Consider the following 288,358-nt stretch of genomic DNA (forward strand, 5'->3'; position numbering starts at 1 on the left):
CATGGACCACAATGCTTTGGGGCAACACGCTGATAGGACAAGCAGTGTGCGACCAATTGGACTTTCTTTTATATTCAAGCTCCCTTGAGCTGGTGGGGCTGACGAGCCCAGGCTACGCACCTGCGTGCCACAAGTGGTACCGGACCTGAGGATATTTTTTGGCAGCCTGCGCAGCACTCCTACATTTATGCCTATTCCTTGCTGTTGAGAGGTAACAACCTCGAAACACGTGTCCAGGGATGGCCAATGCGACAGTGATTTTTTGCTCAAGACCCTGGCAGAGGAGCACCCGCTGATGCTTACTTCATGGACCACAATGCTTTGGGGCAACAAGCTGATAGGACAAGCAGTGTGCGACCAATTGGACTTTCTTTTATATTCAAGCTCCCTTGAGCTGGTGGGGCTGACGAGCCCGGGTTACGCACCTGCGTGCCACGAGTGGTACCGGACCTGAGGATATTTTTTGGCAGCCTACGCAGCACCCCTACATTTATGCCTATCCCCTGCTGACGAGAGGTAACAACCTCGAAACACGTGTCCAGGGATGGCCAACGCGACAGTGATTTTTTGCTCAAGACCCTGGCAGAGGCGCACCTGCTGATGCTTACTTCTTGGACCACAATGCTTTGGGGCAACACGCTGATAGGACAAGCAGTGTGCGAAAAATTGAACTTTCTTTTATATTCAAGCTCCCTTGAGCTGGTGGGGCTGATGAGCCTGGGTTACGCACCTGCGTGCCACGAGTAGTACCGGACCTGAGGATATTTTTTGGCAGCCTATGCAGCACCCCTACATTTATGCCTATTCCCTGCTGATGAGAGGTAACAACGTCGAAACACGTGTCCAGGGATGGCCAACGCGACAGTGATTTTTTGCTCAAGACCCTGGCAGAGGCGCAACGCTGATGCTTACTTTATGGACCACAATGCTTTCGGGCAACACGCTGATAGGACAAGCAGTGTGCGACCAATTGGACTTTCTTTTATATTCAAGCTCCCTTGAGCTGGTGGGGCTGACGAGCCCGGGTTACGCACCTGCGTGCCACGAGTGGTACCGGACCTGAGGATATTTTTTGGCAAGCTACCCAGCACCCCTACATTTATGCCTATTCCCTGCTGACGAGAGGTAACAACCTCGAAACACGTGTCCAGGGATGGCCAACGCGACAGTGATTTTTTGCTCAAGACCCTGGCAGTGGCACAGCCGCTGGTGCTTACTTCATGGACCACAATGCTTTGGGGCAACACGCTGATAGGACAAGCAGTGTGGGACCAATTGGACTTTCTTTTATATTCAAGCTCCCTTGAGCTGGTGGGGCTGACGAGCCCGGGTTACGCACTTGCGTGCCACGAGTGGTACCGAACCTGAGGATATTTTTTGGCAGCCTACGCAGCACCCCTACATTTATGCCTATTCCCTGCTGACGAGAGGTAAAAACCTCGAAACACGTGTCCAGGGATGGCCAACGCGACAGTGATTTTTTGCTCAAGACCCTGGCAGAGGCGCACCTGCTGATGCTTACTTCATGGACCACAATGCTTTGGGGCAACACGCTGATAGGACAAGCAGTGTGCGAAAAATTGGACTTTCTTTTATATTCAAGCTCCCTTGAGCTGGTGGGGCTGATGAGCCCGGGTTACGCACCTGCGTGCTACGAGTGGTACCGGACCTGAGGATATTTTTTGGCAGCCTACGCAGCACCCCTACATTTATGCCTATTCCCTCCTGACAAGAGGTAACAACGTCGAAACACGTTTCCAGGGATGGCCAACGCGACAGTGATTTTTTTCTCAAGACCCTGGCAGAGGCGCACCCGCTGATGCTTACTTCATGGACCACAATGCTTTGGGGCAACACGCTGATAGGACAAGCAGTGTGCGACCAATTGGACTTTCTTTTATATTCAAGCTCCCTTGAGCTGGTGGGGCTGACGAGCCCGGGTTACGCACCTGCGTGCCACGAGTGGTACCGGACCTGAGGATATTTTTTGGCAGCCTACGCAGCACCCCTACATTTATGCCTATTCCCTGCTGACGAGAGGTAACAACCTCGAAACACGTGTCCAGGTATGGCCAACGCGACAGTGATTTTTTGCTCAAGACCCTGGCAGAGGCGCACCCGCTGATGCTTACTTCACGGACCACAATGCTTTGGGGCAACACGCTGATAGGACAAGCAGTGTGCGACCAATTGGACTTTCTTTTATATTCAAGCTCCCTTGAGCTGGTGGGGCTGACGAGCCCGGGTTACGCACCTGCGTGCCACGAGTGGTACCGGACCTGAGGATATTTTTTGGCAGCCTACGCAGCACCCCTACATTTATGCCTATTCCCTGCTGACGAGAGGTAACAACCTTGAAACACGTGTCCAGGTATGGCCAACGCGACAGTGATTTTTTGCTCAAGACCCTGGCAGAGGCGCACCCGCTGATGCTTACTTCATGGACCGCAATGCTTTGGGGCAACACGCTGATAGGACAAGCAGTGTGCGACCAATTGGACTTTCTTTTATATTCAAGCTCCCTTGAGCTGGTGGGGCTGACGAGCCCGGGTTACGCACCTGCGTGCCACGAGTGGTACCGGACCTGAGGATATTTTTTGGCAGCCTATGCAGCACCCCTACATTTATGCCTATTCCCTGCTGACGAGAGGTAACAACCTCGAAACACGTGTCCAGGGACGGCCAACGCGACAGTGAATTTTTTGCTCAAGACCCTAGCAGAGGCGCACCCGATGATGCTTACTTCATGGACCACAATGCTTTGGGGCAACACGCTGATAGGACAAGCAGTGTGCCACCAATTGGACTTTCTTTTATATTCAAGCTCCCTTGAGCTGGTAGGGCTGACGAACCCGGGTTACGCACCTGCGTGCCACAAGTGGTACCGGACCTGAGGATATTTTTTGGCAGCCTACGCAGCACCCTTACATTCATGCCTATTCCCTGCTGATGAGAGGTAACAACCTCAAAACACGTGTCCAGGGATGGCCAACGCGACAGTGATTTTTTGCTCAAGACCCTGGCAGAGGCGCACCCGCTGATGCTTACTTCATGGACCACAATGCTTTGGGGCAACACGCTGATAGGACAAGCAGGGTGCGACCAATTGGACTTTCTTTTATATTCAAGCTCCCTTGAGCTGGTGGGGCTGACGAGCCCGGGTTACGCACCTGTGTGCCACGAGTGGTACCGGACCTGAGGATATTTTTGGCAGCCTACGCAGCACCCCTACATTTATGCCTATTCCCTGCTGACGAGAGGTAACAACCTCGAAACACGTGTTCAGGGATGGCCAACGCGACAGTGATTTTTTGCTCAAGACCCTGGCAGAGGCGCACCCGCTGATGCCTACTTCATGGACCACAATGCTTTGGGGCAACACGCTGATAGGACAAGCAGTGTGCGACCAATTGGACTTTCTTTTATATTCAAGCTCCCTTGAGCTGGTGGGGCTGACAAGCCCGGGTTACGCACCTGCGTGCCACGAATGGTACTGGACGTGAGGATATTTTTTGCCAGCCTACGCAGCACCCTTACATTTATACCTATTCCCTGCTGACTAGAGGTAACAACCTCGAAACACGTGTCCAGGGATGGCCAACGCGACAGTGATTTTTTGCTCAAGACCCTGGCAGTGGCGCACCCGCTGGTGCTTACTTCATGGACCACAATGCTTTGGGGCAACACGCTGATAGGACAAGCAGTGTGCGACCAATTGGACTTTCTTTTATATTCAAGCTCCCTCGAGCTGGTGGGGCTGACGAGCCCGGGCTTCGCACCTGCGTGCCACAAGTGGTACCGGACCTGAGGATATTTTTTGACAGCCTACGCAGCACTCCTACATTTATGCCTATTCCTTGCTGTTGAGAGGTAACAACCTCAAAACACGTGTCCAGGGATGGCCAATGCGACAGTGATTTTTTGCTCAAGACCCTGGCAGAGGAGCACCCGCTGATGCTTACTTCATGGACCACAATGCTTTGGGGCAACAAGCTGATAGGACAAGCAGTGTGCGACCAATTGGACTTTCTTTTATATTCAAGCTCCCTTGAGCTGGTGGGGCTGACGAGCCCGGGTTACGCACCTGCGTGCCACGAGTGGTACCGGACCTGAGGATATTTTTTGGCAGCCTACGCAGCCCCCCTACATTTATGCCTATTCCCTGCTGACGAGAGGTAACAACCTCGAAACACGTGTCCAGGGATGGCCAACGCGACAGTGATTTTTTGCTCAAGACCCTGGCAGAGGCGCACCTGCTGATGCTTACTTCTTGGACCACAATGCTTTGGGGCAACACGCTGATAGGACAAGCAGTGTGCGAAAAATTGCACTTTCTTTTATATTCAAGCTCCCTTGAGCTGGTGGGGCTGATGAGCCTGGGTTACGCACCTGCGTGCCACGAGTAGTACCGGACCTGAGGATATTTTTTGGCAGCCTATGCAGCACCCCTACATTTATGCCTATTCCCTGCTGATGAGAGGTAACAACGTCGAAACACGTGTCCAGGGATGGCCAACGCGACAGTGATTTTTTGCTCAAGACCCTGGCAGAGGCGCAACGCTGATGCTTACTTCATGGACCACAATGCTTTCGGGCAACACGCTGATAGGACAAGCAGTGTGCGACCAATTGGACTTTCTTTTATATTCAAGCTCCCTTGAGCTGGTGGGGCTGACGAGCCCGGGTTACGCACCTGCTTGCCACGAGTGGTACCGGACCTGAGGATATTTTTTTGGCAAGCTACCCAGCACCCCTACATTTATGCCTATTCCCTGCTGACGAGAGGTAACAACCTTGAAACACGTGTCCAGGGATGGCCAACGCGACAGTGATTTTTTGCTCAAGACCCTGGCAGTAGCACCCGCTGGTGCTTACTTCATGGACCACAATGCTTTGGGGCAACACGCTGATAGGACAAGCAGTGTGCGACCAATTGGACTTTCTTTTATATTCAAGCTCCCTTGAGCTGGTGGGGCTGACGAGCCCGGGTTACGCACCTGCGTGCCACGAGTGGTACCGGACCTGAGGATATTTTTTGGCAGCCTACGCAGCACCCCTACATTTATGCCTATTCCCTGCTGACGAGAGGTAACAACCTCGAAACACGTGTCCAGGGATGGCCAACGCGACAGTGATGTTTTGCTCAAGACCCTGGCAGAGGCGCACCTGCTGATGCTTACTTCTTGGACCACAATGCTTTGGGGCAACACGCTGATAGGACAAGCAGTGTGCGAAAAATTGCACTTTCTTTTATATTCAAGCTCCCTTGAGCTGGTGGGGCTGATGAGCCTGGGTTACGCACCTGCGTGCCACGAGTGGTACCGGACCTGAGGATATTTTTTGGCAGCCTACGCAGCACCCCTACATTTATGCCTATTCCCTGCTGATGAGAGGTAACAACGTCGAAACACGTGTCCAGGGATGGCCAACGCGACAGTGATTTTTTGCTCAAGACCCTGGCAGAGGCGCAACGCTAATGCTTATTTCATGGACCACAATGCTTTCGGGCAACACGCTGATAGGACAAGCAGTGTGCGACCAATTGGACTTTCTTTTATATTCAAGCTCCCTTGAGCTGGTGGGGCTGACGAGCCCGGGTTACGCACCTGCGTGCCACGAGTGGTAACGGACCTGAGGATATTTTTTGGCAGCCTACGCAGCACCCCTACATTTATGCCTATTCCCTGCTGACGAGAGGTAACAACCTCGAAACACGTGTCCAGGGATGGCCAACGCGACAGTGATTTTTTGCTCAAGACCCTGGCAGAGGCGCACCTGCTGATGCTTACTTCTTGGACCACAATGCTTTGGGGCAACACGCTGATAGGACAAGCAGTGTTTTCGAAAAATTGCACTTTCTTTTATATTCAAGCTCCCTTGAGCTGGTGGGGCTGATGAGCCTGGGTTACGCACCTGCGTGCCACGAGTAGTACCGGACCTGAGGATATTTTTTGGCAGCCTATGCAGCACCCCTACATTTATGCCTATTCCCTGCTGATGAGAGGTAACAACGTCGAAACACGTGTCCAAGGATGGCCAACGCGACAGTGATTTTTTCCTCAAGACCCTGGCAGAGGCGCAACGCTGATGCTTACTTCATGGACCACAATGCTTTCGGGCAACACGCTGATAGGACAAGCAGTGTGCGACCAATTGGACTTTCTTTTATATTCAAGCTCCCTTGAGCTGGTGGGGCTGACGAGCCCGGGTTACGCACCTGCGTGCCACGAGTGGTACCGGACCTGAGGATATTTTTTGGCAAGCTACCCAGCACCCCTACATTTATGCCTATTCCCTGCTGACGAGAGGTAACAACCTCGAAACACGTGTCCAGGGATGGCCAACGCGACAGTGATTTTTTGCTCAAGACCCTGGCAGTGGCACACCCGCTGGTGCTTACTTCATGGACCACAATGCTTTGGGGCAACACGCTGATAGGACAAGCAGTGTGCGACCAATTGGACTTTCTTTTATATTCAAGCTCCCTTGAGCTGGTGGGGCTGACGAGCCCGGGCTACGCACCTGCGTGCCACGAGTGGTACCGGACCTGAGGATATTTTTTGGCAGCCTACGCAGCACTCCTACATTTATGCCTATTCCTTGCTGTTGAGAGGTAACAACCTCGAAACACGTGTCCAGGGATGGCCAACGCGACAGTGATTTTTTGCTCAAGACCCTGGCAGAGGAGCACCCGCTGATGCTTACTTCATGGACCACAATGCTTTGGGGCAACAAGCTGATAGGACAAGCAGTGTGCGACCAATTGGACTTTCTTTTATATTCAAGCTCCCTTGAGCTGGTGGGGCTGACGAGCCCGGGTTACGCACCTGCGTGCCACGAGTGGTACCGGACCTGAGGATATTTTTTGGCAGCCTACGCAGCACCCCTACATTTATGCCTATTCCCTGCTGACGAGAGGTAACAACCTCGAAACACGTGTCCAGGGATGGCCAACGCGACAGTGATTTTTTGCTCAAGACCCTGGCAGAGGCGCACCTGCTGATGCTTACTTCTTGGACCACAATGCTTTGGGGCAACACGCTGATAGGACAAGCAGTGTGCGAAAAATTGCACTTTCTTTTATATTCAAGCTCCCTTGAGCTGGTGGGGCTGATGAGCCTGGGTTACGCACCTGCGTGCCACGAGTGGTACCGGACCTGAGGATATTTTTTGGCAGCCTACGCAGCACCCCTACATTTATGCCTATTCCCTGCTGATGAGAGGTAACAACGTCGAAACACGTGTCCAGGGATGGCCAACGTGACAGTGATTTTTTGCTCAAGACCCTGGCAGAGGCGCAACGCTAATGCTTATTTCATGGACCACAATGCTTTCGGGCAACACGCTGATAGGACAAGCAGTGTGCGACCAATTGGACTTTCTTTTATATTCAAGCTTCCTTGAGCTGGTGGGGCTGACGAGCCCGGGTTACGCACCTGCGTGCCACGAGTGGTACCGGACCTGAGGATATTTTTTGGCAGCCTACGCAGCACCCCTACATTTATGCCTATTCCCTGCTGACGAGAGGTAACAACCTCGAAACACGTGTCCAGGGATGGCCAACGCGACAGTGATGTTTTGCTCAAGACCCTGGCAGAGGCGCACCTGCTGATGCTTACTTCTTGGACCACAATGCTTTGGGGCAACACGCTGATAGGACAAGCAGTGTGCGAAAAATTGCACTTTCTTTTATATTCAAGCTCCCTTGAGCTGGTGGGGCTGATGAGCCTGGGTTACGCACCTGCGTGCCACGAGTGGTACCGGACCTGAGGATATTTTTTGGCAGCCTACGCAGCACCCCTACATTTATGCCTATTCCCTGCTGATGAGAGGTAACAACGTCGAAACACGTGTCCAGGGATGGCCAACGCGACAGTGATTTTTTGCTCAAGACCCTGGCAGAGGCGCAACGCTAATGCTTATTTCATGGACCACAATGCTTTCGGGCAACACGCTGATAGGACAAGCAGTGTGCGACCAATTGGACTTTCTTTTATATTCAAGCTCCCTTGAGCTGGTGGGGCTGACGAGCCCGGGTTACGCACCTGCGTGCCACGAGTGGTAACGGACCTGAGGATATTTTTTGGCAGCCTACGCAGCACCCCTACATTTATGCCTATTCCCTGCTGACGAGAGGTAACAACCTCGAAACACGTGTCCAGGGATGGCCAACGCGACAGTGATTTTTTGCTCAAGACCCTGGCAGAGGCGCACCTGCTGATGCTTACTTCTTGGACCACAATGCTTTGGGGCAACACGCTGATAGGACAAGCAGTGTTTTCGAAAAATTGCACTTTCTTTTATATTCAAGCTCCCTTGAGCTGGTGGGGCTGATGAGCCTGGGTTACGCACCTGCGTGCCACGAGTAGTACCGGACCTGAGGATATTTTTTGGCAGCCTATGCAGCACCCCTACATTTATGCCTATTCCCTGCTGATGAGAGGTAACAACGTCGAAACACGTGTCCAAGGATGGCCAACGCGACAGTGATTTTTTCCTCAAGACCCTGGCAGAGGCGCAACGCTGATGCTTACTTCATGGACCACAATGCTTTCGGGCAACACGCTGATAGGACAAGCAGTGTGCGACCAATTGGACTTTCTTTTATATTCAAGCTCCCTTGAGCTGGTGGGGCTGACGAGCCCGGGTTACGCACCTGCGTGCCACGAGTGGTACCGGACCTGAGGATATTTTTTGGCAAGCTACCCAGCACCCCTACATTTATGCCTATTCCCTGCTGACGAGAGGTAACAACCTCGAAACACGTGTCCAGGGATGGCCAACGCGACAGTGATTTTTTGCTCAAGACCCTGGCAGTGGCACACCCGCTGGTGCTTACTTCATGGACCACAATGCTTTGGGGCAACACGCTGATAGGACAAGCAGTGTGCCACCAATTGGACTTTCTTTTATATTCAAGCTCCCTTGAGCTGGTGGGGCTGACGAGCCCGGGTTACGCACCTGCGTGCCACAAGTGGTACCAGACCTGAGGATATTTTTTGGCAGCCTACGCAGCACCCCTACATTTATGCCTATTCCCTGCTGACGAGAGGTAACAACCTCGAAACACGTGTCCAGGGATGGCCAACGCGACAGTGAGTTTTTTGCTCAAGACCCTGGCAGAGGCGCACCCGCTGATGCCTACTTCATGGACCACAATGCTTTGGGGCAACACGCTGATAGGACAAGCAGTGTGCGACCAATTGGACTTTCTTTTATATTCAAGCTCCCTTGAGCTGGTGGGGCTGACGAGCCCGGGTTACGCACCTGCGTGCCACGAGTGGTACCGGACCTGAGGATATTTTTTGGCAGCCTACGCAGCACCCCTACATTTATGCCTATTCCCTGCTGACGAGAGGTAACAACCTCGAAACACGTGTCCAGGGATGGCCAACGCGACAGTGATGTTTTGCTCAAGACCCTGGCAGAGGCGCACCTGCTGATGCTTACTTCTTGGACCACAATGCTTTGGGGCAACACGCTGATAGGACAAGCAGTGTGCGAAAAATTGCACTTTCTTTTATATTCAAGCTCCCTTGAGCTGGTGGGGCTGACGAGCCCGGGTTACGCACCTGCGTGCCACAAGTGGTACCAGACCTGAGGATATTTTTTGGCAGCCTACGCAGCACCCCTACATTTATGCCTATTCCCTGCTGACGAGAGGTAACAACCTCGAAACACGTGTCCAGGGATGGCCAACGCGACAGTGAGTTTTTTGCTCAAGACCCTGGCAGAGGCGCACCCGCTGATGCCTACTTCATGGACCACAATGCTTTGGGGCAACACGCTGATAGGACAAGCAGTGTGCCACCAATTGGACTTTCTTTTATATTCAAGCTCCCTTGAGCTGGTGGGGCTGACGAGCCCGGGTTACGCACCTGCGTGCCACGAGTGGTACCGGACCTGAGGATATTTTTTGGCAGCCTACGCAGCACCCCTACATTTATGCCTATTCCCTGCTGACGAGAGGTAACAACCTCGAAACACGTGTCCAGGTTTGGCCAACGCGACAGTGATGTTTTGCTCAAGACCCTGGCAGAGGCGCACCTGCTGATGCTTACTTCTTGGACCACAATGCTTTGGGGCAACACGCTGATAGGACAAGCAGTGTGCGAAAAATTGCACTTTCTTTTATATTCAAGCTCCCTTGAGCTGGTGGGGCTGATGAGCCTGGGTTACGCACCTGCGTGCCACGAGTGGTACCGGACCTGAGGATATTTTTTGGCAGCCTACGCAGCACCCCTACATTTATGCCTATTCCCTGCTGACGAGAGGTAACAACGTCGAAACACGTGTCCAGGGATGGCCAACGCGACAGTGATTTTTTGCTCAAGACCCTGGCAGAGGCGCAACGCTAATGCTTATTTCATGGACCACAATGCTTTCGGGCAACACGCTGATAGGACAAGCAGTGTGCGACCAATTGGACTTTCTTTTATATTCAAGCTCCCTTGAGCTGGTGGGGCTGACGAGCCCGGGTTACGCACCTGCGTGCCACGAGTGGTACCGGACCTGAGGATATTTTTTGGCAGCCTACGCAGCACCCCTACATTTATGCCTATTCCCTGCTGACGAGAGGTAACAACCTCGAAACACGTGTCCAGGGATGGCCAACGCGACAGTGATTTTTTGCTCAAGACCCTGGCAGAGGCGCACCTGCTGATGCTTACTTCTTGGACCACAATGCTTTGGGGCAACACGCTGATAGGACAAGCAGTGTGCGAAAAATTGCACTTTCTTTTATATTCAAGCTCCCTTGAGCTGGTGGGGCTGATGAGCCTGGGTTACGCACCTGCGTGCCACGAGTAGTACCGGACCTGAGGATATTTTTTGGCAGCCTATGCAGCACCCCTACATTTATGCCTATTCCCTGCTGATGAGAGGTAACAACGTCGAAACACGTGTCCAGGGATGGCCAATGCGACAGTGATTTTTTGCTCAAGACCCTGGCAGAGGCGCAACGCTGATGCTTACTTCATGGACCACAATGCTTTCGGGCAACACGCTGATAGGACAAGCAGTGTGCGACCAATTGGACTTTCTTTTATATTCAAGCTCCCTTGAGCTGGTGGGGCTGACGAGCCCGGGTTACGCACCTGCGTGCCACGAGTGGTACCGGACCTGAGGATATTTTTTGGCAAGCTACCCAGCACCCCTACATTTATGCCTATTCCCTGCTGACGAGAGGTAACAACCTCGAAACACGTGTCCAGGGATGGCCAACGCGACAGTGATTTTTTGCTCAAGACCCTGGCAGTGGCACACCCGCTGGTGCTTACTTCATGGACCACAATGCTTTGGGGCAACACGCTGATAGGACAAGCAGTGTGCGACCAATTGGACTTTCTTTTATATTCAAGCTCCCTTAAGCTGGTGGGGCTGACGAGCCCAGGCTACACACCTGCGTGCCACGAGTGGTACCGGACCTGAGGATATTTTTTGGCAGCCTACGCAGCACTCCTACATTTATGCCTATTCCTTGCTGTTGAGAGGTAACAACCTCGAAACACGTGTCCAGGGATGGCCAACGCGACAGTGATTTTTTGCTCAAGACCCTGGCAGAGGAGCACCCGCTGACGCTTACTTCATGGACCACAATGCTTTGGGGCAACAAGCTGATAGGACAAGCAGTGTGCGACCAATTGGACTTTCTTTTATATTCAAGCTCCCTTGAGCTGGTGGGGCTGACGAGCCCGGGTTACGCACCTGCGTGCCACGAGTGGTACCGGACCTGAGGATATTTTTTGGCAGCCTACGCAGCACCCCTACATTTATGCCTATTCCCTGCTGACGAGAGGTAACAACCTCGAAACACGTGTGCAGGGATGGCCAACGCGACAGTGATTTTTTGCTCAAGACCCTGGCAGAGGCGCACCTGCTGATTCTTACTTCTTGGACCACAATGCTTTGGGGCAACACGCTGATAGGACAAGCAGTGTGCGAAAAATTGCACTTTCTTTTATATTCAAGCTCCCTTGAGCTGGTGGGGCTGATGAGCCTGGGTTACGCACCTGCGTGCCACGAGTGGTACCGGACCTGAGGATATTTTTTGGCAGCCTACGCAGCACCCTACATTTATGCCTATTCCCTGCTGATGAGAGGTAACAACGTCGAAACACGTGTCCAGGGATGGCCAACGTGACAGTGATTTTTCGCTCAAGACCCTGGCAGAGGCGCAACGCTAATGCTTATTTCATGGACCACAACGCTTTCGGGCAACACGCTGATAGGACAAGCAGTGTGCGACCAATTGGACTTTCTTTTATATTCAAGCTCCCTTGAGCTGGTGGGGCTGACGAGCCCGGGTTACGCACCTGCGTGCCACGAGTGGTACCGGACGTGAGGATATTTTTTGGCAAGCTACCCAGCACCCCTACATTTATGCCTATTCCCTGCTGACGAGAGGTAACAACCTCGAAACACGTGTCCAGGGATGGCCAACGCGACAGTAATTTTTTGCTCAAGACCCTGGCAGAGGCGCACCCGTTGATGCTTACTTCATGGACCACAATTCTTTAGGGCAACACGCTGATAGGACAAGCAGTGTGCGACCAATTGGACTTTCTTTTATATTCAAGCTTCCTTGAGCTGGTGGGGCTGACAAGCCCGGGTTACGCACCTGCGTGCCACGAGTGGTACCGGACCTGAGGATATTTTTTGGCAGCCTACGTAGCACCCCTACATTTATGTCTATTACCTCCTGACAAGAGGTAACAACCTCGAAACACGTGTCCAGGGATGGCCAATGCGACAGTGATTTTTTGCTCAAGAGCCTGGCAGAGGCGCACCCGCTGATGCTTACTTCATGGACCACAATGCTTTGGGGCAACACTCTGATAGGACAAGCAGGGTGCGACCAATTGGACTTTCTTTTATTTTCAAGCTCCCTTGAGCTGGTGGGGCTGACGAGCCCGGCTTACGCACCTGCATGCCACGAGTGGTACCGGACCTGAGGATATTTTTTGGCAGCCTACGCAGCACGACTACATTTATGCCTATTCCCTGCTGACGAGAGGTAACAACCTCGAAACACGTGTCCAGGGATGGCCAACGCGACAGTGATTTTTTGCTCAAGACCCTGGCAGAGGCGCACCCGATGATGCTTACTTCATGGACCGCAATGCTTTGGGGCAACACGCTGATAGGACAAGCAGTGTGCGACCAATTGGACTTTCTTTTATATTCAAGCTCCTTTGAGCTGGTGGGGCTGACGAGCCCGGGTTATGCACCTGCGTGCCACGAGTGGTACCGGACCTGAGGATGTTTTTTGGCAGCCTACGCAGCACCCCTACATTTATGCCTATTCCCTGCTGACGAGAGGTAACAACCTCGAAACACGTGTCCAGGGATGGCCGTGACAGTGATTTTTTGCTCAAGACCCTGGCAGAGGCGCACCCGCTGATGCTTACTTCATGGACCACAATTCTTTGGGGCATCACGCTGATAGGACAAGCAGTGTGCAACCAATTGGACTTTCTTTTATATTCAAGCTCCCTTGAGCTGGTGGGGCTGACGAGCCCGGGTTACGCACCTGCGTGCCACGAGTGGTACCGGACCTGAGGATATTTTTTGGCAGCCTATGCAGCACCCCTACATTTATGCCTATTCCCTGCTGACGAGAGGTAACAACCTCGAAACACGTGTCCAGGGATGGCCAACGCGACAGTGAGTTTTTTGCTCAAGACCCTAGCAGAGGCGCACCCGCTGATGCTTACTTCATGGACCACAATGCTTTGGGGCAACACGCTGATAGGACAAGCAGTGTGCCACCAATTGGACTTTCTTTTATATTCAAGCTCCCTTGAGCTGGTGGGGCTGACGAGCCCGGGTTACGCACCTGCGTGCCACAAGTGGTACCAGACCTGAGGATATTTTTTGGCAGCCTACGCAGCACCCCTACATTTATGCCTATTCCCTGCTGACGAGAGGTAACAACCTCGAAACACGTGTCCAGGGATGGCCAACGCGACAGTGAGTTTTTTGCTCAAGACCCTGGCAGAGGCGCACCCGCTGATGCCTACTTCATGGACCACAATGCTTTGGGGCAACACGCTGATAGGACAAGCAGTGTGCCACCAATTGGACTTTCTTTTATATTCAAGCTCCCTTGAGCTGGTGGGGCTGACGAGCCCGGGTTACGCACCTGCGTGCCACGAATGGTACCGGACGTGAGGATATTTTTTGCCAGCCTACGCAGCACCCTTACATTTATACCTATTCCCTGCTGACGAGAGGTAACAACCTCGAAACACGTGTCCAGGGATGGCCAACGCAACAGTGATTTTTTGCTCAAGACCCTGGCAGAGGCGCACCCGCTGATGCTTACTTTATGGACCACAATGCTTTGGGGCAACACGCTGATAGGACAAGCAGTGTGGGACCAATTGGACTTTCTTTTATATTCAAGCTCCCTTGAGCTGGTGGGGCTGACGAGCCCGGGTTACGCTCCTGCGTGCCACGAGTGGTACCGGACCTGAGGATATTTTTTGGCAGCCTACGCAGCACCCCTACATTTATGCCTATTCCCTGCTGACGAGAGGTAACAACCTCGAAACACGTGTCCAGGGATGGCCAACGCGACAGTGATTTTTTGCTCAAGACCCTAGCAGAGACGCACGCGCTGATGCTTACTTCATGGACCACAATGCTTTGGGGCAACACACTGATAGGACAAGCAGTGTGCGATTACAGCGATAGGGACTACACACTGATACTGCCTCTGTAAGTTGTTTTTTGTGGTAGGTGTTGCAAGGGGGGTTGGAAGTTAGGGGAGTTAAAAGCGGAAACTGGATAATACTGGTAACCGACCACCCGGGTTGGGTGAGCACTGTGACATCTTTAAAATATGTACGACCTGACACGCCGCCCGACCCCCGGGTTGTGGGCTGAATGGCTGTGTACGATATTTCTGTCTACTGTAGGCTTGATGGTGTCGTAGGTGTATTGGTTGACCTGTTTTGAAGTCTTGTCTCTAATTCCGCAATAAAAATCTGTTTAAAAAAAAAAAAAAAAATAGGACAAGCAGTGTGCGACCAATTGGACTTTCTTTTATATTCAAGCTCCCTTGAGATGGTGAGGCTGACGAGCCCGGGTTACGCACCTGCGTGCCACGAGTGGTACCGGACCTGAGGATATTTTTTGGCAGCCTACGCAGCACCCCTACATTTATGCCTATTCCCTGCTGACGAGAGGTAACAACCTCGAAACACGTGTCCAGGGATGGCCAACGCGACAGTGATTTTTTGCTCAAGACCCTGGCAGAGGCGCACCCGATGATGCTTACTTCATGGACCGCAATGCTTTGGGGAAACACGCTGATAGGACAAGCAGTGTGCGACCAATTGGACTTTCTTTTATATTCAAGCTCCTTTGAGTTGGTGGGGCTGACGAGCCCGGGTTACGCACCTGCGTGCCACGAGTGGTACCGGACCTGAGGATGTTTTTTGGCAGCCTACGCAGCACCCCTACATTTATGCCTATTCCCTGCTGACGAGAGGTAACAACCTCGAAACACGTGTCCAGGGATGGCCAACGCGACAGTGATTTTTTGCTCAAGACCCTGGCAGAGGCGCACCCGCTGATGCTTACTTCATGGACCACAATTCTTTGGGGCAACACGCTGATAGGACAAGCAGTGAGCGACCAATTGGACTTTCTTTTATATTCAAGCTCCCTTGAGCTGGTGGGGCTGACGAGCCCGGGTTACGCACCTGCGTGCCACGAGTGGTACCGGACCTGAGGATATTTTTTGGCAGCCTACGCAGCACCCCTACATTTATGCCTATTCCCTGCTGACGAGAGGTAACAACCTCGAAACACGTGTCCAGGGATGGCCAACGCGACAGTGATTTTTTGCTCAGGACCCTGGCAGAGGCGCACCCGCTGATGCTTACTTCATGGACCACAATGCTTTGGGGCAACACGCTGATAGGACAAGCAGTGTGCGACCAATTGGACTTTCTTTTATATTCAAGCTCCCTTGAGCTGGTGGGGCTGACGAGCCCGGGTTACGCACCTGCGTGCCACGAGTGGTACCGGACCTGAGGATATTTTTTGGCAGCCTACGCAGCACCCCTACATTTATGCCTATTCCTGGCTGACGAGAGGTAACAACCTCGAAACACGTGTCCAGGGATGGCCAACGCGACAGTGAGTTTTTTGCTCAAGACCCTGGCAGAGGCGCACCCGCTGATGCTTACTTCATGGACCACAATGCTTTGGGGCAACACGCTGATAGGACAAGCAGTGTGCGACCAATTGGACTTTCTTTTATATTCAAGCTCCCTTGAGCTGGTGGGGCTGACGAGCCCGGGTTACGCACCTGCGTGCCACGAGTGGTACCGGACCTGAGGATATTTTTTGGCAGCCTACGCAGCACCCCTACATTTATGCCTATTCCCTGCTGACGAGAGGTAACAACCTCAAAACACGTGTCATGGGATGGCCAACGCGACAGTGATTTTTTGCTCAAGACCCTGGCAGAGGCGCACCCGCTGATGCTTACTTCATGGACCACAATGCTTTGGGGCAACACGCTGATAGGACAAGCAGTGTGCGACCAATTGGACTTTCTTTTATATTCAAGCTCCCTTGAGCTGGTGGGGCTGACGAGCCCGGGTTACGCACCTGCGTGCCACGAATGGTACTGGACGTGAGGATATTTTTTGCCAGCCTACGCAGCACCCTTACATTTATACCTATTCCCTGCTGACTGGAGGTAACAACCTCGAAACACGTGTCCAGGGATGGCCAACGCGACAGTGATTTTTTGCTCAAGACCCTGGCAGTGGCGCACCCGCTGGTGCTTACTTCATGGACCACAATGCTTTGGGGCAACACGCTGATAGGACAAGCAGTGTGCGACCAATTGGACATTCTTTTATATTCAAGCTCCCTTGAGCTGGTGGGGCTGACGAGCCCGGGATACGCACCTGCGTGCCACAAGTGGTACCGGACCTGAGGATATTTTTGGGCAGCCTACGCAGCACTCCTACATTTATGCCTATTCCTTGCTGTTGAGAGGTAACAACCTCGAAACACGTGTCCAGGGATGGCCAATGCGACAGTGATTTTTTGCTCAAGACCCTGGCAGAGGAGCACCCGCTGATGCTTACTTCATGGACCACAATGCTTTGGGGCAACAAGCTGATAGGACAAGCAGTGTGCGACCAATTGGACTTTCTTTTATATTCAAGCTCCCTTGAGCTGGTGGGGCTGACGAGCCCGGGTTACGCACCTGCGTGCCACGAGTGGTACCGGACCTGAGGATATTTTTTGGCAGCCTACGCAGCACCCCTACATTTATGCCTATTCCCTGCTGACGAGAGGTAACAACCTCGAAACACGTGTCCAGGGATGGCCAATGCGACAGTGATTTTTTGCTCAAGACCCTGGCAGAGGCGCACCTGCTGATACTTACTTCTTGGACCACAATGCTTTGGGGCAACACGCTGATAGGACAAGCAGTGTGCGAAAAATTGCACTTTCTTTTATATTTAAGCTCCCTTGAGCTGGTGGGGCTCATGAGCCTGGGTTACGCACCTGCGTGCCACGAGTAGTACCGGACCTGAGGATATTTTTTGGCAGCCTACGCAGCACCCCTACATTTATGCCTATTCCCTGCTGATGAGAGGTAACAACGTCGAAACACGTGTCCAGGGATGGCCAACGCGACAGTGATTTTTTGCTCAAGACCCTGGCAGAGGCACAACGCTGATGCTTACTTCATGGACCACAATGCTTTCGGGCAACACGCTGATAGGACAAGCAGTGTGCGACCAATTAGACTTTCTTTTATATTCAAGCTCCCTTGAGCTGGTGGGGCTGACGAGCCCGGGTTACGCACCTGCGTGCCACGAGTGGTACCGGACCTGAGGATATTTTTTGGCAAGCTACCCAGCACCCCTACATTTATGCCTATTCCCTGCTGACGAGAGGGAACAACCTCGAAACACGTGTCCAGGGATGGCCAACGCAACAGTGATTTTTTGCTCAAGACCCTGGCAGTGGCACACCCGCTGGTGCTTACTTCATGGACCACAATGCTTTGGGGCAACACGCTGATAGGACAAGCAGTGTGCGACCAATTGGACTTTCTTTTATATTCAAGCTCCCTTGAGCTGGTGGGGCTGACGAGCCCGGGCTACGCACCTGCGTGCCACGAGTGGTTTGGACCTGAGGATATTTTTTGGCAGCCTACGCAGCACTCCTACATTTATGCCTATTCCTTGCTGTTGAGAGGTAACAACCTCGAAACACGTGTCCAGGGATGGCCAACGCGACAGTGATTTTTTGCTCAAGACCCTGGCAGAGGAGCACCCGCTGATGCTTACTTCTTGGACCACAATGCTTTGGGGCAACACGCTGATAGGACAAGCAGTGTGCGAAAAATTGCACTTTCTTTTATATTCAAGCTCCCTTGAGCTGGTGGGGCTGATGAGCCTGGGTTACGCACCTGCGTGCCACGAGTGGTACCGGACCTGAGGATATTTTTTGGCAAGCTACCCAGCACCCCTACATTTATGCCTATTCCCTGCTGACGAGAGGTAACAACCTCGAAACACGTGTCCAGGGATGGCCAACGCGACAGTGATTTTTTGCTCAAGACCTTGGCAGAGGCGCACCCGCTGATGCTTACTTCATGGACCACAATTCTTTAGGGCAACACGCTGATAGGACAAGCAGTGTGCGACCAATTGGACTTTCTTTTATATTCAAGCTCCCTTGAGCTGGTGGGGCTGACGAGCCCGGGTTACGCACCTGCGTGCCACGAGTGGTACCGGACCTGAGGATATTTTTTGGCAGCCTACGCAGCACCCCTACATTTATGCCTATTCCCTGCTGACGAGAGGTAACAACCTCGAAACACGTGTCCAGGGATGGCCAACGCGACAGTGATTTTTTGCTCAAGACCCTGGCAGAGGTGTACCCGCTGATGCTTACTTCATGGACCACAATGCTTTGGGGCAACACGCTGATAGGACAAGCAGTGTGCGACCAATTGGACTTTCTTTTATATTCAAGCTCCCTTGAGCTGGTGGGGCTGACGAGCCCGGGTTACGCACCTGCGTGCCACGAGTGGTTCCGGACCTGAGGATATTTTTTGGCAGCCTACGTAGCACCCCTACATTTATGCCTATTCCCTCCTGATGAGAGGTAACAACCTCGAAACACGTGTCCAGGGATGGCCAACGCGACAGTGATTTTTTGCTCAAGACCCTGGCAGAGGCGCACCCGCTGATGCTTACTTCATGGACCACAATGCTTTGGGGCAACACGCTGATAGGACAAGCAGTGTGCGACCAATTGGACTTTCTTTTATATTCAAGCTCCCTTGAGCTGGTGGGGCTGACGAGCCCGGGTTACGCACCTGCGTGCCACGAGTGGTACCGGACCTGAGGATATTTTTTGGCAGCCTACGTAGCACCCCTACATTTATGCCTATTCCCTCCTGACAAGAGGTAACAACCTCGAAACACGTGTCCAGGGATGGCCAATGCGACAGTGATTTTTTGCTCAAGAGCCTGGCAGAGGCGCACCCGCTGATGCTTACTTCATGGACCACAATGCTTTGGGGCAACACTCTGATAGGACAAGCAGGGTGCGACCAATTGGACTTTCTTTTATTTTCAAGCTCCCTTGAGCTGGTGGGGCTGACGAGCCCGGCTTACGCACCTGCGTGCCACGAGTGGTACCGGACCTGAGGATATTTTTTGTGGCAGCCTACGCAGCACCCCTACATTTATGCCTATTCCCTGCTGACGAGAGGTAACAACCTCAAAACACGTGTCCAGGGATGGCCAACGCGACAGTGATTTTTTGCTCAAGACCCTGGCAGAGGCTCACCCGCTGATGCTTACTTCATGGACCACAATGCTTTGGGGCAACACGCTGATAGGACAAGCAGTGTGCGACCAATTGGACTTTCTTTTATATTCAAGCTCCCTTGAGCTGGTGGGGCTGACGAGCCCGGGTTACGCGACTGCGTGCCACAAGTGGTACCGGACCTGAGGATATTTTTTGGCAGCCTACGCAGCACCCCTACATTTATGCCTATTCCCTGCTGACGAGAGGTAACAACCTCAAAACACGTGTCCAGGGATGGCCAACGCAACAGTGATTTTTTGCTCAAGACCCTGGCAGAGGCGCACCCGCTGATGCTTACTTCATGGACCACAATGCTTTGGGGCAACACGCTGATAGCACAAGCAGTGTGCGACCAATTGGACTTTCTTTCATATTCAAGCTCCCTTGAGCTGGTGGGGCTGACGAGCCCTGGTTACGCACCTGCGTGCCACGAGTGGTACCGGACCTGAGGATATTTTTTGGCAGCCTTCGCAGCACCCCTATATTTATGCCTATTCCCTGCTGACGAGAGGTAACAACCTCGAAACACGTGTCCAGGGATGGCCAACGTGACAGTGATTTTTTGCTCAAGACCCTGGCCGAAGGGCACCCGCTGATGCTTACTTCATGGACCACAATGCTTTGGGGCAACACGCTGATAGGACAAGCAGTGTGCGACCAATTGGACTTTCTTTTATATTCAAGCTCCCTTGAGCTGGTGGGGCTGATGAGCCCAGGTTACGCACCTGCGTGCCACAAGTGGTACTGGACCTGAGGATATTTTTTGGCAGCCTACGCAGCACCCCTACATTTATGCCTATTCCCTGCTGACGAGAGGTAACAACCTCGAAACACGTGTCCAGGGATGGCCAACGCGACAGTGATTTTTTGCTCAAGACCCTGGCAGAGGCACACCCGCTGATGCTTACTTCATGGATCACAATGCTTTGGGGCAACACGCTGATAGGACAAGCAGTGTGCGACCAATTGGACCAACTTTATGATGATGATGCAGACGATCAGGAAATAGAACTGAGTATTAAATTTCATCTGATGATTCTCCTTAATAAGCATGAGCAAGCTATCTTTCCCTATATTACCTTACAAGGGCAAACTTAAACTAAGAATCATTTCGTAAGGGGTACATCAGAAAGTTGTTTGCTGTCTGAGTCTTCAGTAGTAGGCACTCCAACAATGGGTCAAGTAGCAGAAAGCCATACAAACAGAAGCATAGGTTTGCTCTAGGTGAAAAATCTAAGATGACTCTCTTTGCCTCACTTGGTTCAGCTTAAAATATCAACTGCAGTCAGAGTAAACAATCCCAAATGATATTTGCCGGTGAATTTCCATAGTCTGGCACAACTGGATACTTTCACCACATTTCCCACATCGCTACGTTGCAACTTCGCTCATCCTTGGTTATCCCTCTCATCTCCCATGAGAGCTTGCCTCCTTGCTCATTACCAAGCTTCTCGTTGCCAACGTCAACTTCTCATACCTTGCTATCTAAAGAAAACAAAACCTTCCTATACCAATGAGGCTTTTTCTCTCCATACCTGCAATGAAAACAAAATACAAGTACAAACATTCTACATTGAAGTTTAAACACAAATTACATAACACACTCTAAACCTGACCATGGACCGAACAGTTTCTCGAGGCCCATTCTAGTCAATTTAGCACTGCACAGGGTTACAAAATATGTGCACATTTCTTTACACCAAAAAAATGCAGCTCCTTAATACATGTATAAATTGTAAAGAATTACAAAGATGTCATTATAAATGCACATGCATAAAATAAATTCTTGTTACACGTATGAATGTCTAAACATTAGTTTACACACATTCAAATTGAATAACCTCACAATGCGTCACGTTTATGTTAACATAACCTATCACATTAATGTGTGGCACATAACCTTTATTAATCACGTTCTTTTCATGAGAATCTCATGTGGAATACTTTAAATATGCAATACTCCACTCCCTTTTGTAACGTTAATTACACAGAATATATGCGAGTGCTGACTACACACGAATATGATGCACTCCTACGATATCTCAGAGGGGATCAAGATTACACTTTTCCACCACCCTTCCAAGCTAGAATACAATTCTAGAAATGCTGAGAAATCTATAAACTCATTCACAATCAGAATTGACCCCACTTAGTGGATCTAATCACAATGTCTGGAGGCTTGAGAGGGTGAAGAAATGAGAAATGCTGCTTCTGGACGACCATGGAAGACCGGTCATTGCTCAAAAGCAACACTTCTTAGGATCAGCCACTTTCACATGGAACTCCCTTCCTGCTGCTTTAAGAAAACTAACTGCACTCATCAACTTCAGGAAAATCTACCGTAAAGCCCAACTATTCAGACAATTTCTAAACATGCCTTTTAGTTCCTCAGCCTGAGTTTAAGGCTCTCTGGTATGTGATTCCTTCTGCTTACTCACTGTCCTGTCTTACACCATGTTGATGTATGCCAGTTCTCTACTGAAACGATTCAGCTGAAACAGCTGGAGGGGATCAATAATAAACCCTATTTTTAAGGGAGGAGACCAAACAAACCTATCAAACTACAGATTAATAGCTCTTATTGACTCGGAAGCGAAATATTATGCATCATTAATATTGGAAGATCTAATAGAGTGGTCTAATTCCAAGAACTTGATCCCACCTCAACAAACCGGAGTTCGGAATGGGTATGGTATGCTAACTAACATGACAACACTAGCATCAATTGCAGAAAAGAGCGAACGACAAAAGAAGAAACTGCAACTCTGCTTTATAGCTCTGAAAGCAGCTGTTGACCGGGTTGATCGTCCACTTCTATGTATTAAATTAAGACAGTGGGATATTCAAGAAACAATGTTAAGAGCAATTAAATCACTATACACAGAAACATGGATTCAGATTAAGGTAGAGGATGGGACCAAAATATCAAGGAAAATACCTACAGCAAGGGGTCTTAAGCAAGGGTGTGTGTTAGCACCACACCTGTTCAACCTCTTTACGGCAGATTTATCCACCCACCTGGAGCAAGTCAATTCGCATGCTCCAAGGTTAGGTTCATTAACGATATCCCATCTATTATATGCTGATGACATTGTGCTGCTGAGTCATACAGAGATTGGACTTCAAAGACTGATAAAAGAAACTGCTGCATATACAAAACTCAATAAATTGGAAATTAACATCACCAAGACAAAAAACATGCTTATTGGGAATAACCTCCATGCCGCACTAAAGATCAGGCTGGATAATTAATTTTGATGAAAATGTTAACTTCCGTGCACACCAACAGTATATGATTAGGAAAAATAATGCTCTAATACATTCATTCAGTTTACTTGCTAAAAAACTAGATGGCCCCTCTTATCAGCCATTGCCCTCTGTAATCAAAGCTAAACTTCTTCCATCTCTTACTTACCCAAGTACGGTGATGCATGGAAAGGAATCCAAAATGTTGGATAGATTACAAGTCAAAACATACAGTCGGGTCTTTTTGCCCTGTAATGCCTCTCCTGCTCAAATTCGTTTGGAATTAGGATTGATAAACATAGCAAGAATATATCACTTCATCAATTCCATGGATAAATTAAGAAATAATCTGTCTAGCCCTCTAATCAGTGCTTTATGGGAATTGGTGAATAATGATGTGAATTCAAGTTACAACAAATTCTTGTCATCATCTTTACAACTAACTAATGCGGGTTACTTAAGGGACTTGAATTTATCGCATACTACTTTCTGCCAAGCCATGAACAAAACTGCAAAAACACATTCGCTATTTGAGGACAAAGGCATATTTTCGCAGCGATCCCATGCCTGGATGACAATTCATACCTACATCACATTGCAACCGGCAACTTATCTGTACCAAACATATCCAGTGTACTTTAAGAAAAAACTATTGGTCATACGCTTAGGTGAACTGCTGTCTCTGTCAGACAAACCAGCATGGCAAAATAAATGCCCAAAAACATGCAGATGATGTGATGCTCCAAATGAGGATTTTGTGCATTTGGTCACCATATGTCTCAAACTGAATAATGTACGCGATACACTTTTGAAACACCTATTTAATGGGAGAGGGATACGTATGTGAAGAACAGCCATCATGAGAAGTCTGGCCCCTACAGATCCTCAGCTAATAATCAAACTTCTGAAATGTTTACAACTTCACGATAAAGCAGTCAAGCAGAATTGTAAGCTGCATACTATAGCAGGAGGAATTTGCCTCGTAGAATGAGTACATTACATTTATATGCCATTAAAACAGTAGTAAGATGTTGACATTTAGAGTTGTGAAATTTTATATTGAGGTATACGTCACTTTATAGCAACGGTGAAGAGTATCCACATTAATGACTGAATTAATTTTACAATGATAACGTTTTTAATGAGACAAAAAGAGTTTCCATAATTGTAGCAATATTATTTCATGTTTCTAATATAAGTGATTATTTTAAAAAGGATTGCTTTTATATGTACATTGTGATGGTTTTTATTAACTAATAACAATAAACTCTTATTTACATTTACAGAAACGATTCAATGCAAAAGCACCCTAACACCTTTTATGGCACTGCATAAAAGGTTCAACTATAAATATGATAGTGCTATCCCTAATTTGTTGCAGGAACAAAACGTTCCTTCATATGACTCATCTTCAAGAAGTATCCACCTAATGTTTTGTCAGTCTCTCTTCTGCACAGTTTAGTTTTCTAGTGTATGCAGTGAGGTTGGTCTGACAAATATTTGTCAATCTCATCTCCTGCATTGGTTATTTCCATAAATTGTAGCTTTTCAGTGGTCCCTATAGAAGAACAGCATCCTTGATAGACTCTTTCCACTAAACACAATTGGCGTCCCAGACCCTGCTGAACTTCTCATTATTGGACAGAGCATATGCATTTTAAATGTTAAAAAAGAAGTTTCTTATATTTTTATTAAATGATTATTATCGTATAATGACATTACATACAAGAAAAATATTTTGATTCCTCAAAATAATTACTGTATTTATTAGCAAAGTGAATCATCAAAGTTGTAAAAGGGGAAGAGTGAGAGCAAAGTCTTGATTTTAACCATTGTAGCTATGGACATCGCAGTTTACGGCAAAATCGTCTTTTTTCACAGTGACGTATTTGCAGAGCCTCGGATCAAATATTGTTATGCAAAGCTGCTCATCAAACGACGAGGGCATTCCAAACCTGAAATGGAAAATAAAAAAATACCTTACTATACAGAAATGTCAGCAATACTGATAAATTATTGACTTCTATATCTCAAGTCTTTAAGGGGCATATTTTGGCGAATTTTGGCGTTTGCGAATCGCAAACGGCGTTTTGATATGTAGGTGCATATTAGCAAAATAAGGAATCGCAAAAATTGCGATTCCTTATTTTGCTCAAGCATTTAAGGAATCGCAATTTTGCCATTCCTTAAATGCTATGTAGGAGTCAATTAAAAAATGTGATTCAGGCTTAAGGAATCGCAAAATACCACCTACTCCAAGTAGATGGTATTTTGCGATTTCCTTTAAAAATGCAATTTTTTTTTTATTCAAAGTGTCATATGGCGCACAGACATGCCCTTAGGGCATGTCTGTGCGCCACGTGTACTTACAGGCACATTCCAGGGGTGCAACAGGTGTCCTTTGGATTGAGATTCCCAAATTGCGATTTTCTCATAGAAAATCGAAATTTGAGAATGTATCCCCCTTCATTCCTATGGGTCTCTTGGCCCATAGGAATGAATGGGACACTCATTCCTATATTGCGATTCGCAATTTGCTAATCGCAATTAAGGAATATTAGGTAATCGCAAAAAAATTGCAAATTAATACTTCATTCCATTTTGCGACTCTCAAATAGCGATTCCTTAAAAATCGCTATTTCAGAATCGCAAAATGGAGATTACCTACATATGCCCCTAAATCTCGATCACTGTAACTGAGATATACCAAGAAGTGGTAAAACGGGAAGGCCAACAATGGGGGATTCACTAACACGGCTGTCCAATGAAGCAAAACAGAAGTAAACATTTCATGTAAAGGTGATGGTTTGCCACACACTGTTATTAGGCAAATTTTCTTTTTGCAAGACTGCTCAATATTGTAATGTTAATTTCCTGTTGTTTCACTCGTGTAACAGAGGAGAAAAATACTGACCCAGTTGTGATTTTCTACTGGTTTTAATATCAGCGTAAACATAAGGTGTTTTAGTGTCTTATTACTGCTTATTTAAGACCAGTATTTAAAGACTACTGAAAATTGATGAATACTCGTGCTTATCTGAATTCTGAACACGTCTTATTTCTGTAAACTTCATTTAGTAGGAAAAATGTGTTACATTTAAACCTTTAATGGGAAATAGGAACATTAGTTGTATATAATGAATTTTAAAGAAGAACTTAATTAATAGGAGTTGTCAAGACATTTTATTTATTAAACACATCTTAAATAATGCAACATTTATACATACATAGAGGTGCTTCAAGATAACGGTTTTCACTTATTGGTCTGCTAAATTGTCATTCACCTTTTGTTTTTCCTCACCACACTATAGAGCAGGCATCCTCAACTAGTAGCTAGTGAGCTACTGCTAGCTCTCCAGCTACTTATAAGTAGCTCTCCTACTAGAATTAGCTGAATTAATATATATGCATCACAAAATTGAAAAGTGTGTATTCGGGATGAAATTGTGTGTATTTTCATATTTGGAGAAAAATTGTTGGATTTCTCAAATATATTTAATAAGCTGATATTTAAGTGATAAATCACAAGGCATTAGGGAGACTTATTACTAATGTTAAAACCTTGATGCCAGGGAATCGCGGCTATGGCTGTCATGTATTACCCATGTAGATTCAGTCTAGGAATTTTTTTAAGAATAAAATGTTTCTATTAGTCATTGAAAACCATAAACATTATGAATAAAAATACAATTAACTACAAAATAAAATTGCAAAAAAAAGGGTAGAATGGAGAGTATTAAAAGCAATCAGCAACCAGGCACCTCAAAATCAACATCTAAAAAAAAACAGGGCGTCATTATTATATGGTCAGGGTGACTACTGTTTAAAAAATTACAGGGTATATTCCTCCTTCAGACCAACGGTCATTGACACCAAGATACCATGGCACGCACAAGGAGCCACCATGTTTAGATTCATGTGAAATTTTATATGTACCTAAATTTAAGGCATCTAAAAAATATTGATTTCATATTACACTTGTGTGCGAAATAGCATGAAATATCAGATCATAATAACATCAGGACTCAGCATGCCAGGAAAGGGAAACCAATGAGCCCAGATTCTCTCTAGCAGACCGCCATACCGATACAATGGTGTAGGGTTAACAGCCATGAGCTGCGTGCAAAATTACACAGAAAGTGCTATAGTGCTGGAATTCGAACTTAGGGGGATCGGATCACCTAGCAGCCAACCATAAAAGTACAGTTAATCAGTAGTGCTTAGGATAGACGTCTGGCCTTGCGGGATAGGGAGTCGATGGGCACAGGTTCCCCATAGCAGCCCACCATAATATGGGTGGAATCTACGGACTCTTGATGAACCTCTCTTGGTTAATAGCCTTGGCCCCAGCTGATCTTGGGAATTTTCCTTAACGAGAGTCTTGAAAGAGTCCAAAACATGCACCATACGGATGTTGAGCCTTGTGTTCATTGGGTCCATTTACTCAATTGCTGTTGACCTACATGTCCTGATCCCTAATGCATTCAATTCGTTCTTCGACAGCTCTCCATTGGTCCCCTGGTGCTGGGCAAGTACAAAGGACGTGCAGCAGCATTTCATCTGTCTAGTGACACAAGCAACATTTCAGGTCACCCCTCTGACATTCTTCCTGCCATTTTGGTATACAGTCCAAAGTCGGGATTTCATCAAGCCTCAGCGGCAGTAGTTTCTGCTTGATCCTCAGGGAGTAAGTAGACTACATTAGGGGGAACTTCTTTCGGTCGTCATATGATTTCAATACCAGCCACCCTTGTGAATGTTTGGCCACTTCCCCTTTATCTTCCAGCCAGCATTGCAGCTTAATGGATTTGTTTACTGCCCCTTTGAATGCTTGGGTGGATATGGCTAAGCTCCATAGTCCACTGAGGCCAAAGTTTTCTATACTCGTTCGAGATATGTTTTATATTCATCCTTTCCTCTTTGATGTTGATTTCAGACCAAATTAGGCTAGCCAATGAACATTTGGCAACTGATCTTTGTGGTGTAGCGGTCTAGTGTACCGCACACGTCGCACCATGACATCATCGGACATCCGGCGGCGGCCATGATCTCCATTTGGGCCGCGGACTCCATATAGTTAGGAGCGCAATTTTTGCGCTCCCGGGAGAGATTAAATAAATAATAAAGAAGTGACTAATAACCTTCAACAGTGTCACTGGTAGTTTGTGCAGGCCAGAGTGGGGTAATAACCAATTTTACAATGGCGAGGAGGCAGTGACGGTGCCGGCCGACTCAGGGAGGCGCCCAGAACCCACAACAGGGCAGGGACAGCAGCGTGCCCAGCCCCCACTCGCCTGCACGTGCCAGAAGCGGACCCCGTCCACACACTAGGGTACCGGAAGCATGGCAGAGACACCACGACCACGCAGCCAGACCACATAGCCACGCCACCAAAGCAAAGGCGTCCACTGGGGCCACCACGAACGTCGCAGCATGAAGCCGCCAGACGACGCCGCGCAGCCTGCAGCGCAAGTGGATCGGCGAGGGAGCACAACAAGTAGGCCTCCGGTAAGCTGGCGCACAGGGGCGACAACCCAGAGGGGATGGAAAGTAGCCCCCAGAAGGACAGCATGACAGCTGAGCACAAACACCTCGGCACAGGCCCCCAGGGTGGCGCAGAAGACCCAGAGCCACGAGCCAACGAGATCAGGAACATGTGTGCGCAGACATTTTCATTGACGAAACCTGTGCCCTTCCTGCCCAAGGTTGGGGAACCAGAGATGCCCTGGGAGGACTGGAAACCATACTTCCTCAACGACTTTTCGGTGTTAGAAGAGGAAGGTGGAGAAGAGTTCACCAGCGCATGATGCAAGAAAATACTACTACATAACCTGGGCCCAGCAGGTTAACCTCAATACCTCCACCTAGTGAAAAAGGAAAGACCAGCTGCAGACACTGACGTGTTTCAGCATGCATTAGAGGATCTAGATGCGCACCACCGTCCTGTTGTATGCACAGCCATAGACCAATACAATTTCTTCCAAAGAAAACAGGCAAAAGGAGAAACAGTGGACGAATACGTGGCAGCGCTACAAAAATTATCCGTCACATGTAAGTTTGGCGCCCTACATGAGGAATTAATAAGAGACCAGATAATTATGCACACGATCAACACGTCCGTACAGGAGGAAGACCTTCAGAAGCGAAGTCAAGTACATAGCGTCAGACTCACGCAAAGAGAATGAAGAGGAGGAGACCGAGGAGGATGATGAAATCCTGATGGTGGGAGAGCAAGTTCTGGGATTGGGGTGCGCCACAGATAAGAAGCCCAAGTGTGAAATGACGATAGGAGACATACCAATCACCATGGTGGCCGACTCTGGATCACCATACACGATCATTCAGAGAAGTGTGTGGGAGAGGGAGTTCGCACCCAAGACCAACCAGCACCTTCTACCGTCGGACATCCACCCGGTGATGTTCACGGGCGAACCTATCCCAATGGTGGGATACTGCCAGATGCCATTCGAATTTAAAGGTAGAACAACAGGAGGAAAACTATACGTGGCAGAGAAGGGGCCGTCCGTGTTGGGCTGGAGAGACCAAGGAGCCCTCGGAATAAAGCTAAACCCAGGAGGACGCACACAAGTCCTCATGACAACAGACGCACTTGATAGAGGGGCGCAAAGATGGCGAGAAGAATATCCAGCCATGTTCCAAGAAACCATAGGGTGTATGGCGAAATTCACGCACAAAATATGCTTGAAGGAAGGGGCTCAACCCTCATGCCACAGGGTACGCAACATTCCGGTCAGATGCAGAGCTGCAGTACAGGAGGAACTATAGAGGTTGGAAGAGAACGGGGTAATAGAAGCAATCGACAGCGCTGAGTGGTTGGCGCCATTGGTGGTTGCCCAAAAGCCTAACGGAAAGTTGAGATTGTGCGTGGATCTCCACGAGCTGAACAAGAACATTGTCGTGGACAAGTTCCCACTCCCCAAAATAAATGAAATGCTGGCGAAGACTAGGGGTGTGCGATGGTTTACCACAATTGACTTGACATTAGCGTACCATCAGGTAGCGTTACACAAATCCTGCAACCATCTCACAGCGTTCATTACCCCATTCGGCTGTTATAAATTCTTGAGGATGCCGTTTGGGTTGGCCTCGGCAGCCGCCGTATTCCAATAGTTGATGTATCGACTGTTTCATAAAATGGAAGGCATCCAGTTTTTTCAAGATGACATATTTGTGATGGGGACAACAAGAGAAGATCACGACAGAAAAGTGAGGACAGTACTAACTACACTGATGCAGAATGGGTGAATTCAGTCACATACTTGGGGCACGAAATCAGCAAGTGAAGGATCGAACCGAAGGCCTCGAACGTGACAGCAATCAGGGACTCTCCCACCCTAGGAAACAAAGAAGACATCCGAACCTTCCTGGGGATGGCAGAGTTCTATAGTAAGTTTGTTCCCCACTTTGCCTGAAAAACGCACTTTATGCGACAACTATTGAGGGACAAATCAACGTTCAAGTGGACTGAAACAGAACAGAAGGAGTTTGAAGAAATGAAACGGAACATCTGTGAAGCCGTCCCCATACAAGGGTTTGACCAAGACACCTTGACCATATTGACCACAGACGCCAGCGACCGTGGATTGGGCGCAGTGCTGACGCAACGCACAGACGAAGGAGGAAGTGCCACGATAAGCTTTGCATCCAGGGCCGTGGCCCCGAACGAGCAAAAGTTCAGCGTCGTAGAAAAAGAAATGCTGGCGGCGGTATGGGCAATGGAGAGGTTTCGGCAGTTTCTGTGGGGCGGGAAGTTTTTACTACGCACTGACCACAAACCCTTGATGAAAGTGCTCACGTCGAGCGGACACGACCACGCGACACCCAGGATAGCGAAAATGACGTTGAGGCTACTAGACTATGTGTACGAGGTCGAGTACATACCATACCACAAAAACAAGGTAGCAGACTTCTTAAGCAGAGCGGCGTCCAAAGAGAGAGCCGAAGACCAGACCAGCAGCGAATGGGAAGACTACGCCATAGCAACCACAGGGGACCCTGAAAGAGCCATAAGTGCCCAGGAATGGGAAGCGGAGTATGCCAAAGATACTACACTCAACGCCGTGAAGTCATACGTGACCACATGGTGGCCGGACAAGAGGCTGCAGGACAATGGTGTAAAACAATATTGGGAAATCTGAGAGGAGCTCTCCATTGGTGACAATCCATGTTTCCTGCTGCGGGGGCCAAAGTAGTCCCCCCACAGTCCTTGACGAATCAACTCCTAGCTATAGGGCACGAAGGACATCTTGGCATCGTCAAGACCAAATGGAGAATGAAAGAAGACTACTGGTGGCCAGGGATGGACCTACAAATTGAGAAATATGTCCGTGCATGCCGACAAGACCCAAAGGATGCTACGTCCACCCCTCAGGAAGTACAACTGCCTAGAAAACCTGTGGGAAGAAATATCCATTGACATTCTGGGGCCAATTCTGGATGGACAAGGCATGCCGAAATACCTCACCGTACTCATAGATAGGTACTCGAAGTGGCCAGAAGGGGACATCAAAGAGAACACAGAAACAGAAACCATACTGGCGTTTCTTACTGATACCTTAATAAGGGAGGGTATACCCAAGGGAATACTAAGTGACAATGGGCCGCAGTTCGTCTCAGCCAAATGGGATGCGTATATGGAGAGGAACGGCATAGCCGTGAGGCGCACACCGATATACCACCCCACGGGAAATTGCCTCGTGGAACGATTTAATAGAGTGATCATGGGGTCGGTCCAGGCAGCCATCAGCCAGGGCAAAGACTGGGAATAGGAAATAAAAAGGCTGATGTGGGCCTACAGCATAACGCCTACGGCCACAGGGTACAGCCCGTTCAGGATACTGAGAGGAAGTGAACCGTTCACCAAGGACAACGTTGCATGGAAAGACCTTACAGTTCAGAGCCACTGGTCACCTGCCATAGTCCGGAAGAATTTGGAGAAGGCACAGTCGGTGTACGCTGAACATTTCGACAAGATGCACAGCACCAAGGAAACCACGTTGGAGAGAGGAGAGTGGGTGAGAGTAAGGAACCCCATAGTGAAGAAGAATGGCAACAGCAAATTTACCCCACCATTGCAAGTCATGGAACCGTACTCAAGATCAGCACTCCTCAGCGACGGCAAAGTATGGTCTCAAGACCGGATGGCGAAGTGCAACCGCGTGGAGAATTGGAACAACGTAAGAGAGACGAAGTTGGACACACCGAGGAAGGAGGAGCACCCTGGGAGCAACAGGGAAGGAGAAGGCGCCGCGAAACACAGAACTGTGAACTCACACAACAGTTTTCCATCAGAGGAACCCACGGTATACAGACACGTAGAGGCAGGAAGATCCACCTCCCCAGAAGGTTTGAAGCGTAAGACATGACCTGCAAGTAAGAGTGTTCAATATCGTTGTTATTGTTAAAGGGGGGAGATGTGGTGTAGTGGTCTAGTGTACCGCACACGTCGCACCATGACGTCATCGGATATCCGGCAGCGGCCATGATCTCCATTGGCGCCGCGGACTCCGTATAGTTAGGAGTGCGATTCCGGTGCTCCCGGGACAGATTAAATAAATAATAAAGAAGTGACTAATAACCTTCACCAGTGTCACTGGTAGTTTGTGCAGGCCAGAGTGGGGTAATAACCAACTTTACAATCTTAGCAAGAGACTGTTTTGTCAATGAGATCTCCAGCCTTACTTGGGATGGTGATGGCAACCGTGTATGATGTACTGACGTGATATTGTGGGTAAGCTTGCATGGAGTGCCTACTTATGTAATCTTTTCTGACATGATCACTATTACCACACTAAAAATATCAGTAGTTTGGTATGATTTTCATTGAATATGAGCAGCTCTTGTTACAGAAAAGGTTGGAGACACCTGGTATAGAGCATGGGAAAGTAGTTCAGCCCACTTCCGGTTACTACCAGGCCTTTCACGCACAAATGTCTATCAGCAAGCACCCATAAAAACTGGGGTTTGCTTTACGTTAACTTACTTTCTGTCTCAGCAACTCAACTGCATGGTCTGTGGAGAAATACTAGAGGGTGCATTTCTCATATTTGAAGTGCTAGGGTATATTGTGGTGTTTGCAGTGAATTCATCTTTTAATTTAAACAATATTTTAAAAAACAAATGCCATTCGTTTACTATATTAGCCTTGCATCAATCCTTTTTTTTTAAATATAACTGTGTTTTACGCATACTATGTTTGTATACTTGCTTTCCAAAATGTGCACTGTAGTTTCTCATATCTTCTATACCTCTCGATTCATTAAAGCTTGATCATTCTATTGAAGTCAAGTTGTGGAACGCATATCTGAGCACTTCACGCTTTTCTCCTCTTTTGCTTTCCAAGGTCCTACATGTATGGCCATGAATGTCAATTCACCCAAATGCTAGACGTAGCGAAGTGACATCAAACACCCTTTGACCACCCCTCACAATGACATCACAGGAAGTGATGTCATATGACCGTTGACCATGATGACACTAAAGGTGTTTTAAAAATATGCAATAAGTGTAAGATTAATGGAATAGCAAGAAAGTTAACAGCATAGATAAAATCTAGTTTAGTTACTGACCATATATTAACGAGGGTGCTTGTATGATATGTTTTGGTGCACCCACTGCCTTGGGGCTGCTAGTGTATCTTTTAACACACAGGGTAAATAGAGATGATAACATACGTGTGTATGTAAATCCTGAATATAGCTGTAGCATATTTACAAAAAACATAGATTGTCAAAGCACCGACAACAATTGTTTATAAAAACAAAAGGCCTCTACTTTACTAGCTACATAAATGGTACTTATGCTATTGACCTCACTAAGTCAGACTCAGGTGTGCAAATAACTAACAGTGTAGTCCAAAATCTTTCGTACATAAAATAACACTGTGTTTAGATCTCCATGTTATGTGGAACTGCAGCACCTTGCCGCCTAAGAGTGTTGAACTGCTAGGGATTTTATTCAGGCACCAGAAAGCAGAACAACCTTCTCTTTCTGAATAATTTTCTTTTTTTTGCTTTACAGTAAGTTACTATGTAAAGAACTCTGCTACATAGCCCTGACTAGACAGTACATTTTAGTGAGTGCTATTTCTTTGAATCATATTTCAAAACTCTCATCTCCTGCTAATAGGGCTGCAATCTGGCAGAATTTTGTACCAGCATGACCAGTATTTTCTAGTCCCAGAGGGTTCAAGAATAAGGAAAATCACCCTAAGCTGGTATTTTTTCCCTTATCAGCGCATACTTAAAACTGTAAATATATAGAAGAAAACATTTTACAATGACCTACAGATTAACCTTTATGATCATTGACTGATAATTAAAGTAAGCAAACACCGCAAGGCCATGTTAAAAATGAAAACAGTTCTAGTATAATATCTGGGCCTTTATTGTTTCTTAAAACATAAACATTTGGCTGGTATTTTCCTCTACGAAAGGTTGCAATCCTACCTCCTAGACTAAACCTTAAATGCTTTTGTAACTTGGAATCACTTCATTACACTATGCACCTTATTCCTGATCCACAACTCATGCTATTCCATCACTGACACAAGACAGAGCTGTCTGGGTTTACTTCAATCCTAACACATTGCATTTCCTCCTGTTATGGAACTGAGGCCCACACATAGCTCTTCTCTTGTACTTCCGCATCACTGCATTCAAATGCATTAGTCACCCATTTAGAGCGCCCTCGGATCACCCATGATGCCCGCTTAGCGAGCAACTGCATACCCATTGAGCTTACTGGCAATGAGTGCGCTTTGCTGCTTGAGAGCCTGCTAGAATCTCAAAAATACACAACTATGACCTCTCTCATTGTTCAGTTCAGTAAATCTTTATTCGATGATTAAAAAAACATCATAAAAGTATATATACAATTTAAAAAGCAATTAAATAACATATCTGAACTCCATCCAATTTCATCGATCAAGAATTAAAAGGTTTAAAAAATATTTGTGATAGGACAATTAATTAACCCTGTCCTCTTGTGTTTCTTAACCTCACAGAGACCCTGATAAAATTCATAATACAGTATAAAGTGCGCGTGTCATTTGCTCTTTGTAAAAAGTGCAAAGCAGCCTTGGCATGGCGAAATCTTGCCTGTTTTAGAATATCCACCAAGACTTTACGTCTAGGCATCTTATAAAAGGGAGATAAAAGTACAAAATGAAGGGTGTCCTGCGGAGACCGATTGTCACAGCCACAGGCACCCTTCTGCTCAATTGTTGAAGTAAAACCTGGTGTATCAGCCAGTATATTAGGTAATAAATTAAGCCTAAAACGAGACATTAAAAACCTATCCTGAGAGTTATCCATCAAATATAAGTTTGGTTCCATACCCTCGCTATTCTTAATCAGACAATAGGCACTTACAGAATGTTTTAACATTTCCACTCTTGCTCTATTTGTGGCAAACCGTACAAGCAACGTCTTTTTTAATCTGTAATTTGTCAAGATTTGATAATGTACTTGGGTCGCTAAAAAGATCCTTTCGATCTAGATCCTCTGAAGTGGTCTGGATGTATTTTAGCCATGGGATCTGTAGACCTTTGTCCCTCTGTAGACAATCTCTCATAATTTGTCTGCTACGGTCCGCCTCAGGATTTGCCTACATTTTTAATCATGCCATAATGGGTCTAAGCTTAACCTGATCCTCAATAAAAGGTCTGCCTAGCTCTCTGTGCGCAATTACTGCTGGGGTGCTCTGAGGGATTTTTAAGATCCTTCCCAGGTATTTATCTTCCTCCAGCTGCAATTGCTTCACATTCACGAAGCCCCACACTTCTGATCCATACATGGCTTTCGTGCTGCTTATAGAGCCATATAGGTTCATAACCTGTTCCGGGGACCAACGACCCAGCCTTCGGGCAAAGTTTGTTATGGTGCCATTTGAGGATATCAGTTTTGTGCACCGCTCTTCTACTAGAGATTAGAATTTTAGTGCCCCATCAAACAGCAACCCGAGGTAAGAGAAAGACTGCACCTTCTCTATAGTATGAGTCCCTATTTTATATGCAAACTTCCTGCAGGATTTCGTGCCCACCAACATCACAAAGGACTTGCTTAAGTTCATCGATAGATCTAAGGTGTCCATAAAATTAACAAATCCATCAATTAAACATTGCAAGCCCCTCGGTGTACGGGCAAACAGGACCGCGTCATCCGCGTACAATAGCACCGGTATATGGCGCGTTCCTGCTTTTGGACAATCTGTATTCAAGGCAATCAGGGTTCTCTCCAAGTTGTTAATATAAAGAGAGAAAAGAAAAGGGGCAAGAATATAACCTTGTCTCACTCCACTAGTACATGGAAAGGGTTCTGTTCCCCCCCCCCCATGTTATAGCGGACTTTGGCAGTGGTGTCCCAGTGTAGTTCTCTAAGGAAATCAATCAGACCTGGATCAATTCCCATTTGCTCATCACGACCCATAGCTTATTCCTATTCACATGATCAAACGCAGCTGCTAGGTCGATAAACCCCAAGTAGATAGCTCCGTTGGTGGCTTTAGTGTATTTTGCCACCAACAAATAGAGGTTAAGACATTGATCACTAGTGAACCTGCCAGATCTAAAACCATACTGGGTGTCAGAAATGGTATGATGCTCTTCCGTCCAATCCATGAGCCATTTCAAAATTACCCGGCACAGGATTTTGTCTGAAACATCGATTAGTGATATTGGCCTATAGCATTGGGGATTGTCCATGTTGCCTTTCTTAAAAATGGGGACAATTATTGCGGTAGTCCAAGAGCGGGGCAATTCGGACTTAATAGCCGCATTTAACACCCTCGTGAGGATGGGAGCCCATAGATCTACATTGCTCAGATACAGGTCAGGTGGTGTACCATCAGGGCCTGGAGCTTTGTTACGAGTAAGGCCTTGAATCCCCTTAGTTATTTCTTCTGTCAGTTTCCTGATTGTGGTTATATAGTCCCTCGAAATGTGTCACCCACTGTTCGGGTAAGATGTTTGTCCCAATACCAGGGGTGCTATTGTCCTGAAAACATGGCCTATTGATTATCCTCCAAAACTCTGTTGAGTCCCCTCTTTTCCCCGCCTCCCTTAGGTCGGCCCACACTTCCACTTGAAGGGAAACCTTTCTTTGCTTCAGGACGCTTTTATATATTTGTCTACAATGGGCCACTTTCAACTTGTCCCTCGGGTTGGCTTTCAGGCTAAGCTTTAGGTCTCTCAAAGCTCGTGAGCAATTATTATCAAACCATCTTGGGTGTGTGGTATTTCTACTAGGGCATTTTACCTTCAGTAGACTCTCTATCAGGCTAGTTACTGACCCGAACGCCATGACCAGGGAATACCCATCTATCGCTAGGTCTAAGCATTCATCAATCAGTTCCTTCCCTTTAGCCATTAGAGATTTGTAAAATGCCTCCCCGTCAATTTTCGACCACCTGAGCCATCTTGCCTGTTCAATTGCCCTAATCTTGGTGTCTGGCTGTCAGCACTTCTTAAAAGTCCTTGACATGTAAGTTCTAGAACTAAAGGATTGTGGTCACTGAATATACTCCAATCAATCCTTGCTGAGCTAATCCAGTTTTTTTAAAGTCTGAACACTAGAATGTAATGATTTATGTTGCCACTATTTAATATGTACTCCACTAAACTGGTATCCCTGAAGTATACAATTATACAATTGCCCGCTATGTCCTTGCTTCTGCTACCTAGCCAGTTCACCCTTCTCACGTGCAGGATTTCCCCATTCTTGTTGTCGGGTAGTGGCCTATTCTGTTTTAACAAAAATATAATCTTATTTTTTAATTCAGTGTGTGTCACTTTCTGTTATGGTTTCCATACTGGAATCCCCACAAGTACAACTACATATGGGCATGCTTCAGGGGGTAAATGTATGGTTGTCACAGGACTACTGATTCCTCCATTTCTCTCCCGACTTATGTGATATGTCTCCGCTGGTTTAGGGGTCGGGAGCTTTCCATTTTGCCGTTGTAATATTGGCTGACTCCGCTCCCGATCTTGTGCCCAAGATTCCTACTCCTACTATATTATTGTCAGCACCCGCTTGAGATGAGGCATTTAAGGGAGTTGGTGCCTGTATATCAGTCTGTTGCCGTCTGCTGGCACTGTTGGTTTGTGGGGGGGCTGAGGGTCTGAGCCAATATCCACTGTGGCAGTGATGCCTAATGCTCTTGTATTCGGCATGATGCCCTGTGTCCTCCCCTGCTTATTTAGTTTGTTTATTATTTTATCTAACCTGCTAACTAGTGGTTTAATCTGGCTAGCAATAAGCAGTTCTAGATGGTTTTGTAAGCTTGTGATTACATGAGCTACCCAGCTCGGCGGATCTGGCGCCTGTGATGCTTGTACTTCGATGACCTCATCCTCTGTACTTCTAGATTGGGGGGTAATAGGGCGTAATTTTGTTTTCTTCTGGGCACAACTTTGTGGCAAAAGCTCTTTTTTTCCTGCTGGTAGGGGCTTTATTATTAGATAATGGTACTGCCTTTTCTGGAGCGACAGCCAACTGTGCACATGGGATATCATGAACAGGTGACTCCGAGATGACAAATGGGGAACCAACCCTTGTCTCGTAATGGTTTTCCTGCGGGGGTGTGGATAGATCAGTTGTTGGCGTTAAGGATAGGCGTCTCTCCGCTCGCTCTATTTCGCTAGATACTACCCCAATAACTTTCCTCAGCATGAGGTCAATCGCAGTGGGCTGTACGTTTGGTGGAAGCGATAGATTGGGCTCTAGAACATTTACCCGGGGTGTGAGGGGGATGGGAGGTTTGGCCTTTGTTGAGCGAGTTTTTACTTTACTGGCCATCCTATAGATCAGCGTTACCCAAACTGTGGTCCGCGGACCCCCAGGGGTCCGTGAGACATTCCCAGGGGGTCCGCAGGACTCAGGTGCCTGCCATCATAGTGAAAATCTAAACACTCATGCTGGGAATGTTGGCACTGGGGAGGGAGGGCTCTTCTCTGCTGCATGTGATTGTTTTACAAATGTACCTATGCATTTACAGTAACAGCGTGCGTATGCTTTAAAAACATCTTTCCTTTTTATGTCAGCCTCATGTAACATAGTTGCTTAGATCAGCTGGCACTTACCACACAGTGCTGTCGAGAGGCGACATTACCTGTTACATAAAGCCCCTCGATAATCCTTCATCCGTTCAGAAACAAAGTGACGAGCTGGGTCTTCGAATTTCTGACCTCCGGATTGCCTGGGATGCATTAGTCTGCAAGCCATCAGACCTGGGTAAGTCGACTAACCATCTTTAAACAGATACAAAATGGCAGGGAACCATTTAAAAAAGATTGCGGCGCCTGCTCTCTGATTTTGCACTAGTGAAATAGCACATACATCACCTCCAAGACGCTAACATTTGGGCCAGAACCTTCTGAAACATTGCTAGACAGCTAGAGTGACAGGAAAAAGTTAACTTTCCACGATGCTAGAGTTTTATAACACCACAAAAATCCGAGTCACTACTAGGCCTGCTAATATCTAGAGTGGATGTCATTTGGAAATTGCATCGTTTGGCACAACGCAATAATAAATAACACGGAATGCTGCGTGAGTCTGAGGCCTGTAATTATGCGCTGTGCATAACGATCCCAGTATTAAACTCCGCGATGGCACCCAAGTGCCCCACCATAGTAATGCATGCCAGGGGGTTCTGGAAAGGGGCGGGGCAAAGGCATTAGGAGGGGCACTGCAAAGGCAAACAATTCCAGTGGCAATGCACAGGAAGTAAATCACTCCCACGACGGATATATTGCATCGTGAAGCAGAAAAAAAACAGCTTCTGCATTTCACCATGTCCCTAGGAACAAACTAAACAGCGCCCATGGGCCCCCAGGATCATACCAACATTGGCCGTCCAGTCAAACCGGTGTGATCACAAGACTATATTCTGATCTCGTGCCACAGTCCTGAAGTCAGCTGCAGAACTCCCGGGTTCCAGGATAATCGTCCACAGTGTGCTGCTACATACAATGGATCCGAATCCGATGGGAGACTCCTGATTTTCGAAGCCATAAATGGCTTTCTTTTGACTGTCTCCCTCCTGAAATTGCCTCTGCTTGAATAGAAGTCAACAGGGTGATACACTCTCCTGATTATTTCTGTGAAATCTTCAATTTTGTTCTTCGGAATTTTTGGGAATGTATGCTTCTAGTCTAAATCTATCCTGTTTGGCAGCATATATACATTTACACATTACCAATAAAAAGGCAGAGAAAGCCCTTCTTGTGAATTGTTCAGATCTCACACCGGGTACGTTTAGTGAGTGAATTGAAATACATATTTGGTGCGCATTAGCAGCATATGTCGAAAGACCATCTTTAAAAATTAAATGTTATTCCTGCGGATCCCAGTGAAAGGTTTTGCAGAGATTTACAAATGCCAACCTCATGCGAGGAAGCTCTGCCTCTTCCCTCATGTATGTCATGTTTGAGAAGCACTGACAAAGCAAACAGCAGTTAGGATTGTGGACACCACAAGCTCCCCAAACACTCCTTTCATCCCCACACAGAACAGATAATAAATCACATTGATTTAGGCCCAGATCTCTTTCCTGGGGTGAATGTATGACATTGTTCTGCATTCTGTCCATCAATTGTTGTTTTTGCATTTGTCACGCCGAGTGGGCTGGGTATGCTCAGACGTGAGTCCCATGCTCTCCACACCACTGGAGTCAAGCTATCCAGGCTGATGAAGGCTGATAGCCAGAAACCGGTCCTTGGATGTTTGATTCCGGTCCAGGAAAGACATGGCTTGGCAGTTCGGGCTGGACTGTTCCCATGAGGCACAGGGTCAAGGCTGATTTGCATATGGCCATGTCTGACTGGGGGGGGGGTGTGGAGTGCAAAAAAACGATGGATTTAGGCCCAGATCTCTGTACTGGGGTGAATGTATGACATTGTTCTGCATTCTGTCCATCAATTGTTCGTTTTAGATAAAAAAATCACAGGCAGCAGCAGAGCAAGCTTCCTCTGCGCGCGCACAAATGCAGTGCAAGCTTCCGTCAACAGAAGTGAATTAGTTGAAAGGTACATGTGTATAGGTTACCATTACCTGGCAGGCAGGTAAAAATAGATGCAGCCAGGATCAGCAGTAGGATGTTCGTGTTGCTGTCTGATTGCTCACTTTCCACAAGATCTTGGGTGAATTACGTGTGCTGTCAAGCTTTCATATTCAGACATATCAAGCTCTTATTCTGTGTAGCCTTTGCAGTTTGTTGTTGACAAGGGACAGGGGCAGTGGGCATCCTAACAGGAGAGGGTCATGTCAGGTGCCATGCGAGGCCTCTCTGAAATATGCCTTAACTGCACTGCTCACCCCTTGGTGGTAAAATGTTGTTCTGTCTGTGATTAAAGATTATGTCTAACAGGGGTTTATGGTAATTGGCATAGCATTGTTCCATGAGCTCGATGAAACAATATGCCTCCTGTGCCGATACCTTCTTGCCATCTCTTGCACTTCCATGATGAACTCCTAATATAGACCTTGAATTTGCTCTGTACACTGGACTCATCGCTTTTGTGCACTACCTTGTTAGAATTTTCACAATATCCGTTGCTCCTTGGGGCAAGTCTTTATTATAAAATGCTTCATAATTGTATAATATTTTAGACCTTCTTAAACTGTGAATAGGTAAACATGATAATAATTCACAATCATTCAACCTGTTTCTGTAAGGAAGGGTCACCACTCCAGGGCTATGGAATGAGAATGTAGAGGTGCTGCTATGGTTGAGAGCAGGAGCCTTGTACCACTAAATAATTCACTGCTGTATGCATACATGTCCATGTCAATAGACCCAATACAGGCTGTCTCCCTCCTGAAATTGCCTCTGCTTCAAAAGACGTTTTTAAAAATAAATGTACATTATGCAAATTGCTTGGGGGTCCCCGGCTTCCAGAAGTGATTCAGTGGGGGTCCTCAGGAGTCAAAAGTTTGGGAACCACTGCTATAGATGATTAGTTAGATAACCCAGGGCAATCTCAATTACCCCAGTTAAACACACCCAGGTCAAGCCAATGTCCCCAACCTCTTGAACATAGACCACAAAAACACAATCCCCCCTCCAGCCCTCACAGTTAGTTTACGATTGGAGACCCAGTGTCCCAGTCCAAAGTTCCTTTAGCACCTGTTTCTCTTACTTTATGAATTGTCTCCTCGGCAAGGTATGGCCGTTTTCAGTCCCACAAGGAGCCAAGGGGGGTGGCCCAGCCCAGCCTCGTTTGGCCTCGGACGGCCTGCGACGATCCCGCCCTTGTCCCAGGCTTAGCCCGGCGACGCGGGGGCTCTGGTCGGCTTATAGCGCCTCCGGGCGCGGGATGATTGCTGGCGGCTTCCTGCCGCGAAGGATCTCATAGGTGTAGTCTCCCCCCTCTATGCGGCCGCGCTAGCGTGGAAAGAAACTGCGGCGGCGGGAGGGAGAACTACACGGGGCCAGGAGCTGTGGGAGCAGGCGGGAGGGCAGCACAGCGTCAAACGTTCACCCCCAGGTCAGCAGAGCTACCCTCTCTCGTTGATTCACATTACAAATTCGATCGAACTCTGTCTATAGTAACTTAGTTAAGGTGCCACATGGCCTGGGCTTCCATTAAGCCAGGCCGGGCCTCTCTCTCCATTGCACCACGTGGTAGGTCAGTGCATGGTGGGTGATAATCCAGCAGTGCCCTCACCTTTAGTGTATTCGTTAAGGCTTCACAATCTATGTGGACCATTTTTCTGCTTTGCAAAAAAATGCTCATCACAATCTATGGCGCCAAAAAGCTTTGTTCTATTTCTGGTTATTCGAGCAGCAAAGAGATGTAAACATTGTTTTCACTATTATAAAGATAGTGGATTTAGGTTAAGGGATCTGATCCCGTAAACCGTATTATCAAATTGTTCAAATTGCGTGATCCTGAGCATTTTCACACAGGTCTCCTTAATGTTTTTTTCACTCAAACGAGTGAGGCCCTAGAAATGGGCCTGCCTTCTGCATTACAAATAACACTAAAAAGTCATTCGTGTTGGTACTAACAAATATAAAATGCTAGAAAATAGTAACAAAATTGGAGCAGAGATTGAAAAATAGGATGAGAAAAATAAGAGTGTGCTGTTCAGGCAGATCAGTAGGTTAACGAGAGTTGTTGCATGAATATATGTGCTAACTGCCAGGGAAAGACTCGAATCTCATCACTGCTGCTAATTCAATCTTACATTTTTCCGTGCAGAGTGACATGAGTATGTTATACTTTGGCTAATAATTAAATACCTGTTGTATGTGGCTATATAGATTTTAAAGTTCAAGAATTGAATTGGAACAGCACTATTTGCACATACCATTGTGTAAAAAAGTGGTTTTGTGTCTAAAGTCATGGTTATGAACCTATACGACTATGGCATGCTGATTGTAACTCACTTAACATGGGGCAGTTCCATGGTTGTTATTGCTTGCCGGTAACCAGTGCTTTAAATGGAACAAAATAAGTGCAGGTACTCAACAATTTGAGATGTTAACTAGGGGGCGGGGCTTGTGGGGGGTTAGGGGTGGGGCTTGGGGGGGGGGTTTGGGTCAGTGTTAGGGGGCGGGGCTATTGGCAGTCCTAGGGGTGCTACAAGCGCACCCTTCCACCTCCGCTTCAAGTGCAGAGTGTGGTAATGAGGGCTTATCGGGCTTGCAACTATATATCTGCCTTGCTGGACACTGCAGCGAAAACATACACTTATGCAAGAACATGCACAGTGCCATAACATAATATAACATAACATAGAAACACTCGTGCACGCAGACAGACAGGAGGTTCGGTACATGTTATAGAAACGCTTACATTCGCTGCTGCACACATTACTAAACCTTGATTCCCACGTGCTGTGCTACAAGCATCACTATCACCACTTTTCTCCTCACTCTGGATTCAAACAAATGCTGCCCTACTCTGATATGCCAGCAGAAAGACTTCTCTTAGATTTCCTGAGAGTCACAAGATATGCCTGTTAACAGGCCCTGTTCTCACACCTACAGTGCTATGGACTACACAGAGCCTGAGTGCAGTCCTGCCAAGTGTTACGCATTATGCGTTAGCCTAACCCATTTCAAGCAAGTCCCCCCATTGCTGCATTAAAAATAATTATTACGCATATTGCGCCTCTTGTACTTAGATGTAAGGCTGGAGGACTGCAGTATTATAATTAGCACTCTGAGCAAAGCCACTGTTCATGCCAGTCCGCACTGCTGGCAGGTGGGGGCTGGCTCAGCTGTAGAGATACATTCACCCTCAGCATTTTGGATCAGGTGCGCACGTCAGGAGAGTGGATGCAATGATTTGACCAATGGCTGCACAGCCGAGACATGGCACTCAAAGGCTGGCTGGGTTGGCGCCAGTTATGTGCAGTTTGGTAGCAGCAGGTAAATCCTGCCGCTGTAGTGCTTGCACCGTTTGTGTTGTGTGCTGTGGTGTTGGTAAAATATATAACTTCCTTGATCAGCCCCCTGTGCGATTTAGCATACATGCCAACATTTCAGGAGAGCAAATAGGGAAATTAAAAAAAAAAATCGGGAGAATGGGGTTTTGGAAGTGGCTGCTGTAGGATCGGACATTTGAAACTCAAATGCACGTTTTTTTTCTTACCTTTTAGAAGCACGGAGCATAATGGCAGGCAGAGAGGCGTAGGGGGCGGAGCCGGAGCCGGGCGGTCGTGATCCGTCTTGGCTCCCGGCTCCAGCGCTGCTCGGGAGCTTGGTTTGGCGGTTCCCCAGTGGCCTGGGGGCTGTTTTCGGCACGCCTCGGAAGTGGAAGGTGCAGGGCACCTGCGGGGCTGCTCCGATCGCCCCTGGTGCCGCTGAAGCAGCTGGATCTGCGAGGAGACGCGAGGAGAGGACGGCCGCGGGCAAAATGGCGGCCGGAGCCCTGATGAGAGCGCCGATGACTTCAACCCTCAGTGGGAGGTACGCTTGACGGGCGAAATTTGAGGGACGCAGGGGCTGCCTCTAGTTGAGGATAGTCTCGGGGGGCCTCTGTAGCGGCAAGTCACCGGGGGCGACCCCCGTCACAATCTGCCTGCCTGACCTTAAAATGGCGGCCGGGTGTGACATGCAAATATCGGTCGGCGCCTCTACTTGACCATCTGGCCCCAGCGCTTACTGCCTCTCCCATAGGCGACCCCGCAAGCTCTCTCTGTGTCTCATACCTGAGGGGTGAGCCCTCCTCAAGGATCCTTGGCGGTGACCCTCGCCTGCATCTACCTCTGCATCTACGATCTACCGGACATTTGCAGTGCCTTATTGTGTGGTGCCCACCCGACGACAACAACCCGGGAGGTAGGGTCGCTGGCTGCTCGCTGATTCCTAGCGGAGCCTCCCGCTAACGTATCGCACCAACAGCGTCAACATGGCCTGCACCACCTGGCGCAAGCTCACACCCACCGAGCTGGCTGACCGCAAGCTCTCCAAGATGGCGACGCGACTGCGGCTGGCCTCCAGCTTCATCTTCCACCTGGACTCCCACCTTCTCTCCTGGACTTCTTGTTCTGTCCTGGCCGACACCTTCCTGCTGTTTTCGGACAGTTTTTTCTGGACTCTAGCCCTCCTTCCATTCCGTCGCCCTTTAACCCCTTATCCCCGTGGATGATCCTCAAATGTTTTCTCCCTTTTCTGCTTTCCCTTCTCTCCTTACCCTTGCATCCCTCCCACCCTCCCTTTGTGCTGTGACTGCATCCACACTTTTGGAACTCTGCTCTGTGATTTATTGAAATAACTCTAATCACTGGTAAATGCAGTAGACTCTTAGAGTATATCCATTCATTTCCCCTCCCTATGTATACAGGGATAACTCCAATCACTAGTATATGCAGTAGACCTTTGTACTCTCTACCATTCCTATGTGACTCTTAGAGTATATCCAGTCATATCCCCCCCTATGTATATAGAGATAACTCTAATGACTAAGTCCGCTGTGCTTTCTACCATTCCTATGTGACTCTTAGAGTATATCCATGTGTATCCCCTCCCTAAGTAGATAGTGATTTCACTAGTATATGCCTAGAGTTTATCGATTTGTATCTCCTCCTTGTGTGACTTTATCTCTTGTACATTTGCAATTTTTTCTGTTTGTACCTTTTTATAACGCATGTAATCCTAAGTCTTTCTATAACGCATGTTATCCTCAATCCGTATGTTTTCAACTGGTTCTTATGTAAGCCAACAATTTGCAAATTCTTTTTGTACTGTCAGTCCTTATGTTTGAAACTGGGTCCTATGTAAAGCGCTCTGACACCTTCGGGTAAAGTTCGCGCTATATAAAATCGCATAAATAAATAAATAAATAAAAAAGAGGGTGATGCAAGTGTAGGGCACTGGCCTGGCAGGTTGTTGGCAGTGCATGCACCCCCACCCCACTGTGGCAGCCCGGGCTGAAACAGCAACCCCTCCCACCCCCTAGTACTTCGCAGGTCTTTAAAAGACGATTCCCTTGTTAATGACGCTTGGTTGGTTTTTCACACCTTCGAGAGCCCCTCATCGCCACTCTTTGCTGGAAGAATGAGCACTTTACACAATACCAAGCCCTGTCAGCTGAAACCCCCGAGGAATCGGGCTTTTGCTTGTAGGAATCGGGAGGCGGGAGACTAGCCTTCAAATCAGTAGTCTCACGCCTGAATCGGGAGGGTTGGCATGTATGGATTTAGTGCCTGCAACTATACCTCTTGAGAATGCAGGCAGCGCAAATTCGACCTTACCGGACCCTACAGTGATGATTGCACATGCTCTCTGATTTAAAGTAGGGTCAACGTATTTTCCTCCTTTGAAACACTTACTTTTTAAATCAGAATTTCCTGCTAGCCCTGCCTCCAAGAGTTCATTGCTGCCCCTGTTTCTAATTAGATAATTACAGGAGGAGGTCGGTGTTCGGCCTGTCACCTCCTGACCTCAACACTTCCTGCCTTTTTAGCCCCTGTCGTGGGGGATCCCTGAAGTTTGTGTCCCACACAGCGTGAGTCTGAGAGCAGGTGCTGCGTGTCTTTAAAAGGCGCAACAAGCAGGGCTTTCGAGACAATGGTGCCACTTAGCAGAAAATCTCACGTTCATCACTACCTGAATTGGACACTGCCTCAGGCATCAGAGTGTGAGTCTGGCCCCTTCCAAAGTACTTCCAACTCTGAATGCCTACGGGCCGGCCGCGGCTCTATTAGCACATTGAAAGGGGAGAGATTAGCACTCGATTAGAGTGCTTCAGGAAAACGGACCCACTCCTTGTCAGCTGCATTGCTCTTCTTTTTTGTAAATGTCAATATCAATGAGCTTGGCTTAAAGTCCATGAGTACCGGTACTCTCTTTGGATAAAGAGAAGTTCCGGTACTCAAGCTCCGAAAATTTAGAGGTAAAGCACACAAGATGATGGACGGAATGTTGCACATTGGCAAAACATTCACCCCCAGTCACAGATCTGGGTTTAATCCATCGTTAATTTGCTCACCACGCCACCCCAGTTCAGACATGGCCATATGCAAACCAGTCTTGACCCTGTGCCTCATGGGAACAGTCCAGCCCGAACTGCCAAGCCATGTCTTCCCTGGACTGGAATCAAGCATCCTAGGAGCGAGCTACATTTCGTATCCCTATAGACTTCTATTGGTTTAGACAAGTGCTGTAGTGTGCCACTACCATATTTTGACTGTGCCATGTTTTAGCACTCATATCTCATCTAATTGTTGTTCCAAAATGTATCTAGGGATACGAGATGTGGCTAGATGCAGGGTGTGAGAGACCCGCTGGGACTACACTTGTATGAGAACACCAAACAGTTTGTATCTGTTTTTTAGATTCATGTAACGACTGAAGGACTGAATCGGAAAGGAGGACTCACATGGGGAGCCCGTTTTCATTATTTCATGTACCTCTAAGCTGGTAGGCGACACGGTGGCTTATTGAGGATAAATATGTCCATGATAACACGTATGGAATAGAGAGAGTTGATAGAGAGTGAGTGACTAGCAATATGCTTAACAGTGTGTCTATCTCTATTTTTATATCTGTTGACAGTTTTTTAGAATGATGTGTCCAACCTAGGTGCTGTGGCGAAAATTCTGGCTCTGAAGAATCTGCCCCAAAAAACGAAAGGCAGTGAAACATGTTGGCATTTAGTAATGGTATGCATAAATAGCATCCTACCTGGCTTTTACTCTTGATTTGGTTCACTTGGTAAAGAATAAAGTTGTTGGGAGTTTGAGTGAATCTTGTCAATTTTTAATCGCTTTTTACCACAACGTGGAGTGTGATTTGTTGTCACTTCACTGTATGCACTTCTATACACTTTTATTTTATTTTTGGACACTTTTTCTTTGGGCAAAATGATCGCCAATGATGAGAAAAATGGGCTTATCTGGTAAGTACCTGCCAGTTACCCTGTTGGTGGTGCGCCCGTGAGGGGTCATTTTGCCTTTTCACATTTTTTTCACAACATCCGTGTGTATGGGACTGCAAGAAAGAGGATTCTGATGAGCATATGCTGTGTGAGTCCCGTGTTTCTTTAAAACTGTCAACAAAGTTAAAAAGGGTTTTTATGTAATATAAATAAAATTTGTCACAAACTTATGTCGAGTGAGGGTTATGTAGAAGACTACAAATCTCCACGTAGACTACAAATTAAAAGATAATAGAAGATAGTTCTGTAGTCTGAGGAGCCTGGTCATTGTTGTTTGATGATTTTTGAGTGGAGGGCGACCAGAGCTCCTTTTTCCCTCTATGCTCCTTTTTGAATGCATCCCGTTTCCTCACTCCCAATGAGGAGAAATTATTAGTTATTGAAAAAGAGATGTTGGCCACTGTCCAGGCCATGGAAAAGTTCAGACAGTGCCTGTGGGGGGTCAATATTCACCCTCAGAACAGATCATAAACTCTTAGTTGAAGTCCTCACCGCCAGTGGCCACGTTAACCCCCTGTATTGCAAAGATGACTCTTAGATTATTAGACTATGTCTACAAAGTTGAGTATCTGCCTGATAATAAGAATAAAGTTGCAGATTATTTAAGTCACTCTCCCTTGCCTGTAGTTGAGTATCTACACAATGAATAGGATGATTACAGCATTGCATTCACTGAAGAGAAAGAGGATGTAATCAGCGCACAAGAATGGAAGTCAGCCTATGATAAGGACCATGCCCTTTTGCAATTGAAACATTTTGTAATGCAGGGATGGCCAGAGAAACGAGAGTTACCAAGTGAACATTGGAAATGTTGGGAACTCAGAGACGAATTGTCTATCAGCGATGACACCAGGTTCATCCTCAAAGAAGATAAAGTAATTCCTCCTGAAAGCATTAGGAGCCGCATCCTCAACATAATGCACAAGGGACAATTGGGTATTGTAAAATCCAAAAGGAGAGTGAAATCATCTTACTGGTGGCCTGGCATTGTCAACGATATCGAAAAACGTGAGATCGTGCATGTATTGCGCCAGTGCTGACAAGTTAAGACCTCCCTTAGGGGAGTACAAGCGGCCGGACAACCCATAGGATGAAATCTTAGTTGACATCCTAGGTCCTATTTTAGATTCATGGGGTGAACCTAAATACATCCTAGTCTTAATTGACAAATACTCTAAATAGCCTGAGTTAGAAATATGGGTAAAAGCTGACTTGCCCTCTGTCATATCCTTTTTAACCAACATCTTTTTGAGGGAGGGTATCCCTAGAACTATAATTTGTGACAGTGGTCCACTATTTATCTCTGACAAATGGACAGCCTTCCTTAACAGGAATGGGATCAAAGCTAGACATACCCCAATTTACCACCCTGCTGGTAACGGTTCAGAAGAACGTTTCAATCGAGTCATTATGGGCTCAGTCCAAGCTGCCATAAATGCAGGAAGTAATTGGGAGATCGTAGTTACCAAACCTGTTTGGGCTTATAGTATAACCCCCACAGTCACAGGGTACAGTCCTTTCAAGATTTTGCGGGGCAGAGAGCCCTTCACCAGGGACACCACGGTATGGATGGATCTCAAACTCCAAAGCAGATGGTCACCTTCAGTGGTAAAAAGCAATCTCACGTAAGCTCAGAAGATCTATAAGGAGTATCACAACAAAAAGCATGGAGTGAAGGACACCACGTTGGCCGTGGGCATTTGGGTCAAGGTAAAACTAGGCATGTTGTTCTAGTGGAGAAGTGTGGCTCACTGGTTAGAGGAGGCAGACCTGGAAGCAGAAGTCAGCCCGGGACCAGGGTTCAATTCCTGGCTTGGCGGGGTCTTGAGTCCTAAAATCTCCATGGACTCGACAATTCTCGCTCCGGTGCCTACTCGATTCACGGGTTCACACTCTGCGACTCTGGGCAATAGCTTGCTTAATCTCCACAACGGCCCCTCGTGGCGGGATGCCTGGCTTTCACCTTGCGGATACCCTGCCGGGGTTATCTCACAGGGGAATACCAGGACGGGTTCCCTAAGCAAGCGCTTAGAAACCGCTTGGTGATTTGCGCTATATAAATTCCTGTACATTTACATTTACATAGAAAGCTAACAGCAAGTTCAGTGACCCACTCCAAATCAAAGAGCTTTATTTCCGGTCCGCTTTGTTAAGTGACAACAAAATTTGGTCTTTAGTAAGAATGGCCAAATGCAACAAAGTCCTGTGGTGGAAATCTGACAACAACTTTACAGAAATTAATGATGGTTGCTAATGGTCTGAAGTTGAAGCCCATGGCGGTGCCGCAAAAACCAATATTGAACAGGAAATGGGTTCGGAGCAAGGTGTTACCGTCCAGAGTCAACCTAATGACTTATGTGAGCCAAGTGTCGTAATTACACACAGAGTGGAGCCACTGCTCTGGATGAGGAGGGACACAATTCCCCAGTCACTCAAATGTCAACCCGTGCAGGCAGACCTGTTGTTTTACCCCAAAAATACGACAAGTTTGTTACGTAACCGTCTTGAATTATCCTATTTGCACTTTACCGTTCACAACTGTTCAAGCATGGCATTGTTATTTATTTATTTATCTAGATATGTATTCAGGCACTATATATTGACTTAAGCATCGCTGGTGCCGTACACACATATTTATGCAAAGTACATATTGCTCTCAACGTAACTCATATTGTTCCTTCCAATATTGTAAGACGTGTGGTGTCATCTAGCTCTGCTTAGAAGGTTACCCGCCGACACCAGTGATGTCACCTATGGAATGTTGAGGGGGAATTAGATTGTGGGTAAAGAGTGTTTGGCATTTGGCAGCTACTGCGGTTGGCCGCACTTGTGTCAGGAGCCTGCCTTTCTGAGATCCAGAAGGAGGGGCTGCTTGGAGACTATACAAGCTAAACAGAGTTCTGACAACCCTCTTTTCTCTCTACTAACAATGCTCCTTGGCCCTCTGAGGCTTGGGGTCACAAGGAAAGTGCCGGGGGCAGCAAGCGGCCTAAATGACATCCATGGGCAATCCTCTGATATAATACTTATGCCATACCTTTGAGATTGTAAGGCAAGCATAATTTCTTTTTCAGACAATGCCTCCATGAAGTAAGATTTTTAAGCGGCATTTAGGTCCTTTCCCTCTTCTTTCCCTCTCCCTTGTCTTTTCTGGCTGCATGGAATGGTGGATAATTGCGGCTGATACGTCTGGTATATGGATGCCTCGCTGCTGGAGCGGTTTGGCCGTGTGAGCTGGAGAAGCACTTTGGCTTTTCAGAACTTCAGCAGTAGTCTACAGCGGGAGGGAGGTCACTTAGCGGGAGAAGACACCAGAGAGCGGCAAGCCTATGTGTGTGAACTGTTAGTAGCAGAAGACTGTGTTCTCTGAGTCAGAGGAAGCATGATGAGCATGTACCATCTAGTGGCAAATGTTGCCTATAATGTTTCCTTTAACTCAGCGCACCGACTTATTCGAGCAAAGAGCAATGGTTGTGTTTGGCTGTACACTTGGTGTTGCAGTATGTCGTGTCTGCGATTCACAAGAAGGGGGCCTAAAAGAGAGGCTAAGTGAAGAAGGGGCTACGGAACCAAGTTTGTAGAAACAACATATTGATTCTTCGTAACTTCCCCAACAGCGGAGAACGTCCTGCAAGGCAGGCAAGCAGCTTCCAACTGACTAGAGCAACTGTGGAATTTAATGTTTCTAGAATATGAGCAACAGTGCCCAAGTATAACAGTGAACCAGCAGATTGGCATCAAACAATAACACTGGAATTTCAGACAATAAAACATGCAAAGGAATAAAACAGGTACTAGGAAAAAGGAACAAAGTAAAAACGGTAAACACTACACTACTTCTGAGGTGCTGTTCCGGAAAGAGCTGAAAACTTTTTTGTTTCCTAAGTCCTAATCTCCCGGAGCATGGCTTGAGAGGCCTCTCCTAGCTGCTGTTCAGTCCTTGATAGCGCGGGGACACACCGGCAGGTGTAACCAGGCGCTTTAAAAATTCAGAATTATTATTATTACACATCTCCTTCCTTAATAATAAACCAATTAAATAAGTGACTTAATTTAAAACAAAATCATTGAACTTTCTTGGAGTCACAATATCTCTTTTGGGATGATATACCCCCATCCTTTCAGATACAGATACTTTTATACTTTACTGCGTTCATTTACATCCAATTCCTGTTGAGTTATATCCCCTTGACTCAGTTTGCTTTCAACATTTTTTATATAAATACCTTAATATGCTGGATTAGATTCATTATCAAAGGAAGAATTGACTGTGGATTCTACCAATTTCAAAGCTAGTCACCCGCTTCCAGATCCCTGCATTCAAAAACCCGATTTCTCAGCCGGCTGCAGCTGGGACTGGTCTAGTGAGAGTCATAGTATTTACTGCAAGTAACCGGCTCCTGCAGGCCAGTGCACAACATTTTAGTCATAGACTCTCTGCCTGCACTTTCTCCGTGCTCCTCACAGGTAAGGGATAAAAACATGTATCTGTGTTTCGGATATCTGATCCTGCAGCCGCACAATAAGTTCCATACATGAAAGTAGACCAGATTTAAGCCTCAATAGAAGTTGATGGGAGAATAACAATCTCCTGATTATTTTACTAAAATCTCCCACTTTCCTCTACTAAAATGTTGACATGTATGCACTGTCCATAACTGCCTCCAATTTGGCTGAACTTTTGTCATTCAAGCTTTTACCATTTGTCAAACATTCATCAACTTTAGCTAATCTGGTTAAGCGCCACCAGGAATTAATATTGAGTTTGGTAGAGTATTTCCCCAACCTGACTATATTAAAAACTCTGGAAAATTTGGGCTCACTAACACAAAAAAGTAATTTGATTTTGACACAATCCCCAACTAGTAACTTAGAGTGATTTTGTAATCCTTACCACAATTTGTTTTCAGGGATACATTGGCCTTGGATTTAATATACATGTCCCTGATGTCAATATTGGGTAACTCTTGCCTCATCCATGAAGGATTGAGAGAAGTGCGGGGAACTCTCCCGTTCAACAAAGCAAATGGAGAGAATCCAGAAGTGGAACTGGGAAAGGAGTGATAAGCCCAAATCTTTTCTCCAAATCATTTTTTGACCTCAACTTTGCTGGCCAATGCTGCATTTACACCCTCTGCTACAACTCTGTTGAACCGCTCAACAAGACCATTAATGTTTGGGGAATATACTGCAGTTTTTCTGTAGAAAATACCTTTTTCTTTGAAAACGTTTTGTAAAGTGAGTGAAGTAAACTGTTTACTATTATCTGTGACATAAGTAGCTTCTTTATAAAAACATTTATCAAGGAATAAAATTACAGTCTCAGTGGTAGGTAGGGAAATCATTTGATTTCTACCCATTTACAAAAGTAATCAATGTGGACTAAGGCATAAATCGTACCTTTAGAGATAGGACCCAAAATATCCAAAGTCAATTTGGCCTAAGGCCACTTGGGAAATTCTGTTTAGACAACTTCAGCTTTCTTGGTGACTGATGACTTATTACAGAATTAGAACAAATAGAACATTTCTTTATGTAGGTCAAAATTTGGAAGTCCACATAATAGCTACCTGCTGGGTCTTTCTTGTTTAGAGTTTACCCGAAAAGTGGCAATCCAATAATCGCGTGGCGAACTGAGTTAGGTGGAACAAAACACTCCTCTTTCATTAGCAGATCATCCAAAATAACAATGGAATCTCTAACCTTTCAAAATACCTATATATCAGGAGAGAGAAATTTCTTACGCAGCCACCCATTTTTGGTCAAATCAACAACTTTTTAAAAAAAAAATCTGCATCATCCTTGAGACTTTCAGTCCAACTTTCCTTAGAGAACAATTTCTCACACAATATCAAAACATCATCAATAGATGTAGCCACACATTCTTCAATGAACTCTGTCTTGTTTTTCATGTTTCATGTTTTTATTAGTGTGGATGGTATAGAAGAGATTGAATGTGGATGTGAGAGATAGAATGAGTATGCCATAAAGTGTTAGGGGTTTAGTCAAGAAAATTGTACTTTGTGAGTAAGAATGGTCACGATATTTGCATTTGTACAGATGGCACAACATCTATGTCAAAACAAGGAAAAATGGAAAAATAGTATTGATATTATATATGGTTTTAAATGCTTTTTGGACACCAATAATAAAATAATTTAAAAGAAAGCAATAAAAATGTTTTGATAAAGCAATATTGTGTATGTCTCAGAAAATATATTAGTAACCCAGAGGAGCAGTTTTAACCCTAAAGAGCAAAGAAATAGAGGTCAAGAGGGAGGTTTTTGATATTGTGTTTTTTGTCCCCCTTTTCTCCCAGATCGTGTATGTAATATTTAGAGTATGTTCCCTTTTGTAGGAGAGGTCAGCTGGATAAAAAGTGTGCAACCACATTACATGGTCCCACTATATAGTCAGCATGAAAATTATATTTGTACATTTTAGACCAAATCCTAACCAGGTGGGCAGATGCTTTGCCTGTGACTTTGTTGAGTAAGGCCGATAAAGGTTTGTGATCAGTTTTAATGATGATTTGTTTACCCAAAATATATGCCTTAATCAAATTTCCACTGCCCAAGCACACACCAAATTCTCTGTCAATGGTGCAATATTTGGCTTCCAAGAAGGATAAAGACCTTGAGGCAAAGGTCACCATCTTCTCACAGGTCTGCCACTTCTGACTAAGCATAACTCCCAGAACTTCTACACCAGAGTCCACATCCACATAAAAACACAAGATAATTCCTGAATGGAAGGAAATAATGGTGAGGCATTGATGATCAAATACTGAAGCTTATCAAAGCCAACTTGATGTTCTGATGATCAGTGTGTGTGGAAGAGTTTTCAAAATAGGTGGAGGTATTTCCAACAAGGAAGAATGATGCAGCAACAATTGTGCAATGCTTAATGAAAGCCAGTTCTCCTAGGTTTGGGGTCCACCAGGGCATAGATAGTGATATAGGAGGTGACTGTCTGGCTGCAGTTCTGCAAAATATGGCATGTTTGGGAATAAAGTCTAAACTGCATGTCCCATACCAACCCCCACAGTTCAGGCCGTGGGAGAAAATGAATGCCAAAATAAAAAAAAGAAAATAGATTTGTAAAAGAATATGATGCTACAGACCTGAAACGACCTGATGCTTCACCTTTAGCACTGCACGCCATAAGGGCGAAGCTATCTAAAGCAACTCTGGAGACATAGTCATGGTGATGTTTCTCTTACTTCTAGGTGAAATGGATCATAGATGGACAAATTACGCCACCAACAAATTAACAGAAAAAGGTGCAAGGCTGCACCACCAACACCTAAGATGAAGGTACCAGAAATTGATCAGATTCTGTCACCAGAAGAGCTGTGCAACACACCAGACAAGGAAAGGATGGGCAAGACCATTCCTAAGAGCCACGCTGAGGGCCCAACATATAGTGTCACAGGGACGGTGACATCAACTGACACTGTTGAAGGAAGTGCACAACAAATTCTCAAAGAAAGGTGCGGGTCTGCACCTGCAGGAAAAATAGACTGACAAGGACAACGCAGGGCAGGTCCATGAAATCGCCCCTAATCAAGACAACTGTGGACCAGGAGGATAAGAAGATGACAGCACACTGTGTACCTTTACATTACTGACACTTACAGAAGTGTTATGGAACTGAGTGACTAACAGACGCTGTCGAGAAATATTTATTGCATAGTGCAAAACAATATTTGTTGGCCACTTAATTGTGAGTATGCTGTTGGTAAACAGACCACCGGCTGATATCACTATGCAATAGAAAGTAGTATGAATTTAATACTAGCATACCATTGTGTCCATGTTCAATAATGATTTTCTCATCAGAATGTGTCTGTGACAATATATGCATTTCCTCTCAGCACTTTGTAATGCCCTCCATGTTTGGTTTTACACTACTGTAGGATAGGACTATCCTAAAGGGGGGGGAATGTGGGGATAATATTGTATATATATATAGGTTTCAAGGACCTTGTAGTTAGAAATTAGCATTTAAAAAACCTTAGACATTCACTGAAAAAAACACAGGTTTCAGGGACGTTATAGTTAGAAATTAGCATTTAAAAACCTTAGAAATTCACTGAAAAAAACACATGTTTCAGGGACGTTACAGTTAGTTGGACATTTCACTTGTACAAAACCAGAGAAATTCGGCTGTTATAGTTAGTTCAGTAAAACTATAACTTGAGCCCCTGCAATGCACTGCTGATAACCTCACATATTACATCATTCATGAAATGGTCAGTGACATCACTGATGACATCTCAAGTGACATCACTGATGACATCACTGAGGACATCATCCAACGGGGTGCATTTGCACAGTGATGCAGGGAGGGGGGGGCCTGATGTGACGAGTGTTCAAATGCGCCCGTGGTGTGTTTTAAGTGGGGGGATTAAGTCCCATTGAATCCTGGGGGTCCCTGGGGTCCAACTAGCCCACCAGGCACCTCCAGTAAGCGCCACAGAGCTGCGTTGCTGAGAGGTATAAAAAGGGGCTTGGCCTCGTACCACCTCTCTGCAATGCAGTCCTGTGGCGCTTACTGAAGGTACCTGGTGGGCTAGTTGGGCCCCAGGGACCCCCAGGATTAAAGTGGAATTAATTCCCTAACTTAAAACGTGCCATGGAGAGCATTTCCAGAGTGTTGCTGGGAGGGTGCGGGGCCTCCGACGCGATGCCGGCTTTTTAAAACAAACAAAAACAATTTAGAAGGGGGGCTTTGTGGCCCCCTCCCTTTCCTATTTTTTGGGCCCTGGGGACCCCATCCCCCAGGGTCTGACCCCTATTTTGTTAATTTTATTTTAAAAAACAGAAGGGTGCCCCCCTCCGGAGTCCATTTCCGGCTCAGGGACCCCATCCGCCGGGGCATGGCCAGTATTTATTTTATTTAAACATTTGGCCTCCCTCCTCAGGCCATTAATGGCTCCGGGGACCCCATCCCCTGAGCCGGCCTTTCCTTTTATTAATTTTTCATTAAATATTTTATTTTAGGGGATGGGGGCCGCATGCCCCCTCCCGGGCCTCTTCTGGCCCCGGGGACCCCATCACCCTTGGCCTGGACACTCCATTAAAAAAAAAATGTTAATAACAGTGGAGTGGGGCCACATGGCCCCCCTCCAGGGCCACTTCTGGCCCCAAGACCCCATTCCCCAGGGCCTGGCGATCCTTTTTTATTTGGGAGGGGGGCTGCATAGCCCCCCTCCTCAGGCCAATTACATCCCCAGGGACCTCATCCCCCAGGGCCTGTCTTCGCAGTTTAAAAAAAATAAATGATATTCTCAAGGGAGGGGGGCTGCGTGGTACCCCTCCCGAACCACTTCTGGCCCCGGGAACCCCATCCCCCGGCCCTTTTCCGTTGGGGACCGTGGGGGCAGCCCCTTTTCCCCCATGCTCCCGCTGGCTCCCCGCCTCCTGCGGGAGCTGGCATTGCTTTTCCACACAGGGACCTGCTAACATGCAGCTCCCCTTGTGGAAAAGCAATCTGGTTTGGATTTTGTAAGCGAGAGCAGGAAATCTCTTCTTGCTTACAAAATCCAAACCAGTGTTTGCTATGACAGGGCGGGAGCCGCCCTGCCATAGCAAACAGCAGTGTCCGGGGGTGGGCCCCCGGGACTCTGCAGGAGCTGGCCCTGGGGAGTGGCGGTCCCCAGGGCCATGAAGGGCTCCAGTAGGGGGGGCCACGTGGCCCCCTCCTAATGTGTGCAAAGCGGTGGGGAAGGGGTGGTCCCCGGGCATGTGGAGGGGCTCGAGCCCCCCACAAAGGTTTTATTGTTAAGAACAAAAAAAGCCCCGGGGAGGTGGCGGTCCCCGGGGCAGCGGGGGGGCCGTGTGCCCCACAAATATTTAAGAAAAGCCCTGGGGAGTGGTGGTCCCCGGGGTTTGAGGGGGAAGATTATTAAAAAAAAGCCCCCGGGAGGTGGCGGACCCTGGGGCTGCCGGAGGGCTGTGTGCCCACCCGCATATACTTTACATAGCTCTGGGGAGGTGGGGGCCCCGGGGCTGCAGGGGCCCCGTAGGCCCCTGCAATTCTGAATTGGGCAATGCCCCCAGGACCTGGCCCACCCGGGGGCCTCATTTTAATGAAGCTAGATAGATAGATAGATGGATAGATAGATAGATAGATAGATAGATAGATAGATAGATAGATAGATAGATAGATAGATAGATAGATAGATAGATAGATAGATAGATAGATAGATAGATAGATAGATAGATAGATAGATAGATAGATAGATAGATAGATAGATAGATAGATAGATAGATAGATAGATAGATAGATAGATAGATACATAGCTAGTGGGGCAGGCATAGTCCCATTAGTAAACTCAAGGTGGGCTGGGAATGGTCCTCATATTTAATGTTATTAAAGTCGGACCCACTGTAGGGCGTAAAAGGTGCAGGAATTGAACCACAGAGACCAGCGTACAACAGAAATAATTTGAAATGAGGCACACCTGAGGACACGCTGTCAAGCTTAAAATGCGCAGGTCAATGTGGAAAGCACATGAAATTTACCGACTTGAAAGCAAGGCTTCTGAAGAAGAGGAGAGAATTCCTTGAAACGCATCAAGCCAGAGGACAAATTAACGGAATGAGAAGCTGCCTGCCATTGTGAAAATAAAGGGTGTTTCCTTACCTGCAGTCTGAGTGCAGCCTTAACTTGCTAATGCAATGTGGGTGACACACACACACACACACACACACACATATATATATATATATATATATATATATATATATATATATATATATATATATAAATTGATGGATGTTATGCGGCCTGGCCTAGGTCGCGGAGACGCCCTGCCGCGTGTGGTGCAGACCTAGTGCTTTGAAGATTCGATACACCGAGGAACAGAATGGCCAGTGTGAGCGATTTTTTATGCACAGTACGATGCAAGTGGCAGTTTGAACCCGACTCACTGGGGGAATGCTGTGTTTTAATTTGGCATACCACGGCATCCACTGGGATTACACTCAGAAGGGAACAACAAGTACCATCAGGCCAGTCGGCCTACGGCTCACAGGGCGGGACTTGCTATGCTTATCAAGGCTCCCTCTGACAGACGCTGAATCTTGCCTTTACTCCGCCCGTGATCAAGAGCACAGGCAGTGCTCGAAACGCGTTGGGCTCTACATGTTTGGAGTTGAGCTGTCTTTTCATCGAACTTGCTTCCTCACATTAAAGGCTGATTAACCTCTTGCTTCGTGGCGTCTCCTCATTGGGTTAATGAATTGATGGATGTTATGCGGCCTGGCCTAGGTTGCGGAGACGCCCTGCCGCGTGTGGTGCGGACCTGGTGTTTTGAAGATTCGACACACTGAGGAACAGAAGGGCCAGTGTGAGCGATTTTTTAAGCACAGTACGATGCAAGTGGCAGTTTGAACCCGACCCACTGGGGGAATACTGTGTTTTAATTTGGCATACCACGGCATCCACTGGGATTACACTCAGCAGGGAACGACAAGTACCATCAGGCCAGTCGGCCTACTCCTCACAGGGCGGGACTTGCTATGCTTATCAAGGCTCCCTCTGACAGCCGTATCTTGCCTTTACTCCGCCCGTGATAAAGAGCACAGGCAGTGCTCGAAACGCGTTGGGCTCTACATGTTTGGAGTTGAGCTGTCTTTTCATCGAACTTGCTTCCTCATATTAAAGGCTGATTAACCTCCTGCTTCGTGGCGTCTCCTCATTGGGTTAATGAATTGATGGATATATATATATTACCTACTGGCGGTCGCCAGTAGGTATATATAGTTAGGACCTAGTTTCCATAGGAAATCTGCAACATTCTATTGGGAATAACTTTGGCGCCGGTTGAGGAATTTGCGTGTAATTTTCCATAATTTAGGCCAGCTCCGCTCCGCTCCTTCCCTGGAAGTTTCGGGGGGATTCGTTATGCGGGGGCCGAGAAAAAAGGGGGGCCCCAAAACGTGTTTTCCCCATGTTATTTTCCATAGGACGTTCAGACACGGCTACAGCCCGAACCACTGAATGGAATTACACCAAACTTTGCAAAATTGTAGGGACTGGTACGCAGAAGTGCCTTTTCTATATTTGGTGAAAGTTGCTCCAGTGGTTTTTACGAAAATTAACTTAAAAAAAATGTATATCTCTATATGCGCGCACCGTACGCGTACCCGTACGCGCACCCGTACGCGTACGTAAGCGTATCTCTCCATACACGAGCTGCATGCTGATTGGCTGCCACTGTCTGTCAACACTCCAAAACAGAAATTGTGGGCAGCCATCTTGCAGAAAAAAAAACGTGTAGAACTCAAAATGGGGGCAGGGTAGAAGCACCCTGACCCCCTAGGCCTGCTCAGGGGGTCCCACAAGGCAAAAAAAATGTTTGTTTTTTTAAAAGTCGCGGGGTACGCGTACCCCGCCATTTATATATATATATATTTTTATGGCCTGGGGGTCCCTGTGGGACCCCCTGAGCAGGCCTAGGGGGTCAGGGTGCTTCTACCCTGCCCCCTTTGTGAGTTTTCCACCTTTGTTTCACTGCTTTCTTGTGCCTTGGTTCTACCGAGGCACAAGATGGCTGCCAACACTTCCTGGTTTGGAGTGTTGACAGACAATGGCAGCCAATCAGCATGCCTTCCAGAGAAAGCTGCATGCTCATTGGCTGTCAACACTTCTAACCAGGAAGTGTTGGCATCCATCTTGTGCTAGTGTTGACAGACAGTGGCAGCCAATCAGCATGCCTTCCCGAGAAAGCTGTATGCTGTTGGAATCCATCTTGTGCTCAGTAGACCGAGGCACAAGAAAGCAGAAAAACAAACGTGTAGAACACAAAAAGGGGCATGGTAGAAACACACTGACCCCCTAGGGCTGCTCAGGTGGTCCCACTAGGATATTAATATATTTAAACGTTATACGCTAATAGAATTAGCATTTTAAAAACATTGCAAATTCACTGAAAAAACCATAGGTTTAAGGCCTTATATAGTTAGGAATTAGCATTTAAAAAACCTTTGAAATTCACTGAAAAACCCATAGGTTTCAGGCCTTATATAGTTAGGAATTAGCATTGAAAAAACCTTTGAAATTCACTGAAAAAAACATAGGTTTCAGGCATTATATAGTTAGGAAATAGCATTTAAATAACCTTGCAAATTCACTGAAAAAAACATAGGTTTCAGGCCTTATATAGTTAGGAATTAGCATTTAAAAAACCTTTGAAATTCATTCAAAAAACTATAAGTTTTAGGGGTGTTATAGTTAGCTGGACATTTCACTCATACAAAACCATTGAAATTGCTCTTATATAGTTAGTTGTACTAACTATATTTCGCGCACCGGCAATCCACTGCTGATGATGTCACATATTACATCATTCATAACATGATCAGTGACATCACTGATGACATCTCAAATGACATCACTGATGACATCACTGATGACATTATCCACGTGACAATCATATACAACTTTTCCTTATCTAGTAAAATCTTTCATCACTCTTTGTAAAATACAGAGTATCATATTTGAATCCATTGACACAGCAATACAAGTATCTAAAAACCCACTCAGTGATTCCTAGATGTATACACACATCTAATCACTTACCTGTAGATTTACTCATACATGCTATCAATGAACAATAGAACACTATCAAAAATACTTATACACCTATATCGACATTACACACCAGCACACAACCTATTCACATATGAAGTTATCCTACTCACTTATGCAAACAATGGATCATACTTACATACTTACTTAGCTACACACTTATACAAACACCACTTCATAGTAAGTCATACTTAGTGTATGATAAAATCATTATTACAAGTATACAGTCACTCACACAATCATTGAGTCTTATGTATACTTATACTGTCACATACACTGCCCAGTGTTAGAATATGTAGTTTTAACTTCATATATCTACTGAATCAACTATTCACACATCTTTGGGCAGTCACACACCCCCTACCGAACCACACACACATTCACTCTCCCATACAAATACTCAGTTAACTAATTAATAACTAAAATACACTTTCACATAGCTAGTAAGCAACTGGAGAACCAGTTTACACAACAACTGACAAAGTGATACAGATATTCACACAGTTTAGTCACTATCCACTATATTTAGTGAGACACTATACATTGTTAAAGTAAACAGCCAATTACACTGCTACTAAATCCTCCATCCAAATATTTATTTTTATATATCCACTCATTCCTCAATGCAAATTGCTATATATATAATGCATATTTAAATAACGAAGCAAACCACATTCACTGGATGGTGTCATCAGTGATGTCATCAGTGATGTCATTTGAGATGTCATCAGTGATGTCACTGACCATGTCATGAATGATGTAATATGTGACATCGTCAGCAGTGGATTGCGGGTGCGTGAAATATAGTTAGTACAACTAACTATATAGGAGCAATTTCAATGGTTCTGTATGAGTGAAATGTCCAGCTAACTATAACACCCCTAAAACTTATAGTTTAGTTTTTTGAGTGAATTTCAAAGGTTTTTTAAATGCTAATTCCTAACTATATAAGGCCTGAAACCTATGGTTTTTTCAGTGAATAAATATATATATATATATATATATATATATATATTACCTACTGGCGGTCACCAGTAGGTAGTTATAGTTAGGACCTAGTTTCCATAGGAAATCCACAACATTCTATTTGGAATAACTTTGGCGCCGGTGGACGAATCTTTGTGAATTTCTCCAAGAAAATGGCCTGCTTGGTTCCGCTCCTTCCCTGAAAGTTTGGGGGTGATTCATCAAGTGGGGGCCGAGAAAAAAGGGGGTCCCAAAACATGTTTTCCCCATGCAATTTTCCATAGGGACCTTTAGCCAGGGCTACAGCCGAACGGCTGAACGGAATTACACGTAACTTGGCAGAGAGGTAGAGTTCTGTTCGCAGATTGTGCTTTTTGGTAAATGGTGTAAATCCGTTCAGTAGTTTCTGAGAAAATTGCAAGTAAAATCATACCAATATCTAGAGACGGAGTTCAGCACGCGTACTGAAATCTGTTCAATTACGAGCGCGAGCTGCATGCTGATTGGCTGTGAACTGCCTGTCAACACTTGAAACCAGGAAGTATTGGCGACCATCTTGTGCCTCGCTAGAACCGAGTCACAAGAAAACAGTAAAACAAAGCTCAGAAATAAGGGAAGGGGGTAGGGTAGAGACATTCTGAGCCTCAAAGGGTCATACATGGGTGTTTAGGCTCTATTTTTTATTTTTTATTTTTTTAAAGAAAAATTGCGGCGTACGCTTATGGAAATACGTAGAATTACGAGCAGGAGCTGCATGCTGATTGGCTGTCAATACTCCAAACCAGGAAGTGTTGGCAGCCATGTTGTTTGTCGGGAGAGCAGAGTCAGAAGATAACAGTAAAACAAAGTTGAGAAATAAGGAAACGGGGCAGGGTAGAAACATTCTGAGCCTATAGTCTTGGTCAGGGGGTGGTATATGGATCTTTAGGCTCAATTTTTTTTTTTTTAAATACAAAATGGTGGGGTACTCGTGCAGTACTTGTACACGGTGGAAAAGGTGAAAACAAAGTAGAAGTCTGTTTTATTCATTATGTCCCGCATATTATCAACAAAAGGCGATACATTATCATCGCTTTTATCGGCAGGAAACTGCCGATAAAGCGGTGATAATGGGCTTGATAATATGCCCTTGTGAATAACCATAGGATCCCAGGTTAACACCAGAACCTGGGCTGCTATGGGAAGTTACAAGGGCCTATTATTAACCACATTATCGCCACTTTATCGGCAGTTTCCTGTCGACAAAAGCGGCGATAATGTATCGCCTTTTGTTGATAATATGCTCCTTAATTTCTATGGTTGTATGTAAAGCTTTCTTTTTTTTTGGGGTGTAGCAGTTGTACTCTCTTCGTATGCTCAGTGTCGTTTCGAAGCCCACGTTTTCTTTTTCTTCAAGTTCAACAAGCAAACTTTTCTTTATATCAGTTAGTAAATCTGCCACTTTCTTTTCCCGGTTCGTGTGTGTCATACGCTGCTGTACTTTTGTACAGTATTAATAGTCATATTTTTTATATATTTATTTGAAAGGTAGTGACGAGGCGCCAAACGTTGATTACGTACTCCGTCCAACGCCATTTTAGTAGTTTCTCACCGTTGTTTTTATTATATCTGTTAGTTAGAACTCAGTAGTTTTCAATCCTAGTCTTGAATATTTTACTATAGTATTTCAACATAATTTTTATTGTGGACCGTCATACCCCTCCCCCACAAAATAAAAGAAGTATGTAGTTTTTTATTATTAACTTCATTAAACAATGAATATAAACGAAGCTCAATTATAACTATATATTAGAACTGGAAAAATAACTTAAACAATGTTATAAACAAATTATGAAATGGATTACAAAAGGTGTCCGATTGATAATCTGCAAAAGAAAAAAGAAAATTAGAGTTTAGAATTATGTAGATGTGAGTAAATGAGTTGTAGCATTACGGGGCATATTATCAAGAACGGTGATAACATTATTGCCGTTTCAGTGGCAGGAAACTGCAGCTAAAGCAGTCCAGGTTCTGGTGTTAACGTGGGCTACTATGGGAATTCACAAGGGCATATTATCAAGCCCATTATCTCCGTTTTTGCGGCAGGAAAGTGTTGCTATAAGTGGCGATAATGGGTTTGATAATATGCTCTATGGAATTCCAATCGAAGCTCATGTTAGATGTCCTTCACATCTAACATGAGCTTCGATTGGAATTCTATAGAGCATATTATCAAACCTATTATGGCCACTTTAGTGGTAGTTTGCTGCCGATAAAGTGGCGATAATTTTGTTGCCAAGGTTTGATAATATGGTCCTCTCTACTATCATAAATAAAAGTTACACTACAGTTTTACGAGTGCAGTGTACCTGGTACATTTTCTTGTTATAGTGCCGCATTCAAGTGGTGTCTATATGGAAGTGCCTACAGCGTTACTAACACCCGTTATGCCGAATTATTTTTAATGCATTCCTATGAAGGATTTGTAGATCTTGGCCTCTGTGCTTACCGTTGTATAACCCTTGCGGCCAAACACATAAGGAAGTGGACTTCACAACTTTACTGGGGCTGTTCCTCTACACATCCAAGCAGACAGCAGTGTCTAAGTTTAATAGAGAAAGAGAAATGAAGTCACAGAGAGTGAGATAGAGAAAGAGAGAGAAAACAACATTAAAACTGTGTCATAGAGTCTGGATTTGCGATTTTTTTCTTGAAAAGTTAGATGTATATTTACTAGCTCCTTGCATCACTTTATCCATGTTAAAAGTGACTCAAAAGTGGCGGAATAAGGTTGTGGATCTGTTTGTCAGACTGTTGTAACCTATCTGTTGTCACTGCTCGGAGGTAATTATTTATTTTACAGAGAAGCTGCTGAACACTACGCACTCTGGGCCATGATATCAAGCCTGGGCGACAAAATTATCGCCACTTTATCGGCAGGAAACTGTCGCTAAAGTGGTAATAATGGGTTTCATAATATGCTCTATGGAATTCCAATCGAAGCTCATGTTAGATGTCCTTCACATCTAACATGAGCTTCGATTGGAATTCAATAGAGCATACTATCAAACCTATTATGGCCACTTTAGCGGTAGTTTGCTGCCGATAAAGTGGCGATAGATTTGTTGCCAAGGTTTGATAATATGGTCCTCTCTACTATCATAAATAAAAGTTACACTACAGTTTTACGAGTGCAGTGTACCTGGTACATTTTCTTGTTATAGTGCCGCATTCAAGTGGTGTCTATATGGACGTGCCTACAGCGTTACTAACACATGTTATGCCGAATTATTTTTAATGCATTCCTATGAAGGATTTGTAGATCTTGGCCTCTGTGCTTACCATTGTATAACCCTTGCGGCCAAACACATAAGGAAGTGGACTTCACAACTTTACTGGGGCTGTTCCTCTACACATCCAAGCAGACAGCAGTGGCTAAGTTTAATAGAGAAAGAGAAATGAAGTCACAAAGAGTGAGATAGAGAAAGAGAGAGAAAACAACATTAAAACTGTGTCATAGAGTCTGGATTTGAGATTTTTTCTTGAAAAGTTAGATGTATATTTACTAGCTCCTTGTATCACTTTATCCATGTTAAAAGTGACACAAAAGTGGCGTTATAAGGTTGTGGATCTGTTTGTCAGACTGTTGTAACCTATCTGTTGTCACTGCTCGGAGGTAATTATTTATTTTACAGAGAAGCTGCTGAACACTACGCACTCTGGGCCATGATATCAAGCCTGGGCGACAAAATTATCGCCACTTTATCGGCAGGAAACTGTCGCTAAAGTGGCAATAATGGGTTTCATAATATGCTCTATGGAATTCCAATCGAAGCTCATGTTAGATGTCCTTCACATCTAACATGAGCTTCGATTGGAATTCAATAGAGCATACTATCAAACCTATTATGGCCACTTTAGCGGTAGTTTGCTGCCGATAAAGTGGCGATAAATTTATTGCCAAGGTTTGATAATATGGTCCTCTCTACTATCATAAATAAAAGTTACACTACGGTTTTATGAGTGCAGTGTACCTGATACATTTTAGTTGTTATAGTGCCGCGTTCAAGTGGTGTCTATATGGAAGTGCCTACTGCGTTACTGACGCCCGTTATGGCGACTGATTTCTAATGCATTGCTATGAAGGCTTTGTAAATCTAGGCTGCTGTGCTTACCTTGTATAAAGAGTGCGGCCACCGGAGTTCACCATTCGACATGAACTCTGCTTCTATACGTCAAAGTATATTCAATAAGTTTCTGAAGGATGTTTGCTGAAGGAAACAAAAAGACGTTTTGATTAGTCATCGTAAACTGAGTTGCGTAACTACTATCAAAAGTGAATTTTAATGTGGGTTCTTAATATTTCGTAGTTAAGCCTGTTGCAGCTCCAGCAAACAAAGGAAGATGAATAAGTTAATAGAGGCCTGGTAGGCCTCTTGACGCAGAAAAAAAAATACTATCATGGACGCACAATTAATAATAACAGAGGTCTAAGCACGTGGCGTAGTACAGAAATACGACACAGAAATGTGTGCACGCACAATTTTTAAGATTAGATGTGTATAGGACCTCGTTGCTTATAAAGAAATATTTCAATTATGTAAGTACAATTTAAAAGCATTGTGGGGTAGAAAAGCCATATGAAGGATAAAAAAATATACAATTTACAGTGGAGGCTGATGTTGTGACGTCTTCTCTTACCTTTGCTTATGTCGTCTTTTGTTGTGTCTTGAAAGGCTGCGGTTTCGCTGAGTCTGGGGTGTTTTTGACAGTCTGTCTGTCACCGCAGCACAGGCAGGCAAAAGAGAGTGTGCTCACGTCAGTGCCCGCATTATATGGGAACCGCGGGGGCTGACCACACCAAGGCCAGGGTAGCAGTTTCGTGGTCTGTAAGAATGATGGCCCTGGGGGACATGCCATTGGGTAATGTATTGGTTTCCAGGCTAAATGATAGCACGCATGCTAGTTGGTGGCATGTGGGTAGTGTGGGCGGGCGTGCACCGTGCTTGTTCAAGTATGAGTGTGTGCACTAACAATTAACATTATTAATCAACAAGGAGGGAGGAGGGATAGCTGTCCATTCTATTCCCCTGTGCTAATTCAAATAATCAATATGAGAATGGACACTTGTAACTGTGTTACAGTGGTTCTTTAGGCAACCCTCATAAACGCTATGTTGATCTCGGTTGCGGTTTATATCTGTTCTCCGCCCCACATATGCGTTATGGCATTATCATCGGGTTTGTCTAAATTTGTGCTGTATGCCAGCCTCAAGCCTGAGGCAACCTCTAGTATAGTGCAGCAGCGTCCAGACATATATCTAAAAAACAAACCTACATCATAAAAATGTTTTATTCACTAATAGATGAGGTTTAATATTAAAAAAAAGTCAGGTATACATGCAGACCGGGTTACTTGGTCTGATTATATCACTTAAAGAAAAACGTCAACATGTTTCTGCCCCTCCACGCCCAGCCGGGTCTAGGAGGCATTCGTCAGGATAAACAAAAAAAGGAGAAGAAACTGCACTCACACGATTTGTGTAGTAGTGTTAGTGGATTTTTATGTTACCACTCGGTTTCTGCGGAGGTATGATGTACCTGTAGTAAGAGAAACATGGGAAGGGGGTTGTATATACAGCACTATATAATTCATTTCTCGACTTGAGACAAAGTGCATAACTTATGCTTATTAGGTACACAGGGATAGGCTTATATGGAGACCATCGTGTTGAGGATAACGTAGAGGACAATGTGTAATCCTTTATACTAAGGGATTACTAATACGTTTTTTTATATGTGTAAGACTTCACTCATGTTGGTAATGTTGAGTTCTAGTGTGAAGACAAAACATTCTCTTACAGGAATCGATGTCACTACCCATACCTTCTTAGGTATTCCCTTTTAACATGATACAAACATCTATTACCTCTGTGATATTTCCGTCGTGTGTCTTCAGGGGAATTGGACACACTGGTCCCAGGCTGTAAGTAGAGCATAAGGGGGTTAAATCTCAAAATTATTCTTACCCCGCGTTGATATTTCTCTCAGAACTGGCTCTGATTCTCACCCGCTGGTGGAGGTTTGCTTGGTGGAGGTTTGAAGGACTCAATGATAATATACCGTGGCATCAATAGCATGATACCGATTGAAATACAGACTTTTGAACAAGCACTCCTCAAAGGGATAGATGAACTGAAGAACAATACCAAGCAACCCTTTCAAAACTTAACAAAGAAAGAACGTGCGGCCTTGGAGAGTCTACAGAAGAATGACAGAATAGTCATAAAACCGGCAGATCAGGAGGGGGGATTGTAATCCTTGAAAAAGAAGGATATAACCAACAATGCCTGGCGCTCCTTTCCGACACTCAATTCTATAAAATAATTTTGATTGATCCTACACCCAGATTACAGAACACAATCAATATGATGATCTTTGAGGCTGAAACCAACTCTTGGATTTCAAAGAAAGAAGCTGAATATCTATTGACAAAAGAACCGTTCTTTTATTTATTTCCGAAGACTCATAAAAACAGATCCCCACCTCCAGGCCACCCGATAGTTTCGGCGATTGGTTTGGTGTTGGAACCTTTGTCGAAATTCGCTGACCAATTCCTAAAACCTCTCGTGCAACAAACTCCGACGTATCTCAAGGATACTCGTGACCTCCTTAATCAACTCAATGGAATGAGTTTTGATCAAGAAACAATGTTACTTGTTGGTTTAGACGTAGAATCACTATACACCAGCCTGCCCCAAAAAGAAACCTTACAGACGTTAGAAAATATCCTATTTTTGGAGGAATGGAACCACCGTACCCCTCGGCATTTTATCTTGGAATGCTGTCGGTTAGCCTTAACCGAAAACTATTTTGAATATAACGGTACCCTGTTCTTTCAAAGCCATGGTACTTGTATGGGGAGTGCTTTTGCTCCATCAGTAGCAGGGCTGTATGTCAGCGAATTCGAGTCACAACATGTGCTGACTGACACGAACCCCTTTGTTTCCAATATTTTATATTGGAAACATTACATAGATGACATTCTAATGGTTTAGAAAAATGATAATGACCTCAACTTATTTGTTGAGTGGCTGAATCAAAGAGATAAATGTCTTAAGTTCACTTTTACATCTGATAGATATAGCATAGACTTTCTTGATCTTACTATTTTTATTGAAAGAGGACAGATTGAGACAAGAACTTTTTACAAACCAACAGCAAAAAACAGTCTCCTATCATAAAAAAGTTACCACCCAAAACCTTTACGAGACAATCTGCCTTATAGTCAATTCCTAAGGCTCAAGAGAAATTGCAGTAAAGAGAGTGACTACAAAATGCAGGCAAAAGAACTGAGTCAAAAATTGGAGATAAGAGACTACACATCCACAACCATATCGAAATGTCGGAAAAGGGCTAAACATCAGCCAAGAGAATGCCTCCTACAAAATAATGTCAAGGAACCAATCCCCGATCTTGTAACATGTGTTACAACCTTTTGCCCAGCGACATATGCGGTGCAAAAAATAGTCCCAAAAAACTGGCAAATACTGACATCTGGCAAATTCAATTGCCCAAAACCCAGATTCTCAAACAGAAGAACACGAAACTTAAGAGACATGCTTGTGCATACTCGACCAAAGAAGCAACCCAAAACAACAGAAATTAGGAACACAGAGATGATCCCAGTGACTGGCCATTATCCTCGTGGCTCTTGTCGAGTATGCAAGTTAACAACAGCAACTAAATCTCTAAAACTCACAGACTCACTGCTCTGGACACAAAAAGAACACACAAATTGTAACTCTACTCATGTTATTTACATGATTCTATGCTCCTGTAAAAAGAAATACATTGGAATGACTTGTAGAAAAATTAGGACACGAATCGGGGAGCACAAAAGTAATATCAAGACAAAAAAGATCACCACAAAATTGTGCGCACATTTCACTGAGTTCGGTCACAAAGCAGAGGAACTTAGGTGGACTGTGATCGAAATGTTACATAATAAAACTGTCAATGCTGAGAGAACATTATTTGAAAAAGAACAAAGATGGGTGGACCGTCTAAAAACTAATCTTGAAGGACTCAATGATAATATACCATGGCATCAATTTGCATCTTGAAATATGTACAATGTTGTAAACATCAGAACCTGGTTTTCCGTATTGAGATGCACATGAATATCTAATAGTCCTATGTTTATATCTATAACCAAATAAGTCTGTTCTCTATAATCATTAGACACCCATAAAAAACTAAGTTTATAACTGGTGTCAAATAACATCAAACTACACTCAATTAATATTGAATTCTAGAAAACATCTACACCATTAACTTGCCGATTTTTTTTATATTTTTCTACCTAAAATATGAACACATGACAGCGCGCCATAAAAAAGATGACCTCTGTGTAAATATAACATTCAGCAGGTAGATATATAACTAATACGTTGTGAGACTTATGGTTTCTCTTTAGAACCTCTTTTAGATAAAAACACATAAAAGATGAAAATACGTAAGTCCTTCGTTTATTTTATTTTTGACATCCCGCGAGACGTACAGAAAAGGAAGGCCCCGATCAAGACTTCCGTATCCAGGGGCAGAGCCAGCACAAGATGCGGAGCAAACCTCCACCACCGGGTGAGAATCAGAGCCAGTTCTGAGAGAAATATCAACACGGGGTAAGAATAATTTTGAGATTTAACCCCCTTATGCTCTACTTACAGCCTGGGACCAGTGTGTCCACTTCCCCTGAAGACACACAACGGAAATATCACAGAGGTAATAGATGTTTGTATCATGTTAAAAGGGAATACCTAAGAAGGTATGGGTAGTGACATTGATTCCTGTAAGAGAATGTTTTGTCTTCACACTAGAACTCAACATTACCAACATGAGTGAAGTCTTACACATATAAAAAAACGTATTAGTAATCCCTTAGTATAAAGGATTACACATTGTCCTCTACGTTATCCTCAACACGATGGTCTCCATATAAGCCTATCCCTGTGTACCTAATAAGCATAAGTTATGCACTTTGTCTCAAGTCGAGAAATTAATTATATAGTGCTGTATATACAACCCCCTTCCCATGTTTCTCTTACTACAGGTACATCATACCTCTGCAGAAACCGAGTAGTAACATAAAAATCCACTAACACTACTACACAAATCGTGTGAGTGCAGTTTCTTCTCCTTTTTTTGTTTATCCTGACGAATGCCCCCTAGACCCGGCTGGGCGTGGAGGGGCAGAAACATGTTGACGTTTTTCTTTAAGTGATATAATCCGACCAAGTAACCCGGTCTGCATGTATACCTGACTTTTTTAAATAATAAACCTCATCTATTAGCGAATAAAACATTTTTATGATGTAGGTTTGTTTTTTAGATATGTCTCTGGACACTGCTGCACTATACCAGAGGTTGCCTCAGGCTTGAGACTTGCATACAGCACAAATTAAGACAAAACCCGATGATAATGCCATAAAGCATATGTGGGGCGGAGAACAGATATAAACCGCAACCAAGATCAACATAGCGTTTATGAGGGTTGCCTAAAGAACCACTGTAAGGCAGTTACAAGTGTCCATTCTCATATTGATTATTTGCACTAACAATTAACAACAGAGAGAGATGGGGGCGGTGTTATCATGTGCGCAGAGGCAGGCCCAGAATCGGATCTGCAATGAGTCAGCACTTCTAATCATTCTCCTTAGCACGCCCTGAGCTCCGATTTGTCACTAAGAGGGAGATCGCACCATAGTTTGTACTGCTTATCATACTCAGTGAATACCTGTGCATACGGTACAAATATGCTTTGACTTTACGCGTCGTATTAAAGCTTTGGTGTGACGTCATGTACGGCGTTCTGTACACGAAAGGGGGCAATGTTTCTACTTGGTTTAAAACATGTATGTATTTAATACATACTAAGGGCAGACATTTGGGATAACTATGATATTTTTTAATACTTGTAACAATCATTTATTACTTTTAAAAAGAATTACACAAATCGCCGTAGAACATCATGCGTACTCGTATTGAAAGAGCTGCACAAGCGCATCATAAGCGTACGCAAAGCCATGTGACTTTAAAAGCAGAGATTTGATTGGTTCATAACTTTTCCTATTGCGACTGTTGAAAGTTCCGTCCCATTATAATTATTCGACTTTGACTTTCAAAGAAGAAGCATTTGTTCTCAGAATCTTCTCAAATAGAAGGAAGATCACAATAATAAGAGCAATGGACTCATCTTCCAGCAGTTCTTCAGAGCGAGATTTCATTCCTGAAGAACGTCCAAAGAAGAGGAAAGAAGCTCTAATTTGGAAGTTTTTCACTTTTCCAGAAGGTCAAAAAACGGGGTAATGCTCCAAAAGTAACCTGTAAAATTTGCCAAACAACTCTTTCAAGGGGTGATCCATGTAAAAAATACTCCTTTGGCACAGCAAATATGGTGCGACACGTGAAGAACTTGCACCCGAAGAACTTTGCTCGAGCTGCAAGACGGAGGTTGCACGAGAATCCACCTGCTACTGCACCAAGCACATCAAGTGCGGCATCAGCATTTTCAGCAAGCAGTCGACACCCACATATTGATTCTGACTTTGCTAAAGTTAAAATTCTATGCATTTATTGCGATAAACCTTTGTGTTATGGGGAACAGTCTATAGACTTGATGAAACGCAGGATGCAGGATCATTGCTGTCCTCGACATTAGTTCTTTTTTTCATTCTTTTGTTCCGCTTGGAATTTGTTGAGATAACACAAAAAAAATACAAAAGAAAAAAAACTGTTCTTTTCAGAACTACCTTCACTGGTCAAAGAAAGAACTATATTTCTATGGTAGTGTGGAGAAGTTTGTTAGAATGAATGTGTAGTTCATAGATGAATGAATGAATATGTTACTAGTGTATGGAGAATGTGAAAGTGCAGAACTATAAGGAACTGCTACAGCATAAATCTATAAGGTGTTTATCTATAGTATACAGTAGTATGTCCGAAGCACTTGAATGTATCATATGTACATAAATATGTTACAAGTGTATGCTTCAATTTGCACTGCTGGTGAAAGTGTCTGGGTGAATTTGTAAGTGTTGGGGCGGATTTGCAATCCCCTTGTGCCTCTTTTACACAGCCGTTGCGTCACTTTTGTGACACAGCGGTGGTGCAAAAGATGTGCCATGGTGTGTGCTATTAACAATGTGATGCATCTGGAGGGTGTATTACATTGTAAAGCGCTGCGCCAGAAGAGGCTTTCTTGTGCAGAAAGGGGTGCAGCAAGGCCTCCTTAAAGTGACTGAGTGAAATGTATAACATTTTATTCAGTGAGTTTTGAGCTTATGCTGCGTCAAAACCTTGCATGTGCTTGAAGCAGGTGTAAGGATTGATACAGCATTGTGAGCATAGGGCTCCAAGAGAATTGCTGGAGCTGTGTTATACTTGTAACCGACGTCAAGCAATAATTCATCCAAAAATTACTTTGCAATTTAGTTTTGTTATTATTTAATAATAAGAATATGAAATATAATCTAAAAAATAAAATAAATATAAAAATTTATATTAAAAATATAAGAAATTAGTATAAAAAGAAAAACATAATAATTAATACATTTATAAATTATAATTTACAAAACCTTTGAAATTCACTGAAAAAACCATAGGTTTCACACACGTTATAGTTAGGAATTAGCATTTAAAAAACCTTGCAAATTCATTGAAAAAACCATAGATTTCACACATGTTATAGTTAGGAATTAGCATTTAAAAAACTATGCAAATTCATTGAAAACAACATAGGTTTCACACGTTATAGTTAGCTGAACATTTCTCTCATACAAAACCTTTGAAATTCCTCCGTTATAGTTAGCTCAGCTAACTATAACTTGCGCGCCCGCAATGCACTGCTGATGACGTCACATATTACATCACTCATGACATGGTCAGTGACATCACTCATGACACCACTGATGACATGTCAAATGACATCCCTGATTACATCACTGATGACATCATGCTTGTGGCAGACCTCCTCTTACTGTAATATAACCTTTGATACACACGATCAAAAATAGAAACTAAAATTTTCACAAAAATGGAGATACCAATTCTAGTTAGAACAACCTATTGAGTAATCCCAAAATCTACATACACATCCACTCATTCACCAACAGTTCTATATAGTCACTCATACATGTACTCACTCATCATATGTACTCATACATCTATATATCCTGTTATACACTGACACTCATCTATAGTTACTCACACATATACTCACACATGCAAATAAACTATCAAATATCCATTTACTTGCATATACAGCTATACACCCACCACTACACTAACTTCTACAGAATCGTAGACATACTTACTCTCCTAAACAATCACTTATAGAAACACATACTTATTTATACAGGAAGTCTTAGAATCTCTCGCTCTCAGATATACTCACTTATATACTTCAATACTCACATATACTAGTTTAAAACATATGTAGTTACTCATAAAGATACTATTGAGACAGTCATTCACTCACTAACACACCCATACACACACTCATCCACCCATACATTCCTGCACACATACTGTCTTCAAAACACATACAAACAGTGAGTCAGTCATTCATGCATCTGTGCGCTAAGTAATACTCCCCACCGAACTGTACAAACACTCATTTTGGTACTCAAAAAACCAACTAATAACCCATATACACACTCATGTAGCTACTCACCATCCCATGCAGCCACTTATATACAAAGTGAGACACTGTTACAGATATTTAAATAGTTAAAGATTACTCGCTAGTACACCTATTCACTAAGATATACTTAAAAAGTCAGTTATACAATCAATTTTACAAAAAAACATCAATTTAGACACTTATTTACCCATTTATTCTTCCATCGACCTTTAGATATACATATATAAAAAAAACAATTCAGAAAGACACACATTCACTGGATGATGTCATCAGTGATGTCATCAGGGATGTCATTTGAGATGTCATCAGTGATGTCATGAGTGATGTCACTGACCATGTCATGAGTGATGTAATAATATGTGACGTCATCAGCAGTGCATTGCGGGCGCTCAAGCTATAGTTAGCTGAGCTAACTATAACGGAGGAATTTCAAAGATTTTGTATGAGAGAAATGTTCAGCTAACTATAACGTGTGAAACCTGCGGTTTTTTCAATGAATTTGCATAGTTTTTTAAATGCTAAATCCCAACTATTACGTGTGTGAAACCTATGGTTTTTTTCAATGAATTTGCATGGTTTTTTAAATGCTAATTCCTAACTATAACGTGTGTGAAAGCTATGTTTTTTTAGTGAATATATATATATATATATATATATATATATATATATATATATATATATATATATATATATATATATATATAACACACCACTCCTTCAAGGAAGAAGAAGAGACCAACAAACGGGGAAACTTGGAGGCATTTATTGTCCGTAGTTCACTACAAGGCAAATGCATTTCGGCTTTCAACAGCCTTCTTCAGTGCCAGAGGTGTTCATAGTCAGCATTTCATGGATTCAAATATCCTCTTCTGACCTGTAGCTCGTCACTTGCCCCGCCCTCAGGTGAGTATTCATGCGGCTCCATTTGTTCAGCCTGCAAATCCCAGAGTGCATTGTTCAGGCTCTGTGAAAGTTCTTTATGAGGGGGGGTTTGTTGACGCCACATTTAATTGACCCTCTAAAAATGGTTGTAGCCACAGACAGTCTATGCCCCCTTGTGTCCCCTAAACCACATCACCTTTAGTCAGAACGGGATCCTCTTCGGCGGGGACTCGGTGGAAATCCGCCTTGCCCGACGTGCAGCTGATTAACTGCAACACCGCCCCAAATTGTCTCCCAGGACCAAGGGGGGCTACGGCAGTTCCAGTACCCTGGAGGAAATGCAAATCCGCCGCAACGGTGAGCCAGCAGTTCCGTAGTCAGCTTCGCGATGTGGGGGTCTCCAAAGCGAGATGCTGGCAACCACGTGCAATATAACACACCACTCCTTCAAGGAAGAAGAAGAGACCAACAAACGGGGAAACTTGGAGGCATTTATTGTCCGTAGTTCACTACAAGGCAAATGCATTTCGGCTTTCAACAGCCTTCTTCAGTGCCAGAGGTGTTCATAGTCAGCATTTCATGGATTCAAATATCCTCTTCTGACCTGTAGCTCGTCACTTGCCCCGCCCTCAGGTGAGTATTCATGCGGCTCCATTTGTTCAGCCTGCAAATCCCAGAGTGCATTGTTCAGGCTCTGTGAAAGTTCTTTATGAGGGGGGGTTTGTTGACGCCACATTTAATTGACCCTCTAAAAATGGTCGTAGCCACAGACAGTCTATGCCCCCTTGTGTCCCCTAAACCACATCACCCTTAGTCAGAACGGGATCCTCTTCGGCGGGGACTCGGTGGAAATCCGCCTTGCCCGACGTGCAGCTGATTAACTGCAACACCGCCCCAAATTGTCTCCCAGGACCAAGGGGGGCTACGGCAGTTCCAGTACCCTGGAGGAAATGCAAATCCGCCGCAACGGTGAGCCAGCAGTTCCGTAGTCAGCTTCGCGATGTGGGGGTCTCCAAAGCGAGATGCTGGCAACCACGTGCAATATAACACACCACTCCTTCAAGGAAGAAGAAGAGACCAACAAACGGGGAAACTTGGAGGCATTTATTGTCCGTAGTTCACTACAAGGCAAATGCATTTCGGCTTTCAACAGCCTTCTTCAGTGCCAGAGGTGTTCATAGTCAGCATTTCATGGATTCAAATATCCTCTTCTGACCTGTAGCTCGTCACTTGCCCCGCCCTCAGGTGAGTATTCATGCGGCTCCATTTGTTCAGCCTGCAAATCCCAGAGTGCATTGTTCAGGCTCTGTGAAAGTTCTTTATGAGGGGGGGTTTTGTTGACGCCACATTTAATTGACCCTCTAAAAATGTTCGTAGCCACAGACAGTCTATGCCCCCTTGCGTCCCCTAAACCACATCACCCTTAGTCAGAACGGGATCCTCTTCGGCGGGGACTATATATTACAATGCACTTTATTAGCAATATAAGCTAGGCAAAGAGATTGTTTTCTCTATTTCTCTGTAAAAAAAGAGAAACCGCTTGTTTACATATGTGCAAATATGCTACACAGAGGCAATGAAATGGACAACAGCTACGTGATATAATTATGTATATAGCTCGTGTATGTCCTTTGATTGTGGGGTGTTTTTTTTAATCATGTCAATGACAGATTACCTATGAATTGTATTCATCGTTTCATTTTGCTTTTTTACTCATTGTGTTTTAAAAGGAATAATATCTTTTTTAACCATTGTAAGCATATTAATTTATATATATTTATATATTTATGGCTTGTGAATGTTTCCATTTTGCATATAACTTTGCACATTGTATCAAAATCTCCATGCTGCTATAAGTAACTCTACAATTTTTCTGCATTTGCACTTTATGTCGTCATTTCCTGTTACTTGCACTTTAAATGCCATCTTTTCTTTCGGCAACGCGTCATGTGATCAAGACCGGAGTGGGGGTCGAAGCGCGTTATGGCGGCCTTGCTCGGCATATTTAAAGCACTTTGATTGGCACCAAGAACTTTGGGTCCGCGTATCGTCATTTTTTGTCTACGGAAGACAAATGTTGGTGGCGAAGCCTTCATATATATATGTATGTACACTTTGATGAACTGCCAGTGATTTGCATAGGAGACGAGTTAGCGCTTTGCTGTTGCAGTGTTTAATGTGATAATGAATCTATCATCGACTTCCATCGTAAACTTTGTATGTGGCTTTGAACTATAGCGCCCACTGAGGATTTTGATCGTACATGGGGCAATGCATATGAGGATCCTACCCTAATGCGAGGAATTTTCCTAGCAACTTTGTACTTTCATTAAACTGATCCTTAATCACAGTTTAAATTGCGCATAGATGATGTGTTTGTAATCACCATATGTGCGTGTACGTTATTCGTTGCACTGCATCAATTTTCAGAACGCATTTCACTTACCTGGCTGAGTTGGTTCTTGGAGCTCCGATAACTCTCTAATGCTCCACTATTCTCGTTACCTCCTAAGCGTGCACTTTATGTTTGTTATTCACCTTTGTATTAATTGTTTTAATATTTGGATGTGGATCTTGCAAAATGATGTTCTTTGATTATGCGCGCTACATGCAATGCATCTATGCGGGTCAATCTGCTAGCAGCAACATATTGGCCAGTTAATATTATACATAATCACATTTTAAGTGGATAAGAATGCCAGTCTACTGCCATTTCGGCAATGCTATAGTGCACTAATCTATGTAAATATAAATTCATCTAGTTACATTTTATGTAACACATGCATTATACGGTTTAAATGAGGTTGTTGCAAATTTTCTATGTATTTAACTCATGACGTGTATATAAGGAATTTTAAAATGACGCCGAATAGATTGACAAAGGCTGCCACTGCGGCTGAAACGTGTCTCTCTTGGCTTCCTGGGTCTAGGCAGCCTGAATGCAATCAAGAAGACGTAAAATCCACAGCCTTGTGTGCGCGCTCTCTTTCTGGCTGGAGTGAAAGAATATATGTTATAAATGTATGTATGTATATATATTTTTATATATGTCCAACCATTGCTCCCCTCGCAGCCCCTAGGAGCACATAAGCGGCACACCCAAAAATGGAAAAATCTCCTTTAATCCGATTTGCAGCCTGGGTTTCACAACTATTGCCCAACGCGTTTCAACATTACGTCTTGATCACGGGCATTACACAATCATGACTGCTGAGAGTCCTACAGGTGAGTTCGACTAAATAACGTTTCAAATGAACCATGTAATTACCACAATGCATCCTGGTCTCAGTAGTCACCTCCATTGGTTATTTCTTTACGTGAATCCTGTTGGGATGCAAAAACAAAACAATCATGGCGTTCAGTTTTGTCCCGCCCCGAGCATGAATTTTCAAGCTCAGCCGGGCCCTCTAATGTCCGTGTAGAGGTGGTGCCTGCTTCTGCCGGCACTGGGCTGTGCCGTGAAATATGTCCAACCATTCTCCCCTCACAGCCCCGAGGAGCACATAAGCAGCACACCCAAAACTGGAAAAATCTCCTATAATCCGATCTGCAGCCTGGGTTTCACAACAATTGCCCAACGCGTTTCAACATTACGTCTTGATCACGGGCATTACACAATCACGACTGCTGAGAGTCCCACTGGTGAGTTAGACTAAATAACGTTTCAAATGAACCATATGATTACCACAATGCATCCTGGTCTCAGTAGTCACCTCCATTGGTTATTTCTTTACGTGAATCCTGTTGGGATGCAAAAACAAAACAATCATGGAGTTCAGTTTTCTCCCGCCCGAGCATGAATTTTGAAGCTCAGCCGGGCCCTCTAATGTCCGTGTAGAGGTGGTGCCTGCTTCTGCCAGCACTGGGCTGTGCCGTGAAATATGTCCAACCATTGCTCGCTTCGCAGCTCTGAGGAGCACATAAGCTGCACACCCAAAACTGGAAAAATCACCTTTAATCTGATTTGCAGCCTGGGTTTCACAACTATTGCCCAATGCGTTTCAACATTAGGTCTTGAACACGAGCATTACACAATCACGACTGCTGAGAGTCCCACAGGTGAGTTCGACTAAATAACGTTTCAAATGAACCATGTGATTACCACAATGCATCCTGGTCTCAGTAGTCACCTCCATTGGTTATTTCTTTACGTGAATCCTGTTGGGATGCAAAAACAAAACAATCATAGAGTTCAGATTTGTCCCGCCCCGAGCATGAATTTTGAAGCTCAGCCGGGCCCTCTAATGTCCGTGTAGAGGTGGTATATATATATATATATATATATATTACCTACTGGCGGTCGCGTTTCAGCCTGACGGCCTTGCTCACAGTAAGTGCAATTACTTTCTTGCAACTGTTTATACTTTCTTTGATTTCTACTATTCCCATAGACTTCTGGGATATGTAGTCCTTGTTTACATACAAGAATACACTTTCTGTTAGACATTGTTCTCAAAATTATTTCATGGGATATTTTTTATCGCAATGCATTTCAAAACAAGTGTGTATTTGATCAAACATGTTGCATGCTTTTCAAAAATTGATATTTAAATGCTATTAATGACATTTCTAATACATGTAGCAGTGTTGCATTTATACATTTTCAAATATTTTTGTGTATATGAGGCCAGCTCATTGCAACTTGCATCTATGTATATGTCCTGCATTATGGTATAGTACCCATATCAATTTGCTTTCACATGATAGTTCCATGCTTCATGTCCTCATCTCTTATGAGGGCAGATATTTTTTCAGGGCATTCTGTCTCTGCTTGTTGCTCCAAGTGCACGTAAAGCTCCTCGTCGAAGTTCATGCCTCCAGGAATTTTGGTTCTTAGTCTTATAATGTACTTTGATTCCAGCTGTCGGAATTTCCTTTTTCGATCTCCCATTCTCTCATGTTCCTCCACAGAGTCAATTGCAAAGTAGGACATTTTTCTCCAGTCTCCCCCTTGGCAAATTGAAAGATGTTTCGCTGTGGCGTAAGCCATATCTTTCTTTTTGACTGCCCTGATGTGCTCCAGGATTCGTTTTTTCAGATTACAGATTGTACTGCCTATGTAGAGCATTCCGCAGTTACACTGGATGGCATATACCACAAATTGCGTCGAGCATGTGATTTTTTTCTGGATTTCAATTACTCTTCCTTCTGGGTCTCTGATGTTTTTCTTATTAGTGCCAATTTTACAGGCTTTACAGACTTGACATTTGGTAAATCCCTTTTGTTGTTTCTCCAGCCAGTTTGGAGTCTTATTCTTTTGTTGTTTTCTTTGGTTGAAGTGGCTCTGAACTATTTTGTCTTTTATAGATGGTACTTTTTTGAACGTGATCAGAGGATTCGGCCCCATTAGCTTAGCCATGTCTGTATCCTGTTTGAGGATGGGCCAGTATTTTTGTACTGCTTGACGTATTTTGTGGGACTCCTTGCTGTATGTTAGTATTAGTCTTGAAATTTGTATATATATATATTCACTGAAAAAACCATAGGTTAGAGACCATATATAGTTAGCTGGACATTTTATTGACATAAAACCAATGAAATTCCATATATAGTTAGTTGCACTAACTATATATCGCGCACCCGCAATCCACTGCTGATGATGTCACATATTACATCATTCATGACATGGTCAGTGACATCACTGATGACATCACTGATGACATCTCAAATGACATCACTGATGACATCACTGATGACATCTCAAATGACATCACTGATGACATCTTCTAGTGTCTGGGTGTTTTTTTAAAGTTTAAATATGTTTTACATATTGAAGAATGCGTGGATGTATGGAAGACTGAGTGTGTGTGTGGCTGGCTGGGAGGTGTGTGACTCTGTGCATATCAATGTGTACTTGTATCAGTGATTGTATAAGAGAGTAAGTATGTGTTAGTATATGTGTGAAAAGTATGGTGTTCTGTGTTTAACTGTATAGATGAGGAAATCGAAGTGTGATTGATTCTTCACAGGACTGACTAGGTGTATGAGTGCATATGATAGTGTTGTAATAATGAGTGACTGTATGTATGAGTGATTGTATGGGTGAATGAGTGAATGTGTGTGTAGACGTAGGAATCAGTGAGTGCGTATGTAGTAACTGGTATTGGTGTGTCATGATGTCATCAGTGATGTCATTTGAGATGTCATCAGTGATGTCATTTGAGATGTCATCAGTGATGTCATCAGTGATGTCACTGACCATGTCATGAATGATGTAATATGTGACATCATCAGCAGTGGATTGCGGGTGCGCGATATATAGTTAGTGCAACTAACTATATATGGAATTTCATTGGTTTTATGTCAATAAAATGTCCAGCTAACTATATATGGTCTCTAACCTATGGTTTTTTCAGTGAATTTTCAAGGTTTTGTGAATGCAAATTCCTAACTATATATGGTCTATAACCTATGGTTTTTTCAGTGAATTTCATTGTTTTTTTAAAAGCTAATATCTATAGCTGTAAAATATATTCTTTATTACGTGACGTATCACGTAGCCACGTGAGTCGCCTCATGACGCGTCACATAACCGTGACGTATCGGCTCTGCAGCGCAAACAAAACCCGTAACGTAAGCGTGCCGGAGCACGCTTACAGATATATATATTTTTTTTAACCCTAATTAGACAAAATCCACACGTGCACATATCTTGAGGCCTTGCAAAGGCACATCAAACAAACAGTCCCTACAATTTTGCCAAGTTTGCTGGAAATCTATTCCCTTAATTTATTTTTTTACTGTTTCTCTTGGTTTTCCCCTTGTTACGCTTACCAGGACGCTACCCGGTACGCGAACCGGACGCTCCAAAAACACAAGATGGCGGACTCCCGTTACGCTGCCGGTTAGCTGCCCGGTTCGCGTACCGGGAAGCGCCTCTACCGCGAAAAATCGCGGGGGACTTTAATATCCCCCTCATCAATCCTAGGGGGTCAGGAGGGGTTTACCTTGCCCCCTTTCCTTCATTTCCCCCTTCTTTTTTCACCACATCTTGTCTCTCGAACCTACCGAGAGACAAGATGGCGGCCGCTCCGGACTGTTTACAATGTTGACAGCTACGCTGCCGGTTAGCTGCCCGGTTAGCTGCCCGGTGAGCTGCCCGGTGAGCTGCCCGGTTCGCGTTTTTTTTTTGCCCCGCGGGGCACTTTAATATCCCCCTCATCAATCCTAGGGGGTCAGGAGTGGTCTACCTTGCCCCCTTTCCTTCATTTCCCCCTTCATTTTTCACCACATCTTGTCTCTCGATCGTACCGAGAGACAAGATGGCGGCCGCTCCGGACTGTTTAGAATGTTGACAGACACCGGAGAGCCAATCAGCTTCGCTTCGCGAAGTTCCGTTACGCGTCAGGTACGCGAACCGGGGCGCTAACCGGAGCGCTGTCACAGATATATATATTTTTTTAAACGTTAATTTCTCAAAATCCACTGGAGCACATATATTGAGACATAGCAAAGGCACGTCGGGCAAACCATATCTACAATTTTGCCAAGTTTCATGTAAATCTATTCAGCCGTTCGAGCTAAAAGTGAGTCCAACCGCCCTATGGAAAAATGAATGGGAAAAACGCGTTTTGGGACCCCCCTTTTTTCTCGGCCCCCCCTTGACAAACCCCCCCCCAAATTTTCAGGGGCTGCTCAGAAACAAACTGTGCCATTTTCCTGAAAATTTCAGCCAATTCCGTCCACAGACGCCAAAGTTATTAGACATAGAATTTTCAGAAATCCCATAGAGAAAAAATCCTAACTATATATACCCACTGGCTATCGCCAGTAGGTAATATACATATATAAACATATATAATCTGCATATCTATATAAATATAAATGCATGCATACATATACATATATGCATACATATGCATGTTATTTACATGAAAGTTTTAAAAACACTTATAAAAGCAAAGCTAAAAAGCCACCTCATTACAAACAGAATGGCTTTAACTTAAACGAGGGCGAGATCTATTGCATTTTCAATGCTTGTTTACTTTGGTTCTATCAAGAAGGCATTCAGATGTGTCACACATTTGCCATAAATTCTGAATGTTAGCACTCTAGTTGCTCATTAGATCACTGTAGTAAAGCTAGTGCTCACCAGGGAAGTCTGCTGCTAATCATGGTTTGCAGCCATTTTCCCGCATTTTTTATCCCGCAGACTTTCAGTTTGCATACCATTATCCCGCAAGGTCATTGACCTCGCATACCATTATCCCGCATTTTTTCAAAACGCATGTGCATTTATCGCGCATGCCTTTACAAAGAATTACGTTTTAAAGGCATGTATGGTAAATGCATTTGCGTTGTGAAAACCACGATGACCAGAGAGGTAAGTGGGTTTGTGTTAATTTTTTCGTGGGTTAGTGATTGTGTAGTGTAGTGTAGTGTTGTGTAGTGTAGTGTTGTGTTAGTGTAGTGTAGAGTTGTGGTGGTTGTTTAGTGTAGGGTCATGCTGGGGGTAGTGTTTTAGGGTTGTGTTGTAGTGTTTGCGTAGTGTAGGGTCATGCTGGGGGTAGTGATTTAGGGTTTAGGGTAGTGTTGTAGTGTTTGCGTAGTGTAGGGTCATGCTGGGGGTAGTGTTTTAGGGTTTAGGGTTGTGTTGTAGTGTTTGCGTAGTGTAGGGTCATGCTGGGGCTAGTGTTTTAGGGTTTAGGGTAGTGTTGTAGTGTTTGCGTAGTGTAGGGTCATGCTGGGCGTAGTGTTTTAGGGTTTAGGATAGTGTTGTAGTGTTTGCGTAGTGTAGGGTCATGCTGGGGGTAGTGTTTTAGGGTTTTGGGTAGTGTTGTAGTGTTTGCGTAGTGTAGGGTCATGCTGGGGTGTAGTATTTTAGGGTTTAGGGTAGTGTTGTAGTGTTTGCGTAGTGTAGGGTCATGCTGGGGGTAGTGTTTTAGGGTTTTGGGTAGTGTTGTAGTGTTTGCGTAGTGTAGGGTCATGCTGGGGGTAGTGTTTTAGGGTTTTGGGTAGTGTTGTAGTGTTTGCGTAGTGTAGGGTCTAGGCTAATCTGCTGGTAAGAGAGGCTGCAGAGGCTTCGTGAATTTGTGGATATTTTTAAAAAACTTTTATATTGTTATTCCGCACTTGTAGTGAGCGCTTCTCAGCGCTTTGTCATCTTTGTATTTTGCTGATTTTAAAAGCATACCTATTTGCATTTGACCGCCGCTCTTGGCGCAACGCCCCTCCATTAGTGCTACTACTGTTTCCTTCGTACTACGCTGTAGTTGGCTCTTGTCACCGATCCGCCACGGCTTGTGCCGTTTGCAGCGGCGGTGGCCACACGAGCGCACCCTCACTTCCGCCCTACAGCATCACTTTCGCCCTGCTGGCCTATTGGCAGGTTAGCGGTCTAGTGATTGGAATAGTGGGGACTATTTAAATCCAGCCTTAGCATCAGTTCGGGGCTAATCTGCTGGTAAGAGAGGCTGCAGAGGCTTCGTGAATTTGTGGATATTTTTAAAAAACTTTTATATTGTTATTCCGCACTTGTAGTGAGCGCTTCTCAGCGCTTTGTCATCTTTGTATTTTGCTGATTTTAAAAGCATACCTATTTGCATTTGACCGCCGCTCTTGGCGCTACGCCCCTCCATTAGTGCTACTACTGTTTCCTTCGTACTACGCTGTAGTTGGCTCTTGTCACCGATCCGCCACGGCTTGTGCCGTTTGCAGCGGCGGTGGCCACACGAGCGCACCCTCATTTCCGCCCTACAGCATCACTTCCGCCCTGCTGGCCTATTGGCAGGTTAGCGGTCTAGTGATTGGAATAGTGGGGACTATTTAAATCCAGCCTTAGCATCAGTTTGGGGCTAATCTGCTGGTAAGAGAGGCTGCAGAGGCTTCGTGAATTTGTGGATATTTTTAAAAAACTTTTATATTGTTATTCCGCACTTGTAGTGAGCGCTTCTCAGCACTTTGTCATCTTTGTATTTTGCTGATTTTAAAAGCATACCTATTTGCATTTGACCGCCGCTCTTGGCGCAACGCCCCTCCATTAGTGCTACTACTGTTTCCTTCGTACTACGCTGTAGTTGGCTCTTGTCACCGATCCGCCACGGCTTGTGCCGTTTGCAGCGGCGGTGGCCACACGAGTGCACCCTCACTTCCGCCCTACAGCATCACTTCCGCCCTGCTGGCCTATTGGCAGGTTAGCGGTCTAGTGAATATCTTCCCTCGAGTACTTAATGACACAATGGCGGAAGCGCAGCGGACGAGCGCAGCGGGAGCGCCGACTTCGCGCCGAAGTCGTGCCAAAGTCCTGCCCGTCTGCGCCCGTCCGCTCCAGCACGGGCCCAGGGACCATTTCCCCTGTCCCTGCTCATATTACATATTCTCGGATTGCCTTATTGAGGTCACGGCGCCCGACTTGTTCTTCGGACATTGTTCTTAATTGTCGAGATGCGCCCATTACTTGTCCAATTTGCGCCTTTGCATTGGACTCACTTACTTCAAACATAGACTGTATGTCTTCCACCTCTTGGAATATGCCCTCTCCTACGCACACGTGCCCGTCTACCCCGCACAATTCATGTTCCCTTCTGAGGTTTATCAGCATTAACTGTCGATCTCTCTCGAAGCACAAGAGAGATATTTTGGATCTTTTGGAGACAGTTAGCCCAGCTGCTATGTTTGTCACTGAAACTTGGTTAAATGATAGCTCTGGCCCTGACATCGCCATGGCTCTCCCTAATGATTACACCTATGTGGGGCGAAACCGGGTTCTCCAAGAAGGTGGGGGAATTGCCATTATTTTCAAGAGAGAATTCTCTTGTAAATGGGAAGACCTCGATTTTCCAAACTGTGAAGCTGGTTTGTTTAAACTTTGTCTCTCGCCTCATTTTACTCTAACCGGCACCCTGATTTATCGCCCACCGGGCTCTGCTGGTAGGTGGGCCTCTTCCTTCCCTGAATTTATTGCCCCGTTTATAGCACAATCGACTAATTTTTAATTGTTGGTGACCTAAATATCCATTTTAACTCTGTGTCATGCGCCATCACTACACGTCTGTTACAGGACCTTGCAGCTTTAGATCTTCACCTTCATAATTCCGACCCTACCCATAAGGCTGGTAACCTATTAGACCCCATCATCTCCAACCTTACTGGCATTTCCTATCAGTCCTCAACTCCGGTCACCTGGTCTGACCATTTTATTGTTAACTTTTCAATTAAAATGACTGTGGCTAACTCCTCTAATCCTGCTCTTCCTCATAAAGCTAGTAGGAACTGGAAACGTTTAGATGTAGACAAACTAAATTCTTTTCTTGCCAACTAAAAACCTACGTTCCCCAGTATGACTATTAAAGAGCTACCCGTTGTCAGATCTTGGTTGACAACTGTCTTGGATTTCTGTCTTCCATCTCAAAGAAATAAATCTCAAATTCATCACCCACCGGCACCTTGGTTTAATGACACCCTTCGCCAAGAAAAGTCTAATTGTAAAAAATTGGAACGCATATGGCGTTCCACTTATGACTCAGATCTTAAAGTAAAATACAGGGCTGCCCTTAAAGCTTATCACTCGGCCTGTGATATCGCTAGAGCCAACTTTGCTAATAACACCATACTTACGGCTCAAAATAGACCTAAGGCCTTGTTTAAAATAGTCAAAGAGCCTTCAGGTGCGTCCTCTGTACCTAAGGACCCCTGTTTTGACACTGCCCAGTGTAATGCTTTAGCCAACTTCTTTCTTGAGAAAATTGATAGAATTTATGATACTTTTAACTCTACTCCCGCGGCTTCCACTGACTCTGATGAAGTCTTACTCAATCCCCTTCCTGCTACTATTACCTGCTTATCGTCCGCTACTCCCCTACTCCATGCTTGGGAACCTATTTCCCCTCTGCTTCTAAAAAAGTATCTCCAAGACATAAAATCTGGCTCACCCCTTGACCCAATGCCCCCTCAAATTTTGAGTTCTTTGGACCCAGCCTTACTCCATATTATTTTGGAGGTCCTGAATGCTTCACTAACTGAAGCTGTTGTCCCAAATGAATGGAAGCACGCAATGGTGGTCCCATTATTAAAAAAGGCCAATGCAGATCCCAACAACCTATCTAATTTTCGTCCTATTTCTTTGCTCTCATGTTTCTCTAAGATTCTTGAGAAACACGTTAATTCTCTGCTCAATTCTTACGTTGAAACTTCTAAATTTCTTCATGATTCTCAATCCGGGTTCAGGGCGGGTTTCTCTACTGAAACCACTCTCCTAGGTGTGTCGGAGACCATCAGAAGACAGGTGCACAATGGGGAGACAGTGGCACTCATCTTGCTTGATTTGAGTGCCGCATTCGACACCGTCTCCCATTCCATCCTGTTGTCCACCTTGAAATCTGTGGGTGTCGGTGGCTCCGCCCTGGCCTGGATTGCTAATTTTCTTTCTGATCGCACATTTCAAGATTTTTCTTCTACATCCGTTTCTTCAATACTTCTCTCCACTCACGGTGTTCCCCAAAGGTCTATTCTTCGCCCTCTTTTCTTTAATCTGTATGTGAGACCTCTGGCTTTTTTGGCCGAACAGGCTGGTCTCACAATTTATTCCTATGCTGATGACACTCAAGTCATCTATTCACTTTCTACCAATAAAAACCTTCCCTCCTCTTCCCTTCAGTCTGGACTGAAACAAATATCTGATTGGATGCTGAAGCACAAATTGAAATTAAACGGGGATAAAACAGAACTGCTCCTGTTTGGCTCAGATACCTCGCTCTGGGGCCCACAACATTGGCCTCCGGAGATGGGCCCTTTACCTACTCCAACCGTGACAGCCCGTAATCTTGGGGTCCTCCTCGACAATCAACTCTCCTTCAAGCAACACGTTGTGAAAGTCTCCGCCACCTGTATCACCATCATCAGGTGGCTGAGGAAAATCACGTGGATGCTGCCTGCTGACACCCTGAGGACTGTAGTCCAGGCTCTTGTCACCTCACGCCTGGACTACGGGAACATTCTACTCCTGGGTGCCTGCAAGGAGGTAACCAGGAAGTACCAGGTGGTACAGAATATGGCAGTTCGCCTTATATGTAACCTGCCTGCCAGAGCCTCGGCCGCGTCTCATATGCATAAATTGCATTGGTTGCGAATTGAGAGCCGAGTCAAATTCAAGGCACTCTGTCTAATGCATAAGATTATGACTGGCAGAGCCCCGAATTATCTATCCGCTTTGGTGCAGCAATATGTTCCTCCCCGTACACTTAGGTCTTCTACTCAGAACAAATTTAGGATACCACGCGTCAACAGAGCCAAAATGGGAGGGCGCTCATTCTCCTTGTTGGCACCCTCCCTATGGAACTCCTTACCCCAATCTCTACGCTCTGAATTGTGCTTTCTGACATTTCGTAAAGGAATCAAGACCTGGCTTTTTAATAATTAACCTCTGTTCCGATGTTCCTCCCACCTTGTATACCTTGCTGTTTGCCTTAGCGCCGGGAAACCTCCGGGTAGCTGCGCGCTTAATAAATGTAATTATAATAATAATAATAATATAATAATAATAATAGGGTCATGCTGGGGTGTAGTGTTTTAGGGTTTTGGGTAGTGTTGTAGTGTTTGCGTAGTGTAGGGTCATGCTGGGGTGTAGTGTTTTAGGGTTTTGGGTAGTGTTGTAGTGTTTGCGTAGTGTAGGGTCATGCTGGGGGTAGTGTTTTAGGGTTTTGGGTAGTGTTGTAGTGTTTGCGTAGTGTAGGGTCATGCTGGGGGTAGTGTTTTAGGGTTTTGGGTAGTGTTGTAGTGTTTGCGTAGTGTAGGGTCATGCTGGGGGGTAGTGTTTTAGGGTTTTGGGTAGTGTTGTAGTGTTTGCGTAGTGTAGGGTCATGCTGGGGGTAGTGTTTTAGGGTTTTGGGTAGTGTTGTAGTGTTTGCGTAGTGTAGGGTCATGCTGGGGGTAGTGTTTTAGGGTTTAGGGTAGTGTTGTAGTGTTTGCGTAGTGTAGGGTCATGCTGGGGGCAGTGTTTTAGGGTTTAGGGTAGTGTTGTAGTGTTTGCGTAGTGTAGGGTCATGCTGGGGGTAGTGTTTTAGGGTTTAGGGTAGTGTTGTAGTGTTTGCGTAGTGTAGGGTCATGCTGGGGGTAGTGTTTTAGGGTTTAGGGTAGTGTTGTAGTGTTTGCGTAGTGTAGGGTCATGCTGGGGGTAGTGGTTTAGGGTTTAGGGTAGTGTTGTAGTGTTTGCGTAGTGTAGGGTCATGCTGGGGTGTAGTGTTTTAGGGTTTTGGGTAGTTTTGTAGTGTTTGCGTAGTGTAGGGTCATGCTGGGGGTAGTGTTTTAGGGTTTAGGGTAGTGTTGTAGTGTTTGCGTAGTGTAGGGTCATGCTGGGGTGTAGTGTTTTAGGGTTTTGGGTAGTGTTGTAGTGTTTGCGTAGTGTAGGGTCATGCTGGGGGTAGTGTTTTAGGGTTTAGGGTAGTGTTGTAGTGTTTGCGTAGTGTAGGGTCATGCTGGGGGTAGTGTTTTAGGGTTTAGGGTTGTGTTGTAGTGTTTGCGTAGTGTAGGGTCATGCTGGGGGTAGTGTTTTAGGGTTTAGGGTTGTGTTGTAGTGTTTGTGTAGTGTAGGGTCATGCTGGGGGTAGTGTTTTAGGGTTTAGGGTAGTGTTGTAGTGTTTGCGTAGTGTAGGGTCATGCTGGGGTGTAGTGTTTTAGGGTTTTGGGTAGTGTTGTAGTGTTTGCGTAGTGTAGGGTCATGCTGGGGGTAGTGTTTTAGGGTTTAGGGTAGTGTTGTAGTGTTTGGGTAGTGTAGGGTCATGCTGGGGGTAGTGTTTTAGGGTTTAGGGTAGTGTTGTACTGTTTGTGTAGTGTAGGGTCATGCTGGGGGTAGTGTTTTAGGGTTTAGGGTAGTTTAGTTGTTTAGTGTATGCTAAAGGCATATTCGTTCTAAAAGTTTTCGTTATTTTAATTTGCGGCCTAATAGTACATGCAGGATTTTTTTTGCGGACCGATGGTATGCTGGATTTCGTCATATATTCGCTAATCATACTTTCTATGGCAAAATGAACCCCCTCATTTTGTTCCTTTTTAAATTAAATGTTTTAAGAGTTACCACTTTATTCCAATCAAGATGGCTTCAGGTGTGCCATACCTTTGTAATAAGCAGGACTGTTAGCACTCTAGTTGTTCTTTAGAACACTCTGGGACATTCTGTCATTGGGCTATAGTTGGGCTACATCTGGCTGATATTTGGGCTACATTTGTTTTTTTTTGTCTCTGGTGGCCATCTTTGGGCTACATTGGGCTACATTGGGCTACATTGGGCTACATTTGGGCTCCAACATATATATAGCCCAATGTAGCCCAATATATATTTTTCAAAGTTAATTTTCGTAAAAACCACTGGAGCCTATATCTTGAGACATAGCAAAGGCACATCGGGCTACCAGTCCCTACAATTTTGCCAAGTTTGGTGTAAATCCATTCAGCCGTTCAGGCTAAAAGTGAGGCCAACCGCCCTATGGAAAATTGCATGGGAAAAACACGTTTTGGGACCCCCCTTTTTTCTCGGCCCCCCCTTGACGAAACCCCCCCAAATTTTCAGGGGCTGCTCAGAAACAAAATGTTCCATTTTCCTGAAAATTTCAGCCAATTCTGTCCTCAAACGCCAAAGTTATTCGACATAGAATTTTCAAAAATCCCATAGGAAAAAAATCCTAACTATATATACCTACTGGCTATCGCCAGTAGGTAATATATATATATATATATATATATATATATATATATATATATATATATATATATATATATATATATATATATATATATATATATATATATATACATATATATATATATATATATATATATATATATATATATATATATATATATATATATATATATATATATATATATATATATATATATATATATATATAACCTACTGGCGGTCGCCAGTAGGTATATATAGTTAGGATTTTTTTGAATAGGGATTTCTGAAAATTCTATGTTGAATAACTTTGGCGTTGATGGACGGAATTGGCTGACATTTTCAGGAAAATGGCACATTTCGTTTCTGAGCGTCCCCTGAAAGTTTGGGGGGGTTTCGTCAAGCGGGGGCCGAGAAAAAAGGGGGGTCCCAAAACGTGTTTTTAACATTGAGTTTTCCATAGGGCGGTTGGACTCACTTTTAGCTCGAATGGCTGAATGGATTTCTATGAAACTTGGCAAAATTGTAGAGACTGTTTGCCCGATGTGCCTTTGCTAGGTCTCAAGATATGTGCTCCAGTGGATTTTGAGAAATTAACTTTCAAAAAAATATATATATCTGTGACAGCGTCCCGGTTGTTGTGTTGTGTGGGTGATGTAAGTACCAACATGTAGGTACCAATGAAGAGTCTAAAATTCAATGTACACCGTCTCCTCTGTAGATATTTTGTATGTTCTAATATGGGTTATTTAAATGTAAATGTGTGGAAAAGCACTTCATGCTTCAAAGCAATTGTATTTTTGAACTGATTGTTCTTTCCTCTTAGTCCTCCTCTTTGTTTTTTTTCCCCACACTCTTCTTCAGCATGATAGTTGATAAATTCGTTCCCTCCAAAAATGTATATACAGAAAAAAATTATATTAAATACATATAAAATATATTTTTCCTTTAAAAGAAGAATACATTTTACAGCTTTTGATATTTGCTATTAAAAAACCATTGAAATTCACTGAAAAAACCATAGGTTATTAGCCATATATAGTTAGGAATTAGCATTTACAAAACCTTGAAAATTCACTGAAAAAACCATAGGTTATAGACCATATATAGTTAGGAATTAGCATTTACAAAACCTTATTTTACTCACACAAACCATTGAAATTCGCATATATAGTTAGTTGCACTAACTATATATCGCGCACCCGCAATCCACTGCTGATCATGTCACATATTACATCATTCATGACATGGTCAGTGACATCACTGATGACATCACTGATGACATCTCAAATGACATCACTGATGACATCATTGATGACAACATCCAGTGACTGTATGTTTCTGTAAAGTTAAAATATGTCTTACATATTGAAGAATGAGTGGATGTATAAGTGTCTGGATGAAGGATTTAGTAGGTGCATGACTGACTGTATGAGTGAGTGATTAAATGTGTCTCACTGAGTGCATGGGTTAGTGACTAAACTGTCTTAATTTGTGCATCATTATGTCTGTTGTTCTGTAAACTGCTGCATGTGTTGATCAGTAGCTATATGAGTAACTATATGGGTTATTGATTGGTTGCCTAAGTATTTGTATGGGAGACTGAGTGTGTGTGTGGGTGGCTGGGAGGTGTATGACTCTGTGCATAGATGTGTGAGCAGTTGATTCACTAGTTGTATGGGTTCAAAAGTGCCTGTGGAAACAGCTGTATGGGCGGTTGACTGTGTGCATGAGTGTATTGGTGAGTGAATGGATATCTCAGTGCTACATGTCAAAGTAAGTACATATGTAAAACACAGTACATGTGAGAGTTGACATATATAAATAACTGTGCATAAGAGCCAGTGAATGTGTGAGTGGCTGTATGGATCATTGTGAACTTGTATCAGGGATTGTATAAGAGAGTAAATATGTGTTAGTATATGTTTGAATAAGTAAGGTGCGTATAACTGTATAGTTGAGGAAATGGAGGTGTGATTGATTCTTTGCATGACTGACTAGGTGTGTGAGTAACTCCATGGATGAGTGACAGTCTGTGAGTGTCTGTTTACACTGAGTGTATCTAAGGTTATATTAGAGTCTGAAGAGGTTCATCGTATTATCACATGAATGATGTCATCAGTGATGTGATCAGTAATGTCAAATGAGATGTCATCAGTGATGTCATCAGTGATGTCATCAGTGATGTCATCAGTGATGTCATTTGAGATGTCATCAGTGATGTCATCAGTGATGTCATTTGAGATGTCATCAGTGATGTCATCAGTGATGTCACTGACCATGTCATGAATGATGTAATATGTGACATGATCAGCAGTGGATTGCGGGTGCGCGATATATAGTTAGTGCAACTAACTATATATGCGAATTTCAATGGTTTTGTGTGAGTAAAATAAGGTTTTGTAAATGCTAATTCCTAACTATATATGGTCTATAACCAATGGTTTTTTCAGTGAATATATATATATATATATATATATATATATATATATATATATATATATATATATATATATATATATATTTTTCCATATGTATGCATTACAAAGATATCATGCTTAGATATATCACACTGTAACAAGTTGCCCGGAGCTGCAGAGGTTTCCAAATCTGACCTTGCCTGGACAAGCTTCCACAGCTGTTCAAAATCAACTTAGAGGTCACTTCGCTTTGTCTGAATGTCCATGCTAGTTTTCTCATAGTTTTGCTTACACTGTATGCCTGTATTATAATTGACACAGTGCTGAGCTTGCATTTCTCTGCTGCCGATATTTAGCATGTTGTATGCCTGTATTATTATTGGCATGGTGTCGATCTTGCATTTCCCTGTTAGCCATATTTGGCACTGTGTCTTTTTCTATTTCTGCTGAAGTTGCCATGCTGTTTGTATCTAGGGCCCTCAAACCATTCACGCAGAGAAGGAGCAGACTGAGAGCACCTTGTGTGTACTGACTCCTTCCTTGCTGGCCTGCAAGAATGCATCTACATAGTCAAATACATTTTATTTGTTCCTGAGCAAACAGCAGTGTTGTGTTTGAATATCGATACTGGATTTACTTACACACGGACTCATATTACTAGGGATATTGGAAGAGATATTGCCAGCCCTTATTACGTGGTGCTTCCCAGTTTGCAACGTGTGTGACTAGAGAAATATGTTCCAAACCTGATATTTCAGGATATTGGATATGTTATTGTTTTGACACCGATTGAGAGATTGTTCTCCTGAGCTACTTCATATGAGTAAGGAGACGTATTTCTTCACATTATTATCAAAGCCCTGATGAAGTTCCTCCATAGGAACGAAACGCGTTGGCTGATAGCCATTTTAAAACATTGATACCCATAAAGCAGTGTTTCACAAACTGGCGTCCGTGGACCCCCAGGTGTCTGTGACACATTCCCAGGGGGTCCTCAGGCAGCAGTTTTAAAAGCACTGCAAAGTTCCTTGTAGAATTTGCAGTTTTCGAGCAACAATAAAAGTGTCAAGATAACACCAGTGATTAATGTACCTGCTGGAGAGAGATGCGAGTTTTGTCCAGTGGCAGGTTTGACTTATCTGAGGTAGCACAGAGGGTTAATATGCCTGCTGCAAAAAAATGTTTACCATGCATTTTAAAAAACAGTATTTTATGTGCATAGGTCAGTGGGTTACTGCTTTTGTCACAGATATTCTTGTGTTACTTTGCAGCTCATAAGAGACAATCATAATCTAGCACAGTGACCTATAAACTGTCATCAAAGAGCTGCTTACACACTGCATGGTACAAGTTAGTAACTTATGTTTTTTTCCAGTCTTTCATGATCCTGATGCTGCTAAAGGGGTTTATTTGGGTGGAAATTGATTTTTATTGTTAAAGTCAATGCTAACCACTGAGTTATGTTCTGAATCCTGAGTTTGTGCTTTTGCAGACCAAGCACTCTTTAAAAATGCCTACCAGTATGAATGACATGTGAATCCTACACCTTGTAGTCCCCTTTGCCTTATGTAACATTTTCTCTACACTGATAAACATGTACGATTAATTGTCTCTATATGTGTGTGATGTAAAGTGCTCTGACATCCTACAATTGTATGAGAGATGCTATAAAACAAAATACATGTGATAGATGTGCTATGGAGAGGTGAGAGGCACTGTTGAAGGGTGATAATAAGGGAATCACTGAAGAACCCCAACAAAGATTGTTGTATCCTGGTGCATAGTAAGGTCATCATTTACTATTCTTTAAAAGCTAATACAATTCAATGTATAATGATACATTTGTTGTAGAATGCACCATTGCATCCTAAATTTTCTTGAGGGGGGAGAGCCTCCAAAGCCCCATTTGTAGTGGTCAGGCTCACTCACTGCACTTGGTGTGCACTGTATGGGGACTGGTCCGAAAACATTTGCCAGGGCTGCTTTGGGTTTTCTCTCTGGCCTTGGCAGGAGCAGGAGCCTTGGACTGCAAAATAAAACTAACCATTTAAAAGTTAATCACAGAGATGCAGCACCAACCTTCCCCTTACATTTTTCCGTTTTTTGCAAATTCTTTCAATAGAAAATACTAAAATCCTTAGTAATTCGAGTGTTTGTTTTATGTGCACATGTGTGTTTATTTTTTTAATTACTCTTTTAATGTTTGAAATTTAAATCATACAAATTGCTCCAGTGGTGAGTCAGTGGGGGTCCTCAGGAGTCAAAAGTTTGGGAACCCCTGCCAATAAAAAAATGACTCCCTCCTGTCCTCGTCCCCTTCCTACTAAACAAGTAAGATAATCTATCTCACCGACAGAAAAAAAGAAAAGAAGGAATGCTGGTACCACCCCTCCCCACTACTGGGAGTACATAACCGTACTCTACCCAGCATTCCTCCTGTTCTTATTTCTGTCTTCAGACAGTATGAAGGGGCCAGGAGCCTGGAGGCTCCTGGGGCTTACCTGCTGCTGGGCGGCGAGTGTACTGCAGATCTTCCTGGACTCCCTCCCTGCCGAGCTTGGGGGGTGTCCTGCTGGCTCCTCAGACAGGTCCTATGTTAAGGTGGATGTTATCTTTCAGCCTTCCATGGATTCCAGCTAATGAGGGAGTCTTCACCGTGCCTCCCGGGTTGCCGGGCATGTCAAGAGCGTGGCGGTCCCTGTTTGGTCTTGCCGGCGGCCCTTGGGTGGCTGGGGCGCTTCCTCCGGGTGTTTGGCCTGACTTCCTGGGTTTGGGGCAGGAAGTCAGGCAATTCTTCATGTGCAGCTTGCAGCGGTGGTGTGGGGTGCTTGCTTGCCCTTAAGTGAGTACCGAAAAGCAGTTTCTTTCTTTCCATTCCTGCAATTTCCACTTGCTGCTTGGTTTTGCCCGCTGTTCTGGGGGCTACCATTGTATTGTGCTGCTTTGCGGGCCCTGCCTTGGGTCGGTCTGCTTTGTGTCCCGTGGTCTAGGGGCTCCTGTGCTTTACCCTCGGTCTGGGGTCTGCCTGCTGTTCAGTGCCTGATGTTCTCAACGGAGCACTGCAGGTCGGGCTTCTCTTCGCCTTCTTCTGCTTCTGAGGATGAGTGGTTCGGGGGTGATGAACTGAAGTGCAAGTACATTGACAAGGAGAGGTTGCTTGACTTGTTGAAGCATGTAAAGTCGAATATGGGGTTTCCTTGCGATAATGTCCCGAGCATGTCTGGGGGTTCCTTGGTTCACCAGTTTCAAAGCATTGCTGCGGTTGATGTTCCAGTCCACTCATATATCCGAGAGGTGCTTATCAGGGAATGGAAGGACCCTGATTGCATTATGCTTCCTCGTTTCATGGTGAAACTCTATCCTCTTCAGGATATGGCCAAAGACTTTCCTGACTCTACTCTCATCAATTCTTTTGTGGTCAGTCTGGTGGGTCGTACTTCCTTGGCTGAGCAGGCGGTGGTCAGGGATCCAGTGGACAAGAAAGTGGACGCTTCCCTGCGGAAGGTCTATTCTGGTTCCCATCTGGCACTCAGGGCTGGCATTTATGGGATTTATGTGGCTCTATCACTAATTTCGGATATCAAGTCCGTGTATGGTTCTGTGGATGCTTCCACTGACTGTTCTGGGCTTCTGGAACATATTGAGTGGCTGGTGGAGTTCCTGTCTGATGTTTCCTTGGACGTGGTGAGAGCCTCGGCCCTTTCTGGCGGGGCTTGTGTGGCGGCTTGCTGCAATTTGGTTTTGAAGGACTGGTAAATGGATTCGGCCCAGAAGTCTTCTGCCCTGCAGTTGCCTTTTCAGGGTACCATGATGTTTTGGGAAGAGTTTGAGGGCAAACTGCATTGTCTTTTTAAGGAAAAGAAGCATTCTTCCTCGTTCAAGCAGTTTTCTTCTATAACAGTTTCTTCGAAACCCAAGTCCTTCTTCCATCCTTCCTCTTGCAGGCAGTTTTCTCATGGTAGGGGGCGGTTTCAGTATGGTAAAGGTCAGGACAAGAAAGCGAAGTCTCCTCCTGCGAAGCCTCGTTCCTGACTATCTGGCAGCTGACACGGGATCCTTGGTCAGAGGTCAGCTTAGGATGAACTCCTGTTCCGATTTGTGGGTGCTGGACATTGTGAAGATGGGGTACCTCAAGGAATTTTCAGACCCTCCTCCTGACTCTGGGGTCCGTCCAACTCCCTGGCCCTCTTGTCAGTCCAAGAGGTTGGAGCTGTGTCTTGGGATCAGGGCTCTGATGGACAAGTGGGTGGTTTAGGCGGTTCCTCCTGTGGAGACGGGCCAGGGTTTTTATTCCATAATTTTCCTAGTCCCCAAGGTGATTGGGGGTTCCGTCTTGTCCTGGATTTGAAGGCCCTGAACAATTTTTTTTTGCATCTGCCATTCAAAAGGGAGACTCTCCAACGAGTGATTCCGCTGGTTCTCCTGGGGCATTTCATGTGCACCCTGGTCCTTCAGGACGCCTATTATCATGTCCATGACACAGCAGGTCCCGGAGGTCTGTCAGCACAGGACTCAAGATATTGTTTGGGACTTTTAAGTTTGAGGAGCTCATTCTACAGTCCGCTGTGGTTGTTATTTCTTGTTTTCGCCTATTACCATGTGCCAGTTCACCTCCTGTCTCGTCGGTTCCTGAGGTTTTGTCTTCAGGGGAGGTATCATCAGTTTCAGGTCCAGTCGTTCGGCCTTCGGTCGACCCCCAGGGTGTTCACCAAGGTGGTGGCCCTGTTGGTGGCTTTGTTTCATCTTCAGGGTGTTCTGATTTACCCTTACCTGGACATTTGGCTCCTTTATGCTCCTTCCAGGTATCAGTTGTTGAGGGACCAGGAGTTGGTGTGTTCAGCATTAGGGGCCCTTGGGTTTCTGTTGAATCTCCCCAAGTGTCAACGAGTGCCTTCCCGGGACTTGACGTTCATATGGGCTCGTTTCCTCACCGTTCTGAGTCGAGTTTTCCTGCCGGTGTCTCAGGCGGTGACCTTGTGCTCCCTTGCTCGTAGTTTTCTGGTGGGTTGTTCTTTTCCGACCCATCTCTGGTTGCGCCTTCTGGTCCTGTTGGTGGCTACGGTGTTCACGGTGCCTTGGGTGCGTTTCCATTTGTGTCCTCTTTGGTCCTTTCTGTTGGCTCTGTGGGATCCATAGTCTCAAAATGTGTCCCTCTTGGTTCCTGTGTCTCTCTCGATCCTCCCTGTTCTACGCTGGTGGACGGTGTCAGACAATCTCTGCCTCTGTAGTCCTCTCCCCCGGTTGTCCTAACAACAGATGCCAGTGTACTGGGGTGGGGGGTGAATTTGGGGTCGGACTTTCTTCAGTGTCGTTGGTCCCTTCTGGAGAGTTGGCGGTCTTTGAATTTAGAGCGTTGTCTGCTGTGTTCCGGGCAATCATTGGGGTTTGGAGTCAACTTTTGAACAACAATGTGCTGGTTTGTTCGGGCAACACGGTGACGATGGCCTACTTGAATCACCAAGGGGGGTATCAGGTCCCAGTCCCTGAATGCTGTGGTGTCCCTGTTGTTGTCAAGGGCCCCATAAGTCTTACCTTTGACATGTGAAGTATTCTCGCAGAGATGACATGAGCCACCACCACCGGACCCACCTTACCCCAGCTGGCTATAAACAGGCTAGGATGGCGATGGGTACGGGGGAGGAAGCCAAGATAACGCTGTGGTGTTCTAGTAGGCCAGTTAGGAAAACTCCCTCTGTCTCTATCCGTGAGCACCGGGAACTGAGAAGAGAAAAAACAGCCTCTTTAGTAAGGACACAAACACACAATCACACCCCCTGCTCCTCCTTCTATTGCACATGCGAAAACGGTTTTTACCTGTTCAGGAAGACTCCACGAAGCTAGGAATTTTAGTCAGTTGAGTCACTGTGGGTAGCGCTCCTAGTTAAAGAATCAATCAGGCACCCTGGTGTGGAGCTTGGAGGAAACAGACAACAAGCACTCCAACGCGGTGTAACAAAAGAAAGGAAAATAGTGCTCCAGTGCAGGTAAGATAAAAAAAAAAGGAACAGCGCTTCAGCGAGGCACCCCAGAAAGTAAATAGCGCTCCAGCGCGGTATAACAACAGAAAGAAATAGCGCTCCAGCGCGGAAAGGTCAAAAGAGGAAACAGCGCTCCAGCGCAGCACCCCAGAAAGTAACTAGCACTCCAGCGCGGTGTAACCAAAGAAGGAAATAGCACTCCAGCGCAGGGAAAGTCAAGAAGGCAAGCAGCGCTCCAGCGTGGTGTAACCAAAGAAGGAAATAGTGCTCCAGTGCAGGGAAAGTCAAGAAGGCATGCAGCGCTCCAGCGCGGTGTAAACAATGAAGGAAAGAGCGCTCCAGCACGGGGAAAGTCAAGAAGGCACGCAGCGCTCCAGCGCGGTGTAACCAAAAAAGGACCAGGCAATGGCAGTGCGGCCGGCGCGGCAAAGGATACCTGGACTGAAGTAGCAGGCTACAGGAGAACACGGAATCCGAAGCGCAGATCGGGCGGAAACCGCGTTTCAAATGCTGTTCCCCCTGGAAGCTCTGGACGCCGCAGGAGCATCCGGAGTGTAGCTAGACTGCTAACTCCCAAGGAACGGAAGTCTGGTGTTCTGATTTCTGCATGTGTCGCGGTGCTGCAGAACCTCCCGCATTCACACTGGAGGACCTAATCTAGCGGGACATGACAGTTGTTTTGCTCGGCAGAGGGGCACCTTTTGTCTCTGGTGGCTGTTAATATCCGAGGAGTAGACAATGGGGTGGCAGATGTCCTCAGTCGTTTTTTTCCCACCTCCCAGGAGGTGGCCTTGACTCCGGTGGCCTTTCACCTGGTGTGCGGGAGGTTTGGTCATCCTTTTCTCGCCCTCTTTGTTTCCCGGCTCTTTGCTCTGCTTCCCCGCTTTTGCTCCGGAGTCCCTTAGGCGGGGTCTTGGCTGTCTCAGCTGCTGTATGCGTTTCCTCCAATTGCTCTGATCCCTCGGTTTCTGTCTCGGTTGGTGCTAGAGGATCGGGAGGGGGTGGTGCCCTTCTGACCCCGCCGGACATGTTTGCCCACTCTGTAGTTGTTGGCTGTTCAGGGTCCTTGGTTCTTCCCGTTCCCTCCGTCTCTCTTGCGGTCTGCACCGTTGTTGTCCCTCCGTCCCCTTCATAGCATCCCTCCCTCCCGATCTTTCCGGCCCTCATCTGGGGCTTGGTGGTTCAGGAGGAATGCTGGGTAGAGTATGGTTATGTACTCCCAGTAGGGGAAGGAGGGGTGATAGATTATCTCACTTGTTTAGTATGAAGGGGACGAGGACAATGGGACCCGGAGTAATGAAGATTACCGGTAAGTAATAGGACATTGCTGGACTAACTTGGATGACTCTGACTCCATCCCTGGTGCAACTTCCTTCCTCAACAGAATTTGTTTTTCCTTGATCTCTGAGGAGCCTAACTGCTGCAGGCTCTGGAAGTGAGTACACTTACTATTTACAGAGAGGGATTGATGTGCTAAACCTTAGGTCAGCTGCTATTGGGAGTTCCTGTAGGTTGCCAGCAGTGTTGTGTGTGTTACGTTTGTTGCTCCTGGGAGGGTGCTAAAGTATTAATTTCCCTAACACAAACTCCCACCATCAAAATCCATTTATTATGGCCCTTAAGAAAAAAATGAATAAGAAGAGAAGGACGATGAGATGTAAATGACTGTTTTTAGGAATCTGTGTGCAAAAATTTTCTTTTTTAAAAAATCACTTTCCAATCATGCTATTCTGGGAATCAGATTGAACTGTCAGAAGCAGTCCTTGGGGACATACAGGGCTTATCTGTGACATGACTAATTTATATATGAGTTCATAGTAACATAAGACATTTTGAAATGTAATCGTTTGCTAAAAGGGCATACATCCTGTTATCCAATTGACAGAGGACAAGCTTTTATTCTTCATTACAATCAACCAGTATTACATCTTAAATCCAGGGAAAGATAGCCCACTGATTTTGACATTAAGCACCGTGCAGCACCAGTTTCTTTATATGCCAGATTTTCACCAGTGCCTCCAAAGTGGACAGGTATATACATTTTCATGTATTAGTCCTCAAAATGTGTATATGATCATACGTATAAACTGAACTATGAAGAGATCTCAATGTGCCCACCACAAGTCAATATTTGTGGCATGCCAGAGCAAAACACCTCAGTTATTGGTGTTTGTACACAAAGGGTTCTCAGAATATATGTGATATCCCTAATGCATTATATTATCAGGATCACCAGATGTTGCAAACATTTATATATTTACCAATTGGTTCCTGGATGACATATTTAGCTTTAGTATTAGGTCTACAGGATGGATCTCATAAGTTTGTGAATATTTTTGGTAGTATATAAATAGTGGACATGTCAGATTCTGATGTGTCACGTGCTCTTTTTTTGCTTGTCACCAATTCTTGTGGAATTGTACTAATATATTTCTGATAAAGTAATTCAAATAACATTTAGAACACTAATTAAACCAGATAGGAACAACTGAGCTTCACATGAGTAGAAATGGCAATTATGTTGTAGGCCAGAATTCGAAGACTTAAAGACTATAAGAAAAAGAGAAAAAATAATTGACAGACATGTAGTGGGACGCGTGTGCTCCCACACTGCGAAATTACATATTTGAAAACAAGTACTCATATTGGTGATGGCAATCAAAATATGCTCAATACATGGAGTATACTATATGAAGGTTCGCTTTCTAAAAACCCTAAACATTTTCTATTTTAATTACAGTAATAGGTTCATATTATTAGCTCAGATACTTGAAATTAAGTATGTGCTAATCAGCAGTGTCTTTAAAATGCGAAGGGGCACTGTGTTACCAATTCCTTGTTTTTGAACATGCATTACAAATAACTGGGGGGCATATTACCAACAACTAGCGATAATTATCGCTATGTTGGCTTAGCGGCTATAATTTTATCACCGTGTAGCGATGATTTTTATCACTTAGGAGCCTTGATATTATCAAGGTTTATCTCCTAAGCGATAAAAATCAGCCGAAATGCATGAATATCGCTGAAAAGTCCGCGATATTCATGCATTACCGAGCAAATGCTCTTAGCTATGTTATCCACCTCCCATTGGATAACATGGCTAAGAACTGCTCAGTGCAGGTGTTAGCTTTTGGAGATATTTGCGCTTAGCGCGAATATCTCCAAAAGTTGGTAATAGGAGATAGCGATGTTAGCGACTGTTTCCAGTCGCTAACATCTTGGCACGCCCACTTTGCATGTCATTAGTGATAAATTTCTCTGACATGCAAAACGGAGCCCAAGATGGTCGCTATCTCCTACTAGCTGTCGCTAACTGGTGTTAGCGACAGCTAGGTAATAGGGAGATAATTTTATCTCCGCTTTCTTGGCTTTTAAAGCCAAAAAAGCGGAGATAAATCCCTTGATAATATGCCCCTGGATGCTTTGAGAATAAAGCAAATTTCTTCGAAGAAAATGCTTGACTGAATGTAATTCAAACATTTGAAGTGCACTTTAAAAAGGAACGTTTACATTAAAATTGTATAATATGAGGAATTAAGTGCAAGTTAACTTGTTTACATGTATTCAACAAAAGTATATCGTTGTGCAGAATAATCTGATTTTTTTAACAAATAAAAATTGCCTTTGATATTTCGGACTAACACTTCATACTGTTTTAAGCTGTTTGGAGTATTCTACTGGAATGATATTTGTTTTGTATATAGATGAATTGACCGAGACAATGATTGCTGGGTACATGTATTACTTAAGAAGCAATCCCTACATTAATTGAATCATCATGTAATATGACCTCAACACTCTGGAGTTAAGAACTAAACTCCCGAAAATATTTTTTAAAGTGCAATTATTATGGCCTCCTAATTAATATCAACTGCCAACAAGAGTTTCGCTTTATAATGCAAGTTCTTCTTCAATTCATCACTTCACAAAGTATATATCAGAGACTCACTGATCATCAATATTTCAAGAGTATGTTAACTGAAATAGTTTCCTCACCTGGGCTAGCTTAAAGTTTCAGGTGTACAGCACTTTAGTTAGCAGTTTTTACATCATTTATCACAGTTTCTACAAGCAAAAAAATGGAACTAGAACATCCAATTGGTCTTTCCTTCACCTTGCTAAACTCTCTCCATACATTATACAAGGGATATACCATTTTTCATCAGGGTCCACGCAACAAATTCTTCATTGCTGACACTCTGACAACTACATATTCTGCTGCACTTTATCATTAAGATGAGACCATTAACGTTACCCTTCAACTTCTTGTTCACAATGCTGCACGCTCCATTATCTCTCCAGTCCTGCTACTAGCCCATCTTCCCCAATTGCCCCATAATTTCAGCACTACAAATTGCACAAGTATTGCATTTCACAAGCCCTACTTTACCCATACAAACACTTTGACCCTCAGATCATAAATCCCTTCACACACTAACACTGAACTTTTGAACAAATCTCAAAGCACCAGGACCAATCTGTTGTGGTTCAAAATTATCTGTAGCTCAAAAATACTCTGACTAGCCAACTGTTGTCTTCATTTACTGCCAGTTTTCTTCCCTCCCTTTTCTCTCTAAAGTCTTTGAAAGACTGGTCTTCAGTCAGGCAGTCAGGTACCTCATCTCCATCACCCGCACAGTCCCTACAATAAACTGTGGGGAAAATTAGCTCCACTGATTTTTTGAACCTCATAATATCTGCCCACCATACATAGATACCCTCTGAACTTAACCTACTAGCCTAATTAGTGACCTTTCTTATGGACATTGTTGTAACTTCCTTAAATTGTTCTCCGACAGTAATATGATGCACACCTTATTCTCACAATTCTCCTAACATACCTACCTCTCATTAAGAGTGTTTGGTTGCTCAGTTGCATCTTAGCCACGCTCCTTGCTTGCACGCACTTCACCTTAGCCACATGGTTTCAACATTTCAAACCATCTCTTTGCCAACAGTATACGCATTACCCCATGCTAGAATAATTGAGCAAACTGCCTCAGAGTCATGACACTAGCTGTCTCTGCAATGACTCAAGTTATATACTCACACTTGGATCTAAGCAACAACACTTACCTAATCAACCACCCAACCCAACAATATCCAACCCTCACCTGCACTAAGGAACCAGAGTGTTCACTTCTACAGAAGATTTGTCTAGTTTGCCTGTGTGAGAAATTGGGTTGTTAGTTGAGTGGGTTTCACCCCTGCTCAAGCAACAGCCACAATCCCTGTCAGGATGAACCCCAAAAGTCACTAAATTAACCTTTGCTTAATCCACTGTTAGCTTGGCTCAAAAGCAGTCAGGCTTAACTTAGAGGCAATGTGTAAACTGTTTATGTAGCACACAAACAGCAATAAAGTGAAAACGCAACACAAGAAGAATACCACACCAATTTAGAAAAATAGAGTAAGTTTTAATAAATTATTTGACATCTAAAATGACAAAAATTCAATTAGTATACCTGGAGTTGTAAATGTTTAAGATACAAACGAGCACCTAAAAGATCAAAGCGCCAACCACGAACATCTAGTCGCATGGGTCAAAGCCGAAAAATATGGTCGACCCTCATAGACTGTGAGTTGGATACAAAAAGGGATTGGGCCCATTCAGCGCTCATCTTCAGACTTTTAATGAATGTTGAAGTAGCAGTTCAGTGGGGCAAGGCTGCAGATGGTGCTCGAGGGGGAGGTTGCACCAATTGGGAGCCATTGACGAAGTCGGGGTGAAGCTTTCCACATTCGGATTTAGGGGCTATTTCCAATGGCGGGTGGATCGGATTTGCTGCTGCAGAGAAGAAAGCTACGGGAGCAGCTACACAGTCAAGTCGACTGGTGATCCACCTTGGGCAGAAAGACAAGACGGTTGGTCCAAGTCTCCTCTCAGTTCTCAGAGCAGTTATTATCCCTAAAACGTTTAAGCCCAAGTTGTTGATTTTGGCAATCTGGACACATTTAGCACCACCACTGAGGGTCCAGAGCTACAAGGGCACCACGTGGGGGGAGGGGGTGAACTCACTCAGGCAGGGTCTAGGTGTGGTTTAAGATGGGTGGAACCTTTTCTCTCTCTGAGGCTCTGATCAAGAGGCCGGCCAATTAGCCCTTGGAGTCACTGCGGTAGTCCTGCGTTCAACAGTATACCAGGCCTCAAATCAAGCAGCAGGACAGGCCTCAGAGGGTTGAGGGCAGGCTTCAGACAACAAAGCAGTCCTTCTAGGTTCAGCATAGCAGATGTCTGAAGAACACAGCCGGCCACAGCAGCAGGCTGTCCTCTTAGAGTCCTTCCACAGGTACGGAGAGTAAACTGAAGAGTGAGTCTGAGGGTCCTATTTTTATACCTCGTGCCTTCCTTGAAGTAGGAGACATTTCTGGAGAATACTCTTTGAAGTGCTTGAAGTTTGCTGCTTCGCCTGCCCTGGCTCCAAGCTCACTGCATGAACACTGCAGGGGTGACATGTCCTTTGTGTGAAGACAAAGTATAGCCTATTTAGTCACAAGTGAGGCATTTCCCAGCTCCGCCCTGCCCCATCCTGACAGTGTGGCCCGTCCAGGCTACGTAATCCCTCTATTGTGAGGCTGTCTGGGAGCAATAAACAAAGTCCAACTTCCAACTACACCCAGTCATGTGACCCAGGAATAGGCTGCCGGCACCAAATAGCTGGAGCAGGAATATAACAACTTTCTAAAAGTGGAATTTTTTAAATTGTAACTTAAAATCTGACTTAACCATTAAAGAAGGTTTTAAATTACAATTTCACAGACACCAAACATAAAATGTTTACCTTTTCCAATCAAAAATTAGAACTTATTAAATGTTATACGGCTACACAATGTTATTCTATGGAAGAGGTCTGCCTCAGAGTAGTGAAATACGAATTTAGGGTTTTTTCACTAACAGGACATATGAAACGTAAAAGTACATGTCCAAACTTTTAATTACAATGCACCTGCCCTATGGGCTATCTAAGGTTTATCCTAGGGGTGACCTATATGCAATAAAAGAGAGCTTTGAGGCTTGGCAAGGGAGTCATATTGTCAAGTTGAAATGGCTGTTTAAAACTGCATTCAAGCTGAAATGGCAGGCCTGGCACATGTTTAAGGGACCTACTTAATGGCCCTAGATATATGTTAGACCACTTTACAAGGGACTTATGAGTTAAATAAATATGCCAATCAGGTGTAAGCCAGTTTGACCATATTTTAGGGAGTGAACACACACATTTTAGCATGGGCCAGCAGTGGCAAAGTGGACAGAGTCCTACAGTCAACCAAAATGAATTCAACAAAATAGAGGGTTCAAGGCAAAACGTTTGGGGGAAGACCACCCTAAGGATACCAGGTCTAGCAGCCTGCTTCATACAAACTGTTTTAACAGTCCAATCCCCTTCTTTTACATCCAGGAGATCTAAACTACCCGAGTTCCTTTTCGAAAACCCTCTATCATCTCTCTATTTGTAAGTTAGCTTGATGTCTGTAGGCGTCACCTCCACTGTCTCCATAAATACTCCCTTCAGTGCTTTCAGAAGGTACTCAGCTTTTCATGTTCTCTTATTATTTAAGTTTATGAAGTCTGTTCAAACATCTTCTTATCCGAACCGGTCAAGATGACATGCCTTGGTAACTGAGCCCTTTTAGAATTTTTGCCAATTTTTGCACCATAATGCATTGCCGCTACTCCATGTGCTCCTTTGTTAAGCATCACTATATGACTAATAAACAGTAGTTCTGCACTGTACTGCACAACATTTTCACCAGTCTCTTTTCAACACAACATTTTGATGTCACTATGATATACCTATATTGTCATACACCACTTAAATACATATTCTGCATTCAGATTTTCTCACACAGACACTAAAACGTTCTAGCTGTACAGAAATAAATAATTGCAAATGCATCTTATAGTGGGTTAAAATTGTATGACGAAAACTGAGATCTCAAAAAAGAAACATTTTAACTAAACTAAGCAGAATAAGTTAAGTTATGTTAACAAAATTTATAACGCGCACGGCTACTCATTAGTGTCCCAGCGTGAGAACAAGTTAGAAAGAAACGGAATGAAATTGAGGAAGAGTATTCTTAGGCAAACAGTAGAGTTTTTAGTCTTTTTTTTAACACGGAAGGGTCTTTAATACTGTGTAGTTCAAGGGGGAGAGAATTCCACACTTCAGCCGCATTCAATGATAGAGAACTCCCTCCAATCCTTATCTGCCGAAAGCGAGGAATCGATGCTAGGCACTGTGAGTCCGAGCGCAGATGCCTTCGTGGAATATAAAAACTAAACCGCTTCTTTAGATAAAGAGGCCCTTGACCGTAGAAAGCTGAATGGGCCATCGTAACAGCCTTAAATTTCACTCTTTGGGCCACTGGAAGCGAGTGCAAATAACGCAGATGTTAACGCTGGACCGGGCCGGAATACCCATCAGGGCTCGTGCTGCAGTATTCTGGATGAACTGGAGTTTCTTAAGCTGGTATCCTGGTAGGCCAATATAAAGCGCATTGGCATAGTCTAGACGGCTAAGAATCAGAGCACGCATGACCATCGGATGTATGACGTTACAACGCACACTTTTACAACGCCTACCTTTACATCGCAGGTTTTACAACGCATACCATTACAATGCATAATGCTTTTGGGCGCTGGATAGTGAATAGTTTAATTTACTATTCCAACTCCAGTCCCCGTGGATAGTAGGGAAGGTTATTGGATAGTAAATTAACCTATTCCCTATCCTAGAGCGCCCCCCAGCGCTATGCGTTGTAATGGTTTGCGTTGTAAAAGTTGCGTTGTAATGGTAGTTTGTTGTAAAAGTTTAGTTGTAAAGGCTGTATACCATGACCATCTCTCTAGTGGGCCTAAGTATTAGGGGAAGAAACTTCTTGAGAGACTTCAATGTACCAATACATTATTATTAAATCTTTATTGTATGATTAATTAAAATCTTTACAAAAATAGCTGAAAGTGCATGTTTAGAAAAGGTAATAATAAAATGCATAAAATATGAATAAAATGACATGTTTAAAATACAGAGATAAACAAAGCACAACACATATAGAGGTTGTCAGATGAGGAAAGTGCAAAAACTGCTCTGAGGCATCATATTCCTACAGAAAATGAGTGTAAACATATGTATTATTGAAAATAAATGTATAAATGGTATCGACTGTCAATATTGCTTGAAGCCTAATTCACACAACTGTCACTTCTCTGGCTAAGTGTATGAGGATTCCAGCAGCAGCATAAAACTTCCCAATTAGTGCCAGCTCCATCGGGACGATGGTGGTGTAGAGGTGCCTTAGAGCCTCCTTACATGATTTAACACCGTGGCGTATGAACATAGTTCTTAGGTACAAGCGCCTTTTGGGCAGCAAAGCTGGACAGCAACAAATAAAATATTTCGCAGTTTCTGTGGAATGTTTACACAGATAACAGCCGTTGCCACTAGATGAACAGTTTTTCCAGTGGGCTCTATAATCTTGTATGGGCAAGGTTAGGAGCCTCACTCTCATACCTGACCATGACCTGCTTTTAAGTAGGGCTGACTTGTAGTGCTTTCATGTGAGGTGCTTAGGCCTTCTGCACCTAGGACTGACCTGATCTGTTCAAGGTCTTGTTGCCTCGAGATGCTCTTACCACACTTTTTTAGCAGGATCTTTAAGCTATACTTTAAGCTGTACCAAAACATTGGCCGGCAAGTTTGTTTACATGTGTGAGGACCGAAGGTTTTCCTCAAACCAGACACACAGGTTCTTAACTGCCTGTCCCGAGGTGCTAGGGAGTGGATATTCTGGCGGCCAAAGTGCTTCCCTGAACTGTCGGGGAAAAGATCAGAATAAAAGAATTTCAGACTTGTCTTCATTACATTTTAACTAGGCGGCTGCGAGCCATTTGAAGACAGCCGGCAAACAATTTTTGGCTTTCGTTGGGGAGGTATCAGATTTCTGCTCCCAGCTCCTCTGACAGACAGACCAAAGGGGTGACATATATATTACAAAAAAGGGGGGACTCAGGGTAGAGCCCTGAGGAACACCGGTGGCCACCTTTTGAGGGTTAGATGAAAAAGGAGGTAGCCACACTTGTTGAGATCTATCGGCCAGGAATGACTTAATCCAGTCTCTTGCGGGGCCTATAACACCAATATTTGCAGGGTGCGCTAATAGCAAAATAGTTTTTAGAGAAAAAACTGATGTTGTGAAGAGGGTTTGAGGGTCTCCTAATAAAATTATTTTAAAAAGATAGGAAACATCACACCTCCTTAAAGCCCTTCTGATACATTTTCTCGACAAAACAGAACACTTCAAGAAAGCACGTGTTTATGCTGTTTTATCAGATAAACAAGACAAATCATCGACGCTGTATAAGGGACGTTGTTGAACCTAAAGCATGCATTAGGAAATGTGTCCCTTAATAGCACCCAAACACAAATGGAATTTTAGCATTTCAATTAAATAAGTCCTGTGGAGTCAGTAGTAGCTGTAAATCAATGTAATACAGAAGGCAAAAATAATAGTCAGAAATGCAATATAGGGAATTAGCATAAGGCTCAATCAAATGCAGCAGACAATGACATGAAGTCAAGCCAAAAATATTCTCAGTCCAAATCTTGACACAAACTGACAGGAGTTCAGTCTTTAGAGTCAGGACAAATCAGACGTTGAAAATGTACTTAGAAATCAATGGAAACCTCACAGTCAGCAAAAAGGTGTGCAAAGCTAAACGAATTACAATGCAGAATTATACAATGTCACACATTACCACCATACTAGCACTTTCCCCTAACTGAATATTAATGTTCTCCATTCTGACTTAATATAATCAGCTGTGGCAGTACAAATCTAGTTACACAAACAATGAAAGTCTCAAAAATGAATTTGCTTACACTATCATAAGTTGAAAGAGCCTTGAAAGTAGTGAAAGGGTTCCTCCATAGTCCTTCGAGAGCAGGTTATGAATGCAAAGTAACCGTGCACATTTTGGTTACGTGTGGTGAACAGAGAATTTAAAACATAGCTGCAACAAATCGAAAATGGAAGTAAGGCGTAGTTCGGGCCTTTTTTTAACAAAGTACAGGAAAAAAAGTTCTGTCAAGTGAAGTGTTTTCGTTTTAGTGCAGAAATGTTCATAATGTTTACAACATATTTTCTTAACTCTAAAATCCTTATCAATAACTACTCTCATCAAAATCCCACTGACATCTATTCATAAAACAGTTCCTATTATCTTCAGCTTCTTGTAAGTCTATTCTTCCAAAACCGTCATGCCTTTATGCTCTCCAACTCGAAATCAACATTACTCAGCTTTCTTTTCTTGCAAATGTTGTAGTTGCCTTCTTCATACACCCACAAAATTAACCCCTCCTGAATTAAATTACATCAAGAAACTTTAGCAAAAGAATGGGACCGATTGTACACAAAGAGAACAAAAGTAATGAGGGCTTAATATATCCCTTTAAAGACTGCCACCAATATTATCAAACTACTCACCAAACTTTGCAAACACTTTCCAATCTCACTAAATCGCACACCAACTGATTCCCATAACACATACTTCTAGAGCCTTTACATCACAAGAAATATGTTATGTCACTAAATGTGATCATTATCATAATTTAACTTTATTCGATTAATCATAGAAAATCATAAATGTAGAAGTCAAGACATGATTTACAAATTTTGTGGTTAAATATATTATCCAGATCACTTAGCTGCTCAATTAAAAAAGTATTAATTTCCAATGGCGTTCAGCAAATTTCAAAGGGGGTATCAAAAAACAACTCCTAAAGGCTTATACAATGGACAGAAAAAGACAAAGTGCATTAGTGTCTGTGTAACACATTCTTTGCAGGGGCATACATTTATCGTTGATGAGTCAAAATGTCTTCAAGGGAAACAAAGTGCTGCCCAAACAAAATCTAGTCAATAGGGATCTTTCCCAGGCGATATTACCAGGGACAGATATGGTTCTAAATCTAGGGTAGAGGAATAACGGCATATTCTTGTAAGGTAGCTTTTTAAATTTCTCTCCATTACCCTATTCAGGGTAGTCAATGCAGTATATATGGCTTTTTAATCCATGGTATATTCCCATTTGTGATCTGGTCAGGCACTGTGTAGGATTTTATAGCCCAGATCACATGAGAGACAATTCGCTATTATATCCCTTTTGATAATAGCATGTTTACTGCCCCATTCAGAAAGTGATAGCGACATGAGGATGAATCTAATGTGATCTTCAACGTACCTGAGAAATAATTCCTCATGGTGAAAATAATGGAGACTGCAGGGCAGTAGGCCCAAGAGGCACCTGCAAAATCTATTTTCTACAAGCTGGAGATTTTTTGTTTTACAATAACCCCATAGTGCGGTCCCATAAAATATTGTCGGCAAACATTTTATCTTGTAAATTTCCAATAACCCTGCAATCGGTTTGTTCCCAACTCTCTTTGCAAACTTAAATAGCACCCCAAAATATTGATAAATCTTGAGCTCCTTATCTGAGAGGCAATTTGCCCATGCACTCAGTGGGTCAAATGTGATCCCCAAGTAAGGAAAGGACCATCCTGATGCGTAATCCCTTGCTAAAAATTGTAATTCTTGAATGCGCGAAAGTGGATTATTAGTTGAAGTGGATGGCGATCCCCTTCAAATAATGACACTATTCCTTACTAGGTCTAGTTAACCGCATGCGTGCGGGCGGAATTCCGCTCGTACGCTGAGATTTTTTAAAGCGCATGTTACGTGACGAGCTGGGCTCGTCATCAGCGTGCGAGGAGGCTACGCCATGACGAGCCCAGCTCGTCATCAGCGTGGAAGGGGTTAAGTCTCACTAATTTCAACCTGAGTTCAAATCCTGGTGACTGTATCACAGAGCAGGCAGGTTTAATTTTGGAGAAAAGTGTTAAGCATTTGTAAGTAAAGTACCAAAACCGTTTAAAAGCAGAAAACAAGGCAGAATAAAAATCCCACTCCAATTGATAAAATAGATACAATTTTTATAGGCACAGAGGTACCAAAATGGCAAAAATTGGATGTAGGGAATCACGGATACTATTTTCCAACTTTTAGAGGCTTATAGCGCCGTGGGCCAGATACAGGGACAAGGTTCATCCCAGTGGAAAGTTTAACATTAAATTTTATCGTATTTATGGAGGAAATCCTTGTTGATGAGGCGTTGGCAGGTCAGGGTGGCAGCTGGATCTGAAGGGCACATCAATAGGAACTGGCTGCAGTGCAGTACTTCAGTGGGAGCTTTGGTGTTGGCAGGAACCACGAGGGACACAAGGTGATATGCAGGAAAAAGTTTCAAAGTGTCCAGTCTTAATATTTAATGAGGGAAAGAGAGTACACTCTAACACCAGCCAAGAGTCCATGACTTTTTGGGCACCACTTGAGCATTAGGACTCAATCTCTCAGAAGCCACCAGAAGGGTCAAGGACAAATCCAGTGGAACAGGTCAACTTGCTCAGAAGAGGATATGGCTTCTTTCAGCTTTTGTATTCTTCAAGCTGAACAGGAGGCTAGCCTATAAGCATGTGGAGTACAGTGGAGTCCAGGTATCAGGTCTGAGTACAAGTGGGCAGCAGGTCCAACGTTGGGGGGGTTCTCTCCACAGGTTCAACAGCGGGTTCAGTTGTTCTCCTGTCTTTCACAGGTCCTGAGTTGTTTTGAAGAAAGTTTCGGGGGTGCTACATTTATGTTTGACACTAGCTTGTGGGTTTTAAAACTCCCTGGCCACTAGGGAAAAAGGTCCTAGGGGCAACCGTTCCCACTTTGACAATTTCCTGGGGTATCCCCGAAACAATTCCACAGTGCCCTGCTCGTCCAAAATCCAACCTGACAGAAACTTTCTTCCCCTGAAGAAAGCTCTGGGTACACCACTGAGGTGCGTATAGGGAAATTAGATACTTCCTTTATAAACCAGTTGTGAAACAGCTTTTTTCCCAGTGTGATTGGTGCCACTATGGCTACCTGGGCAATGGCAGGGGCATGCCTAGGTGGGAGGTACATCTGCCTGTGACATGGAATGCCTCTTTGAAGCTTGTTCAGTTGGTGAGCACATCCTCCAGGTCATGCTTTCACCAAGAGGACACAGGCCATCCCAGCTAAGGCCCATTTGTTCCCTCTCCCGGGAGCCATTCACACCCAATTGGGGATTATTTCTGAAAAGGCTACTAGAGGCTCTAGGCAGGAAAATGCCAACGCTTTCAAAGTCAATACAACAACAACAAGGTGATGGAAAGAATGCTTGAAATCTGGTTGTTTGTTTGCTTTCTGGGTTGCTTATTTTCCTGTTCAGGAAGCATCTGGCCTGGCAGTCTGGGCTGGACTGTTCTGATTGGAGCAGGGTTATGGCTAATTTGCAGATGGCTAGGTCTAAACTGTGGGGGCATGGTGGGTGGAAAACAATAGATGGAATGCGCATGAGCGATTGCCAGAGTAAACCATTCCATTCATCACTTTGTTTTTTGATGCCCTATGTGTGACTGGTATGCCCAGATGTGGGTCCTGTTCTCACTGTGCCACTGGGAGCAAGCTATAGCTTATGAGCCCATAATAAGGGTGAAACCAGTCCTGGGTTGCTTGTTTTCTGGTTCCAGGAGGACCTGGCCTGGCAGTTTGGGATGGACTAATTTGCGTACGGCTGGGTCCAAACATGAGGTGGCATGGTGAGCATAAAACTATGGTTGGGATGAGACCCTGAGCCATCATGAGTTCCTAAGAATAAATCAAACCTTCCATCCTTCACTTTTTATTTTTATGCCTTAACTTTCTAAAAGTGGCTTTTTCAAAATAGTGATTACAATTCAGCCTCACAATTAGATTGGATTTTAAATTACTATGATATTAATTTGAGTCCTTGAACCATGATTCTACCTAACTCCAAACTGATGTAATGCATTAGATGGTGTTATAATGTAACCCAGTCTTTTTCTATGGGAGAGCCAGCCTTGCCACAGTAAAAAATGAGTTTGGAGCTTTTTCACTGCCAGGACATGTAAAACATAAGTGTACACATCCTACCTTTTAAATACCATGCACACTGCCCTATAGGCATTTTGGGATTACCTTAGGGTGACTTATATGTAAGTCTATGCCTGGCAAATTGGGTATATCTTCAGGTTGATTTTGTCATTGAAAAAACTACACACTCAGGCTGTAGGGGCAGGCCTGAAGACTTGCTTTGCCTTGTCACTTAAGTGGTGGTGCAATAGTTGCTACAGTCCACTAGTTTAACTTACAGGCCATTGATACACTGTACATTATATACTGGGCCTTAAATGTAAGTTAAATGTGACCATATTGACTTTAACCAACTAGACAAGCTATTAGCGGTCAGAGCACATGCACTGGGTCCTTGTTAGCAGGGTCCCAGTATACAGAGTCCAAAAACGAACAGCATAAGCAAAAAGAAATGGGGATGATCATGCACAAAGCAACATTTTCTGACATTGAGAAATGTAATTATTAATAAGCCCACTAGTATCAGGTATAAAGCTGCAAAGTTGTTGAACCCTCAACACATCAAAGACCCTGCCTTCTTTCACTAGAATAATATCTAATGCTAAAGTATCTTGCATAATCATTCTACACATAGCTATTAGCGCCTCATTAATACAAGTGAATGCCCCTCCAGTGTCCAAAGACATACGATGAGCCGGAGTAGACAACTTTTTAATTTTAACATCGGTCAAACCCTTACGAATAGGAGGAATGAGAACACCAAACATATTTATTAACACCTACACAAAACCACACTTTGATCCTTTAAGATCCGCATCATTCATTTTATTCATCTCTGTCATATCATAGACACTTGGAAAACTAGAGCAAGATAGCAGCTTCCCACACAATTACATGGAAAGTTTTAACTAGTCTTACTGCAAACAAAATAAATCCCTCAAGGATTGGTTCATCCCCTATCAGAGACTTCTCATAAACTATATAAATCATATTATACTCACTTTTACCCACAAACTCAACTGACTTAGTATTCTGAGAGTTTTCACACACTACACAGAGTTCTTCTTTCTTTTCCTGCTTCACTCACAACTTCGGATGCATCCCCGCATATCTTAATTTCTCCTCAGCCTCCTCTTCCAATTTCATTTCTCTTGTCTCTTCCCAATTTCTACTAATCCTCACCTTTTGCTCATTATATTCTTTTATACTTTCATACTCAACATCACTCAAAGTACATGCAAAATCATTATTAGTGATGAAAGTTTCCAAGTTAGAACGCTAAATAGGTCTCAAGTGGTTAGAAATAGATTTCAAACATAAACTAAGAGTTCCAAGGAGACTTTGTTGCCCATAAGGTACAGTGCCAGGACTTCTTGATACACAAAAACACTGCAGGATAAAGAGTATGACAAAGTAAGTTTGAAATAAGTAACTCCTTTTGACACAGAAGAAACATGCAAATATAACAATTCTTCAATCTCTTAATCTCTGAAAACTCAGGCAATAAATTTAAATAAACGTTCATCTTATAGTGACCTAAAAACCTATTTGCATGTGTCAACTTTGTGTCCATTATGCCATTTTATGTAGTGGTTAATTCTTCACTCTGTTTTATAGGCGACTCATATTCAACCAGCAAGACTAAACACAACAGTAAGCCAACCAATATTATTGTTATCAATACTAATAGAACTAAGCATAATTTTGAACAACATTTCTGCTTATCAATTGCCATACTTCTGTAGATCTCTAAAAACAAGAGAAAAATAAAAAATCTGAAAAATCAAACCGCTAATCTGTACTGGAGTAGAATCAAAACAAAACTCAGGAAAAATGTTTTTTTAAGCAAAATCTTTTTAATGACTTAGTCAAGGTATTGAAATTTCCACAATGGTTCTACTTTAAAAGTGAATTGCCAACCTGTCAGATCATAAACTTCCACATAAGCATCTTCTCTGTCTGTGCTTTCAAAATGATATCATTCATGCGTTGCCTACTTTCTATTAAGCATTATCTCTCTGGCTGTTCACTTTCACTGTAATCAATATATCAACCTTCTTGTTCTGGCTATTCTCTGATTGTCGCTGGACTCTGTATTTTCCTGTACTTTTTTTCTGCATCCCACAGGTTCATGCCGCTTGCTGTCTTGATATACGTTATCACCGACAGGCTCACTTGTGACAACCATGTATGTTCATCTTCACTTGCAAACAGATTCTCTGTTTTATCTGAAATAGCTTGATTCTCATCTTCTATGACAAACTGTTTCTATTGGGAGTTCTAGAAACTCACATTTTCAGGTTCATTCTTTAATTCACATTCTTGATTTTTTGTTTGTCGATTTTCTACTTGATCTAGTTGTTCTTCTTGATTTTGATGTTGAATTTCAACATTTTCAACACCCTCTGGATCCTCGCAGAGAATTCCAGCTTGCCTCTGTGAGTCAGTGGTTGTTGTCACTACTTCATCTGCAGTGCTCACACTCCGTTCCAGGCATATGTGCTTCTTCACCAGCACCCAAACCCCAGGCTGGCAGGTGTGGCACAATACTTTCTTTGGTGAAGGTGTCACTAGATTTACAGAGTGAGAGCTAGAATGCACAGCATAAGCCAGACGTTTGCAGCCGTCTAGAACAATGTCATCACTGATAGACAGAAGTCCAGTTGTTGGGGTGCATTGGAACACACATCACTGTCCCCATTAGGACCTTGTGTGGAGAGAGTCCTGTCTTCTTGTCTGGAGTATTTTTCATGCCCATAAACACAAGAGGAAGTGCATCTGGTCAGTTCAATGACTTTGAGCTTTTCTAGCGGGCCCAAGATGCCCTTTGACCAAAATTGTCAAGGCATCCAAGGGGTGCAAGGCATTGGGGGTGGGGGAGTATAACTCACCCCTCCTCATCATGAAGTGAAAATGCCCCCGATCGGCACTCGTAGTGCCCAGCACCAACAGTGCCTCCTGACCTCAAAAAGAAATGCCCCCATTGCAGCTGCCCTCTATCCGGAGGGGCAGCTGTTGGAAACTGGCTTGGGCACCATGGTGCCACTAAAGCCCCACTCGGGGACTTTAAGAACAGAATTGCCCCCAACGTTGGAGTGGCCGGCTCTCCTGCGGGTCCACTCAGGGAAACAGGCACTAATACCACGGTGCCTCGTGAGCACCGATGTGAGAAGTTGGCCTGATGTATGATGTCTCCAGTTCTGGGGGCACCTTATATCAGTCCAAACAATCCCTTATGGTGATGGTTGTAAGTCAACCTTATAGACAAGCTATCCTAGGGGTAGCATGGACTAAGCAGCCTTAAAGGCTTAACTACAAAGGGCGAGTAAAGCGAGCTGTTTTACCATATACAATCCTGTAATATCAAATGAAAGGACATCACACAAGTTATATATTATCAAAATATATGTATTTATTCTTAGAATAATCCCCACTACTCTTTATGGACAATGAAGCACAAGCGTTTAAATAAAAGCACAGTTAAACATAGACAAGTTGCCCGTTTTGGATGAGGCCGGTGGCCACTCAAACCAATCAATCAATCAATCAATCATAACATTTGTATAGCGCGCTACTCACCCGGAAGGGTCTCAAGGTGCTTGGGGGGAAAGGGTCCGCTACTGCTCGAACAGCCAGGTCTTGAGTTGTCTTCTGAAGGCGAGATGGTCCTGGGTCAGTCGAAGGTGGATGGGGAGGGAGTTCCAAGTTTTGGCCGCCAGGTAGGAGAAGGATCTTCCTCCGGCGGTGGCTCTGCGGATGCGTGGAACGGCGGCGAGGGCGTGGTTGGTCGATCGTAGCTGGCGGGTGGGAGTGTAGAAGGTCAGGCGGTCGTTGAGGTACTTGGGGCCCAGGTTGTGGAGAGACTTGTGTGCGTGGGTGAGGAGCCTGAACGTGATCCTCTTGTTGACGGGGAGCCAGTGCAGGACCCTCAGGTGGCCGGAGATGTGGCAGCGACGGGGGATGTTCAGGATGAGTCGGGCGGTGGCGTTCTGGATGCGTTGGAGTCTTCTCTGAAGCTTGGCTGTGGTTCCGGCGTAGAGGGTGTTTCCGTAGTCCAGTCGGCTGGTGACGAGTGCCTGGGTGACCGTCTTCCTGGTTTTGGTCGGGATCCATCGGAAGATCTTGCGGAGCATGCGTAGGGTGTGAAAGCAGGATGAGGAGACGGCGTTGACTTGTCTGGTCATCGAGAGGGAGGAGTCCAGGATGAAGCCCAGGTTGCGTGCGTGGTCTGTTGGCTTGGGAGCGGTGCCCAGGGCGGGGGGCCACCAGGAGTCGTCCCAGGCGGAGGGCGATGGTCCCAGGATGAGGACTTCCGTCTTGTCTGAGTTCAGTTTCAGGCGGCTGGTCTTCATCCACTCGGCGACGTCTTTCATCCCTTCGTGTAGGCTGGTTCTGGCGGTGTCGGGGTCCCTGGTGAGGGAGAGGATCAGCTGGGTGTCGTCGGCGTAGGAGATGATGTTGAGGTTGTGTTGGCGTGCGATGGCTGCAAGAGGTCTCATGTAGACATTGAAGAGGGTGGGGCTGAGTGATGATCCTTGTGGTATGCCGCAGATGACTTCGGTGGCCTCGGATCGAAACGGGGGAGGCGAACTCTCTGTGTTCTTCCGGCGAGGAACGAGATGATCCACTCCAGTGCCTTCTCTTGGATGCCGATGTTGCTGAGGCGTTGAACTAGGGTGCGGTGGCAGACTGTGTCGAACGCTGCAGAGAGGTCCAGGAGGATGAGTGCCGCTGTTTCCCCGTTGTCGAGCAGGGCTCGGATGTCGTCGGTGGCTGCAATGAGGGCGGTCTCGGTGCTGTGGTTGGCTCTGAAACCGGACTGAGAGGGGTCGAGGGATCCGTTTGTCTCAAGGAAGGTGGCCAGCTGTCTGTTGACGATCTTCTCGATGTCTTTGGCAGGAAAAGGGAGGAGCGAGATGGGGCGGAAGTTCTTGAGGTCGGTGGGGTCCGCTGTTGGTTTCTTCAGTAGGGCGCTGAGCTCGGCGTGCTTCCAACTCTCCGGGAAGGTGGCGGTGTTGAAGGAGGAGTTGATGATGTTCCGGAGTTGGGGTGCGATGGTGGAGTCGGCCTTGTTGAAGACGTGGTGGGGGCACGGGTCGGTCGGCGATCTGGAGTGGATGGTGTTCATCATGCGGGCGGTGTCTTCGGTGGTCACTGTGGTCCAGGTGCGGAGGGCGGTGGTGGGAGGCGTTGGTTCGACGGTTGGGTGCGTGGATGGTGCACCGAAGCTGTTGTGGATGTCTGCGATCTTGCGGTGGAAGAACGAGGCGAGAGAGTCGCAGAGATCTTGTGAAGGAGTGATGTCGTTGTTGCCGGTGCTGGGGGTGCTATGTTATACCACATATATCAATAAAGTGGTATAACAATCACTAATTGATCTGGGGTAAGGCCTAGGGCCTTGGGAATCACTTGGACTACGATGCACTAACAGCAGTTAGGGCGGGAGTAGCCCGCGGAATTCGGGTGCAGTGCAGAAAGCACAAGCTTGCACCAATGCAAAGTCAATGGTGCGTAAAAGTTATTGAGTTACAGTTTTAAGAGTCTTCCGACTGGGCTAGAAGGACAAAACTTTAGACTTAGACACTAGAGGTGTAAAACACTACAGGAGCACCGGCGTTCAAGAGTTACCTCACCCACAGGAAGCGGATTCACAGGTGCAAAGGTGTGTCGGGTTTCGTCACGAAGATCTAGGGTGCCTGGAGATGAAGATGCTGCAGGCGTCCAGAAGAGAAGTGTCCGGTGCGATCCAAGGGTGGATCGAAGTTGTAGAGTACCTGAAAGCAGAGGGGACAGAGTCTGGGTCACTAGCCAGTGACCAGGAAGGAACCAGGAAGGAACCAGGCAATGTCGGGCGCAATCAGATCGATGTCGTGTAGCTTCTCTCCGCTGCCAAGTGGTCTCTGGGGCACCAAGAATGTCCTGGAGTGGATCACGAGCTGTCCAACAAAGGCACTCGCTGTCGGCGGTGTCGGCTTTAAGATCGAAGTCAACAGGCCTTGGCAAATGCAACCCACGCAGGAATCGAAGATGGCTTAACACTCGGACCAGCAAGGTCTGAGCGGGTGCTCCTTTTAAGGGGAGAGAGTGCCAGTCTGGAGCAACCAGATGCGGTGTGTAAATTCAAGGTTTCGTCGGTACTGGGGCCACTAGCCAACAGGCAAGCGACCGGACCAACGCATCGAGCAGAAAGATGCAAAAGGGCCCCACGCAGCACTCGTCGAGTGTGGAGGGGTGAGCTTCGGTGCACAAGCTGCTCGGGGCTGGAGCTTCTCAGACACCAATGCACAGCTTCAAGGGGGCCTCAGATGCTGCACGGTCAGCGCTTCGTTGTTTCTCCGAGATGGCCGCTCCCACGCTTCAGGTCGCCTCCACGGGTCTCAGCTCTGCAGGGACTGTGGATCGGGCTGTTAGAAACGTCGATGTGCTGGGTGGTGCCTGTTTGCACAGGGTGGTCACTCCTTGACCACAAGGGAGATTCTTCAGTCTTCCATGAGGAGTGGGATGTCGAAGGGTCCAGAGTTTTGTTTCATAAGTTTCAGTCATCTGGGGCTGGATTACCTGCTAGGTCCCTCCTATGGGTGTGACCTGGGAAGGGGGTGGTTACACCCCTTTCCCTTTGTCCAGTTTCGCGCCAGGACTGGGGCAGGATGGCCCCAGAACCGGTTTGACTGGAATCTGCCCAGGGACACCTTGTGCGCCCCAGGCAGTGTCTAGTTTCATTCAACCCTCCCTGCTACAATCCACTATCTCCTGTCTGGGGTGGTGGGACACCTCCCTGTGACAGGAAACCCTTTGTCAAGGCGTCCTCTGCCGAGTTTCGGTCAGCAGCAGGAGGCCAGACATGTGTCTGTGGCAGCAGCATCCATTTTGTGACGCTGGGGCTCTGGTTAGGATTAACCGCGTTTTAGTACAGTAACATGCCTGCGCCCTCTAGAAGGGTGGGATGCTATCCCCCTTACTGGCAAGGGGATAGTATTCCAATGTGTATGACACCAAACACGACATGTTTTGATAAAGCCAAACCAGAGTTGCATTAACGGTAAGGATTATAATGCACGTAAGAGTATATGGTATGGCAGCATCACTGGAACAGCATTAAGGAATTGGTCCCAACACTGCAGACAGGCTCAGCTCATGCTAGAGCACCATCTCACATAAAACCATGCACTCTGCCTCCAGGTCTGTAAAGGCCTGCCATAGGAGTGACTGATAGGTATAGATGTGTCCAGATATAGGTTTAGACATAGGTATACTACATCTAAGCAAGGGGTGAGTACACCACCTTGCCCCAGCTGTGGGAACAGCCAGTTGTGTCGATTTAAGTACCAGCCAGGGGTGGCAAAAGATATGCTGCAGCCCCTGGTAGGCCTTGGATGCACCTATGCCCTGGGCACCTATAGTGCATGGTACAGGGGCTGACAAGGTGTCCAGTACCAAATTGGTTATGTACCTATAGTACATGGAGTCCATTTAAAGAGAGAGCAGATAGCCTGGGGCCCTGATTAGCAGGATCCCATGCCAACTAAGTTGAAAACCAGCTAAACACAAGGCAAAAAATCTGGGGTAACCATAGTCAGGTATCCACCTTCCTACAACCGACAATGCACAGATTCGAGTCCCACTCACCGGGCACTCCGGGGACTCCTCTGGTTTCCATGTGGGCTACGCTTTCCTCCTCAGGTCTTCCTCTTGTCACCGGAAATCTCCGCGGGCCTTACCCCCCTTCTGCCAGGTGGGGGAAGGCTGGAATGCAGCAAATGGAGCCCGCATGGATCCGTCGCCTCTCGTTCCTCTTTGGGGCTCCGGGCTTCCTGCTTTCACCATGCACCTCTTCCGGCCACGCCCACAACCAGGCAAGTTGCCTGTCATCCGGGTCGCACCGCGGCGGTTCTTCTCTTCATGGGGGCAAAGTGAGGGGTGGGCAACCGCCGTAAAAATACCACCAATGCAGGGTGAGCTCCAACTCAGAGGGGCACACAACAGCTGGGTGGGCTCCAGCTCTTCACTCAAAATGCAGGGTAGGCTCCCGCTTAAAAGGTACCAATGAGGGGTGGACTTCCGCTTCTATTCTCAGTTCGCCACAGTGCGAGGTGAGCTCCTGCCGATAAGGATGTACGAATGCGGGGTGGGCTCCAGTCGATAAACACAAATTGTGGGGTGTGCTCCCGCTTTCTCCCAGCAACTTGGGGACTCCCTATGCCAGGATTCCCTAAATCATCATGCAGCACAGCGCTGCAGGACACCCACGCTCTTCTTGTCTTGGAAGAAGATATAGCGCTCACGAGGCTCTTAAGTCCCAATGTCCCAGGGGCACAAGGCTGGACTCAGGCAGACCAGCTCACAGGGCCCTCCAGCAGGGAAGCAGTCCCTTGTGGCGGTTGCTCCTGGGGCCCAGCAGCAGCAAGTCACCAAGAAGCACACATTTTCATGGGGTCACAACCCCAATATTTATACAGCATTTTCTTTTGTCTGCCCTTGGCACAGGACTTGGGTGAACCAGCCTGAGCTAGTTCTGTTTTTTCTTTGGAGCACTCTGTTTACAGGGCTCCTCTTCCCAATTGTCAGGTGGGGGCTCGTCATCAGACACACCACAGGGGAGCGAAGCCAGCATTCACCCAGGTAGGCACAGACCTATTCAGGGTCAAGGGACTACTCCTCCCTCTACTCTAAATGCAGATCCCCTATTCAGCCTAGCGCTGACTCACCCTGCCCCCTTCTGGAGCCACACACACATCACCAGCCCCTGTCACTCCAAAGCCAGACATACAATCCACATCAGGCAGGCAGACACATAGCACACAGAAATGTCAACTTCTAAAAGTGGCACTTCTAAAATAAGTATAATAAATCTACACACACTGTTGCATAGCATTTATTATCACTATTCCAAACATACCAAACTTGACCACGCTGTTCCTCTCATATCAGGAATTAACACTGAAACACTTATCCGGGAATCCCCAATGCATTCCTATGAGAGGGCAGCCTCACAGCAATGAGAAACCAAAAATGGCTGTTTGTCACTACCAGGACATGTCGCACACTTAAGGTGCATGTCCTACCTTTTACCTACAATATACCCTGCCCATAGTGGTGACTGACATGCAGTAAAAGGGGAGTCACAGACATGGCACACACTTTTGGTGTCACGTCACAGCAGCAGTAACACTGCGCGCACAGGCCCTGCAATGGCAAAGGCCTGAGACAGTTTGAAAGGCTACTCTGGTGGGTGGCGGAATCAGCGCTGCATGCCCACCAATAGCATTTAAATTACCAGCCCCGGGTATATGAGATAACACTTTACCAGGGACTGACAGGTACATTAAATAAGCCAAACAGGTGTAGACCAATCTTACCATGTTTATCACAGAGAGCACACACACTTTACACTGGACTGCAGTGATAAAGTGGCCAGAGTCCTAAAACCACCAACACCACGTCAGAAAAAAGGCTAGGAGGAAGGCAAAAAGTTCAGGGATGACCCTGCAAAAAGGTTCAAGTCCAACACCTCTATATAGATTTTATCTTTCACATTTTCTTCTGAATATGATTTATCATTTAGGGGTGTTCCCAACCACGGGCTCGTGGTACGCCTCTTTGCCACCTTGTCACTGTGATGGGATTTCCTGCCAAACTATTAAGCACTTTATATTATTCTGACCACACTACATAGCCTATTGATCCCAATTCCTATGACCACTGAGAGGTCTTTTAACTCGCATCTTAAAGGCTTGACTTTCTTGCAGGTCTTAGAGTAATCATTGATCGGTTTCACTGTTTTAAATTTCATAATTCAGGACCGGAGACTGAGAAAATGGTACCCATCATGAACTTAAACTGGCCTTGTGAGGTCCCATGATTTGTAGTGATTGGATATTAAATTGCAATTTTACTATCCTTATATTATATATGACTGAGTCAAAGAAACAGAACCTCTAACTAAACAACTTGGGCAATGGAGGACATATTATTAAATTAACCCAGTCATTTAAGCTCCTAAGAGGGGTAAGGCAGGGCTGCATCCTCGCACCGTTTCTTTTTTCAATCTACACAAACGGTATAGGTAAACATCTCGAGGATGCAGCCCTGGATGTTCCCATTTCTATAAACCATCACGATTACCAATTTTGGCTTATGAGGATGACGCTGTTTTGATGGCCCGAATGGGGTTGGGGCTCCATCGTCTGATATCGGCCTACTCGTATTTTATGTACTCGCTGGACCTACAGGTCAACCAGTCTAAATCATTCATAATTGGGGCTGGGGCAGGAAAACGTGAACAAACCCCATCCTTCTTTACGGAATATGGGAATATTGAAGTTGTGGAGTCTTTTCCCTACCTGGGTATACTTTTTAATAAAAAAAACAATCATGGTCTAGCTCATTGGAGGGAAGAGCAAGGGGCATGGAAAGAAGACCAATGGAGTTAAAATCATTTTCAAAAAGATTAGGAGCAAAACCCTAATTCCCATGAAAAAGATTGACCACGCCAAAACTAAGGCTGCAGCCCTATACGGGGCGGGTGTATGGGGGTTGGCACCTAGTGACTCCCACCTGGCCATAGAAAATAAATTCTTTAAAGCTTTTCCCTCTCTTCAACAGTCCTATTTCAACTACGTCCTACACATGGAACTAGCTTTAACCTACATTTTGGATGCTATCAAACTAGCGCCACTCCTGCTCTGGTTCTCTATCTGGCAGAGGGACACTGTCCAATGTATTCAGAACATCATAATTAACATCTTAAATTCAGGAAACTATAGCAGGATTAGATGGCTGCAATATGTAGGGAGGGAATTGACAGATATTGGCTTGAACCAACTTTTTAAGTACCCACCTACCTGTATGACCATATCGAGACGTATATTGATCGATATCTATATGTCACAGGCTCCCTATCTAAGGAGGAAAAAGAATTACCAAACAAGGTCAGCCCTCGTGTATGAAGTAATTCCATCTGTGCACGAGGGAGGTTATCTCCACCTGGCAGAGGTCACTATCCCACACCATAAATTTATTTTACTAAGATTTCGTTTTAATTTGATCCCATTGATGTTAGGATATCCTGGCAAGAAATATAAACACTCAGAACTTTCTGTGTGCCCGTGTGATAGCCACTCACCCCAAAATGATCTTCATGTTTTATTTTTCTGTGGGTTCTATCATCAGGAAAGGCAGGATTTTATTGTACCGATCTGTAAAGCTCTTCATTTTAGGTCTTGTCGTGTAGCATTGTACTTCTTTAAATCACTTCCAAATTCTTTGGTATGTTTTCTTTGGCATCTTTTTTCATGGGCATGCACGAAAAAAAGGAGACAAGTGGACCTATAATTAGCTGATTGGATTGTCTACTCAATGTTATCTTTTCTCAACTGTTTTAACTTGTGCCAAAGAATGTTACAATGATGGAAAGTCCACAGGTGGTAGGTTTTAAGTAGGTATTTATTGTAATATAGAGTTACAGAGGTATGATGTTAAAGCCAGGATAGAAAGTAGGCCAGTAAGTATCTCTGTAAATATGCCCCACCAGGAGCTGTCCTCCTGGCAGCTCAGCCTTCAGTCACCAACTGAATCTGTACACACATCCAACATTCTATGACATGTACAACATTCCACACAGAGAGCAGGGGAAGAAAGAGAATATAGAAATAACCATACAACAATTATGTATATATGGACGTAATGATTGGGATTACTTCTTTTCATTGAACCATTTTTAACCAATGAAATTTGATGTACTTTTATGATTTTATGGTTTTCTAAGATCGAATAAAGATTTGAATTGAATAGTATGTTTTAAGTTTTTATAATCCACTGTAGATAAATTGTCATTTCTCTGAGCTTTCATGGTCATACATTTGACTGAATAAAGTTTTATTGATTGATTAATTGACTGCCTTATACTGTACCCACAAATCATATCGAATTGCAGTCTCAAACAATGTATTCAAATCAACCCAAAGCATTTTTTAAACTGTCACTAATTTAACCATCTCTGTATACCACTTTTCTGGTTCTTCCCTAGGCTTTGGAAAGTTTACCATAAACTCAAGAAGATCAGACCTCTGCCAAGGAACACTCACATAATCACCTTCATGTACTTATTGCAAAGGAAACTCAGGCAAAACCAATTCAGGCTCCCTCACACACTCTTTCTCTTCTTTATCTACTTCTAGCTTTTTCTTCTTTGCTTTACCATCTCTCTTCTTACTCCATTTTTCTCTACAGCTTTTCAATTTGAACCAGATTGTATTATTATTTATTAATTCTCAAATATGTGCACATATATCTGTTTGATTTCCTCATCACACAGATCCATGCCACTCTTTTCTATTGTAGCAATTCAGATAATACTCTTCTGACAATTCTTCATATGTAGCATATGCATCACACGAGCATGTAGCTGCTTCCTTGTTCAGGAAACTCTATTCACTTGTACGGTATGTGCCCAGTTCTTCATGTCATTTGTACCCTTCAGAAGTTCTCGTTTTCTATTTTTTAGTTTTTAAGAAGTTATCTCAATTCTTTATTTTAAAAACATCAATTCCTCTCGTTACTGGTTAATTTGATTGCATTACAGTTACAGTAGTAACTTTATCAGTAGCAAGAGTAACTATATCGATGGATGAACTAGCAATTCCACTCGTACCTGCTTCATTCTCTGGTGGTGCAGTACCTACACTAGTAGGTGCAGAAGTAGGTACTGTCAATATTTGCATACTTGAACTTGTATTTCCTGCTCCCATATCTCGTATCCCATATGAGGTGGTCTGGTGGCTTGCAACACATTTGGAGGAGGCCTTCAATCAAGCAAATCATCTACAAAATCATCTTCCACATCTGAATCATTTTATGTACTTTTCCTTTCAGTTTTACTTCCAATAGTCCCACTATCTTTGTTCTTTTTGTTCCTATTACTCACTTTTGCAAACAATACACTCACACCCAACATCATATCCTCCCTCTATGCCCTGTTAGGCATGCCCAATCTCATTTCTCCCGGATTACTCACAGCATTTTTAACCTGGCTTTGCATTCTTTTCCATTCTTTTTCAACCTTCCTCTATCTCAAATAAGCAACCTTTCAGGCACAAAAGGTGCCCTCTAAAGAAATTGCATGTTCTTGTGATGGGAGAGTGAGGTAATTCGTGTTCTGTAATCTTGAGACCGCCTCATTCAGTTGCTAAGGCTTCTGTGTGACGTAGTCTCACTCATTTGAGTTTAATAAGTATGTTCTTTTTATATTTCAGCTTCTGTGCCAACTTCTTTGTTAGTTTAAAAGGATCAAGTATTAGTGAGACCCCTGAGAAGGAAGTTTAATTTCTTCAATTGGCGCCCACGTGGGGCTCATCAGAGAAGTGACTTTCTGAGGGAGTGATCTTGTCAGGAGACTGAAATCTATTGAGGAGGACAGGAGGACAGGATTCTACTAAGGAGGTACTCTGTGCACGGAGATTCTGGGAATTCTTTGTCTCTGCAGCCCAGTATATTTCTGATCTTCCTGATTTTGATACTCCACATGATGTCACTCCTGACTGAGAACCTTTTTGGCGTGAGTATTCTAAAAAAGACCGTTAGGTCATTTAGAACTTGGCAGTTAGAATTTGGACAACCTTTTGATTGGTAAGAGTAAGGTAGTTTAGTAACGCTTACTGTAGCTTAGGAATTTTGGAATTTGTGTTGGCCAACTTTGGATATGTATGGATTTGATATGCAAATTGCAATTTGTGTAGGAAGGTAATGAGGAGATTTTTCTCTATCCGATTTTGTTGAACGGTGCACGTACGAAGAGTACCTTAAGCACTACTTTGATTATAATATTTGCATATTCAGCAATATTTTTGGCATGCCTGTTTTCAAGCTCACATCAAAGAATGTGTTGCTTTTTTTGGAGGTACCATAGTGTGCTGTGAAGTAAATTAGCTGGCTCCCTTGAGGGAATATCTAAAAAGGTTTAGGTATAAAAACATATTTCTTCCTTAGTGATTTTGTATCCCCAGGGAATTAAAATATGACAAAATACAAACAAGGATCCTTTGTTCTGTGCAATTTTATGAATGGAGATATGCAGAGCGATGTTTGGTGTTCTGCTAGCCAAAGGTAGTGAATTGAGTGTATTATGGCTTCTTGGATATACATCAGTCTGTTGGGCTGTTTTTGCAGTCTTTTGGAACACTATTGAGAAGCGCTTCTTGTAAATATGATTTACAACTAGTATTTACAAATGGTTTGGTTTAAGTACAGTCTGTGGGCTGTCCTTTGTTTCTGTCCTGAGTATTGATTCGTGGGTTAAAAGTGTGTTTAAATGTCTATGTGGTTTTCCCATTAGTGCAACTTCTGTAAGTAAATAGCGATGGCGCTATTTACGAAATAAATGGCTAAAGCGCGCTGTATTGTGTGTCCTGAGTGTTTGACCCCTTTCTGTTTATGTCTGAAATGAGTTCAATGTGTGTTTGTGGTTTTTCTTGATGTTTTCAGTCTATTAAGCAAAATGTCTAAATGCTTAAAAACTAAAATTAAAATTCACATTCACTAGGAATAAAAAAGCCTCAAAAACAAAATTGTGTGTTTTGTAGAAAAACAAACTTATAGTATTTTTTACTTACATACATTGTATTAGATATTAACAGGCAAACACTTCAGCTGAAGTAAATTTTTGCTGAACTCAAACGCATATTATAGAACACGCATTGATATGTCTTAGTTTGAAAAAGACTGCCACCGTGCTCATGTTACAACACTGAGAGACAAGATTTTACCGCCGTAGACAAGAATATTTACTCAGCCAGGACTTCGCCCTCAGTTAAACACGGGTGAATCTTTGCATTTTAGAATGTTGTTTTAAAAAGGTTCCAAAACTAAGGTTCATTATATCATTATATTGTATTACAGGAAGACATTTCAATTAAGAGTTTTCCTCTCTTTAAGCATTTTTGTAAGCATATTCTTGGTTCTGTTGCTAAATCATAATTGTCCTTTTTTTAAAAAAAGTGGCGCAAAAATGTGTCATGTTTTAAGTTAGGCTTCTGTGCTTAGGCTTATAAATGAATGCGTCTAAAATGATAGGCAAGGGATGCAGCCTGCTTTTATATGTGGTATTATCAAAAATGATTGGGTTTATTAAAAATAATTATCAATTATGAAAAATATTTATTACAAATAAGTACTTCTAAATTCGTTTTTTACTATTTATAAAGCTTAATACTCATACTGTGACCTCCTAGCATTATAATTTAATTTAAGTTGTGTTGTACGGCATAATGAGGACATTTGCATATGGAATTTCACTTGGCGCAGGCGTAAAAAAATCTTTTTTTCTAAGGATTTGCATGAGATATGTCTAATGTCCAATCTCTGCAATCTGTAAAGAACCTTCTGAGGATGAGTAATATGTAACACAATTATAGGATATTTATTTTTAAGTGCCCCAAATATCAAAGTCGACATTGGGTAAAATAGACTATTCAAACAGCATTCTTGCCATTTACAATAGCTTTAAAGTGCCTTAGGCTTCAGTAAATGCATACATTTAGGTATAATACAAATTTGCAGGTTGTTCCCATTTGGGGTAGTTTTTTTGGGGGGGGCTCAGTGAGCCAATGTGCCCGGTGCAGAGGTTTGAGTTTAATATCAGGGTGGAAGGTTCTAACTCTAGCTGGACCTTCTGAGATGTTCATCCATTTCTGGTTGATGAACTGAGTACCGTTGCATAGGGTAGTAACAAACATTTGTTCTAAAGCTGGTATGTTATGTTATTATGTTCTGCGATTTATTCATAGTAAATGTTTTAATAAATCTAAGAATAGAAATAAATTGTAGCCCCTAAAAAGAAGTAATATATATAACATTTGTTTTTCAATAGGGTTAATTATTGCAGGTTAGAAAGAGTTAGGAAGGCTTTTTGTCTTTGACAGCTTCAGGGTGAGGAGAGAGAGAAGGCAGATTTTGACCTTGAGGTCAGTAAGGTGGGGGTTAGGAGTGAGTGAAAGCAGATGGAGAAATCATTGCTTGGAAAAGCTTCTCTGACAAGAAGACAGTAATGCTTGCACATTGTAGGAACCTTGAAAAATGGTGGGGACCAGTAATGCTGGCAGAGGCTGGCTAGCAGCCCAGAAAGTTCTGCTGAGGTGTTATTTTTAGCTCTTGGAGGACCGTGCAAGGCTTTCTTGTCGACATCTGCAGCCTATTAAATTTAACAAAAAAAATAATAAAATAGTTTGTGTGTTTTTCATGTTCTTGCATTTTGTCCTTCTATGAATTGTTCCTGCTGGTCCTGTGTGTCAGAAGCGACACAGTAAGTTGTATTTGATAACCGATCACCACTAACTGGTGACCAGCTGTCAAAAGGAGGGTGAGGAAAGTAAAAGAAATTGTAATTTCGATTTTAAGCCCGACAAATTAAGCAGGGTTTTGAGCTGCAGGTTCACAGTGCATAGAGTACATGACATGGTGTTATGCGTCACCGCTCATTTACATATGCTATTGTTTTGTCTATGCTTTTTTTGTGCTTGGTATACAGCAAGTATATCTGATGGCTTGACATGTGCGTTTTATTTTATTTTATGCATGTTTTTGTTTTATGTTGTTGCTTCTGATACTATTACAAGTTCTCCTGTGTGGTGAAGGGATGGTCATGACGATGCATATCGCTGCGCAACAGTTGGTTGGACTTATTCGGATACTAAATTCCACAGATAATGATATTACATGCTGTGAACATGCGAGACAACACTTCACCAGTGCATGTCTATTTGGCTATAATGGTATTGAAGGAAAATAAAAAGAGATATACAGGATCAAAATGTGTCACCTGCAGTTAGTCACGTTACTGCCCCTTCCCTTAAGGAACAGGCAGCCCTAGATTTATGTATCCTGATTGGACGTAAGGATAAATTATAGATCTGTGACTCTTGTACATGGTGACCTAATTTCTATATTACATTAGTCAGTTTTGTTCTGCTTCCTAAGTAGTGTATGGCTTTGTTCCTTAAAGGAAACCAGGTTTCATTTTTCCCTGAAGAAGGAACTGGAACATTAGCTGAGATTACCGTATATGGTGTAGTGGCCAGCGGTAGAGTTAAAATTTGTGTACTATTTTGACTTTTGTGTATCACCCATACTCTTGGTATTGTGTCACAAACTTGACTATCACCCGAGTAATTTCTTGTTCTTCCTATAGATTTTTCTTTTGCCGCTTCTCCCCTGATTGATGTCGCATTGTGCCTAGTTATTGGGGATTTTAGCTGTGACCTAGTCCCATTTCTCTTTTCCGTATTCCTTTCACCAGTCAGCCCTTTTATTATTGTTGGTGTATTGTTCAGGTTCACACTTCCAGACTGCAGTAAGGTACCAGGGACCCCCATATTATGTATAATTCCCTTTTGTATGACCAGACTGGTTTTCAAGAATTTTCTTTAGGCCTACTTCAATGTTTTCCAGTCTGACTGTCAGGGTAGTGATGGACTGGTTAACTGTCTCAATCCTATAATAAGACAAGTTTTCCACCTCAATAGGAGATACCTTACATTTATTTTTTGAACGTGACAAATATTCAATGACTATTTTAATTTGGATTTTTTACCCTTTTGTTCCTGCTTCTTTAATTTTCGGTGGGATCAGATGTGTTCTAAATCATAGAAATACCAGGACTCTCTAGGTATTGTCTTTTGTTTCCACATTTTGATCATTAGCCTTTGTATTGCATAGTGCACCTGATGCACAATTATTAAAGGGAAGTATCTACATGTCCCTGATAATCCGTATCATGTGATTTCTCTTTTGAGGTGTTCTAGATAAGGAATTTAGGAACACCTAGACGTAATCATTGAAAAAGAAAAAGAATTGTTTACCCCATTAGACAATGCCACCATGTGTGAGGACATCCATTCAGATAGAATTGCCATGTAACTATCTACCCTTAGATGGCAGAGGATAATGAAGGGTACCCAATTGAAGAGATTAGAAGTATTGCCTTTGAGAATGACAGTGTATTCTAGACCAGAATTGTCCCATGGCGTATGGCCACTCCCTCGCAGATTGCAGGCCACCTGCTTGCATTCCCATTGTTAAATACAATGAACTGTTTTTGTACTAAATTAAAGGAAATTAACAACTGTGTCACATTTCTTACGTCACTAGGTTCTGCGGTATCAAGTCATAATAACCTGCAGAACATTGATTTAAGCCTAATTCCCATCAGTGACAGCTACAGATGAGGGCCGGACGTCTTGACCCTACAGTCCCAGCACCCAGAAAGTAGCAAGGCTGGACAGCGATCGCCAGCGCGCCATCAATGGTTTCTCCAAAGCATCGTACTTGCTCCATCAGACGGCATTGGACATCACAGAACCAGAGTTTCAGTGCAAAAGAGTGATGGCAGGGCTGGTTTGAGGCTTCAGTTTTCTACCTGTCATGTGCTGGTAATCTCTGACAGTGTGCAGTCCCTTGAGCCCCTTGGCCTGAGTTTTGGCCACACCCCCCCTTTTCTTTGCTCCAACGGAAGGGCAGTGCACCGGAGGATTCAAGATTGCCAAAAGGAACTACATTGTGGTACCCATGATGAAAGGAAAAATTTAATGAAAGAGCAGTCCGAGCATCCTCTGACACTGAATAGTGAATGTTGGAGCCTGAAAGTGTTGCTGAGTGTGAAAGTCTGTTGCTCTTTCCTGATAAGAGTACTTGGGTCTGCATGAGATGATCTGTGCCCATGACCAACGAAGAGCACAATATCTGTAGTGCCTGCCGCAGAGGAAATATATTGGTGCACTGCATTGAGACATTGAGACTTTCGAGTGAGCTGTGAGTGTTTGCCAGGAGGGCACTCCAACGGATACTGAGAGCACTATTTTCATGGAAGGCCTGAATCAAGAGGCCCAATGCGACAATGGAAGCAGATTTGATGGACGATAGAAGCTTACCAGAGAGGCTTAGAACGGACTTTGGGTATAGTTGTGGTTGCACAAGTGTTTCCAGTGCCACTGTATGAAGTGGGTGTTGGATATGTTCATGAAATGTGTAGAATGGAAAATGCTTACCTAGCAATGAATTCGAATTTGCCTGCGTAATGGCAAAAGGAGGGTCTGAGGTAATTCAGTTTCAACTCCATTTTGTATTCCATCGCCATTTTGTGTTGCCTTTACACAGGCTGCTCGATGAACGAAGTGTCTCTGCCCTTTGGACTGCAACGGGTCGAAAACCCCTTCCGTCCTTGTTTTGAAAACAATCTCAAACACCAGCCGGCCTAACTAATTCTTGTCTGGACTACCTAATCCCTGTATCAACTATCTGTTAGCCTTTAGTATTCTTCTCTTGCCGTATCTTATCTTTTGGCCTTCGCTATTCTCTCCCTGTGTTTTCCTATTTCACAACCTTTCTTTTGAAGCATACAGACATGCCCTGACATTACTGATTAACCTATAGGTGCTGTCATTGATTGACTTATGGGGTTGGACAAAAACACGACTCAACGGGGACGTTCTGGTTACATGATGCCTTGTTTTGAATGTTTTCCTATTGGCTAATATTTGGCAGATCTTGCATGTCCATAATAGGCATTTTGCATGCTTGCATGAGCTAGGACTGCCCCTTGCTTTTATGATGAGTATGTAACCCTCAGATATATAATGCCCCAGTGTTCTGTACTCTTGAGACTGCCTCATTCAGTTGCTAAGGCTTCTGTGTGACGTAGTCTCACTCATTTGAGTTTAATAAAGATGTTATTTTTATATTTCAGCTTTTGTGCCAACTTCTTTGTTAGTTTAAAAGGATCAAGTATTAGTGAGACCCCTGAGAAGGAAGTTTAATTTCTTCAAGAGGAAGCTTTTGGAGGAATTGGTTCTTCTTATAAAACACGAGATAAATGATTTTCAATGTAAAACCCAGTTTTTTTTTTTTTTTTTTTTTTTTTTTTTGGTTTGTTACGCGCCGGCATCACACCCGAAGGTGTATCTCCGCGCGGTGCTGTGATGTGGACAGAAAGAGGAGCCTCCACCTAAAATAGTACCGTTTTTAGGCGCTTCCTGAAAGCTGGGTGACTGGGGCACTCTCTGAGGGAGAGGGGGAGGCAGTTCCATAGACGTGGACCCATGATGGAGAGGGCACGACCTCCTTGTCTGGTCTTATAATGTCTGGGAACCTGCAACAGCTGTTGGTTGGTAGACCTAAGGGTGCGAGACGGACGATGAAAGACAAATTTGTCCGCCAAGTACTGGGGTCCCAGATTGTAAAGACTTTTGTGTATCACACAGCAGATTTTAAATTCTACCCGTTTCCGGATAGGAAGCCAGTGAAGGGATTTGAGGAGGGGGAGGGAAGGCGTTCTAGGGGGGGAGTTGGTCACCAGCCGTGCTGCGGTGTTCTGCACCACTTGCAGTTTGTTAAGCACTCCCTCACTGGCCGCTAAGAGTAGGCCATTACAGTAGTCCAGGCGGCTCAAAACGAGGGCCTGGACCAAGGTCTTCCGGGTGTCATCGGGCAGAAGGGGGAACACCTTCCGAAGGAGGCTAATGACGTGGAAGCATGAACCCACAGTAGTGCCGGCATGGTGAGAAAGGGTGAGGTCCTGGTCTAGACGAACCCCCAGGTTTTTGACCACCTGTTTAGGGAGCGGGGCTTGTCCCAGGCTTGAAGGCCACCAGTCTGGGGTCCAAAGGATTTTCGCCTCCCCAAATAGCATGACCTCAGACTTTCCCACATTGCACTGTAGGAAATTCTTGGTCATCCAGCTGGCAATTGCAGTCATGCCGTTGGAGAATGATTGTTTTATCTCCGGGGTGAAGGTCTTGAAAGTAAACAGCAGCTGCGTGTCGTCAGCGTAGGAGATAGGCATAAACCCAAAGGACCTTAAATTGATTCCAAACAAACCACTCAAAAATACACACTTATACTAAACCAATCACAGCGTGGCTAGGGTAAAGGTCAACCAATCATAACACTCTTATGTAACTCCAACAGCCAACCTATTACAGTTCAGCTCACTGTGATGACCAATCAATAGCAGCATGACTCAGTGTGATGCCAAGTCAATAGCACAGTATACTATGTCACAATGCTAATTTTACCGAAAATCAAGAACAAACCAAATAACCAAGCATTTCAAACCAATTCAAACAAAGTTCTTGTCCGCTTTACTTAACTAAAGAAAAGAAAGGAAGGACAAGTCAATTTCACTCAGAGAGGGAACCATACCGTTCCTGCACAATCAATCACACTAAGGCAAATTTCCAACCGACGACAACTCATCCTACCAGTTCGCTTTTCTAAATGAAAACACACTCAGACCTTAAGTAACAGGGTAAACCCCTACAATAGTCTGTATTTGGCACATCAGAATACACAATTCTGCTTTGCAGACAAGTTTAGCACACTGAATAAGCCTCGCGACATTGGATTTTGATAAAATCTATTTACCAAAACGTTATCATTAACAAAAATTTAATTCTTTCAACACAACCCCAAACAGCATCAACACCTAAATAAACTCAGCAACGAACAACATAAATCCAACCTACAAAATCACAGTAAGTAAGCCACCTAAAGACCCGCAAATGAGAATCACGAAACAAAAGAGCTCACATACTATCTAATTTATATTGAAATACTAAACTACAAGTCCCACAATGTCCTTGAACAAAGCCAAAATCCACCACAATCCATCCAGCCCTAATGATACTCACTCTCCTTTGATCAGGAACAGCTCAGGAATACCAAAACACTGGAGATAATCCAATTTAGAAACCATTGCAACCAACCCATAAACTATCAACCCATATCACGTTTGCCTCTGCCAGCCAAACTCCTATATAAAGCCCTCAATTAGCAACTCTCTGCCCTTATAAATGAAAACAGCTTGCTAAATGATTCACAGTTCAGATTTCGGAGCCAGCACAGCACAAAATCAGCTTTCATAGTAGCCACAAAGAGCATTTGATCCATTGTAGACAGAGGAGACAGTGCAGCCTTGATACTTCTGAATCTCTCAGTGGCAATTGATACTGTCAATCACAGAATTCTGATGTATCGCTTGCATGAGCTAGGAACTGGAGACAAAGCTCTCGTCCTACTAACATCCTTTTTTGGCAGACAGGGAGCAATATACCTCTCTAGAAAAAGTTGTCTCTAAAACATGGAATCTTCCTTGTGGCGTCCCCCAAGGGGCGTCACTAAGTCCCACCCTTTTCAATTTGTACATTAGTCCCCTGGTTAAACCTTTGGGTTCTCTGTTGTCTCCTACGCAGACAACACACAAATCATGGTGTCTGCCTCAGGAAATCCGGTCCATACAGCTTACCAATTCAGCCTCTGTATAGAAAATATCAGTATTTGGATGGCAAATACCTACCTGAGCTTAAACTTTGGTAAGACCAAAGTTTTGCTTTTCAGAAATTACAACAAGTTTTAGTCCCCGGACTGGTAGCTACCAGACATGGACCCTCCCCATCCCCAGTGGAAAAGATTAGAAACCTGGGGGTCATTTTTGACAGAAAGCTCTCCTTTGAGAACCAGATCAACCAAATTGCGCCCTCAACTTCTTTCGCTTGAAGATCCTGAAAAAATGTCTACCATTTATCGCCTCTAATCTCCAAACATTGATCTTCTCAGCACTGATTTTGAGTAAATTATATAAAAACTTCAGACACCACAAAATGCAGCAGGCTGTCTCATTTTTATTCTTCCCAAAATTTCATACTGCATCTATGGCACTGAATCAACTGCACTGGCTACCTGTGAAAAAAATTGCTTTCAAGGATTTGTGCACTGCCTTTAAGGCACTATACAGTATTGGACCCGTTGCCCTCAGGCAATGCTTTAACTGGTATACTTCACCTAGGGGCCATATGTATCATAGTTCCGTTTTGCGAATTCCAAATAGCGATTCTTAAGGAATCGCTATTTAAGAATTCGCAAAACGGTATGTATGTACAAAATCGCTTTTTTATAGCGATTCCTTACCATTCCTAATTTGCAATTAGCAAATTGCTAATAGCAAATTACCCATTCATTTCTATGGCCCAGGAGGCCCATAGGAATGAAGGGGCAATTTGCGATTAGCAATTTGATAATCGCAAATTAGGAATTCTTTCAAGGGTGCAGGGGTGTCTCAAGAACACCCTGCTGCACCCCTGAAAATGACATTTGGGGGCATATGGCGCACATACATGCCCTAAGGGCATGTATGAGCGTCATATGGCACCTTTGGTTTTTTTGAAAAAAGCTTTTTTAAAAGAATTCGCAACTTACCACCAACTAGAAGTTGGTGGTAATTTGCGAATCCTTATGGGCATTTTTTGAATATTTTTTCTTTGATACATTGCATTTAAGGAATCGCAAAATTTGCAATTCCTTAAGTGCAATCGCAAAATAAGGAATAGCAAATTTTGTGATTCCTTATTTTGCATCAAACATGTTACATACCCCCACATGCATCAACCTATTTAGGAAGTGCAAACGGTGCGAATCGGTAAATTCGGCCGTTTGCACTTCCTAAATACGTTTTTGGGATGCATGAAACAATTCGCTATTTTTTGCATTTCTTAAAAATGCAAATGCAATTAAGGAATCGCATTTGTGCGATTCCTTAAATGCAATGCATCAATTTGTAAAATATAGCGAATTTTGAAATTGGAAGTGCAAATTAACACGAGGTTGACCCTCGTGTTAATTTGCGAAAATGTTTAAAACAGCAAAAAAATGCATTTTTTAAACTTGCATGTTACAGACACACATGTCCTTAGGACATGTGTGTGTGAAACATGCACCTGAAAATACATTTCAGGGGTGCAGCGGGGGGTCCTTTGGACCCCCCTCTGCACCCTTGCAATGCATCAAAAAATTGCGAGTGCAAAAAAAAAATGCAAAACGGCATTGATTCCTATGGGCATCTAGGCCCATAGGAATCAATGTAATGCCATTCCTTAATTGCGATTCGCAATTAAGGAATCGCAATTTCCGAAAATTAAGAAATCCTAAAAACTTTTAGGATTTCTTGATGCATAGGATTTTGCATTTCCTAAATAGCGATTCCTTAATTTTCGCTATTTAAGAAATGCAAAATCCTAGATTGATGCATTTAGCTAATTAGCATTCGCAAAGGCCGAAATTCGCAGAATTTCGGCCTTTGCGAATACTAATTAGCTTGATACATATGGCCCCTAGACTCTCACGTTCTTTAGGCTTGAAAAATATTGTGGTGCCCAATTTCAGATTTGCACATTGGGGCGGCAAAAGCTTTGTTACCATTACCTCTAAATTGTGGCATTCCCTCCCATTTGCACTGGAAAATTCCCGGACTCTTCTACAGTTCAAGAACGCATTAAAAAAGTGGCTCATCTAAATCTACGCCACTTGGTATCTATCCTGCCTCACTGATCATCCGTATGCAGCACAGGGCCAAGACACCTTCAGGTATGCGAGCACTATACAAAACTTTCTAACATAACATAACAGCAGAGAGAATTCAGATTTTAGGGTGCTAAGATTTTGGGGGTGCCTATTTTTGGGGTGCCTTATTTTTGGGGTGGCGATATTCTCCACCAAACAGTTGATCCTTTCTTATGAGAAAATCAAGATAAAGTGCCTACACAGGATCGGAGACGGTGTTGAACCTCAAGCATGTATGAGGCAAAGTGTCCCTAAATAGCACCCAAATACAAATGAGTTAATTAGCATTTCAAGGAAATATGCCTTCTAGAGTCAGCAGTACATTGTAAACCATGAAGGTTTATTGAAATAATTAAAGGAATTACAGAAGGAAAACATAACAATTAGTAAAAAATGCATAGTATTCAATATAGGGAATTAGCCTAAGGTTCAATCAAATGTAGCAAAGAGAATGGCATGCGGTTAAGGAACAAATATGTAAGTCCAAAGCATAGGACAAACAAACAAGGGTTCAATCTCAAGAGTCAGGGCAAATCAGACATCACTTACCTTCAGAATGCACCATATTTTCAGAAAACTTCACAAAAGAAATAAATGGAAATTCCCCACAGCACAAGGTGAGCAATACAAAATCACCTATTGCCACCATCATTGCACTTCCCCCGCCGAAATGTGAATTTGCTTTTTTCTGACCTACTTTCAGATGTGGCAGTAAAAATCTTTTTACACAAATAATGGAAATCTCGGAAATGATTTTGCATACAGTATTATAATCAGGAAAAATCTTGAAAGCAGTGAAAGGCTTCCTCCACAGCTCTTCCAGAACAGCATGTCAATGCAAGGTATATGAGCACATTTTGTTATATGTGTTGAACAGAGAAATAAAACATGGCTGCGACAAATCGAAAATGGACGTTAGGCCTAGTTTAGGCCTTGTTTATTTAAGCACAGTTCAGTCAATTCTTTATTTTCATTTTAGTGCAGACTTATTCATAATGTTTAGCACACATTTTATTAGATCAAATTCATCTTTATCACAAGTGCACTGGCGAGGATGAACAGAAAGAAGATATCGAACATACACTGTTCAATGGTCTGAAAGGTTATAATAGGTCTGACACAAAAAGTTAGAGAAAATATTCAATAAGTACTTCAAATTATTAACAATATATATAGAGTGCTTCCATCATCTTGGGGTTCAGTATGCCATAACTACCAGGTATTTCTAGTACCTGTAGCCAGGAAAATTGAAATATTCCCCTCTTTGATTGTATTTTTAAGTTACAAAAAACCAAAGCGGGAAAGCTGACAGCACCTACATGTTGGTGCTGAAGGGGTGTTTTGCTCCTAATAAATATGTTGCCTACTTTTATCTTTTTTCTCTGTTTTATTCTTTTTCTCACTCCCTTACTTTTTCATTTCTCTCTCCCTCTCTTTATTCTCTATCTCCTCTCTCTCCTTCCTTTTCCAGCAGTTAAATAATTTTTCTTTCCCTGTCTCGATCACTCTTGCTCCCTTGCCAGAACTGAAACCCACCTCATAGCTCTGTTATGACATTCTGCCAGAATTGATGAGATTCCTCATACAAAACAGATAGGTGGCATAGGCAGCAGTAATTGAGCTCTCAAGGTGACTCAGCCTGCTAGAAATAGGGCCAGAGCCACCTCCCAAATGTAGCTGCTTACGTGGGTGTTCCATACTCCTCTGCTTACATATTTCAGATCTAATTCTGAGCCAACCAAATGTAGGCTTATGCTTGTGGCTATCACATTAAAAGTAAGTTTCTGCATGACGTTTTACAGGCTGCTAAATTTCTAACATTGACTAAAAAAGATGAAGAAGAGTAGGCGTCCAAAAATACAGTCAATTGAAACATCACTGAAATTAAAGAATCACAGAACACTACTGTAATCCTTGTAAATGGGCATCCACCAAACAAAATAGACAATAAAGCAATGCTGCACTTGAAACCTTAGTTTTACTTTTCTACACAAGCTAATTTCTAGAAGAAACTCTGGCCACGCTAATAGGTGTCCGCATTAAAAGGTCAGGCTATTAGCTTTGGCAATACTTCTTGGCACTAGAATGCAAATGGGTGCATCAAAAATCATGTGCTCAAATGGATGGCGAAGATGGAATGAGATTTCCATCAAAGAAAACCCAGTATAAGGGACTACTGATGCGCACGCTTATGTCATGGTAAATGTTCCATCTAATTTATTTCCTCTGTGTGCGGCAGTATAAGATCTTTGTGAGCTACAGCCAAAGCTATGTGCACCAAGGAACTGCTCATGCATGGAAATCCAACTCTCAGCTACATACATCTGAGGAAATTAACACTCACAGCATTTGTTTACAATTATAGGGAAAACAGACACATTTCACAGATACAGCTCCATTTAATAGGGTCTTGAGGGAGTTTAGCAATGTAGATTCGCACCCTCATGAAATGAAATGCTTACTCTAGTTGCACCTATGCCCCAGGTTTAAAAAGGAACATGACTCAGAAGCTTGTACTGTTATAAGATTTTCCCATTCATTGGTGGGGTATATAAATAAGATTATGTGTGCTCAGCAAGTTGACAATTACAATACACCTTTACATTTTGATCTATCACTTAAATGTCATGAAGTCCATGCCTATAGACAGTGTGCGAAATGTGGAAATCCACGGCAAATATGGACTGTGGGAAATGGAGCTCAGATAAGTCAATGGCTATCACTAGATGTGTAAACAGCTACAACAAGGTGATGGATGGAGGGCTTGAATTAAACTCAGCCCCTGGTAATCGCTCGTGTTGCATTCCAATCCAAAGTCCAAATATATATTTTTTTATTTTCCTTATATTTTTACCAAGGGAGACTTACACCAGAATGTGGAGTGTCCCTTTGGTAAAGTAGAGGGGAAAGTAAAGGAGTTTATTTAACTAAAAGAAACGTAGTAAAAATATTTTTGTGTTAAATGTTAATGAAACTTAATTGTATATATTTTATCAAAATTTCGAACTAAATTAAAAAAGCTAGCGGACTATTAACTTATTTTTAATGATATAATTCATTAATTTAAATATATTAAATTTCAATAAATTTTCTGTCTAAATTAAAAAATTAATTCCCACATAGAGCGAAACAATATTTTTTGCTATGTATTCATAATTATTAAAAGTCATGTACAGAATGTTTTTAAAGTATTTTATTCATATGGTATTAAATATGAATGTTATATTAATTGATAATTAAACAAGGTTGCTGAAATATTTTATAATGAAATAATACATGTTTTATTTTTAACATTAAATTATATTAATTTATATGTTAAAATGTATATGTTAAAATATTTCAGATAATTAATTTAATTTAACATAAATTCTGCTTAATATATTCATAAAGCTCACAAAATCAATATAATTCCTAAACAATACCATGTTAAAGAGAAAGGTTTATTTCACATTGTAAACCAAAGAAAATTCATTTTATCTAGATACCTACTGGCTGCAGCATTGAATTTGGCCATCCTCGAGGCAGTTACAGGAATGGCAATCATCAAGCCACTTAGAGTAATAGGCATGTGGCTTTCCTTTTGCATCAATGCATCCTAAAACAGAATACATTCACATTGTTAAGAATAAATAAGAATTAATAGAGAAGGATGATAATATCATTTTGATATTGCCTGGCTGAAAACTCTAGATATCACATTAACACACCTGTAACCTACATGTATGAATCGTCATAGTCAAATAACTTTTGTAGCCATTCATAATCAATAATGGTGATAAGACAACGGGCCATAATTATAAAGGTCCATTTGGTGATAAGCATCTATTTATCTTTTTTCATACCTTCCAGGAATACCCTGTGGGATTTCAGGCAAGCAAAAGTCCTTTTTCAAGGGCAGAGATTGCACCCTCGGGTGCTTAGATCTCCTCAATTGTAAATTACCAACTTACAGGAGGGAAGTAGGAATGCCAAGTCACAACTTGCCTAGGAAGCTTGGGAATGGCCACAAACATGTATCTACAAACTGTTTGAGGGTGTAGGGGAAGGGTTTCTCTCCTTGAAGAAAACAAATGTGTGTTTCAACAGGGGATCTTAAGTAAGTTCCAGATTATTTAAAGCTGTGCCTAGATGACAAATGTGAATCTTTAAACAATCAAGGACATTATGTGCACACTGATCAACACGGCCGGCGCTGTTGTGATATCAGTAGGAGAGATTGAATACTATAGTAGTTTTCTCTGTTCCCTTGCTTATTTCTTGTAACAGCAGTTTACTAATAAATAGCAGCTTGAAACTCTAATCTTGAGTCGCTTTTAGGTTTAGTCTAATGACAGTTTTAGCTGTCTTGCTCACCTCATATTACCAAAACATTTTAGTAAAGACAATCAATCCATTGGTATGTTCAAGTGTCATTCACATTGTGCTATTACGCACCATAGCATAAAGAATTGGGCATCTTTCTAAATGGCTCAGTACGTACTTTAAGAAAGTTACCAGCAGCCAGATGACTTCTGCAAGGTACACAAAATAGTTGCAACTTCCTCCCATCCCGCAATCAAAGGGACTGCAATAGAGACCTAACGCTCTAAATCTTTTATTATCCATGGTGGACAGGGCCGTACTGGCCGTACCGGGCACCGGCATTTCCCCGGTGGGCCGCCAGGGGGGCGGGGGGGGGGCGGCTTTGGACCCCTATGGGGCTGTTTTTGTTTTTCAGCATAGCATTTTCACAAAAGCGGAAGCGGTAAGACGAGAGTGGCGCTTTCCACTAGCACAGCCCCCCCTTCCCCCAGGCCCGCCGATCTGTTTGCCAGGGCTGGTTTCGATTCCCAGTCTGGCCCTGATGGTGGATAAACAGCAACACAACAAAACAAAAACATGCACTTACTAAGGAATTCCAACCAACACAAGTTTTAGAAAAATAGACAAGATATTGACTACAAGCCAAAGTACATACATCTGGTGATAACGTTAGCAAACTATACAAGTCATAAAATGTCTCAAAGGCAGTTCAAGCGTGCTAACCCATAAAGGTAAAGAAGCTAGGACTCAAAGAAAGATTACGCTCAATAGACAATAAGCTCATAAGAAACCAAGCAACTGAAGTTTTATAAGAAAGTACGCATATGCTGAAGGTCTACCACAGTGTGCTGTTTAATGCCAATCAATAAGTACTACAGCATCGCCCTTTACTACTCCACAGAAAAACAGAGGAAACTAAATTGCAGTATATCTACGCTTGTAGGCTCTGCAAAACCATAAGTGCAATTATCAAATCTTTTGGTGGTCAAACAAGACTTCTACATGACATGTCGAAATTCACCCTCAGAAGAAAACAAGGCAGCCCATAACTTAGTTTTAATATTGAAACAGGCTATACATTTATATATTCCAGTGGTAGATCAAAATACAAACATAAAGGAAAATGCTAAAATCTGCTAGAAAGAAGCTACTTCCCAGCAGAATATCTGATCATAATAAACAATCAATGGCATTAGCAAACACTGCCCAAAGACACCATTAGTAATCACTCTCTAGGAATTGATAGGAGGTTTTGCACAAAGCAAGAATGGACTACGTCTGGGGACATCTCGCTCTTAATTGTTTTACCTGATTTTTCTACTTGTAAAAATTGTTAAATCTTAACCATTTTACCAAACAAAAATCTTTTTGGCAATATTATTAATTGTTTGTCTATAATGTTTTTGTATGCTTTTATGGTTCAAAGAACCGAAATGATGATGAAACTGAACTGAACTGATAGGAGGTGTAACAGACAAATCCGGAAAGCAGAGTGATAAGAAATCTATCACCAGGGGGATCTGAGCCTCAAGGGAAAGGTTCTACTGTTCCTCATACACTATCCCAAACATGACGAAATAGAGAACTTTTTATATGGGAATCTCACCAAAGTACCATTAGTACCGCCACACAGCCTGAGGATAAACAGAAGATCTGTATTCTGCTAGAAGAAATCTCTGAGGAAAAGGTATCAGACTACTTCTCACCTTATTGGCTCATCAGAGAATGAAGAATGCATATAAATGAATGTTGTTTTTTCCTGTGAATCTGTCAAGCTTTGGCAACAATTGTAACCCATAATTCAATGCAATTAAGTATTACTGAGTTAATGGAGACCATAGGAAAAGGAGAAGGAAATAGACTGGGAGAAAGAGAAAGACTGCCAAAGGAAACAAAAAGATAAAGGTTCAAATAGGAATATCGTTCTATATCGTGCTACTGTAAGTCATAAAATCGCTTCTCACCTTGTGGAACGTAGTCTTCAAATGTGTGACCTAGATTATTTTTAAAGTGGCAAACCCCATCGTGCAATTTCACTAACGAGGCAATGGCAAGGAAAGTAAAGATGCTCTTCTGAAAAAGAGAAATAATATCAATTGACAGAAATGTATGATATCAGTCAGTGAATTTCCATATCATAGAATCTGAATTATCATATCATAGAATGAATATGATTGAAGCATCCTTATAACTGAACTGAGGCCAATGCGGAAGTGGCTCATATAGTTATGGGCTGCCCGCTGCTCTATTGTCAGTCATGTGCAGTATGATATTTTGCTGCATTGAGAATATTGAGTTTGGCGTGAAGGGCTTATAGGTGAGTAAAGCTTTAATATTATCACAGAGCTGTACAATGATCTAGTTAATGTATTTTAGGCTTTATTTAGTACTAATCTCACCGTCTAGCAACAGAGCACTGTGCAAGGCATAAAAGTGGTTAAAAGGTAGAGTAAATTGGAATCCTGTAAAAAAGTTAATACAAACGTCATACAGCCTTGTGTGTAGAGGTTCTTCTGTGTGTTTGTATGTGTATCTGCAGGTAGGCGAGTGTTGTCCTTCCTTGTGAATTCCTGCGTACACATTTTTGGATACAGCTTCACTCCTGCCACTAGTGTAAGTCAAAATGTAATATAAAGTGACACCCATATCAGTAGTATCTAAAACATAATTTGTTGCAGCAGCATTTATGCATACTTTCAGCACTGTGGTGACCATTAAGAATGAGACACTGACATTTACACCAGACCAGGAAAGGTTGAAGAAAAGCCCTAGCAGTTGTTTGATTTTTTAAATATATTTTATGAACCCTAACTCAAGGGGATGTCTACATTGTTGCAAGTAGAAAGTCTTATGTGGTATGGCACTGGTACCTTACTATGGAATAATAGCACAATACACAAAGATGGACTCCAGGTGCTCTTTTGCACACCTTCTCTCTGTCCTGGTAGCGTGGCAAAGACCAGACAGGATACTTAGAGGAACATGTGTTAAGCATTTCACATCGCCAACATGGACAATAAGTAATTGACATGACTCTGGGGAAATCCGACACCAATTTGATAAATAGCTCTGATTTTTTAAATATTTGTAGACATCAAAATGAAGTCGATACATAAAGTGTAACCCGAGGTATACATTTTCAAGCATTAAATAAATCTGTGTAAAACATTAACGTTGCAGTCAACGGGACAAACACATATATGCAATTGTTTACTTAGAGAGTGAGTTTAATGGAACCCAATCATGGTTAAGGTCTTATGAGTCCCTAGACCAGTTCACAATAGCTAGCACAAATTTTTTAGGCTCAGGGGAATGGGGTGCAGAGCAGAGCTGTCAATCAGGCTTGTGGTCTTTGAATGGCTACCTCGGCAGAAAGGTAATTGTGGGTGTGTTGAGCAAAACCCTTTGGAAGGAGCTGGCCTTGGACCAGGAGTCTCCAGGCTGGTCAGATCTACCTGGCGCAGAGGTGCTTCTGGCTATCCATGGTGCTGAACAGGATCCGCAGCAACTGGTGCTGGCAGGGGTGTCAAGAGAGGGTGAAAACAAATGCAGTATATTTATGATGGAGCCAAGGGAGTGGTTGATCGCTTATGTAGGTGGAACACTTCTCTTGAAACATCGAATAAAGCAGGTAGAAGTCAGACTGACCACCAATAATACTTGGCGCCTAGAAGCAGTGCGATTGAGGAAATCTTCTTCCAAAGGACATGGGGAATGTTGTAGAAAGCTGAGCCTAACTAAGTGTTGGGACTACAATTCCCAGAAGCCACCTGTGGCTAAGCCAGACAGCTAGGTGGACAGTACTTCAAGGTCATGGATTTCATCATTTATGCCTGCTGACTGCAGGGGACTGGTTACTCTAGCCCAAGGAAGTTTTGTGAAGTCTGGTTTTTGCAGAAGGGTTTACCTTCCATTTCGAACTGTTCTTTAGCCTAGATGGAGTCGAAATCCATCAGGTTCATGGTGGCTGCCACATTGCAGAGCTTAGCGCCTCTCTTCGTGGAGTCCTACCTTGTTGTGGAATCAGGTCTCTTCTTGGTATCACATGGAATGTGAGGTTCTGTTGTTTGTAGTGCCCCTTAAACCCTGGATTTAGGAGGTGTTAGTGACTGTGATGATTAGTAGCAGACGCCGCCCACCACAGGTAAGAGAGGTGGGGTGGGGTGGGGGGAGTCACCTGATGACGGGGTAGGTAAACTTAAATTAAAAAAAAAAAACACTGAACTTGCGCTCCACCAAGGAAGTGACACTTCTGGTGGAGGTATGTCACTAAACTAGTCCGAACCTACCTTTTAGACTAAATTCAAGATGGCCACAACCACCCTCAACTGTATACTTCAGCTGCAGCACCCTAGAGGTGTGGTCAGCCTTATCAAAGTGCATGCCTCCTGAATAGCTAATTTTCCTGCCTGCCCATGAAAAACAGTTCCTGAGGCGAGGGAAGGCTTTTCTTTGTCCAGCAGTGACAATGAAGCCTTTGAGGCTCACCGTCACAATGGTTCCATTCACTGACCATCCTGTGCGGCAGAGGTGTCGCCTCCTGCCCACAGGTATTTGTTCCTGACCTATGGGAGGTCCCCAGCTCCCCAGCATGAGGACAGATCTCTGTCTCGGAGGCAAACCCTAGAAAAAGCCCACCAAGACACAAAGTTTAACTTGATGGGCACTGTCTACTGTCATGCTCGTTAAACCTCGACACACCATCGTGGCAGGGGTTAAAAAGCATGGTGTTTGACATCATACATGAAGGAAATCGACCATTCCATTATGAAGGTGGACATCTGGGGATGTCCAGTGCTCAGCCAATGTTATCCTATTGAGGGTCGGTCACTTGTGGTAGACTTACGTTTATAATGTTGCCAGAGGGCAATATATGCTTGCACATATATTCCCATACATTTAACATAATGCACCCTGCCTCCTTGGCTATAGGAGGCCTGCATTAAGGGTGATTGACATATATTAAATGCAGTGAGGTGACCCAGTCACACATGGCATGTGCAGGGTCGAACTCAAACAGGCAAGCTGCCCGTGCAGGGCTGACATGCCAGGCCTGCAGACTTTGTTTTCGTTCGGGTTGGTACAATAAGTGCTGCAGCCCTGGTGGCCCTTTTACATTCCTGCCCTGGCTACCACTGGCCCCATATACTATGGCCTTACAGGCAGGGCCGGACTGGGAACCGAAACCGGCCCTGTCAAACAGCTCGGCCGCCCCCCTGGGGGGGGGAGGGCCGAAGTGTTTGCTAGGGCTGGTTTCGGATGATTTTGTTACTGGGGTTCGATACTGCAGGTCCCCGATAACAGAAATGCCTCCCAGGGGCCCAAAACCGTCCCCCAACCTGGCAGCTCACCGGGGAAACGCCGAGTGCCCACAACGGCCAGTCCGGCCCTGCTTACACGGGTGTAAAAGTACTTGCCAACTGGGTGTACCAATTTACATTTGCAGTTTAAGGAAAAGAGCACTGGTGCTGGGGCCTGGTTAGCAAGATCCAGCACACGTTCAGACCAAATAACACAGCATCTAGCAGCAAAAGGTGTGGGGAAGACTATCCAAAGAAGGCACTTTACAAAAAGTACTCCTCAAGTGACTGGTGCTGGAGGACTATTGGATGACTGTAAGAGTAAATCATTTGACCCATTAAATCATTGATTTTACTAATGTTAAAAAGTTATTGGTAGAAATAAGTGAGTGTGGCCAGCTGGCAACGACTTAGAGAAGTTGAAAGTATAGAGCCTAAGTCTATAAAATCTTTGCACCTACCCTGGCATTTCGATAATGCCATGTGATACAGAATGGCACTTGAATGGATGGGGCTTGCAGAGTCAGGTCCTATGCCCACTCCTCGGTCTTCTCATTAGATAATGATCGGAACACCACATAGCGTTAATTGATCTGCCCTTAGGAAACACATTTCACACTGCATATTTCAGTGGTGGTATTGCTTTGAGTACTGCAGCGGTGCTTCTGTACCTACTTACCGGCTCAAAGGGGACACTGTGCCTTCTGTAATGTGCATGTGAAGACATGTCCTTCTGTACTTTTCTCTCAAAGCAAAGAGAGACTCCAATAAGTGCTCATGCCTCATGTTTCCTTTGATTGAAATTAGACACATATAAAGTCTGTCTGCCAAAACCAGAATGCCATCATGGATAAGATTTCCGGCGTCCAACCAAGGACCAATCCTAGTTTTTTACCTTGAACTGCATCCTCAGAACAGCACTATACGCAATGCAAAATTACTGCTTTTCAACCCTCTATTAGAAAGCTTGTGGAATTTTTTGGTGTCCCCAAAATATTCCAGGACTGGGATTAAAATAGTAAATAAGCCTCCTGGAATACTTAAAGGAACATTTCATTTCCCCAAATATTCTAGAACTGGATTTAGCCCAGTAAATCTTAATTCTCTATGTCCACCACACCCATTACTGCCCTGAGGGCACGAGCCAGAGCAGACAATGCAAGCCTAAAGGTGTTTATCCTTTTTGCTCCATGCATCGTCATTCATTTACCATCAGATCTAACTTTACCACTGAATGGCGCAATTGCGAAATAACTTTAAAATAACACATTTTCCAGGGTGGCTGTAGAGAAGTACGATTTTATATGATATTAATCTTTTCATGTAAAGAAACATTTTTAAAAATAATATATTTGAAGTTAAAAAATGTTCATAACTAAAAGCATGAGGAATAACTACATCTTGGAAAGTTGACTGATATAACATTAGAACAGATGTATGCCAGTGCTGTAAGTGAATACATGCCTTGACATGTCTAGACTGAACATGTCTAGCCCCGAAACTGAACTTTTACTACATAATATTGAACTGAAACGCTCTAGATTCTATGGGGAATATTCTTAAGAACATGCGATACTCATGGCAAAAAATCGGCTAACGCAATCTCTCATATCGCCGTCTATTGCGGGAAAATAACTCTGTGTCAACGTCGTATTCACAACATGGCGGTAACATGCGATAGTATCCCGACAACGTGTCAAATGTCTGCGTTAAAAGTCCCTGGACGGCGATAAAAATCTAAACCCCAACTCAAAAAAACCTGTGATGAGCACAACTGCGATAAAAAATCCAGCAAGAAGCAGAGCCAGCCTGCAAGTCCCACAAGTCAGGCAGCCAAGATCACTATAAAGTGGCAACCAAAAACACAAACAAGACCCAAACAACTGCAAATCACCATGGAGGTAGCCAGAGCAAGTACAGAAGACAATCAGAACCCCACATGCCCCACAGAGGACAGGCCTGCGACCATCATTGGGGAGACGGTGGCAGGAGTTGGGGGACCGGACACTGCACAACATGACCTGAGCCAACAGCAACAGGATGAATAACAACCAGGGACTGGGGGAACGACAGGAGATAGGCACAATGGCACACATGCACAAGTAAGTATAGTACATCTGTGGGCAAACCATGCCCAATTGTCACAGCTCCGACAAAGAGCCCAATTTACGCAAGTCTGCAACATCTCAGCACTGTATAAGCACAGAAGTGAAAGGTACAACGCCTGAAAGGGATAAGGGCCAGCCAAATCAGAGCCGAAGGGGCAACCTACCCACAATGCAGCACACACACATAAGATGCAGAGCACCCCAACATTGACAACAATGTGGTACAAACTGCAACACTTTCACAACAGAAAAGACAACACAACTACTGCCGCTTGTGTGTAGAAAATGGCCATTCGCATTTGGCATAGCAGGAAACTGTGAGATCACAATGTACAAGTACAACCTCACATCCCTGATGGTGTAGAAATGCCAAGTGTCCCGCTTCAAATAGGCATCTCCTCATGAACAGTCAAATTGTACATTGCCATGCAATCTGACAGTATACTTGTACAATGCGTGAACATATATGTGAACACAATGTCAATCTGCATTTCCCCTTCACATTGCAGAGGGAAAATCAACACCTCCTGCAGAGCAGACCCAACAACTCAGCACTGATGATGAAGAGGGCCTCCCCAACATCTACACCGATGCACTCCAACAGCTCAGGGACAGCTCCGGCACCCCACCTCCAGGAGCAGGGCAGCCCAGCTGCCTCCATGAGACCCCCACCCCCTGCACAAACCACAGCAGGAAGCACCCACCACCACGGCTGTCTCCCAGGAACCCCATGACCAACACATGGCCTTCCAACGTAGTGTGTTAGGGTGCCAGGAGGAGATGTCTGACCAGCTGCGGGTGGGGTTCGACCTCATGGCAGCCAAACTAGATGCCATATGCAGGTGTCTAAGTCCCATCAGGGACCACTTACAGTCCCTAGCGGACACCCACTGTCCGCTCCTTGCTCTACAACAAACCATGGCTGGCATTGCTGAAGTCATGAGTCTGAGCCAAGAACAACTGTCTATTCAGAGTGGCTCTAGCGATGTCACCCGTGAGTTGGGACACATAAGGAGAGTGATGGAGAGCTTTAAGCGGATGCAGGCGGAAAGAATGTTTGCCGTGGCTGCACACCAGCGAGATGTAGCTGTGATCTTCCATGCCCTGCAGATCCTCGTCATGGCATTGCCACCACAAGGCCTGGCGTGGATGGATGCTGGTGTTAGTAATACATCCACATCTCCTCCCTCTGAAGTGTCAGTGACACAGAGTGTGACAGATTTTCCATCTCCGTCCCCTGATGTGTCACTGCCACACAGTGATGCAGACAAAACACCACCAACCACATATGAGGCCCCCGACACATCAGAGGATGAAAATTATGATGAATCTGGCTTTGTGGCTAGAATGAAGTGGGTAGCATTCACCTCCGCCATATGGCCGGGTTCAGCTTGGTTCTGCCCTCTGCATCATGCCCTGAAATAACACCTTGCACTGTCCCCCTATACACTGAGAGACACTCACCTTGGACCTTGACATGGACTGCCATATTTGGTTTGCTTACCAACGTCACAGCAATCACACTGCGGACTGTAGTCTTCCACTCCCTATGAACTTGTCAATCCCAAAAGGACTCTGGCTGCCCCTCCACGGGCAAACAATGTAAAGTCCAGCTTCAACACTCCACTGAATGTGAATAACACATTCCAATTCACACAGATGTGTCATGGCCATGATCAATCAAGAATGAAAGTATGGATGATTGTAGGGGCAGTGATTCCACAAAAAGTTACTCCCTGGGTAAAGCTATCAATGCGCCTGTATGGCCGTGACCCAGATAGGCATTGAGACACACATTGTCATTCAAATCAACACTCATCGCACTTGAATACAAGTGAAGGTGCGTAGACTTTATTAGCACATGCGTGTCAGCACGGGCAAGATAAGTGCCACAACATGCAGACCAATGCAGCAGTATGTCAGAATGAGGAACGCTGCCAAGCGCCGTTGTCCACTCCGGGGGAGTGCCTCACCTTTCACGGGTGTGCGTTAAGCTGCGTTGTTGTCCGGCTCATATATTCATATAGAGTCCAGGTGAATGCAGCCATGTCCACTATTGCTGTGGGATATGCGACCAGATTTCCAAGATGCAACAAGGTGTTGGGACATGTGCAATGTGTTCCAATCTGTTGTGGCTGCAGGTATGTAGTTACTCATCCATGAAAGCGATTGCAGCTTCGTAGGCTAACATTTCCAACATGAGGTCATTGTCGACTTCATCAGACAGTACGGCGAGGCGATCCATTAGCAGTTCCAGACAGATGTGCTGCGTCCACCCCTTACACCAATTTGCACTACAGCCTAATAGGGGAGCGCTACAATGTGGTCACTGCACACGAGTATTTGTGCAATCTTCCAGGTCCAGCTGCCAGCATGTATGCCAAGTATCAAGGCATCCCATAAATGGGTATCACAGTGACCCTCCTGGTCATGGGTCAACAAGGGGTGCACTTACATGTTAAAATCCAGTTCAGCTACCGTCCTGTTGGATAGGCAGACATCCATGGATCACTCGAATATGCACGATTGACAGTGCAACACAGTCTGAACGCAGGTGACGTTGGCAAAGTGGAAGCTTAGCCGGTAACTGATCCGCAGCACTACCAGTGGCAGTGCCCCCAGTAAATGCAGTATTCGTGCACGGTACAGTTCCACGTGATTGGGGATGTGCATGTGTCCGGGATGTTTGGCCATTGCGTTAGTGGCTCTTGTTGAAGCTGCACTATTCTGACCTGCGCCAGTTCTGTGGACAAAATGCCACAACTCGAATCAATGAGTTGTTTTAGTGTGCACCGGTTGTATGCCTGGGATGTTGTGGGAGTAAGTGTGAAGGCCATTCCATGCAAGATAACTTCGAGCAAGGACTCCTGTGTGGGGTGTGTATACGTTGGTCTCTCGCCGGGCTGTGCGTAGTGTGGGAGTCGGCATCAGCTGCTATAGTATCTGTCAGGGGTTGCCAGGCACATGCAATTCCAAGGTCGGAGGTGCAGATGTGCTTCCGCCTGATATTTCAGACAAAGGTGCTTTCATCCCTAGTGTAAGTTTGTAATCTGCTTCCATTCATGAAATGTGAAGTGGCTTGTTGGGGGTGGGGTGGAATGAGTGCGACTTTGGGATTCATTTTTGACATCTTGCATGTGGCATATGAGCAGCATCACTGTGTGTTACGTGGCCTCACAGCTGCCCCTCCCGCCCACCGAACCCATTTACTCATCTGCGCTGCACGATTGCATCACTTGCTCTCCTACGGCACAGTATTGTCATGCCTGTCTGCGCATGTCCACAAGCCTGTGATGTTGGCCGTTGGAGGTGGTGGGCCACGTGAGTGTAGGCCTATGGTAAGGATAAGGCCGGACACAGAAATAGAGTACATGCCTGGCTGAACTGGTGTTGCTAATGTGGCTAGGCATTTGGCTCATGCTGCGGCAATACAGATACGGTGACGACTTAGCTACATGTCATGTCCAAGCTCTTACCCACTGCCTGAGGTGACATTGTTGCATCCACTGTCCACAGCACAATGTAATGTGGTAGGGCCCGGGGCCATCATTCGTACATAATGACCACACGGATACACTTGGATAGATAGTGGAACTGGCTACGGGCACGTGCGCCCGGCCCCTTTCTATTACCAGGATCACATATCCAGTGACGCCTGTGGTAGATGGGTGTGGGGTGAGTGTGAGCCAGCCCTCAGGGAGTGGTTGGTGCTGGCAACAACTTGAACAGTGATCACCATTAAAGCGGAAACAAAAAACACCAACATAACACAAACAACTACGAAGCATCATGGGAGGTATCCAAGGCAAGTATAGAGGTCTCCCAGTATTCAATCAGATGGGGCCATAACTAGTGGCGCACTGAGTTAGGGGCACCAGAGCTGAGCGTGTTCATGTGAAGAAATTGTCATTGATTGTGTCCCTTCGGGATATTCCTGCTGCAGCTGCTGTGGGGTGTGTTACACCTGCCTCATCTTCATCATCATTGTACCAGGTCTTTCACACTGCCTGAGGTGACATTGTTGCTTCCGCAGTCCACAGCACGTAACTCAATCATAAAGGGTCCATGATTTGTGGTGCACAGAGTTAGTGGCACCTGTGGTGCTCAGGGGATGCGTGGCCTGCGATGATGCAAGGTCAGGGCGGGCCGCACTGGTAGCAATGTCTGTTGCCTACTGGACTGAGTCATCTGCAATCGCGACTCAATCTGAATTGTGAGCCCTGCTGACTGCAGTGTAGGCCGGAGGAGGAGGTCAGCAGGGGCCCTCAGCCTTGTGGTGTTGACTTGTGGTGCACAGAGTTAGTGTCACCTGAGGTGCTCAGGGGGTGTGTGGCCAGCGGTGATGCCTCATCTGTGGGGAAGAAAGCGATACAAAAGGTGATGATGGACGGAGCGTTTGAGCAAATCAAACACTCACCCCCAGTCAACTGATCTGGGTTTAATCCATCACCATTCTTTAGCTCACTCAGCCACCCCAGTTCAGACATGGCCATATGCAAATCAGTCTGACCTTGTGCCTCATGGGAACAGTCCAGCCCGAACTGCCTAGCCATGTCTTCCCTGGACCGAAAACAAGCATCCTGGGACCGGTTTCGGATTCATAATCCTCATCAGCCAGGCTATCTTGAATCCAGTGGCCAAGTGAGCAAGGGACTCAAGTCTGAGCATACCCTGCCACACTTAGGGCGAACAAAGCGATACAAAAGGGGATGATGGACGGAGCGTTTGAGCAAATCAAACACTCACCCCCAGTCAACTGATCTGGGTTTAATCTATCACCATTCTTTAGCTCACTCAGCCACCCCAGTTCAGACATGGCCATATGCAAATCAGTCTGACCCTGTGCCTCATGGGAACAGTCCAGCCCGAACTGCCTAACCATATCTTCCCTGGACCGGAAACAAGCATCCTGGGACCGGTTTCGGATTCATAATCCTCATCAGCCAGGCTATCTTGAATCCAGTGGCCAAGTGAGCAAGGGACTCACGTCTGAGCATACCCTGCCACACTTAGGGCAAACAAAGCGATACAAAAGGGGATGATGGACGGAGCGTTTGAGCAAATCAAACACTCACCCCCAGTCAACTGATCTGGGTTTAATCCATCACCATTCTTTAGCTCACTCAGCCACCCCAGTTCAGACATGGCCATATGCAAATCAGTCTGACCCTGTGCCTCATGGGAACAGTCCAGCCCGAACTGCCTAGCCATGTCTTCCCTGGACCGGAAACAAGCATCCTGGGACCGGTTTCGGATTCATAATCCTCATCAGCCAGGCTATCTTCAATCCAGTGGCCAAGTGAGCAAGGGACTCACGTCTGAGCATACCCTGCCACACTTAGGGCAAACAAAGAGATACAAAAGGGGATGATGGACGGAGCGTTTGAGCAAATCAAACACTCACCCCCAGTCAACTGATCTGGGTTTAATCCATCACCATTCTTTAGCTCACTCAGCCACCCCAGTACAGACATGGCCATATGCAAATCAGTCTGACCCTGTGCCTCATGGGAACAGTCCAGCCCGAACTGCCTAACCATGTCTTCCCTGGACCGGAAACAAGCATCCTGGGACCGGTTTTGGATTCATAATCCTCATCAGCCAGGCTATCTTGAATCCAGTGGCCAAGTGAGCAAGGTACTCACGTCTGAGCATACCCTGCCACACTTAGGGCGAACAAAGCGATACAAAAGGGGATGATGGACGGAGCGTTTGAGCAAATCAAACACTCACCCCCAGTCAACTGATCTGGGTTTAATCCATCACCATTCTTTAGCTCACTCAGCCACCCCAGTTCAGACATGGCCATATGCAAATCAGTCTGACCCTGTGCCTCATGGGAACAGTCCAGCCCGAACTGCCTAGCCATGTCTTCCCTGGACCGGAAACAAGCATCCTGGGACCGGTTTCGGATTCATAATCCTCATCAGCCAGGCTATCTTGAATCCAGTGGCCAAGTGAGCAAGGGACTCACGTCTGAGCATACCCTGCCACACTTAGGGCAAACAAAGCGATACAAAAGGGGATGATGGACGGAGCGTTTGAGCAAATCAAACACTCACCCCCAGTCAACTGATCTGGGTTTAATCCATCACCATTCTTTAGCTCACTCAGCCACCACCAGTTCGGAAATGGCCATATGCAAATCAGTCTGACCCTGTGCCTCATGGGAACAGTCCAGCCCGAACTGCCTAGCCATGTCTTCCCTGGACCGGAAACAAGCATCCTGGGACCGGTTTCGGATTCATAATCCTCATCAGCCAGGCTATCTTGAATCCAGTGGCCAAGTGAGCAAGGGACTCACGTCTGAGCATACCCTGCCACACTTAGGGCGAACAAAGCGATACAAAAGGGGATGATGGACGGAGCGTTTGAGCAAATCAAACATTCACCCCCAGTCAACTGATCTGGGTTAAATCCATCACCATTCTTTAGCTCACTCAGCCACCCCAGTTCAGACATGGCCATATGCAAATCAGTCCGACCCTGTGCCTCATGGGAAAAGTCCAGCCCGAACTGCCTAGCCATGTCTTCCCTGGACCGGAAACAAGCATCCTGGGACCGGTTTCGGATTCATAATCCTCATCAGCCAGGCTATCTTGAATCCAGTGGCCAAGTGAGCAAGGGACTCACATCTGAGCATACCCTGCCACACTTAGGGCGAACAAAGCGATACGAAAGGGGATGATGGACGGAGCGTTTGAGCAAATCAAACACTCACCCCCAGTCAACTGATCTGGGTTTAATCCATCACCATTCTTTAGCTCACTCAGCCACCCTAGTTCAGACATGGCCATATGCAAATCAGTCTGACCCTGTGCCTCATGGGAACAGTCCAGCCCGAACTGCCTAGCCATGTCTTCCCTGGACCGGAAACAATCATCCTGGGACCGGTTTCGGATTCATAATCCTCATCAGTCAGGCTATCTTGAATCCAGTGGCCAAGTGAGCAAGGGACTCACGTCTGCGCATACCCTGCCACACTTAGGGCGAACAAAGCGATACAAAAGGGGATGATGGACGGAGCGTTTGAGCAAATCTAACACTCACCCCCAGTCAACTGATCTGGGTTTAATCCATCACCATTCTTTAGCTCACTCAGCAACCCCAGTTCAGACATGGCCATATGCAAATCAGTCTGACCCTGTGCCTCATGGGAACAGTCCAGCCCGAACTGCCTAGCCATGTCTTCCCTGGACCGGAAACAAGCATCCTGGGACCGGTTTCGGATTCATAATCCTCATCAGCCAGGCTATCTTGAATCCAGTGGCCAAGTGAGCAAGGGACTCACGTCTGAGCATACCCTGCCACACTTAGGGCAAACAAAGCGATACAAAAGGGGATGATGGACGGAGCGTTTGAGCAAATCAAACACTCACGCCCAGTCAACTGATCTGGGTTTAATCCATCACCATTCTTTAGCTCACTCAGCAACCCCAGTTCAGACATGGCCATATACAAATCAGTCTGACCCTGTGCCTCATGGGAACAGTCCAGCCCGAACTGCCTAGCCATGTCTTCCCTGGACCGGAAACAAGCATCCTGGGACCGGTTTCGGATTCATAATCCTCATCAGCCAGGCTATCTTGAATCCAGTGGCCAAGTGAGCAAGGGACTCACGTCTGAGCATACCCTGCCACACTTAGGGCGAACAAAGCGATACAAAAGGGGATGATGGACGGAGCGTTTGAGCAAATCAAACACTCACCCCCAGTCAACTGATCTGGGTTTAATCCATCACCATTCTTTAGTTCACTCAGCCACCCCAGTTCAGACATGGCCATATGCAAATCAGTCTGATCCTGTGCCTCATGGGAACAGTCCAGCCCGAACTGCCTAGCCATGTCTTCCCTGGACCGGAAACAAGCATCCTGGGACCGGTTTCGGATTCATAATCCTCATCAGCCAGGCTATCTTGAATCCAGTGGCCAAGTGAGCAAGGGACTCACGTCTGAGCATACCCTACCACGCTTAGGGCGACCAAAGCGATACAAAAGGGGATGATGGACGGAGCGTTTGAGCAAATCAAACACTCACCCCCAGTCAACTGATCTGGGTTTAATCAATCACCATTCTTTAGCTCACTGAGCCACCCCAGTTCAGACATGGCCATATGCAAATCAGTCTGACCCTGTGCCTCATGGGAACAGTCCAGCCCGAACTGCCTAGCCATGTCTTCCCTGGACCGGAAACAAGCATCCTGGGACCGGTTTCGGATTCATAATCCTCATCAGCCAGGCTATCTTGAATCCAGTGGCCAAGTGAGCAAGGGACTCACGTCTGAGCATACCCTGCCACACTTAGGGCAAACAAAGCGATACAAAAGGGGATGATGGACGGAGCGTTTGAACAAATCAAACACTCACCCCCAGTCAACTGATCTGGGTTTAATCCATCACCATTCTTTAGCTCACTCAGCCACCCCAGTTCAGACATGGCCATATGCAAATCAGTCTGACCCTGTGCCTCATGGGAACAGTCCAGCCCGAACTGCCTAGCCATGTCTTCCCTGGACCGGAAGCAAGCATCCTGGGACCGGTTTCGGATTCATAATCCTCATCAGTCAGGCTATCTTGAATCCAGTGGCCAAGTGAGCAAGGGACTCACGTCTGAGCATACCCTGCCACACTTAGGGCGAAAAAAAAGCAATACAAAAGGGGATGATGGATGGAGCGTTTGAGCAAATCAAACACTCACCCCCAGTCAACTGATCTGGGTTTAATCCATCACCATTCTTTAGCTTACTCAGCAACCCCAGTTCAGACATGGCCATATGCAAATCAGTCTGACCCGGTGCCTCATGGGAACAGTCCAGCCCGAACTGCCTAGCCATGTCTTCCCTGGACCGGAAACAAGCATCCTGGGACTGGTTTCGGATTCATAATCCTCATCAGCCAGGCTATCTTGAATCCAGTGGCCAAGTGAGCAAGGGACACAAGTCTGAGCATACCCTGCCACACTTAGGGCGAACAAAGCGATACAAAAGGGGATGATGGACGGAGCGTTTGAGCAAATCAAACACTCACCCCCAGTCAACTGATCTGGGTTTAATCCATCACCATTCTTTAGCTCACTCAGCCACCCCAGTTCAGACATGGCCATATGCAAATCAGTCTGACCCTGTGCCTCATGGGAACAGTCCAGCCCGAACTGCCTAGCCATGTCTTCCCTGGACCGGAAACAAGCATCCTGGGACCGGTTTCGGATTCATAATCCTCATCAGCCAGGCTATCTTGAATCCAGTGGCCAAGTGAGCAAGGTACTCACGTCTGAGCATACCCTGCCACACTTAGGGCGAACAAACCGATACAAAAGGGGATGATGGACGGAGCGTTTGAGCAAATCTAACACTCACCTCCAGTCAACTGATCTGGGTTTAATCCATCACCATTCTTTAGCTCACTCAGCAACCCCAGTTCAGACATGGCCATATGCAAATCAGTCTGACCCTGTGCCTCATGGGAACAGTCCAGCCCGAACTGCCTAGCCATGTCTTCCCTGGACCGGAAACAAGCATCCTGGGACCGGTTTCGGATTCACAATCCTCATCAGCCAGGCTATCTTGAATCCAGTGGCCAAGTGAGCAAGGGACTCACGTCTGAGCATACCATGCCACACTTAGGGCAAACAAAGCGATACAAAAGGGGATGATGGACGGAGCGTTTGAGCAAATCAAACACTCACGCCCAGTCAACTGATCTGGGTTTAATCCATCACCATTCTTTAGCTCACTCAGCAACCCCAGTTCAGACATGGCCATATGCAAATCAGTCTGACCCTGTGCCTCATGGGAACAGTCCAGCCCGAACTGCCTAGCCATGTCTTCCCTGGACCGGAAACAAGCATCCTGGGACCGGTTTCGGATTCATAATCCTCATCAGCCAGGCTATCTTGAATCCAGTGGCCAAGTGAGCAAGGGACTCACGTCTGAGCATACCCTGCCACACTTAGGGCGAACAAAGCGATACAAAAGGGGAAGATGGACGGAGCGTTTGAGCAAATCAAACACTCACCCCCAGTCAACTGATCTGGGTTTAATCCATCACCATTCTTTAGTTCACTCAGCCACCCCAGTCCAGACATGGCCATATGCAAATCAGTCTGATCCTGTGCCTCATGGGAACAGTCCAGCCCGAACTGCCTGGCCATGTCTTCCCTGGACCGGAAACAAGCATCCTGGGACCGGTTTCGGATTCATAATCTTCATCAGCCAGACTATCTTGAATCCAGTGGCCAAGTGAGCAAGGGACTCACGTCTGAGCATACCCTACCACGCTTAGGGCGATCAAAGCGATACAAAAGGGGATGATGGACGGAGCGTTTGAGCAAATCAAACACTCACCCCCAGTCAACTGATCTGGGTTTAATCAATCACCATTCTTTAGCTCACTGAGCCACCCCAGTTCAGACATGGCCATATGCAAATCAGTCTGACCCTGTGCCTCATGGGAACAGTCCAGCCCGAACTGCCTAGCCATGTCTTCCCTGGACCGGAAACAAGCATCCTGGGACCGGTTTCGGATTCATAATCCTCATCAGCCAGGCTATCTTGAATCCAGTGGCCAAGTGAGCAAGGGACTCACGTCTGAGCATACCCTGCCACACTTAGGGCGAACAAAGCGATACAAAAGGGGATGATGGACGGAGCGTTTGAGCAAATCAAACATTCACCCCCAGTCAACTGATCTGGGTTAAATCCATCACCATTCTTTAGCTCACTCAGCCACCCCAGTTCAGACATGGCCATATGCAAATCAGTCCGACCCTGTGCCTCATGGGAAAAGTCCAGCCCGAACTGCCTAGCCATGTCTTCCCTGGACCGGAAACAAGCATCCTGGGACCGGTTTCGGATTCATAATCCTCATCAGCCAGGCTATCTTGAATCCAGTGGCCAAGTGAGCAAGGGACTCACATCTGAGCATACCCTGCCACACTTAGGGCGAACAAAGCGATACGAAAGGGGATGATGGACGGAGCGTTTGAGCAAATCAAACACTCACCCCCAGTCAACTGATCTGGGTTTAATCCATCACCATTCTTTAGCTCACTCAGCCACCCTAGTTCAGACATGGCCATATGCAAATCAGTCTGACCCTGTGCCTCATGGGAACAGTCCAGCCCGAACTGCCTAGCCATGTCTTCCCTGGACCGGAAACAATCATCCTGGGACCGGTTTCGGATTCATAATCCTCATCAGTCAGGCTATCTTGAATCCAGTGGCCAAGTGAGCAAGGGACTCACGTCTGCGCATACCCTGCCACACTTAGGGCGAACAAAGCGATACAAAAGGGGATGATGGACGGAGCGTTTGAGCAAATCTAACACTCACCCCCAGTCAACTGATCTGGGTTTAATCCATCACCATTCTTTAGCTCACTCAGCAACCCCAGTTCAGACATGGCCATATGCAAATCAGTCTGACCCTGTGCCTCATGGGAACAGTCCAGCCCGAACTGCCTAGCCATGTCTTCCCTGGACCGGAAACAAGCATCCTGGGACCGGTTTCGGATTCATAATCCTCATCAGCCAGGCTATCTTGAATCCAGTGGCCAAGTGAGCAAGGGACTCACGTCTGAGCATACCCTGCCACACTTAGGGCAAACAAAGCGATACAAAAGGGGATGATGGACGGAGCGTTTGAGCAAATCAAACACTCACGCCCAGTCAACTGATCTGGGTTTAATCCATCACCATTCTTTAGCTCACTCAGCAACCCCAGTTCAGACATGGCCATATACAAATCAGTCTGACCCTGTGCCTCATGGGAACAGTCCAGCCCGAACTGCCTAGCCATGTCTTCCCTGGACCGGAAACAAGCATCCTGGGACCGGTTTCGGATTCATAATCCTCATCAGCCAGGCTATCTTGAATCCAGTGGCCAAGTGAGCAAGGGACTCACGTCTGAGCATACCCTGCCACACTTAGGGCGAACAAAGCGATACAAAAGGGGATGATGGACGGAGCGTTTGAGCAAATCAAACACTCACCCCCAGTCAACTGATCTGGGTTTAATCCATCACCATTCTTTAGTTCACTCAGCCACCCCAGTTCAGACATGGCCATATGCAAATCAGTCTGATCCTGTGCCTCATGGGAACAGTCCAGCCCGAACTGCCTAGCCATGTCTTCCCTGGACCGGAAACAAGCATCCTGGGACCGGTTTCGGATTCATAATCCTCATCAGCCAGGCTATCTTGAATCCAGTGGCAAAGTGAGCAAGGGACTCACGTCTGAGCATACCCTACCACGCTTAGGGCGACCAAAGCGATACAAAAGGGGATGATGGACGGAGCGTTTGAGCAAATCAAACACTCACCCCCAGTCAACTGATCTGGGTTTAATCAATCACCATTCTTTAGCTCACTGAGCCACCCCAGTTCAGACATGGCCATATGCAAATCAGTCTGACCCTGTGCCTCATGGGAACAGTCCAGCCCGAACTGCCTAGCCATGTCTTCCCTGGACCGGAAACAAGCATCCTGGGACCGGTTTCGGATTCATAATCCTCATCAGCCAGGCTATCTTGAATCCAGTGGCCAAGTGAGCAAGGGACTCACGTCTGAGCATACCCTGCCACACTTAGGGCAAACAAAGCGATACAAAAGGGGATGATGGACGGAGCGTTTGAACAAATCAAACACTCACCCCCAGTCAACTGATCTGGGTTTAATCCATCACCATTCTTTAGCTCACTCAGCCACCCCAGTTCAGACATGGCCATATGCAAATCAGTCTGACCCTGTGCCTCATGGGAACAGTCCAGCCCGAACTGCCTAGCCATGTCTTCCCTGGACCGGAAGCAAGCATCCTGGGACCGGTTTCGGATTCATAATCCTCATCAGTCAGGCTATCTTGAATCCAGTGGCCAAGTGAGCAAGGGACTCACGTCTGAGCATACCCTGCCACACTTAGGGCGAAAAAAAAGCAATACAAAAGGGGATGATGGATGGAGCGTTTGAGCAAATCAAACACTCACCCCCAGTCAACTGATCTGGGTTTAATCCATCACCATTCTTTAGCTTACTCAGCAACCCCAGTTCAGACATGGCCATATGCAAATCAGTCTGACCCGGTGCCTCATGGGAACAGTCCAGCCCGAACTGCCTAGCCATGTCTTCCCTGGACCGGAAACAAGCATCCTGGGACTGGTTTCGGATTCATAATCCTCATCAGCCAGGCTATCTTGAATCCAGTGGCCAAGTGAGCAAGGGACACAAGTCTGAGCATACCCTGCCACACTTAGGGCGAACAAAGCGATACAAAAGGGGATGATGGACGGAGCGTTTGAGCAAATCAAACACTCACCCCCAGTCAACTGATCTGGGTTTAATCCATCACCATTCTTTAGCTCACTCAGCCACCCCAGTTCAGACATGGCCATATGCAAATCAGTCTGACCCTGTGCCTCATGGGAACAGTCCAGCCCGAACTGCCTAGCCATGTCTTCCCTGGACCGGAAACAAGCATCCTGGGACCGGTTTCGGATTCATAATCCTCATCAGCCAGGCTATCTTGAATCCAGTGGCCAAGTGAGCAAGGTACTCACGTCTGAGCATACCCTGCCACACTTAGGGCGAACAAACCGATACAAAAGGGGATGATGGACGGAGCGTTTGAGCAAATCTAACACTCACCTCCAGTCAACTGATCTGGGTTTAATCCATCACCATTCTTTAGCTCACTCAGCAACCCCAGTTCAGACATGGCCATATGCAAATCAGTCTGACCCTGTGCCTCATGGGAACAGTCCAGCCCGAACTGCCTAGCCATGTCTTCCCTGGACCGGAAACAAGCATCCTGGGACCGGTTTCGGATTCACAATCCTCATCAGCCAGGCTATCTTGAATCCAGTGGCCAAGTGAGCAAGGGACTCACGTCTGAGCATACCATGCCACACTTAGGGCAAACAAAGCGATACAAAAGGGGATGATGGACGGAGCGTTTGAGCAAATCAAACACTCACGCCCAGTCAACTGATCTGGGTTTAATCCATCACCATTCTTTAGCTCACTCAGCAACCCCAGTTCAGACATGGCCATATGCAAATCAGTCTGACCCTGTGCCTCATGGGAACAGTCCAGCCCGAACTGCCTAGCCATGTCTTCCCTGGACCGGAAACAAGCATCCTGGGACCGGTTTCGGATTCATAATCCTCATCAGCCAGGCTATCTTGAATCCAGTGGCCAAGTGAGCAAGGGACTCACGTCTGAGCATACCCTGCCACACTTAGGGCGAACAAAGCGATACAAAAGGGGAAGATGGACGGAGCGTTTGAGCAAATCAAACACTCACCCCCAGTCAACTGATCTGGGTTTAATCCATCACCATTCTTTAGTTCACTCAGCCACCCCAGTCCAGACATGGCCATATGCAAATCAGTCTGATCCTGTGCCTCATGGGAACAGTCCAGCCCGAACTGCCTGGCCATGTCTTCCCTGGACCGGAAACAAGCATCCTGGGACCGGTTTCGGATTCATAATCTTCATCAGCCAGACTATCTTGAATCCAGTGGCCAAGTGAGCAAGGGACTCACGTCTGAGCATACCCTACCACGCTTAGGGCGATCAAAGCGATACAAAAGGGGATGATGGACGGAGCGTTTGAGCAAATCAAACACTCACCCCCAGTCAACTGATCTGGGTTTAATCAATCACCATTCTTTAGCTCACTGAGCCACCCCAGTTCAGACATGGCCATATGCAAATCAGTCTGACCCTGTGCCTCATGGGAACAGTCCAGCCCGAACTGCCTAGCCATGTCTTCCCTGGACCGGAAACAAGCATCCTGGGACCGGTTTCGGATTCATAATCCTCATCAGCCAGGCTATCTTGAATCCAGTGGCCAAGTGAGCAAGGGACTCACGTCTGAGCATACCCTGCCACACTTAGGGCGAACAAAGCGATACAAAAGGGGATGATGGACGGAGCGTTTGAGCAAATCAAACACTCACCCCCAGTCAACTGATCTGGGTTTAATCCATCACCATTCTTTAGCTCACTCAGCCACCCCAGTTCAGACATGGCCATATGCAAATCAGTCTGACCCTGTGCCTCATGGGAACAGTCCAGCCCGAACTGCCTAGCCATGTCTTCCCTGGACCGGAAACAAGCATCCTGGGACCGGTTTCGGATTCATAATCCTCATCAGCCAGGCTATCTTGAATCCAGTGGCCAAGTGAGCAAGGTACTCACGTCTGAGCATACCCTGCCACACTTAGGGCGAACAAACCGATACAAAAGGGGATGATGGACGGAGCGTTTGAGCAAATCTAACACTCACCTCCAGTCAACTGATCTGGGTTTAATCCATCACCATTCTTTAGCTCACTCAGCAACCCCAGTTCAGACATGGCCATATGCAAATCAGTCTGACCATGTGCCTCATGGGAACAGTCCAGCCCGAACTGCCTAGCCATGTCTTCCCTGGACCGGAAACAAGCATCCTGGGACCGGTTTCGGATTCATAATCCTCATCAGCCAGGCTATCTTGAATCCAGTGGCCAAGTGAGCAAGGGACTCACGTCTGAGCATACCATGCCACACTTAGGGCAAACAAAGCGATACAAAAGGGGATGATGGACGGAGCGTTTGAGCAAATCAAACACTCACGCCCAGTCAACTGATCTGGGTTTAATCCATCACCATTCTTTAGCTCACTCAGCAACCCCAGTTCAGACATGGCCATATGCAAATCAGTCTGACCCTGTGCCTCATGGGAACAGTCCAGCCCGAACTGCATAGCCATGTCTTCCCTGGACCGGAAACAAGCATCCTGGGACCGGTTTCGGATTCATAATCCTCATCAGCCAGGCTATCTTGAATCCAGTGGCCAAGTGAGCAAGGGACTCACGTCTGAGCATACCCTGCCACACTTAGGGCGAACAAAGCGATACAAAAGGGGAAGATGGACGGAGCGTTTGAGCAAATCAAACACTCACCCCCAGTCAACTGATCTGGGTTTAATCCATCACCATTCTTTAGTTCACTCAGCCACCCCAGTCCAGACATGGCCATATGCAAATCAGTCTGATCCTGTGCCTCATGGGAACAGTCCAGCCCGAACTGCCTGGCCATGTCTTCCCTGGACCGGAAACAAGCATCCTGGGACCGGTTTCGGATTCATAATCTTCATCAGCCAGACTATCTTGAATCCAGTGGCCAAGTGAGCAAGGGACTCACGTCTGAGCATACCCTACCACGCTTAGGGCGATCAAAGCGATACAAAAGGGGATGATGGACGGAGCGTTTGAGCAAATCAAACACTCACCCCCAGTCAACTGATCTGGGTTTAATCCATCACCATTCTTTAGCTCACTCAGCCACCCCCGTTCAGACATGGCCATATGCAAATCAGTCTGACCCTGTGCCTCATGGGAACAGTCCAGCCCCAAATTCCTAGCCATGTCTTCCCTGGACCGAAAACAAGCATCCTGGGACCGGTTTCGGATTCATAATCCTCATCAGCCAGGCTATCTTGAATCCAGTGGCCAAGTGAGCAAGGGACTCACGTCTGAGCATACCCTGCCACACTTAGGGCGAACAAAGCGATACAAAAGGGGATGATGGACGGAGCGTTTGAGCAAATCAAACACTCACCCCCAGTCAACTGATCTGGGTTTAATCCATCACCATTCTTTAGCTCACTCAGCCACCCCAGTTCAGACATGGCCATATGCAAATCAGTCTGACCCTGTGCCTCATGGGAACAGTCCAGCCCGAACTGCCTAGCCATGTCTTCCCTGGACCGGAAACAAGCATCCTGGGACCGGTTTCGGATTCATAATCCTCATCAGCCAGGCTATCTTGAATCCAGTGGCCAAGTGAGCAAGGGACTCACGTCTGAGCATACCCTGCCACACTTAGGGCGAACAAAGCGATACAAAAGGGGATGATGGACAGAGCGTTTGAGCAAATCAAACAATCACCCCCAGTCAACTGATGTGGGTTTCATCCATCACCATTTTTTAGCTCACTCAGCCACCCCAGTTCAGACATGGCCATATGCAAATCAGTCTGACCCTGTGCCTCATGGGAACAGTCCAGCCCGAACTGCCTAGCCATGTCTTCCCTGGACCGGAAACAAGCATCCTGGGACCGGTTTCGGATTCATAATCCTCATCAGCCAGGCTATCTTGAATCCAGTGGCCAAGTGAGCAAGGGACTAACGTCTGAGCATACCCTGCCACACTTAGGGCAAACAAAGCGATACAAAAGGGGATGATGGACGGAGCGTTTGAGCAAATCAAACACTCACCCCCAGTCAACTGATCTGGGTTTAATCCATCACCATTCTTTAACTCACTCAGCCACCCCAGTTTAGACATGCCTCAGGATGCTTGTTTCAGGTCCATGGAAGACATGGCTTGGCAGTTCGGGCTGGACTGTTCCCATGAGGCACATGGTCAGACTGGTTTGCATATGGCCATGTCTGAAATGGGGTGGCTGAGTGGGCTAAAGAATGGTGATGGATTAAACCCAGATCAGTTGATTGGGGGTGAGTGTTTGATTTGCTCAAACGCTCCGTCCATCATCCCCTTTTGTATCGCTTTGTTCGCCCTAAGTGTGGCAGGGTATGCTCAGACGTGAGTCCCTTGCTCACTTGGCCACTGGATTCAAGATAGCCTGGCTGATGAGGATTATGAATCCGAAACCGTTCCCAGGATGCATGTTTCCGGTCCATGGAAGACATGGCTTGGCAGTTCGGGCTGGACTGTTCCCATGAGGCACAGGGTCAGACTGATTTGCATATGGCCATGTCTGAAATGGGGTGGCTGAGTGGGCTAAAGAATGGTGATGGATTAAACCTAGATCAGTTGACTGGGGGTGAGTGTTTGATTTGCTCAATCGCTCCGTCCATCATCCCCTTTTGTATCGCTTTGTTCGCCCTAAGTGTGGCAGGGTATGCTCAGACGTGAGTCCCTTGCTCACTTGGCCACTGGATTCAAGATAGCCTGGCTGATGAGGATTATGAATCCGAAACCGGTCCCAGGATGCTTGTTTCCGGTCCATGGAAGACATGGCTTGGCAGTTCGGGCTGAACTGTTCCCATGAGGCACAGGGTCAGACTGATTTGCATATGGCCATGTCTGAAATGGGGTGGCTGAGTGGGCTAAAGAATGGTGATGGATTAAACCCAGATCAGTTGACTGGGGGGTGAGTGTTTGATTTGCTCAAATTCTCCGTCCATCATCCCCTTTTGTATCGCTTTGTTCACCCTAAGTGTGGCAGGGTATGCTCAGACGTGAGTCCCTTGCGCACTTGGCCACTGGATTCAAGATAGCCTGGCTGATGAGGATTATGAATCCGAAACCGGTCCCAGGATGCTTTTTTCTGGTCCATGGAAGACATGGCTTGGCAGTTCGGGCTGGACTGTTCCCATGAGGCACATGGTCGGACTGATTTGCATATGGCCATATCTGAAATGAGGTGGCTGAGTGGGCTAAAGAATGGTGATGGATTAAACCCAGATCAGTTGACTGGGGGTGAGTGTTTGATTTGCTCAAACGCTCCGTCCATCATCCCCTTTTGTATCGCTTTGTTCGCCCTAAGTGTGGCAGGGTATACTCAGACGTGAGTCCCTTGCTCACTTGGCCACTGGATTCAAGATAGCCTGGCTGATGAGGATTATGAATCCGAAACCGGTCCCAGGATGCTTGTTTCCGGTCGAGGGAAGACATGGCTTGGCAGTTCGGGCTGGACTGTTCCCATGAGGCACAGGGTCAGACTGATTTGCATATGGCCATGTCTGAACTGGGGTGGCTCAGTGAGCTAAAGAATGGTGATTGATTAAACCCAGATCAGTTGACTGGGGGTGAGTGTTTGATGTGCTCAAACGCTCCGTCCATCATCCCCTTTTGTATCGCTTTGTTCGCCCTAAGTGTGGCAGGGTATGCTCAGACGTGAGTCCCTTGCTCACTTGGCCACTGGATTCAAGATAGCCTGGCTGATGAGGATTATGAATCCGAAACCGGTCCCAGGATGCTTGTTTCCGGTCCAGGGAAGACATGGCTAGGCAGTTCGGGCTGGACTGTTCCCATGAGGCACAGGGTCAGACTGATTTGCATATGGCCATGTCTGAACTGGGGTGGCTGAGTGAGCTAAAGAATGGTGATGGATTAAACCCAGATCAGTTGACTGGGGGTGAGTGTTTGATTTGCTCAAACGCTCCGTCCATCATCCCCTTTTGTATCGCTTTGTTCGCCCTAAGTGTGGCAGGGTATGCTCAGACGTGAGTCCCTTGCTCACTTGGCCACTGGATTCAAGATAGCCTGGCTGATGAGGATTATGAATCCGAAACCGGTCCCAGGATGCTTGTTTCCGGTCCTGGGAAGACATGGCTAGGCAGTTCGGGCTGGACTGTTCCCATGAGGCACAGGGTCAGACTGATTTGCATATGGCCATGTCTGAAATAGGGTGGCTGAGTGGGCTAAAGAATGGTGATGGATTAAACCCAGATCAGTTGACTGGGGGTGAATGTTTGATTTGCTCAAACGCTCCGTCCATCATCCTCTTTTGTATCGCTTTGTTCGCCCTAAGTGTGGCAGGGTATGCTCAGACGTGAGTCCCTTGCTCACTTGGCCACTGGATTCAAGATAGCCTGGCTGATGAGGATTATGAATCCGAAACCGGTCCCAGGATGCTTGTTTCCGGTCCATGGAAGACATGGCTTGGCAGTTCGGGCTGGACTGTTCCCATGAGGCACAGGGTCAGACTGATTTGCATATGGCCATATCTGAAATGAGGTGGCTGAGTGGGCTAAAGAATGGTGATGGATTAAACCCAGATCAGTTGACTGGGGGTGAGTGTTTGATTTGCTCAAACGCTCCGTCCATCATCCTCTTTTGTATCGCTTTGTTCGCCCTAAGTGTGGCAGGGTATGCTCAGACGTGAGTCCCTTGCTCACTTGGCCACTGGATTCAAGATAGCCTGGCTGATGAGGATTATGAATCCGAAACCGGTCCCAGGATGCTTGTTTCCGGTCCATGGAAGACATGGCTTGGCAGTTCGGGCTGGACTGTTCCCATGAGGCACAGGGTCAGACTGATTTGCATATGGCCATATCTGAAATGAGGTGGCTGAGTGGGCTAAAGAATGGTGATGGATTAAACCCAGATCAGTTGACTGGGGGTGAGTGTTTGATTTGCTCAAACGCTCCGTCCATCATCCCCTTTTGTATCGCTTTGTTCGCCCTAAGTGTGGCAGGGTATGCTCAGACGTGAGTCCCTTGCTCACTTGGCCACTGGATTCAAGATAGCCTGGCTGATGAGGATTATGAATCCGAAACCGGTCGCAGGATGCTTGTTTCCGGTCCATGGAAGACATGGCTTGGCAGTTCGGGCTGGACTGTTCCCATGAGGCACAGGGTCAGACTGATTTACATATGGCCATGTCTGAAATGAGGTGGCTGAGTGGGCTAAAGAATGGTGATGGACTAAACCCAGATCAGTTGACTGGGGGTGAGTATTTGATTTGCTCAAACGCTCCGTCCATCATCCCCTTTTGTATCGCGTCATCTGTGGGTGCCACACTGGACGCAATGTCTGTGGCCTACTAGCCTGCGCCATGAATTAATCAAGACTGTATTCGATTTGTTAGCCCTGCTGACCGCAATGTAGGTCAAAGGCAGTAGCCAGTACAGATATAACTCTGTGGTGCTGTGCCGCTTGTGGTAAATAAATAAATAATACCCTATTTTTGACTAAACATATATCATAACAGATAGCTCAATAAATAAGAGTCAAGATTCGAGGTAGTAGGAGTTTTGCAGGTTTAATACAGCATAAGGACAGGAACAGGACGACCTGCACGGGAACAGGGGCCCAGCAGGGGAAAAGTGGCCCAGCAGCTGCTGGGGTTGGGTCTGGGATGAGCGCGCTAACTTTTAATAACAATACATGAACTTATATACATAACGCAAACACATAGCATTACATTGCAGTAGGCGTAGCAGTGGGTGGAGCAGAAAGCGTGACGTGTAGCAGTCGCGAAAGATAAGAGTAGAAGTAGGTGTAACTGGGCGTATACATAGACATGTGGTGCAGACGTAACAGAATATGTCATGAATGGGGCGGAAACATTGGAGGGGGCTACCTAAGGAGCCGGGACCTCTAACCTGGTGGTGCGCGCAAACTGGCAATGACGTGTTACTAGGAGAAGCTGGGGGCTATGAACTCTGTGCTAGGAGCAGAGACTAAAGTCTGGAGGGTCGGAGCGACATGTACCTAAACCCTATCTAGTATCTGATGTTTAGGGAACATGTTGATATAAACTAGAAGTCAAGAGGGGAAAGGCTAACTGACTCTAAGACTGGACCATGCATTATTCTACATGTAGTGCGTGATGAAGAATATTAAATGACCATTAAATGCAGTATTTCTCTAACGTGGAGACGTGAAGGCTAGACAATGACGGAAACTATTGATGCAGTTCAGTAGCTTAGGAATGCAGAGAAGGAGGACTGAACTGATAACTGGAACTATAACATACTTTTGGCAGACTCAGAGGCAGAGCCAAGCTGCACCGGGCACTGCGAGGCAGGAAGTAAGTGAAAGGTCGAGGATACAGGTGGGGGCTGTATCGCTCCTCAGCGAGGCTTCAGGAGACAGGAGCTGAATCTGATGTCCGGGCCCTTTTGAGGCCTAGAAACGGGGACTTTATAATGGAATAATGTGCACACTGAGAAACGTGGCAACATTACTTTACATAGGCCTGATATTCGTAGTATTCACGAGGACTGGAAACTGGCATACTAGAGGTGGACACAACTGTAATTGCGTCATTAATCAGATATGGGGAGTACATATGCATATTTAATCATGCACACATAACATATGATGGATGAGGCGTAGGGACACAGAACATGACAAAATTTACTTTTCCACATTCCCTCCTTGTCACTACGTTTCCATCAGGAAACATCAATATTCATGATACCATCTATCATTTCATATAGTATCATTTGCTCGTCTCGAATGGTCTTGGAACGGGATTTAGAACGGGGCTTGGGACTAGGAATACAAGAGGTAGCACAAATGCCGCAAATCGCAGGGCCACATTGTATACAGAGGCAGCAGCTGAATATGATCGCTACTGCAATACCTAGAAAGGACAGGACTTTCCATCCCCATGCGGAAATTATATTCCAGAACCAACCGGACCATGTCCAGGTGCCTGGATCTTGGTGTAACAGATGGGCAATTTTATGGAGTCTGGTTATAGCTGAATAAACAGACGGCGCGTTATTTGGAATGAAAATGCAGCAACTAGATCCGATGACTCTACAGGCCCCGCCCCTATCGGCCAGTATGACGTCAAGGACGAGACGATTCTGTAAAACGACAATTCTCATAAAGGATTGCTCTTCGGTTAAGTTACCTAGAGCAGAGGCAGTCTCATCTACTACAGCTTCAAGGGTTCTTGTTAACCTACGGATTAACTTACTGTTTACAACTGTACCTAAATAAGGGAACACACCTTTATCAATATCAATGAATTGTTCTGCAGCAGTTTCAGTATAATCGACAATCGGGAGATTTCTCTTGTGTCTAGTATCTACTAGGAAGGAATTCCTATGGTAGTCAGGTGGGGCTAGAAAAACTGGTGGCAGTAGGAAGGCAATGTAACAGGTTCCCTCCCAATCGAGGGGCAGACGAACATATGCAGTTTGACCACAAACAAAATATGAATGACGTGAAGCTTTGAAAATAGATTTCCCACTGTCACTATACTCGACAACAGTAGTACATTCGCTATGTCCTACGTGTACGGAACCCTTATTTCGGACACATAATTCGCCTTTGACTGGTAGTACTGAAATAGCAGGTAAGTCTGGAGTAGTATCAGACTGAACATTCAGGACCATAAAATTCGACGAATAATTACCTAAATTATACACTTCGTTTTCTAGATCTAAACCTGTTCTGTGGGGGAAACCTTGCTTGTCTGGGAAACATGTGCTGTTAAGAAAAGACATATCTGTTGAGGATGACGTTAACGTGGACCATGCTCCACACGAACCATTATGTGAGAATGGATAAGGAAAGAGTGGCAGAACTCCCTTTGACGTCTGGAAAGGGGGGAGTCGACCACACACCCAACAATTAGTGGCATTGCTGGTCTGGTGTGAGTAATGTAACATACGAATAAAAGAATTATTACGCATAGCGAGGCGGTATGAATATTCGTGAGGAGGCAGATCACTAAACGTGTGCTCTACTGTAACATTAGCAGACTTATTTACATGAAGAACTGGAAAACACAGGAAAAATGCGTAACTAGTGCAGGAAATCATAATGCTGAGAAATAATATGAAACTTAGAAAAACGATACATTGAATTGAGTTTTTGCTAACTCTCTCACTATGGGGGTCTATTTTATACATGTCAGAAACAGTCTAACCGTTTCACCTAGGGGAGGACTTAGACAATCAAACTGACTGACTTATTTTACTAGACCGTAGTTTATGCTTATACTCCTGCTGCGGAGTTTTCTCTACCAAGGGAGGGGTTGTATCAATGTCATTTGCGGGACAGTCCTTAGGAACAATGTTCTGGCAAGTCTTGATATCCTGGGAAATGTTTTTAAAGACAGGTTTCAGTCCTTTAAAAAGTTTAACGTGAGAAAGGTGTATCCATCCTTTTCGGCCTTCCAACTTCACGGCTGTACGGGTGGTGAGGAGGACCTGACGGGGCTCTTTCCATCGAGGCTCCAGCGGACTTGATCTGTCAAAGTTCCGGACCATCACCATGGAACCTGGAACGATCTCGTGCGGTGCCACCTCGGTATTGTCTGGAAATGCGGCGGCAACCTGTGAACGACATGAGTTGAGGGCAGACATCAAGGAAGCTAGGTAATCTGTCAGCATATTACATGAAACATCAGTAATACTTCGGGGTCTAGGAGTACCCCACATGTTAGGGGGGCGGCCGAATACGACCTCATACGGGGACAGACCTGATCTGGAATGTGCGACCATGCGCATATAAAACAAAGCGACTGGCAGAGCTACTAGCCAGTCCACACCCTTATCTTTACATATTTTTGCAATTCGAATTTTCAGAGTCTGATTATGTCTCTCGACTAGACCGGCTGCTTCAGGATGGCGTACACAATGGAACTTCCACTGGTACCCTAACAACAGGGAAACGTGCTTCATGAGTTCAGATGAGAATGGCTGACCGTTATCAGAATATACGACTCTAGGGAGTCCATATCGAGGGAAGAATTCACGAACCAACTGCTTGGCAGTGGTCGCGGCTGTGTAATCTGGGACTGGATATGCTTCTGTCCATCTGGACAAAGCGCATACAACTACAAGGACATACTTGAAACCTCGACATCGCTCCATCTGAATATAATCCATCTGGAGGACTTCAAAAGGGTGGTCAGGAGGCTGGAAACCACCTTGTTCCACCGGGACACTTTTACCTGGATTAAACTGACAACATATCATACAGGTACGGACTTTCTGCTTGGCTGCAGCTCGTAAATGTTTGTTGAACCAAATGTTCTGGATACTGTCTAACATAGCTTTTTCTCCTAAATGTGCTGGACTATGTGCGGTATTAATAATGACTTGAACCATAGAGTCGGGGAGAAACCATGTGGCTCTACCCTTTGTTAACCATCCTTGATCTGTCTGGACCCCTCCTTGTTCAGACCATTTCTTGATTTCTTCGGGAGCAGCATGTAACTGGATATCTATGACATCTTGTGTAGGGTCCTTAACTGTCATACATGTAGCCGGATCTGGAGTGTGTGTCAGGTTAACTGGAATGTCTGGAGTCTGTGCTGTAAGCTTGGCTGTGCGATCTGCTAGATCGTTACCTTGAGAAATAATGTCAGTAACTTTCGTATGTGCTTTGCATTTCATGATAGCAATAGATGTCGGTAAATGTATTGCATCTAACAGAGCTTGAATAAGGAGACCATGCTGAATCTTGGTTCCATGAGAAGTCATGAAACCTCTCTCCTGCCAGAGCACTCCGAAGTCGTGTACGACTCCAAATGCATAACGTGAATCTGTGTAAACATTAACTCTCTGGTTCTTGGCGTGTATACAGGCTTGTGTCAGAGCAACTAGCTCTGCTGCTTGAGCGGACAGGGTATCAATACGGTGTGTTTCAATAACTTCGGTGTCAGTAGTCACTGCATACGCGGCGACTAGTTCTCCTGTACTTGTTCTCATACATGAACCATCCACATAAAGTGTCAGGTCGGAGTCTGGTAACGGAATATCTGTCAGGTCTTGTCTTGGCTTTGTCGTAATGTTGACTACTTCCACACAGTCATGTGGGGCAGGATTTGAACTAACTGATGGTAACAGTGTAGCAGGATTCAGGACGTTGCAGCGTCTGATTTCTATGTGTGGCCGGAACAGTGTCAATTCATAACCTGTTAAACGTGCAATTGTCAAGTGCTGAGTTTGTGTTCGGTTTAAAAGAACTTCTACTGAATGTGGGACTTGTACTGTCAGGGAGTGTCCTAAAACTATGGAATCACTTTGCCTGATAGCTAGTGCTGTGGCTGCAACTGACTTGAGGCACGCAGGCAACGCCTGGGCGACTGGATCTAATGTGCTCGAAAAATAAGCACAGGGCTTGTATTGTCCTGCTTGATCTTGTGTGAGAACAGATAATGCTGTACCTTCACGTTCAGTAACGAAAAGTGTAAAAGGCTTACTGTAGTTCGGTGTAGCTAGAACTGGAGCTTGGCATAGGGCTTTCTTTAACTCGTTGAAACTAAGTGTATGTTCAGATGTCCAAGGGAGGACAGTCGATACGGCTGCCTCCTGTGTCGTTAACTGTATCAGTGGCTTGGCTAGAAATGCATACTGGGGAATCCATTGTCTACAATAAGAAGTAAGGCCGATAAAGGCACGTACCTCCTTCTGGGTTCTGGGCTGGGGAAGACTCGCTATCAACTGGATACGGTCTGGTGTCAACTGCCTACCCCTCTTGGACAGCAAGTGTCCTAAGTATACCACTTGCTGGACACAGAATTGAAGCTTCGAAGGGGACACCTTGTGCCCCATCTCGGCTAGAAAATACAGAACCGTGAGTGACGCTCGCTCGCAGTCACGTTCAGAACGGGCTGTGATCAGTAGATCATCGACATACTGGAGCAGGGCAGTGTCAGTTGGCATGTGAATGTTGTCTAGTTGTCTCTTGAGTGCTTGACTGTAAATACTAGGGCTTTCTGTGAAACCTTGAGGAGCGCGTGTGAACATATAGCTCCTTCCATTTAAACAAAATCCGAAAAGAAACTGGCTGTCTGGATGAATTGGAACACTAAAAAATGCGTTCTTGAGGTCGATTACTGTAAAAAACGTGGCTTCGGAATCAATGGCTGTCAATAGGGAAGAGATGTCTGGGACAACTGGGTACTGCGGAATAATACATTTGTTAAGCTCTCGTAAGTCAATCACTAATCGATATACTGGGGGTGCATTAGGATCAGTACGTTTCATGACTGGAATGATCGGAGAATTACATACATTGGAGTCAGTTTCTACAACTACTCCTTGAGCGATGAGCTCGTCAATAATTTTGGATAAGGCTGCTACAGCCTCGGGTGGCAATCTGTACTGTCTGATACGTGGTAACACTACACCTGGTTTGAGAGTCACACGATAGGGTGTGATTTGCATGTAACCTACATCAGTTGGACCTTGCGCCCATAAATGCTGCGGAACATTAGACAGTCTTGAATCAAAATCTCGTAATACATAGTGACCCTTAAAGTCACGTAGGAACAGACGTATTCCCTCTGGGGAACAGCATATGACTGCACCTAATTCTTTCAGTGTTTTAATGCCTAATAGGTTTTCTGGACATGACTTAGTAAGTAACAGGTCAGTAGTGCGGGACAATGGACCTACTTCTAGAGTAACTGGCTTTGATATTTCATTAACGATGGGCTTTCCTGAAAATCTACAGGTATCTCGATGAGAGGCAAGCCTACCTCCCTCTCTAGGCTGTTTCATGAATATGGCTGGTACTCTGGATACTCGGACTGTGCATACTGGTACATCTGCGATGTAACGTGCTGTGTTGCAGCAATAGGCTGCGGTACTGTAACTGTCTGTGGTGCATTCTGTGACTGAGGAGTCTGTGAAACTTGTTCTTGTCTAGGCGGACGTGGTCTTTCTTTAGTCTTACCAGTAGCTATGTTGTGTTTCAGAACTGCACACTCGTTTATGAAATGACCTGGCTGTTTACAATAATTGCAGTTCCCTTTAACGGGAGCTGCAGGATGACTGGCTTGATTCGGACCCCTCTTCTGACTGTCTTGAGGAACAGATTGTGCAACTAGCACTTTCATTTTCGTGTCTTTCATACGTTTTCTTTCGTGTTCTTGCTCTTCCCTGATTCTATTCTGGTGGTATTGGAGCATCTGGAGCATCTGGGACGGAGTATTAGCTTGCCAGGTGCTTTCGACTTTCAAAACTCGATTTTTAATTGGTGGACTTGAATTCTCGACTAATTTAGTAACAAAAAGGTGAGGGTATGACTCACTACTTGTCTTGAGACCACTGTTGATACTAAAACATTTTTCAAATCTAGAATAAAAATCACTAATATCTTCATCTTGTTTCTGTTTACAGGCTGAGATTGCATCCCAGTCTTCTTTTCTAGTTGTTAATAATCTGGGTAAAACTTGAATCAATAATTCTGGTAATTCTTTACATTTATCTCCAAGACCGGTACCTGGTACTCGTGCCTTGTCTTCAGCTTCTAGAGCTGTCCAATCGATCTTTTTCTCTCCCACCTCCCATTCTTTTTCCTTTAGCTTTTCATACACCCCTGCGGGCAACAGGACCTTTAACATTTTAATGATATCTGGGTAAGTGTATTCTCCCATACGGAGCATGTCTTTTAATTCTCTATGGAACCCTGCTGGATCTTTGTCATGACAGGGAATTAATTTCTTCATTTCAAGGAGTTCCATCTTTGTGATTGGAGTGTATACAAACACTCGTTGCATTTCGCCACCCGTTCCTTTAACTGGGTGGACTTCTCGTAACGGATTCTGTCTGTCTATGTAGAATGATTTACTTTCTGGGGGTGAGACATGAACAAAATGCGGGTTCAGGAATGTTCTATATTTGTGACGCTGTTCTAGAATGACACTAATTAAATCGGTACCTAGACCTCTCCATTTATACTGGAGTAACTCGTTCAGGATATCATGTAACGGACCTGGATCAGAGTGCTGACCCTCATACAGAGTAATGAGGTGCTGGATCATATACATACCCACCAGTCGCTGCTCGGCTGGGGGCAATTTCAGAAACATTTGTGCCACTATTTCGTCTGGAAAAGTGGTAGAATCAGTAATCCATCGGACTGCTGATCGGGCTAGTTCTTGTTCATGCATAGTACTTAACTCACTGTAACCGATTCGTGATTTCAGAATGTGATCGGTAGCTTGAAATACTTGTTCTAGGGAACCTTGTTCTGGTACTGAATGATGGAAAATAGACTTGTGTTCTAGACGTAAATGGCGATCTGGAAATCTAGGTTTTCCTACATACGCTATTCTGGCAGTATTCTCGTCGTCTTCCTCTTCAGGATCAGAGGTACTTTCTTTTTCGCTTACTTGTGCTGCTTTACGCTGTTCGTGTATCTTTATTATCTCTCTACGGATTTTCTTGTACATACTTTCCATGGCACTAATGGTATTGTGCTTTCCTTCGGCTATATTATCACTCCACTTTGTCAGAGTTTTCATTTCGGCTGGATCTTTAGACGGGTAATCTTGTTCTCTTATTAGACAATTAATTAAGAACTTTAATATCATACGCTGAATCTCGGCTTTCCTTTGAGACATGGCATCACTAATACTTTCTGGATCATCCCCTGTACGGATGAAACGATATATTCTGTCTAGATCTTCTTTCCTATTCGGCAAGGTGACTAGATACTCGGTCACCCTCCTTACGCGTACTGAATATAAAACCATATTAAATTCGCCTGGAACTGGGTCATAGACACATTCGCCAAGGGTTTGCCTGATTTCTGCAACAGACTTATTACTTTTAGGAGTACGCTGTGATGCTTGAGCATGTAATTCGAGTGCTGATAAACGCTTGTATGGCGGCGGGGTTTGAGGAAGACCTCCCCCTGCGGCCCCTAAACTGGAATCATCAACTGATGCTTTTCGTCCTGGCAGGGTCGGTAATTGTAACGTGGGCTGGACTTGTATTGCGGGCTGACCCGGGGGGGCTGTTAAGGGCACCCCGGTGTCTGGAGGAGCAGGAATTACCTGATTTACAGGGACTGGTGGAGCGTGAACAGGATTTGCATATTCAGGGACTGTGTCGTCCAAATAGGACGAAATGAAAATATCAGCTGCGGTCTGTTTGTGACGTAGCTTGGTCGGAACTAATGGTGGCGGGAAATTACTGGATGCCTCCGGGGTCGCTTTTGGCAAGCCCTCAGCAAGAAGAGGATACATACCCTTAATGAGGGCATGCCTCTGTCTGTCTGATTGCTCAGTTCTAACTCGTTCACCTATCTCGATTAATTCTCTTTCTTGGGCTCGTTCTTGGGATTCTCTACTTAGTTCTGTCTTTCTGATTTCTTTTTCGGTTCTTTTATGAGCTTCTTTGCGCCATAACTCGATGGCGTCTTTCTGTGACTGTCTGGCTTTCTTTTTCCATAATGCTTCTTCTACTCGCATGATGCATTCAGCATCCCATGTACCCGATACGGGCCATCTATACTTTTCTTCTAACTGTTTGGTATAATCTACCCATAAATCTAGATACAATATGGCGCTTATGCCATGCTTCTGATACATAAAGTGACCTGGACTGTCCCTAGGCGGAACAGGAACTGCTTCTTCTAACAAACCCTTTCTAGTTTTTAACTGACGTAGTCTCGAAAAGAGAGACATTGTAAACTTGAATCGGAACACAATACAATAGACGAGGAACAATAACAATTGGGAAAACAATTCAGGCATACCACGACATTGGAAATACATTGAACAACATCATAACATTACAGTTCGGACAGAATATTACCTGGAATACTGAGAACAGAAACATAAGAATTTCTCGAGAACGGAACAGACTAGAGTTACTGGATGCACTGCTGAAACAGTACGGAACATACCGGTCCCATAAAGGGACGCATCAAGACCCGTATCCACCTAGGTGAACACTTCGTTTGTGGGCCTGGGTACCACCTACCCACGGACCAGAGTCAATTTAGATTGACCCTGTCTAGATACTACCCCAGTAATGGTACTCACCGGGCAGCAAGAACGGAAGGCCTTGGACTGGACTGGACTGCTACGACGACGGACGACGAACTTCGGACTTCAGTTACGGGTGGGCCTCCGGATACCTCGGACCTTGGACTCTCGGCTTGGGCTCTGGTCGGGACTCGCCGCGTTCCTCCACCGTCTCGTTTGGATGCTGGACCGCCTCCTCCGTCTCCTCCGTAGGCCTGAGGGATACTTGAAGCAGAAATATCTGCACGTGGCCGGTATGGTTCCGTCACGGCTGCAGAGGGTCAGGGGGTCGGCGTGGCTTCACCGACGCGTGGGGAAAGGGCAAGTCCCTATTCGGGCGCCATTATGTGGTAAATAAATAAATAATACCCTATTTTTGACTAAACATATATCATAACAGATAGCTCAATAAATAAGAGTCAAGATTCGAGGTAGTAGGAGTTTTGCAGGTTTAATACAGCATAAGGACAGGAACAGGACGACCTGCACGGGAACAGGGGCCCAGCAGGGGAAAAGAGGCCCAGCAGCTGCTGGGGTTGGGTCTGGGATGAGCGCGCTAACTTTTAATAACAATACATGAACTTATATACATAACGCAAACACATAGCATTACATTGCAGTAGGCGTAGCAGTGGGTGGAGCAGAAAGCGTGACGTGTAGCAGTCGCGAAAGATAAGAGTAGAAGTAGGTGTAACTGGGCGTATACATAGACATGTGGTGCAGACGTAACAGAATATGTCATGAATGGGGCGGAAACATTGGAGGGGGCTACCTAAGCAGCCGGGACCTCTAACCTGGTGGTGCGCGCAAACTGGCAATGACGTGTTACTAGGAGAAGCTGGGGGCTATGAACTCTGTGCTAGGAGCAGAGACTAAAGTCTGGAGGGTCGGAGCGACATGTACCTAAACCCTATCTAGTATCTGATGTTTAGGGAACATGTTGATATAAACTAGAAGTCAAGAGGGGAAAGGCTAACTGACTCTAAGACTGGACCATGCATTATTCTACATGTAGTGCGTGATGAAGAATATTAAATGACCATTAAATGCAGTATTTCTCTAACGTGGAGACGTGAAGGCTAGACAATGACGGAAACTATTGATGCAGTTCAGTAGCTTAGGAATGCAGAGAAGGAGGACTGAACTGATAACTGGAACTATAACATACTTTTGGCAGACTCAGAGGCAGAGCCAAGCTGCACCGGGCACTGCGAGGCAGGAAGTAAGTGAAAGGTCGAGGATACAGGTGGGGGCTGTATCGCTCCTCAGCGAGGCTTCAGGAGACAGGAGCTGAATCTGATGTCCGGGCCCTTTTGAGGCCTAGAAACGGGGACTTTATAATGGAATAACGTGCACACTGAGAAACGTGGCAACATTACTTTACATAGGCCTGATATTCGTAGTATTCACGAGGACTGGAAACTGGCATACTAGAGGTGGACACAACTGTAATTGCGTCATTAATCAGACATGGGGAGTACATATGCATATTTAATCATGCACACATAACATATGATGGATGAGGCGTAGGGACACAGAACATGACAAAATTTACTTTTCCACACGCTGGGGGCCTGTGTTGTGGATGCAAGCGATCGACTGAGGAGGCCAGCAGTCAATTCGGGGGCCTCGTGGCAAGGTGAGGGGCGCCGCCCTGGCAGACGCGTTGGCCATCCCGTAAAGGAACCATGCCCAGAGCCCCGGCCTATTTATTCACACTCCTACGCTAGACTGGCGTATGCCAGACCAGCCCACTCTGCTTACGCTTACAGGGTGGGCCACACAGCTACATGACCGAGGTCTTCCCCGCTGCCTAAGTTAACATGGTTGCGTCCCCTGTCCACAACACTGCAAACACCAGCAGTATGTGTCCACATGGACAGGTCTGTGCATGTGGATACTGAGGTCTGTCCAGCACATCACCGCCACACTTGGCATTGTGTGCATTCTTATTCATGAGTGACTTGCCTCCTTCACACATACTTGGTTCCCACCTCTCCCCACATTCTGCTATTGTGTGGCTGAGGGGCCATGCTGTTTTTGGAACGTCCGCTGTCCTGTTCTGCACTGCCTTGGTAGTAGCTCGGGGTGGGGTGGTGTGGGGGGGCATGGGGGTCGTGATGTTGGGTGTTGAGGACCTCTTGGGTCTCTGAGCTTCATGATCAGTGTCTCCATGACATGTGTTGGTCTTCAGATGTGGCTCTGAGCTGGGCTCCCTTTCATACTGCATGTAGTCGTCCTGCTTTACACCAGTAAAAGGCAGGTGTTAAATCCCTGCTGCTAACACTCCTTTTCGCCTGTTTTTGGAACGCATCGCAGATCTGGCTGGTTGTTGAGAATATCATGAAGGGGTGTGTTTGTTTGTTTTTGCACGGGAACGCCTATTCTGCATATCGTTAGCGTTACTTGTCGCTCTCATCCGAGGCGATGTTTTTTGCTGAAGCTATAGCTGGAAAACTGGCGATATCGGCAGTTTGCACCAGCTTGAGAATGGGGCCATAATTCTTTCGCCACTTTTGCTGTGTTAAAGCGCCAAAAACTCGACGATAAGTCCTTGAGAATATGCCCCTATGTTTATTAGTGTACTGTGAATGTTTATGATTCTGTTGTGTACATTGCTTTTAAAGCACTCTGATACCCATAGGGTTGTGTCAGCGCTATTTAAAACTCCAAAAATAAGCAAATAAAAAATTGAGTTGTGAGATCACTTCCGCTGCCCCTGGCATTTTGGTGAATTGACGTTCATGAGTGAATCCCATAGATTTCCAACCATAAGTTTGTGAATTCAGAGAGAATTTTGACTTCTACCCGGGAGTTTTGTAAATCATAAATCCCTGTTATGTGTAGATGCATGTCACTCATCAGAAAATGTACACTTGCCTTTGTCTTTTAAGCCCCCAGCTTTTGTTTAAAAACCCAGTTATTTGTGTCAATTGCAGTATTGGCTCAACTGGGCCAGGTTAGTAATGAATATAAATGAAAAGTCCAGGGTTGAAAACTTGGTGTCCCTAGCACACATTTTATTTTTACACAAGTGTACAATGTAATCTAATAAATGACATATTTCCTATGACAATAAACGGATTGCTATGATGCTGAACTATCTCTACTGACCTTACAAACATAATTCAGACACGTTTGATACATAACAATCACAGAGGCGTTGTTGGAACCTCGCCCTTTGTGATCACAACAAGTTATTAGTTGATTTTCTCTTGATATGAGCAAGGACAGTATCTTGAGGTTTAAACTGTATTTTAATGTACCATGATATAAAAGTTCATAAGGTATCAGTAATGATTTACATAGAGGTGTGAATTCAGAAGTGTTGGCGATATTTATCCCTACAAAACTTTCAACCAATCCTGCATGTGTGCCATGACAACACAGGCTGCCTGTTCGTTAGAGCAATGTTCTTGCTGACTGTGAACTATATGATTCCTAGCTAATTCAAAATGTGTTTACATATTCCACCAAGATTTTTCATACTCATCATAAAAATGTTACCAGAGTGGAAGCTTCTTAAAATGCCAACATAGTTTTTTAAACATGACTCAGTATCCCACATGGATGCATTATCCAAATTGTCCATTTTCCATGGCATATGTGAAACCTTTGTCATTTCAACTTGCAGTGTTGCCTGTTTTCTTGTGTTGTATCACACCTCAGTAAATTCAATCTAATGACTACATACTAGACCTACCAGCACACAGTGCCACTCCACTGTCTGTTACACAATATGAGCTCCATTCACTCAGTCACCCAGTGAGGAACCATTATCACAGAGTGGATCAAAAGATGGGCTGGAAACTCCAGCCATTAGTTGGAGCCTCTGCACAGTGGATGTCCAAAAGGAATGTGAAAACACCTAAAGACAGTGGCAACAGACTGAAATGCTTTTGTTTTATTTCAAAATTGTGATGAGGGGTAAAAAAAAAAGAACAAGCAATGTTCAGCACAAAGCCCTCCCACCCTAGGCCCGTTCCCTCCTGTCACCTGGTGTAACATGTTTAGAAGTTTGCAGGTCTGACATGCCAAAATTCCAGGCTATGCCCAATGTTCTAAATATTAACACCGACAAACTCCTAGTCCACTCTCAGATCTTGCTTTGTTTTCTTAGCTGCGCTCTTCTCTCGTCCATAGTCTCTTGCTTGGTCTTAGTCAGCGCCACTGAAATTATGTGATTCTGTGGCCATGGAATTTTCCACTCAGTTATGGATTTCCCATATTTGCCATCTAAACCATCATTTGCTGCATAATTTGCTAATTTTAACAAATAAAAAAGAAAATTCTAGCTTAATAGGATCAAAGATTACTAAGCATGTTGCAACACATGTTGCCGCGCAGATGAGGGTCCCTCAGAAAGTTAGTTTATTGCTTTAGATGGGTGTTAAACTTGTACTTGTAGAGTAAAACCTTTTTCTAGACAATGTTTACCTTTGTACAAATTACAAAATAATGAAGTATTACTGTCACAAAATATGCCACATTATGCTGCATAATTGGTCTTTTCATGCCACATAATTTAGTCAACCCTGCCGCAAAATGTAGTCCTCCTCTGTCGCATAATTTCAGTGGCAAAGGTCTTAGTCTTCTTACAGGGTTCCGCCTTCTCTCTGTTCGGCGACTTACAAAGCACTGTTCATAAAATACCTTACATTTCTGCTTCTGTTCATGTATCTGTCCCGTATGTGGACACAACCGCGCACATCCCTAGCTCCTTTTAATAGCTCATGTAAACATTAAACCAACCTTTCTCAATAATTTTCAATCACCGTCTTTCACATCTCACTCATTGCAACGCACAGTTACATGTTTTGAAGCATTTGAGTAAATATTATGTGCCATCTAAAAACACAATAGATGGTGCATAACAGAACAAATTAATTATCAAAATCTAAATAGATGTCTGCAATGTAAAGTAAGAAAGAATCTCATACGACACAACTATGTACTCCTGTGTTGGCATGTGGCAGCTATCTAAGGTTTGCCTCTGGTCTAACAGTTTACTGGATGCGAAAGCAATTAACATCCACTGCAAACCCAATTTCTGTCCCACCATCAACTCCACCGCTCCCCAGCTCCTTCTCTTTGTGTTTGTCAGATAACACTTTAGACCACACAAACGCAGCTGAAGACTCAGTCAACAGTTATGAAATGCACAAATCTATCAGAATATATCTCTGGTTGTCATGCTTTTCCATGGGCCACGATTCAATTAGAGCATAGAAGGAATTTAGTCATTCATTCATTTACTTTATTCGGTTGAAAGAAAATACTAGGGCTGGGCGTAGTTTGCGAAGTAGCGCTACGCGAAGCTACGCAAGTGCACTACGCAAACGGTTTAGTACCCTGTTTGCACTGTGCAAGATGGCGAGTAGATTTTTACTCAAGCGGCAGCTTTCTCAACGCGGACTGGTAGTTTCTCATCGCAAGCGGTCGCGAGCATACGCGACCACTCGCAATGAGAAACCTGACCTCCCCGCATTGAGAATCTCGCTGGGAGGTTTATTTTCCAAGCTCGCGGTCGGCAACTTGATGTTGCTGATCCCAAACGAGGAAAAAGTCTCACCGGGATGTCATTTTGCTTGCTCGCGGTCGCCAACTTGATGTTGAGGACCGCGAGCAAGCAAAAAATGACAGCTACGCTACGCGTGTTTGCATTGTGCTACGTGCAGTTTGCGTAGTGCGAAGTAGCGCAAACTACACAAGCGTAACTTAGTGCTTTGCCCAGGGTTAGAAAATACAACCATAAAAGTACACAAGTAAAACTCTTACAAATATATAAATATAAGCAATGAAAACTCTGGTCAATTAATCCAAAACTCCAAATTATTTAGTACATAAAACACAATAGAGTAGACAATCAATCGTCTTAGTTAATATATGCAATTAATCAATTATATTTAGGCAACAGTCAATAACATCTAAAAGAAATTATATAAATCTGATAAAAAAAGGTAAAAACTACATAGATATCAATTGCTTAGCCCTTGCAACATGCTTTGCTTATTTTAATGTAGCAAGCACAAGATGATGGACGGAGTGCTGAAACTTTTCAGACACTCACCACCAGTCACAGATCTGGGTTGAATCCATCATCATTCTTTAGCTCACTTCGCCACCTCAGTTCAGACCTAGCTATATGCAAATCAGTCTTGACCCTGAGCCTCATTGGAACAGTCCAGCCCGAACCGCCTAGCCAGGTCTTCCCTGAACCGTAAACAAGCATCCTGGGACCGGTTTCTGGGTAACACCCTTCATCAGCCAGGCTACCTTGAATCCAGTGGCAAAGTGAGCAAGGGACCAATGTCTGGGCATACCCTGCCACTTAGGGCGAACAAAGCAAACACAATAAGAAAATGGACTTAGCGCTGAAACTTTTCAGACACTCACCCCCAGTCACTATTAGAGCTGAGTTAAATCCATCATTGTTATTCACCTCACTTCACCACCTCAGCTCAGACCCAGCCATATGCAAATCAGTATTGACCCTGCTCCTCATGGGAATAGTCCTAAGATATGCCAATGCAAGTATTTTCAAACCTAGGCATCTTCTAATTTAGGCATCTGAAGGTGACTGCAGCAGTGTGAAGAATTCTGCGACACAGGGGATTGACAGCAGAGCACAGTGTCTGGGCATACCTTGACAACTTAGGGAGAACAAAGCAAACACAATAAGATAATGTACTGAGCGCTGAAACTTTTCAGACACTCACCCCTAGTCACTATCGCCACCCCAGTTCAGACCCAGCCATATGCAAATCAGTTTTGACCCTGCTCCTCATGGGTACAGTCCAGCCGAAACTGCCAAACCAGGTACTCCCTGGACCGGAAACAAGCATCCTGGCAATGGTTTTGGGGTAACACCCCTCTTCAGCCAGGCTAGCTTCAATCCAGTGTCAAAGTGAGTAAGGGACCCACATCTAGACATACCCTGCCAACTTAGGGCAAAAAAAGCAAACAGAATAAGATAATGATTGGAGCGCTGAAATGTTTCAGACACTTTCACCATTAGATTTGGGTTAAATCCATCATCAGTATTTAGCTCACTTTGCCACCCCTGTTCAGACCCAGCCATATGCAAATCAGTCTTGACCCTGCTCCTAATGGGAATAGTTCAGCCCGAAAGGCCAAGCCAGGCCCTCCTTGGACTGGAAACAAGCATCCTGGGACCGGTTATAGGGTGACATCCTTCATCAGCCAGGCTAGCTTGGATCCAGTGACAAAGTGAGCAAGGGACCCATATCTGGGCATACCCTGCCAACTTAGGGCGAACAAAGCCAACAAAATAAGATAATAGACAGAGAGTTGAAAACTTTCAGACACTCACCCCAGCCACTATTAGATCTGGGTTAAATCCATCATCATTATTTAGCTCACTTCACCACCCCAGTTCAGACCCAGCCATATGTAAATCAGTCTTGACCCTGCTCTTCATGGGAAGAGTTCAGTCCAAACGGCCAAGCGAGGTCCCCCCTGGACCGGAAACAAGCATCCTGGAACCGTTTTTGGGGTAACACCCCTCATCAGCCAGGCTAGCTTGAATCGAGTGGCAAAGAGCGCAGGGGACCAATTTCTGGGCATAGCCTGCCAACTTAGGACATACAAAGCAAACACAATAAGATAATTGACAGAACACTAAAACTTTTCAGACATTCACCCCAGTCACTATTAGATCTGGGTTAAATCCATAATCGTTACTTAGCTCACTTCGCCACCCCAGTTAAGACCAAGCCTTGTGCAAATCAGTCTTGACCCGGATTCTCAGATAATCAGTCCAGCCTGAACTGCCAAGCCAGGTCCTCCCTGGACCGGAAACAAGCATCCTCGGACGAGTTTAAGGGAAACACCCCTCTACAGCCAGGCTAGCTTGAATCCAGTGGGAAAGTGAGGAAGGGACCCATATCTGGGTATTCTCCACCAACTTAGGGTAAACAAAGCAAGCAAAATAAGATAATGGACGGAGCGCTGAAATGTTTCATACACTCACCCCCAGTCACAGATCTGGGTTGAATCCATCATCATTCTTTATCTCACTCTGCCACCTCAGTTCAGACCCAGCTATATGCAAATCAGTCCTGACTGGACTGTTTCCATGAGGCACAGGGTCAAGACTGATTTGCATATACCTGGGTCTGAACTGGGGTGGTGTAGTGAGCTAAAGGGTGTAGTGAGCGAAAGAACAATGATGGATTCAACCCAGAATTGTTACTGGGGGTGAGTGTCTGAAATGTTTTAGCACTCCGTCCAACATCTCGTTGTGTTCGCCCTAAGTCCTCAGGGTATGCCCAGACATGGGTCCCTTGCTCACTTTGCCACTGGATTCAAGCTAGCCTGGCTATTGAGGGGTGTTACCCCAAAACTGGTCCCAGGATGCTTGTTTCAGGTCCAGGGAATACCTGGCTTGGCAGTTCGGGCTAGACTGTTCCCATGAGGCATAGGGTTAAGACTGCTTTGCATATAGTGGTGTCTGAACTGGGGTGGCAAAGTGAGCTAAAGTATGATGATGGATTTAACCCAGATCTGTGACTGGGGGTGAGTGTCTGATAAGTTTCAGCACTCCATCCATCATCTCCTTTGTTTGCTTTGTTCGACCTTAGTTGGCAGGGTATGCCCAGACGTGGATCCCTTGCTCACTTTGCCACTAGATTTAATCTAGCCTGCCTGAAGACAGCTGTTAGCCCGAAACCGGTCCCTGGATGCTTGTTTCTGGTCCAGGGAAGACATGGCTCGGCAGTTCAGGCTGGACTGTTCCCATGAGGCATAGGGTCAAGACTGCTTTGCATATAGCGGTGTCTGAACTGGGGTGGCAAAGGGAGCTAAAGAATGATGATGGATTCAACCCAGATCTGTGACTGGGGGTGAGTGTCTGAAAAGTTTCAGCACTCTGACCTTCTTCCCTTGTGTTTGCTTTTGTTATTTTAATAGCATTCATTAAAAAAAGTGCAACATTGTAACACAAAAAGGGGTCGTTTAGTACCACCAAATATTTCATTGCAGCATTATGAGGTATGATATTCTGGGCAACAAACGTAGGTTTCAGATAGATTGACCTACAATTCCGATACAGTTTGCAGAACAATAAAAAGTGCATGGTGCTTTGTTTGGTCTGTCCATCACAAGGACAAAAATATATATCAGAGGTTTAGAACGTAATATGGGGGAAGGTAACAAGGTGATGCACAATACCACATCACAGCCTTGTCAGCAAAAATCGGTGCTGCATATTGGTTACATATACCAGATAATTGTTGCCCCCTCCTCCTTATCCAAGGACTTATAAAATATTACTGTTGATTTGTTCTCTTCATCTGTCTCACTTTTGTCCAGCCTAGTTCGGAAAAATATTTTTCTAGCCCTATTCTTAGATAGTGATGTGAACTGGGTGTGGTCAGACCAAATTGATAGATTGAACAATTTACCAAGGTAGAGTTAATGTAGGATAACCAGGGTATGTTTAAGGCCTTGTCCAAGGCAAAACAGTCAATAATAATAGTTTTAGGAAAGCTGGTCTCTTCCTTAGCCCAAAGTGATATCCATAATAACAAGGGTCTCACCAAAAGATGATCTTCTAAAAACTGCAAGCCAACCTCATTATGAACTATGGTATTGGATGCACAAGCAATATATAGTATTGTTTCTGCAAATATATTTGTCTTGTTAATAAAGCCCATTACAAATATGTAAAATGACTCCAGCTGTTAAAGAATGAGGGAATATGGAAACACTGTTGTTTAAAATGGGCGTCAAAATAAAATTTGAAATGAATGTTGGTCACACATCGACAGTAACCAGTATTAACTATAAAACAAAAATCTCCACTTTATGGTTCAAACATTTTAGAAATTCAAGAGCTCCTGAAAGTCTAGTAGCAGAATAATCAATTGCTTAAACATTCTGTACACATTTGTAGACTTGGCTAACAAACCAGAACACAGAAAAAAAGATTGGGAAGGTATTTATTCTTAAACCATACATTACGCATTCCCGGGGCATTAGGTCCAACTCAGATTAGGTGCATTTGAAATCTATAATTGGGAGGACGAATCACAGCTCCATAGATGTAGCTTGTGGTAATTTTTAGTGACGATCCATCAAATATCTCTCTTTTGCTCCAACCGTGGAACTGGTTACAATGGACTTCAAAACTTTAACAAAGCAATGTCTTCTTCCAATGACTTGCCCGGAACCTCTCTGGAGAGAGCCCTTTTGAACATTTTAAAATTAAAATCATCCATCTTCCACATTACCTTTAATGTGATATTTGCAAGACAATTGTCAATATTGGGATCAAGCAGATGATTTTTTGTACAGTAAAAAGATCGCTCTCTAATGGCCAAACCTAATGAAAGGTACATCTGAAGACCTAAACAGTGTCATTTGGCTTTAAAAAGCCCTAGTATAGTAGACAGAATATCAACGATAATCCTCTAATTCAAGATAAATACATGGTACAAAATTGGTTTAGGAAGAGAAAGGATTATTCATCAAACAATACAAGTTAAGGTGTTATATTCTTTATTCAAATTTCCCAAGGTGGTTGCATTACCATACAAGAAGTAGAATTTAACTTTCCTAGAATAACCTTTATAATGTAATGAGCCCTACTTTGTACATTGGATCATGGTTGTTGACAACATTTTCAGAACTGGGTAATAACAATATAAGGTTTGCTCTATCGCATTTTTTCTACATACCAGGTACATTTCATAGATTGCAAGGTATAGATCACAATTTGATTGTTTTGACTGTTTATTGTTGCCACTTTCTAAAGTGTACTTGTTTGGCTCATTCAAGGCCCTTTGCCACGCGATAGATGTAAAGTACGTTAAAATTGTACTGTTAGCGTACATTAGGGTTTGATCTTTAAAGCAGCTAGATTTTTGCGAGTCCAGTTTTGTACAATGTGAAGGGTGATGGAGATACCACAACTGCTTTTCTTAAAACCATGTGAGATTCTTATTTTTCCAGGCAAATTGGAGAGGAGCTCTTGGTTTTATCTGGACTAAACTGCCCGTCAATCAATCAGGGTTTACAGAGCATGGCTGCTTCACCTGTGAGGGTCTCAAGGCACTGTCTGATAAATTTGCCTGTTCTTCTATCAGTTAAACATCCTTGTCTTGAGGTCCTTTCTTAATTTCTGGAGCGATGGTGAGGCTCGGAGGTGCAGGAGCATATAATTCCAGGTCTTGGCTCCCAGATGGGAGCAGAAGCGGCATCCGCTGTTTGGCTGGTGGATGCAAGGGGTTGCAGCTAGGGCGAGGGATCCGGATCTAAGTTTCCTGGTGGACTGGTCAAAGGTCACTCATTGATTGAAGTTGAAGTATGCTGGTCCTTCGTTGAGTAGTTGCGCAATGCCTTGTATGTGTGGGTGAGAAGTTTTTACTGGTATCTCTTAATGAACTTCAGTGGACTTTCCTGAGGTGAGAGATTGTGTGTGTCTGTCAGGGGGTGGTTGAGGATGAGCCTGGTCACTGTGTTTTGGATTGTCTGGAGCTTCTTCATCAGTTAGACTGTTATCCCTATGCAGAGGAAGTTGCCGTAGTCAAGTTTGCAGGTGACGAGAACCTGCGTGACAGTTCACCTGGTGTTGGTCGTGAGCTATCTGAAAACCTTCCTGACCATACGGAGCATGAGGAAGAAGGCGGTGGAGATGGCACTTACTTGCTTCTTCATGGATATCTGGCTGCCATGAATGATGCAGAGGATTCCGGACATGTTGGGTGGGTATCAGGGTTGGACCCAGCTCCGGTGACCACTATTCATTGTTCCAGCATGTGTCCTTGCCTTTCCGGAAGATGAATAATTTAATCTTGTCAGTGTACAGTTTGAATCAGTTGTTGTTTATCCAGTCAGGGACATCTTCCATACTTCTTTTGGAACTTGTCTTTGACTGTTCTTGGATTGTTAGTCCTAGAGAGGATGAGTTGGGTGTCATCGGCATAGGAGATGATGTTGAGTCTATGGCTTTTGATAATGTTGGCCGGGGGGCCATGTATGTGTTAAGAGGGTTGGGCTGAGGTATGAGCCTTGAGGTACCCCTTATGTAATTGTATGATCTGATTCAAAAGGTAAGGATTCAAGCCTCAAGCATGCAGTTTTACTCATAGAGGCTACTACAAAATTTCAGTCACATATACTTATTTTACCTTTAGATTGCTGTTTAGTATATTAGTTGTTGTACTGATGTCTGCCTAGCTGTGTCAGTAACTGTTTCAATCTGTCCTTGGGTGTGCATCCTCAAAATCTAAAGTTATGGAACAGTACAAGAACTAATTAGTAAATTATATTATGCTAATAGATGATGCCATTGATCTGCATAAAAAGAAAATAAGTTGACATATATATTAGTTTTACAATTAATGGAATTACAAAAAAGTTTTACAATTTTAACCATGCATAAAGAAATAATTATAAAAAATAACTAGAGATTTCTCAATCTGTAAAGGTATGTATTAATATAAATAAGCATTTTATTTTCCCTTATTTACTGTTCTCTACTACTTTACTCATACAACATTAAATATAGTACTCTTTAAGCAGATATCATTGAACAGTGGGGAAAGACAATCATAAATATTGTAGGAAAAAACAAATCTGCACCCAATCTGGTTGCAATTAAGGAACAATGTGATTGCACTCACTACAAATAAACATAACAGAACTTATTAAACTATTTACAAATATAGTTTTCTACACAATCACTACAAATACATGCATGCATATCTCCACAGCAGCACAAAAGAAAGTGATGTTTGGAAGCACTTTACTATACCTTCTGGGGGAAAGAAGGTAACAGCTAAATATGTGCAGTGTAAAGTTTGCGGCATACAGTTACCTAGTAGCATTGCCAAGAAATATTCACTTGATGCAAGTTCCAATTAGAGGAACTTAAAAGCAATTCATGAAGAGGTGAACAACTGAATGATGCACGAGAAACTAGGCACAACAGAATATTCCACCACTAGAGTACCTTTGGGAGAACCTTCTTCAGCTGCGGTAATCAGAATACCAACAGCCTGTGAATATTTGTGTGAGATGATTACTCACTGTGCAAAATTTTATGTTTGCTACTGTAAAAATGTCTTATGTGGCTAAATTTTCCCAATTGCTATACCTGTGTGAATGATTATATAGGTGTGTGAGTACGTGTAGGAGTACCAGTATGGGTATATGTGTGACCCTTACATTAACTCAATAAAAGATATATTTATAACTTTACTAGTATATATTTTTTAACATATTACAATACATTTTAAACCAAACAATTCAAAAGAATACATAACATAACTCATGCAACTGTTTACACATACAGAAATACACTGAAACTTGAACATTTGCACACAGAAAAAGTAGCAACATAGGAAAAAAAATCGATGATTCATAGAAATGTAGAATAAGGGGAAAAAAAGAGCTACAAGGGAGGTGTAGACATACTCCAGTGTATAAATGGGAATAAAGTAGTCTTTGTATTATTCGGCAGGGTTACATTGATACAGTAAGACTCCACCCATGTACTTGCAGTGCTGCTGTCTATTTACTTTGCCTCTGCAAATGTATAAACGAATGAATAATGGTATTATTATCATGTTGAGCTTAAGTACTTGTTCTGAAATTTAGGAACACTCGCTTGGTTTCTACCCCTGAGTTCTGCAGAATATCTCTGGGATCACTTACATCACTTTCCGAGAGAAGCAACTCTAACATTAAAGTTATGATACACTGAGCTTCTGAAAGAGCTTAAAGGTATAGTTGTGTATTTTCCTTTAGATGTGAACCTCTATATTGAAACTGTGGGTGTAGAGACAGATTTTGAAGAACCACTTGTTTTTCTAGTGATTGATAAGTCCACGAAAAACAACAAAATCTGTTAGGAACTAGTGAATGTAAATAAGATGAAGAAAATTAAATATCTTAAACACAATAATGTGTACTATAAAGATGTAGTTGTCGTCTAGCATGAACTTTGCACGATGAAACAAATGTTGCCTACAAGTTTACAATTTGAAAAACTGGATAGAAGTAGATCAGGAGAAATATATAAGCATTACAGTATCCATCTACTACATTCAAAAAAGATTATGGGGATGCCATTGACCTGTATCAGATAATCAAGCTGGAATAACTCCAATAAGTGTCTGAAGAAAAGGTTTCTCAAGTTGTTTCTTCTCCAAAACTCTTAGAAACACCTTCCTGAAAAACAACAGTACCTTTAACAAACATTTGAAAACAACCCCATAAAATCCTCCCAGTATTAGTCACACAGTTTCTAACACTGCATTTCAACCTGCACTCCTCTGGGATTAATTTGTACTAGCCTACAAGGACCTCTTTTATAGTGAGATACCTCAACCTCTTTCCCTTCTATAAAGCCAGCATGTTGTCCATCCCACCACCATGAATAAGACTTCAAAGGCACCTTTACAATCCTTTTAAGAGATCCTCTGTTACACTACAGCTACTTCTTATGCCAGAAGTAACCTGCCTATATCAAACCGCTCCTTAAAATCAGGCAACAAGTCTCTGAATATAAAACTATTTCTTCTGCACTGGACACAGTAGCAGTGCTCATTCCTTTTCAGTTAGGCTCTAACAGCTATTTGGCTTACAAGTGCACCTTCTGAACACTCCAGCCAGCAAGACCCTTTTCTCCTCCAGGGTTGTCTTAACCTCACCTTTACTCTCATTTGCACCCAGCTGGTCCAGCTGTTGCCCCAGGTCCCACTCAGCCTTTCTGTCTGTTAGATCCTCAGGGGACAGGATTTGGGAGGAGACAGTACTTCCTGCACCATATCCAATAGAGACGATTGTCTCTGAGTGATCCCATCTCCCATCTGGAGCCTTTACCCACTAATTTCTCCACTCCTCTGCATCCTTCTGAAAACCACTACACTTTAAGGCCCTCATTCTGAGGTCAACTACAATCAGGGTTCTCTCTTTTCAAGTATGCTGAAGTAGCCCAAACTCTTCTTGTGGTGCAGATTGCATTCTGTGCATGTCCTTCCAGGCTCTTAGGGTGAACTAGTACTTCAACTTGGACATGTAGTTGAGTAAATGGGTGTGTTAATGAGTTTATGGTTGTGTGACTGAGTGTTGCAGTCACTGTCTGGCTATATGAGTGGTGGGAACATAAGTGCTTTTGTGGGTGTGTAAACAGGACCAAGCTACACAGCTAAAGTTACTCACACACACACGTTCACACTGATACAGCCACTGACACACCTAGCTACACATCGATGCAGTCACTGACACACCCAACTACACACCAATACAGGCACTGGCACGACCGGCCAAACAATAATGCATCCAATAACACGCCCAGGCACACCCTGACACACTCAGGGACTTACCAATGCAGACGCTCACACTCCCAGGCATACAGCAATGCAGACACTGACACAGCCAGCCAAACACTAATGCCTAAAAAACACACACAGATGCACACACTCCAGGACATACCAATGCAGATTCTGACAAACCTAGGCATACAACAATGCAGACACTGACACAGCCAGCCAAAACCTAATGCATCCAATAAGACACACAGGCACACGTTGAGGTGCACACTGAGACACTTAGAAACTTACCAATACAGACACTGACACCCAGCCATATAGAAATGCAGACACTGACACATCCTGCCTAATACTAATATATGGAATAACACACCCGGGCACACACTGGCACATCCAGGGACTTTTAAATACAGAAACTAACACACAGGCATACAGCAATGCAGACACTGACATATCCAGCCAGACAGTAATGTATTCAGTAGCACACTCAGGTACAGACTGATGCATATGCTAACACACCGAGGCACAAACTGATGCAAAGACCAACATACCCAGTCACTCACTAATGCATTCACTAACACGCCTAAGCATACACTCATGCATATACTGACAGACCCACTCTCACACTGATATAGTCACCAACACATAAAAACACAGAGTAAGCTCTTTGTATGGTAGATGGTGGTTCTAACAAGACCCCTTTTTTAGGTCTCACCTCTCAATGCGCATGCGCATTGAGTGGAGCGAGACTATAGGGGCTTAAACAGACTTTAACTAACTGGTGATTTGATGCTGTGCCCGTGCGCGTGCACAGCATCAAATCGTCAGGCATCTGTTGCCCAGCTTGGTGCCGCTCCACCCCCTGCGGCATCAAAGGCTTTCACGGCCGGCCGGCCGTGCTTTCAGTTTCACGGCCGGCCGGCAGTGTCTCCTTTTCCTTTAACTTGTTTCTTGTTTAACCAGTCTGTCCGTATCTGCCAACTTTGTTTACTTTATCTTTAAAATGCTGAATTGCGTCATTCACACTTACTTTAACTATGTTTAATCCTTTTCCCTACACCCTCCCTTTTCCAACTGCTCCTGCCCGTACCTTGTCTGTCCGCATCTGCCAACTTTGTTTACTTTTTCATAAAAGCGCAGAATCGCGGCACAAGCACTTTTACTTTCACCATGTTTAAAGAAAAGCGTGTTTGGCGGTCGCTTGTTTTTGTATGTGGGTGTGTAACGCAGCATACGGAAACACGTGCGCTGTTTATGTGAAGTATTACATGGAGCAAAATCGAGTTGTGTTTCTTTACCATGGATGACATTTGAAACTTGTGTTCCTTGTCAAGCGTGCGCGAGTATGCACTTGACTATGTGTGTTAATGCTCGAGTGTACTACTGAGCCCTATTTGTGCATACATGTTTGTGCAATTGCGTATTTGTATGCTGCTTTTAAAAAAAATGTCTTTGTGTGTGTGTTTCTCTTGTAGCCGCCGTGCCTGTGACCTTCCATTATTTCTTCGACTAAGACACTTTATGTAAAACACCTAAAAACACACGTACATGTTTTCAGGGAAACCATCATGCCTGACTTAGCATTAAAGGTCAATGGTGTGCTCTACACATACAGTTGATATAAGACGCAGACCTTTTGTACACCGACTTCATCCCCCCCCCGCAGCAATTGAAATAAAGCTATCACCCAACCAGAGTCACAGCAGAACACAATACCCAGAACATATCGGTACAGAATGACCCGGGGCATGTGCAAAGCAGGGGAGTAGATGCACATAATCGCCAGCCACACCACACACCACCATTTGTCTGTGCCTCGGCATCAGACTGACCCACCCCAATCAGACTTCAAAGGAAGCCGCTCCCGCCCCCCTCAGCGCAATGCCAGAACATCTTTTTAGGGCTGCGACAACCCGCACCGCCTCTCCCTCCTCTTCCTCGCACAACTCGCGTTTATTTGTTTAAAAAAATTATTTCATATTGCCAATGCTTGTGTTTTTTTTTATTTTTACAATAGCGATCGAGCAGATCTAATGCCCTTTCCCAATGCTAGTTTAATATTTACCATCGCACCAGGGAACGGGGGCCTTTATGGCTCACTTGCTACACTGGAGGCCTTACTGTGTACTTGACATGCTAATTGAGCACTACAATGAGAACTACAGTCATCCTACATTCTCCGAAGTCGCAATCCTGTGCAGGAATTTGCCATCTATGGGGTGGTCCCCTCCCTCACCCCACACACCTATGGATCTTCAGAGGTGCGTGTGAAGGGAAGTCTGACAAAGTAAACAGTACCCTGTGCATTTCCATCGAGAGTCAGTCAAACACTGGTCGTTGCTATTTATATGATCTTTTCTGTAAGTTGCTAATTTCTTAGCCGCCGCTTACGGAAACCGCGTGAGCTTTGCTCGCCTTATCGAAATAAACGATAGCCATGCTCCTGTCGGAGACGGATACCAAAGCAGCGGTTCAGGCTGCCGCACATGAGGATTGCGCACTAAGAGGAGAAAGGTCCTTAACGGGGCTGAGGGAGGGCTGGACCCTATATACTGCAAACCACCAAAATGTGCCCCCTCACTCAATCACTTAAGTGTTTTAGGGACCAAATAAACATGAACTTTAGATTTGGTCCGGTATCTTTATTTATACCTTTTTTTTCTTTAAATGATTATTTCAAAAACAATTTTATATGGCGGATGAAGAATACAACACACACAGTGATTAACAATTAACACTATTTATTGTTAAATAAGGACAACACCTTTTTTCTCAGGTTGGTGCTGTCACTGGAGTTATCCTGGTTGTGCCCTGAATAAAGGATTTGGTCTATTTATAGAAACCCTCATTGGCCAACCTAATACTAATACTCAGGTACTTTTAAATTCTATTCAAACGGTACTTCTTTCACAAGAAGAAGCCATTTGGTTGTATTAAAACGTTTTGTTTTTTACATTCCAACAGAAAAATTACAAGAGCCCTGATGATAGTTTGGAAACCCTATGCCCAAACTTGAAACGCGTCGGCAATCCAACAAGAGTAAAGCATATACATTGAATGTGTATCAAAGAATATATTTACTTTGCGTTTTTTCTCTTGTATTGAATTGGCTCTTTTCATGTATTTGTTGATTTAATTGCACAAAATTGTCCAGTTGTCATGCTTATAATTTAGCATTGTATTATTTGTGGGATGTTACATTGGAAATTTTCTTTGAATGTGCTAGTGGTATTGTGTTAATGTAGTTTAGTGTTAATTGTTAATCACTGTGTGTGTTGTATTCTTCATCCGCCATATAAAATTGTTTTTGAAATAATCATTTAAAGAAAAAAAAGGTATAAATAAAGATACCGGACCAAATCTAAAGTTCATGTTTATTTGGTCCCTAAAACACTTAAGTGATTGAGTGAGGGGGCACATTTTGGTGGTTTGCAGCACATGAGGATTGTGCACATTAGAGGAATGCAGAGATGCCTGCAGCGCTTCTGCGACATTCTAGTTTTTGATGTTGAACTCAAACGTGTGAATAGTACACAGACTGGACAATCCTTTACTTGGTGCCATCCTGGAGACCAATCCCTGGCACGGTGTGAGACCAGCAGGACAATGAATGCCACCCCAACGTGGTTACTTCTCCAGGCTTACTGCTGAATGGGACTGCGGCCTTTCACCGCGTGCTGCTCGGCCCTTTCCAGACCTTCCCAGGTGCTTTAAATTCAAAGTGCCCACAGATTTGACGTGAGCAGTTTGGGCTAAATTTTGGTTAATATTCACTGAAACGTTACAAAAATATAAATTATGCGGGGTTGTAAATCCAGGAGTATCAAACAGTCAACACAAACAAAATATAAAAGGGCTGTTTATTTATAACGAAATGTCATTTTGCGAGTGCCATGAATGACCATTTTCTATTTGTAAATGGACTCTGTGTGTGTGGCGGGCTGACCTGTCTTAATTAGATGCTGGCAAGCACCCAAGGCAAAAAGTAAGTGCAGTGCACTTTAAGTGGATTCTATTTTTATAAAGCGCGCACAGAATGTTCTATATTTGTATTTTGAAGGAAAAAATAAATTATATTCGTGCTGTACTTTCGCTGTCTCGAACCCTGACTTTTTTCCTGCTATTTAATGGGATTTATGTTTCCAGTAGATTTTCAAAGACTAGTTAATTGACCATTTAGATGAGTATTAACAAAACTGCATTTCCGTACAGCCTTTGGGCCCTGGGTGTTATTTCACTACTCCATGATGCCCCTTCTGTATTGTAATTGAACTTTTGTAGCTCACCTTTTGTCGATCTTGGAAACATGAAAGGATGAATTGGCCTGTCCTGGTGCATCTGTGACCTGCAGATTATACACACAATCTATCTATCACATTCACTCTATCTATCTATCTATCTATCTATCTATCTATCTATCTATCTATCTATCTATCTATCTATCTATCTATCTATCTATCTATCTATCTATCTATCTATCTATCTATCTATCTATCTATCTATCTATCTATCTATCTATCTATCTATCTATCTGTCTGTCTGTCTATCTATCTATCTATCTATCTGTCTATCTATCTATCTGTCTATCTATCTATCTATCTATCTATCAGACTCTATCTATCAGACTCTATCTATCTATCTATCTGTCTATCTATCTATCTATCTATCTATCTATCTATCAGTGCCTCTGAAAAACTGCTTGCCACAAATTGTGCCCTTTCCAATATTTTCCTGATATCTTCTTTTCCCCAGAGATTATAATAAAGTGCTTCCACACATCACTTTCGCTTCTGTGAGGTGGTGTGTCTTCTTCTTCATCCTCAAGAGGTTGTGGATCCTCATCTTGGATGGATGATGAAGCTTCAGCCAGTATCTGAAAGCACAGTACTGTTGGTTCTCAATCCTCCTTCTAGAGACTTCACTGGACAGGTGACTGCTTTTGGGTGTGGTTTTCTATGTGGAAGGGTGGGGTCCTAATGTATCCAATCAAAAGGCAAGGTTTGGGTCTGTTTTTGAGTGAATTCACAAATCTGGCCTGTAAATTTGTGGCTTTGTGAAACTGGTAAAATGGGTACATTTTTAGAAAAACAGATATAAGGTGGTCTATATATATGTGTAAATATGGTCACACTGTTGTTATTAATAACAATTGAGGGGTATACATATGTGCAGTAATTTATAACATTTTTGGCAAATCCACGGATTCAGACTCGCAGATTTGTTCCAATCACATGTTTGGGAGTAAAAACCATTGAGTAGAAATCCATCTATGTTTTTGGACCTGCAAAGGTACCACAGTACCCCAAAAAATATTTTTACAATTTATTTTATTGACATTAAAAAACGTCATTTATTTACATTAGGTACATATGTGATTTTTATGTTTTATAAAATATAAAAATAATATTTGTAAAAAAAGAATGGGTACACTACAAAAAAACGAAATTCAAAATAAAAAAACATTGTAATACATTTAGTATTAACCCCTTCGCTGCTAGGCCTTTTCCCCCCATGTTAAGCCTTTTTTTGGCTATTTGGGGTAGTTCGCGCTTAGGGCCCCTGTAACTTTTTGACCACATAATGGTATCCATGCCAAATTTGCGTCCTTTTCTTCCAACATCCCAGGGTTACCTAGGGTTTGTGGATTCCCCTGAAGGGGACCCAGAAAATAGCCAAAATACAGTTAAACTTTGGGTTTTTTCAGAAAAAAAGGGCTACAGATGAAAGCGTCTGTTCTTTTTTCCCTGCAAATGGTATCAACAAAGGGGTTGTGGTGCTGAAATCACCATCTTCCCTGTGAGGTATCATTTTACTCGCAAGACTGACGGGGTTGGACATTTGTGCTGGCACTGTGATTCCACCCAAAAATATGTGGAAAATGTGTGTAAATATGAGGTTTGCAGGGCATTCTGGGTAGGAAAACGTTGGGGGATCCACGCAAGTCATACCTCGCTAGACTCCCCCGGGTGTCTAAAGAAGCTTTTACCAGATCTGACATTCGACCCTCTGTTAAGGATCCTGCAAGCAAAACTCCAGCCAACAATTACTTATGGGAGTGAAGCACTGAAGGGAAAAGATGCAACAACTCTCGACAATATAATATCTAAATCATACCGAGCAATTTTCCAACTCCCGAAAATGGTCTCCCCAGCCCAAATACGATTGGAATTTGGCCTCCAAAAACAGTCCCTTGAATGCATGGGAGCATTTGTGAAATGTTGGCACAAAATTAAAGGCGATGAAAAGGGAACCCTGAACGACCAACTTTGGATGGAGCTTTCCCGTCCAGGAAAAACACCAGCAAGCATTTATCTTGAGGAATCTATCAAACACCTAGGTCTAAGAGAGTTGTGGGAAGTTCAGGTAAACCATCTAACATTAAAAAAAACTCTGACAAAGGTAACTCCTTTACTATCTGCAATTGAGGACAAGAAAACATTAGCCAAACGATCACACGGCTGGATGGTCCTACATACATACAACAAATTAAAACCCCAGTTTTACCTGAAAATGGGATTAAAAATCAACATCAAGGAAAAATTCCTAAGACTCCGACTGGGGGTCGGCCCCTTTAAACAATTTCTGCCGCCTTGGGAGAGAAACGAAGGAGCCCAGTAGTGTCGTTTATGATGCAGCGGTGTTGAGGACGCAATTCATGTTATATGCATCTGTATCAGGGTAAAAGACATAAGGGTCACCCTGTTAAAGCCAGCACTCAAACAGTACGGAGCCAGAACATGTAGACAAGCGCTAATGTTGTGCTTCAACCCCGACCTGGTCCAGCTAAACTGCCGGCTAAGTAAATTCCTCGACATAACCGCAAAAAGAATAAAATATGGGAAAGAGCTGCAAAACAACTAATCTTCACATGAACTGACTGGAACGTAACAAGAATAGCCATACTCAAAATACCATTAGTAATGAGCAAGGCTAAAGTACAGAATGTTTTAATAATTTGTGATAACAATTTGTGTTATTTTAATACAATGTAAAATCATTCATTACAGAACAATTTTAACATAAGAAATGTTTATCTTTTGTATGCAATGGTTTTAATTAATCAAGCATAATAAAATAAACTTCAAACTTCAAACCCCGGGGTCTAGTATTCAGAAATGGGTGGGTTTGGTAGGATTCCCAAGATGGTGGCGTAGCCCAGGGCCAAAAACCCAGGTGATTGCCCTTGCAAACCAGGTTGTTTTGTGATAGGTCATTTTGGTGTCTCCTCAATACGTTTTGGACCCTTGCCTTTCAGGGGTACTTGACCTACCCATGCGAGTGAGGTACCATTTGTATCGAGAGACCTGGGGAAACGCTGGATAGTAGGACATTTATGGATCCACATAGATTCCGGACCTTTCCCACACAGAAATTTGAGGAAAAAAATGATTTTTTCAACAAAATTTGAGGTATTCAGGGGATTCTGGGTAGGGAAATGTTGGGGGACCCATGCAAGCAATACCTTGCTGGACTCCCCTAGATACCTAGTTTTCAGAAATGTGTGGGTTTGGTAGGTTTCCCTAGATGGCTGCCGAGCCCAGGGCCAAAAACTCATGGGACCCCCCTTGCAAAACCAGGTTGTTTTGCGATAGGTAATTTTGCTGTTTCCGCAATAGGTTTTGGGCCCTTGCCTGTCGGGGGTACTTGACCCACCCACCCGCATGAGGTACAATTTTCATCAGGAGACCCGTGGGAACGCTGGGTGGTAGGAAATTTGTAGATCCACACAGATTCCAGAACTTTCCCACAGAGAAATTTGAGAAAAAAGTGATTTTGTTAGCTAAATTTGAGGTTTGCAGAGGATCTTGGTAGGGAAAAGTTGAGGGACCCACGCAAGCCATACCTTCCTGGACTCACCTTGGTGTCTAGTTTTCTGTGGGTTTGGTGTGTGGGTTTGGTAGGTTTCCCTAGGTGCCGGCAGAGCTAGGGTTCAAAATCTACAGCTAGGCACTTTGCAAAAAAAGGGTCAGTGTTACTGAAAAATGTGGTGTGTCCACCTTCTGTTTTGGGCTGTTTTCTGTCACAGGCACAAGCCCTACCCACACAAGTGAGGTACCATTTTTCTTGGAAGACTTTAGGGTATGTGGAGTGGGCGAAATTTTGTGGATCCACACAGATCCCAAAACTTTCCATCACAGAAATCTTAGGAAGATGTGTTTTTTTTAACTAAGTTTGAGGTTTGCAAGGGATTCTTGGTAACAGAACCTGGTGAGAGGCACAAAAGTCACCCCATCCAAGATTCCCATGGTATCTAGTTTTCAAAATGTACAGGTTTGCTAGGTTTCTCTATGTGCCGGCTGCGCTAGGGCCCAAAATCCACAGTTAGGCACATTGCTAAAAAAATGTCTGTGCCTAGTGGGCTTTCGGCTGCCCTGGGTGGGGAGTCAAGGGGGGGGGGGGTTGCCCTGAAATGCCCTCACAGGGGGCAGAAATACTGTGACTATTTTTGGTGGGTGGGGACAATGGTATGCCCATTCTGGGCAGCCACCACTCAAAAATAAAGCCAGGTTAATCGCTGGCGCCTAGTGGGCTTTCCGCCCCTCTGGGGGGGGGGGGGGAGATCAGGAGCCACTGCCCCCATCTCTGGGGCAGAAAGACTGGAATTTCTCTGGGGGTTGGGGGTATTGTCATGCCTTGTCATGTATGGGCAGCGCCCACCGATACATGAATGCAAAAAAAATCCCTGGTTTCTTGTAGGCTTTCTACCCCCCGGGGTGGCAGATTAGGGGCTACTGCCCCCATGTGCCCCCCAGGGGGCAGAAAAACTAATTTGTTTTGGCATGCCTGTTTTGGGCAGCCCCCACCCTAATTCCAATTGCCAAAAATAAATCCTTGTCATCTTGTGGGCTTTTAGCATCCCCCCGGGGGAGCAGAAAGCCCACTAGATGCCAGGGTCTGTAATTTTTTTTGGGGGGTGGGGGCATTGACATTGCCATTTTGGGCAGCCCCCACCTTAATTTCAATTGCCAAAAATAAATCCCCAGCATCTTGTTGGCTTCCCCCCCCCTCCGGGGAGGCAGAAAGGCTGTAATTATGGCGGGGGTGGGGGTATTGGCATGGCCGTTTTGGAAAGCCCCCACCCTAAGTAAAATTGCAAAAAAAAATCCCTTGCATCTAGTATGTTTTCTGCCCCCCCCCGGATGGGCAGAAAGACTAAACTTTGCATGAATCTCATGACTGACTGGCATAAGTTCTTTTGGAAACCATGACAATATCTATTAATTTGAGCAAGCAATTGCTTCTCACATAGTTGCCTCTAATGATCACATCTATGTGTGAATGCATGGACTGAGCATGCAAAACTAACCCCAATAACTAATGGATTGACCACTAAATTTGGGCTCCCCGGTAGCATGCTATTCGTGGTAAAGCACTGCCATGCCTGTCAGGGGTAGTAAGAGCGATATCAATGTAATTTAAACAATTTAATATATGTGGAGTTACATATAGTGCACCTGTACATTCCTATATGTACTTAGCTTCATGAAATTATTCTTTTAGGACGTTATGTGCACGATAAAATGTGAAGATACGGAGGTTGATATCCAATGAACTTCCCATGTTCTCTAACCTGGGATTGTAAGCTTTTTCCAGTAAAGGAATTTTTTATTTTTTTTAACTAATAAGAAAAGGCATAGAGTACTGGTCAGCAGGGTATACTGTACTTATGAAAGAATGGGTCAGCTTTAATGGCGGTTACTCTGAGTCTAAATTACTTGTTCAGGTTTTCGAGTTGACCATCAGGGCTCACAGTTTATGATATTACAGAGCGGTTTTAGGCAGACCAGGGGTGAATAGGATCCATTAGGGTTTATTACATCCATCCTGGAGTCTGGCTTAATATAACGTTATCTACGATTTAGATTTAGTAACCATAAAACAGAGTTCTTCAATCTGTGGGGGCGCGCCCCCCCCCAGGGGGGGCGCAACACCATCTAAGGGGGGGGCGTGCACTCTACACTAAGATCTTCCCTTTGTTGGTGTTTTACTGTCCCGCATCGCAAGTCTTCACCCATTTCAAATGGGATTATTTTTTATTGTAGAGCTAACAGAGGGTTGGAGGGGGGAGGGAGGGGAAATAGATAAGGCACAACGTAAAGTGCCGTGCTTTTGTGATGTAAAGAGCCGAGTTAACTGTCCTTGGAGGGGGTTAATTCTTAGAGCTCAAATGCTTCAGCAGCAGTTGGAGGCAGGGAGTCTCCTGCTAAAAACGAAAGCAAGGAAACAGACAGTCTTGTTCCTTCATGTTCGATTTCGTAGCAGAAGAGAGTTCTTGCCTCCCATTACAGCTGAAATGACCGTCTGTTCCTTGCTTTCAGTTTTAGCAGAGGAGACATCCTGCCTCCCACTGCTGCTGAAGCATTTCAACTCTACAAGTTTAACCCCGTCCTGGGAGGGTTAGCTCTTAGCAAAAGGAGACAAAGTTTCTTTGAAATGTACACAGGGCTTCAAGTTGCCAAAAGAAAAATGCCAGTCAACCATAACACATGGCTGACTGGCATTTTTCTTTTGGCAACTTGAAGACTATGAAATTGCAGGCTGTTTAAACAACATGTTTAAACAGCCTGTAAATTCATTGTCCTGTCACTAAATATGCTTATAAAGAAGTATGTATACATTTGTAATGTGACTCTTCTGTCTTTGTTCCATTTTATTATCAATCATGGATCATTCAGGCAACCCTAGAACACAATTAACTGTGCTTCTATTTATATTTGCTGTTCAAGGTATGTGCTGACAATACAGCTTTAGGTGACTGTTTATTTTTTATTTTTGTACTGCCTGGGACATCAAAATAATGAGCTGGCAACCCTAATCATAAAACTGGAAGTTTGTTGTAAGATCAGCACATTTATTTCCTCCACCCTGATCCCTGGTTAATGCCATAATAGCAATTGTTTAACATATCTGAAACCCTATTCTGCCGTTAATAGCATGCTGAGTTACTGCAGGTGTTTGGAAATACACCCTGCACTCAGACAACTTGCTCCTCATTCACGTCCTTCACTTTCATGCTCACCCTGCACTCACATTGATCGCAATGTCCTCACACTGATCCTGATGCACTCACACCATTCATTCATTCATAATCTTTATTTCGGTACATTAGTACCATAACAGATACATAAAAAAACACATACATATACATTAAAACATGATTAACATTATTGCAAAATACCAAATGAGATAAAGTGCAGTTCAATAATGTTACAGTAAGGCTATTGCGGGGCGATTATCATTACATTTAAAACTGATTAAATAGATTAAAAAGGCATATATAGAAGTAAACACATATAAGATTCAAAGATAAATCCATAATTATTCTGGACGTTCTAGCACTAGTAATGATTAAAATATGGTTTATATGTACACTATCTATTCATTAATAATATAGTTAAAAATATTTTAGCATGGAGCTCTTAGATCTCAAACAAGGAATTTCTACTAGAGTTTCAGACCCTCTTTGGCTCTTATAAAATTTATAGCTAACAAAAACCTACTAATACCAAAAATAGTGACCTGACTGGTATCAGTCTTTAGAATCCTTCCTGCCTCTTTGTATGATCTTACACCTATATTTAAGCAGAGAGGTCTGATCCATCTTTTTCTGGGGGCCGCATAAGCCAAACAAAAGAACAAAATGTGCAAAGCATCTTCCTTAACTTTGCCTAAGCATAAAGTGCATAGATCATTACTATCGTTTGACCACCTTGCTATACTTGTATTTATCCTCAAGATACCATATCTGTATTTCATATAAAGTGTCTTAGCAAGTGGTGGGTATACTTCATCTAAAAAACATTCATAATGTCTACTATCCGTAAACATAAGGAAGTTGCTCGTTAATGATCCATTCACTCTTTCGTTTAACATACTGTATTCCATATATGCCCAAAACGATGATTTTAACATGTTCTTTAAGTATCGAGTTAATATTAACGGATCATCCCAGAAATGTGCTAGACCAATCTTGTTTAACCAAGTTCTAACATTTTTAAGCCATGCAATGCTATTACAACAATCCAGTTCCAGTATTTCTTTTAGACCATCCTTATAATTTGGCAACTTGGGGGTCGACCACAGTCTAACCCAGAGCATCAACATTCTAAGAATCGCATGGTGTTCGGTGCGTTTCATGTTCAGATCTAAAATAGGTGGTATTAGTGGTGTCCGGACAGGTAGTCTTAGTAACGCTCTATAAAATTTATTTTCACCAACATCAAAGACTTTTTTGCACATGGGTCCCCATAGTTCAGCTCCGTATAATGCTGCTGATTGTACTTTGAACTTAAAAACCTCTAAAGCTGGCGAAAATGCTTTGCCAAGACTATTTCCATGCCTTTTCATGATTGGTAACATGTTTTGCATAAGTATTATTTTACTTTTTTCTATCTGTGTTTTCCATAGTAGGTTAGAATCCAAGGAAACACCCAAATAGCTAAAATTCTGAACATGTTCAGTTTTTGGCCATTTAGAGTCAAGTTTTCCTTAAAGGTTTTATGTGGGTTTATAGCCATGTACTTCGTTTTATTGGTGTTAATCTCAAGGCCTTTTTTGCTGCAATATGTTTGGAATGTATTTAGTAGACATTGTAGGCCCTTGGGTGTTTGGGATATGAGTATGGTATCATCGGTGAAGAGGAGGGCTGAGACCCTTTCGCCCCCCAATTTTGGAGCATCATTGTTACAGCCCTCCAAAAAAGATGGTATATCGTTGACAAACAATGAAAACAGTGTTGGTGCCAACACACATCCTTGAGGAACCCCCCTCTTTATCGGTATTTGTCTTGTTAGCTCCCCTCCTGGGCCCCACCTAACCTTAGCATAATTGTTTTCATGCAGCTTTATAACCTGCTCTAAAAGGTTGGCTGGTAGCCCTTGGCGGCTAAGTGTCTCCCATAACAATTTCCGGGGGATTAAATCAAATGCAGCCAGAAGGTCTACAAAGGCTACATATAGATGACCCTTTCTTATATTTATATATTTCCACACAAGCAGCAAAACCTAAGGACCTGATCTATAGTACTTATTTTGGCTCTAAACCCTGCTTGGAACTTTGAGAGGACCGCTTTTTCCTCCACCCAGATATTTATGTGATTTAAAATATGCCTTGCATAAATCATCTTTAAAATATCAATTAAACGGATTGGACGATAATTCGCAGGATCGCTCCTGTCGCCCTTTTTAAAAATTGTAATGATTTCCGCCCCCCTCCATGTCTCCGGAAAATCTGCACCCGCAGCTACAGCATTAAATAAACAGTTAATATAGGGGCCCCAAACACTGATTTCGTGTTTATATAAATCTCACAGAATTTTGTCTAATCCGGGGGCCTTCCCATTTTTAACTAAATTAATAGCCAGTTCAGTTTCCTGTAGGTCAAAATCTAATTTATCTTCACTTGGGTTCAGCAATAACTCAGCCTCAGGAAAAAAACAATCTTCCTCTGGAGCATCATACAACTTAGTGAAATGCTCGATCCAAGTGGTCTTATCAAGGAAGACCTCCCTGGATCCTTTTTATTTTTTGTTTCCTTTGGCCACTATTCACCAGAATAACATTTGGTCACTGTTCTTGGCAGCGGTTAGCATGTTGGACCAAATCTCTTCGTCCCAAGAGGCTTTCGCCTTCTCCTGTATCCTCCTGTATTTTAGCCTCTTTAACTATCAACATATTGTTATTTTTTATTGCATGAACTAAGTCGCCTTTGCGATGCGACATTCTGTGTTATACGAGGATTTCCCTGCCAACTGGGGATTACTATCTCTACCAATCTTTTTTGTTTTTTTTGTTACCAACGCGATAAGTTCTTTGAAAAACCCCATGTGTAAATCTAGGAATGTGCTTTTTTCAGCTTGTGCGACCTCATATGTGCCAAAAATGTTGGCAAAAGTACTATAAATGTTTGCCAACAATTCGTCATGCTCCAACATGTACGCCCATTTGACTGAACAACGGTTATTGCTGACTATGATATCATCCGGGCTAGTATGAATTGTGCTTTCACTCTCGGTTGAGCTATGCACTAAACTACTATGAAGGGGAAGCTCAAGCGGACGATGATCACTTTCTATTCTTGGCCTAATCTCTAGGTCTACTGCATACGGCCAAATGTCAGAGGATAAAATTATATAATCAATTTTACTCTGGCACTTGCTTCTAAAAAAAGTTGAGGCCTTTGGGATATCAGATGGTAAACGTCCATTACATACTCTCAGACCGTGACCTACCATTAATCTCATAATTTGGAGAGCTAGGGCAGTACATGGAACCATCTTACTATTATTCATTATGGGAATTTTATTAGCACTATCTTCATCGTCTAAGATTTTTCCAAGCGCTGTAATGGGTTCATAGTTACTATTGAGATCACCACCTATTACTATGCTTGTGCCGGTATCTAGTGCTTTTAAAATGGAATCCATTTTTTCTATTATTGGTGACTCCCTATGGGCTGGGCACGGTCTGTTGTAGATATTATATAAATGGAGGACCCTTTTATCTTTGGTTACTATTTTAATTCCAAGAACATCTAGTGAGTGGATGCATAGTTGCGGGACACTGATGTTGAGAGTCACTTTTACCCAAATTACAAGGCCACCAGAGGGCCTTCCTCTCACAGATGGAACTGCAGCTATTTGTAAGGTTTTATACCCTACCCTGTGTAGAGTCCTTATAGCCCAGGTCTCCTGTAGGATGAAAATATCGCTTATTTCGATGTAATCGTTCTATTCAGGGTAGCTAAAGTTCGTACCTAAACCCGCTATGTTCCATGATATCAATTTTAGTTCTACAGTGTGCTTAGAACATGTGGCTCTCAAGGACCCATCTCTTAGCATATTTCCTATGTTATTATCTCCCCTAACCGGTGTATTCTAACATATTACACTTGCTGTTGCGATAGGAAATACAGTTTCACAGTCACATTGCTCAACTCCTGCCACCATTTCTTCGCAATGATTGTTTTTCCCCTCTAGTTCATACTCTGCAAGTACCTCCTGGGTTTCTTTTGCCGTTTCATTCATCGATTGCAGTCAATCAACCACCTCCAAAGAAATTAATTCTTGGAAGCTATTAAAGGTTTCGGGAAATGAAAAATTACCAAGGTTATGGATTGGTCATATTTCAGCAGGTTTGTAGAAATAACCTAGCAGTAGGGCATGGATATTAGTGCTTTGGATTGACATCTCCTTGTGCGCTTTCAATAACTTGCGGACAGTATGGGGTACCTAAAGTTTACGACAATATAATCTCCTTGTATGTCTTATAATGAATCCCCCACCCACCCTACCCTACGCACCATCAGGATTTCTTTCACCTTATGGATGTAAAACTTTTTAAACTTAGAAAGCCAATCTACAACTTTATTTCTAAGGTTGTGCCAGGATTCCTTCTGGTCTCTTCTCAGGACTGGCACACCCGCTGGTACTAGGACATAGGGACATGTGGCCGGGGGTAATTTCAGGACATCAGAATTAGGGATCAGGTCAGTCACCTTTGGACTGTACATTACTGCCTTCGCACTATCTTTTTCCAAATAGCTTGTTCTTTTGTCAGGTTGAACAGCAGTCTTGCTCTGAGACACACTATCCCCCAGTCCCTCTGATCATCTCCCTGCCCTAGCAAAGTTTACTAATTCGAGTCTAGGTTGTTTTGGGGTTTGTTCATTATCACTGGCTTTCTCAGTTTCCTTTTGTGCTATCCTCAGATCTGTTAGTAGGCGGGCCCCCTCCTCGATTATTCTATTGCCATCTTTAATCATTTTACCCAACTGAGCTATGGTGAAGTTTAGCTGATTCATTTTTGTGTACAAGCATTCATTTATTTGGATCTGTATTGAATCTAAGGCATTTTTAAAAATATCCACCACAGTACGTTCTTCTCATCCCTCCGCCTCATTCTACTTGCCTTGATTTAAGTAATAATCAACATTGGTTTGTACCCCAATTGATCTACCCAGAGCCTCTTCATATTCTTGCACATTGATGTCCCCTTTGTTTGTTCTCACTTTTGCCCCAGACTTCCCTTTCTTTTCTCCAGTTCTTTTCTCCTTTGGCAAGTTCTTTGTTCTTTCTTTTGTTGTTCCCACTGTTGTTTGGGCTCGTAGTCTTGTAGATATCCCGGCAGTCCCAGGTTCATTTGCACTTAATAACCCCTCTTTGATTTGCGATAATTCTATCACAGAGTTATTCAGAGTGAGTTGGGTGATTTGAGCGCAACTATCCTCATTCAGGTGCGAAGCAGTAGCCGGCTAATGTATGTTGGGTTGCCTATACGTTGGAAGGTTAGAAGGGTCGAGTGATAACCTTCTCTGTGCCAATTCAATTTCATGGCATAATACTGATTAAGCTCTGATTATAAAATCGTCAAGCGTACCTGCAGCACCCTTCCGTTTACACATGATTAATTATTTCTTTGTCTTTTTTTGTGATTGATTGATGAACCCAAATGTCTTAGAAATCAGGTTTCTTTTTGAGAAAAACGTGTGTGGGCCACTACAATCACAGCACTTGAATAAAATAACATAATACAACTCCAAATCAAAGTTAGAGTCAACAGCGGTCAACAAAGGGAGCAATAACACTTCCAACAGTTTTGCAACAAAAGATCTCACCGCCTGTACCTTATTTAGCGCGGGGCCATGAGAGGTGGCCCAGCCCAGCCTCCTTCGGCCTAAGACGGCCCGCCCTTGTCCCGGGCTTCTCCCGGCGACTCCTGCGCGTCCCGCGGGACGAGGATCCGAGCGTCCCTTTAAGCGCCTCCTGGTGCATTCTAACCGCGTTGGCGGCGTCCTCGTCGCAAGCGGAGTGCTGGGAATGGTAGTCCGGTGGCACCAAGAGTCGAAGTCCCGGTCCCGGTGGAGCTCAATGCAGTGTGCAGCCCGGCAACTGCCTTAGGAACAGAGTGTGCCAAGAAACAGAGTTCACAGGGGACTCAGCCCCGAGTGTCCCTTTAAGCGCCTCTTGGCGCGTGCCAACCGCGTCGGCGGCGTCCTCGCAGCAAGTGGAGTGCTGGGAATGGTAGTCCGGTGGTGCCAAAAGTCAAAATCCCAGTCCCGGTGAGGCTCAATGCAGCGTGCAGCCCGGTAAGTGCCCAAGGAACAGAGTGTGCCAAGAAACAGGGTTCACAGGGGACTCAGCCCCGAGCGTCCCTTTTAGCACCTCCCGGCGTGTGCTAACCACGTCGGCGGCGTCCTCATCGCAAGCGGAGTGCTGGGACTGGTAGTCCGGTGGCGCCAAGAGTCGAAGTCCCGGTCCCGGTGGGGCTCAATGCAGCGGGCGGCCCGGTAAGTGCGCAAGGAACAGAGTGTGCCAAGAAACAGAGTTCACACCATTCACCCGCTTACCCTGTACTCACAGTGATCACAATGCACTTGCGCTGATCACCCTGTACTTCGCCCTGCAGTCACGCAAGCAGACTACTCACCCTGCACTCATGTGACACTTCACTCACCTGTCCTCCTTACTGCTCAATCTGCAATTTCACTCAAATAAGACCATCACTAACCATACATTCATTTGTCCAAATCTGCACTTATATCCGCACCCAAATTCATATGGTCACTTCACTCACCCTGCGGTCACTCCTCTTACCCTACTCTCACACTGTTGCATGGCTCACCCTGCACTCACATGGTACTCCTGCCACCCACACAGCGCAGAGGGTTAATGTGCCTGCTACAAAGAATGTGTGCCATGCAGAATAAAGAACTGAGTGTGAGTAAACAACAAGTAGTGCTATATAAAATGAAATGATTGCCAGAAAGGTGCTATAGAGAGATGAGGTGCATTGTTGGTGAGTGGTAGTGAGGAAATTCATGGAGGAGGAGGAAATGGGGGAGGGGCACCAAAACAGACCATTCCACTGTGTGCAACCAGTGCTGGGGCCATCCCTGGCTGCGAGTGGGTCTAGTTGCTCCCCTGTACACAAGTATGGGCATGTCGTGCCCCGTCAAGGTTTTCTTCCTAAATTACAAAAGTACACATTTACATGCACTGCAATCCAGCCTTTCATTTCCCCACATCCACTCACAAACCGGCAGTTTATTAAACAATCTTATAGTGTTGAACATTATTTGCTGGATATGGCCCTTGATATGCGTTGGGTGGGCGATTATGTAGTGTACCAGATTGATTCCAGAAATTTCCGTCAGGTGATGGGGGGCCCAACATCTAAAAAAATTCAGCTGGGGGGGCTCAACCTACAAAAGTTTGAAGACCTCTGCCATAAAAGGTCAGGCAAAAAACATGTTGGCTACGGGTCTTAAGAAGCAGATTCAGTATTGGACAGCTGCAACATACATTTATGGAGTATCACTAAATACAGAGAGATAACTGGATTGTAAGGTTTAGAACGTGCATGAATATGGAATCTCTTTGGCTATTGATAATTTTTTGCGCAAAACCAACCTTGAAGCAGCATCAATATGAGGTTGGAATGCATTTAGGATCTCAAATCACATTAAAATGCTAGATCATCATCATTGACTTTTTTTCAGTTATAAAAAAAAGTACACAAAGCAGCATAAATATAAAAACATAACTTTTTTTTAATATATATTTATTGAGAATACAAGAGTACAGAACAATAATGCATGGCAACACACGGCGAGGCAAAATATAATAGTTTGATACAAAAGTAAATCACAAATTAACAGTACCGGACATTATGCAAAATATCATACCAAAGGCCATGAATCATAAGACAAAACACATGGATACATAGGAATACATATGAAGTCAGGGGAATTTACACAGCCACTTCTAAGTGGGACATGACTGCCCCCCCAAATTTGCTCCCCTAATTTTCTTTTCCGCCTGCCTTTCAGGGCATATAAACTATGTTCAATGTTGAACATAAAAAAGAACCTCGCCCGCCAGGCATCGAATGATGGAGCATCCTTTTGCAGCCAAGAAGAGGCTATACAGAGCCTAAGCACGGCTGTGGCTACAAAAACCAGATATACAATATTACTGGGCATAGAGCCCACATTTGCACCCGTTTCTACCCCCAGCAGAATCTGCATAGATGACAGTTGAATGGGTATTCCCAAGATCGCAGATAGAAACTTGCCCACTTGCTCAAACAAACTCCTCAACTCTACACATGAGCAAAAAATGTGTACCACATCAGCTGCGGGTGCACCACATCGGAAGCATTTTCCATCCGGTTCGCCACCCCATTTTAAAATTTTATCAGGCGTATGGTACAAATAAAAAACTGTTTTATAATGTTGGGCGGCTAAGTTAGCAGACATGAATAGTCGTCCAGCTAATTCAATTGAGGTCTCAAGTGAGATCCCTTGGCATCCTAGTCTATTCTCCCATTTATTAGTGTGAGTTTCTAAATCATAAGCATTGCATCTAGCATAAGATTATAAAGTATACCAATCCGTGCTGCTTTCTTATTTGCTTTGATGTTGTATATTCAAGCGAGCTTTCAGCAGATAATCGCGAATTTGCAGATATTTTAAAAAGTGTAAGCGCGGAAGCTGGTATTCCTCCCTAAGCTGCTCAAATGATTTTAACCTACCTTTTGTAGCTTGCCAGCTTAACACAACCCGATCCCAGAATACACTAGGAAATAAAATCGGAGCAATCAGTGGAGTGTACCAAGTTACTTATTCTACCATGTATATTTTTTTTATAGCTTTCCATACTTTATACGCAGCTATTAAGACCTTGAATCTTGTGCGCTTATAGTAGCTCCAATCCAAATTCAGGAAAAGGCGATTTTTTACTTCAGTACCTAACAACATACTGTATATAGAGGGTTGCTCAGCTGGGTCTGCCGGTCCTACCCCCGTGAGCAAGATGTTCATATTTTGGAGCATGCAAGCATAGTAATACAGCACAAAATCAGGTACCGCCCACCCCCCTACGGCCCTAGGTAAAACCATGTATCTCTTTGCATGCCGAGCTTTACCACGTGACCATATGAATCTCATGCACATGGATTGAAGTTTCATAAGATTAGCCTGAGATATCTCCAATGGTACGCATCTTAAAAAATAAAGACTCTTTGGTAGGACCATCATTTTTAAGATATTGCATCTGCCTACCAGCGATAAATGCAAGCATTCAGATTGGTGTAGTTGCTTTCGGATCCCAGTCATCAACCTCATCCAGTTAGATTCTACCAGGGCAGAGGCAGAGGCAGTGGCCCTTATTCGAACCCCCAGATACGTCACCTCTTGCAATACCCTAGGATCTGTGTAGAGTCCAGTATTGACACATAAAATTTGAGTTTTGGCAGTGTTTAATTTATAACCAGAGACTGCTCCATATACCGCCGCTAATTGCTCTATCTCCAGCATTGCTACTGCTGGTTTTGGGGAGACAACAGCCATGTCGTCGGCATATGCAAAGACGAGGTATTCTTGTTGGTGTATTATTACTGACGGTATCCGAGAATTATTCTCGATCATCTTTATAAACGGGTCGATGTATAGAGAAAATAAAAGTGGGGAGCAAGGGCAGCCTTGTCTTGTTCCCCTCCGTATAGACACTTCTGTCGATTGTAGCCCCATAGTACAGATCCTGGCTATTGGTTGATGGTATAACGTCTGCAGGGCTGTAATGAACTGTGACCCGAACCCGCGACTTCTCATCATAGCCCATTAAAAAAAACAGGATACTTGATCAAAAGCCTTTTCGGTGTCTATAAATATAAGTCTTATTGCCTCACCAGTGCCGTTAGCGTGGTCCATTAAGGCTATCACCCGGTTGACGTGATCTGTTGTTCCCCGTTTAGGAATAAATCCATGCTGCCGTATTGACACCAATGGAGAAATCACTGCTGCTAACCTTGACGCCAAGATTTTTTAATAGATTTTACCATCTGTGTTTAGCAATGATATAGGGCGATATGAGGCTGCCTGATCCGCAGGTTTTTCCTTTTTTCTAAAAACCACAATACTGGCCTCATTCCATGATTTAGGATATAGACCAGTCTGAGCCCGCCTGAAGATGACTAGCATATCGTCCTTTAGGACTTGTAAGAAACTTTTATAAATCTCCAGCAGGAGTTTTTCATGCCCCGCCGCCTTACCTGCGGATAGCCCATTAATAGCCTGTTCCAGTTCAAGGAGCGTAATAGGAACCTCTAGCTTCGCTGCTGCCTCCGCACCCAGATCTTGTTCACAATACTGCTGCAGTAGTGCTGTGGATTTTTGGCTGTCATAATCTTCACTTGAATATAATGTTTCATAGAACTGCTGAAATACTTCTAATATTTCTGTCTCACGTTCTACCATTCGCCCAGTGGAGTCAACAAGGGAGTTAATTCTTTGGGCAGCTTCCTTAGATCTCATTTTTTGGGCCAGGCACCTGCCACTTGCCTCCCCATACTCATAATTCAGCTGTCGCTTCACAGTATATGTTTTGGCCGCCTCTTGGATCCACTGGAGATTTATTTTTGCCTTACAACGGGCTACTTCGGCTGTTGAATCTTGAATATCACTGCCTATGTGTATATCTTGCACAAGCCGTTCCGCGGCCATTCTAAGTCCTTGGTACAACTCCGACAGTTTTAACCGCAATTGTTTTTGCACATGCAACCCAAAACTAAGAACCTCCCCCTAAAAGCTGCTTTGAATGCGTCCCAAACATAGCCCATCTCAGTACTCTACCTGTTGTTCCTAAAGGATTCTGTGATCCAACCTATCATATAATCATGACATTTTGGGTCCAACAGCAGTGTACGATCAAAGGAGAAATCCCTAGGCTTACTGGCTACACCAATAGTAGTTAGAGTCAAAACCACCAGTCCATGGTCAGATGTGACCTTCGGGTAGACCTGGATACATGCATCAGTTAACAGATATTGTGCGACAAAAAAGTAATCTAATCTCACCAACTTCTGATGGGGCGAAGAAAAGAAAGTGTATCCCGGATCATTACCCCTGAGATAAGACCATGAATCCACCAATCCATGCGCTGTTAGGAGTGATTGTAGTGACTTAAACACTTTTGATTTCCTGACCGTATACTTATAACTGTCATTATCCAGTGAGTTTGGTTGTAAATTTATGTTTAGATCACCACATACAATTACAGGGGTCGGCCAGGCCGCTAGCTCCACATTAAGAAAATCTAAAACGGCAGACTCATCCAAATTAGAACCGTATATGGAGCATAACGTGAATTTTAGTGATCCAACAACACATTCAGATATTGTCCATCTACCAAGTCCGTCCTTTAATATCCGGCCTGTGCCCACTATATGTTTTTTGGCCAGAATTGCAACGCCACGAGATGTATTTTATTGTTATTTTCATCCTGTGATGCAGACAGCACACCCCTAGGCCTCCTGCACGCATTTTCGCCAGCATTTCACGGCTCTAGCGGCCGTTTTTGGGCTTTTTAGGGCTTTATTTGGGGATTGTAAAATCTTTACACGGCGGCCATCTTGAGTGGGGCCCAGAGCGGTGAGAGCTCTCTAGTGGACCCCATAAAAGGAGCCCTGTATCAGCGCTCGCGAGATTCTGTGCCAAAAACGATCTAGAAGCGCTACCTGCTAAGGGACATTAAAAACTGTTGTTCTTGTCAGCTGTTTGAAGCTTTTTTAATCAAAAAATCGGCTTTTTAAAAATTGTTATTTTCATCCTGTGATGCAGACAGCACACCCCTAGGCCTCCTGCACGCATTTTCGCCAGCATTTCACGGCTCTAGCGGCCGTTTTTGGGCTTTTTAGGGCTTTATTTGGGGATTGTAAAATCTTTACACGGCGGCCATCTTGAGTGGGGCCCAGAGCGGTGAGAGCTCTCTAGTGGACCACATAAAAGGAAACGGACGCTCTACCGCGCTAGCGGTCGCGTTTGTGGGAGCGCCGTCCCTGGCGCCGGAGTCTCGCCTGAGTCAGCCCGTCTGCACCCGTCCGCGACAGGGCGCGGCACAGAGGCCATGGACTCCGTCCCAGTCCTCCCAGCCCTAACAGGTATTAGCAAACAACATATAAAATATTCTGCCCAAACTCTACGGGATCTAAAGCCACTATTTGAATGTTGCACTAAAATACCCTGGTCGACAGTTGAGGGAGGCTTTTCATGTCTTCAGTGTTGACGTCATTCACTCACTAGTATCATCCAACCAGAGGCAAACACTCCCTTAGATGGATTAAAGAGCTTCCTCCTAAATGTACGATCCCTACCCAAACACCAGCACCAGGTTTGGGATTTAGTTAATACTATTCAGCCGGATATATGTTTCCTCACTGAAACATGGATGAAGCCCCACACAATTACAGCTATAGCAATGGGGATCCCATCTGGATATAAGTTCAAACATCTAGACAGAGAAGTGAAAACAGGTGGTGGTTTGGCCATAATACATAAGGACGAGATAAAGGTCACAATACTCGAGCAATATCGAAGTCTACAACTAGAAATCATGATCTTTAAAATCGACCTAACTAGCCACACTTCCTGGAAAGGCGCTCTGGCTTATCGACCACCAGGATCAAACCCTGACTTTGCGCTCACTCTCCAAGAGCTTTTAGCTCCCCGTCTTAAATCCAAAGAAGACTTTATTCTCTTGGGAGATTTTAACATCCATGTAGATCAGCTAGAACTATCCGAATCCATTTCCCTACTTACGGATCTATCAAATTTAGGTCTAGAATTACAAAATAAAGGACCAACACATAGAGGCGGCCACACGCTAGATTTAGTTTTTTCCAACTGCACTAAATTAACCTGTCTTCCAGCAAAAGAGATTCTTTGGACGGATCATTTCTTGTTAGAATTTAACTTACTGACTCCAAAAAGATCCACTAATAAAGCACCATCTTCTCCTACCTGGCGCCGTCAATGGCATAAAATCTCAGTCAATAAACTACAGGAAATCTGGAAACAACCTGCCATATTGATAGATGATACAGCAGATACAGCGCTGGCTAAACTTAATGATTCAATCAAGCGAGCCATTGACATCATAGCCCCTTTAAAATCACACAAACCGTATCCCTCCTCCAAGCAGGAGAGCTGGTACTCATCTGAGTTAAGAGTAGAGAAGCGGAAATGTAGACGAGTAGAGAAAAAATGGAGGAGAAGTAAAACTGAGGAGTCTCGAGAAGTTTTTCTAGATGCCCAAATAACATACTATAAAAACAGAAAGCAAGCTAGGAAACACTGTTTAATGCAACAATTAACAGAAGCGGGTAACTGTCCCAAAGAGCTTTTTAAAATTCTGCAGAATTTTATAAAACCCGCCGCATGTGAGAGCTCTGACGATTTCTCGCAGATTCTATGCGATGAAATTTCCCTATTCTTCGAGGAAAAAATAAATACTATTTATGGAAGAATAGTGGCAGCTAATAACAACATGGATGATACCAATAAGCCCCTACCCCTGATCCCGCCAAAGCACAATAAACATCCGCTACTAGCTATTCCCCCAATTGACAATGCAGAGCTCCTCTCCCTTATCGCCCATATTAAATCTGGATCTCCACATGACCTCCTCCCTGCCAAGATGGTTGCCCCTCTGATTTCTCTCTTAGGACCATCCATAAAGAGTGTTATTAACATCTCTCTCATGAAAGGACAGGTCCCGGCAGACTGGAAAAGAGCGGTGGTAAACCCAATTAGAAAAAAAGCGGCTTCCCCATGGACAGACCTCTCAAACCTGCGTCCCATTTCACTTTTGCCTTATATCGGCAAAATAGCGGAGAAGCACGTGAACACCTATCTATCAGGACATCTAGAAGCGACGGAGGGCCTGGACTACTCGCAATCTGGGTTCAGGCCTAACCACAGCACCGAATCAGCCCTCCAAACAGTGACCAATAACATCAAAATGGCACTGGATGCGGGCAGCTCTATGATTCTGGTGCTGTTGGATCTCTCCGCCGCTTTTGATACGGTGTCTCACATGGTGCTTCTCGATCGTTTAAAGGACGTAGGTTTGGAAGGAATGGCTCTGTCATGGATGGAAAGTTTTCTATCTGGTCGCTCTCAAGAAGTTTGGCTGGGCTCCCACAAATCCACCTATAGGGAGCTCAACAAGGGAGTGCCACAGGGCTCATGTTTAAGCCTGACACTTTTCAATGTGTATGTGGCCCCCTTGGCCAACTTAGCAAGATCATTTGGGTTTACCCCGGTGTCGTACGCCGACGACACCCAACTCCTCTTTCCTTTAAAAATCTGACCCCTGCAATAAAAAGATCATTTGCAGATGGAATGAGAGCTATATCAGAGTGGATGTCATCAAACTGTCTTCAATGCAACGTAGAGAAAACAGAGGTCATGCTGTTTGGACAAGCGGCAACACACTGGTCACCTGAATGGTGGCCCTCAGAATTAGGTCCTGTTCCCAGCCCTAAGAGCACGGTAAAAAACCTGGGAGTGTTACTAGATCAGACACTCACGTTTAAAGATCATGTAAACCAGGTGGCTGGTACCTGCTTTCGGGCAATTGGGATGCTAAGAAGAGTGTTTCCCTATTTACCAGATTGCCGCAGGAAAACACTTGTGCAGGCGCTAGTCATCAGCAGAGTGGATTACTGTAACGGTCTTCTTTTAGGAGCCAACGAAGGACAACTTAATAAGTTACAAGTAGTCCAAAATACGGCGGCAAGGATAGTCCTGAATGCTCCCCCTAGGACTCCTTCCCGCCCCCTGCTGACTAGACTCCACTGGTTACCGGTGAGGAAACGAGTGCAGTTTAAGACACTATGTACCATCCACAAAAGTGTGATAGGCGAAGGCCCAAGATATTTGGCCGAAATTTTTCGGTCACACGTTCCTGGGCGCTCTCTGCGTTCTAGCAGTCAACAGTTACTGCAGCTACCTAGAATAAAGAAGTCCAGACAAGGAGGCCGAGCGCTGGCTCATGTGGGACCAGTGCTCTGGAACTCTCTACCTCTTGAGCTAAGATCACTCACTAGTCACTTGACTTTCCGGAAGACCCTAAAAACATACTTATTTACCAGCAACTAATTTCTTCCCTGTCTGATGGACTATCCCTTGAATAAGATCATCTGGAGCAATATTCTTACTGGCAAAGCGCGGAGATACCCCTTTGGGGGTTTATTCAGGCGCTATATAAGAATATAAAATAAATAAAATAAAATGTACAAGCTTGCTTAGTGCATACTAATACATTATAACCCAGTTCATTTAAGAGTTTCCGCTTAGCCCATACAACATGCGTCTCCTGGAGACAAATGATATCACAGCAGAGCACCTGAATCTCCCTTGCAACCCGCTGTCTTTTATTGACATAGTTCAGGCCCCTGACATTCAGTGTACCCAGTCTGATACCTTTAACTGCCATTCATTTCTTTCTTATAGACAACAATAGCATAAGGCCTCCACCTAGCAAACCTAAATTTCAAATAAAGAAAAATTTACTCTTGTATTGATTTTATGCTTAACCCCACCCCCCTGCCTCCCCCAACCCTCGATCGCCCGCCCACCCAATCAATCAATCAATCAGTGACACTTATAAAGCGCGCTACATACCCGTAGGGTCTCAAGGCGCTGGGGGGGGGGGGGTACCGCTACTGCTCGAACAGCCAGGTCTTCAGCTTCTTCCTGAAGGAGAGGTGGTCTTGGGTCAGGCGCAGGTCGGTCGGGAGGGAGTTCCAGGTTTTGGCGGCCAGGTAGGAGAAGGACCTTCCTCCTGTAGTCGTCCTTCGGATGCGGGGAACGGCGGCGAGGGCGTGGTTGGCTGATCGGAGGTGGCGTTTGGGAGCGTAGAAGTTGACTCGGCTGTTGAGGTAGCTCGGGCCTTGGTCGTGTAGGGCTTTGTGTGCGTGGGTGAGGAGGCGGAAGGTGATTCTTTTGTTGATGGGGAGCCAGTGAAGGTCTCTCAGATGTCCGGAGATGTGGCTGGTACGTGGGATGTCGAGGATGAGTCTGGCTGAGGCGTTCTGGATCCGCTGGAGTCTCTTCTGGAGCTTGGCGGTGGTACCGGCGTAGAGGGCGTTGCCGTAGTCCAGTCGGCTGGTGACGAGGGCCTGGGTGACGGTCTTCCTGGTCTCGGTGGGGATCCACCAGAAGATCTTCCGTAGCATGCGTAGGATGTTGAAGCACGCCGAGGAGACGTTGTTGACTTGCCTGGTCATGGAGAGGGAGGAGTCCAGGATGACGCCCAGGTTGCGTGCATGGTCTGTCGGTTTGGGTGCGGTGCCCAGGGCGGGAGGCCACCAGGAGTCGTCCCAGGCGGAGGGTGAGGAGCCCAGGATGAGGACCTCCGTCTTGTCCGAGTTCAGTTTCAGGCGGCTGGTCGTCATCCACTCGGCTACCTCTTTCATCCCTTCGTGCAGGTTGGCTCTGGCGGCGGCGGGGTCGTTGGTCAGGGAGAGGATCAGCTGGGTGTCGTCGGCGTAGGAGATTATGCTGAGGTTGTGTTTGCGTACGATGGCCGCGAGGGGGCTCATGTAGACGTTGAAGAGGGTGGGGCTCAGAGAGGATCCTTGGGGGACGCCGCAGATGACTTCGGTGGCCTCTGACTTGTACGGTGGTAGGCGGACTCTCTGTGTTCTTCCGTCGAGGAAGGAGATGATCCATTCCAGTGCCTTCCCCTGGATTCCGGCGTTGTTGAGGCGCTGCACTAGGGTGCGGTGGCAGACCGTGTCGAAAGCCGCGGAGAGGTCTAGGAGGATGAGGGCCGCTGTTTCTCCATTGTCCATCAGGGCTCGGATGTCATCGGTGGCGGCGATGAGGGCGGTCTCGGTGCTGTGATTGGCTCGGAAGCCGGACTGTGAGGGGTCGAGGGATCCGTTCGTCTTGAGGAAGGCGGCCATCTGCTTGTTGACGGTCTTCTCGATGACTTTGGCTGGAAACGGGAGGAGCGAGATGGGGCGGTAATTCTTGAGGTCGGTGGGGTCCGCTGTTGGTTTCTTGAGTAGAGCGCTGAGTTCGGCGTGTTTCCAGCTCTCAGGGAAGATGGTGGTGTCGAAGGATGTGTTGATGATGTCTCGCAGGTGGGGTGCGATGACAGCGTCGGCCTTGTTGAAGACGTGGTGAGGGCAGGGGTCGGTCGGTGATCCGGAGTGGATGGAGTTCATCGTGCGGATGGTGTCTTCGGTGCTGATCGGGGTCCAGGCGTGGAGGGTGGTGGTGGTGGGTGGTTGTTCGGTCATGGTGTGCGTTGGTTGGTTGTTGAAGCTGTTGTGTATGTCCGCGATCTTGTTGTGGAAGTATGAAGCGAGGGAGTTGCAGAGGTCTTGCGATGGGGTGATGTCGTTGTTTCCTGCGCTGGGGTTGGAAAGCTCTTTCACGATGTTGAAGAGTTCCTTGCAGTTGTGTGCGTTGTTGTCCAACCGGTCCTTGAATGCTGTTTTCTTGGCGGCGCGGATCAGCTGGTGGTGTTTCCGGGTGGCAAGTTTGAAGGAGGTCCTGTTGTCCGGTGTCGGTTCCCTTTTCCAGACTTTCTCGAGGGCTCGGCAGTTCTTCTTGGAGCTCTTGAGTTCGTCGGTGAACCATGGGGCCTTCTTGCTGCCGGGTCTGCTAGGCGGGGTCCTCAGTGGGGCGAGCTCGTCCGCCCAGACCCCCTCCCCCACCACCCACACCAGGGCTTAAGGACCATGTCCTCAGTGATGAGAGTGAATGTGCATTACCCTCCCCCAGGGCCCTCAGCCAGGCCATCACCCAATATTACTGATCTCTCAAATTGACACTGAAAGTTGTTCTGCCAAAAATACCATAGAAAAGAATATCTTATACAATCAACTATGCAGTCAGTTATGCTTGCAGAAATGTTACAATTTATATTTTAATCGCAAAGACCGGTCGGACTAATTAAATCATTAGCCGCCCAATCCGATAAAGAAACGCAAATGATGAGCAGTCATTCGAGAGAAAGAAAGAAAAGAGAGAATAAGAGAGAAAATAAGCCAGAGCAGTAAATATCAAATTTGTCTGTTACAGAGCAAAGTACAAACGCTTTGTATTATTCACTACCCAGTGTCTTCAAATAGTCTTGCGCCATATTTTCCGATGTGAAATATCGTGTCTGTTCTTTGTATATCACCTTTAATTTAGCCGCATTTAAGAGTAATGCCTGGCCGCCCTTGGCTTGGAACAACGAAATTAGCTGTCGCAGTTGCCATCTTTGCTGAACAGTGGAAGGGCAGAAATCAGGGCGAACAAAAAATTCACATCCTTTACCAGAGCGCCGTCTATCTGGGCGCGCTAAATCATAAATTGCCTTGCGGAGTAGATAGTTGTTGAGACATATTACAATTGCTCTAGGCAGGACATTTGCCCCTCCCCCCCCCCTGGAATCAGCATTACGTCAGCATTGTACGAAAGGGAATCTATGTGCCCTGATAACCTGTTTCCCATTGCCAGTCTTTTAACTCAGGGAAGGCCTCTGTAAAGACTTCAACAATGAACTTGCGCACATCTGCCCTTCCTTGGCCTCAGGTATGCCCAGAACATGTAGATTATTGCGCCGTGCGCGATTTTCCAGGTCTGTTAATTTCCACTCAACATCTGCTTTTGTCTTCTGCAGTGTCTCGAGAGCCGCTTGTTGTTTGATCAGGGAGTCCGCTGCACCAGCAATGCGCTCTTCGGTTTCAACTACTCTCGTAGTTAGTTCTGCATACGATTTCGCCATCCGTCGCACCGTGTTTTGCAGCTTCCGCACCGCTCCCTGTGTACGCACACTCTCTGCCATAGTCTCTGAATGGTGAGTCATTATGCTTTTGTAAATAATTTTCAAAGTAACCAGCTCATCCTGCTCAGAATTGCCCAGACAGAGCTCTGACACCTGATCACACGCATCTGGAGATGTACCGTCCCATCTAGGTTGTACAAGAGGAGATAAAAGAGGGGAGTTTTTATCCAATTCGTGGATTCTTCTTACAGTGTCTTGATCAAGAGGCTGCTCTAAAGATTGGGCAAGAGATTGACCTAGTTCATCATCTTCCAGCATCTCGCCTTCATCCCCCCAGTCACCAACTGTGCTAGTATTATCATCACCGGAGGCAGTTGACAAGTCTGTCATTGAGTAAAACTTGGCTTCTGAAGTGGCTGACTCGGCATCATTTGCGTCCTCATTTGTCTTATCTGCAGCGGAGGGAATCATCTTTTTATGTGTATTAGTAATTACAGCCACAGCAGCAGTTACTGAAGACCCGTTGGCAACCATCAAGTTGTCAGCAAGTTTACTGACGCTAGAGTCCGTCACATTACTTTTATCTGCTGCAGTAACATCGCTTGTATTCCCCCCGTCTTGCGGTCCTAAATGAGAGGGGGCTTGTGTACCAACACCCACCAACGCAGCACCAATTTTGACTTTGGCATTAGGCTTTTTGAAAAATATTGCGGGCACCGTAAGGTTTCCAGCAGGAGTGTCAGGTAGTGTATCAGCTTGCTCACCTGGAACCGGAGCCTGTGCCAGAACTGGGGCCGGTAAGTTGTGTGCAGGCTCAGCTTGCTGTCCTTTGGTCCCGCCATTGCCTCTGCCGCGCGGTGCTGATGGGCCGTTGCCCAAATCAGGCACATCTATGCCGGGAGTAACAACCGTGCTGACAGCTTCACTCACGCCTACCGCGTCTGCCCCCATGGCTGCAGCACCATTTGAATTTACCACTGAAGCGGGACCTCGGGTTTTGGCTCCTCTCCCTTTCGGAGCCATGAGTCAATCTTGTTTCTGCTACTGCTACGGTATGCCGCACGACTGCTAGCCGAGTTACACTCCGCCTCCAAACACACGGAGCCAGCTGGACCTGAGGACGCCGTAGGCTCTAGCTCTGAAGGCTAGATCCAAACTTCACGCTAACCACGAACCCGACCGCGGTTACACACCGAAGCGAACCCGGACAACTTCTATAGGCGGCAGAAGGCTACAGCATTCCGCTTCGGGAGATATCCTGGGAGCTGCAGCGTAGCATCGAACATTAACCAGGTGAGTAGCTGCTGGGAAGGACCGCTGAGGAGGTACCGCACAGGTCACTCACACGGCCACTGCTGCGGCCGCCATCTTGCAATATAAAAACATAACAGTGTAAACATTTTAATTTGCCCGCCCTTGTACCGGGCTTCTCCCGGCGCCTCCTGCGTGCGTCCCGCGGGACAAGGATCCGAGCATCCCTTTAAGCCCCTCCTGGCACGTGCTAACCGCGTCGGCGGCGTCCTCGTCGCAAGCGGAGTGCTGGGAATGGTAGTCCGGTGGCGCCAAGAGTCAAAGTCCCGGTCCCGGTGGGGCTCAATGAAGCGTGCAGCCCTGTAAGTGCCTAAGGAACAGAGTGCGCCAAGAAACAGGGTTCACAGGGGATTCAGCCCCGAGCGTCCCTTTTAGCGCCCCCTGGCACGTGCTAACCGCGACGGCGGCGTCCTCGTCGCAAGCGGAGTGCTGGGAATGGTAGTCCGGTGGCGCCAAGAGTTGCAGTCCCGGTCCCGGTGGGGCTCAATGCAGCGTGCAGCCCGGTAAGTGCCCAAGAAACAGAGTGTGCCAAGAAACAGAGTTCACACCATTCACCCGCTTACCCTGTACTCACAGTGATCACAATGCACTTGCACTGTTCACCCTGTACTTCACCCTGCAGACACACAAGCACACTACTCACCCTGCACTCAAGTGACACTTCACTCACCTGTCCACCTTACTGCTCAATCTGCAATTTCACTCAAATACGACCATCACTAACCATACATTAATTTGTCCAAATCTGCACTTATATCCGCACCCAAATTCATATGGTCACTTCACTCACCCTGCGGTCACTCCTCTTACCCTACTCTCACACTGTAGCATGGCTCACCCTGCACTCACATGGTACTCCTGCCACCCACACAGCGCAGAGGGTTAATGTGCCTGCTACAAAGAATGTGTACCAGGTAGATCAAAGAACTGAGTGTGAGTAAACAACAAGTAGTGCTATATAAAATGAAATGATTGCCAGAAAGGTGCTATAGAGAGATGAGGTGCATTGTTGGTGAGTGGTAGTGAGGAAATTCATGGAGAAGGAGGAAATGGGGAAGGGGGCGCCAAAACAGATCATTCCACAGTGTGCAACCAGTGCTGGGGCCATCCCTGGCTGCGAGTGGGTCCAGTTGCTCCCCTGTACACAAGTATGGGCATGTCGTGCCCCGTCAAGGTTTACTCCCTAAATTACAAAAGTACACATTTACATGCACTGCAATCCAGCCTTTCATTTCCCCAAACCCACTCACAAACCGGCAGTTTACTAAACACTCTTATAGTGTTGAACATTATTTGCCGGATATGGCCCGTGATATGCGTGGGGTGGTCGATTATGTAGTGTACCAGATTGATTCCAGAAATTTCCGTCAGGAGATTGGGGGGGCCCAACATCTAAAAAAATTCAGCTGGGGGGGCTCAACCTACAAAAGTTTGAAGACTTCTGCCATAAAAGGTCAGGCAAAAAACATGTAGGCTACGGGTCTTAAGAAGCAGATTCAGTATTGGACAGCTGCAACATAAATTTATGGAGTATCACTCAATACAGAGAGATAACTGGATTGTAAGGTTTAGAACGTGCATGACTATGGAATCTCTTTGGCTATTGATAATTTTATGCTCAAAACGAACTTTGAAGCAGCATCAATATGAGTTTGGAATACATTTAGGATCTCAAATCACATTAAAATGCTAGATCATCATCATTAATTTTTATTCAGTTATAAAAAAAGTACACAAAGCAGCATAAATATAAAAACATAACAGTGTAAACATTTTAATTTGATAAACAGTATTAGAAAAAAATATATTTCCAAGGAACAACAAACTTGATAGGGCCTTTTGACAAAGCCCTATTATCTAGCAGCTGTTCTTGAACAAATGCTAAAAGTCGCTTAAATCACTTAAAAGGAGCCATAAGCCCAATTAGACTTAAAGTGTGACTGGTCTGATCATTATCAAATTCCCTTCCTCATCTTGGATAAGGGCTTGGGTAGACAGGGACAACCCCTTAGAGCGAAACAACTGATGTGCAATATGAGAGAACTCAACATCAATATGCTAACTTCAATCAACAAAAATAGACTACAGCCCCCACAACATGACCAACCTTGACGATCTCTCTGATCACTACATTAACACAGTGTCTAACATTCTTGATTCTATTGCCCAGAAGCAACTCAAAAGGATTCCCGTCAAAAACAATCTAAACCATGGTTTAATGGTTCCCTAGATGATGAACGGCGCAATCTTATAATCTCTGAGAGATGCAGGAGAAACACACCCTCCACCACAAATCTCACTCAACTTTGAAAAGTGAGAAGTACCTACAACAAACACATCCACCTGGCTAAAATAGACCACTTCAGAACTCAATTGAATGGAGCCAAAAATAAACCCAAGAAACTCTTTGAAATCATCAAGGAACAAACTAACCAGTCTTCTAACCAGATCTCTACTCCGGTATCCCTGCTCCCTAGTTGTAATGATTTCATAGCTCACTTGTCTGAAAAAACAAGGAAATTCAAGCTGGAGCTACTACCTGTCACCCGAACTCGGAGGTCTATGAAACTTTCCGCAGGATCAGCTGAGCTGGCAGAATCCCCAACAATATACTCTCCCTTGGGCTGCTCTCTCAAAATACAATACCTCTTGGAATTTCTTTCTCCTCCCAGATGTCACGGTGCTCCTACATAACATGGTGTCCCTTAAACCCTCCTACCATTTCTGTGATCCTTTACCTGCTAAGCTTTTTAAAGAACTCAATTCAGCCATTCTCCATCTTTGGTCCAGGATCCTTCAAGAATCCCTCTTACAGAGAAAGATTCCGGAATGCCTAAAGGTTGGGCAAGTTACTCCCATTCCTAAGAATCCCAATACGGACCTATCAGAATCGAACAACTTCCGACCTATAACCAGCATTATGACACTAGCTAAATTGTTTGAAAAATGCGTCCACTCGCAGGTCGGCAACCACATTGATAAATATCAGCTCCTTGACCCCCATCAGTCAGGTTTCAGATCAGGGCACATTACTGAAATGGCACTAATGCACATTATTGATGGCGCCTGGAGAGCCCTTGACCAAACTGTCCCTTGTCTCTTGATCCTTCTGGACCTGTCTTCAGCCTTTGATACCATCAAATATGAAAACCTGCTTGACCTTCTTCAACACAGGATGGGTCTCTCAGACTTGGTCCTAAATTGGTTTGCCTCCTTCCTGCATAACCGCACGCAAAGGATCAAAGTTAACCATTCTCTTGCATCCAGTACCCCGTTCATGATAGGAGTGTCCCAAGGATCTGCGCTCTCGCTCACTCTCTTCAACCTTTTTATGGATCCACTTTCTGTCATTCTGAACCTTGCGAACATTCAGTATCACATGAATGTGGATGACACGCAACTGTACCTGAAAATCTCCTCTCAAGAGGACATGAAAACGTTAAATGCTGCACTTGCACAAACCCAACAAAGGTTAGCTCAGAACCATCTGCTGTTAAATACTCTAAAGAACTGAATTTCTTTTGATCTCCGCACCCAATCACTCGGCTCCTACCCTAGACTGGCTTAAACAACTCACTGCTCTGAACTGCACCCCTCGTGTTGTTGACACATCAGTGCTACTATTAGGGGAGCCAACTTCCAACTTAACACCCTTAAGAAAATCAAACCTTTCCTACCCCCGAAGATCTCAGGCCGGCAGTTCAATCCTTGGTTATCTCTAGATTAGAAAATGGTCTGGTGACCCTTGCTGGACTGCCCAAAGCTAGCTTGGCCCCACTCAGAGCTAGCCTGAACGCATCGGCTAGACTCATCACAGGCTCTAGAAAGCATGACCTCCTCTCCCACGACCTTTTGCATCAAAATTGGCTATCTATCGAAGCCAGAATCCGACTCAAGATAGCTTGCCTGACTCATAAAACTATACACTACAACACCCCAATCTACCTGGCAAATAAGCTTGCACTTTCGGGCTCCAGCCGGAACCTTAGAACTGCGTACACCCTATTCTTGAAACCTCCAAGATTCAAAAAGAAAAGATCTTACAATCGTGCTTTCACCGGTCTTGCTCCCCTCCCTGCCCTCCAAATTCAGATACAATCCTTCCACTGCATCCTTCAAGAAACTTTTCAAATGGCTACTCTTGAACGAACTTTAACAGCATTAACCTGTGATCATGCTCTTGTTTTTGTTAATACTCTGATTCTTGTTGTACTACACTAATGGGTTTTATTGTATACTTTTACGTTATTTGGCTCTTGTGCTCTAGGGCACTTTAACAGCATCAAATTGTGATCATGCTCATGTCTTGTTTATACTCTGATTCTTGCTGCATTAAAGATAGGTGTGGTGCAGAGGCCAGGGCAGCTGACTCTGGAGCGCAGGGCTCACGGTTCGATCCGGGGCTCCGGTGGCAGCTCAGCTCACCACCATGTGACTCTGGGCAATAGCTCACTTAATTTCCGCAACGTCCCCCAGTGCCTTAAGGACCCGTAAGGGTGAGTAGTTTGCGCTTTACAAATACGGATTTATTTATTTACACTGGTGCGTTTTATTGTATATTGTTATGCTCTTCGTGGTCTAGGGCACCGCTGATACCGCCAGCTCTTAACCTGATCTATTGCCCCCTCTGTTGTAACTTCACCTACTGTCCCATTATGTTTGTACCCTTGCTTTCACCAATTCTGTACAGCACTCTGATACCCATATGGGTCTTGTTCGCGCTTTATAAAACTATTAATATAAATAAATAAATAAAGTGTATGGTGCATTAGGGTATTGTTACCTCTTTTTCTGAGATACCATATAGAGATTAAATAGCTGGCAGCTGAATAAACAACATAGCTCCTAGTGTCTGACCTGCATATTCTTAAGACATTTTGCCGGTGGTCAAGCCCAAGGAGGTGGCATAGAGGGATGATCCAGCGAGCTTGAACAATAGTTGCTCGTCGTTCTCTATTGAGTGACAACCCATATGGCAAAAATTTGAGGATTTGACATTATACCTCCAAGAAGAAGCAAATGAAGCAGTTAGTAGGATCCCCAGTCTAAATTTAATGTAACAAGACCTTTACATTGGCGTATTCTCATAGTGCATAAAATCTTCAAATTAAGAGCCACACTGAAAAGACAAATATTGAACCGCTAGACTGCCAAAAGAAACAGCAGACATTTTGAAGCCAAGGACAGCATTCCAGTAGTAATCCTAGCTTAACAAGACATAATCTAACATGGGCTATCCACAGGATCCTAAAGGCCTGTTGGTGAGCTAAAAGTTCAAACAAAGCATTCTCTGTATGGCGCAAGTTTCTCGGATGTCCCTATCCTTGTCAAAAATAAAATAGGCTTAAGATAGGCTGTATTTATACTTGCCTGAAATTTAGATCAAGCCTTAAGGGAAGTAGTGGTGTACCTTTTGGTAACTTCAGTAGGGATCTTAAGAAGGAATTTTTGCATTTGTCTAGCACATCAAGATTGCAATATCCCCACAAATCTGAACGATAAAGACCTGTATATTTTCAGTCCAGGTGAAATAGGATAGGAAGAGGGTTTATTTGCAAATCTAACAATAGCTTTATTCTTGAGGGACAGAGAACTTTTTCCTATCTGTGCTGACCAACTGGTAAAGTCTGACAATCTCACCCCTCGATAGTCAAATTCTAACACTGTATCCAATTGGGAAACAACCTTTACAACGCAACTTTTACAACGCACTACCATTACAACGAAACTTTTACAACGCAACATCCATTACAACGCATGCCATTACAACGCAACCATTACAACGCATGACACTACAACGCATACCACTACAACGCATGTCATTACAACGCAGTCATTACAACGCATACCATTACAACGCATAACATTACCATCCAACACTTACCCTACTGTTGCACCCCCTGGAGTGAGAATAGTAATTTTTGCCCCTACACTATCGAACACTTACCCTACTGTTGCACCCCCTGGAGTTAGAATAGTAATTTTTACGCCTACACTATCCAACACTTACCCTACTGTTGCACCCCCTGGAGTTAGAATAGTAAATTTTACCCCTACACTATCCAATACTTACCATATATGCTATGTATTGGTATGCGTTGTAATGGTATGCGTTGTAAAGGTAGTATGCGTTGTAATGGAATGCGTCGTAATGGTAGTTTTGTGAGATGCGTTGTAATGGCATGCGTTGTAATGGAATGCATTGTAATGGATGTTGCGTTGTAAAAGTTTTGTTGTAATGGCATGCGTTGTAAAAGTATGCGTTGTAGTGACATACATCCTATCCAATTTGGCTCTGTCTAAAGCCACATTCTAATTTGCTTTCTTGCTGTGTGAGAATATAATGTAAATGGTTTTAGACTTGTTGATTTCAAGCCCGTGGTCTTTACAAAATTGGATAAACTTCCCCAAAAGGGCATTAAGACCCACTGCAGCTTTAGATATAAGAAGCATGTCATCTGCAAACAGCAGACTTGGTATTTTGGATTCATCACTTTTGGGTGCATCATTCACACAATTCATTAATCACTTTTAGGTGCAAAAGCAGCCCAGATTGAAAATAAGGCAGAATTATGGTATCATATTTAGAAGCAAAAACACAATGAGGAGCAAAATCACATTTGGTACAACATATAGGGGCAGATGTAGGTAAATCTCATTTACCGATTCATAAATACCGAATTTTACCGATTCGGTATTTATGAATCTGTAAATGAGATGTAGGTAAAAATTCGGTATTTTTTACCGAATCGGTAAGATTCGGTATTTACCGATTCGGTAAATACCGAATCGGTATTTGCTATTGAATCCTACGGGTTTCAAGGGCCATAGGATTCAATAGCAAATACCGGTTCGGTATTTACCGAATCGGTAAAAATACCAAATTGCTAAGGGGGACAGGGTGTCACTTTGACACCCTGTTGCACCCCTGTAACTGGCGATTGCGCCATGTGGCACACATACATGCCCTTAGGGCATGTCTGTGTGCAACATGGCACAGGTGTACATGCACAGAAGTGCATGTACACAAAAATTCGTAATTTACCATGCAATTGTATTGCATGGTAAATACCGAATTCTAAAGGCCCTGTAGCACTGTTAGAAGTGCTACCTACATCACAAAATAAATTTTCGGTATTTTTACCGAATGGTAAATTTACCGAATCTGTAAAATGTATAGAATCGGTAAATTTACCGATTCTGTAATTTTACCGATTCGGTAAAATTACCGAATCTGTAAAATTACCGAAAATGTCAGTTTTTTTGGCCACTACATCTCCATAGCCCTTTACCGGTCGGAAACGGCCGAAAATCGGTATTTTCGGCCGTTTGAGACCGGTAAAGGGCTACCTACATCTGGCCCCTACAGTAGTAGTATGGTAATAGTGTAATATGAAATGAAGTTGCAAAATGGCTCAATAAAGACAGAAACTGCAGTAGAAATGTGTCGCATGAAGGTAATCAGTGTGTATGAACGTGATATTATATTTGGTTGTCAGCTCATTTACATGAAAAATCACCATTGGTGCAACAATAACATAGCTTTGCAAAATGTTTATAAACACAAATGTGGAGCATCACATTTAAAGTAAATTCACTCTCTGCACAAATGGTGTAGGGTGCAATATTATCTTTTAGATCTAAATCTCATGGGTGCAAAAATACAGAGTGTAAATTTAGCAGGCGTGTGGAAACACATTCAGGAGCACAAATCCATTTTAGGAGCTAAACACATTTCAACAAAATTGAATTTAGTTGCAAAATCAGAGTTGGATGCAAAAAGAGCACGGTTTGAGGAGACTCTTTCGGGTGGAAAAATAAAATTAAGACAAAAAATGCTCAAAATCACTCATGGCACAAGTCAGCAGGAGCATGGTACCATTTTAAGGCGTAAAGTCATTGAATACAGAGAGTAAATATGGTTACAAGATGTTACACTAACTGTACATATGAGGTGGTGGAGATGGACTCTTTTCCAATCACCACTCAAAAATGTAAAGCAGCGCAACACATATGGCTTTCTACAAATTTGAAATACTCTTCAAGTAAACAATGCTGAAGGGGGCCGACCAAAACAATTCAGTGGCTGGGGGCAGCTGACCCAAAGCCCACTCTGTGGATTTTTGTTTTTTTGTTACGTGAACCTCAGCAATCAGCAAGGACTCTGAAGCAATGCCTAGAAATTAATTGAGGGGGGCCACAACTGAATGCACCCAGTGTGCTTCCTGTCTGAGCTTGTGATGACTATGAATAGGTTAATGGTTGCCAGTGGGACTTGGAGAAGGATGAGTGAGGTGAAAGTGAAGAGAGGCATCACAGAGTCTGGGAAATAAAAGTGCAAAACATGTTCCCACAATTTGAGCTCCAGGCGGTATGTAGGATCCACCCTCCCTTCTACGTAGCCCATCTCCCAAAAAAAAAAAATGTTCCACCTCATGGGCAGAGGTTATGTCTCTCAGTGTGACTGAATTGAAACTCTATGTGATTCTGCTATGCGCTCACTTCCTAGACTAGACCCTAACGTGATGTCAACTATCTCACCTCCCATTGCCTCTCAGTCCTTGCAGTCGAAATCGATAATGACGCTTCACTCCAAAGCAAAAGGAAAAGACCCACCCCCTCAGCACCTTGGTTCAATAAAGCTCTCTATGATGAAAGTAAGAACCTTAGAATCTTGGAGAAACAGTGGAGGCAATCTCCATCCACCTCCAATCTCTCTCTTTTACGTTCAGCAAGATCCAAATACCACAATCACATCGTCTATGAAAAAGCATCACATTTCAGATCCCTCCTTGACTCAGCCAAAAACAGACCCAAAAAATGTTGTGACTTCATCAAAAACCCAAACCGCTCTCCCCTAACCATGAAGCCTGAGGATTCTACAAAGAAAACAGCAGACTTTGCTATAGTCTTTGATGAAAAGGTCAAATCACTGGTGGATCAGGTCACCCACCCCCATTGAGGAGCGAAAATCCTTAGTCACTTGGCAGAAATTTGACGTCATCTCGGAAGATGACCTCCTCAAATGCATCCTCGAAAGCAAATCCTCCAACCATTCTTCTGACCCCATCCCTAGTGACATCGCCATTGATTTCTACACCCATACTCTCTCTTAATGGACCAGGCTAGTCAATCTCTTCCTCAGTCAAGGCTCCCTCCCTGTTGCCCTTAAAACAGGACAGGTTACCCCTCTTCTAAAAAAAACTTCCGCTGATGCGATCGACCTCAACAACTTCCGCCCCATCACCAACCTCCCTTTTCTTTCGAAAATTACAGAAAAATGTGTTTCAAAACAACTTTCCCTACATATTATGGACAATAATCTCCTCGACATTTTCCTGTCTGGCTTCATTCAAAATTGCAGCACTGAAACAGCCCTGCTGCAAGTGATTGATGATGAGCTGCATATACTCGACTCTGGGGAATTGGGTCTTCTGATTCTTCTAGACCTCTCTGCACCTTTGACACTGTTAATCATAACACCCTCCTTAACACTCTTCAACAGAGAATGGACTTGGAAGACACAGTGCTTCAATGGTTTGCCTCATTCCTCTCGGACAGATCCCAAATGATCAAGATAGCAAACAGTCTTTCGTCTCCATTGGATGTAGGTCAAGGTGTCCTTTATGGCTCTATCCTTGCACCCCCTTCGTTTAATCTCTACCTGGAACCATTATGGAACCTCCTAAGTAAATCTGGGATTTATTACCATCTCTTTGTGGACGACACTCAAATCAACCTCAAGGTGTCTTCTGCACATGATCTCTCACTACTCAACTCTACTCTCAACTCTATTCACAACTGGATGTTAGCTCACCAACTCATTCTAAATCCCTCCAAAACTAAATTCCTCCTCCTATCTACCTCTCTCTCCCCTCATCCTGTTCAATCTTGGATGGATCAGCTGAATTTACTCAACAATAAACCCATCATTGTGGACAGCGCTAAATCTCTAGGTGTCATAATTGACAAAAGACTCAACTTAATCTCCCATATCAACTCTATTGCACGTTACCAGTTATGCCTTCTGTGGGGGATTCGTCGGTTCGTCCCAGAGAAAGACCTAAAAACCTTGGTACTATCGCTGGTGATCTCTAGACTGGATTATTGCAATTCTCTTCTGACAGGCTTACCCAAATCCGATCTCTCTCCTCTCAAATCCATCCTCCATTCAGCAGTTTGCTTTACTTCAGCGTCTAAACAAACCGACCACACCACTCCTATCCTGTCTTCTCTTCTATGGCTTCCCATCGGGCGAGATCTATTTACAAAACTGCCAGCATCACCCACAAAGCCTTGCACACTTCCTCCCTCATTACCTGGCGAATAAATTGAAATTGTCTGGAGGCGCTAGACCTTCTTTCAATACAGAAAAGCTTCTGCTTGAGCCTCCCCTCCTTCAAAAGGGAAAGATCGATGGTGCAACCCTTCTTAGGTAATGCGGTGAGAATCTGGAACTCGCTTCCTCCATTGCTCCGTGCCCCCTCCTCTACCCGGATCTTCAAAGCTGACCTCAAATCTCTTCTCTTCCAAAGACACTTTCAGAACTAATACTTTCTTTCTCAGGCCCCTCTAGGAAGTTCGCTCATCATTGTAAATTTTTAATTTTTCCTTGTACATTCCTCACCCTTGCTTGCTGTGTTGGATATTGTGTTTGTGTACCCTACCTTTTTTTGTCTCCTGTTTATTTTTGTAACGTTCTATTATGTAACGATGTTCTCATGTAATGTAACTGGTCCTATTGTACAGAAGAACTCTGACACCTTCGGGTAATGTCCGCGCTATATAAAAATGCACTAAATAAAATAAATCAAAACACTGACCCCCCAGTTACAGAGGTATCAGATGAGTGTCTCCTACATCTAAATATTGCTGCTAGCCATCGTCCACAGACACCATAGCCTCCAACGGCACCACCCCCACACAACCGCAGCTCCACGCTAGACTTTAATCTTTCTGAAAGTTTACTTACCATTGTGAAGCAGTGTTCCTCGTTGCGGAGAATCTGTGTTCTTTTAACTGATTTGTGCTTTTAAATAGAGCGCGTGTTGCAACCAAGAACGATAAGCAGCAGATACATTTTTCAAAACCAGAAGTTAATGCTTTTTTGCAAAAAAGCTGTGTCCTCTAAGCTTGCTCGGAGGAGGGACGTTTTCACTCGGAATAATCCAGTAACAGGCAGCCTTCTTCGGTGTTACCAATGGCATCATTGTTTGCGCTGCAACGCTGGCTTTTTTGCCCAGCACCACATAATGAGGTCTCAAAGCGCATAAGCTTACCAGCTTAAGTACAGAGATGCAGTGGTATTTGGCATGCTCTGTTTGTTTTCTAGGTTCTCAGGAAGGGACGTCATAAAACCGGTGTATGGTATAACAATGTTTGGCTCATATTTGCTATCTCACGTAACCAAGAGGTTTCTTATTGGCGGAAACCATCGATTCACCCTCACAACCTTAGAGTTTCCAGTGCTTGCAATGCTGCTGGAAACAGTTTCAGAGTGGGGGCGTGGCCACTGATGTCTTATCACTAAACTTATAGCAGAGGTGAAACAGCATTTAAAGTTGTGGTCTACCAAGTAAGTCAACCCTAATCAGGGAGCGAGTGGAAGGAAATGGTGCATTTTTAGGATAATTTTCACAAACATCTTAAAAAGGTGTATTTTCACTTACAGGCGACGTTCACCATTTGAAATGGCCGCCTTTTGCAAACTCACCGACCAGAAATAGGTACTGGACAACCAGCAAATTTTTGATTGGGTGAGATCAAGAAGCTGGCAAATATGTGAAATAAGAAAGGTGGTCTCGATCTGACTCCCGGTTGCTGTGGTACGTGTACCCTTTTGATTATTGATGTGCGCCATCACAGAAACCTCTTCACCCCCATGGCACAGCAAGAACAGTGATAGACTGGAACTTAGATGCGACAAGAGACTAATGGGATTGTCAAATAAGCCCCCCTTTATTCTCCTTTTGTAAGGGGATCCTTACAGTCTGCATTCGTTTACAGTAAAGAAAGTTTGGCAAAAATAGGGGGGGTGGATTCACCTTTCACTCATCACTGAAAGTTGGGAAATGTTTTCATAGTTCCTTTAGTGGGGGTGTAATCATTCTCAGAACACATTATCATGTCCCTCTCCATCTGATAGCAAGGCCAAGAAGCCATTCGATAGTTCACAATTTCCAAAAGTTCCCTTGATGAAGTCCCAGAACGGTTTATATGTCCAGTACAAACTTTCTTGTTATATTTTTGCAATTTCAGAAGGTGATGCAGCCTGAAACACCAAATCAGAGCAGAAGTAATGCCCATCATTAACACTGTGCCAGGACAAGTAATGCCCACCATTACCACTGCCAGGAGGAATAATGCCCACCATTAACACTGTGCCAGGAAAAGTTATGACCACTATTAACACTGTGCCAGGAGAAGTAATCTCCACCTTTACCACTGTTAGAAGTAATGCCCACCAATAACACTGTGCCAGGAGAAGTAATGCTCACCATTAACACCATGCCAGAAGAAGTAATCCCCACCATTACCACTACCAGGAGAAGTAATGGCACCATTAATGCTGCCAGGAGAAGTAAGGACCATCATTAACACTGTGCCAGAAGTAAGGCCCACAATTAACACTGTGCCAGGAGTGGTAATCCCCACCTTTACCACTGATAGGAGAAGTAATGCCCACCATTAACACTGTGCCAGGAAAAGTAATCCCCACCATTAATGCTGTGCCAGGAGAAATGGGCCCACCATTAACACTGTGCCAGTAGTAGTAAAGTCCACCATTAACATTGCCAGGTGAAGTAGTGCCCACCATTAACGCTGTGCCAGGAGAAATAATGGCCACGATTAACACTGCCAAGAGAAGTAATGCCCACCATTAACACTGCCAGGAGAAGTAAAGCCCACCATTGACACTGTGCAATGAGAAGTAATGATCATCATGAATAAAGGGATCAGTGCTCCCGATACTAGTCTTCTAGATCCGAACAGCAAACTATGGCTGCTGCCGACCAGAGACACTATTCTGCCCACTTGCTGCTGAGCCAAGCTCAAGCAGAGGGAACCAGGACTTTAGTTACCCTGTCACAGGGTGGTGAGACCACCTTCATGACAGGACTTAGTGTATTAGGACACGGTGGGGGCGCTTGCCAGCGCCACTCAGTCTGCTTGAGGTGCACATTTGGTGCCCTCCTTGTATACTCTGTTTAAACCAGCTCAGGGAGCCATTGGTTCCCAGTCAGTCCCCTCTGCTTGCAGGTACTTCTCATCTTGAATCCACCTTTGGTTTCCACCGGAGACTTTCACCTTCTTCGCCAGCAGCACCATCCTGAAGTCCTCCATTGAGTTTTTTGGCGGTTTCAGACACCACTTCACACCTATGCAAACGGCTTCCCTGGTGTAGGTATCCCGGTTCCTAGGGTATCTATGAGTCAGGTGGCTCTCAAACCTTCTGTCTTCCACTGGGTTTCTTCAGGGTCCACTGGGAAGGGCCCTTCATCTTTAAAATTGCAATTGCGACTTACCCGTTGACTTGAATTGAGCATGCAGTCGTGTTCCACTCTGCACACGGCCTCCGTGGGGTTCCTGGTTACTTACCTCAGGTGGTTCCTTGAGTCCCCAACACTTCTACGTCTTCTGTGTATAGTCTTGACTCGAGACGTGGTTCGCATCCCACTATTTTAGTATATGGTTTGATCTTCCCCTGGAGACCACTGTGTATCCGTGCTACTTACTTATTTTCTTTGCAAAGTATTGTGTAAATTGCGTATATCTCCAGGTAGGAGATATCTGTGTGTTAGCGAGTGTCTTATAATAAATACATATTTTTATAAATACACTGTGTGGATCTTTGTCACTTAATCTATACCATTAAGATTGGGTTCTGGTAAAACAAGCTGCTTTACACTCCTTCTGGACTAAGTCTGAAGGCTGCTCTCCACAGCTACCAGTTAGAGAAGGTGAACGGCATTTACCACGAAAGCGAGACAACGCGGTTGTTACAATGACCACGTTGTTACATTGCAAACCTTTACAACGCAAGTTGGAACAACGACTTGCGTTAGGGGGCAGAAGGTGTTGGATTTAAAATCCATCACCTTCCCTACTATTGCACAGACTGGAGTTGGAACAGTAAATTATACTATTCCAACATCCGGCGCCCCCTATAGCAAGTCATTGTTCTGACTTGCGGCGTAAAGGTATACGAAGTAACAACGCGGTCGATGTAACAACCATGTTGTAATGGCATACGTTGTAAACGCATGTGGACTAATGTGCCATATTCGTTAGAGAGCTCTCTAAGGTTGGCTAAGACCACTAAAATTACTATAAGGGTTGTCTGAGTTAGTGCAGGGTACTACACTTACATAAGTGAGCACCATATACTAAGTCAGCCTCCTTCATAGCACTATAGAAAAAGTTTCCCCTACTGTTACTCTACAAATGAATACAGCCTCTCAATACATTCCCATGAAGCAGCTGATCGGAATATTAATCAAAGATTAACCATACAGAATAGGTCAGAAGCCATTGTCAACAAAGCAGTGTTTTGTGGCCTACACCATTATACCTTAATAACTAAGATTTCTGAATCAGCAGAACACTAATTGCTGAATATTAACTTTTTTGGGGTTTGATATACCTTTACGTATCCTGCTACCTATACTTGAGATGGTATGAACTGATATTCATATACTATTTTATTGAAAATGATAACTAAACATCAGAAGGTAGGTGCTAACTTTTAAAATGTTTTATGACCCAACAATGTGTAGAGTTCAACATATACTAATTTTCCAAAAACAGCACTTATATAAAAAAAATAGGACAGTCGAACTATAGGACTGAAAGACCAAGCCAATCCTAGCCAGAACTTAAAAGTCAATTAAACATAGAGTAGTACAGTGGGTTAATGGGCCTGCTGCATAGACCACATAATACTTCATGGCTAAAATATCAGAAAATGTCCTATCATGATTAAATGCAGACTCCGCCTCATTCAATACAATGTGTTACACAGAACCTATTATGATAGCTTACGGCTATATAGGATGGGGAAAATAGACAACGACAGATGTCTTCGATGTCACAGGGCAGGCGGAGATTTTTATCATGTACTATGGTCATGTGGGGTAATTCAAACCTACTGGACCCACATTTTCTCGGAACTGCAGGAGATACTGGAGGTACCGCTTACACAGGAGCCCAAGCTGGCTTTATTGGGGATGTCCAATGATGTGGATTTGCCACGCCCTCTCATAATCTTCCTGGTTTTAGCTTTGGTGGTGGCAAAAAGGGACATAGCAAAACGGTGGGGGTCTCCGATCCCCCCGGACTTGGAGGAATGGAGAACTGGGCTGGACCTGTACATGGCGGCTGAGAGGGTGACCTACAAATCCAGAGGGTGACCTAGAAAGTTCCGAAAGATTTGGTCCAAGTGGAGACTCTATCATGGACTCGATGGGGGGCTGGGGGACGGTTGAACTCATTCTTAATTTACTAATTCACGTGGATGGTGGCGGGAGGGATGGGGAAGGGGAATTGAGAGAAGTTTATTCATCGATCAGCATTCTTTTTCAACTATATGATGTGCCACATACCAACAGTTTGCGATTGTGGGAAGGCGGGTCCGGGAATAGAGGGATGAATGTTGCTAATTGTATGACTGTACTGTTGAGCTTTGCACAAAATGCAAATAAAAATGTTAAAAAAAAAAAAAGAAAATGTCCTATCATAAGATACGTTATAATAATTACAATATCCAAGATATTAAATTTAAAAGAAACAAAATGGTGGTAATTTCAAACACATAGCAAAATGGGGCGGTAAAGCTCAAAAGCAAAAGAAATAAAAAAAATCTGACTAATGGGGTTAAAATGAGGCACGATATGAAGTATAACTGTTACTAAAAGGTTTACGAAATTTTACATGGACATTTACTTTCAATGTTTTTGTTTGTGGCAATGGTGCATGGCATTCCCATGCTGAAATATGGTTTTACCTCATCACCAAATTGGTTATGACACATCACACAAGCGGCGTTACAACGAAGTACACAATTTCTCAAAAAGAAATATGTGCAGAACAGCTTTTTATTTGTGTGACACTTCAAACAAGTGCAAATATATAAGAACAGTCACTGAAACGATAAATTCCAACTCAAAAGTTAATAGAATAAATCACTGTTAAAAGGTGCCTGACGTTTTGTAGTAACACACACCATATGCAGCGAGAAATTAAAAATATAGGCCTCTTGATAGCAACTTTTGCGTATGAACGGCATTAAGGTTTGGGTTGTTGTCATTCCTCCTGCACCCCTACCTGCACCCCTACCTCCAGTGCCAGTGGGTGTTTGAGTGATCCATTCTTTTTAGGTCTCGACCTACAGCATTGCTTTAGCAATTTTAGCAATGCGTGTTTGTCGAGATTATAGTGAGGCTTTCAAAAGTCTACCAAAACTGCTGCGGATCGGGTACAGTTCATGTGAGCCAGGCACGTGCACATAGCACACAACAAGCCTCGGCATCAGACTTCAAAGGAATGCGCTCCCCCGCCCCCGCCACAGCAATGCCGAGAGCTTGTTCTCCTTACCATGCACCCACGGGACTCAAAGGAGCTTAGTTGCTTATTCAAATTGCTTTAAAATGTGAAAACTTTTATAAGCACCTCTACTCGCACTCTCTTTGTGCCTTGAAACTAAATTTAACAGTCCTGCTGCGCTTTAACTCCCTCCCCCTCCCTCCCCACAGAGCTCGTATTTTTAATATTAATTTTCAGCCCATGCCACTTTTACATTAAAAAAATGCCAGCACCCTGCCATCTTAGTCAAACATTACAGGCATGTTGCTCAGGGCCGGACTGGCTACCGGGCTATTTTTGCTGGGGTGGCAGGGTGGGGTCAAGGTTCACTGCACAGGGGCTCATTTTGATGCTGAGGAGCTGCCCACACTTCCAAATAAACAATGCAATACAAATAGCTTTAAATCATACTTTTCTGAACATTTGTTTTGCATTGTTTATTAAGGAAAGCCCGGTAGCCAGTCCGGCCCTGATGTTGTTTTAAAATGTACACAGCGCGTGTATTGGGTAATTTCACTTAGCAGGTGCAATGTAAATAGTTAAATGCACGCGCTCTATATATTTAGATACAACAAGCCTGGAAGGTTTAAGGGCCAGATGTAGGTGTCCAAATACCGGTCGGAAACGGCTGAAAATACAGATTTTCAGCCGTTTCCGAACGGTATTTGAACATTGGTATGTAGGGGTATGAAAAACCTACAGATTCGGTAATTTTACCGAATCGGTAATTTTAGCGAGTCGGTAAAATTACAGAATCGGTAAATTTACAGATTCTGTAAATTTTACCGATTCGGTAAAATTACCGATGGGTAAAAATACAGAATCTGTCATTTACTATGTAGGTAGCACTGTTAACAGTGCTACAGGCCATTCAGGGTTCGGTATTTACCATGTAATACTATTACATGGTAAATAACGAATTCCTGTGTACATGCACATGCATGTACACCTGTGCCATGTGGCACACAGACATGCCCTAAGGGCATGTATGTGTGTCACATGGCACACAAGCCTAAAACAGGGGTGCAACAGGGTGTCAAAGTGACACCCTGTCCCCCTTGTAAAATCGGTAAATTTACCGATTCGGTAATTACCGATTCGGTATTTGCTATGGAATCCTATGGGCTTCAAGGCCCATAGGATTCCATAGCAAATACCGAATTGGTAATTACTGATTCGGTAATTACCGAATCTTACCGATTCGGTATTTTTACCGAATTTTTTACCTACATAGCAATTACCGAATAGTAAATACCGAATCGGTAAAATTTGGTATTTACCATTCGGTAATTTGCTATTACCTACATCTGGGCCTAAGTGAGAACTAAACTATGTGTAAACTGGAGACAAGGCTAACTTTTGTGAACAATTGATCCTCCTCAACAAGCACGTGCATCCAGCTTCTACAGCTCCATCATTTCTGCTGGGAACAGACAACAGGCGCCACAAGGCAGGCAGAGACATCCTCCTTGATGAATGCTTATGAAATTCCATGTGTGAACACTAAACAGACCCGAGGCGCCAGGAGAGCAGAAGGCACACAGAGACATCCTCCGTAATTGCTGTTTCCCCTCTGAGGCCAATTAGTTGGCGCTTAACTCCAACCTTTTTGCTTTATCAAAAGCCTTTATTATTAAAATAAGGGTACTGTCTTAAACAGTATTGTTTGCATGTACGATTTTTATTATAACTTTGTTCGCCCAATTTCATCATTTCACACACGCACAATTGTTCCGGAAGGCTTCATTAAATTACAAAAAGAGAAGTTGTATTTGTTAAATCACCTTGGGCACAGCTATGGTGTTTTGCAACAGTTGATTGATTCTAAACTCGCATTTATTTATGACGTCAAACCCTACAACTATATTACCATCATTGAATATTTCTACAGTTGGCTATTTTTTGGAAGTGGAATACGTGATTAGCAGGTTGAGCTGTATTATAAAGTGGTGCCGGTGTAAAGCGCTCCAATGCCTTCGGGTCCAGTTCGCGCTATATAAATGTACTTCTGTTTTGCTAAAAATAAAGGAACACAGAGTAGCTTATTTTTTCATTCATTTCATTCAAATTGTTTGCAACTGAAATCTTTCATAAGCACCTCTATATGCACTCTGTTTGTGCCTTGGAAATAAATAAAACAGTCCTGCCACGCTTCTGTTCTGCAACACACACAACCACACAGACACACACTACCACACACACACACACATACAACCACACACACAAACACAGACACACACACACAACCACACCCATCAACACACACACAACCACAAGCACACACATAACACACACAACACACACAACCACACACAACCACAAACACAACACACACAACCACACACACAACAACACACACACAACCACACACATAACCACACACACAACCACACACACACAACCACACAACAACCACAACCACACACACAACCACAACCACACACACAACCACACACAATCACACATACAACCACACACAAAAAATGACACACAGAACCACACACACAACCACAACAACACACACAACCACACACACAACCACAACCACACACACACAACCACACACACACAACTACAATCACACACAAAACTACACACACAACCACACAAATACACACACACAACTACAAACACAACACACACAATCACACACACACCACACACAACACCACACACAACCACACATACAACCACACACACACACAACCACACACAACCACACACACAACACACACAACCACACACACAACCACACACACAACCACACACACACCCACACACACACACCCACACACACAACCTCACACACACAACCCCACACACACAACCCCACACACACAACCCCCCACACACAACCCCCCACACACACAACCCCACACACACACAAACAACCCCCCCACACACAACCCACCACACACACAACCCCACACACAGCCCACACACACAACCCCCCACACACACCCACACACACTGCGCCCTCACACTACTTTAGGCCACACACACTGCACACTCACACACTGCGCACTCACACTACTTTAGGCCAGACACACTGAGGCCACACACTACTTAGGCCACACATACTGCACCCTCACACTACTTTAGTCCACACACACTGCGCCCTCACACTACTTTAGGCCAAACACACTGCACCCTCACACTACTTTAGGCCACACACACTGCGCCCTCATACTACTTTAGGCCACACACGCTGCACCCTCACACTACTTTAGGCCACACACCTGTGCCCTCACACACTGTGCCCTCACACACTGCACCCTCACACACTGCACCCTCACACACTGCACCCTCACACACTGCACCCGCTCACACTCTGCACCCTCACACACTCTGCACCCTCACACACAATTACACTCTACTGAATACAACATACACTCCACACAATACCACTCAGTTCCACATAATTTTATGCTACATAATTACACTGAGATCAACGCAACATACACTCCAAATACCACTCAGTGCCACATAATTACACACCACATAATTACACTCTACTGAATGCAACACACACTCCATACAATACCACTCAGTGTCACATAATTATATGCTACATAATTACAATGCAACATACACTCCAAACAATACCACTCAGTGCCACATAATTACACGCCACACAATTACACACTACTGAATACAACATACACTCCTCATAAATACCACTCAGTGCCACATAAATATATGCTACATAATTACACTGCGCTCAACGCAACATACACTCCAAATACCACTCAGTGCCACATAATTACACGTCTATCTATCGCCCTCACTCTATCTATCTTTTGCCCTCACTCTATCTATCTATCGCCCTCACTCTATCTGTCTATCGCCCTCACTGTATCTATTGCCCTCACTCTATCTATCTATAGCCCTCACTCTATCTATCTATAGCCCTCACTCTATCTATCTATCGCCCTCACTCTATCTATCGCCCTCACTCTATCTATCACCCTCATTCTATCTATTGCCCTCCCTCTATCTATTGCCCTCACTCTATCCCTCTATCGCCCTCACTCTATCTATCGCCCTCACTCCCTCTATCTATCTGTCAACCTCTACATATCTGTCTATCGCCCTCTATCTATTTATCTATCACCCTCTATCTATCTATCTATCTATCGCCCTCACTCTATCTATCGCCCTCTATCTATCTATCTATCGCCCTCACTCTAACTATCGCCCTCTTTCTATCGATCACCCTCACCATATCTATCACCTTCACTCTATCTATCTGTCTATCGCCCTCTATCTATCTATCGCCCCCTATCTATCTATCTATCACCCTCACTCTATCTATCGCCCTCTATCTATCTATCACCCTCACTCTATCTATCGCCCTCTATCTATCTATCACCCTCACTCTATCTATTGCCCTCTATCCATCTATCTATCTAGTGCCCTCACTCTATCTATCGCCCTCACTCTATCTGTCTAGCGCACTCACTCTATCTATCACCATCACTCTATCCATTTATCTATTGATCGCCTCACTCACTCTATCTATCTATCTATCTATCTATCTATCTATCTATCTATCTATCTATCTATCTATCTATCTATCTATCTATCGCCCTCAATCCTATCTATCCATCTATCTATCGCCCTCACTCCTATCTATCTATCGCCCTCACTCTATCTATCTATCGCCCTCCCTCTATCTATCTATCGCCCTCACTCTATCTATCTGTCTATCGCACTCACTCTATCTATCGCCATCACTCTATCCATCTATCTATCGATCGCCCTCACTCTATCTATCTATCTATCGCCCTCACTCCTATCTATCTATCTATCTATCTATCTATCTATCTATCTATCTATCTATCGCCCTCACTCCTATCTATCTATCGCCTCACTCTATCTATCGCCCTCACTCTATCTATCTATCGCCCCCCCTCTACCTATCTATCGCCCTCACTCTATCTATCGCACTCACTCTATCTGTCTATCGCACCACCACAGCATCACTAAGGGGCACCACAGCATCACTATGCGCTACCACAGCATCACAGAACGCCACAGCATCACTCGTCGCCACCACAACATCACTCGTCGCCATCACTCAATCAATCTGTGCAACCACTCAACAACAACTTGTTCAAATATGTTCTATCAATGTTTCAAGCTCTATTACAAATGTCACAAAAATATGTTAATATTTCACTTCTGTTCACAATAAAATACACTGAACATAATCTTCACAAAAGTTATTTACAAAAGTTTAAGCTATGGCCATTATATATTTCAATAACTCTTATTTAAGTATTAATTATTTAAAAAAAAATAAAAGCCATTGTTATTTGTAATATCAATACATCTAAGTCACGTAAATACAACACATATTGCATTACAAATGCTATAGGTGTCACATTTGCGAAAGTTATAACTATTGGCATTGTAAATGACAAAGCTATTAATTTCGCTATTTTCAAAACCAACACATAAATAAAAAAATTGTCATTTACAATACCAATAGCTCAAACTTTCCTAATGCGAGACCTATTGCATTGCAAATGCTTGTTTCCATTGGACTCATAATAAGGTTCTAAAGTATTGTGTAATTCCCTGCACAACACGCCCTATCCAGTCCTGACTCATATTTCAGAGCAGTGAACTCCGAGGTTGCTCTCCTCCTATGGGATAGCAAGCCGGCAAGGGTGGCAGCAAACAAACTGATCAGAAGTTGGTATGGTGTGGGGATTGCTTTACCCGATATCAAGGCATACTATTGGGATTCGCAACTCACGCTCATCAATCAGTGGATCCATGTACCTGACACTGACCCTGCCTACCGACTGGACAGAGTGGCTCTGGGGAAGGGTGGAGTCAATAGGGTACTTTACAACAAACGTAAAACCCGAGACCTCATGGGCCCAACGACACACACAATTAGTGTCTGGCACACGGTAACACGGCACCTGGGCTGGTCAGACAGACTAACGCAACACACTCCTCTGTTGTACACAGGCAAACTGGGCACCGTGGGAAAGAGCAAGGGATTTCAAAAATGGGACCTGATAGGGATCTCCCAGCTGGGGGACCTCTGGCACAATGGAGAGGTTATGAGCTTTGCCCACCTACAAGAACAATACATGATGGCTCCGGGGGAAAAATTTCGATATATACAGATTAACCATGCGATAGATGCAGTCCTCCCAACTTGCGAAATACTCCCAGTATCATCCCCTTTAGAGGACCGGCTAATAACTGACTATTTAGACAAAAAAGCAACCTCACTCACTTACAAGAAAATTATTAATAACTGGACGGACCCACTCGACTGACTTAGGGCTCTTTGGCAGACGACGGTGGGGGGATATGGACGGCCCTGACTGGCGGGACGAGATTGCGTTGCATAAAGAGGTGGTAATTTCCTCTAGACTACGGCTGGTACAGCTAAAAATACTGCACAGGACCTATTACACATGGGTAATACTGCATAAGATGGGAAGAATCCCCGACCTACATTGCTTACGCCTCTGCAGCACCATAGGTACATTTTATCACACCTTGTGGGAGTGCCCACTACTTACACCATACTAGGCAGCAGTGATATACACCATTAAGGACGTCAGAGAGAAGCAAGTCTTGCTCGAACCTCTATGCTGCCTCCTCAACATATGGGAACCAACAGACCTTACCACGCTGAACGTCAGTGGGCAACGACAGGCATGATGATAGCTAAACTAAATTTAGCTCAAAAATGGGGGTCTGCAAGTGTACCTTCTTTACTAGACTGATGTAGAGATATGGATATGATTATGATAGCTGAGAAGTCCACCTTAATTCACAGGGGATGCCCAAAGAAATGGGGAAGGGTGTGGGGCAAATGGAATATCTATAGGGGAAACATCTGTACACCTCCGCTATTGGATCAGGATTCGGATGATGAGATAGGACTTTATTGTAATCATCATAGAGTTGGTCTCTCTGCGGAAACAGTGTATCGATTGGCTGTGTGTAACTATCCTCGTGACTGTAACACTGTATATGCAGATTGTCTTTTACTTCAATAAAATGTTTTAAAATATAAATGAATAAATATTGTGGGATTTCCCCCATCTTTTGGAATATATATATATATATATATGTTTGTCGAGCTGTTTCCTGCTAATGTTTCCTCGCGCTATAATTGCTGTGGCTTAGGGAGGAAAGTTACTCCTTAAAGCAACATGTTTCGAGCAATTTTATAAAAATAGAATGGTTGGGTGTATTTTTCAAATATTGAGGCAAAACAATCAAGAATTGGGTTTTGAGATAATTTTGTGATGTTTGGGAAGCCCAACAAGTGTGAAGCATCAGAATGCATTGTTAGGACAGCACAGCAAAACAATGGGATACCATTGAATGTCTTTTCCAGTGCTTGTTCTGTTGGGTGGCTTACGTTTCTTTATATCTTTTCCTTACATCTGATTTTCTTCTTGGGCTCGGCCCTTTCTACTGAGGTCAATTTTTGGTCAGCAGACAAATTCAACCCTTCCTCATGGGTGGACAAAAGTAGTGCCGACAAGCTGAGGAAAGTGTTCCCCTAGATACCTGAGCTTCCCTAAAAATTGACATTTCCATCAGATGTGCTAGAGGAATGATCAGTTGCAGACAAGGACAATGTTCACCCCCCCTTCTATTGATCCCGGGTTGAGGGTCAGGCATTGTAAAGGGTGTCAGCATTCCACTGGCTTTCTGTTATGTTTGCTTCTCCTTTTGGCTAAGATGCTTCCAAATACCAGAAAAGTGGGTTTGTCAATTATATTGGTGGCTCTGCAGATTTAAACACATCGTATTTTCGACTTTTCCAAATGTTGGCTTCCCAAAATGGGGCGTGGTGGCCAACACTCTCCCCTCTGTCTTTGATGGTGTAGGCCTTGCAATCTTGTTGCTGAAAGGAATTCCTTCAGAAGCAGGGATTTCAAAGAGGTATCACATACCATCCAACTCTCTAGGAAACCAGCAACCCTAAAGTTGTACTTGGAGCACTCAGGGCTGCTTTCTGTCTTATGTACTAATCTCTGAATGTCTCGTCTTTCAGGTGATGTCTTTAAGATACCTCCCATTAATCTCACTGTTAGATCAGTTCAGCAAGACCGGGCAAACTCTTGAGCAAATAGATTTGGCAACGAATTAAAACAGACCCAAAGATCATACTGTGGGTCATATTATCAAGCCAGGCGATAAAATTATCGCCGCTTTAGCGGCAGAAAACTGCTGCTAAAACGGCGATAATGGGCTTGATAATATGCTCTATGGAATTTCAATTGAAGCACATATTAAATATGAAGGACATCTAACATGGGCTTCAATTGGAATTCCATAGAGCATATTATCAAGCCCATTATCGCCGTTTTAGCAGCAGTTTTCTGCCGCTAAAGCAGCGATAATTTTATTGCCTGTCTTGATAATATGCCCCTGTATTCTTTGGTAAGTTACAGTTTTGGATTTGTATGTGGTATTACGTGTTAAGAAGGGCTTCAACTACTCAAACCAAACCATGCATTTGTATATGTTTTCTCAGTAATCTACGCATGCCTTGAGATCAGAACAAGCAAACATGTTCACTTGTTCATCAAGAAACATCAAGCAACAATTTTTCAGCTATCTGCAAAATTTGATTGCTTACAAAAAAATCAAAAATATTGTAGCATGATTATTCAATTCATGCAATGTACCTTATGCATGCAGGTGTTTGTGCATACTTAATAATATGCATACATTATTATCAAATTGAATGGCACATATTCTGTCAAGCTCAAAAGATTGGGGGTCATATTATCAAGAACTGCGTTAAAAATTATCGCTGGTTTAGTGGCAGAAAACCGCCGCTAAAATGTCGATAATGGGCTTGATAATATGCCATTGAGCATTCCAATAGAAGTCCATGTTCTGGTGTGAACATGGGCTTCTATTGGAATTCTCCAGGGCATATTATCAAGCCCATTATTGCCGTTTTAGCGGCAGTTTTCTGCCGCTAAACCGGCGATAATTTTAATGCCGTTCTTGATAATATGCCCCTAAATGTTTGGTCAGAGCTGCAAGAATTTCATATTTTGCTTTGCTGGTTTCAAGTAGATGTTTGTGGCAGACATGTAATCAACTAGTTTTAGACCTCAGACCTTGAGAATGGTGCAGAGGGCGGCAAGTCCCTTCCAACGGAGGATAAGTAACTGGTCAGCCTTTATTCTCTTGTATACTAAATCTGGCATTTCTTTCCCAGCCAGAGACCAGTAAGCTCGCAGTTAAGCACCGTGACATGCTGCCTGCCCCCTGCTCCCCCTACCTCCTGACAGTGTAACTAAGAACAGTGTTGAGGCGTGACCTCTCACGGGTTTGCTTTTCAATACTACGTAAGCCATTCAAAGTGGGAGATTCTAGGGTAGTTTTGTTCAAAATTTCCTTAGGGGGGGTGGGCGACAGACCTCTCTGTCTTTTTCTACACACAGTTGTTTTATCAATATGGGGTTGAGTGTAGAGGATAGGGCAAGGTGGGTGGGGTGGGGATTTGGGAGGGGGAAGAGATTGTTCTTGCATTTGTTTATGTTAAATGCACTGGACAAATGAACATTACATGCTCAACCTGGTTGACTTACCGACAGCCGTGGGCGGGTCTCAACAGGACTACCCCTTTCCCACCATGCTACCCATGTCACCCCCCCCCCCCCATAGTGGATCCAACACTGTCGGTGCTCACCTGGAACGTTAACAGTCTCAGGGACAGAATTAAACGGGGGCTAGAAGCGCAATATATAAAACATCTCCACCCAGACATAGTTATACTCCAAGACACGCATCTACTGGGCACACACTGTCACTTCCTTGGGAGGACAATGTACACAGTTATGGCACATGCTGGCTTTACCTCTGGCTCAAGAGGAGTTGCTATCCTGATTAGAAAATTTCCCCCTTTCACAGTAACCCATAAATGGATAGACCCGGATGTTAGGTTTGTTGGGGTTATGGGTACGTGGGGCAGGAGCAACATTACCATTATATGTGTATACTCCCCCACCCCCTGATTGCAGCCGTCGGTGCTCCTTAAGGTAGCAGACATTCTCTTGGAGACCCCTGCATCCTTTCACATCGTATGGGGAGACTTCAATGATGTCCTCAGCACCCAGATGGACCGTTCAGGGAGGCTAGATAGAGGCACGGACATCATACTCCTGGCACGCTTTACTGACACTCTCGGGCGGATGTATGATGTTACAACGCATACATTTACAACGCCTACCTTTACATCGCAAGTTTTACAACGCATACCATTACAACGCATAGTGCTTTTGGGCGCTGGATAGTGAATAGTTTAATTTACTATTCCAACTCCAGTCCCCGTGGATAGTAGGGAAGGTGTTGGATAGTACATTAAACCTATTCCCTATCCTAGAGCGCCCCCCAGCGCAATGCGTTGTAATGGTTTGCGTTGTAAAAGTTGCGCCGTAAAGGCACTGCGTGGTAAAAGTTGCGTTGTAAAGGATGTTTACCCTCTCGGGCTTACGGATGTGTGGAGGTCCCAACATCTAAATACCCGACAATACTCCTATTTCTCGGCGGCACATTGGGTATACTCCAGGCTGGATTATGTTTTTGCCCCAAGGGTGAACTAGGGATTGTTGGCCGAACGGACTACCTCACCAGGGGTTTGTCAGATCACTCACCGCAACTGGTTTCACTATTGCCTAGGTCCCGAGATTCTCATCCTACCTGGAAATTAAATGCCTGGGACCTGCACAAAGACATAATTCTTAAAGGTCTCCGAACCAACACTGAGATCTTCCTCCCAGAGAATCTGGGTACAGTAGACTCCGGAACCACACTATGGGAGGGGAGAGGAGTTGGCCTTACGGCTAGGGCGGTCGACTGCGAATCTGGGGAACTGGGTTTGAGTCTCAGCAATGACGCTGAACATCCTGTGATTCTGGGCAAATCACTTAATCTCTTCATGCCTAACAAAAATAAATGTGTCCTCACGTAATGCAACTGGTGCTATGTAAAGCGCTATGATACCCATTTCGGGTCAAGTTTGCGCTATATAAAACTCTGTTAAACAAAAAATATACAAAACCGTGCAAGATAGGACCCAGAACCGGATTTCATGGGAAAAGAGGAACGAACAGGAACAAATAAAGCAAATGGAACACCAACTATTTATCTTAGAGGGGGGGTGTGGTCAGACCATGGACCAAGATGGCAGCGTACTTCCGAAGCTCCGACCGATTCCCCGGAAGATCCGGTGCACCTGGTGGCCCTGGATGTAGTGACACCACGGCGACAGTCACACGCGACTCCCATGTCTCCCGGTCTCCGCCGAGCTCACCTTTTATTCCCCGCTGCTCGGGAACAGCAGTTGTTGCTTGCTGTGACTGAGGCCTGTTGCGCTCAGCAGCACCAGGGGCTTGATTAGATCAGCTGCCCAATGGAGACGGAGCCCGCACCAGGAGGCGCGATGAGCAGCGGCCTGCACTGACTCGCCCGGCCTAGCTGGGACCTTCCGCTCTCCAAAACAGGGAGCACAACACATCCCTGACTGGTTGGGACGGCCAGGAGTGATGAGTCCTGTTTCCCAGCGCACAGGGCGGCCCACCCGATTTCCCCGGGTGAGCCTGGGGACCGACAAAGCGGCCGGATCGTGGCGGGGCCTCCTCTCACATTGGACCTCGCTCCTGCCTTCCCTAACAGTTCTCCCCATATTCTGGAGGAACTGTGCCCCTGATGTTGCGTTTGGTGCTTCCGGCCCCCACATTTCAACCAACTTTGGTGCAACGTTGCTATGTGCCTGCACACGATGAATAGCTGGGCACAGATTGTGACACTGGGGCACATATATTGAGGTTGCTGAGCGCTCCTCGCATTCGCAGCGCCCAGACCCGGCGGATGCTACCACACTGGGACCAACTAGGCGGGTGAGACTACTTTCTTTGAGTGCCACTGAACTTCCCACCGCTGCCCTGTTCAGGCCAGCCCAGGGGCTCCCTTTGGCTCTTCCTCTCCCCCTCCATGGCCATGGGGAAAGTCGACCTGAAACAATGAAAGCTGCCATTTGAGAAGACAGTGGGCGGTACGGACCCTTCTGGTGGCACCATGGCTGAAGGGGACAACCCAGTGTGCCCTCCCCAACCTTCTGGGCCTGGAAGCAAGGCCCTGATGGTGGAACTGCGAGCCGGCTTCAAAACTCTGGACAGGAGGTTCGATGCCCTGGATAGGAGACTGGACAAGTTGGGGGCCAGAATAGATAAACACGTCTCACGCTGGGATATGACGGAGGGCAGAATCTCCAATCTTGAAGCACCTTGAATGGATCGAAAAGGTGCTCAAGACCATCGTCATGAAGAATGAGGACTTGGAGGCCAGGGGATGGCGTAATATTATACGAATCATGGGTATTCTGGAATCCACCAACACTGGGCGTCTTGATGGGTTTGTAGAGGGCCTCCTGTGTGACCTATTTGGCCATGACTCTTTCACACCCACTTTTGTGATCGAGAGGGCATATTGAATGCTTGGTCCCCGTCCTAATCCCGGTTGCACTCCTCGCCCGATCATGGCACGGCTCCTTAATTTTAGGGACACTGAACTGCGCCTGGCCTGGGAGCGGGGGGTCTCTGGATTGGCAGGGTTCCTCTGTTTCCCTGTATCCTGTCTTCACTGAGATGGTTCAGGAGGCCGGTCGGAAGTTTGGGGCAGTCAAACTTGCTCTTCCAAAAGCTGATCTGAGGTATGGAATGCTCTACCCTGCAAGTTTGAAAGTGGATATTGACGGCAGGTTCAGTATCTTTGATGCCCTGGCCAAGTAGCAGGAGTTCTTCAGAAATCATTCGAACACTGCCCAGCTGAACAGCTCGTTTACCCTGGACTGCTCTCCCTGCCTGCCGGATTCTGACGCTAGCTCGGAACTGTTCTCCGCACATGGGTAGCTCCACTGCATATCAATGACCTGATAAGTAATGCTCTCTTTTCTTGGCTTTCGCCTCTCGCCGCTAGATGTATGGCCTCTATGATTGGTTTCCGTGGGACACTTTTCAAGTACGGGGATTATTAGGAGCGTTGCCTCCCCCATACTCTTTGCACCTTCTGAGTTTATACGGTTCAACTGTTGTAAAGTTTATTCAGGTATCTAATCGGGATTTGGATTTTCCCCTATGTAATGGGTATGGGGATGGGTGGGGGGTGGGGATGTTGTAGGTTGGAGACCTTTTCTTTCTTATTTATACTATTTACTGCATTTACCATTATGTCTTGTGATCCAATATGGAGAAGCCTTAAAGATTTTATTATTGTCACGTAACACTAGCCACATTGAACACATTACCCTTTTATTTTGGAATGTACGGGGGCTTAATGACACCCGCAAATGCAAACAGGTGCTTCATTACTTGCAGCGCCACCAGGTGGACATTGCCTTTTTTCCAGGAGACGCATCTCCCTCCCACTCCTCCCCGTACTTAGTTGGGGCCCCAACAGGTTTTTTGCTGGGTATAGTACTTATTCCAGGGGGGGTCTCAATTTTGGTGCATAAACATCTGCCGTTCAGGGTGGTGGCGGTGCACTCTGACTCAGGTGGCAGATACATTTTAGTGAAGCGCTGGCTTCTAGGCCATACAATCCACCTGGTAAAAGTCTACGCTCCCAATATAGACAGCCCGGATTTCCTCACTGAACTCCACTCCCGCATTGACACAATGGGAGCCGATCACATATGTTTGGGTGCTGACCTTAACATTCTGCTAAATCCCCAGTTGGACAGTACTGCCACCTCATCTGACTCCAAGCCTAGGGCTAGAAGAACCCTTTCCACACTGATCTATACTTACCATTTAGCAGACATGTGGCATCACATGCACTCAGTTGCACCCACATACACACATTATTCTGCCCCTCACAACACCTGGACCCTTCTGGATTACTGGTTCCTCACCCCCAGTATCGCCACTTGGTCGTACTCAATCACCCACCTCCCACGTACACTCTCTGACCATTCTCCAGTGGTGCTTGGGTTGCAGATTGCGGGGGTGGGGGACAGGATGGGGCAATGGCGATTTCCCGAGATGGCCCTCCGAGACTCTACGGCCACATTGTGGGAGGCATTTAAAGCTTATATTAGGGGATATGTATCTCCAAAAGTGCTGGCATATTGAAGGACCTTTGCCGCAATTTGGCTGGGATAGAGACTAAGCTAGCTGGCCTGGACACATGCCGGGAAACCCCCGCCCCTACCCCAACCTTCGACATAGAGCATCACTGTTGACGGAATTCAGGAGGCGTCGGAAAGAGAGGCTCACTTGCTGAGAAAGTATGCTGCAACCAGGCTGTATGGGGTAGGGGAATGCCCGGGACGTACACTGGTCAGACTCACTCACCCCAACCGTGGGCCCTCGTACATCACCTCTCTGCATGCCCTCAGGTCAAACTGATCACCGACTGTGCGAGCATTACCAACAGGGTTTTTTCTTATTACCAAGACCTCTACAGGACCAGTGTTGACCCTGACCTGACTGTCAGTAATGCATACCTCAATGAGGTAGCCTTGGTTTGGCTGCAACAGGCACACAGGGACTTCCTCGCCGAGTCCTTTGCTATGGACGAAGTGCAACAAGCGAACAAAGACATGGATAGCTCCAAAGCACCCAGTCTCGATGAGTTCCCTGTTTGTTTTTATAGGCCTCGCAGCAGTGCGAATCCTACAGGCCCCTCTCGCTGCTGAACTTTGATTATAAAATCGATGTTAGAAATGGGGTCTCTAGTTGGCAGAGGTAGATACCTTTGTCCAAGTAGGGGCCCTTGCTTCTGGTCAGGGTAAGGGGGATACACTCCTGAAGTAACCCCTGCTCACCGCCTTGGTAGCTTGGCACGGGCAGACAGGCTTATCCCAGAGGCAGTGCGTAAAGCATTTGTGAACACATACAGTAACAGTGAAAACACTACAAATGGACACCACACCAATCTAGAAAAATAAGTATTCTTAATTTAAACAAGACCAAACGACAAAAATCTACAATACATTATTAAAAATAAGACTTTCGAATGGTAGAAATAGTTCAGTTCAATGCCAGTTGTAAATGCAACACTTTTCTCACAAAGTACTTTAGATGCATCATGCAAAACAAACAAAAGGGTCGCAGAGAAGGTGATGCGTCAGTCCTTTACTGCAGCACAGGGGACGGCAGGGGAGGTGATGCATCTGCTCCTTACCGAAGAGGAGGGGATGCATCTGTTTCTTACTGCGTACCGATTACAATGCGACAAGATGGCGCCTTGATGCATTGCGACGATCTGGTGTGATGCGACAAAAGGGCGGCGCGATGCGATGGTCCGGTACGATGCATGATCTTTTGCAGCCGTACTGCAGGTGCTGCGACGGTTTTCTCGGTGATGCGTGAGGACCTGGTGTGGATGCGGCACGCTTCTTCCTGGTTGCTCGGTGAGGCGTCGGAACTAAGTGCGGATGAGGCACGCTTCTCCCCCATGACTCGGCGATGCGTCGGGAATCGGTGTGGATGCGACACACTTCTTTTCGTTGCGTCGATCTTCCAGCTCCCAGCGACAAACAGTCTATAGAGGTTCTAAATAGCAGCAGGCACCTCTTTGCAGGTAGAATTCCCAGCAAGGAAATTCAGGGGAGCTAGTGGTGAAGTCTTTGTGTCCCTGAGACTTCAGACAGGAGGCAAGCTCAGTTTCAAGCCCTTGGTGATCTTTTTCTTCAAGCAGGTGACAAAACAAACAGCAAAGTCCTTCTTCTCCTTTCCTTGGCAGCAAGAAGCCACTGCAGACCAACCCCAGAAAACAAACAGCACAGGGGCAGTATTTCTTCTCAACTTACCTGGCTCTTTTCCTTGGCAAAGGTTTTCTCTTGATTTCCCTGAAGTGATCTACAGTTCTGGGGTCTGGGTCCCCCTTTTTATACACACAAATTCTTTGTTCTCTGAAGGCAGAGAGTGTCTGTACCCAGTCAAAACCAGTTCTGTCCTCACTGGTGCAGCTTCCTGGCAGGAGGTGGAGAAAGCATTGTTGACAGCAGACCTGGCCCAGGCAGGTAGAAGGAATTCTCCTCCCCCTTTCTAAAAGTGGGATTTTCAAACACAGAATGTAAAAATCACCCTCACTAAAAGATGCACTTTAACATTCTGAGTTCAGGCATACTAAACCTTATTGTCCTATCTTGTTCCTAGGGCCAGTTATGTTTATAAGGTGTTATAAACATAGCCTTGCAATAGTGAAAAACGAAATTGGCAGTATTTCACTATCAGGACATGCCACACACATCAGGGCATGTCCTACCTTTCACATACAATGCACCCTGCCCACAGGGGTACCTTGGGCCCACCTTAGGGGTGACTAACATGTAGTAAAGGGAAGGTTTAGGGACTGGCAAGTGGGTGCACTTGCCAAGTCGAAATGGCAGTCCCAGATTGCACAAAATGTAACAGAAGGGGGGAGAGAGAGGGTCAGTGGATTCGATCTCCCTGTACGTATACATAAACAAAGTGGAATCCACTCAAGGTAGTGATCCCAAAAGTGATGGGGAGACACACAGTGTTGTTTAAATGCCCCTCACACACCAACAGGCCCCTTGGTGTCATGCTTCATCATCGGGGCCTTCGCGCCCCTCTACGGGATGCGGCGTGCTACGACTAGCGAGTGCGCAGGAGCACTTGGAAGTGAACTATGTGTGGGGGTGTGTGTGTATATATAACCAAAGTGTGAGTGAGGTGAGGTGAAAAAAATGAAAAAGTTAAAAAATACCTGGCACGTGGGAGAAGAACAGAATTTTATTAGTCCCCGGCTGGTATTGTTAAAAAAGTGCAGAGCGTGGTTAGGTAGATACGAGTTAAGGTATCTGGAACCACTGTGAAAGTGTCAACATGTTTCGGAGGGCACAGCCTCCTTCTTCAGGACGAGGGTTATGCACTTTCCCTCACCTTACTCACCTTACTCACATGTAAAATGTAAAAGTGTTTAATTAAAAATTACCACAATGTGTAATGTTCCTAACAATGTTATTTTGGTGTTAGTGAATGTCGTTGCGCCCAGTTGGCGAGAGAACTTAGAGTCCTAATATGTGAGACCTCATGAGCCTAAGCGTATATTGGGGATCCCTCCTTCCTGCTCAGAAAGACGGTTACTGCATGTGCCATTCGCCTGCCTTCCCTCAACGCGGCTCCGATGAAGTCACTTCATCGGAGCCGCGTTGAGGGAAGGCAGGCGAATACGCTTAGGCTCATGAGGTCTCACATATTAGGACTCTAAGTTCTCTCGCCAACTGGGCGCAACGACATTCACTAACACCAAAATAACATTGTTAGGAACATTACACATTGTGGTAATTTTTAATTAAACACTTTTACATTTTACATGTGAGTGAGGTGAGGGAAAGTGCATAACCCTCGTCCTGAAGAAGGAGGCTGTGCCCTCCGAAACATGTTGACACTTTCACAGTGGTTCCAGATACCTTAACTCGTATCTACCTAACCACGCTCTGCACTTTTTTAACAATACCAGCCGGGGACTAATAAAATTCTGTTCTTCTCCCACGTGCCAGGTATTTTTTAACTTTTTCATTTTTTTCACCTCACCTCACTCACACTTTGGTTATATATACACACACACCCCCACACATAGTTCACTTCCAAGTGCTCCTGCGCACTCGCTAGTCGTAGCACGCCGCATCCCGTAGAGGGGCGCGAAGGCCCCGATGATGAAGCATGACACCAAGGGGCCTGTTGGTGTGTGAGGGGCATTTAAACAACACTGTGTGTCTCCCCATCACTTTTGGGATCACTACCTTGAGTGGATTCCACTTTGTTTATAGTCCCAGATTGCACACAGGCTCTGCAATGGCAGGCCTGAGTCACATTTTACAGGCTGCTTCTGTAGGTGGCACAATCAGAGCTGCAAGCCCACCAGCAGCATGTGATTTACAGGCCTTGGGCTCACATGGTGTACTGTACTAGGGTCTGACTAGTAAATCAAATAACCAGTCATGGAGTTACTAATCCATAACAACAATTTACACAAGGGAGCACTTGCACTTTGGCACTGGACAGCAGTGGCAAAGTGTCCAAAGCATCTAGACCAGCAAAAACATATGAGGCTACAGCAAAAAGATGGGAGGCAGAACCACGCCAATGGTGCCAAGTCTAACAGTCGACAAGATGATTTCGCCCGCTAAGGCGGGTTTCATCCCTCGTCGGTCCACTGCATTAAATTAGCGCACTCTGTTTGCCACTCTCCACCGAGTCAATCCTTCTCTTCCAGCGGCGGCGGTCCTACTGGACGCCGAGAAAGCCTTTGACTCGCTGGAGTGGCCCTTCCTCAGAGCCACCCTGTTGTGACTCGGCATTCCACCCATGTTTATTTCCGTGATTTCAGAATACTGTTAAATGGCACTCATTCCACCTCCTTCGCATTATCAAGATCGACCAGGCAGGGCTGTCCCCTTTCCACACTTCTCTTTATAATCGCAATGGACCCTCTTGTCCGGCACCTTCGTGACAAACATTCGCACAGGGGCATCCAATGTAATACTGGGCCTCTCTTGCTTACCCTTTACGCAGATGACGTCATTCTTTATGTTCGGAACCCAGATGATAATTTAGAACCTGTCCTTCATGAATTTACCGGATTTGGTGCCATGTCGGGTTGCACATTAACAGGGAAAATCCAAGGTGTTTTCCTTTGACAGATGCCCCATGCCTTCGAGTTTCGGAATTCCCACTTAAAGTGGTGTAACGACTCAGTCAAATAACTTGGCATACACCTGCATAAGGATCAACCACAAATCTTTCAACTCAACTATGGTCCAGCCTTGGAGAAACTCTCTGATATTATCGATCACTGGTTGAAACTCTCCCTGTCAATGGCCGGTAGAATGGCTCTCATTAAAATGGTCATCCTCCCGCAATTTTTATATTTGTTTCAAAATATCCCTATACCGTTGTACGGGAACTTCTTTGTGACTCTTTATTCTGAACTTCTTCGTCTGGTGTGGGGGGGGGGGGTCAGCCTAGGATCAGCTGGGATGCTCTTACTTTGCCCTTTGAATGTGGGGGATTCGGAGTTACTAACTTTTTTATTTATTAGTTGATTGCACAGTGTAGCTTCTTACGCCACTGGTTCCATGCAGACGCTCGAATCCCATATCTCAGGCCCAAAGCAGACCTCGCCCTCCCCCCCTATTGGCATTATTGCCGATGGGGTTGCCTCGTGACCCCCAAGATTTACAAACCCTCTCCACAACAACTTGGGCGTGGAAACAACTGTCTCGAGCAACCGGGGCGCCATTGCTTTATTCTCCATCCCTCCTGCTGGCGGTGAACCTATGGTCCCTAACACCAAGGAGGCTGTAGTGCAGCGCACCCTTTCTAAATTTAACCTGGGAACCTTTGTGGATTTATTCCCAAATAATTATGTATTTTCTCGCTGTGAGGTCCACTGTCCCGACATCCTATGGAACCGGCTGACTTTCCCCCATTGTCGCTCCTCATCAAGGATACCAGCGGTGACCACTTGATGTCCAAAATTTATAAGGCCCCCTTTGCTCTTCTTCCACCTCGGGATGGGAAACTGAGGCAGACATAGGAAGGTGACCTGGGTCAGCCCCTATCTGACGCTCAGTGGCACTGTTGTTGTGAACAAACCTGCAAGATTTCCTTTAATTATAGGCACAAATTGTTGCACTTAAAATATATGGGGTGAACATATGTTACACCATGTATTGTCCACTGTATGGATTCCCCCAGACCCCACTCTTGTCCTCGGTGCAAGTCCCCCATGGCAGATTTTGCACACGTGGCATGGACCTGTGTCAGGGTTGCCGCATTTTGGGGTAAAGTATTTGAGGCGCTATCTTTGATGTTGGACCGTCCCCTCCCTCCGTCTCCCCTCAGAGTCTTACTGGGATATGTCAGAGATCTCCCCAAGTCCTGTAGGCGATTTTGCGCTCTTGCACTGCTTTTGGCTAAAAGGGAGGTCGCTAATTTTTGGGGGAATAAACACTCGCCCACACTGAAGGGTTGAATATACAGCATGACCTTTTGCAACACTAACTCGGAACTCTACGCCCAGCTACAGCCCCCAGCATCCCGCCCTCTTGATATACGGCAGCCTTTCAAATTTTGTTTGTTGGCCCAAACATTGGTGAGTTCGCACACCGACTCAGAGGCCACCACAAAGCTGTAATTTTGCATTGTTACACTGTCTTTGCTTTACAACGTATATACTCAGGGAAACAAGATGAAACATATTGTTATATCATTGCTGATGTGTTACCCAGTGGATCTCAAAATGCATTGGTTGTCTTTTTGGGAAAAACCTTTAAATAAAGGTTTAAAAAAAAACTACTTGTCTTAGAGAGGAATGTTCCAGACAAGCCTGACCCATTGTTATCCCGACAACTAGAAGCCCTGAGAATAGAGTATCGGGAGATGGCTCATGAGGAGGCAAAGAAGCAAAGGCTGGCAACCCTGCACCGTTTATACAAAGTGGGGGACAAGGTCAGGAAGTTACTAGCCTAGCTCAGTAAAAAGGAATCTGACGCTAGATGGGTTGATTCCATCAGGGACGGCCGGGTGGAAACCTACACCAAAAATCTACAGATATTATCGGCATTCGCCCAACACTATGTTGATTTTTATGATAGGAAGACGACTAGCACTATTGAAGATTTTAGCAAATACCTTTCAGACATCCGTACCCCTAGTGTAGGTGAGGAAGATATGGAGATGCTAGAGAAAGATCTGATGCTGGAAGAGGTTGAAAATGCTGTGAATAGGTTAAGACCTGGCAGAACACCGAGCCCAAATGGTCTCCCAGCTGAATTTAAAAAAAAGTTTAATGATCTCCTTGGTCCCCTTTTACTGGGTCTCTACAGAGACCAGTATGAGGAGGGAATTCTCCCAGCTGACCTTTGCACTGCCACACTGTTGGTAAACCACAAGAAAGGTAACCCCATGGATAAGTGTGACTCATAGCACCCAATTTCCCTACTTAACACAGAGGTTAAAATCCTGGCTACTATCCTGCCCATACGCCTCCTTAGGGTTGTCACGACACTCATTCACTGTGAACAATCTGGTTTTATGCCAGGTCGGGTGACTAGATGGAACCTCCGAAGAGCACATAACCAGGTGATGGCCGCCAGAAACCACACCACTCCACACTCCTTTCTGGCATTAGACGCAGAAAAGACTTTTGTTGCGGTACACTGGTGCTTTCTAGATGCTGTCCTGGTGAAATTTGGCTTTGGCCCGAAATTTGAGAAATGGGTTGCTCTCCTATATACTGAACAAAGAGCAGCGGTGCGAGTTAACGGCGGGCTCTCCCCTACTTTCCTGATCTTTCGTGGGACCAGGCAGGGGTGTCCTCTCTCCCCACTGCTGTTTGCTCTAGTGACAGAACCCCTAACTTGTATAATTAGACAGCATTAGGGGATACTGGGCTTTCAGATCACAGATAATGACCAAGAACAGGAAAAGATTTTGCTCTATGCGGATTATATCCTCTTATTTAGCACAAACATAGCCACAACGATTCCCTTGGTTTTCTATATTGCAGAGGGATATGGCTGGTTCTCTGGGTATAAGGTTAACTATCATTAATCCATTCTGTATGGCTCAAAGCAAGACATGGACTGGCCACCACTAACCGGAGACCTGCATATTGCTACAGAGGGATTGCAATACCTTGTGATCTGTATTACCCCTGACCCCACAGTTTGTCCTGCACACAATATACAGCGGGTACTATCAAATTTTCCAAAGGACATCGACAGATGGGGAGGCCTACCACTTACTATGATGGGGCGTGCTGCCATGTTTAAGATTATTTCTCTGCCCCAATTTCTTTATGCATTACAAAACACATATCGCCCTTTACCCAGATCGATATTTAGGTAAATTGACCCTGAGCTCTGTGTATTCCTCTGGCTGAAAGGACACCCCAGAATTGCTTTGAAGACCCTACAACGCCACCCGTATAATGGGCGACTTGCACTTCCCGATGTTGAGGAATATTACTGGGCAGCTCACCTTACACCCATGAATGATTGGATACATGCATTAGGGGACCACCCCACCTATAGACTGGAAAGGGAGACACTAGCACCAAAAACATTTCTGCATAATCTATATGGAGGTAAAGGAACCCATAGACTACTTCCGGCTACAAGAGTCGCCATTGAGGTTTGGGACAGGACCACCTGGGTTCCGGGTTGGACACACAGAATAACCAGGGCAAACCCCTGTGGATGGCAGGGAAACAACCTTTACAAGGCAGTCATTACATCAGACTACCTTTACAACGCAGTCCTTACAATGCAACATCCTTTACATCGCATGCCATTACAACGCAGCCATTACATCGCATGCCATTAAGACGCAATGTTAGGTAAGTAATGGGGAATAGTATTTTTACCCCTACACTATCCAACACTTACCCTACTGTTGCACTCACTTGAGTGGGAATAGTAATTTTTACCCCTACACTATCCATCACTTACCGTACTGTTGCACTTACTGGAGTGGGAATAGTAATTTTTACCCCTACACTATCCAACACTTACCCTACTGTTGCCCTAAAAGTAATATGCGTTGTAATGGTATGCATTGTAATGGTATGCGTTGTAATGGAATGCGTTGTAGATGTAGCTTCTAAAAATGCATTGTGATGGCATGCGATGTAAAATAATGCGTTGTAATGGATGTTGCGATGTAAAAACTGTGTTGTAAATGTTTGCGTTGTAACGTCATACATTTGTGGATGGGTACCAGTTTAACCCGTTCCGTGCTGCCGTCGGCCATTGGCCGACGGCAGCACAACCTCCCCAGTCCTGCCGTCGGCCGTCGGCCGACGCCGCCCCGCCCGTTTTGCGGATGTGCCGCACTTACATAAAATTGCGGCCGCCGTTAAGGCGTTAAAGAACATAACAAGCTTCGGGGCTTCAAAACATGGGATCTACTGGGGATTTCTACAGTGGGAGATATCATAGCCAAGGGCGCACTCAAACCCTTTTCAGTCCTTCGGATAGTATTCCAACTTCACACCTCCCAGTTCCTTAAATATGCTCAGTTGTGGCACGTATAAGGGGGGCGGAGGTCATGGAAGATAACGAGTTTCCAGAATATGCACCTCTGGAAGAGAGAATACTTCAGGAAGAGTTAACCACTAAGGCAGTCTCTATAACCTACAAAACAATAAGTAATAATATGCCCGATTCTCTGGGTAAGCTGAGGGAGACGTGGGTAGGAGACATGGGGGTGATGGAGGGTGTAGATTGAGAGAAAGGAAGGTCGCTTAGCCGGTGATACTTCCAACCCAGCCGGGCTCAGGACCATAGGAAGTGTGGATAAACTTTAATTCCGGTGTAGCACCGGAATTAAAGTTTATCGACGCTTCCTATGGTCCTGAGCCCAGCCGGGTTGGAAGTGTCACCGGCTAAGCGACCTTCCTTTCACTCACTCCAAAGTTACAGCCCTGATGAGTCGCATTGCTATGCGACGAAACACGTTTCGGCTGGATACACAAGAAACTAAAGAAGATTTTCTTTAATATGATGTTTTTCTCTGACAGCTTATTTAACAATTATATGTTCACTTCCTGCTCATGTATGATATGCTTTAGAAATATTGAATAATACTTACTCTCTGGTTGTGTGCAATGGGCACTTATTTGATGTTTGTAAAGTTTGTTCAGTGAACAGACGCACCACGGGGGGTTATAGGGCTTATCCCCTCGCTCATTCGCACCAACACCTAATACTGTAGAAATTGAAATAACCTAGCGTTTATTTTGCAGAGCGCCCTTTCCCTTAACCCTTAAAAACCCTTTTCTTCTGTTACATTGGTGTAGATTGAGAGGCTGCTTTGATGCACCCTAGAGAGGTTGTGATACGGCCAGGGTCCATCTCATCCAATTCAAAATCCTCCATCGGGTCTATTATGACAGAGAAAAATTACATAAAATGGGTCATGCAGAGTCTCCTAGGTGCTTGCGCTTCCAGGCTGCCCAGGCAACTTTCTTCACATGATATGGGCCTGTCCACATATATATTGACATACTGGCAGGATATAATTGGTGAAGTAAATCTAATCCTGAGCACCTCTATTCGGCTAGATCCTAAATTCATCCTTCTGGGTGTCCCCTGCGACACTGACATCTCCCGACCTCAACTACTTTTTAGTACACTGAGTTTGGTGGTGGCCAAGCGGGACATCGCACGACACTGGGGCCCCCTCTCTCTATAAAATGGTAGCCGGGATGGATCTTTACATGGCTGAAGAGGGGGTGACATATAATAGCAGAGGGTGCCCTAGAAAATTCACAAAAATATGGGGCAGCTGGATGAGACACTATGGTCTAACCCAAGAGGCCGGGGACTCACAAAATGTTGGAACGGGGACGTCTGAATAAAAGATGTCTCTCGAACCCGGATGCTCTGAGAAGGGAATGTGATGGAGATTGCAGTTTTTTTAAGGTGTACAGGGATGATGGAGGTGACCCTGCTATGGCAATGCACTTTTCTGATCAGCTGGTTACCGGGTTTGAGCCAATTATGCAAATATGTACAGTCTAAGTGCAATTCGTTGTTATAGTTATGTGAATGTGTAATGTTTTTGCACCTGATAAAAATTAAAAAATATATATTTTTTTTAAAATAATGATGTGATGTCGCTGCCTCTATAGGGTGGCTTGATGACAGAAATCACTTGCCAAAGAATATCATCTTCTGTATAATTTGTTTGTAAAAAATAATCAACTAATCATACAGTTGTGACCTCACACCTCTGTCTTCTTCAGTATTTGACAGATTATGATTCTGATTTTTTTGCAAGGTTTGTCCAATGTAAAACAACTTGTAGGGGCAGAGTATCGTGTACACCACATTTTGGGTACTGCTCTTCGATAATTATTTCAGATCAATTTTAGTGTTGCAGTTTAAACTCCTTAGATTCAATGGTGCGCGGCCATACACTGCACTGTCCACATTAGTGCCTGATCAGTAGAGGTAAACCCCAAAGGTCATTGATGGAGCATTGTGGATTATTTTTTGTAAAGGCAGCAGGTACCAAATGGTCTCTAGGATTTTTTCCTTTATGGAATACAAAGGTCCGTCTCTCAGGTTTAAGGTCACCTGCTGTAAGGATGTCAAACTGTTTTTAATATATCTCTTCACCATATGTAACACAGGTGAAAAAGTTGTTACACAAACAAGTTTGCTATTAAACTTTTTGGAGTTAGGTGTTAACAAAATTTCTTGAGCCAATGTCATGCCTGTTTTAAGGAACGTCTAGTTAAATGTTTTTGCGTTGGCTTTTGCAATCAGTTTTTGTGATCATGTTTTTGAAGAAGTCTTTCTTAAATTTGCAGGTTTGTCTAATTCTGAGAAACTGGCTGTATGGAAGAAAATCACACAGGGCCCTTGGGTGATGACTCGAGTAAGCTAGCAGAATATTCCCCTCTGTGGGCTTGCAGTAGAGAGTGGTGTAAAGTTTTCCATTTTCTGATTTTACTCTGAGATTAGGGAATGGTATTTTGAACCTGTGGCAATGCAATTTAAATCTGAGTCACTTATAGTTTAAATGTAGCCACTGATTGAAGTCAATTAGGAGAGTTTGTGATCCTTGCCAGGTTATAAAGTTGTTCTCTATAGATCTCTTTCACATCATTATACAATGATGGAAAGGATTAGTGGAGGTCAGGATTATTTCTTACTACAAGTTGTCCATAAACAGGATGGTTATTTGGGATCAAAAAATACTCTCATAGATGCTACTTTAATATGCAGGTACAACTAATTATGAAATAAAAAGAAGTCCTTGGTCAATGCTAGATTGAGTAGGTCAATGCTAAAACATGTGGGGACCTGGTGAGGTCTGGGTCTCATGTCCAGCACATTTCGATTAACACCAACACCCTCAGTTTGCGACGGTGGTGTACAGTGATTTAATGTCCATTGTAACCAAAAAGGAGTGTGATGTTCAATTGTATTAATACAATTCATACCGTACCTCACACAGGAAGATATTTGGAATGAAGCTTTTCATAAAGAAGTCCACACGTCGTTCAATGGGTTCCAAGATGTAGCCGCAGCCAGATACAGTGAACCTCCCTGGGGGCATTCCATATTCTTGTGAACACTAGGTAATGTTTATATCACAGGGATGCAGACATTCCTGATATTAAGGTAAAGAAACTCATTGAGACTCAGGTATCCTTTTTTTCTTGCCTATAATGGTAATGGAAAGGCCTTTCGTTTGTCCCCACAAAACAAACCAATTTTGGGGAATTACAAACTGAACAGCTCAGGTGCAGAATAATGCTGCAAGATAAGAAGCATTATAAACTACCCAGACAACTCACGTAAACAGAACATTATGTGAAACTCACTGCAGACCCCACTAAATAGATTCAACAAGTGATCCCTTCCATTTGGCTGGGACAGGCGGCTGCCCTTTTGAAGCTTGGCGATCTGCAAGCCCATCCCTCTAGCCACCCTGTCGGAAGGAGGTCATACGTCTTCCCACCAACAAACCTGTTGTCCTTATTTTTGTGGGAGCCATTCACATCTCTGGCAGAAGTGCCGCAGGCTGTATCCAGTAACAGCTAATCAGAAATTGCTACTAGAAACTTTTTAGGCAAGAAGAAGTGACTCTCTATCATCACCTTTACATTAATAGCTTAAATCCGGGTTTGTCAAAAACTCATGTTTAATCTCACGATTACTTGGATACCTTGAAGTAACAATCTAGGTATTCACAAATGGAGGTTGGCACTTTCTACATGTAAAAGTTTAACCTCATGTTAGTCAATGGCCTGCCTTGCTGTAGGGAAAATGGTGAGTTTTCAATGTCAGGACAAGTAAAACATAAAATAAACATGCCCTTTTTAACATTCTGCACCCTGCCTTTAGAGCAGTTAAGGTCTACCTCAGAGGTGACGTATATTTATTAAAAAGGCAGGTTTGGACTTGGCAAGATGATTATTTTGCCAAGTCGAGTTGGCAGTTGAAAAGTTGCCAGCCTAAGCTGCATTGGGAGACCTCGAGCCATGTTTTCACCTTGTCACTCGAGTGGTGGAGCAATGAGAGCTGCAATCCACTAGTGACATTTAATTTAGATGACCTGGGTGCACCCAGTACCATTTACTAGGGACTTATAGGTATGGTAAATATGACAATAAGGTATTAGCCCATTGCACATATGTTTGGGGGTTCTGAACACACACACTGAGACCTGGTCAGCAGGGCACAGTGCACTTTGGAGATGAAAAACCAGCAGCATCAGTCCAAACATTTGGGGGTGATCATACAAAAAGAGGCATTTCATAATTACATAGTTTAGGGTGAAAAAGCCTGAGAGGGACACATGCTTGGTTAGCGGATTGAGAGTAATTTTTCAAGTATCAAGGTTCTCCTGTGTTCAAAACGTGCAGCAGCGACATTGATGCTTTCACAAGAGCATTGTTTGTGCACAGATTAGGTGCTGCTGGCAGCAGAGGGGATCTTGCTAGAAATACTATGTTCAGACTTAAAGGCTGACATCAATGTGTTGTCAAAGAATTCGAACAATATGCTGATCCTCATCTAACACCAGAAATAGAATGCATAATCGCTGATGAAAAAACCAAATCACGAAATATTCACTAACTTTCAACTGTACCTCTTGTTCCTAAATTTTCTTTTGAGACTGAGTAGTAAAATATTATCTGGAGCAGATACCTGTGTCATAAAAGAGCCAGATGAAGGATACACAGGACTGCACGGGTGAACTGTTTCTTCTCTATCCTCAAGTTCTGCTAGTTGAAATTAAATCAAGCATAATGGTCATTCTGAGTTTGGCATTTTCTAACTCTCTGTAGTTTGTTACTTCGGTCAAAATTGTACATGTACGTTTTCACAATATGAGATTCCTCCCTTGTGGTGATGGCCCCTTTTCCCAGCAAGGATCTGTTCAATACAATAATGATGGTAAACTTGATTAAAGGAAATTTTTTGCTAACAGATTTGGAAAAGATAAACAAAATACTTCTGATTCCATTCAGTCATTCTTTAGCCACAATCCGCTGTGACAGGCTAGAGGTTGAGGAACCAAGCAATGTGTGAGTCTTACTCAGGCTAAGAGTCTGGCTCGGCACTTGTGCAAAGGGCCAGTGGCGGCTCCTCCGTTATGGCAGAGAAGCGTTGCTCCCATTCCAGCAGCCCAAAGAAAAAGAAAACGATAATAAACCCTGGTTTCTTATCATTTTATTTTGTTTCCGAGAGTATTGGGTCAGGCCAGTGGGATAACAGGCACCCACGGGATTGGTATGCACTGTTATCGGTACACAAGATAGTTTAGCCGGCCGTCTCTGGCCGGCCAAACTGTTATGCGCACTTTCCATGTTCTCCACACAGGCAGGATTACAGCCTGGGGGGAGAACATGCCCAGACTCCCAGTCCCTGGCTGAGCGCCAAACCACATCACTCAGACCAATCACAACGCTGCACTGCAGCGTTGTGATTGGTTCAGGTTAGCCTGGGTGCTTTGTGATTCCGGCTGGAGCAAAGCGAGGACAGGAGGAATGAAGAGAAGAGACACTGGGAAAGGAGGTAAGTTAAAAAAAATACTACCCCCCTGCCACCTACCCCCACCTGTAGGAACGCTGCTGTAGCTTTAAATAAGCACACGGAGCCTGGAGTGCAGTTAACTTGTTTATTTCCCCGGAGCGCCGGGACTCTGCATCTGTTACCCTGCCCGGCTCTGCGCCACACAAAATGGCCGCCTTCCGGTTCCTGTGTGTGCCTTCCGGTTCCTGTCCTAGCGGGAAAGGCTAGACCGTCACCACATATCTCCCCCCCTTTAATCATGAAAACAGTAACCTTAACAGGAGAAAATTGTCTTACTGAATATCCATGGCAAAGTCCTTGAACTTCTTGGGAACTCCCACGATCCTTCCTGCTCTCGTCCTCACCACTCCTGCTTCCTTTTCGCCTCCTTGGGTTTCCGGGACTGCGTGCAAACCTCGTGCCCCAGTTCCCTCCAGTTCCTCTTTGTCCCACTCTTCCACATTACCCTTCACGCTTGAGTCACCTCCATTCTCTCTCTCTCTTCCATTTTCACCGTTTTCGTTCTCTGTTCCCTCTACTCGCTTTTCCTTTCGTTCAACGTGCTCTTGTCTCCTTCCTCGATGTTCACTGCTCATCATCTCCTCATCCCTTTCCGTGTCGCCAATTTCGTCCGTTCCCCATCTCAGGATTTTGTTGCATTTCGCCATCCTGTCTTGCGACCACACTTTGCCGTCGCTCAGCAATGCCGATCTGGCATACAGTTCTAAGATTTGCAGGGGTGGTGTGAACTTGCTTTCTCCTTTCCTTTTTAGTGTCGCTACCTTCACCCTCACCCAGTCTCCTTTTTCCAGTGTCACTCCTCGTACATTGCGTCGCTTGTTGAAATGCTCTGTGTAAGTCTCTTGAGCTCTTTCCAGGTTACGTTTCACTATCGCAGGTGACCACTTGCTTTGCACCACCACCTGTCTCCATGCAATGTTGTCCTTTGTAAACGGCTCTCTTCCCCTCAAGATTTTGAAGGGGCTGTAACCTGTACTTCCCGGCCTGATGCGATAGGCCCACAGCATCTTGGGTAGCTCCTTTTCCCAATCCTGCCCATCACGTATGGCTGCCTGGACAGTCCCCATTATAACCCGGTTGAACCGTTCTGCCAGTCCATTCCCCGCCGGATGATATATGGGGGTGTGCTTAACTTCTATTCCATTTCTGGACATGAAGGATTCCCATTGGGCTGAGACAAACTGCGGTCCGTTGTCACAAGTTATAACCTTGGGGATCCCTTCCTTTATGAATATCGCATTCAAGAATGCCAATACTGCTTCAGAGTCCACCGTTTCCTTGACCTCCACTTCAGGCCACTTGGAGTACCTGTCAACCAATACTATGGCATATTTCTGTACTCCCTCAGTGTCCAAGATGGGCCCTATGATGTCTATTGATACCATCTCCCACAGGCCGCTGGGCACCGGGAACGTTCCCAACTGTGGTCTCATCATGGTTTGGGACTTGTCTGCCTTGGAGCAAGAGTCGCAATTTCTCACATACCTTTCCACTTGAGCGTCGATCGCCTGCCACCAATACGCCTGTCTAGCCAGGGCCTTAGTTTTGGTGATCCCTTGGTGTCCTTCATGTAAAAGCGCCAATAAGTGTTCTACCAGTCCCTTGGGGGGAATGACCTTATCACCCCTCAGTAGGAACATGGGATTCTCTCCTAGGGACAGCTCCTCTCTCACTTCCCAGTACTTCCTCATCTTCTCGTCGAGGTGCCTCTTCTCCGGCCACCCATGCCTAACATATCCCTTTATCGCCTCCAAGTCGTCATCTAGTCTGTACGCCTCCGCCCATTCCTGTGCACTGATTACTTGCTCCATGTCCTGCACGGTCGCTACCATGTAGCCTTCCCATCCCGGGTTTCCTTGTTCATCTGCTCTCTCCATGGCGGCTGCCCTGCTCAAGAAATCTGCGCCTTTATTCTTAGGCCCCGGAATATATTCCACCTCATACACGTAGTCCAGGAGCCTTAGTGTCATTTTTGCTAACCTCGGGGTGGCATGCACATGTCCATTTGAGGTTAGAACTCTTATTAACGGTTTGTGGTCTGTGCGGACTAAGAACTTAGCCCCCCACAGGTATTGTTGGAAGCGCTCTATCGCCCACACCACCGCCAGCATTTCTTTTTCGATGACACTGAATTTTTCTTCATTTGGTTCCAGGGATCTGGATGCAAAGCTGAACGTTGATACCTCTCCTTTGTCCGATCTTTGCATCAATACCGCTCCCAGGCCCCGGTCGCTGGCGTCGATGGTGAGTATGGATTCTGCTGCTTGGTCAAAGCCTTTGAGCGGTATGGCTTCACCCATTTCCTTCTTTAAGGCCTCGAATTCCTCCTGCTCTTCCTTGTCCCACTTGAATCCGTTTCTCTCCTTCAGCAGTTGACGTAGGCAGTGTGTCTTGGTGGCAAAGTTGGGGATGAATTTGCTATAGAATTCGGCCATGCCGAGGAACGATCTGACGTCTTCTTTCTTCGTGGGAGCTGGTGCATCCTTTATCGCTTACATGTTAGCTCTCTTCAGCTCAATTCCCTTCTCGCTTATTTCGTGCCCCAGATACGTCACTGACGGTACCCCAAATTTGCACTTTGCCCATTCTGCGGTGAGCCCATTGTCTTGTAGTGTTTTTAGCACCGCGTGCAGCTTTTCATTGTGCTCTTGTTTGGATTTTCCCATTACGAGAATATCATCTTGGAAGAATTGAACTCCTCCCACCTTTTGGAAGAGCTTGTGCATCAGTTTTTGAAATACTGCCACGGCAGACGCCAGTCCAAACGGCATTCTCGCGAATTTATAACATCCAAAGGGTGTTATGAAGGATGTGAGGTGGCTGCATGTTGGGTGGAGTGTCACCTGATGGTACGCTGAGGATAGGTCCACCGTCGAGAACCATTTTATCCCTTTAGTCATGGAGAGCATCTCGTTTATGCGTGGAAGCGGAAATTTGTCAATCAGAATGTTCTTATTAAGTTCCCTGAGGTCCACGCACAACCTCACTTTCCCATTGGGTTTTTGAGCTACAACTAAGGGCGACAACCATTCCGCGCTTTCGATAGCTTGTATCACACCACTTTTCTCCAATCTGTCGAGTTCCTCTCGTACCGCCTCCCTACAGCGGAATGGTATGTTCCGGACCTTGTGGATTACGGGTTTTGCTCCTTCTTTCAACCGTATCATGTGCTTGAACTTTGCCAGCTCTCCTATCTGTCCGCTAAACACTTTGGGATATTCTCTTTGCCATGCCTGCTCCTCTTGTCCTCCTTCCGTATTCATCAGCAGTACTTTCTCTACTCCTCCTGGGTTTAGCTGGATCCCCAGCGCACCTTGATCTTTCCAGCCTTGCACCGACGGCCCCTTTTCGGCCACATACAGCTTACAGGTAGCTTGACGTCCCTTAAATTCAAACTGCAGAGGGCAATATCCCACCATGGGTATCCTCTGTCCAGTGTAGGTAACCGGCCTCACATCCATGGGACGTAATTCTGTCTTAAGTTTTTTCAAGAATTTCTCTTCCCACACTTTCCTCTGAACAATCGTGATGGGGGCTCCTGAGTCGGCCACTATGTCGATTTGTACCCCTCTAATGCACATGTTGAGTCTCGGTTTGTCGGACTCCTTACAATCCACATCCAGGACTTGGGCGTCAATGTATAGGATTTCATCGAGGTACTCTTCCTCTGCTTGCGCCTCTTCCTCCTCTGGGCCACCCTGGTCAATGTACTTGATGGTTGCACCTTTGGATTTCCGTTGGCACACTTTCTCGTAATGTCCGAATACGCCACAGAACGCACACTTCGCCCTGAACGCTGGGCATACTTTGTCGTTCCCAAGTGTGAGGCGCTTCCACATCTGTAGCAACTCAGTCTTCTGTCCCCACCTGTTTTCGGAGGTGTTCCCATGGTCTGCTGTCCTCTCTTGTAGAACTGGTTTTTAGGTGGTCCTTGTTGCTTGGTTTTGTCTCCTTTATTGTGCACCATAACCCTGCAAACCGTTTGTGTGCTCCCCGTGTCCTTTCTAGCTGCTTGCGCACATCTTTTCGACATCTCTGCCTTCTTCACCAAGGCCCAAACCTCCTTGAGGGGAGCGTCACCATTCACCCACAGTTTTTCTTGAATGTGCGTGCTCGACGTATGCATGATGATTTGATCTCTTACCAGGTCGTCGTGAAGGGCGCCAAATTTGCACGTAAGCACCAGCTTTTGTAATGCCGCCACATACTCATCGACGGTCTCTCCACTCTCCTGTTTTCTCTGGAAAAAGTTGTACCTATCTATGGCCACACATACCACCGGCCTATAGTGTGCATCAAGATCCTCTATAGCATGCCGGAATACATCCGTGTCCGTTGCATCTCTTGTGCCTTTGACCATGGTGTCAAACACCCTTAGCCCTTCTGGCCCCAGATTGTGTAGTAGTATCTTCCTCCTTCTCGGGCTCGTGTATGCTGCCTCTTTTTCTTCCTCCAAGGCCTCCAGGTAATTCAGGAAATATCGTTTCCGGTCTTCCCAAGGCATCGTGGGTTCTCCTCTCTTTGGAAGGAATGGCACCATTTGGGTGAGGGAAGTGGACGGTGTCGCCATCCTCTTGTTGCCCCTCGGGACTGCCTGGGCGGGAACGTTGCGGTTGGGCGGGCTGCCAGGTGCTTGCTTGGTGTTCCCGCCTTCCCCTTGGTCTTGTGTGCTGACCTCCCCTCCTGCTGCCCCTCTGGGTTCCAGGTTATCTTGCTGTCCACCCCTTTCCGCCTTTCCAGGCCCTTTACCCCGCTCGAGCTGTTCCACCAGCGTGTCGTGTCTGGGGGTGTGGGCAGGTGTTACACGGCGCCTCCTCCTCTTTCGCGCATTGGGTTGTGAGGCCTACCACGTTGTTGCGGCCACTCGCGCCCTTTTCTCGCGACTCGCGCACTCAACCCTGGATTCGCCCCCTCGCCGGGAGTAGCTTCCCTCTCTGCATGTGGTGTGCAGTTCCTGCAAGAATGGGTCGGTGCAGAGCGCCGCAGTCTCCGTTGTGTGCCTGCCGGCTGCGCTGATGTCCATCCTCTGCCGCGCTCCGAGGACACTCCTGGTGCTCCTGTGAATGTGCGTTCCCTTTTCATTTTTTTTTTTCAGTGGATCTCATCCCGCCTTGTCGCCATTGTAGGAACGCTGCTGTAGCTTTAAATAAGCACACGGACCCTGGAGTGCAGTTAACTTGTTTATTTCCCCGGAGCGCCGGGACTCTGTATCTGTTACCCTGCCCGGCTCGGCGCCACACAAAATGGCCGCCTTCCGGTTCCTGTGTGTGCCTTCCGGTTCCGGTCCTAGCGGGAAAGGCTAGACCGTCACCACACCACCTCGATCCGTACCAGCCACCAATGGAAAGGGCACACGTGGCTAAAAAAAGCCAAGCTTGGGTTCCGAGCCCTGTCCCATTGTCTGCTTAGTGCTGGATTTAACGCACCAAAACTGCTGAGCATGGGAGTAGTGAACACATTTATGAAATGTAAAACGTTTCTTTTCCTTTTGAGTTTAATAGCAGAACTTGTAAATGAATGTCTGTAGTCAGCCAAACTTCAAATATCTTTCACAAACACATAGGAAATGTAGGTCTGTGGGATTTCCTGACCTCTTCAGTTTTGTTGGTCTATGTAATTATTTTCACGGTGTAGAGACCCTTCTGAAATTGTTCTGTTTTTTGTTAAGTCAGGGTATTCAGTGGCAATAACATAAAACTAAAGTGAGCTCAGATATGTTGCTCCACTCTAATTCCCTGAAAAGGAGTACATGGTTGTGAGTATGGGCGTCCGCAGGGAGTGGCAAAGAGGGGCCCTTGCCCCCCCCCCCTGGAGCTCCCTTCCTTTCCCCCGTGTGTGCAGCCCGGGCTGAGACGGTGAACACCCTAAATATTGATTCCAAAATATAGACTGCCCAAAATATCGAATCAAAAATATAGACAGCCCAGAATATCGAATTACTAAAATATAGACTGCCCAGAATATCGAATTTAGGGTATGAAATATCGAATTCCATAATATCTAATTTAAAATATTGATTTCCATTACATCGATTTTGTTTTTAGTGTTATGTATGGTAGTATATGTATTACAATTATGTATTAATTTTGTAATGTATGTTTAATTTTTTTAAAGTAATGAATGTTATGTAATTTAATTTTTGCGTAATTTAATTCTGTAGCAGGTTGTGGGTTAATAGGGGAATAGGGTGGGAAGTAATTTAATTATAGTAAATTAAATATTACTTTTTATTTATATGTATTGATAATTAATTGATTGATAATTAATTTTTAATTGGTAATTAATTTTTATTAAATGGTTATTTATTTTTAATAATTGGTAAATCATTTTTATTAATTGATTAATTGATAATTATCTTAATTGTATTTATTTGAAGTGGGTTGTGTGTTTATAGGACAATAGGGTGGGAAGTGATTTAATTGTAATAAAGTTACAAATTATTTTTATTTATATGAATTGATAATTAATTGATAATTAATTATTAATTGGTAATCCATTTTTATTCATTAGCAATTAATTTTTTCAATTGGTAATTCATTTGTATTAATTGGTAATTATTTTTTATTATTTTTTATTGGTATTGATAATTAATTTCATTTTATTTTAATATTAAATCATTGCTTTCCCTATTGTTGCACTCTCTGGAGTTGGAATAGTAATACATTTTTACCCATACGCTATCCAACGCTTTCCCTACTGTTGCACTCACTGGAGTGGGAATAGTAATTATTACCCCTACGCTATCCAACGCTTTCCCTACTGTTGCACTCACTGGAGTGGGATTTGTAATTTTCACCCTCCCGCCAATGTTGTGTAAGCTTGGAGTGTTCAGCTTTTGAGGTGCCAGGGGGTAACTTTAGGGTTCAGGTTGGGTGTGGGTTTTAGGGTGCCAGGGAGTAATTTTAGGGTTCAGGGTGGGCTAGTGATTAATGATTGGGGTGCCAGGGGGTAATTTTAGGGTTCCGGGTGGGTATGGGTTTTGGGGTACCAGATGCCAGGGGGTAATTTTAGGGTTCCATGTGGGTATGGGTTTTGGTGTGCCAGGGGGTAGTTTTAGGGTTCAGTGTGGGTATGGGTGTTGGGGTGCCAGGGGGAATAATTTTAGGGTTCAGGGTGGGTATGGATTTTGGGGTACCAGGGGGGGTAATTTTAGGGTTCAGGGTGGGCTAGTGATTAATGATTGGGGTGCCAGGGGGTAATTTTAGGGTTCTGGGTGGGGATGGGTTTTGGGGTACCAGCTGCCAGGGGGTAATTTTAGGGTTCCAGGTGGGTATGGGTGTTGGTGTGCCAGGGGGTAGTTTTAGGGTTCAGTGGGGGTATGGGTGTTGGGGTGCCAGGGGGAATAATTTTAGGGTTCAGGGTGGGTATGGGTTTTAAGGGGCCAGGGGGGTAATTTTAGGGTTCAGGGCGGGTATGAGTTTTGGGGGGCAAGGGTAATTTTAGGGTTCAGGGTGAGTATGGGTTTTGGGATGCCAGGGGGACAATTGTAGGGGTCAGGGCGGGTATGGGTTATGGGTTTTTGGGTGCCAGGGGGCTAATATTAGGGATCAGGGAATGTATGAGCTTTAAGGAGCTGGGGGTGGGTAATTTTAGGGTTCATGTGTGCTCTAATTGTTGTCCAGTTTCAAATGCAGAATTCATCACTTTTTTTCCTCAGCTTGGCCTGAGCATTACCCGTTCCTGATTGTCTGCCATTTTAACCCCACCCTATTTGTTAACATCAGCCTCGCCCCTTCATTTGCCAGGTTAGCCCCCCCTGGAAAAATTTCCGCAGATGCCCATGGTTGTGAGAGTGACAGAAAAGTGTTACACCATCCCTGCTCCAATTCACTGGTCAGTATTGTCCCTTGTTTCTAAATGGTAAAATAAATGGGGAGTCCATCCAGTAGCTGTGCTGCATTATGTGTTACTAGGAAACATTTGATCAGATTCTGCTTTACACCTTCACCAAACTGTGTGATCCTAGGTAAACTACTTTACTGAAATGTGTCGCATTTTCCTTGTACCAACAAATAATTCAATTCAGTATATTTACGACACAAAACTCACTAGTACATGGTTTAATAGACAATAGACTGCTGCTGGGGGAGGCCCTGCGTTGTTGTTCCCTCTCTCCCAGCGAGCAGCCAGGGTTCCCACGTAGAGGTCAACCGTAGGGTCGGCAGGACTATGGGAGCTAGCGGGGTCTGCGCTGTACAGAAAGACCAACGCGAGAGGAGCTGTATAGCTCCAGTAGAAGAAGCAGCTGAGGCCCCGTTAGAGCAGCACTGGTGCACCACCCTGCTCCCCAGAGCAGTCTGGGCTCCAGCAGCATGGCCTGCAAGGTTTCACCTGTCCAGCGCTTGCTCCTGTGAAATGGTGGTGGTGTGGACTGCTGGAGCATCTGAGGGAGGTAGGGTGACCAACCATCTGTAAATTTCAGGGACCGTCCGTAATTTAGATCTTACGTCCATTGTCCGTGAGGATCGCTTTTACGCACGTCTTTTGTCCATAATTTGGGCATTATAGGGAACTGCACTGTTTCCTGCATTAAGCCTCAATTCCCAGATGGGGCTGCCTCACACTCCTCCTTGGAGCACAAGAGCAGCCCCACCCTCCCCTTTGTCATTCTGTATGCAGCTGATTGCCACATACAGAATGACAATGGGCCAGTCTGGGCTGCACAGCATGTGGTGGGACCCTTTGATGTCAGGCTCCGCCCACATGCCTGTTATTTGCACATGCCCTCAAGGACACCATCTCAAAACCAATCAAAGCACTGATATGCTCAAAGACGTACACAGACCAAGTCCATATGGACCTTAACATCGGGCACTCCATTCCTCCAAGATCCAGTACGCAGAACAAACAACCTCTCACACTCTATCCACATAACACACACCATTAGCTTGGCTTCTGATATTTATCTGCATAATTTCTCAGACTAGTAGTAACTCGGATGCCAGACAGGAGCATAGTGTCATTTTCTTATGCGCAATCTGTACAGCTCAAAGCACCGCAGCATTGCATATTCAAAGCAGCCCACAGAGCCTCAGGGCCATACATACCAACGTCAGAAGGGGAAACATCCTTTACAACGCAACTTTTACCACGCAGTGCCTTTACGACACAACTTTTACAACGCAAACCATTACAACGCATTGCGCTGGGGCGCGCTCTAGGATAGGGAATACGTTTAATTTACTATCCAACACCTTCCCTAGTGTCCACGGGGACTGGAGTTGGAATAGTAAATTAAACTTTTCACTATCCAGCACCCCAAAGCGCTATGCGCTGTAAAGGTTTGCGATGTAAAAACCGCGTTGTAAAGGCATGCGATGTAAAAGCATGCGTTGTAATGTCATACATCCCGTCAGAAGCAGCACCATACACGTACACGCAGGCCATACATGGCATATGCCAATGACATAACAGAACATGCGCTTCCAGCATGCGCATTAACAGATGAGTTCCTCGGTGTTGTATATTAGATATTTATTGTTGTCCAAATCAAAGAAACTCATTTTATCTACCTAGGGAGGATGACAGACAAAGTGGACCTGTCAAGATTAAAACCTGTTACCATGGCGTGAATCACTCAAGATAACAAAACAAACCCTACACTTCAAAAATTAAATCTCAGGCAAATTGCACCTGAATAATAAAAAATAGCACCTTAAATTCCACTCATGACCAGTAACAAGACGCTGTAAAAAAAAAATAATTACACACAAGTCTTTACATATTTCTACACGGCCTGCCACTAAATTTCATGAGATGTTTGCTACTAATAGGGACATCGACATTTTTGACCGAGTTACCTAGATCAGTCACGGCTCGCAATACTCGCGGAAGAGGGATGGGCCACGCAGTGTTTTGCACAGGGGTTACATCGGAGGCATTAAACAACAAGCATTGAAAATGCAATAGGTTTCGCTTTTGAATAAGTTAAAACCATTTGCTCTGCTATAAAACACCATTGGCAAAGCAAAAGGCTTTAACTTAATGAAACGTATTGAATTCGGCGGTAATTGGAGTTAGGCCGGCGTTTACGAGCAAACCTCTCCCCAACGAAAAGCCTGTTTAGCTCACAGAAACACGAAAATATTACTCACTTCGACCAGGCACAAAACGTCCGATATCTGTTCATTTTCATCATCCAAAAAATAAACCATCAACACTCGTTGGCTCCGGGTATTTAAATTTTTATTTTTTGTAGTTTTATATAGCGCAAACTTGACCCGAAGGTAGTGGAGGCTTTATATGAGCACCAGTAACGTTACATAAGGACACGTTTGCAGAATGCGCAGGACGCGCTGAAAAGCAACAAGAACACACACACGTAAAAACTCAAACGGGAGTATAAATGAATGCAGCTGGATTTCTTCAGCACGAGTTTTATTTCGGCATTCTGCAAATAAAAAAATCCTATAGTAAGGTATGTTGACCTGCATTTAAGACCTTCGCTTCCACAGATATTTACAGGTCTAACATTTTTGTGTCCCACTCTGATTTAAAGGGTTGTATTATTACGTTTTTGCACACACATCCTCACATGATAGTTCCTCTCTTTGCATTTTCCGTACAAAACCTTGTTGTGCACTCCAACTCCAATGTGGATATAAGTTCAGAACGGTTTTTATTGAATCGATTGAAAAACGACTCGATTTTTCCGAACAGGTACATTGTTTACGCCTTCGATAGAACTGATTTTGCGAGAGAACCATGTCCGACTAATGCGCTCCCTTTCTTTTCTGAGTTAAATGAGAAAATAGCGGGGGGCATGAAGGGAGCTTGTTTGCTTTGTTTCTGACATTTTATGAACACATTTCTTTTCGTCATACGTGCGTGGGTGTTTGCTTGTTTGTTGATAATGCTTTGTCGTCGTCTCCTTCCTACATCTTTTATTAGCAATTAAAAGTGGTGTGGACTACACCTTGTAATGTAGCTTGAATTGTATATATAAGATATAGAACTCGCGGAGCTCTGATGAACGGTGGCTTGATGGTACAGACAGCATTTTATTGGATCAGGCGCACCCTAACAGGTCTGTACATGGAACAGAACGATATGGTGCATGTGAGGGAGGCACAGGGGTCATTTAACAGAAAAGAGGACTGCTTTTTTCTGGGTTTGGGGAATATAAATGGCAAAGTAGTCCATTGTTCACATTTTTATATTGCACTATTATAAATATGTACAATTTTAGAAGCAGAGAGAAAATAATACGCTCAGAATCACACGAATTTCTAACTGAAGATAGGATTAGAACGCAGGCCTCAAAATTACAATTTCGGCAAATTATCCAGGATTACACCCCCCCCCCCCCCCACCCGCCACCCTACATTGTGTGCACACGTTCAGCTGCTTGTACTAAGGGTTCATACACATTCACTTCTGGACTCGTGACCTCAACGGGTCGATCGGGTGAGGGGTCGGTTTCACGCGCTCGGTGCACAAAGCCCACAGACTCGCTTCAACGCGTCCCTCCAACCCGCCTCCACTTGGGGATTTCTGTCCTTACCGGTTTTTATCAGCACATTTAATTTTTTTCATCGCCCAAAAGTTGTTCTGTGCTGCTGCTCAGACCTGTTAACGCTGAAAAAATAAAAGTACATTCTTGGACCAAAAATACTAACCGAACTAGTAAGAGCGTTAAAATGACCCGCACAAATTACATTACAACGCAGCATTCCTCAGAAGGCTTTGTAAAGCATGCGCACATTGGGAACGTTACAATGCAGGCTAATGATGTCGGAATGCAGTATTCCTAAAACCCTTTGTCCTAACGTCATGTGAATAATCACGGAAATAAGTATTGGACTAAAAAACTCGTTTCTGCGTTTATTTCTAAAATGAAAATCCAGACGGCGTTGCATTTCTATTTCCTGTCCTTTAGAAATCCCTTCCCACCCATATTCTCAAACCTTTCAGGCCCCTGGCCTGCGCGCCATCCATTCCTGCAGGTGACTCGCCTGCCCTGAGCTTGTAATACCTTCATTGCTCCCACCGGGGACGGATTTTATCTGTGTTGTGAGCCGATAGCAGTGTCCCGGGCCGGCAGCCAATCACAGCGCGGCCCGGGGAATGACGTCACGGGGGTGTCCCGGGCCGGCAGCCAATCACAGCGTGGCCTGGGACACACGGCAACAAGGGGCGGGACTTAAAAAAAGAGTCAGAAACGCCCACGATTCGCGTTCTGACCGGGAAAGAGTGATGGACCACCGTGTCTTCCAATGGCTAGCCTCCATTTATGGAGCTAGCCAATGGAAGAAGGGGCGGTTTCAAGTCCTCACTATTGAGCTAACGTTAGATTTCGCCTTGGGCGGAGCAACTGCTACGCAGTTGCTACGGCTAAGGCGAAACCAAAAAATGAAAACGTACCTTACCGGGTCCTGTGCCGCCTTTTCTCCTGCGTCGGGTCCCGTGCTGCCTCAGCTGCTCCTGAACAGGAACAGGCATGCTCCATCCCCTTCTGTAAGCCAATCACAACGCTGAAATATCAGTATTGTGATTGATGCGGAGTCGCGGCCAGCCCAGCCGGGCACCTGTAGGGAGGCCATTTTCTCTATGTAGGCTGCATGCAGCCTACATAGAGAAAATGGAGAGCGCGCATGACTTATTTGGTCAGCCCCAGGGCCGACCAAACAGTCAGGGCACTCAGAGTGGTGCAACCTACTCCTCCCCGAACTGCCCACCCGCCCCAACCACGCATACCCCTGCCATCTGCTTTCTCGCAGCACAAGAAGCAGAAAATAAAATGATATTTAAAATACCATTTTATTTTCTGCTTCTCGCACTGCGAGAAAGCGGTGTGGCGGCGCTCCTACTCCCTAATGCAGCGGCCGCCACTGCCTCCCCCAACCTCTGTCTAGGGCAGGGCATTCAGTCAAACAAAAGAAATGTGCAAAAAAACGCGATTGCTGCTACATGAGAATCCAGTTCAAGAAAATAAGCTGGTGAAAGAAGTTAAAAAGAAGGGGCTAGAGTTATTTTAGTCTCGCCATTTTAGAACTGATGCATTTCCAATATTATATTTAGGGAAGCCATCATTGCTGCTTTTTTTTTAATTTATGCAACTAACAACAATTGACAAAGCCAATAGTTCTGGCTTGTTGCAGGTGTAACGTTACTTGTCGTGTTATATATCTGGATACAATCACAGAAGAGGCAAAATACCAGTCGGGCGGTACACTAAACTAAGCACAGATTTTTAGCTTAGGTGTTTTAATAGACCTCCCAGTTTTTTCATCCCACTTAAAGCCCTGGAAACAACATAATGTCACAGTCATCCCATGGCCTGGCACTGTGTATCATATATGACTCTTACTTCCACTTTTGATGTGCAAGGGCATAGTGAACCCTACCCCACCCCTTCCTTTAGGAACTACAGCAAGGGTGACATTCTTGATGGGCCTCTTTTGTCTGCAACTCTGCAGACAAAGGCTCAGCTCACAATTAATATGAAAAGGTGGGCGAATGAGTACGAGAAGGAATGGGTGGATGGCTGGATAGATTAGTGACAGGGTGAATGGATGAATGAAAGGGCAAATGGGTGGAGAGTGAAAGAAAGGATGGATGAGAGAAAAGGTAAAAAGATGGATGTATGGGTGGGTGGGTAGATTAATGGGTAAAAGGGTGGATGGATGAGTGAAAGATTGGATGATGGGCACGTGAAACGGTGGATGGATGAGTGAATTAATGGATAATTGATTCATTGATAAGTGAAAGGGTGAATGGATGGACGGATGAGTGAAAGGGTGGATGTAGGGATGGATGAGTGAGTGAAAGGGAGGGTAGATGGACAAAATGATGGATTGATGAGTGAAGGAGTGAAAGGGTGGATGGATGAGGGATAGGGTCAATGGATGGATTCATGAGTGGATGAGTAGATGGATGGGTGGAAGGAAAGATGTGTAAGTTAAAGGGTCGATGGAGAGAGAAAGGGATTATGTATGGATGACTGATGGGGTGAATGGGTGGAAGGATGAGTGACTGGGTGGATGGATGAGTATATGAAAGGATGGTGGGATGGGTGAAAGGCTAAAAGGCTGGATGGATGAGTGAATGGATGGATGGGTGGAAGAGTGGATGGATGAGTGTACCGATGTATAGGGTGAAAGGGTGTATGGATGGATAATGGATGGATGAGTGAAAGGGTGGATGGGGGATGGATGAGTGAAATGATGGATGGAAGGATACATGATGGGTAGGTTTGCAAATGGTTGAATATGTTTGGATATGGATGGGCTTAATTATATACTATTGTGTGACCTCCTCGGATGTGTCTGTAAAACGCAACTTTTGTCCCGAAGTTTTGTCCTCAATTTTGACCTCCTGTCCTGAATTTTTGTCCTCAATTTTGACCCTTTGTCCTGAATTTTTACACTCGCCATCCTGAATTTGCACCCATGCAAGTTGGTCATCCTAGATGGAGGGCTACGAGATCCTTCAGGGCTCACCTTCCTGGGTCTAGGGCTGGTGTGGCACCCCCGCTTGGGGATGCCCTGACACTCTCATTCCCTCTGGTGGTGACCTCCGCAGTGGGGTGCACAGACGCTTGTCTGGCCACCCTGTGACTGCCGGTTGGCATGGCTGAGTGGGTATGGAGTCGGCCCTGACCCCCAGAGTGGTCCTCTGAACTTGGCTCTCTCGGCAGCCGTGCGGCAAGGTTGCCTCTGTATTGGGACGCTGATCGCTGTGGGAGCCCCCGGGGTATTGAAATACCTCGGCACACGATTGACATTCCTGGTGGTGCTGAGGGAGGGAATCTTTCATCTCTGTGACTTGCACCACGCAGTTGTCTGGTACAGTCTTTCCCTTCCTGCCTGATGTATGCCTAGTGAACCCAGTAATGCCAGTGCCATCCATAATATTGCCTCACTTTTCAGAGACTGCTCCATTGAATGCAGGAAGTGGGTTCTAGCAGAAGAGAACCACCAACCTCGCCCAGAATTGTGGCTGAGTCCAACACAACAGATAAAAGCAATCCTCAGCACACGTCTGAAAGGTAAAAACAATAGTAATGCATAATAGTGTGCACAAATTGTAAACACAATGTTC

The 288,358-nt window shown here is 44.7% G+C and overlaps 1 protein-coding gene across 1 annotated transcript; it reads right to left on the reverse strand.

The window, feature by feature from the left end:
* Positions 1–24,916: 24,916 nt before the first annotated feature.
* LOC144752545 (beta-microseminoprotein A1-like) lies at positions 24,917–217,604 on the reverse strand. Its single transcript, XM_078640441.1, has 4 exons — positions 217,458–217,604; positions 146,274–146,382; positions 143,497–143,602; positions 24,917–25,067 (listed from the first exon to the last, which is right to left on the reverse strand). The coding sequence occupies exons 1-4, from the start codon at positions 217,602–217,604 to the stop codon at positions 24,938–24,940; spliced, it is 492 nt and encodes a 163-aa protein (XP_078496567.1). The 3' UTR covers positions 24,917–24,937.
* Positions 217,605–288,358: the final 70,754 nt, after the last annotated feature.

This window comes from Lissotriton helveticus, chromosome 5_1 (genome assembly GCF_964261635.1).
Source record: "Lissotriton helveticus chromosome 5_1, aLisHel1.1, whole genome shotgun sequence".
Classification (NCBI taxonomy): Eukaryota; Metazoa; Chordata; class Amphibia; order Caudata; family Salamandridae; genus Lissotriton; species Lissotriton helveticus.

Bases quoted from the DNA above. Each gene is read 5' to 3' on its own strand.
- LOC144752545 (XM_078640441.1), bottom strand. From the start codon at position 217,604: ATGGCTGTTGTCTCCCCAAAACCAGCAGTAGCAATGCTGGAGATAGAG. The intron at 143,603-146,273 runs GTGAGAAGCGAT...ATTCTGTTTTAG, and splicing joins TGAAGACTACGTTCCACAAG to GATGCATTGATGCAAAAGGA. The intron at 25,068-143,496 runs GTAGGTATCTAG...TTTCCATTTCAG, and splicing joins CAAATTCAATGCTGCAGCCA to GTTTGGAATGCCCTCGTCGT.